Raw genomic sequence first — 288358 nt, forward strand, 5'->3', positions numbered from 1 at the left:
TATGGGGGTGAATTTGAATGGCACAGGAAGACAGTTGGAGGATATTCCAGCATCCAACCCTACACTTGTAACTTGTAAATCAATACGTGTGTGTATGTGTGCATGGGTGTACGTCCTACAAATACAGGAATCATCTAACATCTCTTGATAGTGGCAAAAGAACCACAGTGTGTTTGCAATTGCATGATTATTACCTCCATGCATGAGTCCTGCCTCCAAAAGACATTGCATCAAGCCACTTACCTCATGCACTAATGTTGCCTTCATTGTGGTGGTTTTGGGCTTGTACCGATTTTTCTGTTGGCACAGATGTTCTCAAAGAAGGTCTCCTATTTTGAGAGTGACTTGATCTATCTGACTAACCTTACAAAGTGTGAGATCCTTATGCCTGACAACAGGCAGCCACCTTACCAGCTCACTACCTCCTACTTAGCCTTTCCTCCTCTGTCTGTGTCTGCTTCAGGACTGAGAAAAATAAAATATCAGGTGGAACATCTTAGACACAATGTCTTCACGATGGCTTTATTGCTTTTTTTTCAGCAGTGTCAAGCACAGAGACAAACCTCTTCTGATGCAAGGAGATGAACCAAATACAAAGGAAAAAAATAGCCAATTCATTGCATATGTACAGAGTCAGAACAAAATAAATAACATCAGGAAAAAGGCCATGAAACAAAGTGGAGAATTCACCTGTGCTGAGAAAGCAGGCCTGTTCTCACTGGCATGAAGAACACATCACAAGCACCCAGGTACATAAAAGTCCACAGAGACAGGAATTCTCTGTTCACAGCCAGTTTTCATCACTCTTTGCTGTCAAAGCCTATTTACAGGAGGGCAGAGGTGCTTACAGATTGAGTCAGAAGAAAAGAGTCAGCTGGCATCAGCTACTGACCAGCTTGAGGTGTTTGAAAGAGAGTCTGAAAAATGCACTTTTAAATTCAAGTGTCTTTTCAAACTTAATTTATGATCACCAGAGTATCAAAAATATTTTTTTTTTTTTAAATGTGCTATTCAGATTTTCTTTACATACAAATTTACAATATCCACCAAACCTGGGTATAAAACACTAGTGCTCTGCTGATGCCTATTTGTATATCCTAAAGGCCTGGCCCTCAGGACCCAAATGTGCATTATTTCCCTTACAGACCTGTTATGTATTTTCCAGTCCCAATGTTTGTCTTCCCTATGATTTCACAGTATGCTAGAAATAACCAGGGTTTCAAACCCAAGGTTCTTCAGTATATAGCACAACACCATGCAAGCAGACAAGGACTTAGGATGTTCAGACAGTAGGAGGTGGAAGAGATTGTCAGTGGGCCCAGGAAACTCCTAATTCCTAAAAGCCACAGTTCATAACTGTACAGATCTCCAGGGGAAAAAACAAGATCAGTCATTGTAATATACCTCATCAGACTGGTAAGCAAATACGGGGTTTGGAGACAGGGTGAAAAGTTGACTGACTAAAAGAAAGTGGATTGAAATCCATGCTGTTGTGGATTTTGGGATAGCTGACTCATTGTATCAGTTTGGGACTTAATTATTTTCCCTATTACATCAGTTTAGCTCCCGAATGCTACCAGCAGAGTCATTCCAGATGGATATGGGTATATATGAGGCCACGAGATTGGCGTCCTGCTCCTGAAGGGTCATCTACAAGCATTATGGTCCTGGCCACCGTAAGCACTGGGGTGTGAAAAGTGCAGAGTTGCAAGACAGGGAGCTCAGGACTGCAGTTCTCGTCACCAAGAGTTTGGCACATTCATTAGTGCAGAGATAGCTCAGGAAGAATTACAGGGCTGTGTCAACACTCCAGTCAAGATCCTTTCTTCAGCTAAATGCCCCACCTCAAAGCAGAGAGGCTGGGGCACAGCAGGGCAGAAGCATGTTCTACATGGGCTTTGGTGTTAAGCCTAGATTCACTTTCCAGACAAGAACCACTGTTTCTCAGTCTCCTTGCTTCTAATACCACGTGGATTTCCATAGGCCATTTATCAAACCAAGTTGAACTTGTGCAGACAGAATAAAGTAAGCTTCACAAGGACACATACCGGCATTTACAAGTTTCCTTTTAGTCTGCAAATATTTCATGTTTTCTGCAGAAGCCCACTGGGTTTTGCCTTGTTTAAACACTGTAAAGGTGGCAGGAATGGAGACAAAATAATCCCACCAAACCCCTTTAATCCCTGCCATGGAGAGAAGTGATATTCACTCCTGAGCTTTCTTTGGAACCTCATTTTTCTTTTTAAAAAAACACTGTCAGTCTTTGATTAATCAGTAGGTGCAGCTCTCTTTGAAAGTATTTCCATCAGACTGGAGCAGAGATTTGTTTTTAAGTCCTTTGCTCGCATAGCCCTGTGACACAGACACCACTCTGCCTCATGGCTTCTGAGCCGAACGGCGATCAAGTGGGATATTGAGAAAGAAGTAAATCTGCTGATTAGTTAATGCACAAAACATTTGTTCTCCAGTAACACCTTTCTTGAGAAAAATATAACTCCTTCTTAGGAAAAAAAAAAAAAAAGTATAAACCAATTCAGATGTTTTATCTTCCAGGCTTTTTTGGGATCCCTTTTTCATTCCATAACTACAGTAACAATGCTGCTGCATATATGCCTCTGATTTTAAAAACTAGTTGCAAGTTAATGCCCTGAAATTCTTCAACAGCCTAGAATTTCATTACTGCTCTTTTTTTAAACCCTAAACATGGTCATATTCTCATTTCTTTCTGCTTATGAGAGGGCCACAGAGCACTGTAAGTCCCAACTGAATAGAAATATCTATAGTCTAACGTTTGTATTGAACCTTGTACCTCTAGACCTTCAGAAAATAATCTAATTTTTAGATGTTAATAGTTTCACACATTAATAATTGTTTAACAGCTTAATCACTGAAATACAGTGACTAATTAACAGGAGGGGTTTAATGTCTCACTGGTATAAAAAAGGGAGTAAACAGTTCTAGGCTGAAGATAAAGGAATTATTCTAAAGGCAAATTCCAGTTTCATGCTGCAATTCAGAAGTCACTGAAGTGAAGATTAATGCGAACAGGATCAGAATTTCTGTATAGAGTTTTGGAATCTTAATTCATGATCCTCAAACTTATCTAAAAGCCTAACACATCCAGGTATGCTATTTGATCTTGCCCTGCATTAAATTAACACAGTTGCCTTCACTGGAGTAATTCCTGCCTTACAGAAGGGGCTCAGACTGATGCTTTGTGAGCAACAGCATCAGTCCTGAGTGCTGCATTGTGTATTCAGCATGGGTTCAGGACAACTCAGTCTGGATTGTTGTTTGGAGTTGTGGTGAAGTCCTTGAACTCCATTTTACTGATGAGTGTATGACAACCAGAGTAGAGGAGGCCATTATTGGGTCAAATTCCTGCACTAAGCCACTTAAACAAGGCCCTGATCCGAATGTCATCATTCACTTGATTGCTCATATCCCCAGAGTGAAAAGCTCTGATTTCACCACTGACTCCTCTGTTCTCTGAAAATATGAGGCCAATGCAGCTGGTCTGGCAGCTTTGCACTGCCTGCATCACTAATACTGCCATGCCTGTCACTGCAGGTATATTCAGCACATTCACTTAATCTTCCAAAAACCCTTGACAGTATAATGGCAGTGTGGTTGCCTGTTCTGTGAAGAAATAATTGCAAGTAGGGTGCCTGGGGCACTGTTCCTGACATGCTAATGTACTCAACATTTTATCAAGGAGCTACTCAGTTTAAGTCACATCTTATCTTCAGGCTCCCATGAGGAATAGTCTGGAGGTACATCTCAAGGACTGCAGAAGGCCCTGTGGCATCAGTAAATAACCAGCTAAATTTTTCCCTGTCATGTCTCCAAAAGGCAAGCCCATTCCTGCTGCCTTTGGCATATGGTTAATGCTGGCACGGGTCAGCACAGGGCTGAAATGGAAAAGAAGCTGTAAATACAAAGCAGAAGGTCCCCCTTGCAACTAGAGTTACAAGCATGGAGTGAGGAAAAGGAGGGTGAAGAACAAGAGTGAAAATGCACAGGGTTTCTCACTGCTCATAGCTCACAGACATGGACCTTCTACCCCAGAAAAGCTGCCTAAAGCAGATGGGAAGGGCTTCCCTCACATCTCATAAACGAGGTTGTTGGCAATGGTGTTTCACTTACGCTCAACAGTTCTGTGCTCCAACTCCCCCTTTGCTTGTCTGGGACCTGGGACTTCAGTTCACACCTTAGGCACCTCAGTGCTCCTCTGCAGCCCACCAATTTTGTTGGGCATAAATAGTTATCATGATAGATAAAGAGGGTGAATGACTTTGCAGTTCAATCAGAATCAAATCTTTCCTAGACTGACGTTGCTTCCAAACTGAACTGGTGAGAGGAAGCATTTTACACCAAGTGGAACAACTTGGAAGCTGAGAGAGAGCTTTCCCTTGCTTCCTCTGGGTTCCCTTGCCACTAGCCATTCACTTGGTAAAATGCAGACCTAGGTCACAAATGCTTGCTTTGAATCTGGCATAGGAGAAGAATTGGTGGTACTGGTGGGACTTCTCCAGCATCTCTGTGTGAGTCCTAATCCAGATCTGAAAGCACTCACCAGGGCAGCACCAGCACTAAACAAGAAGAGGGCCCTTGCCTCTGAGAACCTCACTGAGATTTCAATGGGGACCTTGTTCCTGCGGTATCAGGGTAGAAGGGCTGAAGTGCAAGCAACATGGGGGAATTTTAAGTATCCTCTTGGCTTCTCTGGATTTTGGGAATTAGAGAGATGCTAAAAGAGGATTTTGATGATCATATGGCATGTCAGTGTTGGATTCTAACTGTTAACGATAAGGTTTATGTGTAATGTAGCCATAACAAAGATGGCTTGCACCTGTCTAGCCTGGGGTCTTGTCAGGAGGTTAATTCCAGGACCATGGAGCTGATTATTACTATCTTCACAATATCTACCTATCCTCTTATGTTTTGCAGTCTGGATAGCCATGGCCACACCATGACAACATATGAGCTAGCTCACTGAAAACTCATGGTTGCATGTCTACCCTTCATGGCAGTTATGTCAGAGTATCTCATACCCTTTACTGACTTCAGTCCTCTACGCTGTTCTCAGTCTCACATGTGGAGAAATACTGTGGAAGCATCGAGCTCAGATGATAATAGCTATACCTCTGGGTGCATGTAACAACTGCCCTCTCAGAACTGCATGTCCAGACCTGCAACTCTCCTTGGCAGTGAATCACAGATGATTAAGGCAAGCAAACAAGTAAGACAAACCCCAAACCCACCAATCTAAAGATGAACTGTATTTCATTATGAAGAGAAAGAAATCCAGATGCTGCTAGCACCTGGTAGATAAGTTGAGATCTCTAAACTCTGAAAGAGAAGCTTTCTACGTACATGCACTGGTGACCAAGACTCTCCTTCACGAGGACATGTTATAGTAAGATGAAAGCAGCCCAATTAATTGTTAAGTGTACACATGGGTTGGGCAGAGATTTCTCACCCCCAGTGTAAAATTTAGGCAACCCCATTTGATATGGTTGGGTGGGATAAAAACACAAGCATCCACACCCTTGTGTTGTCTATCTTGTGACTGAGTTTGGGATTGTGGGGATTGTCTCAAATGCAGTGTCTGGGAGCATGAGCTGCGTGTGATACCCTGTGAGCTGCCAGCCTGGTATGTGTGAGCAGGATTTGGTTTCACCCCTCTCCTACACCCCTACACCAAGAAAAGAAAAAAATAACTATTCCTTTTGTTTTAACAGGATCCATGTGTGTTCTTCAAATAGGGATTGCCCCATATGAAAACAAACAGGCCTTCAGAAAAGAGGTAAAACACACATGCACACCTTAAAGATCTAACAATGCCTTCATCATAGGATGAAAGCTCCCCACAAAAGCTGAAGAAGAAATCAATTTAATAGCTCCTTCACTCCTTCCTGACTCCTGGAGTGCCAGTTACCATGCTGAAACAACTTTTTTTCTGATGAAAGCAACTTTGCTTGCTGCTGTGACACTAGTTTCTTTTCATCTGGAGAGTGGGTCCTTATGGCAGGTCTGATTCAGTTAAGGATTACAGAATTCTACATCTCCCTTTCCTGGCAGTGTGTACAAAGCAAGTGCAAATGAATTACAGACCAATTGTTTTCCCCTGATCCCTAATGATCCTGGATGTGTTAATGCACCGAGATCTACGGGCAAACTTAGAAAGAATGAAAAACATAGCCGGGCTCTGCTTTTGGCATCTGTACCTGTTTTTTATACATGCAAATCGAGTTTCCTGTTCATTGAAAACAACAAAACAAAACACAATGTCATGAGCATAGTGCAGAGAAGGACATCCATGCTGCTCCTTCTCAGCCACTTGCTTTTCCAGAGGGCACCAAGGGTGCTTGGAAAGCTTTTGCTAACAAGGATGGTGGGCAATTAGCAGAACACACTGCAGCAGTGGGGCATCCTCCGAGGGGCTTTCCTGGTACTGCAGCTTCATCTTTACACGTGTCAAACACAGAGGCAGGGGCTGTTCTGTTCATGTTCCTCCTGTCCCTTCTCCCCGTGTCCCCAAGTCCGTCTTCAGTGCCTTATTACAACCTCTTATCAATGTGACTTTGGGCACATATGTTTGGCTTTTTTTTTTTCCTGCTTCTTGCCTCCCTCTCTCCTTTGCTGGCTCATTTCTTTAAAAAGTGCGATTTATCTGTTTCAGAGATGCCGCTTCTGGTTAAAGCCACCAAGGACTCAGGATCTCCCCTCCCTTACCCCCCATACTTCATTATTTATGACACATCAGGATCTCCCAGGCTCTCCTCAAGTGACTGGGACCTTTACTCATAGTTATCAGCCCCTGAGGGTTTGAAACTTAAGAGTGAAAGCTCTGAAAAGGGAGAGGAAAAGTTCTTCTCTGCCTCTTGGCTTGTCTATTCTTGTTCTGCATGCCAGTGGCTTTTCCAGTTTTGTGTCCTCTGTTGGCTCATGCAGAGCATGTCATTTCACAAGGAATTGTCATCATATCACTGATTCCTGGGGATCCTTCTGTCTCTTGGTTTCTCTCTTGGATGCTCAGTGCTTGGAGAGCCTCTCCCCATCACACCAGAGAGAATTCAGCCTGGAAGCCAGAGCACCGGCGTGTCTTTGGTGAGCACTTGGTCAGCATGGAGATCTGGGTGCTGAAGTTGGTGCCATTGCTGCCTAAGGAAGGGTGGTGATACTTCATGTCTGAGCCCAGGAACCGCTCCAGATGCCACCTCCGCCATTTTCGCTTGAGCTCAGCCTGGACCTAGGCAGTGGAAAGACAAGTAAGTCAGCAGAGGGGAGCATTTTCTATTGTTCTGATTTGATTGTGTGAGCAGCCATGGGCAACTCACCTACCAAGGGGCCAAGAATTATTTTATAAAGGCCACTAAACTCAACCTATCCACATCTTTAAACCACACAGAAGAGAGGTGACACTCCAGACAGTAAAATACTAGAGCCGAAATCCCTGAGCTTCAGCAGAAAGGTGAGCACAGGGCATTTCTTATCTGATACCGTGAACGTGGCAGACAACATTAATGGCAATACGTTCTACACTGTGTGAGTATAATTAAGATTTTTTTTTTCACTGCCCTGCTTTTGTCCAAATACAAATGATTTAACTACAGCTTGTTTGTAAAGCTGTCAATACAGCTGTGTTTTTTTAATAGAAGCTACTTGTTCCTGCTCAGGGAGTTTACAGACATCATCTGGCTTACACTGTCCAGATTCGAACCATGAACAAATCTGGCCACCATCCCTGTCCCCTCCTGCAGCCTTCCAGTCCAAACTTTTAGATAACAGTACGAATTAGACAAAAGAGCTGTGTGTGAGGGTCTCTGGGATCAGTCAGCACAGGAACAGTACAATATGAGGATGCAAACCCCAGGACTGGAAACATGGGAAAGGCAAGATCAATGCCTGTAAGGTAGGAACAAGTTCACCTGGCACTGGTCTGTGTCTAAGAAGTCATGTCAATGCCTGTACTGGTTTTGGATCATTAATAAGTTTGTGTGGTACTGCCCTGCTTCACACAGGCCTACTGGCAAAGGTCTCTGCTGGAGCTGGCCTATGTTCCCTGCATATCATTGCATGATGGTACACATGGCATCAGCACGGCTGAAAGCAGCACCAGAGCTGTAAGAGAGCAAACTGTGATTCTGGACTAGGAAGCTGGAATACAAACCCAGACCACAGCTGCTTCTTTCTTGTCTATGGTCAGTTTATTGAGCTGAAATTGCTCCAGCTGACAGCAGATCCAAGATTTTGGCTGTTCACCTCGATAGCCTTCATGATACGGATTTAATCAGTCTCTGCTGAATTTCTTATGGTCAGATGGAGCATGGTACAAAAATATCACTGCACTAACAAGCCTCCATCTTGGCAGTAGGCCTGATTCTGTGAAGGATTCATTGAGGAGCTAAGCATGAATAGGGCTTAGAAGATGGGCTTTATCCTGCTGAAGTGGTCCTTTTGGATCAGGGTTTATGCAAGATCATATGGGAGTTCTGCTGATGCTGTCTCATGAGAGACTCAGCAGCAGCAATACTACAGTGCACACAAAGTCCTAATGTGTTTATTAATTGTGCTGGAAACTGTCAAGAAAATGCTTGTTTTTCTGGAGTGAGCAAGTCGACTTGGATGCTTCCCCCCAGTATGGTAACATCAGGAATGGGACGTTTCTCAATCCACTCTCTACAAGCATTCAATTCGCTTTAGCTGCAAATATTAACCAAAGAATACTGTTGATCTTACCTCCCCATTGAGAAAACAGTACAGAACAGCCACCACAAATCCCTAGAGGAAAGTACAGAACAGGCTTTTAGCACCTCGCAAACTCACTGCAGTCTCAGAGAAAGGGCACACTGCTGGGGAACTAGTGCCCCTTAGAAACCACTTGATTGCATTTTCCCCATAAAAGGAGTAGGGGAAGATTGGTTAAGGTATTTTGCAGCAGATGTATTGGTGTGAGTTCAGAGATTGCTCCAGACTTGTGGTTAAAGACATCAGGAGTCAGTTCAGCTCCAAGGGTCACTTGGTCAATCGAACGGGAGCATTAAAGGCAACTGGAAGGGATACTCGACTCAACTCTCCTGCTTGGTCTTGTCAGCAGAAACTGGAGAAATCTAAACATGCTCACTAGTACATCATCAAGGTCAGAAAGATCTTAGACATGGTATGGGGCTAAATGGTTCTTTTCCCATCTTCCCTGCAGTGACACCTCATTTTTGAGAATCTCATCTTCCACTGAAAAAATGAAAAAAACCCTCTGTCTAGCACTTATGGTTGCAAACACTAAAGGCAAGGAGTGAATGTAGATCCATTTATCTCTCAAAGGAGAGATGCCAGATGTGAAGTGATGATGATGTAGACAGAGACGTTAACTCAGTCACCACTGAACAAAGCATGCCACTGACACATGTATGGTACATGGTGACAGACAGATCCTGCTTGCTGGCTGTGAGGACACAAAGTGACTGGAGCTGATAAATGGGTGGATGCATTGGGGCAAAATACATAAATAAATGCTTCTTTTCATGCAACAGCAGGGCCAAGGTTAACAGTCCATCACTGGAACTGACTGAAGTGAAGCATGTGGGAGGGTCTAAGAAGCAAACTTCATTAGGGCTTCCTAAACATTAAAGTGGAGGATAGCCCCATTATCCATTCTGGCGGGGAACCTGTCTCCTATGCAGGATCTACAGGCAGGACTTGGCTTATTAACAGAGGAGAAAGTTCATGTAAATCAACTGGTTGAAGACAGACTAGGCTCCTGTTAATGGCCAGAAAGACACTCCCCTCCAGGTCATTAATCTCATCTCACACCATGTCAATAATATATAAAGTGAACTGAGATGCTCATTTTTATCTATTTAGTACAAAAAACCCCTGGGGTGACTAACTTATAGAGGTACATTTTCTTTTCAGCTGCCTAAAATAAGGAGAGAAAATCTCCTTCTGGAATTCCAGGAGGCAAAATACAAAATTATCTTCCATCCTGGCCAAGCTGGAGTGAATAGCTTTTTCCCTCAAGGTACAAAAGCAGTATTGGGCATGTCTGGGAAAATCCCAGCTCCCATGTTTGCTTATTCCCTTGTCAAGCTTGTTATACTCCCTGCAGACAGACCTGGTGACTGACTGGTGGACCAAAGAGTGGCTTACCTGGAACGACCCAACCACGAGCTCAAAGACCAGCTTAACTTCTGCTTTGAAATTGTCAGGGAAGAAAGCAAACATGATGTAGTGAATGCCAAAGAGAGGGATCAGCAGCAAGGTGGACTTGGCCAGCCTCCTGTTGGAAAGACAAACATAAGGGGAGGGGGAAGAGGAGCTAAAGGGTTGGCTGATGAGAAACCCTGCATCTGAGCCCTACGCAACCCCAAAATGTTAATTTGCTGCAGTATATATTTGCTGGTTACCTGGATCGTGATGGTGTAGCCCGTATGCATGTTACATGACTTTGCTTGCCCGTAGGAGATGTGGTATAGGGCACCTACCCTGACGTCCTGGGAACATCCAGACTTTCAACAGCAGCCTTGAGCGAGGCACGAGGCAGCATCAGGAGGCTGCCCTCGCCCAGAGGGAAGAAGTGTCTGGGGTACAGTGAAATGGAGGGTGTTGAGATAGCTCCTGACAGCCTCAACTCCCCAGGATCTCTCTGATGACCTCAACTGGGATGCAATGACCTGTGGGGGTGGACCCTCAGCTGGGCACAGTCACGTGGAGGCAGTTCCAACTAACCAAGGACCATGCTGGGAGCATTTCCACAGGCTTAGTTTCCTCCTTGTTAACAGTTCTCATATAAATATATACGTGCTTCCAGCTAAGGCAGAGTGATCAGCCCTAGATTATTTTTCCTTGGCTCATGGACTGCAGATGGTTGGTGATTTCAGATGTGGTGACAACATAAAATGTGACATCTTTACTCCTAGTAACTTCAATGGAGGGATTTCTTTCTTGCTTCTCTCTTCTCCCCCTCCCACCGGAGACCTTTTTTCATCTCCACAAGCTAAATCATCATCTAGCACTGTCCTTGTTTGCTTGGGATTTCTGAAAATGACAGCTTCTAGGAGAGAAATGGTATGTTTAGCTCAAAATAATGACAGGCTATTGCACAGTTAATATCTCCAAAGGAGGGGGGATGAACAGTATTAGTGCTTAATGGCATCAGGCTGGGTAATCAGGGGTTGAATTAGGAAGATATGATCATTTATTAAATATAATCATTATTAAAATATAACTGACAGAAATAAAATTAAATCAAGGGCCTAAGGATGCTTATGGGGGTTTTAGCTCTCTTGGTCAATCACATCCTCCTGTGTCCCTCTCCCAGAAGCTTCTGGAGGAACTGAAGCTATGTCTGGGATGTTGGAAATACTTGTTCTTCCATCTGCAAACCCTTCATCCCCAAAGTCTCATCAGGCTCAGTCCCCTCAGACCCTCTTCGTTTATTTTGCCATCTGTATAAGCCCACTGGGAAGGCTGCTGTGCCAGCTTTATGCAGATGATGTTCATCACTGTATCTCCCAACAGACCCTTCCAGCTTTCCTGGGGCCTGGCCCAAAGGCAGCTTGACATTAAGGCTGTGGTTGGAGGCTGTGGTTCTCTGGGGGATACCAGCTGGCTGAAAGACAGATGGGTGCAACTCATTCCAGGCAAAACAAGGGCCTGCAGGAAGCTGAGGAACTTTCCAGGAATTTGCCTTGCCTACCACATTTCTCACTAGCAGGCACATCCCTGCTTACAGGGAGTAGATCCAAAATCTGAGTCTTCTTGGATGTCTTGCTCTGCCAGAGGACTGTCACTGTCATTCGTGACCATCAGGGTACCACATTTCTTGTTCTTAGAAGCAGTTCTGGCCAGTGTGACTCACAGTAGCATGACCCAGCCCTAACTGACCCAGCTCCTGACATATGAGAGAGCAATTAATTTTCTAAGCAGATCAGAGTTCAGTGAATATCAATACCGGCTTTGCAGAGATCTCTCCTCTGTCCCCAGTCTTTCAGGAACAGGAGAGGAGATCAATGCGATGCTACCTTTGTGTAACATATTAATAGAGACAGTGGTTGCAATCTCTAACTGATTAGAAAATCAGGGCCTCGGTTATAGCACTTCTCCTCCTGGTTGGACTGCGGCAATGAAGAGGGCATACATGCCAAACATCAGGAGCCCCCTCCTCCAGTTTGCACAACACCCCAAACCAGCCTCTTGCTCCCAGCACTGAGCTTCCCCAGAATACTGACATTTTAGATCTCAGTTTGACTTCAAGGCAAGGGCCATATGGTCTAGCCCTGTGATATTTAAAAGACTCTCCCCCGCCCCCCACCCCCCCAAACATTGCAATCTTCCCTAGTCGTGGTGTAATTTCTCCCAGGAAGCTAAAACCTGTCTGTGCAGGAGCCAGAACTGCTTGGGAGATTGTCTAAAGCTGGTTAAAACTACCTGCTGGAAGCCATGGCTTCTCCAAAATCTCATTACTTCCACTCCCACAGGGTGCACTTCTTACACCTAGCCTCTCTGACAAATACACACGGTGACAGGTAGTTTAGGGAAAACACATCTTCACCAGCCTGCACTGAACCTGCTTCTCTCCTTGGGAGTGAGTAAGAGTGAACCAACATTTTAGTCACGCTTATTGAATGTATAATGGAAAAGTTACCCAGAAAACTTTGATGATAGTATTGATCTATGAACATGTACAGAAAAGAAAGACATGAATTTTGCACAAGATTTCTGTTGCAGAAAACTTCTATTTGCCTGAACTATTTCTGTCTCATTCTTGCACATGTCTCTCTCATTTCCAAGAAAACTGTTTTGGGAGACTTGTTTTCACAGTTTTCAGTACATTAAAGCCCAGTTCACTGTAGCATTAATGAGTGAGTCAGCAGTGCACCTGAACTTCCAGTCTGCAGCTAGATTGAATAATACTATCAACGTGTTATTTTTTTAATAAAATAAATAATATAAAATAAACAAGAGAAGGAGGGAGAAATGCAAATGAGGGATCCCTGATGCTGTTAGTTTAAAACATTTATCTCAGATTTGGCAGTAGCAACCCATACATATCATTAGCAGCAGGTTTTTTGCCAAGATCTCTTCGGTCCTGGAGGCAAAACCCCTGAAGCTAGCAGAAGTATTTCAGGTAATAAGAGAACGATATATAAAAGAATCCAGGAACCTACAATTGTAGATCACATGCTTAATGTCATTTATAAAAGGGTCTGGACCCCAGATGTCTCTACCGATAGCTGTCTAACCATGAAAAACATAGTACCGCACTGAGAACGACCCTTGGTGGGATCCAGCCTTCAAGTTGGGACACTTAATATTCTTGTCCGTATAAAGCGTGGTGTCGCATGTCTCACTGCAGTCAATACAGTCAGTGGAGATTTCCAGATGCCCCAGAGAATCTGGCTGGTGGCCAGCTGCCACTGCGTAACGGTACAAGTCTCCCATAGGTCCTGGGTCCTACGTGCCAGGTCCAGCAAGTATCTCAAATGTTCTAAAGCATCTTATATGGGTTGGACACCTATAAGTGAGCAACTGATTCATGCCCTAATGGAAATGAGATGTTTTTCCTTGTGGAGAAGAAAGGAGAGGAACTGCAGATGAGGAGATTATTTGTACTTCAGCACTACCTCCCCGTTTGTCAGGCCAGTAGGGGGAAGTCCACGTTACTGCGTGGTTGTTTTACATTTGTTTACAAGGCAAAGACAACTTCCCTGGCAGCTCCTGCTTCATTGGAAAATGTTACATAAAAATCCCTAAACCCAAAGCTCAGCGTGATCTTTGAGGTAATCTGGGCATAACCCTTACGATGTGTGTTGGCAGCACTTCTGCTGAGATGAATGGGCTCCAGGCTGAAGCTTAGTACTAGAACATATTTCAATATGCTGATTTAATCTATGTACCTGGCCAAAGGTGTTGCAATCCTGGGGGTAAAAAGTTACAATGCCCAATTGGAAACATATAAAGGGAGGTGATAGAAGGGGTCTGGTAACGTTGGTGTGTTATGATGACAGAAAAAGGTAATTGGCTTCGATTGCTGCAGGGAGGAGTTAAGGTCAAATACTGAAATTTCCTTTCATAAATCCGAGAATCTCTTGAGGCAGATGAAATGCATAATTTACCATCACTAGATAGAAAGACTCAGAGCCATGGCTGGTCAGTGTTTTAGGACCATATCGATATTGTCTTCTATTTTGCAGAAGGATGAACTGAGTTCAGATTCTTCAGGGTACCTAAATGCACTGCTCCCTCCAAAGACAAAGAAGATTTAAGAGCAGTGACCATGCAGACACTGGACTTTTTCCTTTTCTGTTCTTTTCTAGTAATCATTTAATAAATATCTAGGCTAGTTGAAGTGCTGAGCAAGTGGCAAGAGTCAAAACCAAGCCAGTCTGAGCTTTTGTTTTATTTGCATTGAAGCCAGAATAAATCCATGCAGACAGGCAGATTTCTTGTACTCTTAGAATACTGCAATTAAGACCAGTCTTGGCCACTGAGAGAGATTCTGATCTCACTTTCATGTTGGTCATTATAAAAATCGCCATTCAGGTCAGCCTTATATCCCTGAAATTAAAGCATTACATCAAGCTAAACTTCTGAGAGTGCTGCTTCTCAACAGCGAAAAGAAATGCATTGAATTAATCCAATCTAATTTAGCGGTCTGCTTTCGGATGAGGAGAATTTGCCATAGATTCTGTCGAATGTACTGATTTTGTAGATCTCTCCTCCTTTGAAAAAGGAAGTTGAGGGTAACTAGTTCAGAAAAAAAAGCCTGTACACTGTGGACAGCTACTCTTTTTTATCAGGGTCCCTCTGCCTTCAGAATCAAATAAATATTGAATATACAAAGAAAAAGTCATTTTTGTTTCATGATCATTATTGCTGCTCTCATTTATTCATCACTAATCCCAGGAGAAAGCTTTCTCACCTGTCTGATCAAACTGATGTAAAACATGTCCAGCCATTTAAGCAAATGCCCTGTTTCCTGATTTCTGATCAGCTTTAATTGATTAACATACTTGATTCTGATCAGTGCAGACAGATGAAATAATGAACTAGTAGCCAAATAGGTTTCCCAAAAATCATACAACACAGTTGAAAAAGTTTGGGACTTACGAATATTGGCTGGTTTCATTGTGTCCAACATCTGGAGAATGCAACTTTTGGACTAAGATACGGATGATGCAGATGAAGAGAATAAAGTTCACCTGTTGGGTTGGGGAGAAAGGAAACAGAGAAAGAAATAAAAAATTAGTATTTTTCTCTGGTGAAAAGAGCTGATCATTATAGGTTAATTCCTTTCACTGCAATATTTTTGCCATGGAGCAAGCTGTTAAAAAGCCATGAACAGAGAATCCCATTCTGGGAGCACATAGTAAACCAACACAGGGTGGCAGCCATCTTGGGCCTGACATCAGCCTGCTTGGGACTTTGTGTCATACATCCCAAGTATGATGATGTCAAACCCATAGAGCACAGCTATGCACGACGTCCTGCTGTGTGGGGGAGTGCCGACGACAGGGTGGGAAAAGAGCCTTGGGAGTTAGCAGAGTGACGGATGCCAATGCCCTCAGGAGATGGTGACATGGACCAGCTGCTGAGCATGTCAAAGACCAAGGCAGTGAGCCAGGGAAACCAAAACACAAAGCAGTATCCACTCAAGCAGGCCTCTACACAATGCTATTGGGCACATCTTCTCTGTAGAGAAGCTGGAGACCTTGTATAGCAAGGGACAGACTTCACTGACGCAGCAGAAAACATTCTCTACTAGGAGGTTAGACCAGAGGAGTCTAGCTAGTGCCTAGATTTTAGATGGTGCTTGTCACTCAAAAAATCTCAAAGTGCTCCACCAACACACTCAAGCAATGTTAACCTTACTTAATAGCAAAGGCGTAGAGATAGGAATGGCAATTTCCTAAAGGCACATAGTAGATGGCATGAGGTGAATGCAAATCTACTCGCTTTTAAGGTGCTATCCACTGAATTACGCTGTTATTCATGCAACACATATGACAGAAAAGTGATGACAGATTTCTGTGGAATTAGTTTAGTTTTAGTTTGGCACACAACCTCCTTTCACGGTTAGTGAATGCACAAATGTTTCTGATTTTTAGACTCAAAGCTGCAAGGGATTGTGTTAAACAGCCAATATGATTTCCTGCAAAAACAGATTGTGAAATTTCCTCCAGCAATTCCTACGTTTATCTCAACAACAGGTGAATAAAGTAGACTGAAGCACATCTCTCAGTTAGACACTCTTTTTTTCAAAAGTTAGGTGATGGGAAATTAATTGTATTTCTTGGTTATGATGCATCTCTTAATCACTTTTTATCTACCTCATGCCATTTATCATAGTTTCTGTTCACATTTATTTGCTTATAAAAATAGTTTGCCTCTGACTTGGTGGCAAGTGAAATTTATCAGTTCAAAACAGTATCGTCTAGATGAATTACTCTAATGAGCATTGATAATAACAAGCTGCTGCACTAAAGGTAAGATTGGAGCAGTTAAATACTGTTGGCTCGTAGTGATCAAGATCAAACATGAACACAGGACAGTGATGAATCAAGTGGAGTATGACATATAGACAGTATAGTCTCAGCATTGCATGGTAGAAGATACGGGTGTGAGGCTACTGGAGAAGGTGTTTAGTTTATTTTTCAGCCTAGAGTATAATCAAAGGCACTGGATCTCTTCTCAGTGCTTAATATTTTATATATCTTATATATGTATTTCTTCCTTCCATTGAGATCTATGCTTTATTTCCATGGACATGGAGAAAATGTTGCATTCCTCCCAGAAGAAACCTGTTGTTCAACAGGCAGCAGTTATCATACCCTTCCTTTGTGCCAGATTTATATGATATCTACAGAAGGAAAATCAGAAATTGCTGGGTAAATTTTGTTTGGCAATGAGAAAATTTATTGGCCAAAAGAAAATACAGACTCATTGATCTGAGGAGAACAGAGTGTATTTCTTTACCAAAAGGTTACCTTGGGAAAGGGAAATACTGTCTATAGATTTATATGATGATATAAATATTTTGAGATGTGTCATCTAAGTATTGTATTTCTTTTCAGTGAGGTGAATAGAGTAAGATGTAATTATTCAAACTGCTTCAGTCTGAAATCTCTGCATGAAAAATGCTACAGAAAAGTCTTCCTGTAAAGGTCATAATGTACATGGAATAAGAAGAATGTATGCCTAAGAAAAGATTTCTGTTTAAAAGAGAAATATTTGGTTTGATTTCTGTTGCATTCTTTTTCTTCCATTCCCACATGCTTGCCTTCATTTAAGAAAACTTAAAGCTAAGTTTAACTCAAGTTCATTCGATTTCAAGTCTTGGCTTGATAGCTGACAGTGGAAACATGTAATATTCAACAAGGATGGAAGGATTCAGAGTTCCTCGGAAATGTCATGCTTTCTGTGGTTAGAATTGATCATATCCAGAGAAGTAAGAAGTCAAACACTTCTGCTGATTTATCTGGAAATTAGCCAGGCTTCTCAAGAACTTACTTTCAGAACACATAGCTGGATTCTAACTTTGTATTAGATTCTGTAATCTGGGGGAATTAATCTAACCTCTTTGTATCTAGGTAGAAATTTGTGGTAGGACTCATTCCATTTTACGTTATAGTATTGACATCTACAACCGAACAAATCATCCTGGGATCTGTGTATGATCAGCTCAGAGAAACAGAAGCATTAATGGAACAATTAATCTGATTGAATTTAGACATCCACTGATTCATTAGACAAGATGAGCCTTTCCTGGATCTCTAACCATGTTCCTCAACCTCTTCTGGCTAAACACACCCATGGCTACTGGATCAGAGTGTTCAGGGCAACTAGCTGAGATGGAGGTGGTCAGAGTTAAATCAAATGAACTCCACCTTGGTTGTTCAGACACTCAAGTTCTTCCCATGTTCAATGCTTAAAGGTAAAGATGTTTATCCAGAGGGTGAACTTTCTCATCCTAAAAACAGACATTCAGTATACAGTGAGATTTTATCTGTCAATGCATTTTCCGTGGACATTTACAGAACACTTCTCAACACCCCTTCACCCCCCACACTTAGTATTAAAGATGGCTTTGCAGCCAGCAGAATGTGCTGATACTTTACCAAAATAGACACCAAAATAGGAGTTTTAATGATCCACCAGAATGGGGATTCCACTATTTCCTCCCAGCACCTAAAAAGAAACAAAACCAGACTTAAAACATCTAGCAAAGCAAACAAGCAGCTATGTAACCTTCTCAGATACTTGGTTTCCCTAAATGCTAAAGTTGGCTATGCTAGCTTATATGAAGAGGACTAAATCTGGTGTGCATGAACTGGGAAGGGCTGAAGACTTGCTTTGCAGTGTCTTTGATCACTGGTAGGTAGCAGTTGCCCCAGATATAATGCTGTGAGCTCTCTTCCCATTGGTAATGGAATGGGCTGGAGGATGTTATCCAGGGTTAATGTGTGGGAGGATGGTGAGTTACTTGTTTATCCTACACTGACGTCTGCTACAAGGATCAAAACCCACACATTCTCGAGGCCTCCAATGCCATCCACCATCATGGATGGGGGTTTTGCTAAACATGGAGTAATTGGGACCACCATAAAAAAACCCACATGCCCTTCTGAAAAAGATGATAGCCTATGGTGGGATTAGTCAGACTTAACGTAGCTAGCTGCATGTGAGCTATAGATCTAGTCAGATTAAGTCCTTAGGGTCCAGGGTGTGATATATTTCATCCTGAAGTCAGAATTGTTTGTAAACCACACCACTCACGTATGTCACCTGGAACTATATTTTAAAACCGACAAGATAATGACAAAATAGGAATGATGTAGAAATGACTAATATTACTTGGGACACATTTCTCTGCAGACCTCACAAGAGTCAGGTGATCGAAGGTGCATTTCTATGAGAGCATTCATGAAAACTGGTCTGCATTCACGTCTGAAACAGATTAGTGGAACCCATTCATTTCACCTGGATTCAGCTCATCTGATTCAAAATGTTGACAGCACAAGTAATGGTAGATGAACAAAGGTACTTTTAGGGCACAGTTCCTGAGAACTATTTTAGGATGAAAAAAGTTTGCACTCTGTGGACTAAATCACCACTAACTATAAAAGGAGACTAGAGCAAATTGCTCAGATACAGATGCTTATACTTAGTCAGGTGCATGCTGTCCATTCATTTAGAATTAAAGCGTCCCTAATTATGCCTAGCACACTTCATTTTTAAAATAAGTTCAGGCAGTCTGAATGAAGGTCACTTTAATTTGGAGTTAGAATGTTTAAGTTGTTTAACCAATCTTAAATAATTAGGTTTTATTTAATCTGGATTAACTTCCTGTAATTTTTCTCTGTAGGTAATTTTAGTATGCCAAAAAAAAAAAAAAAAAAAGTTTGGTATTAGCACATCCTGTAAATTCACACTCTGTTTTACTTGGCACAAAAATGTAGAGCTCTAAAAATGCAAAGAAGTCTGTATTTTTATTAAGAGTTGCTGGAACTGAGTGAAAATATATAGTAAAAAAAAATTGGCATCCATACTGTTTATATCCTTTGGTCTCTGTGTCACTGTAGAGGCTATTTATTAACAGAGTAAATAAGGTAAGTTTTATGCAGATAGAGTGAAACCATAAAGAAGTCAGTAGCCCTCAGGAAATGTGTTAGCATGACTATAAATCAAAAACACAGTGAGAAATCTGAGCTGCTTCTCTTACTGAAATAAGAACAAATCAGGACACATTTGGAGAGGGAAAGAAGGAAACAGAGTTAACCATGCACTGCAAATGCAAAAAGCAAGGGCACGCACAGTGAGTACATAATAAGCACCTGGTTTCTCAACTCCCTGGAGTGTTTTCTCATAAAAGCCTTTCCAATTACCATAGTTTGACTGCTTGAGTAAAAGCATGAAAGAGGATTGCAGGATCAGATTCTATTTTACTTGCATATATCCTTGGATAGCTCCGATACCTGCCTCATTTACTTAGCTGTATTCTACCTGCTTCTTATATAAAATATCAAAGGCTGCTGATAGGTTAAAGAGGATGAAGAGCGGATCCTAAGTTCTGCCTGAGGGGGGAGGGAAAAAAAGTTTTTAGCCTTTTTCTGTGGGAGAGCTAATGTGCATGTACATTTATTATGTATCTGCTGCATGAGCATATTTAGGGCCAATTCTGCAGGATGCAAAGCTCTGCTCTGAGCATGGGGCAGCTGCTCAGCTGGTATCTTTGTTACACACAGGATTACAGGGCCAAATGTGACCATCAGGGTCTGCTGAAAAATTCCCTGCAAATATCTTGACCAAGGGATTGGAAACAAAGAGGGTGAGTGACTGGTCTCAGTTGTGTGTCTTCGTTTCCTGGTTCATGCTGGCAGGGCAAAGCCTCTGCTCTGCTCTGGCTGCCCTCAGGGTTAGGGCAGGATGGCTGGGTTACTAAAGCTGAAGGTCTTTCCTTGGCCCTCCTTGGAGATAAAGGAAGGAAGAATTAGGAAAGATAACTGAGTCCACAGGCTTACCCAACATCAAAAAAGTAAATCCTGACTATAGTCCAAGCAGTGATGAACACAGATGGGGCACCTGACAAGAGAAGAGATGGTGTTACTGTCAGAAATAATTACCAATGTTTTTGGGGCTGTTACCCCCCACTCTCCATCCCTCCTGAGTGAAACAGGTGATGTTCCCTCAAGAGTGGGCAAATGCTTCACATTTTCAATGCTCACACCAAACAAGCAACATGTTGCCTTTCTTTCCCACTGGCCATGTGAGTTTCCCGCAACTGCTCCCTAGCAGATTTATCTTCCTGTTGAAGTGCCTATAAAAAAACTTCTGATGGTGAAATGCAAGGAATAGGAATCACTTCAGACATCTACAATAGGGACACCTGTATCTAAGCCAGTCACCACAGGCATTCTTTAACATCAGCAGGGAGAAAGATGTACTTCTAACACACAAGACATCTGAGCTACTTCAGATGTTTGCTTTAGGACAAGAAATATTCTCTTGGACTCCCTTGACTGTATTGCCTGGATCTCCACTGACAATAAAGGGAGCCTGGAGTGACAAGTTCACATATAGATGTCTGTAGCTGGCCAGATAAAACTGCCTCTGCTCCTCACTGCACGACCTTCTGCCTGACTAGGGTGGTCTTGTTACATCCTTGTGGTTCCTCTTTTCTCTGTCTTTTGTCTTTGATTAGATTTAGATTGGCAATACTCCAGGAAGGACGCGTTGCTTTGTTCTGCGAGAGTCACAGTATTGTGGACCTTTTGTTACCAGTGATTTCTGAGTGTAATGGTAATGAAACCAGTAAGAACTGTAATGAGCGTGTCCAAATTATTAATGCCCGCATGATCCATTTCAGGTCTATCACTGGTGCTCTTTGCAAATGATGGATGACTGAAAGGCCAAAAGATCCTTCAAGTACCTGTAATTTTCTTGACTTGCCTTTCCTCAACCAAGCAACCTCAGAATACATTTACATTTTCTTTATTAAGCTACCAGCTCAACTGTGCTGAAAGAAAGGGTATCTATGCACAAGGCAGGTTTAAAGAAGGTATGACCTGATTAACTGCATCTGGAACAAGGTCTGCTAACATCATCTCTTCTTATGCATATAGCACGGAGAATTGTCTCTTCTGCAGTGTGAACCCAAGTGTAACTCCTGTCACTTTCGATGGAAGTTACTCTACGGCTAAGTAATCAAATTCCAAGTCTCCAGGCATACCCCTGTATGTGACATCATTTTATTTATTTTTCTTTTCTCTTTTCTTTTCTTTTCTTTTCTTTTCTTTTCTTTTCTTTTCTTTTCTTTTCTTTTCTTTTCTTTTCTTTTCTTTTCTTTTCTTTTCTTTTCTTTTCTTTTATTTTCTTTTCTTTTCTTTTCTTTTCTTTTTTCCCTTTCCTTTCCTTTCCTTTCCTTTCCTTTCCTTTCCTTTCCTTTCCTTTCCTTTCCTTTCCTTTCCTTTCCTTTCCTTTCCTTTCCTTTCCTTTCCTTTCCTTTCCTTTCCTTTCCTTTCCTTTCCTTTTTCCCTCTCCTCCTCTCCTCTCCTCTCCTCTCCTCTCCTCTCCTCTCCTCTCCTCTCCTCTCCTCTCCTCTCCTCTCCTCTCCTCTCCTCTCCTCTCCTCTCCTCTCCTCTCCTCTCCTCCTTCCCTCTCCTCCTTTTCTTGATTCTTCCCTGCCCTAATTATTTCTCAGTTTCAGCTATTGAGAGCAAGCAGTATAAAGCCATTTTGCTTACTTATACATAAATCTTCAGCTAAATGGCTTAAAGGGGAAAAGGAGATCTCTGCTTCCTCTTTGGAGAAAGAGGAGAAGTTGATCTGGTATGATTAATTTGCATAAGTCAGCAATTCAGCTCTGAGTTTCTTTGTGAAGAATTTAATTCTGTCTTCCTTAGCATTTTAACATTTTATTTTATTTTATTTTATTTTATTTTATTTTATTTTATTTTATTTTATTTTATTTTATTTTATTTTATTTTATTTTATTTTATTTTATTTTATGTGTTTGAGATTAGATTCACATTAAAGCAGAAGAAATCACAAATGCAGTAAGTAGAAGGTTATCAACATTAGCACACAGGTGATGGGGCCCCAACATAGCTAGCTGGCCTAAATTCAGTAAGACAAGGAGAGAGTGATGGACTGCAGTGTCTGGTTCAGTCCAGGAGTCCTGCTTTTCTGGGATCCATTCTTACAATGGATGACATCAATGGATGACATCAACTTTGGGATCCTAGTCAAGATCAAAGAACTAAATGACTATAAAGGTGATGAAGATTTTCAGGCCCACAGTCCTTAAAGATATCGAGATGCTCAACTATCAGTTAACCCAGGACAAACTAAATTCTTAAATACCTTTGAAGATATAGGCCAATGCTGTTAAAACTCCTTTGACCATCACTTGATCTTGCTCATAGTTGCACTAAAAATTCTTAACATGCATACTACATCTCTGCCCTGCTGGAACTCCCAGGTTTGTGGATTAAACTACTGTTAATAATGCCTGTCAGGATCACGTAGAAGATGCGTACCCCAGCCAATCAAGATATACCACCAAAAGTACTTCCTCTCTGAAAAGAAGGAGATGACCAACAGGGTGTGAAGATACAACCCCTCCACCAGGAGCCAGAAGAAGTTGGCCATGATGCAGTACTGGAAGAAAACCATCATGACTTTGCAGCCTACCTGGAAGAAAAGAAACAAACAGTGAACTGCAGCATATTTCCATAGTAAACCACACCTAATTACCAGTAAATCTTTCTTTGTGTTTATCTGTGGGATTGCTTTTTGCAGCACCTGAAGCCTTTGTGGAATAAGCTCTAGGGTAAAAAGCCAAAAGCCCGACTAAGCTCACTTGGGGTGGACATTCTTGATACACGCTAACCCCTGCATGGAAAGTGCAGTGTGCATCCTTGAGAGAGCCAGCTCAGGTCTGGATGCCACTGGACTCTGTGAGCCTGGAGATGCACTCAACCTTGCACACCCTGGTGAGCAGTGACAAACTGTTATGCTGGACCACGATCCGTACCAGCATTGTGATGCCCTCTGTAGATTTTGGATGAACATCTGTGGGAAGCTGGCTTAGTGGCAGAGTGGATGCCAGAAGGTCCTGGACTGATGTGCAGACGCCAGCCTCTTTGCTTTGCCGGGCATGGTTTTGTGGGGCTGAGCTGTGAAGCAAACCATTGCACTGGTTTAGAAGAACCCTCCAAAAAGGTGCTACTTTGAACTGAGAACAACACAGTGACTGTTTAAGGTACGGCCAACAAACATTTGGTGTAGCATGATGGAAGTGATTTGCACTGGAGAGTAAACAGGAATGCCTGGGAATTTCTTACACTATTTTTGTCACCAAAGTCAGTATCTTGAGGAACTCTGAGTGACTTGGGCATGATGGTCCTCCCCATCATTTTCAGTGGGGCTGCCTCCTAGTATTATCTGGCTCCCTAAACCCAAATAAATGAAGTCTCTGACAAACTGATTTCCCAGGATTAAAAAAGATAACGAACAAAATCTGTGTTAATTATCCCGTGAAAGCAAACTCCAACTGTAATCACTCCACGGTCTTTTCTGGATACTGCAAAAACTGAAGGTGTTTGAGATAGGGGTTTGAAGAAAGCCTAGTCTGCAAAGAATTGTGAATACTCAGTTAGGAAAAGAAGGACTGGGATGCATATTTTTAAAATAAAGAAATGGATTAGAAGGAGAAGTAGGGTAAACTTTAATGACCATGGATAGATTTGATTGAATTGGAAGGGGAGAGATCTGAAAAGGGAAGAGAATTGTTTTTCTTCAGGAAATGAATAATTAAAACCAGTAACTTGCTGTGTGATTTCACTGCAGCACAGATAATGGGAACAGTCGCCTTACAAAAGAAAAAGAAAAAAATGGGAAATTTCTTTCAGACACTTAGTGGCCAAAACACATTGCAAAACACCTGAAGGTAGAAATCAGCTGCCCAAAGAAGTATGTCAGCCTTGGCCACTCCCCCAGCATGTGATGGATCCAGGTCCAGCTGCAGCTTTACAGATCACTGGTTGTATCAGCACACACACCCATGCTGCCCAAGCATCCTTGAAATGTTGACTTGGCAATAGCCTCATTGTCTTCAGTGAGTCTACTTGGATAATAGCCTGCACTTATTGGGGCAAGGGCACAAGATTCTGGCAGCTAGCACCCTCCGGTTAGTGTCTCTTCCCTTGTGCTCTGCAGGTGCAGTATGTTGAATTTAGAGCAATAATCGATTTTCACCACTGACAAACTCACACTCCCACCCCCCTCCCCTCTCTTGCTGAAAACAGTTGCTATGAAACACACCGGTTAAAAAAAGAAGTGTGGAAAGTGTTTTCTTGATGCCACATGTTTTGGAGAGGAATTTGTCTCCACTGATCACTCAAAATTACTTCAACTCTCCCCTAGCACCTGCCAGTATGTCACACTGGGGACCCCCATGGGCTCCTGTTAATCAATTTATATGCACATCAGCTCCTTCCCGTGAGGTAGACGGCACAAGCAGAGACTTGCTGCAGGTGGTGATGGGAGAAGGTGGGGGCAGAGCAGGCAGTTAACTCCCAGGGAGGGAAGATGCAGAGAGCTGAGCTGACAAGGGCTGGGAATGCAGCAGCATCCTCCCTATGGCATCCTTGTGCTCTTTGTTTCTCCCTGCTGTTGTGTGCATATGGCTGTGTGACACTGACACACCTCATTTCTTTTGCCCAAAGTCTGACTGCCTGCTTGGTGTGTCTGCATCCAGTGTGGATTTGCTGGTGTGAGGGTACTCAGCCCCATTTGGGCTACTGAATTCTTTGACCCTAATTCAGCAGTTCACACACGAGACACGAGCTTTAAGTGAGAAGTTTTGATGCGTCTCAACCGCACCCTCCACAAACATGGTTTTCCTTGGGGGACTGAATATTGGGGAATCCTTTCTGGATGGTTGCATTGAAGCTATGGCAGAGGCATGGGGCTGGAGCATGTCACAAGGAACTGCAATACTTTATGGGACCAGGAAAGGATGCTCACAGAAAGTGCATATTAACTTCTGCCTAAGAGAGGCTCTCAGGCAGGGATCCCCATCCTGTCTTTGCAGAGCCACTGCTGTGACACGGAGGAAGCTGCACTGTGCTAAAGCTGTGGCAGCAGAAGCACCAGGTCTGGGTCAATCACCTTTTCTCCCAGTAGTGGCAACTATTGCTTTTGTGGTAGTCTCTGGCCCTACCTCATTCCCTGACATGGTGGTGGCTTGTTACAGCTAGAGATGCAGTTTCACTGTTGAATGCAGTGTTGTTCTTCCATTGACAGCCAATTCCGTGACACATTTGAAAAACAGCCCTTCCTGGCTTTTGAGAGACCTTATTACATGCAGCAGTTTGTGATGGGTGTCTCCCTTCCTGATAGATTGGATTCAGCCTCACAATGGATTTTGCACTGCTGGAAAATAAAATCCTCATTTATTTAAGATGCTTTACCCTTTAGATGACAGACACTAGGCAGAGATGAGCTATTACATCTCATAGAAGACTTTTTTCATAAAGAGCTGACCTCATGACGTGTCAACGTTGAAAGACTAATATAGGCTATGTTTAGAAAAGACATTTTCAGCAGGAAAAACAGCACCACAGAACTGCTTTTTCTATTCTTTCCCTTTCCACTGTCTCATTTACAACAGTTTATTTCCCTGTCTTTCTTCAGGAATCTTGCCCTGCTCATGGCCACATGAGATGTTGCAGTGAGATGGTCTTCTTTGGCTTTGCAGATGGCACATTTACCCAAGTGGCACATCTACTCTTTGCTTCCCCTCTTTGGGACTGCATCAGACATGAGTTATTTGTTTTTCCCATGAAGGTCCCTTCCCTTTCCACATGAGCTGCTGATGACTAACTGCCGACATAGTATCTGCCTCCAGCCAATGGGAGATGGAAACTTCTTTGGCCCAAACAAATACTTTTATTCTTCTCTTTAAATTTATTGTAGTCAGTAAGAAAATTTAATCTTGATTATTGTAGAAACTTGAGAATGAGTAGGTCTACTGTATGGGTCAACCCTCCCTCACCTCAGTGTGTCCAACTATCTATGCTGTAAACATCTACATTTATGACTCTTTAGTATGAAAAGAAGTAACTGCACAAGATTCAGCTGCTTAGAAGTAGACTGCTAGTGTCATTTTAGGTACTGTCGGGTACTGTGTTGAGCTGTTGCTATGGAAGTATGTGGATTTCCTGTGCAGACCTTTGGGATATTCACAGGCATTTTAAAGGGTATGAGATACCCATGGTCAGACAGCAGAAGTTTGCCCTTTATGGAGAATCCTTGCTTAGCTAGCAAGACAGGGAAAAAATGTACATATTGCACTGTACTACTGTCCTAAAAGACTAGTTTCCTCAAATGTTTGAAGTATTTTCTATTATTTTGTACTTTAGGCAGATATTCATACCTGTCTGAAGTAGATTCAAAATACTGTCTTGCTGGTCATGGAGTATTTAGCACTCCCTGAACATGGTTGTGAATATCTACCTTCTGGCTAGAAACCAGGACTATGACTCTCAAAGAAATTACTTAATTTCAAAATGAGGGGAATTTATTGTCTAACAAGGCATTAGAGAAGGCAGAAGATACTGCATTTGCTTTGAAAAAGAAGGAGACCTTGTAGACATTTTAGGGCAAATATTTAATGAGCTGTTGATAATTAGGAATGTATGCTGTCCTTTCAAAAAGGAGATGGGTGAGTAGGGATGAAGCATATAGCTGGTTAGAATGGTTAGTTATAGCTGGTGTAATGCTGAAATGTGCTCAGTTGAGAAGCTGGACAAAAATTTTAGGGTATCAATAATGGGTCAAGTTCAGAGCTTTATGGAATAGTGGGAAAAGCGATGGAGCTACCCACAGAGAGCATGCAGCACACATACCTGTGCTATGGCTGCTGTGAAACACACAGACCACTTTGTCGGGTCATAGGAAGAATGCACTCAAGATGCAACCAGACTTTCTGAGAGAGAGGCAAACAGGAGGGACATAAGGTGGGAAAACCAAGACTAAGCAATAACCCTATGAGGCTTCTGTCCTGTGCCTAACAGCACTTTATACTTTCAGATAATGTTAGAACCAAGAAAAACATCTTTCTCATAAAACTGATGAAGTGACCAGCTGACCCACCTAGAAAAATGCAGTTCAGATGCCGGAGGCAGTAATTAAGTCAGAGCTGAATCTGTCATTGCATTAAATACACATATGTCACACTCCTCAGTGATAATAACTCCCTGCTCATTAATAATTGCTAAGGATGGTCAGTCTTGACCAGCTGCTGAATTTCCTTAGCTCAATATAAGCAGCTTAGTTGGACAGGTTTGCGGTTTTGAGGGAGGTACACACACACAACCAACACATGTGCATGCATCAGCCTCCTGCGAATGCAACAAAACTATGAAAAAAGGTCAATCAACTCCACAGAAACACTGTGGTGCATCACTGCACTAACACAAGTCTATCTTGTCTTCTTTATTTGGGATATGGTCTGTTAAAGGTTTAGGACTTGGGTCAGAGAAGGATTTAGATCAAAGAAGTATAAAGGGGCATTTGAGTGATTGATCATACTCCGACTGAACCCATCATAGCTGGCCTGGGAACACACTGCAATTTAAACAGTCTGACTGAGCCTTACTGCCCCAGTCATGGGAATCCCCATCACGAGACCAGACTTGTCCCTCCCTGTGTATGACCTCTCCAGTACATGGATGCAACACCTGTGCCAACTCCGTGTTTCCCCCTTGCACCCTTAGACTCTGCAGCTTCCTGTGATGTGGAAGGTTTACGGCAGGGCACCAAGACATTTTTAATCTGCTTAAAGGTATATTTAAGACATCACATGCAATCCTGGGCAATGCTGCAACTCCTACATTATTTATGAAGTTGGGACAGTGCCTTCAGCCCAGTCAGCAGTGACTTTAGCAAAATCCTGGACTCAGATTTGCCTCAATCAATCATGAAACCTGAAGGCCTCAAAATCCCCTTTATGGTACTTAGGTCCTTTTACCTCAGCTACCACCACTGATACAGGAGGAAGAGATTTACACAGAGATTTCTGCAGGCCTCTTCAACAGAAGACAGATGAAAACTCACGTTCTCAGTGATAGATTCATCTGGTACTTTTCTTTTACATTGCCCAGATGTCAGGACCTATCTGAAGGACTAGCTGCTGAGTGACTCGTGCTGAATTTGCCCACAGTAAGAGCTGCTCTTCCCCGAAGACTGGTCAAGGAGACTTCCTCAATCTTATTTAAAAGCTTTTTATAGATCACATACAAGATCCTGTTGCTGGGGCACAACAACAGGCTTGGTCTTCAAGCACAGCAACTGGCCTAACCCTACATTTCCATAACTATAGCGACATTTTAGACATTTATCTCATAACCATAACAAATCCAGGAGTCTCAATCTTGAGCTGATTCACACCTGACATGCCTAAATCAGATTGAATCCCATCCCAGCTCTTCTGCTGAAATGTCTACCTCAGACAATGTCTAATGTAGCCTGTAATGATGAGGCAATAACCAAATAATTGCTCTACCTGTAAGATTACATGGTATGATTAATTCCTCATCTCACTATCATGGCACTGCAATTCATACAACTGACAAATTCCTGAACATTTTATAACCTAAATATTCTACAGCACTGTTCATAGTTATGCATTGTCCATTAATCTATACGGATATTGCATGCAGATGTCAGGACAGACCTAGTTTCCAAATAGATATTTTTGTTTTTCATGGGTTTTTTCTCTCTGCTTTTAATTTTATAGAATCATAGAATCATTTAGGTTGGGAAAGACCTTTAAGAACATCAAGTCCAACTGTTGACCCAACACTGCTAAGTCCACCACTAAACCATGTCCCAGAGCACCACATCTACATGTCTTTTAAATATCAACAGGGATGGTGACTCAACCACTTCCCTGGGCAGTCTGTTCCAATGCTTGACAACCCTTTTGGTGAAGAAATTTTTCCTAATATCCAGTGTAAACTTGCCCTGGCTCAGGCCATTTCCTCTTGTCCTATCACATGGGAGAAGAGACTGACCCCCACCTCACTACAACCTCCTTTCAGGTAGTTGTAGAGAGTGATGAGGTCTCCCCTGAGCCTCCTTTTCTCCAGGCTAAACAACCCTGGCGCTCTCAGTTACTCCTCATAAGACTTGTGCTGTAGACCCTTCACCAGCTTCATTGCACTTCTCTGGACATGCTCCAGCACCTCAATGTCTTTCTTAACACTTATTCTTATGAGGAATAAGATTTATTTCTTATAAGGTTGGTTACCCTCTGAAAGAAAAAGCCATTGGTGGGAGGAGTGAATATATTGTACTGGTCTAGGTATTACTGCCTCTGTTAAGGAAGGAAGGGTGAGGAAATTCTATGAGTTTTGCCCTAGGAAGATGGCCTAAGCCAGTATTGCTTACTGGAAACAAAAAGACATCTTCTCTTGTCCACTCAAGTGGGGATTTTTGTTTCAACTAGAGGCTAGAGCAACTTTTTTTACAAGTCACCTTCACAGAGAGAAGAGAGGTGTTTTTTTAGTAGTGGCTTGATCCTGGCTTGGACCTCTCCTGAGGAGGTGGCTAAGATATAACATCTCTTTACAGCCACAGGCTATTTCTTGTCTCATTCCCATGCTCAAGGCTATCAGCTTTCATATACTATCTTTTCACTACTTAGCTGGCTTTGACGGATGAGTGGAAAGGCATGCCACATCCATGCTCCTGCAAGAGAAACTGCAGTAGAGAAGACATTTCCAGAAGTTGACTTGGAAAACTGAAAATGTTAATATCAATTTGTTATCTCAGTCTTCTACAACTGCCTAGTCTTCTGCAGAGACAATGTGGCTACACAGGGTAAATGTTTGACCCTACAGAGGCCAATGGCAAAGCCCCTACTGATTTCAACAGGGCTTCGTGCTGGAGGCCTAATTTGCAGAAATTCAGCATGATGTCAATGGAAACTGTTGACAGAAATAAAACAGCTTCTTACTGGGCAATTCTGTTCCTCCAAAAATGAGCCCTTAAGTCAAACCAATTTGCTGAGCCACCAGAAAAAAAAAAAAAAAGGACAAAAAAAGTGTTAACTTCCCCTTAACACACTCAAACTTTTGTTCAACAACAGAAAAATCAAATTAAAAACAAACAAACAAGACTGCCTGTAAAAAAAAGTCATCACTTTTATTTCTTCCCTCATTTTAATTGCAGTTGTAGACTAGATTCAAACAGGTTAGCAATAAAAAAGCCCCGCAAGGTTTATGTTCTACTATGAAAGGGAATTGAGGCCTATTCAGAGAAGAAATCTCCTAAATCAATCGGGTGCCTCTGATTCCTTCCTTCCTTCCCTACCATGGAGCCTGACAAGCAAGTAATTTTAAATGATAAATTGCTTAACTAGTGGGTGGGTCTGCAAATTTTCCTGGAAGATGCATAGAAATTTTGGGTGTTGAGGAATTAACACTATCTATGAATAAAGAAATTTGACTAAAGAAAGTCTTAAAATGCCGTCTTGATAGAAATAAAGGGGCTTATGATTGAGGCACATAGCCTTCAGTTTGTGAGGGCCTAAGTTGTCAAGTTCAAAGCCTTGGTTAAAGAAATTTTTCATCTATCAGGAAATATAAAAAAGAAAAGATCTTCATGGGAATAATAATCTTATGTCTTGATGATAGACCCTTCAGCTCCTGCTGCTCTTAGTGGCTTCAGCTGTAAGTCAACACTATAAAAAGTATGGCAGATAGATCAATGTAACTGAATTCACGGTCGCTATCTATCTCAGGCACAGAGGTAAGAGGCCTCAAACACACACTTTCCCTGTTAGCATGCTGCTCTGCATCAACGGTGCCCCAGAAACATTGTGCAAGAGTGCTCTTATGCCTTGGCAATAGCAAATTAATTCATTTTATCTTAACCCACTTTCCTCTAGGTCACAATACATTACATTTTCATATGCCCATCATCGCCTAAGAGCACACACTGGAATACTTACTCCATGTCAGCTGTCACTGGGCAATTTATTAAGCCATTATAACCTGGATTTGTGTCTGAGCTTGTTGATTTGTTACTACTTTCATAAAGCAGAAATGCTATTTCTAGACTGATGAGCTGTGCTGTACAGCCATGCACACATACACACACATACACACACATTACTTCAGCAAGCTAAGTCTTGCCTGCTCCCATCAAGACTGTGGAAGGATGGAAATATTAGGAAGAAGCTATTGGGCTCAATCTCCATCTCTCTTTCCTGTGCCACCACTTCCACTTGCACCAAGGCTGGGTCACTACCAAACCTCGATATTGTTTCTCTGGCTAGAGAACTGAGACAACCTCTATTTTATGTGCTTGCAACGCAGCAAAGCATGGCAGAGTCTAATCCTGCACTTGCAGAAACCTTGCAAGCTCTATTCAAATAAATGGAGCTGTACCAGTTCACACCAACAAACAATGTGGTCCACATGACTGCACTTTGTGCCTTGCCCACTTCCTGCCTTGCCCACTTCCCATGCAGGCTTCCTCAAACACAATGCTATATGTTGAATTCAGCGGGAAAGTCTTATGTCTGCTTTTCCTCACATAAGAAGCAAGTTTAAGCCCCATGGCTGTGATCCTCGTGGCTATTTAAGCATTTCTCTTCCACTGATTTTAACAGGGGTTATGTAACTGTCAGTCTTTGAGGGACTTGGCCTTTCTATTTTGTCTCTTAGGAATACTCGTTTGATTTCTGACGGCAGTCTTGCAAGTATTTCTAAGATGGTGATTAGCTCTAGCTGGTCTAGTCTCTGCGTCAGATGACTCAGAGTTGAGTTTAGACATAAAAATAGAACATACCAAACATCTTATTTATAGCTTCTCATTACTTCATGCACCATTCACTGAACTTACTGCTAAGTCCTTAATTTAATTCTGGCACTGATTTTTGAAAGCATAGTTGAGACATTATTATTTTTATGTTTTACTTTTGGGTAGTATTTTCACTGTTAAGACCTCTCCTAATTAAGGAATGTAGCTTAGCCTCTTTGCCTCTTCTCTCTATTTTCTGGTCCTTTCTAGAAGTGTCTCAATACCTTTGGGGAAGTGAACCTTATAAGTGCTGGTGTGATATTTGAAAGAGAATTGGCAAACATACAATGCCTCCATTCCTCCCCCCTGCTTTTTTTTTCTGTTGTTTTTTACTTCTTTCTATCATTTGCAGGAGCTGTCTCTAGTTATTTTGTTTTTCCTTCCCCTCTGTCATTCATTTTGCTGTAATGCTTAGATTGTAGCAGTGAGCAGATATGGGTATATCAGCAGACACGAGGATAATATTCCACATAACTTGTTGGGCAGACACAAATCTCTTTATCTAACCTGATGGTACAAAAGGAGACCAAGAAGATGGGTACATTATGTTTGCGTTGTGACAGCAACATCATAGAGATCTTCGGAAGAATCCTAGGTAGAAACCAAACACTGTCAAAAAGCTCAGAAAGAAGAACTGAACCCAGTTCATTACAGCACCCATCTCCTGAACCCAACAGGACCCATTTGGCTGGGTTTCACAGGAAGCTGTGGACAGAGTGAGGTGGTTCAGGTCAGACATGAGTGGAAGAGCACTGTGAGAAACTTGTACTTTACATGAGCAGTGATTTTTCCCTTGCTCCTTGTGCTGTTCCTTGGGATGAAAACCAAATGCGGTTGCTACCTATTAGGTGGGAAGAGTGAGCGTCTCCTTCACTCTACACAGCTGAGCAAAACAAGGTGAGCGTCATTTCACATGGGGCCTCATTTCCACAGCACTGTACCGTACCTCAGGCAGCACCTTTGTTCCTGGCTGATCCCATTGAACTCAAGTCCTGCCAGGCTCTTCTCCCAAGTCAGCCAGTCAAAGTTCAGCAGATGCTGGTCTGTCCTGCTAAGAAGAGCTCATCCCTCCTTTGTGTAGGTGGGAGTAGATGTCTTTCCCAGAGGAGGTAGCCCAATGAAAGGGCCAAGTCTCTAATGTTCATTTCATTGTTACCCAAGTGCATGAAAAGGTTTCTACCATCTCTCCAGCAGCTTGCATATCAGAGCACTCCCACATGAGGCAGAGAATAGTGATCTGAGTAGCCTTAGTGGGGGGTGTGCTGGAAAAGTGTGTCTGTCTTCAACTTCCATATATAAAATTCATTTAGGGGCCTGTAGCTGTTATCAACTTGGCCGGAGCAAGGTCATGTGAAAAAAACCAATTTTTCACACCGAAAATATGAAGATATGTGTTTATGTTTACAATTTCTAAAAGTCTCACCCTCCTTTGCAAAGAAGATTTTTTTGTTGGAATTTCATTGTCTTACTGGAAGGCAAAACTAAAAAGATAAATGATCTAGCCTTCCTTGGCTGCATCCTCAGCAAAGGCAAATTTGCAGAGCTCAGAAAAAGTCAGCCAGCATTCAATCTGTAGAACCTGATCTTTGTTTATATCAGACTGTCAGCTTCTTTGTCTTCAGCTAGGCTGGAAACGTAAGTGGTTTATCATTATGCTATTACATGGTATTACAGTAATGAAATTATATCAAAACTTATCCATAACCAAATGAAACGACAATTCAAGTGTTCGGTTCAATCCTTCTATCAGGTTTGCTCTTTTGGCTACTGTGTTTCACAGGGTGTTCTCTAGGGAGAGAAGGAAAGGAGAAGGCAAAGCATGGGAATGTCACGATAGAAGGTCACAAGGCCTAAGAAATCTAAGGTGAAAAACCAGAACTTACATGGAAGTCTCTTGAGACTGGCAGTGAAAAAAACCCAGAAGAATACAGGCTGGTAAGTGGCACAATATTTCATGCAGTATGAGTAATCACTGGATGCCATAAAGCCATGTGTGGCGAGTTTTCCATCAGAAATAACTGATTACTTAGAAAGAACCTATTCTGAACGAATCAAAATGAATAGTTATTGAAGAAGTAAGAGTGGGTGATTTCACAGACCCCTCCTAGCCTGATCATCTCTACATCTGAGTGCTTAAAGCCTAGATTAACTAACGCACTTGAGTATATGTCTATTTTAAAACAATTTAGGCCAACAGGACGATTCAGTTACACATAATTACAGACATACTTTATGACCAAAGGCATGAAAGAGAAAGGGGTTTTGGTCTACTAATGACTGTTGGCACTTTGGGCAATATGCTGCGTGGCTATGTGGCCATCAGACTCTACCATTTCTACCCCTCTAGAAAATTCAAGGTCCCTGCAGTGCTTTGTTTCCCACTGGAAAATCCCGCAGTGTGCTGTTGCAGGGCCAGCCTTCTCTGAAGTTCAGTCTACACGCTTCTATAAGAGCCAAGGGACCCCATCATGTCTAAGAACAAGCCTAATTAATTTGGGCAGATGGGGAGAGGAGAAGGCATGAGGAACATTTGTAAAGCTATTACTGCTGAGTTTCTTTGGTGAGGGACAAAGGGCCTGCCACCTTGCACAGGTCCTGGGATCAATGATCATTTGAGCCTGCTACATTTAGTTATGAAAAGAAGCCTTGCTTGCCAACTCAGACATGGAAACAGGCTGAATTTTTCATCCAAGCAGCAAGACTTTTCTTTCCCCCAGGAACGGGTTTATCAAGAAGGAAGGACCAAGGAATTCAAGGAGGCTACAGGTGCCACACACCACTCTGCAAACGTCATCCAGCACATGGCGCATGTTCTGGCTCACATGATGGCTCAGTGATATTAATCACATGTATTTTGGCTGCATTGGCCCTGAAATGCTTCCTGCTGCATTCTCAGGTTCTGTGGCCCACAGAAATGTCCAACAAACTTAATTTTTCAGGGTGTTCATGTTGAACTCAATGGTAATCCAAAACTATTTGAGTTTACAATGGCATAGATCTAACGCTGTAACAGGTTTCCCACACAAGGTAAAATGAAGTTAAAATGCTATTGTGGCAAAGCCTATGAACAAGGATTTATCAGTTACATACATACCTACATGTAGTGGAGTTCCTATTTGACTGGAGTATTGACACATTTGTTGGTGGAGAGCTTAAAATATTTTTGTGTGGATGGTGCATAAAACATAATTTTAAGTCTTTTTATTGCAACAGGTAATGCCAAATTCAGGAATTTGGTCTCTTTATCAGAAATGCTGGGAGAGGTCTCTGTTTATTTGCATTTTATAGCCCCAATTCTGTTCTGGAAGGGAAGTGTCTTTATCCTTTTTTTCCTTAAACAAAGCAAGTCTAGTACTTTCTCTTCTAATAAAACACTGTTATTGCTTAGGTTTTGCCCTCTTCTAAAACAGCACAGTGGTGAGAGAATCCAGTAAATTGAACTGTTTGTTCAAATCTCTCCTAAGGCTGAATGAGCTCAAGGCCATATCTAGCCATTATACACAAAACCTTCAGTAAATTGTGTATTACGCCTGGGGTATATGAACTAGCACTAGGTCTCCCAAGTCAAAAATTTATCCTGCAATTTCAAAGCACAAATCAAGCCAGCCTAACCCAACTAAATCCACATAAACACAATGGATTTTATAACTATTTCTGCAAACAGATGAATATTAGGAGAGGCATTTTGACTGCATTTCATGTAGGTTATTTTTCCCTATGACTTAAAATGTTGTCCAAAATGTTCGGCCAAGATGGTGAAGATTTTGCAAGGGGTATGCTCAGACTATTGCAGCAGAGACAGATTTGTTTCACATATTTTTATAACCCTTGTGTATAATCCAGCTATTCATGCTGAGCTGGCATTTAACATGAAAATCCTTTGATGGGGAGAAACACACGCAATGGTGGTAGCCATGGATCTACCTGAAAGCACACTGACTTCCAGGAGCTGTGTATTTTGCAGGACAAAGTCCTGTATTTATACACCAAAGTATTTCTGGATGGACGGTTGAAGCAAACCCTTCTCACAGCTTTCTGCAGTCGTGTCTCAGTCACAACCCAGTGCAAACTCCCCCAGGGGTGAGAGGTTAGTCCAAACTCCATGGCTTATTGGGCTGTTGCCTCCAAGCAATTGTTTATTCCAATCTATATGTCATTCCAGCCATTCATGAACCTTCACAATAAAACCTGATTGCTAGAGAATACAGATCCCAGTGAACCACAGAGGGGATAAAAAAGAGGGTCACTGCAATGGGAATGTGTTGTGTTGCAGACAGCTCTCAGGGAAAAGTTGAGAGCAGGCTGCTCTTATCAACTGGGAGGTGCTCAAGCAGAAAGGTCACCATAACAGCAGGGACACAGTTCAGGGTAAGGATACAGAAAAGCCAGAAGGCAAGGAAGAAATTGGGTGGATGGAAAAGAGTCTTTTTTTGGTGCTGTATGACATTAAAAAACAGGTCCAGAAGGGATCTGCTGGACTCCCAGTCCCCTGCTATTACCAGCAAGCAGCTCATCTAACGTTGTGAATTTATTATGGAGGGTTACTTTTTGTTTTTTTGGATGACTTCTGATAACATCTCTTTAATTTGGTGATTTCAATTACCTGCCTAAATTTATTCATGACTAGTGTCCTCTTACATCAATATGGGCCATTAGATAAAGAGCTCTTCTCCCTCTCTAGTGTTTGCTCCAGCTGACAGCACTGAGTTTGAAAGTGAAACAAAATATCCCAACTCCTTTATTCATTTATCATCCCAGTGGTAAAATCTTACAGTTGCAGGCAGCTAGCATGGGATACAGATCCAGATGAAGAATAGACAATGATGTCTATACACTGGTTTCCTGCATGAACGCCTGCAGAGGCCTGGTCATTGCAACCAGTGGAGCCCAAAGAACCATCCAAATACAGGTGCCTTCACCAGGCAAGGTGAAGAGCTCTCCAGACTCCAGTGAATACATTAATTAGAGCTCGACTGACTATGGTTGCACTTTACACATGTAGCTCATGTATAGGTACTTACCCCATAGATACCTAAAGTTACGTGAATCTGGATCTGACTCCCACCCTCACTGAAGGGAAAGGTTTTATTGAACTGCTAAACACAAGACTTCAAGTCTCCTTTGACCAGGGTATCCAAGAAATTAGCAAGGGATTGGGAGATGGACACAGGACTGACAGGAGCCTCAAAATCTTGTAGAGCCCCAGTTGTGGGTTTGACCTCAGAAGGGATCAAATGACTATGAATTTTTGACTTTGCTAATTTATTTTTTGCCTTTTCCATACATTTTAAACTGCATCAATGATGTTTTTTCTTTCAAATGAGAATAAATTTTGAAATCTTCCCGAAGTACTGTCTCACATGCATTTGCAAGATAATTTTTGGTGCACTGTTTAAGAGGGGCAACAGAATAAAGTGGAAACTTCAATGTGCCCAGTTACTTACTGAACTCACAAAGCAGTGTTCAGATTCTCCGCTTTCGAATAGGATGACATCTTTTATAAAGACTGCAATGGCTCTCATTATGAAGGACATGAAGAGGTGCATATGAATATAATTCCGAGTACAGTGTAGCTTTCTGTTGGGAAGAGATGAAACAACATTTCTGAATAGCAAGGCTTCTCAAAAGGATTATTTACCTATTTACATGTTTTTTCTGCCAAGATACAGACTTACAATTAAACATTAGAAACCCTGAGACAGACTATGTTCTTATGTAAATCACAGCAAATCCACTTAAGCTTTTTTAAATACACAAAACATGTAGCAATTCATACATCTGAAGCAGTGTGGCTGCTTTTCCAGTTCTTAGAAAAAAAAAAGTCAAAAGGCAGAATGACAGAAAACAGGTCCATCACACTGCTCTCCACTGGAAAAGAAATGTTTTTGAGCAAACGATGCTCTCAATAAAGGTCTGTTTTCTACAGAATGTTTGTACTGCAATAATTCCTGTCAAAGTGAAATGTTTCTTCAGGAAGATAAATAAACTCTTAGCAGCTGCTGCCGAAATTTACACATATTGCAGGCTTTCTGGAGCAATATGATCTATATTTTCACTTAAAAATTACTAGTTATTAATGATATTGAGAATAAGACCAGGGTTTTTCTGTCCCTTGCCCACAAATATTTTGAAGATGAATACTGATCAAGTAGGTCTTTTTTTCAAGTGAGACTTCACATCAGCTAAAGTGAAAGGCCTCATACTCTGGAAATGGATACTTTGTGCAGTCATCAGAACCACAACAGTTCTCACTCAGCAACATGATCAAACTGCTACCTCTTAATGAGTCACTGTGCGTTGGCAAAGTTTATGCTCTTAATCTCTGACGATGGCAAGATAACGTGGCTGAGCTGAGTCCTCTGTACTTGCAGGCAAAGGCAAGTCAAATTACACTGTTTCCCACAAATGAAGAGTATGAACCCTGGCAGTTTCACCAGCTTGGCTGGCACCCCGTACCTTTGTACAATGAGATAATTTGCATGTGTGTCTGATATACTCTTCCCTTGTAAGAGGAGTGGAGAGAGTGTGTGCTGAGAAGTGCAAAGATCTTGAAGGGGGAGGTCAGTCTTGGTGTAAGTGTGAGCGTTACCTTAGAACGCATGCTGTTTCCTACAGCTTTCTTTGGAGATGATATCTGGACCAGACTGTCATAAATTGGACAACAATGAAATGCATTTCAGAGAAGCCACTGGAGAGCGGCATGAGAAGATGGAATCACATCTAGAAAGATTCTTCCATCTCACAGAGATCTGCTTTTTGCTGTTCTCTCTATACATAAACAACATTATAATAGATTACCTTATATGCAGACTTCTTCATCAGAGGCACCCACATTTAGATGCCTGAATATATTATAAATGATACTGAGGATTAATTCATTTGCTGAAATCTAGGCATCTAATGCCATCTGATATGCTGCAATCTGCCCATCAGTCCATAAGGGTCGGGTCTCCTGAAGGTCCTGCATCATATCTGCTATGCCTGTGCACATCTCAAAGGATTCAGCACGTCTAAAATGGCCGTGGGCGTCTATGGCTTGCCATAGAGCTGGAGTAGGAAGCACTTCTGAAATAGTCTTTGAGAGATAGTTTTGGGGTGTGATTCACATGTACCATTTTGAATACCTACTTTAGTAGAAATGCATCATTCCATTGCATCCATATATACAATACCGATTAGGTCTCTGTGAGCTATAACAAGATTATGGGATGCCTCTAATACAGAGATCCATGATGTGACATTATACATTTAGCACCTAAATGAATCCCACCTAAATAATTGGATTGGGGTTGTAACTATCACACAGAGGCCACAAATCACATACCAGAAACTGCGGTACCAAAAGAAGGAGGAACTTTTCTCCCCTGTCCAACTGAGACTTGTCAGAAGTCTTTTGCATCCATTTGTAACACTCATAGCCTGTAACTTAAACAGCCACTATGTCCTTTGAGTCATCCCCTTACCTATGCCTTTTTTGCTCGTGGTCTTACCTGAAGATACATAAAATGATCATAGCAGCTGTGAGAGCAATGAGCGATAAGGTATGTCCAATGGTGTAGCCGGTCTTGACTGTGCCATAGAATGCTGTTTGCTAATGTGAAGGAAAGAAACAAAACAGGTCTTTCAAAGAGCTGCCAACGTGCCTTCCTAAATACACCACCACTGAGTTTTCAGTGACTTTCTTGGCGAGACAAGGAAATCATCCTACTCCACTCTCTCAAAAAAATCTCCAACTCCTTCACCCTTTAAAATCACATCCAGTAGAGTACATGACTCAAATACCACCACTGTGAATAAGAAGAATGTGTCCAGTTTCAGTAGAGTTTGGACCACTCCAAAACCAGACTACAGTTATGCAAGAGAAAAGTTCATGCAGAAGGGAGTCAGAATTGACACTTGCAGAGACAGCTACATGGTTCCAACCTTGTGGAACAAGACTGACTAATGTTCAGTCAAACAGCACACTGACACATCAGCTCTGAGGTGGTTAGTATGATGAGCTTTGTCTTATTAAGGAAGTTTGAGGACAGAAGAGGTCTGGAAATTGGTTTACTTTTGTGGAAGCTAGACATTCTGTTTTGGCAAGCAAAACCTTAAAATGTTCTCATTGAAATCACAGATATGTTAATTCAGAAATATATGTTAAATTGGAGATTACTTCATGGTTCTTCTCTTTGACAACACACAGAGGGAATCCCTGATCATGGGCCACCACAGGACTTAAATCCATCGCAGTCTATAGGCTGTTCGGAAATTAATTTCCATTTTTTAATGTGATTTTCCTTGTATATGTTTCAGGAATAGTACCTTCTCGACTGGTGTACTGTTATATATTTTTGAAAAGCTCATGTTATGAACTTTCATGCTGTATAATTAAATTATAATATAAACTGCGTTTTTGACAAATTTTGGAGGTTTGAAGTTCAGATGTCAAAACAGCAATATCGACAGATCTATTTCTACGAGTTCAAACTTGGACGTAATGCAGTGCAAGCTGCTTGAAGCATCAATGAGGTATATGGCCATGGAAGTCTTAACGAACGGACAGTGCGACTTTGGTTCCAAAAATTTCGACATGGTGATTTCGACCTTGAAGATCAAGAAGGTCACAGACGTCCTTCTACTATTGACAACGATGAATTGAAGGCTCTGGTGGAAGCAGATACATGCACAACTGTTCGAGAACTTGCAAAAGAACTCGGGGTAAGCATATCAACTGTTTCTGAGCATCTGAAGAAGATTGGAAAGTCAAAGAAGCTCGACAAATGGGTGCCGCACAAATTGAATGAGAATCACAGAAATCGCCATTTTGAAGTGTCGTCTGTGCTTCTTTTTCGCAACCAGAACGACCCATTTCTCGACTGTATTGTGACGTGCGACGAGAAATGGATTCTCTACGATAACCGATGATGATCGGCTCAGCAGTTGGACCGCGGTGAAGCTCTGCAGCACTTCCCAAAGCCCAATATGCGCCAAAAGAAGGTCATGCTGACTGTCTGGTGGTCTGCTGCTGGTTTAATCCATCACAGCTTCCTGAATCCAGGTGAAACGATCACGGTGGAGAAGTACATCCAGCAAATCAATGAAATGCACCAGAAACTTCAATGGCTGCGCCCAGCACTGGTCAACAGAAAGGGTCCAATCCTTCTCCATGATAACGCGTGGCCACACGTTGCACTTTCGACGCTGCAACAGTTGAATGAGCTGGTCTACGAAACTCTGCCTCATCCACCGTACTCATCAGACCTCTCGCCCACCGACTATCACTTCTTCAAGCATCTCAACAGCTTCCTGTGCGGGAGATACTTCAGAAACCAAGGGGAGGCCGAAACTGCCTTTGATTACTTCATTGCCTCCAGAAGTCCAGAATTTTATGCAAGCAGAATAGATATGCTTGTTTCTTGTTGGCAAAAATGTGTTGATTCTAATGGGTTTTATTTTGATTAATAAATTTTATTCTGAGCTGAGATATGCCACTTCAAACATACAGGTTGAAATGGGCAATTAATTTCCAAACAGCCTTAAATAAAATGGGGAAGTAAAGCAACAGAACTCCGATTCTCCTAAGGCTCTCCAGCAACACTTTAAATCAACATATTCTGATTTTTAGCTTAAAAAAAGGACAGAAGATCAGTTGGTATTTGAACATTTGTTTTATCAATGAAAAATCCAAGTTTTTACAAGAATCTAACTCTGCAGAAAATCTTATTTTTCCAGCCTTTGGTTGACCCTCCTCTGCCCTCCTTGTCACCATTTTCTATAAAAAGCCCAAACAATCAAAGCCACAAAGAGCAGTTTAGATAGAAAATCTAAACCCAACCTTGTTTGGGAAAACAGTCTTTAATAACAGCAAGGACTGACATTTTTATACACTATTTTCACAGGACTTGAGAAGTACTAGGTACTTTACAGAACCAATGAGGTTGAGATGAGGAGTAATCCTCCCAGCATTTGCACAAGCCAGCATGGAGGGGGGTTAAAACAAGACAGAGCTTTCAGAAAGGGCAAAGGTTACACAGGTGGTATCTATATTGCTTCTTAGACCACAGATCTCAGAGATGGCTAGAAGCACAGTGTCTTTACAGACCCACTCGATGAATCCACATCACTAAGAGCTTTGGGTCAGTAACTGAAATACGTAATTCACAGAAAGGGTTTCAGGCTAATTTATCTACCCAGTCTTGCCTATATGATGCCAGGAGGTTGCTGTGGTGATGGAGTCACTCAGTATGGTATGGCCATATCTGAGTCTCGCTCAACTGCACTTCATGAAGGTACCTGCACTGCAGTAAGGAACAGCGGCGGTTCCACCTTTCTACCCCATGCTCTTGCAGATTTCACTCAAAGTTAACTAAATATAGCCTTGTTTCCAGTCTTATTTGAGTTTGGGTTCCCAAAGGCAGCTGAGACTTTTTGAATAAAAGCAGTCAACTTCCTTCATGTTGATTTAGTCTTTCTCTCATTATCTAGTTTCCTTCTTGATGGCACCAGAGCAGAAGTGTTCCAGGAAAGACATAGCCAGCAGAAGGAGGGAGCACATGGTAGGGGACTGAGCTTGAGGAATAGGTTACCCCACACTATATTTAGGAGAGCAGAGAAATGGGGGAAAGAAAATTAAGAGATATCATAGGGGATGTCAGTAGTGGGGTGATGGATGGAAATTCTCCAGTGCAAATACTGGTTTAAGCTTTTTGCTTCTTAGTTATTCACCGGAGCCAGTTATGCACAGAAAGAACTTGGTGCTCAATTCAACAAGCCCTAATATTTTACAATGACCAATACTTGTTGTGTACGGAGATGGCTCTGCATTCAGCCTTAATGTAGCATGTGGGGTCATCTCTATTCTGGAAACAGTTCATAATGACTTCTCACTCTTCGTTTGCACTTGCTAATGATAATCACTTCCCATTTTACAGATATCAAAGCAGAGGATTTGACCCAAGATCATAAATGGAATTGGAATTTCACTCAGCACTGATTACTAAAATATTCTTATTAGAAGAAAGAGGGATTTAGAGAGTGAAGGAAATACATGCCAGATGCCTGGGTTCTAGCTGCAGACCTAGACTGATTTATTAAATGAAATTAGGCAATTTCATAATTCTCTCTCTGATTTCTAAAAGTGTCTGCTTAATTTCACAGGAACATGATAAGAACAATTACTTAAGGTAGATGCTAAACTGAGATAATTTGAGAATTAGCTTCCTTGGTTTCTGTTCAGTAACCTCTATATTTGTTCCTTGGTAACTGAGATTAGAATGTGAAACATTAACATTTGCAAGAGAAAAAGAACAGTAATACTGACATGAAGTCTTTCAGTAGTCTTGCACCCAAACATGGTTTGGATTCATGTCACCCAGCCTAAAGTCATCTGGACTCCCTCTAGAGTAAATGCAAAGAGGTCCCTATGGAGAGAAATGTGGGGTGAACTGACCTCTGGAGGGGTCTGTTTTCTTCACCATCTTTAGATAAAGCCTATGGGGACACCTGGGTGGCCCCTCTCTGATCAGATGGAGGCACACAAGGAAGAAGTTGTGCATCACATCTGACAATGGGACAGCAAAACAACCCCTTCATTTGCTAATACATGTTTTTTAAAGGTCAGGTTGGAGAAGGAATCATTATCACTGCAAAGATCAAAAGTGCACTGCTTTGGTGCCTAGATCATCTGCTTCTTAGGGACTGCCACAATTCACAACTAAAATCTTGCACACACCACTTATTTATTTCTCATATTTTTCTTGTTTCTGACTTGAGACCAGTAGGTGTTGAAAGTGCATGAAGTCTTTTAAGCATGGAAGGTCATCAGTCTGTTCTGGACCTCATGTTCCATACAGCCTGCTGTTCTGTTTTTTTTTCTATTCCATTTACTTCTTCCTCCCCAAACTGACAGCCAATTCAACACCAACAAAAATCTATTCTTCCTCACAGGCTAGTACTGCAGGTTCACCCCCCTCAGCCACCTTTTACACAAATTAGACTTAAACAGCATGACAAAACCACGGAAATTGAAAGAAAATAATTAAGAAAGAATTAAAAGAACACAATACATGTTCTCTTGGTAACGCGGCACTCTGGCAATCCTTTGGGTCGTGAAAGCATGTCCCAGGAATTCCCAAATCCCCTTTGCAGCTGGAACATAAACCAGAGTTCTTGATGAAGGACCTTCCCAGAGCAGAGCCGTAACAACAGCTTTCACAATGTGCAACTGGTGCCACACAGCTCAATCTGAGAAACAGAACACTTGAGGATGTGAAGTGGTGGCTGACCTTGAAGGCAGACCAAGGCTCTCTTCAGTAGAGTCCTGAAATTCTTTGTGAAACTTTCCCTTTGCTATTTTCTGTATTCTTTCACGATTAAGGCTGGCTTAGTTCTGTTCAGATTCTCCGTTAACACTTTGAGTGCCTTGGTAATGGCTGACCTTACACAAAGACCTCTCGCCATATATATTTACTCATTATTGAGATTCCTGTGTCCAGCATTCACAAACACTGACATATGTCATACAAAAGAAAAAAAGCATGGGCATAGGTTTAATATAAACATATGGTTGCACTGAAATATTTTTTAGCATAAGCTTTTCCTCATTGACTATGGGACAGCTAGAGGTGACTAGTTTAGATTAGATGTTAAACTGTTTAGTTAGGTGAGGTGAATCTTGTTTCTAACAACATTTATTATCCTCTTTAGACTTTACCCTCCATGTCTCAGCATTCAGCAAACCAATAACAAAGTCCTTCCTATATAATGACAATGCTCTGTAAAGCTAATTGTACCTAGGTCAGTAATTACTAATTTACATACAGGCAGTATCCCAGACACCTTGAGGATTTCCTTACAAAATTCGGTAAGATTGCAGGAAAATGTGTGTGTTCCCTACAGTTTTCTAGATTCTTCAGCTGGCTGAGATCAGCAGAGTAGCACTAATGTCAAGTGACTTGTACGCTTTTATCCCTTTAGATGCTTATGTTGGCCTAGAAATACTGGAATCACCATGTCTACTTAAGGACAAATAAAAATACGGAGGGCTTGTTTCAAAGTTGAACATGGAAAATCAAGCACCTGAAGTTATGTGTGGGCACCACAGAGACACTGGTCTGATCTTCTCAGGTGCTGATTTCCCGTCACCTCCCTGGAAATCAAAGGGAGGATCGTCTCTTTCACCAAACATTTGATCTCTCCTTCCAGGGATCCTCAAGAGGATCCTTCTTTCTTGAGGAATCAGAGTGGGAATAGAAAAAATCGGGTGTGGGAACATCATATGATTCTGATATCAATCCCTGGTAAATCTTGATGTCTACCCATCCACGTTTACAAACCTCCTCCCCTGGAGTGCTGTTGGAATCATATCCACAAGCTATGGCATATGGCGCAGGGTACACATCTGTCCAACCCTGGCTTGTACAATTCCTGGTTACATTCCCTGAAAGAAAAGAGGAAAGGATGATTAAAAAAGATATGTTCAGGTTAAACAAATGTCTGCCCTTTATTGATTCAAACGCCAGAGCACATGTCTTGTAACACTCAGAGTAAAATTCTCATACTTCTGTTATGAAGTGTTCATATTACACAGAACACATAAATCGGAGAGACCTATTGGGCTATAAAGTTCAGACCTCAAAAACAAGCACATTTTAATACTGAAGTGCCCACAAAACATTTCTTCTAATGGTACCATAATGCCAGTTGTACCTGGACCTTTGATTGTTGGCACTGCACCAATATTGTTTGAGAGAGTTACTGTCATATTGCCTTTGTTCCTGGAAAATTTTTCATCTAAACAGAGCAGTGAAGTATTCATGTCTTTCACTTCACTTGTAAGAAGACAAGACAGGGATAGATAAACCGCTCATTTCACATTATGCAGGTAAGGTTAGAGGTCTGGGAACTCACTGAAGTCCTCAAAACCCAGACCTTGCCTACAAGATGAGCCCTTATCAAATGTGATTCCTGGGAAATCTACTGCACTCTTGTCTGAGAGCCAAACACTTCAAAATTTGGCTATGAGGGGAGAAAAACAAGATACTGACAACCTGTATTGCCTGTTTTAACATGTATACTCAAAGGCAGGAAGATTTCCTGGACTCTTAAGCAAGCTGAGTGCCTAAGGCCTCCAACTGGCTCAAAAGACCCTTAATTAACATAAGGATGTCTCCCTCCTTCAGCAACTGACAAAACTGTGATGTTCACATGCCTCTCTGGTACTCTGCACTTTCTGGTCCATCTGGGATTGCAAGGGGGCTGTCCAGTGCAAAGCATTTCTCACTTTGTAAGACATCTCTGCTTTCCGTCCCAGCTGGACCTCAAACCCGCATTGGCCAGGGGCTATACAGACATTAATCAAGCAAAAGAAGGAAAGACCAACAATCTGACCAGGATAGGCCTTATCCTAAATGGTTCGTAGTCTAAATGGCCAAGATAGATGTTTGTCAGACAGAAATGACAAAGAAGCGATACATCCAACAGTACATTGCAAATTCCCCCAGCACCCACTCTGACCACTGGTCTGTACTCTATCCATCTTACATGAATCACGTCACTGTGGCATTACTTTGGTGTCATAGAATCATAGAATGGCTTGGGATGGAAGGGATCTTAAAGATCACCCAGTTCCAACTCCCTGCCCTGGGCAGGGACACCTTCCACTAGCCCAGGTTGCCCAAAGCCCTGTCCAGCCTGGCCTTGAACCCTGCCAGGGAGGGGGCAGCCACAGCTGCTCTGGGCAGCCTGTGCCAGTGTCCCACCATCTCCACAGTAAATCATTTCTTCCTTACATCTAACCTAAATCTGCCCTCTTTCACTTTAAAGCTATTACCCCTTGTCCTAGTACTATACGTCCTTGGTAAAAAGTCCCTCACTTATCACACTAAACTGCCTACCATCCCTGACTGGAAAGCTGGTATAATAAACCAGAATGAATAAACATTAGTCAAAACTACTGAAGAATTACATCAGTGAAACTCAAGAGCTTTGCAAAAATTTCAAACAATGGAGTTCTTTGCGCACAAGAATAATAAAGCTTCTGCAAACAGAAGCAAATCAATTATGTGATTATGAGTCATGAAAATATTCAGTATCACCTCCAGGAATTTCTGACAGTTGAGTCATCTGAACACCTTCCTAACCTGTCCTGCACTGAAATCAGCAGCTATCCCCTGGCTTGTCACTTCTTGAATCACTGTGACAGGTAGATTTTGACATTAAAACTTACGCCTGTAATTTGTCTTTCCAACAGATCTAAACTCCATGGAGGCTCTGGTGCGTCTGTCTATTTTAACAGATGCTACAAAAGAAGTTAACTTTAGCACAGTTTGGTGGGTTGCTGATCCCCAGGCTTTTTCTGCACGGTCACTGTTTGCTTTTCTTTTTACCAGGATTCATATCAGATTTGTATCAGTGATAAGAGTTGTTGTGCAAACTAATCAAGGACATGACTGTTTGGTACCTTTTTTTTTTTTTTTTTTAGGTGGTATGTAATTTCTGTTATTTCTTCTTCATTACAATGGATCCCATTATCTGAACTTTTCTGCTTCCTTTTTCCTACTCAAAACTCCTCTCTGGGGATGCCTTTAGCTTACATGGTGGTTTTAATTCCTTGCTTCTTATTCTCAGTGAACTAAAGGGTGCTTCTTTAATCTTAATTTTCTCCTATTTCTTCTTTTTAAGTGCACTTTCACACAATTGTTTGATTCTTTTGTAATTCTTCTCACTGCTTTCAAGAATCCTTTAGAAGTTGTCTTTAATGATTTAGCAGATGTGGAATCTAAGGTAGAGGGAAACACAATGCTACAGCATCACTAGGATTAAGTAATAATAATAGAAATGTCCCTGATTTTAAGAAAACTCACTTCCCAGGGAAGCTTTTCTACCACTCTTTGCTGCTCATGTCACTTTTCAATGTGCAAATTCACACACGTGATATGAGAAACCTTTCTCACAACTCTCATGTTCCATACTAGTTGTCTGGGAGGTGCAAAAAGCACAAAGTTAGTAGATACAGATTTTAACACATCACAATTTTGGCTCAAGTAATGGATGATGCCTCTCCTCAGAGCAAAAAACATTTCTAATTACTGCTACTTACCAAATTACGTTCGATACTGAAAATGAATGTAGAATTTGGAAAAGTGTCTCACAAGTTTAGTTTTTACTCTAAAGTTTACAGGCAGCAAACTTTAGACTTATGTATTAAACTGAGATTTTTATGTTACAAGGTCAAATCCCAGCTCTGCCACAGACCTGCAGTGAAAAAGGAGGTTCAAGTCCCTGCTGTGAACAGAGTCCTCTTGCTAGGGTGGTATTAGTTAACATCCATGAAATAATCTGCCTTTTGCAGGGGTTGTATTACATTTTGATCAGAGATGTCACAATTGTCAAACTGGCATATCTACTCCTAAAAGCCACATCCATTCTGATGAGGTTTTCCATTTAAAAAACCCCAGCCAAACCAATTTGAAAAAGCCACAACTAATGCCCATTTATGATAACAATAACCTCATAACATGTCTTATCAGAACTCAGCTTCCTGCTTTCACAGAATCACAGAATGACTGAGGGTGGAAGCGTCCTCTAAAGGTCATCTGATCCAACCCCCCTTATCAAGCAGGACTACCTAGAACTGGTTGCTCAGGAGCATGTCCAGATGCCTTTTGGATATCCTTAAAAATCCCCACGTTCAGAGACTGTACAACCTCTCTGGGCAACCTGCTTCAGTGCTTGGTCACCCTCACAGTAAAAAAGCGGTTCCTTATGTTCAGATGGCGCCCGTTTGGCCACGGTTAGAGAATGCAAAGGCAATTTGAAAGTCCAAGAGGGTCTCATTACTTCAGAAGTGCATTTGTGAATGGGAGCTTTGTGTGTAACAGAAGTCCTCTCCTGGGTGCTGTCCCACGGTCCCTCGAGGACTCCCTTTTGAGAGTCTGTTACTGATGCTGCAGTGACATACTGCTCTCCAGCTCATCCCCAACGACTCTGTGTGGGGCAAGAGGAGGTAACTAGGCTAAACTGTTTTCACTGTAGTGTAAATTAAGTGAAATCTCTCCCTGGCTGTCAAAGGTGTAAATCATGCATGTTGGGAGCTATCCTGGCTCAGCTGACACACAACAATTGCTAAGGTGCACTAACACAATTGTGTATTTGAGTCTAGAGGGATCTCAGCACCGCACTCCTTCACTGCTGTCTTCTCTCTTTGCAGCTATGAGGGCAAAGGAGTTTAAAGATAAGGTTTCAAATGGAGTAACGTGATGACCTTTTCATTAGGCTCCCTGCCAGAAGGAAGGGATGGACATACAAAGGGAGAACCAGGAGGGGAAACTAAGCAGTCAACCTTCCAAAAGTATGCTATGATATAAAAGTCACTGCTTGCAGAACGGAACTACAAGTGTAAATATGAGGCTAGACCTCTGGCTCATTTATATCAGTGTTTATGACACTCAATGCATAAAACACTATTGAAAGGCAAGGGGTGAAGCTGCAGGTCTGAATAACCAGTTTTCAGCTAGTTTTATTGCAACAGTGCCTTAAAGGCTCCTGCATAGCATGACGGTTTACAATTGTTTAATCAAAAATACCACATTTCTTGTTCCAGCCCGAGACGTGAGCTCTGTCTCTTTGTAGATGTATTGACCACAGAAGTGCAAACATGTTAGTGGCATCAGGTCAAGCCCCAGTGAGATCAGCAGGGTCTCTCCTGAGCTCAACACCAGCCAGTCTGCAGCATGCTAAATACTGCCCAACTGCAAACTTAAACAGACAGGATGGGCCATGCGAGCCAATGTAAACTGTTGAATATGCATGTATAATAAAACAGCTCTTCCTCTGCCTGTGTTCCTTGAAAATCTGCTTACAGTGTGCCACAGTGATTAATGATCATGTACACAAAGCCTGAGGAGAGACTGCATTCCTCCATACACTTTTGCATCTTTCTAGTATCACGTCTGCTGTAGGACAGGACTTCACCATCTGGCCCAGCAGCTGCTCCTAGTTTAAGCAAATGCTTCGTTAGAGTTCACAAAGCCCTCTCTAATTTCCTAATCTGCATGGTTTGATGGCATGCCTATTCTGGAAATTGAATTGATGGTTGTAAGCAATTATCTGAATGCTCCCATCTTTTCTTCTGATAAGCTCATGTGGTACATGGCTTGAACCTATACTTAAGCAGCTTCTTCTCACTTGCAGGGTAATTCAGAAACTCTCTGCTCTAGGTAGCAAAGGCAGAGGGAAGGAAAGTCTCTCAATGACCACAAACAGGACTGGCTAAATTCTGAGACAAGTTTTGGTTAAAACTTCTTTTTAGAAGTAAAAAAAAAAAAAAAAAAAAAAAAAGGCAAAAAAACCCAACAAAAAAATACCACCTTTAAACTCATAATGGAAATGTCTGAGTATTCCTGTTTTCAATTCAGTTGTTTGATATTCCGATTTTACTAATTGTTTTAATTCAATTTCTTCTGAGGAAAGAAGTATCCTTCTCTTCCTATCCCACACCACACTTACCATTTTGTTTTAATTGGATCGACGAGTAGCAAAGAATTGACAGTACTGATACTGATCAGGAGACAAGGAGGACTTTTTTGTCTTTATACCCTACCTTTTTCCCCACCCAGCTGGGTGAAGACCTATTGAACCTTCCTAGGAAGCAGAGCGGGTTAAGCAGTTAAATAACATTATGGCTTTACATCTTGCATATCCTGATTGTAGTGAAAGTATATTCTCATCTCCCTCAAATAGACGTTGCATATAAGCTAGTGTTCCACACACCTAACCACTGACTTTATCTTATTCCTGTAATCTGAATTTTTCTTGCCTCTTTCTAATAATTATGATAGCTATTTATACTTTTGGCTTTCACTTGTACCTTCCAGGTCTATCAGCCCTACCATTTCTTTATATGTTGTATGAAAACATACCTCCCTATGCTTATTTTAGACCCACTGATAGGCAATTTCGTTTAGCACCCCTTCTCTCATGCACCATGAAAGAATCATTCCCCACCTACTTTCTTCACAACATTCATGACTGTTTTTACCTCTGACTTACACACGTTCAATCCGTATTTTTCTAGATGGAAGAATATTAATCTAGCTACTCTACTTGCAGTGTCTGTCCATACCTTTATTCATACATTGTTCCAATGACAGTGGCCCTATTCTCCTTTGGACATGAACCTCCCACTATCGCCTGACAGACCTGCTCAGCTGCACCTCTCATGAGGTCTTCTGGCCTTGATCTTGGTCCCTCTGCTGCCAAAACAGCCCAGAGAGTTGGCTCCAAGTCTTCTTTCTCTGCTTCCAGGATCTTCACAGACCTATACAAAGGGTCTAACTCTGCTCTGCAGTAAATATTTATTTTCATTACTGTTTCCTGGGAAAAAATGGGAGACATTGTTCTACAGCAAAACACTACACACAAAATTTATTACTTGGGATAGACTTTCTGGAACAAGAACAAACGCATGGAAAACTTCTAATTCAATTTCCTGATTTATAAATGTATTTGGGGATGATATGGAAGAGATATGAATCAAAATGACTTCGCAGATTGGGTCATACCAACCAGTAAAGGGCCTGGAAGAGGAATGACATGATTTATTCATGACATACTAGAAAACAAGTGAGGAGTTAGTGGAACCAAGACAAAACCAGAATATTTTCTTTATAAAAGGTGTTTGATCTGGATAGGAGTTAAACACTGAACAGGCAAGCAGACTAAATGCAAGAAGATAACCCTTATTCCAAGCAATTTTTTTCCGTATCTAGCTCTTTTTTCTCTTTCTTAATTTCTTTTTGCCTCTCATCTGTTTCAAATACGCACTTCAGACTCAAAAACATGTCTGAAAGTCTGTGTCATAGGTGAGGTTTTAGCTCTTTGATGTCAGTGGATGAAAACCTCTTACTGGCTTTAATGGGATCCTGAATTCATACAAAGAAATGTAAGGTCAGACACTGCTAAGAGATGCTCACTTTTGTCTCCCTCTTACTTCTCTTGTCCTTTTCTGTAACAGCTTCTAAAGGAGAGAGGAAGGTCTGCTCTCAACAGCAATCTATCCTCCTTCTCTGTCATCATATTCCACGGTCAGAAATTTATTTTTTTTTCAAGCAGAAGCTATTAAAGCACTAACAGTTCTGATAATTTACTCTTCTTGAGATGCTGCTGAGCCAACTGGAACATCTCTAGTTCCATTTTTACTATTGATCTGTCCTACTGATACTGGGAAACACCTGAAACTTTCAGACAGGTATAGGTTGCACAAAACTGGGAGAAACTTGCAGGGTAAGTCATGACAAGTTATTTTCCAAACTTGCTTCATCTGCCTCAGTCATGATTTCACAAGATTGTTCTTTAAGTAAAATTTCTGCTTAGTGTGTCATGCTATTTCATATTTTCAGTATTTCACAATTTCATGCCACAGTACAACCTGTGGCATGGTGTCAGCACATCACACAACAGACGCAGCCTTCAGTTTCTTCAATTGCTCTTTTCACATCACTTGGTTTGCTGTCATTACTGCCACATCTCTGGTGCCTTGAACCTTACTGCACCTGAGATTTTGGGAGATCTCCCATTTTCCCTTATCTTTCTTTCCCCTTCCTGCACATTACATTTGTAAGTGTGAAGACCTTGAACCTTAATAAATACAGATAATTCCTCCCTTTTTAACATCACATGTTCTCCTTAATTAGATACCTTTTGTAAATTCTGTTTTCTCACACTAAAAGCAGAACTATCAAACTCTAGGACTGATTTCTCATTAGATCTCTTGATATTGCACTCACAGTACAACACAAAATAGAAGAAAAAGATGCACATTTCTGGATAAGTGGGGGTATAGCAATCCCACAAATGATGGGCTGGTACTGGGCTTTCAATCCAAGGACCTCAACACAGTGTGCACTAGTATCACTGGACACACATGACCTAGAGTGCTCTGCAGGATGGTGGAGAGGTTCAACTACAATTCAAAAAAACATTCTTAGCACCAGTCCTTCAGAGAAGTGGGGCACATGCATTGTGACACCTCCACTGTAAACAAATCTCAATGGTCTAAAGCAAAACCAAGCTTTAAACATGCCATATATCTGGAAAGCCACCTGTTTCTTTATTTACACCCATGAACATTGTTAGAGGTGCACTCTGAATGTAAAATCAACACTGATCTGCAGAAATGGGGTCATCCATCATTGTTTTCTGCCTTGGACCTTCTGTTGTCCATGACAAATGAGAGAAATGAACATCAAACAGGGCTGGAGGCTGCCCTAATGGGCACAGTGAGCAGAAGCTCTGGTTGGCTTGTCTCATTTTCTGTGATCTCAGGGTGGGCTGTGCAAATAATTGACACAATTCCATGTAAATGAGGTTTCCTGGTAATTCTGCCTTTGTGATATGAAGGCACATTTGGACAGCACAACACCTGAGCAGGCTGAGGGTTCTCAGTGAACAAACCTCCATAAGAGATGCATTCAACTGCTTGTTTCCCTTTAAATGAGCATTGTAGTAAATAAAGAGCAGGTGGGGTTAACTTTTGGGTTCTTTATGATAATGTCTTCTGCTTATCTGTTGCTATCTGCTCATCTCTCTCCTGATTTTATTCAGTTATCATTCCAGTTTCTAAAGCAATATAGAATAAAGGATGAAAAACATCAGGAGAAGAATACTGGCTTGAGAAAGAGACATTAAGATGTTTCTCAAATTAATAATTTTTGGAGGGGGGAAATAAATATGGTTTGGCATTTTTATTTGCTTTCATCTACTCATTACAGATCTCTTACACGCGCAAAAGGTTGGGATTCATCTCACCTAACTTTCACCATGGAAATGTAGGGAGTCTAGTCTAAAGTAGACTATCAGGTTCCTTGTCGAGGCCATATCAGACATCCAAAGGTCATCTCATCCCTTCCTAAGAAATGTCATGGGATAATCCATGTCCTGGAAGTGCTCAAGGAAGAGATTAGACAAGGAGTTTAGATCAGATGCTTAATGTTAAGGTGCCCACAGCTCAGTGGAGGGAGTCTCATCTGTATGTTTAACTAACCAAAAAGAAAGGCAGAATACCAGCTTCCTGGAGTCCCTCTCTATGTCCTACCTAAAAATTTCATTTGACTACCCCAGGACATGGCTATATTTTTCTCCAAGACTCACTCCGAGCCAAGAGGGACTCGTGTTTGAAGGGTTCCATATGGAGCACATGAGGACCCTGCAAGCTTGCAGGAGGCATCAGTGGAGCTACCTGCAGTAGCCTACTTAACCATTTGCTTCAATGAGGGGCTCAATTCTCTTGTTATTTCATGGGGAGCAATTCCCTTTGGTCTGTGCAGTTGGGTAGATTTGTGTGTCTGAGCCAGAACTGGAAAGGGTGGGGAGCAGTGATAGTTGGGTATTGCTTCAGCCTGAACCACTAGGACCTGGATGTTAACAGTAAAAGACATTCATCCAATAAGTTTCACTTTATTGCCCCTGTTGTAATGACACTGGATAATGCTACAAAGGATTACTCAGTGTCTTTCAAAGTGAAGGTATGGAGCGAGGGTGTCATTTCCAAATCTCTCTACAGATGAATCAGGAAAAAAAAAAAAAAGAAGAGATGACAGAATTAGACCTTTGCTGTCCATCATAATGAATTTGTCAAAAGGCTGTCAGTCAGAAGCTAGGAGCGATATGAACCATGTTTTGTATGTAAGAGCTACCAACAACTGAGATGTATATAGGATCAAATGGTAATTAACTTTGGGCACAATATCTAAAAAGAGAATGACAAAAGACAATAAAAAAGCTCTTGATTTATACTTCTTGAACTGAAAAGTACCACAAAGAAAGAGATACCTTTTAAATTCAAATAAAAACTATCTGACAGAAGAGTATGAATGTGCAAGTTTAAAATGTTAAGATCATTAAATAAATAAATAAATAAAGATGTAAGCTTCCTGATGGATTATGATTTAAAATATCCACAATAACATAATAAGATCCACCATTTCTCAGTTAAGTCTTAGAACTCTGCTTATACAGAAAGGGGCTCATTTAATGACTTTAGGTCAGATTCTGAATACTAATGCGGGAACAAACTTCAGTTACTCCAAGTTTAAAAGAATGTAAAGCCAGAGAAGAATTTGTCTCCAAGTTCTTTAGATATAAGACTATTTGCATACAACTTGTAATGATATTAAACACACAAGTAATTTAGATACATCTGAAAATTTTATCTATGTGTCTGTGGATGAGCAGATGTGGTCCACCTATAGGTGAGATCCTGAGTGTCTGTTCTGAATAGACTTCCCTCCACGAACACTGGGGAAATTACACGCTGATTCAAACACCAGAGAAACACATGGTTACATGACTCTCATCTCATCCTAATTCTTACCCGAAGAACTGCGCAAAACCTTCTGAATGAGCATCGTGGAAATCAGTTTAACAAACTGTTGACATGTTGACAGCATGTAAAAGCTGTCAACAATAAGCACAGCTTCATGTTCATTCTAAGACTCCAAATAGCTGGCTAAAACATCACTTCCATGGATATCCAAAGCCTGATATGACTTGGAGGATTTGTTCCTCAGCATGTAGGATTTGGAACTGCCAGACAGGACAAAGAGCAGCAGCTTGAAGTCAGGAACTGTCCTGAGCCAGATGGACAGCATTTTTAGTAATGACATTCAAAGGAGTGGGCATAATTTTGCTGAGACAACTCAAGATTCACCTGAGACCAGTATTTAAGATCTTGGCTTTTGTTGAGTATTGGCTTAAATTACTCTTTTCCCCCCTTGATTTCACTCTTACAACAGGGACTCTCACCTTCTGTGTTACTAAACTAAGCAACCATCACTAAGCCACAATCTTCCAGTCTCTTCTCGCATGGGTGGGCTTTTTATTTACCAGAATATCTACCTTCCACAGCTTCAGTTTATCTTTGTCACTGACATGAAACAGAGGGAGACTAAAAAGCAACATATTTGAAAATCACGGTAGGATGGGGCAAGTCATCTCCTATCCTGTTATACTCTGGGGGAACCAGAGTAGCCTTGGAGAAACGACCCTATTCCAGTGGCTCACAGTTTATCTCAGGAACCTTCCAAGTACTAATCCTAGCCCAAGGATTTGACAGGCACAAGGCATGATTGAGGAATGATGATGTCCAGTGTTCAAGAGGACATGTGGAAACTTAATAAATGCTCCAGGTGCGCAATCAAAGTGGTATTGTCACAATTTGTGTTCTGTGATATGTCAGGAAAACTTCCATATGAGTTTCCTGACTGTTTCCTTGCATTATCTCTTTTTCTTTATTTGCGCATGAATGTCACAATAGCTCTAAGAAGTTCTGTTGCCTTCTTGTGATATGGCTTTAGAATTTCAGTCCATTGGAGCAGGTTATGTCTAAATGCAATAGGAGGACGGCAGGGCAAATGGATGGCTAGACTCTCTGATGACTCCCTACCCACATAAAAATGTACCGATGACAACACCTGTTCTAGACAGTACTGTCACAGTTTGGCTACACCCATGAAGTTGTGAACTCTCCACTAGTCCAGCAAAAGTATAAATTCATGGTGCGGGATCACTCAACACTGACAAGTTCCATTTCTTGTATCACTCATGCCTAGTGTTTGGCAGTGTATTTCTAACACCGGGAAAGAGTTGGGGTTTGGTGAAAAAATGGTGAAGATGAACAAAACAACTAAGGGATGAAGATATTATATATGGGAGAACAGGGGAAATCAGGAACTTGTGGAGCAGGGGAGGGAAGAACGGCTGAAACTGCAGTGATATCTTGTAACAGTGCTAGCATTGTTTCAATGCACTTGACCAACACTGATGGATTTTGAGTTCGACTATGTAAAGGCATGCACGTATTGGTGTGCTTAGCTCCACACAGGGAAGCTGTGATGCCTGGGTGACTTTAGAAACAGCACTGCTTGCTCGTAGAGAGGCAGGACCCAGATAGTTCTGTTCTAGATGGCTTGAAATAGGAATATACCAGAATTAATGATGAATTTCTGTCCTTGCAGCTGGTAGGTCTACTAGCACAAGGAAGAGAAGTGGAGCAGGAAAGAGAAGTAAAACGTGTTCATGAGGGAGGGGAAAGGAGAACAGAAGTAAATTTAGAGCACTAGAGGAAAAAAGGAGTTTGGCAAGCCTAAAACTCAGAAGGATCTCACCTCATTGAGTGAGATTCCAGAGCTTGGTTATTCCCATCCCTGCCCCCTTAAGTCAATTAATTTCATAGATGAAGCTTAAAAACTGTCAGTGCTAATTTTTCCTGTTTAACTTGTGCACGGTGGAAATTTGCCTTTGAGGAAACTGCAAGAAACAAATCCCTATTACAAATGTCATCTTCCACGTATTGAAAAAAAGCTGGAACGCTCTGGTCAAGGGATAACAAGTAATGCACTTCAGTAATGAAAGGTGCCAAAAATATTTTCATCTGTCTCCTTCACATGGTACTGACGAATGTCATGAAATAATGAAAAACTTCTGGATATGTGAATGGCATAAAAATTTAATGTCAAATGACATCAGGACTATGCTAGGCATTTTAAGGTTTCTAAATGCCACAAGATATTTTATCCTTTATTTAACATGAGGTAGGATATTAGTCATTTCAAAAGCATATTCTCCATTAGGCAGGAAAATCACATTAACTCTTTGGTTCCCAGTATTTCACCCTTTTCCTGCTATAAATATAAAAAAAAGTTTTTCTCCTGCTCACAACTTGGTACAAGCTTTCATGTTCCTGCAAAAGGATCAAAGAGTAAGACATAAACATTAATGAGATGATTGATTTCCTTGAAAGCTATTCAATTATATTCACTACTACAAAGGAAGAACTGCTTCACAAACTTTAATTACATTAATTTTGCAACAAATCCTCTCACACAAGTGGCAATCTTACCCTCCCTTTATTTAAGAGTATATCTGATTTCTGTGTTTGTATATGATTGTACAAAGTGCATAGCTCAGAGAAAATTAAAGCTGTTGTTTCTGCTTTGGAAATCACATCAGTTTCTCTGTTTAAAGAAGGAGATGATAACATGTGTACTCTGCAAAAGTGGGATTCACCCATATTGTAAGACATTCACATCTTCCAGAGCCACTCTACAATCATTTGATTGGAAACAGAGAAATATGTGGTTTCTCAATGCTATTCAACTCACCCTGAATTCGAATCCTAAAAGTCAGCTGAACTGAAGCTCTAAGGAGACTATTTCTAAGCAATTAATGTAAAACAAGCTCAGAGATAGGTTCACATATAGAAAGCTCTAAAATCAGTTGATACGAATGCCATTCCATGTTAGGAATTGGTTTCCTAAATACAGGTATCTTAGCACCAGTTGAGGCATCGTCATGGATTTCTTAGATGCCCCAGATTATCTCAGATGACACCAGATTATGTTTAGAGACCCGAATGAGGTGTTTACAGTGTAGGTGCCTACCTGTGAGTTTAGTGCCTGCATTTCTACTACACTCAAAAAATTCATCAACACAGCAAATGACATCTAAAAAGCTATTCAGGTTCCTACATACAGTTGTCTGTTGACTGCACAGACTAAATTACTGTTGACATTACTGGGATCCTAGACATAGATCTCATACACACACCTGCATTAGAGACAGCAAAAATTAAGAGTGCTGAATCTGCTTTTTCCAACAAAGCAAGACACTCTGTGCTCTACCATATTAAGTGAGGGGAAATAGGTATTTTCATGGTGCTGTTCATCCAATCTGTTTAAGTAGCTGATTTAAGACAAGATGAATCATATCCTAGCCATCACTGATCAAACCAGCGGAATCCCTGGATGTCAGATGCAGAAAACTCATCAAAGCAATGTGAAATCCCCCTAGAAGGCTGCTGACATTGACAGCTGCAAGGCTAGATGACATTTGCTAAGTTCACTGCTCACAGAACAGCACAAATACCAGCAGCCACACTACAACACGGGTATGCAGGGAAGTGTCATAAGTTGGCTTGTGATTGAGGCTCTTTCTTGGCCTGGCACATAGAGACAAGTGCACAGAGAGCCCAAGCGATGCCCTGACTGCTCTCAGTGGAGTCTGGACTTCTCCCAGAATAGGAAGTATTCATGTGCCTAAGCAGGTCTTTCGAGACATCCAATGACACTTGAACTATGGAAAAGTTGCACCTTTCTGCAGGTGAACCAGGAGACCAGCTGAGATGTCCTAGAACATCCCAGAGAGCAGCAGATGTCCCTGAATATGCAAGTTTATTAAGACTCATAAGCCTATCCTACCACACAAGTAAAGGCATCCCACATTCATTAGCTTAAGTTCAACCAACCACTATGAGATATATATATGATATGATATATATTATACATATTATATATGACCATATATATATAAAATTTGTATGTATATATCATATATACACACACACAAACATTGATGTTTATATATGTAATACTTTCCTCATTGCTCTGCTCCATTGGGATGAAGTATTAGAGAAACTTCTTAAAGATTTTTTTTCTTCCTGTTTAACTAACTTTGCTGGGTCTTTAAAACCCACTGAGGGAATGTTGTGCTCAGGAGAGGAGAGGGCACTAAGCATCAACAGCAGGCAATTATTCCACATGGCTGGACCAATGCTCAGGGGTCTTGTCCTGCAAGATGCGATATTACAGCAGCTTCTGCCTGCTTCCCCTGAGTACTGAAGCAGCAGTAATGAACAACAGGAAAGTTCTGGAAACCGGGAGATGACAGCACTAGGATAGGACTCTGTGGATTTTGAATTTCCCTTCTGGGCCTGCAAAGACTTTTGATGTGGCCTTGGGCAAGCCACGTAATCAGCATATGCTGGTTAATCAGTGTAGTGCCCTAGCCTGTTAAACTGGGACAATATTCTATTCTTACTCCCATTCATAATCTATCGTATGTGTTTGGACTGTAAGGCTGTAAAAGTGGAGACTTAGCAGCCTGATGCATAATCTCCAGTGCAAAAGAACTTAATTTTCTATGGAGGCCTGCAGGGCTACTATAATGAAAATGATAAATAATGACTATAAACTACCAGGAGACAGAGTTCCATTGCTGCACGGCCCTTGAGACCTAAGTTTTAAATTAAAGCTTCCCAAAATACCCCAAAGAGTGAGTTAAGCTACTTTCTCCATTAACCTTCCCTGCCCATTATTTGTCACGTTAATTTCTTGGCCGGTGGCCAAATTTGTCATTTCAGCAGAAAAATACTTTATAACATACAGTTTCAGCTGATTTGTTTTATGTCAGAGACTTAATTAATTCTAGTGCTAAACTGTAAATTTTGTACAACAAACATTATTACACAGGTTGATTCAATTTCCACTGCACAACATCCATATTATTGGATTTCATGAGGAGCCATTTTTGCATCCTTACCATCCAGAGCAGTATGTGTACTGCAAGAAGGATAGGAAGGATGCTCTAATGGTTTGGGCATTCATGTATGGCTTGGAAACCCCCTTTACCTTGTGCAAAGAGCTCGTTTCTCTCTCTGATTATACCGAGAAGCTTCCCATGATATGATGTGAGACCCCACAGGCAGTGAAACCATAAACCCATTTCAGTGAGATGAGCTGTCTGGTTTTCCTTACCAAGAGAAGTGGTGAGGAATCTGAAGTACTTTGGGCATGGCCGTACCACAACTTCTCCGACCTCCGCTGCAGGCCAGCATGTGATGTTGTCCCATTGCCTTCTGCAACCTGGGGAAAGGAGAAAAGCAGGTGGTAGAACAAGCACGAGTGGTATCTGCTGGATGGAGCGGAGGAACTGAAGCAGTGCAGAGCAGCTGTGAAAGGCATGTGAAGCCTATCACCTTGGTGCAGGCACCTTTTTGAAGGAAAGGCACAGAAACATTTTCTTTAAATATGTAGTTTTCAGCTACATGTTTAAATGTCCCTAAAATTCAGCACTTGTGTTGTCTGCAATTTTTCAGAAATCAGTATGGAAAGAACAGCAGATCAGTGCAAGACTGGGCAAATTAAGAGTTAACAGAGGACATTGCCTTTTTTTAGATTAAAAAGGCAGAAATGCCCAATTAACAATCTTTCTTCCTTCCCTTAACTCTCTCTGTTGCATTAAAACACCTGGTCTGAATATGTGAGACATACCCCCCTTCCTTCTCTGCTTCGCCCAAACTTCTGTCACCAGCCTTTCTTCCCCTTGAAATGATTGGGCAGGGGATGTGCTCAACAGGGAGGGAACACTGATGACCATGAAGGGATCAAGAGCCAAATCCCTTCCCCAGAAGCAGTTTTTCTCCTTAAGAAGGGAGAAGGCACAAAACACTCCTGGATACTGAGGAGGGACAGTGCTGTTGCTGGGAGATGCTCTCTATGGAAGGGTGGTGCAAGGTGGGACACTCCCAGCTCTCCAAGCTAGAAATGAAGGTATAACCAAGGGGGTAACTTCAGGGAGAAAACATAGGATTTTGTTAAAATTAAGCATTTCTGAATATTTTCTGGATAGAATAAAAACTTCCTGTGAGAAAAAAATTGCATGTCCTTCCTGCAGAGTTATAATATGATGATCTGATTTTACCCTTTTATTTCTGCTTTCTTAAAAGACATTAATGATATCACACACATGCCACACTGCCGAACTACGTAACATTAAGATTGAAGCCAAAAGGAGTTGGCAGACCCAAAATTAAAAAAAAAACACCAAACCTCAGACTTGTTTTTCCCTCAACATGTTACATATTTTGGAGTTCTTCCTAGAATTTTGAAAACACTTTTTTTTTTTTCCCATTTAAATTTCCAAGAGACAGGCTGTTGTGTTAGATAGATAGGTTGTGAACAGACCTCACTTTTTTATAGCACCTCCGGTCTTGGTTATTTGTTATGCCCCAATAGATTGCAACGCTTCCCCAAATGTGACTAAGGCATTACTCTTAAGGTCAACAGCCTAACAAGAGAAACTAGAATATGAAGAAGAAAGCTTTGAGAAAATACTTTTCACATGCAAGCAAAGGTAACTATGAAACCCACTGTCAAGCTGCATTTCTTGGTAATTATATCCTGATCTGAAATTCGTTCTTCACCTTTTACTACTTGAACTAAGAAAAAGGCTGGTGTCATCATTAGTCTGTTCAGACTGAGGCAGCCTGCTGTCACGGATCAATGAAGAGAGCACACAAAAATGCTTTGAAGCTGAAAAAGAACCCTCAGCAATCTTTCAAAGTTATTTTACAGGTATTTCCTTCTTTCTTTCATGAGCAAACAGAACTTTTTAAATGAAGTCCTGAGGTGAGTTTATCTGAGACTGAAAAACAGAGTAACTGACAGTATCTTCTTTGTGCATGCTCTTCTATATTGTTCATTAAAATTCAGTTTTCAGGTTTCTCACATCAGGTGCAAAGCTCAGTTTCCACAGCGTCATACTTATCTGCCACCAAACATCCAGCAGCTCCAAAAGCATTAAGATATTAGATATCCTGCCCATGGAAAATAAATTATTTCATGACGGGATCTTTCATGTTCTATAATCTTTTTCTCCATCAACCTCAATAAATTATAGTGCACTCATTACCTCGGGACAGGTTATAATGCAAAATAAAATGCAAGGTGATGGTATCAGATGGCTTTTTAAATGTCCTGAATTATGCACTTTGAGAATTTTTCTATCTGTATCTTTTTCTGGGTTTGCATTTTTCACCACCACGTGTGATGCACAAAAAAAGCTTTCAGGTGTTCACTTTTGTAACAAAAGCTGTCTCTCATTAAAATAAGGTGAAGACACACAAGACTGGCCATGCAAGACACACAAAGTGGATCTTTAAAAATGATTGCCTCTGTAAAGACCTCTCATATCTGCTTATTAACTCTTCCAACACTTTTCTTCCTTATTGCCCCCCTGAGACATGCTGACAATATTTGTGCAGCTGACTGGAAAGGTCCAAGTTTTAAAGGTGGGATTCATATCCCTAAAGTTATGCATCTAAAAGTCAGACGTATAAACCTGAAGAAGCCAATGGAAACCAGAGCTCTGGCTGGCAGTCCATGGCACCGTAGGATGGTTATCTGAAGTTGAGAAAATTAATCTTTCTTTGGAGATGTCCTCTTCTCTCCAATGACTAGAAGGTGGCCTGCACGAGTAACTTGAGTTTAATGAATTGGAGCAATACAAAGATTGATACCTGCAAGATGCTTTGCATTTGCAGTCTAACACTTGCTACTCACCCAGCAGTCATTCCATCACAACATCAGGCAAAAGTTTGTGCCTGTCCATCCAAACCAGGACACAGACAACCTTTATCAAACAGCCTTCCAGAAAATGCTTTTCTTTCTCCAAAACTGACAGATATTACCCTGGCAAACTGCTGGGATCAGGGGGTTGGCAGGCAATATTCAGTCATGTCAGAATGACAGATCAATACTAAGAAAACTATTTGAGGGCAGAAACATCTGCAATGTGCCTTGGAAAAAGGAAATCCCTGTCTTCCCTGTCTCACTTGGCCTTCATGGATGCAATAAAATGACAGTTTGCTTTGCCTGATCAAACCATGTTTGGTGATTGCTAAGTGCTTCTCCATCAATTAATGATGTCTTCTCCCTCGCATTCAGTATGTGCAATAAGGATGCAAAGGTATTTATCAATCCTTACCCAAGGCAGCAGATACAAATGAGCCATGAATACACCTACCCTTCAACTCCCTTTCAATCAAAAGAACTGCTCTGCTCATTTCCTTCTTACCAAAAGCCAAGGTATACACACTGTCAAGGACTGTCCTTTGCTTTGTAAAGGATCACAACTGAGTGGAGAAGGAGTGTAAAAATAAATGTGACTTTTTCAAGACAGTAGCATTTACAACATCCCTGGGTAATCAGGTACAGTCTTTAAACTCTTATAATTACATATATATATATATATATATATATATATATATATATATATAAAAGAGAGTCTCTTTTCCTTCTCAATTATTTTAACTGTGACTTCCAGACATTCAGCTTTGTCCTGCTTTGCTTGGTAGACCATCAAGTGCTCTCTGGAGCCAAGTATCTTCTTCTAGAGAGCTGCAGGGAGAAGCTGCCTTTTAACCTTCATTCAGATAAACAGATCAAACTGCTCGTTTATTGCACTGTAAACTATGCAATTACTGTAATTACTAGCAGACACCTCTTTCCCTCTTGAAGCAGGCTCCTGAAATCTTGTTCAAGGAATGGGCTGGAGGCTGTCAGCCACATGCTGGAGCTCAGATCTTCACATCCAGGAGCTCAGCCTCCCTCTTTGCAAGCCGAATGCCCTAAGTGCAAGCCAAGTATTGCATCAGCTGGGCTTTGGAGAGCCTTCTTTGAAGAGGTTCTGACTCAGAAGAAGTGGCTGAAGACCACTGACACAGTCCTGGATGCAATGGGTTAGGAAACACACCACAGCTGCAGAAGGTGGTAACCTTTCCACTGTCTCCACTAGATGTGAATCATAGTATGGTTTGTGTTGGAAGGGACCTTAAAGATCATCCAGTTCCCACCCCCCTGCCACAGGCAGAGACACCTTCCACTAGCCCAGGCTGCCCAAAGCCCCGTCCAACCTGGCCTTGAACCCTGCCAGGGAGGGGGCAGCCAGAGCTGCTCTGGGCAGCCTGTGCCAGGGCCTCACCACCCTCACAGGGAAGAATTTCTTCTTATAGCTAATCTGAATCTAACCTCTTTCAGTTTAAACACATTATTCCTCATCCTATCCCTATACTCCTGGATCAAGAGTCCCTCCCCATCTTTCCTGTAGCCCCCTTTAAGTACTGGAAGACCACTATAAGGTCTCTCCGGAGCCTTCTCTTCTCCAGGCTGAACCCCCCAACTCTCTCAGCCTGTCTTCATAGGTGCTTCAGCCCCATGATCATCTTCGTGACCTCATCTGGACCTGCTTGAGCAGGTCCATGTCCTTCTGATGTAGGGGGCCCTAGAGCTGGGCACAACACTGCAGGGAGGGAATCAAAGCTCAGGCTCTTATTTCCTCTCCTTTTGAAAGGTTAATAAACAGAAAGCAGGTCAGCTGTCATGAGGCAGAGGTATACAGTGGTTTGCAGAACCATCAGACTAGAGCACAAAAAGCATTTATTTGAGTCATATCAACAGTTACAGCAAACATATGGTCATAGCTTATTGAGGAAGCAGCAGAGAATTTTCCTTCATGAATAAACATTACTTCCAGAGCTCTGGCACAGCTCTGAGATGCGACTAGGTTTGGCTGAGGAAAGAAATGAATGGCAGTAGGCTAGTGCTGGGCACTCTCTTAACCCAGGTGAACTCCCAGTTCAGAAAAAAATGCCTTTCAGCACATCTCTCATTTGCACCAAATTCTCCCTAATGAATGAGGTAGCTCCTGGTCTCTTCTGAAGGACATTCACACACAAGACTTTTGCTCTGAATCTATGTTCAGATATCAGGATCTCTGCATGCCTCTCACTACCCACAGGTAGATAAACAGCAAGACAAAGGTGCAATTTGATTAAGCCAAGCTGAGATATTACTGGGTACCATCACAGGCTGGTGTACTTGCAATGTAAACTCATTTCCCCTCCAATTTGATATCAGCAGGCAGCTTCCAACCTCTCTGGAGTTAGGACTGTAAATAGGTATTGGGTGATATTTATTCTCCCACTGACAAGCTCATGCAGAAATGCAGCCTAGGTGGTCGCCCATGGTTTGCCCACTTTGGTCTCATTACAACAAATTATCATTGCATGAACCTTCTTGTTCCCACTAAGCTTCTGCCTAACTGAAGGAAACACACCCTGTTGTCCCGGCAACAATCTACTAACTCAGTTCCAGACAGGCAGCTTGCATTCAGCCACAGCAGAGGCTAGCAAAACCCATCACGAGCCTTGGGTCACTACTACCATCCCTGATGCCAATGAGCAGAGACTTCCTGAACCAGGGATAATCTTGCATATAAATTTTAAAAGTTGTATGTAGATTCTTGTTCTTCCATAAATCTTTTAAAATAAATGCAATTTGATTTTGCTTCTGAACCCATTTTAAAAATTCACAACATCCTGGGCCAAGGAATTGCACAGTTTAAGTGTCCACTGAAAGAAAAAATATATGCTTTTCTGAATTCACTTTGAACCTGCTCATTGCTGGTTTCATTAGGAATTGCCTAGTTCTTTTTACAAAGACAGAACTATTCATAACCTAACCACAATATCCCTTTCCCTAGGGAGAAAAACCATAAAATCCTCTTTCATATCCCGCCTTAAGCATTAATTTTTCAGGCTGAAGTTTCCTAGACTATTTAGTTGCTTCTTGCATGGAAGCAGTTCCCTATCATTTCTCCCTTGTATCTTTTGGGTTTTTTTAATTCTACCCCATACTGCCTTGCCCTGGACTTGCAAAATACGGTTTTATCTGACTTTTGTTACAGATTGGGTTTGACTGGGGCTAGCTTGGCTCCAAGGTTTCACTAAATGCATGCTCCCACCCTTCCCTGCAAATCCCTGTCGATCCCATGTTCATTGCTGTGCCCTCCTCCCTTCAGGTCTCACTTATACACTCAAGCATCCTGTGGGCATCTCTCCTTCCCCAGCTCCATCTCATCACCTTTTTATCAACACTGACAGTTTGCTCTGAAGCAAACCCATCCCCTGAGAGCTCCCCTTTCAACTTTCTACGGCTTTGCATTTAATTTGGCTATTTTTTGCCCATCATGCTCTTACTCCAGCACTGTAGGCAGCGTGTGACAGAAAAACCACTTAGCAGAAGGAAAACCACAATCCTGCCAGGGCATGCAAACCCCTGACACTGTAGCATTTCCTTCCCACCACTGATGTGCTTTTAGTGGCACACTGATGCTCCTTTATTCATCCTTCAGTGATGGATTTGCAGTCTCAATTCAGCAGAAAGTAGAACCAGCAATCACAGAAAGCAAAAAGGATTCCCAGATTGAAAAAAGTGAAGTGAAAAGACATTATCTTGGACTTTGCCTCAATATCTGTAGCAAGACAGAGATACTGATTTCATTTTTCCCACTCTGTGTACAAGAACATTGTTACTTGCTATAAAAACTAGTTTGCACTTCTGCAACGGCTTCCAGTAGAAAATGTCCAAGCACCCAAGAAGAAATGTTAAAGAAAACTTTATTCTTAAATGTTTGCAGAAATTGGACTCAAAGATCAAGATGAAGGAAACCTCACCTTAAGCCCTCACACTGAGTCATTCTAAACAACATGAAAGAAATCACCAGAGACTACTTCTGGAAGATTATTTTTAAGCACAAACAAGTTTAAAAAAGTTCCTAATCTTTCAGCCTTTCTTTAACCAACAAACTAAATAAACACTTGATCTTTTTTATCCCTTCAGATCACTCTTTTCGTAAATCGAATTTGTGAGCTGAGCCCTTCTTCCTGATTTCAGAACATGTAAACTGAAACAAAAGATCCAAAATTTAAGACAAAGTTTTACAAGGTGGGTTGTCAAAAACAACTTAATCTCCTCATCAGCATCTAAACAAGATCTCTAGTGCTCTGACATGAAGCATTCTTAAAGGTGTATTCCAGGGCTTCCTGACTCCTTCCTCAAATCCCCCTGTTCTTCCAGAAGTTGTAGAAAGCTGGATTTATAGAGATCCAGACTTTCAATTTAATCTTTCTATACAGCTTTTTCCATGTTGGCACCTCCAGACAGCAATTCATAGTAAAGATGACTAGGCTCAAACCTCTAGCAATGCTTTTTTGACTTGCAGAGGCAAGAGTGACTACCCTGATAGTGTAAGACCTAAAATGGGGCTCACCCAGCTGTATCTCCTCTGTACCTCACCGTCTTGCCTACCAGAAGGAGACAGAGATGTTGTGAGGAGGAAAACATTAGAGATTCTGTGGGTCTTCCTAATAAAACAAGCCAAGCAGGGACAGGACATGAGTGCAGCAGCTCTCAATGATGGTTCAAGTGCTGTGAGAGTCAGGAGAGTTCTCCTCAACTTTCCAACATTTAGTCCAATCTGCATTAATTCCGTGACTTGCTTAAACGTATATGGAAACTTGACTAGTAGTATGACTATGAGAGCTCAGGAGACCTGCCCACTCTAATGAAGTGCAAACCCTCTCACTGACCAGCTCAGCTTGACTTGCTCATCGAAGGCAAACAGGCAAGTGACAGATCCCCTTAGCAGTGTGCTCAGTTTACCAATCTGGAATAAGCTTTGGAAAGGTCTCTCTTATATTAATTATGGCATGATTAAGAGGAATCTTACCCTGTTTCTACTTTAAAAGATCATCCTGTACCTTCAAGACCAAATTATGTGCTTTGCAATAGAGGAGATTTTAAGCCAATGCTGTGTTGCTCTTCTTCATGGTAAACATTGTGCTAAGATATGAGTCCCCACTGAGAAAAAGACAGGGTAAAATGGAAGTTTCCTCTACAAACTGTAAGACACAGACTGCCTGTCCTGCTACTAGAAAAGATACTTCAGCCCTTGTGCAAAGCTGGAATGAGCTTCACCATGTAAAATCTTCATGATCTGGCTCTTGGTTATTAAATGTGCTGGAAACGTGCTTCTTGCTTATAGATACAGAGAGGCATCTGCAGAAGTAGGAAAGGTTGTGTGGAAGCCCTGTACCTTAGCTCTGTAGAAAGGGACAAGGGGGACCAGAAAGCTTTGGTTTCAGATGTAGGCATATTTAATGATTAAAAGGCAAGAAAAAAGGAAGGCTAAATTTGTCAGACACTGATAATTTAAAAGCTTAGGCCTGGTAGATGTAAAGTGTGGTACCTCTGACCTCAGCTTCTCACATTCTCCACAGTTTCATTTTTCTATGTTTAACGGTCTGAATATCAAGAAATAAAGGCACCTAGAATACAGAAAGTCCAGCGCATAGTAAAATCTGGAAAAGTCTCCAGCAACTGCAGCAGGTTTTGGATCATGGACATATATTGTAATGGGAATTTGACATTAACTTATGGCATTGCAACGTTTTTCAGTGTACTCACATAAAAAGGGTGGATACCATCATGAAAGTGCTCTGATACAGTGAGCAGGAAAAGAAAAAAGAAAAAAAAAAAAAAAAAAAAAAGATGAGGAAGATTTCTTAACCAGAAATCTGATGGGATGCGAGGGGAACAAACACAAGTTGTTGTCAGAAACAAAAGCTCTGCATACATGGATTTAATCTAAGCATTATCCACAGCTTTGAAAATAATCTCAATTTTCTTTCCATTGGTCTGCAGCAATGGCATTTTCTCCTTAATTTTATAAACTTTGCATAACTAAGGCTGTGTGTGTCCATACATTATGCCATGCTTTAAAAAAAAAAGTAACCAAAAAGTCTGATGGCATTTAAAAATGTTGCATATTCTTCAAACTAAAATGACTCAGTACAAGACTTGTGTCAACTAAACGGCTGTTAATTGCAACAAGCTACAAGACAGCTGTTCCCAAGTCAAATAAACACTGCTGTTAGAAAGCTTGCAGCCAGGACATGTCAGCAACAGGCAAAACAAAAGCAAAGCCTCCACCCTTATAGCATATTAAGGCAGAAAATAGATTCTGTAACATCTTGTGACTGCATCTGTAGAAAAGTGAGGTCAAGGCAAAAATCAGCTCTTAGTTTGACAGGGAAGAATGATGAGGGGCTCTGTAGATTTGTGTTTGAATTTCATCCTGTTGCTAGTATGTGTTTGGATTTCAGGTGATAGGGTAGTCTCAGACAGCGACAAGCAACTGAGGAGGTACCACTACTCAATAGGGAATTAGCAGTCCTCAGCGGAGAGGTGCACTCTCCTCGAGCAGTGGATTACCAAGCAAGGATGGACAGCCTTAATAACAACTTGTTAGGGAAAACAGCTTTGGGTACTATTCCCTCGGAAAGACTCATGGCCTGGAAGAATGACCATCATCTTCGGACTAGATCAAAGCAGCTAGCACAAAAGTCTGGGGACTGCTCACATCTAAGGGTTGAAGCTGGGTTTACCACCATGGCAACACGTGCCTCCTTCACATGTTTCAGATGCCAGTTTTCCTAGCATGGTCAATGGAAGGTTATCCTCTGAAAAATACAGGGCAGATTTCTTTTGAATTTCCAGAGAGCAGGCTCCAGCTCTGTAAGAGCTACAGCATGAAGGGTTGGTGGCTGGGAAGAGTCCCAGAGCAGGTTAATAAAGTGTTAATGGAGGAGGACCATTTGGAGGTATCATGCCTGTCCCAACTGAATATCGTGGCCACAGTCCAATAACTGGAAGAAAAATTTCTGTTACATAAAAGGCACCCTGACTCTGGTACTGATCCTCTAAGAGAGATAAATGAGTCTGAGGTTTAAGGTCTTGGTGTCACATAGTTGAATTTTCTGCTGTTCTAGAGGAGGCCACATTGCCCAGGAATGAAGAGGACTGATGTCATATCTGGATGCTGTTGGCCAGAGCAAGACCAAAACCAAGAGGCTCTTTGTATCACCTAGACCAGAGTAATAAAGAAAACTAAATGAAAAACTAAGGAAAGACAACATGGAAAGAAGTCCAGGAGGTCCCTTTGCCTTTAAAGAGATCATTAAGTTCATATGCAAGTATCAATTTTAGACTGAACTGAATTGTTCTCCAGGCTTCATTGAGATGTTAAGTAGATCCTCAGAGCTTGATTTAGTTGACGAGTAGTAGTCATTCCTGATGTCCCAGAATATATAAGACTTTTGGAGGGGCTAGTGGATATAGTACAAGACCTATGAGAGCTCTGCATGATTCTAAAATGACAGCTGGAGTCCACACTGATTATCCAAGAGCATCTGTTAAGAACTTTGACATGTGGCTAAGGGCTGACAAGACCTAACCCCTGTTCAGGGGTTTGACTATTTTTCTTCAGTTTTATCTTTCTTTGCTCTGAACCATGGGGACAAACCTGCCTGCTTCACCTGCAAGCAAAGCCTCTCTGCAAACCTTCTCAGCCTGGGGACAGGTCTCTCCTCTGGCTGCACCAGGGCCACTTTAAATTATCACCCAGAGTCCCCTTCAGATGTCTGCCAAGATGTATATTTCCCCTGGAGGTTACCACCCTTCAAATCTCATTTGAATGCTCCCTTTGATACAGAGTTTAAAACAGTGGATTTTTGCTAATAAAACCATCTATCCTCACACATGTGAAGGTGTAAGGAGCACCCGTATGAGCGCTTGGCAGGTCTCAGGGATGTACTATCACCCTGACCCCAACCTGGGGTGAGTGGTCCATTGCCCCCTTTCCCACCCTGCCATATGCACTATCGTGAGTGCTTGAGCTGCCATCAGCCATGTAGTGCCTGCTCTAGCGATGGAGCACCTGGAGAGCTGCTGATAACCAGACTGTCATACAAATCTGACCAACACCTATTCCAGGAGATCTTATGCAACTGGAAGGTGAGAATTCACTTGAACTTTTGAAAGCAAGGAACTATTAATTATTTCTTATCTTACTGCACTATAAACAGATGGTGATGAATAAAGACTCCTAATCGAAACTTCATTAATATTTTTCCAGCTTGACTTTTAATTTCCATATGTTCACTGCTTCTCCTCCCGTCAAACACGCCTTAACGTCTTCAAGGGAGACTGACAAACAACCCCAAGTTCTAAATTTGGCTTTTCAAGTTAGCCTCCGCTCTAGGCCTGTGGAACTGCAAAAGCAGTATTTGGAGTTTAAACAACGTGGGCCATTTCCCACCTGGATTTCTTTGCATGTGAAATGCTGATGATTACAAATACACTGTGAGACTATGCAAGGCAGAAATCAGGAGGTCTAAAGCCCAGCTAGAAATCAATCTGGCTTCAGCAATCAAAGATAACAAGAAATGTTTCTATAAGTACTTCAACAGCAAAAGAAAGACCAGAGAGAGCCACCATCCCCTGCTAGACACAGGAGGAAACATGGTAACCAGTGACGAGGAGAAGGCTGAGGTGCTTAATGCCTTCTTTGCCTCAGTCTTTAATAACAAGACTAGTTGTACTGAGGGAATCCAGCCTCCTCAGCCAGAGACAGAGACTGGGAGAACGACCCCCCTGCAATCCAGGAGACAGTCAGTGACCTGCTGCATCTCACAGACACACACAGGTCTATGGGACCGGACGGGATACACCTGGGGGTGCTGAAGGAGCTGGCTGGGGTGCTCACCAGGGTGATTTCCATCATTTCCCAGCAGTCCTGGCTGACTGGGGAGGTCCCGACTGATTGGAAATTGGCCAATGTGACGCCCATCTATAAGAAAGGTCGGAAGGATGATCCGGGAAATTACAGGCCTGTCAGCTTGACTTCAGTGCCCGGGAAGCTGATGGAGCAGCTCATCCTGAGTAACATCACACAACACATGTGGGACAACCAGATGCTCAGGCCCAGTCAGCGTGGGTTTAGGAAAGGCAGGTCCTGCCTGACAAACCTGATCTCCTTCTATGACAGGGTGACCTGTTATTATTGGATGAGGGAAAGGCTGTGGATGTTGTTTACCTTGACTTTAGCAAGGCCTTTGACACCGTTTCCCACAGCATTCTCCTGGAGAAACTAGCTGCTCGTGGACTTGATGGGCACACACTTTGCTGGGTAAAAAACTGTCTGGATGGCCGGGCCCAAAGAGTTGTGGTGAACGGAGTTAAATCTGGTTGGCGGCTGGTCACAAGTGGTGTCCCCCAGGGCTCGGTTTTGGAGCCACTCCTGTTTAACATCTTTACTGATTCTCTAGATGAGGGGATCGAGTGCCCCCTCAGTCAGTTTGCAGATGACACCCAGTTGGGTGGGAGTGTTGATCTGCTCGAGGGTAGGGAGGCTCTGAGAGAGACCTGGACAGGCTGGAGCCATGGGCTGAGCCCAACTGGGGGAGTTTCACTCAGGGCAAATGCCGGGGGCTGCCCTTGGGCCACAACAACCCCCAGCAGGGCTACAGGCTTGGGGAGGAGTGGCTGGAGAGCTGCCAGTCACAGAGGGACCTGGGGGGATTGATAATGAGCCAGCAGTGTGCCCAGGGGGCCAAGAAGGCCAATGGCATCCTGGCTTGTGTCAGCACCAGCGTGGCCAGCAGGGACAGGGAAGGGATCTGAGCCCTGGGCTCGGCACTGGGGAGGCCGCCCCTCGATGAGTGGGTTCAGTGTTGGGCCCCTCACCCCAAAAAGGCCATTGAATGACTCAAGCGTGGCCAGAGAAGGGCAACGGAGCTGGGGCAGGGTCTGGAGCACAGGTCTGCTGGGGAGCGGCTGAGGGAACTGGGGGGGTTCAGTCTGGAGAAGAGGAGGCTGAGGGGAGACCTCCTGGCCCTCTGCAACTCCCTGACAGGAGGGTGCAGAGAGGGGGGATGAGTCTCTGGAGCCAAGGAGCCAGCACCAGGCCCCGAGGGAATGGCCTCAAGCTGCCCAGGGCAGGGTCAGGCTGGCTCTGAGGAAGGATTTCTGTGCAGAAGGGGCTGTTGGGCGTTGGAATGGGCTGCCCAGGGCAGGGGGGGAGTCCCCGGGATCCCTGGGGGGGTTGAAGAGTCGGGTTGACCCAGCACTGAGGGATCTGGGGGAGTTGAGAATGGTCAGTGTGAGGTTAATGGTTGGACTGGAGGAGCTTCAAGGTCTTTTCCAACCGAGATGATTCTGTGAGCTTGCACAACTCAGCTCCATTGCCCACAACAAGTGTGAAGCATGTAAAAGTTAAGCAGATGTGAACAGGCACTGGGAGAGGGATTGGCACTGTTTTCTTTCATGTCTTCTACTTTTGATTGGGTTTCAAATAGTGCTCGCAAGACAGACACATCTAGGTTGCTATATAAAGTGCAGTGCTGAAGTCTTGAGGTATCAGAAGCAGCTCAACTGTAGCAGCTCCTTGATGGCTATTGGCAGTTTTCACTGACACTTAGAAAATCATCTCAGCTTTCTCCATGCTGCTGAAGTGTGGGGGACAGACAAAATGCTTCTCTGACTCTGTGAGATGCTGACAGTCTCAGTTGTGAAGTTCTGAGCTTGTTTCACTTGCACTTAACTTCAAGAATTTAGGATCTAAATCAAGTTGAAGGTCTTCCCTTTTGGAGGAAAAAAAGTCCTGAAAAAACATAAAGTGATCCAAGTTCAACAAAGGGAAATGTAAAGTCCTGCACTTGGGAGACAATAATGCCATGCACCCATACGGGCTGGAAAGCAGCTCTGCAAAGGACCTGGGGAAACTGGGGGACACCAAGTTAAACAAGAGCCAGCGATGTGCCCTTGCCACAAAGAAGGTGAGTGCTATCCTGGGCTGAATTAGGAGAAAATGTTGCCAACAGGTCAAGAGAGGTGATCCTTCCCCTCTGCTCAGAGCTGATGAGGCTGGGTCTAGGGGTGGAATCCCCAGTACAAGAGAGTCATGGACACGCTGGAGAGAGTCCAGCAAAGGCCTGAAAAGAAGATTAAGGGACTGGAGCATCTCACATACAATGAAATGCTGAGAGAGCTGGGACTGTTCAGCCTAGAGAAGAGAAGACTCAGGGGGGATCTTATCAATGTGTATAAATAACTGATAACACTCAAACAGAGAGGCAAGGGGCACAAACTGAAAATGAGGAAATTCCATTTAAACACAAGATATTTTTCCCAACTGGAACAGGTTGTCTAGAGAGGCTGTGGAGTCTCTATCCCTGAAAATATTCAAAACCAGACTGGACATGGCCCTGAGCAACTGATTTGGTTGATCCTGTGCTTTAATCAGGATTTTGGACTAGATGATATCAAGAGGTCCCTGCCAACATCAGTGATTTTGTGATACTAAGCCAAGTAACTATGTTAATGCAGAAAACTGCATCCCACCTGCTCAGGTCATCAGGCTTTGGTGTCAGGAGTCTCCTGTGATTTAAAGGTCTCCCCTCTCTGTTCTTGAATATTTTCCCTCATACTCAAACTTCCATGCCATTAAACTCCCAAACTGTGCCAGGATTCCTGTGCCCAAGTGCTGCCTGATATTCCCACCACTTCCCATGAAGGCTCTTTACTGTACAGTGCCATGCTTCCTGCACAGCAACAGGGTCTCCAGAGTTGCTTATCCCACCCAAACATGAGTCACAGTACCTTGTTCCACTGCCATCCCTAAATAATTCTCCTGCTTCTAAAAGAATATCTGATTGCAGAGAAAATTGATTAGCAATAATGGGATAAACGGATAACGAGCTGAGCCAACTGACCTAGACCTGATTGCTTTACCTGTCTTTTTAACAAAAAAGAGAGGATCACTTTTTTTTTTTTTTTTTTTTGGGGTGCTTCAGGTTAAGCTGAACTGTTTGCAAACTACAGCCATGGAGAGGTGAAGCTTTCTTAAAAACAAAACCAACCCCCCCCTCTGTGCTCTGGGATCATTACCCAAAAAAAGCAAGTGGAAGTCAGCAAGAAGCAACAGGGTGGTGAGACCTGCCTTGCAGGAAGCCTTTAGGAGCTCAGCCACACTTCACATAGAGACTTGCTACCATCTGTGAGTTTGGAAAGCAAAACTGCCTTCAGCCATCCCCTCCTCCTAACCCTCGGGAGAGCTTCCCTACTGCTGTTAACTGTATTATCAGCTAAGCAGTCATTGTACTGCATACAGATGTCCTGGCTGAAAAAGTATCTGGAGTAAAAGCCTGGTTTTCAGTGGGGCTGGGATTGCATTCTTTATTTTTGAAATATATCTGTAAGGGTTTTCAAAATAATGCAGAGGACTGAGGAACTCTATTTGTTATAAGCTCCTAAAACTACCAAGTGCCTTGGAGAAACCCAGGCTGTGGAATTGTCTTATTTATTTGTTATACATTGCGGAGGTGGGAGATGCCACCAGAGAAACAGCCTTGTACAGCCAGAGAGCAGAGAAAGGGAAAGAAGACAGCCTAAGCAGCTACTGGGCAGCTTGCAGCCCGCTATCACAGCAGCTGATGGCAGCATACAAAATCCTTTCTGCAAAGTTTTCTCAAAAACTTCTCATTGCACTTGTCCAGCGGGGTGGCAGAGAGAGCTCTCATTGAAGGCATTCATGTCCTGGGCCTGACTTGGCTGAACTGAACCTGGCATCACCCAGGCAGGACTCCCCCAATCACTGGCTGCTGAAAATTTGGGATGACCTGGGAACCTTTTGAATGATGCAGCTGAACCCCCAGATCTGACCTGCTACCAGTTGCTTACAGTACACCAATCTTGCAGTGCTGCAGGGTCACCGGTGGTGTAACTGTACCCGAGATGCTGCTGAGCTAAATGTCCCAGGACTTTAGCTTCAGCCCCTGCATACCCACTGCAGCACTTCATTGCTTGGCACTGGCATACAGGGCAATGTGGCTTTGCATATGTTAGATATAACTTGAGCATTCCCAAGGAACTCTCTAGGCAGCTCCTGGGAAAACATCCACACAAATCTGCACCTGCAGGCACTGCAGACTGATGTGTGATACTATGGACAGATTTATTTGGGAGAAGAGAGATGAAGAAAGAGAAGAGGCAACTTAGCCCGGATGACATGAATTTTCTCTTCTGGGATGTTATTTCTCCACAGATACACAGTAGATTTGTGTGAATTTAAATTGGGGGTGCTGCCAAAATACTGCATTTCCTATTACTCTGTCTAACCACAGCACTTTTATAAGTCCCAATTGTAAAATAGCTGGACACTTTTCTATTTGTTTGTCCTTACCTTACCCCTGCCAGACAGGAAAATATTAATTTTTTTTTTTTTTAAAGGAGAAAAACTAAAGCCAAGAGACCCACAAGTCGCCAAGGGACCCACAAGTCACCTTAATTGCAGAAAGAGTGCTCCTGTGGTTGCAGTAATCTATGGATATCAAAGCAAAATTTGCAGGGAGACCAACTGTGAGACTAGCATGGAGTGGATGCTAGTCCACTAAAACATGCTTAGTGTGGGAAATCAAGGCATCCACAGCTAAGGATTCACATTTGCATGGCATCATTACAAGCAGACACCGTACGTGTCATTCACAGTATCTTATCTAGTGTATCCCTGCTATGCCTGCCATGAGAACGGCCCATTTCTTGCAAGGAAAGCCAGACACCTCACAGATAACAAAACTACAAATTTCGCTAGTCCAACATCCAGGTACATCTGTGTGTGATGCAGTCCAGCAGTACTTTCTCCTTAGCTGTGTGATAAGGGGATGAATAACCAACACTCCTTTTCCAACCTGTCAAAACCCAGCAAAAAAAATTTTCTACATCACTTCATACAAATGGTGCAGGCAATCTCACTGAGTTGAGTTTTAGGTCCTGTAGGAACAGAGTCTGCACTGAGATTAAGATGAGGCATTTTGTACATCGTCTCCTGCATTGAGCAGGGAAGAATTCTGCCACTTGCACAGTAATAGGTTTTTCAAAAGTTTTTTTTAACAATGCCTCAAACTATATTGTGAGCATTCTTTGGGAGCCAAAGGGCTGGAAAGATCATCTAACAAATAACCTAGTGAAAGTTTAGCTTCCTGAAATGCAATTCTGTATGTGATTGAACAGATTCATCACTCCTAATGATGGAATTGGGACTTTGCCTTATTCAGCCAAATCCCCTCCCAGGCCAGTGAACACCAGGACAGGAATCATCTGTGGAGTGTGGTTATTTCCAACACAGCTGAGCTGCTCACATAGTAAACAAAGATCTCGTCAACAGGCAAGACATAATCTGAACATGATTAATGATATCCTAAAAGAGTGGCCTACACTTGATCCGAATACACTAGAGCTACCTAAAATGAAGTGAAAGAAATCCCTCATCAAGTCACTCCCACACAATGGCTATTTGCCCGTGTGGGACAAACCAGTCTCAGTCTACTTAGTCTTGATTTTAATGATAAAGAATCTACTTCTGCATTGAATCACATTTGTCACTTTACATCTTCTAGTTATTTCAGCCTGGAGGTAAAAGGAAAATAGGGCAGAGGACTTCAAGGGCAGTCCTGTTCATGAAATTCAGTCCTGTGCTGCAATCTGCAACTACATCCTACACACCCCTTCATAAACTGGGCAAGCTCTCCCATGAAGTCAATAAAACACTCCTTCCTGCAGAACTCCAGAAAGGCTGTTCAGTATCCTCTGATGGTTACAAACTTCCTTTAAAGTCCAGACTTTGATCTCAGAGCTGTTTTATTCTCCTGTGTACACACTGCCAGCTTTAACTGGTCTTCCCTGCTGTTTTCTCCCTAGCTGCACCTTCTGCGGTCGTGCTGAAAAGCTAATCTCATCAGAGGTGGTCACACTTTTGTGACCCCTGTGTCTGTTCTGTGTCCCTTCTAGTGTCTCCCGAAATATAGGTAACTTCACAGATACTGAACCACACTCCAAACAGGGAATAGAGAGACCCTCATCCTGCTAAGAAAAAACAGCAGTCCTGTGGTCCAGAACTGGTGACACCAGGAACAGCAACTGGCACCCACTACCAGCACTGGAAACAGGTTTAACTTGAAAAGAAAGCATTGATTTCACCTGTGCATATACACACACTATAAGGAATGGGTGTTTGAAGACAAAATGGCATTAAGACAGACATTATTGTTTATCAGTGGAAATCTACCTGTTTATTCTGACCTGGTGATCAATCTCAGCACTACCATCAGATGTTCTTAACAGGTGACTAATCTATCTGACACATCAAATTACTTCTGTGATGAAACCTCTCTGATCGATACAACCGATAATGGCTTCAAAACAAAGCTTATTTCCAGACTGCGCTGAAACGGTGTGTTTCCTTATTTCCACTCATTTAATTAGAAAGGATAACAGATCTGTTGTTAAACCTCAAGTGATTTTCTTTTTTGCTGAAAGGGTGTGGAATGTGCAGCAGGCAACACACCTACCTGGCCATAAATCAAGGTATTACTTTATGGATGGCAGGGAATCTCAATTGCTTTCCATCCTCCTTCTCTGAGGGGCTGACTTGTGTTAAAATTACATTTTTCTTGGGAGCTTTACTGGGATTTTTTCTTTCCAGCAACGTTCAGATTATACAGTCATCACCTACATATGATCTCGTATCATAACCATCGTAAGATTCTATCCAACAAACTTCCCCCTCACCCCCAACCGTCAAAGTCCAAAGTTTTATTTTGCAGCTATTCTCAGCTGCATTTATTGAGTTACGGAGCTCCACTCCAGAAAAACATCTCTTTCAACCTCCCCGTGCTCACATGCTGTGCCTTGAATACTCCAATGGGGAAACACATCCCATTCAGGTACTTTGAAGCTACCTGTCCACACCACTTTCAAAACAGACTTCTTCATAAGATGACGGACCCACAGTCACCCATTTGAGACAACACTTTAGAGATTAGTTTCTTGCTGTTGATTGCAAAGGCAGCCATCGCTGTCTAGATAAGTCAGTATTGAGGTCTTAAATATCTGCTGATGTTTTGGGGTAAAAGAATGCCAACTGCTTTCCACACAGTTTACACTGTAAAACTTGGTTGAACACATGCTGTGTCCCTACACACATGTTCCACGCTGATATCATCAGTGACCATTTCTACCCAGGGCATGCAGACATACAAAAATGACATATGACATTAACTCAGGAGTAGCAGGTACTGTCTCCATGGACAAAAAACGTTTTAAGTGTTCACAATTGCAATTTCTGAATCAGTCCCATTAACAACTATGGACAGTGACTTGCAGAAATTAGATAATTAAGAGAATTATCCCAGAATTATCCCAGTCCAATATTTCAGCATTCCATTATGAAAAACAAACTCCAAAGGATTTTTATATACTTGCTAGTGCTTGGGAATGAAGGGCCTGCAACATGACTAAGTGTGCTTTTCCACCAGAATCAGGAAAAATACTTTCAATGGTTTAATGCAGTGGAGGGGAAAAAAAAGCTGTTTCGGATTAAACGTTCCAAGAAGAAAAATAATTTAAAAAAGCAGAAAAAACCCCCCCACTTCAAGTATTTATTTTTCTATTTTGAATGTACTGTATTTAATTGAATTTCTTTAAATATCCATGAAAATTAAATGAAGCATTTAGCTGGCTTCCAGATGAATGTTTTTAACTACCCTGATTTCTGCCTTTTACTGGATTCCAGAAGAACATTTCTTCAAACAGCTCCATACAGGGACACTTGAAATAATTTCTGAATCAAAGAAAACGGTACCTTAGTAGATAAAAAAAGCAGGAGCCAAAAGCCATCCTTGCATTCAGTAAAGCTCCTCCAGGGATCAGCTTGTCCCCAGGGTGCTGTTCTATCATTAAGTAGTACTGTGCAGAATAGCCCTTCAGTCTATAGCTTAACTCCAAGCAATGCCAAGGAAGAGAGAATGAGAAGACACACTCTTCTACTTTTTTCTCTTTCAGGAGGTAGGATGCAAATATCAAGGAGGATATGCATCTTCCCACCCCATCCCCCAGCAATGTTCCTTGGTTTTGGAGCCTGACAGCCTACCACAAGCCCCTACACCTCCTTTACTCACAAAACCAGGACCTGTAACTTGAGAGAGGCACTTAGAGGAAGAGGTTCAACTGGATGCCTCAACTTGGGACTTCGACAACACTGTTGTGGGACAGGATGGGACAGGATCTCTCTCCTTGGGAGGCTGGAGAACAATGGTGGCATCATTGACCTGGCCTTCCTCTCCTGATCACTGAAGCACGGAGTGGATTAAGGGGACCAGAGGGCTTTCCAGGAGGACTGCCCACTGTGGTGTGTGCTCCATGTCATGTGTCTCAAGGAGGGGATCTCAGCCACCTGGCCCCACTTCATAGACACCTTGCAGCCTTGGACCTCATCCTTCCTGCCTCTGCTTTGCCACCAGGACAGGATCAATTCTGGTATGAGACTGGGAGGGCAGTTCAGTGGAAATAGAAAGGCTGCCATGACTTCCCCTGAAGCAAATCAACGCCTAAGAGAACTTCAAGCTTTCAGATCCCAGAGAAAAACTGCGTAAGACACTTCCAGTTCAGAGAGATGGATGGGTAACTGTGATTAAATACACTGAGACACCTAAGCTAGGCTTACCCAGGTGGGAGGCAGCAAGGGATCCCCAGCGAGCTATTCAAACTCTCGGTTGTTTGCATCGTACTTTGGAAGGATCTCTTTCACTCCCTCCTAATGTAAGAGCTCAACATCAGTTGGAGTGACTGCCCTGCTCTACAACAGAAGGGGTGAGAAATGGCATGGCAAGGCAAATGTGAGGTTGGGTGATGCTGGCTCGCAGGCCAGGGAGAGAAGAGATCATCCCCATACCTGAAGTCTGGTTATCCCCAATAAGCTCTGCCAAGCACTGGCTGCGCTCCTCTTCAATCTCCTGCATGATGCTGCACTCTGGATGTGTGCTGGATGCCTGCAGAAAGGGCAGAGAAGAAGAGAGTGAGCAAAACCCATCTACCATGAGAGATGCATTCCTGGGGATTCATGGCCATCTGAGCTCTCCTGGGTCACTGCATGATGGGGATATACATCCAGCTTTACTTTATATTTGCTTAAGAGAAGGGAGTGTAATGCAGAGCCTGCTGTAAAAACAGCACTTGCCTCCATGCTTTCCTTAAAAAACCCCACAACCTTCTTTTTTTCTGATGGTGAGGCACGATTCTGCTTCTTTATGCTCCAGGAACCCTGCCTGACTAACCTAACACTAACAGCTATCTAGGGCAGGAAGACGGCAGTTTATTTAATATTCAAGCCCAGAGCAGTGGGATCTGTGCTTACATGATTTATTCCCTCCATTCTCACACGGCCTGCCTCCTGCTTCATACTAATTCAGAGCAAAACAAAATCAAGCAAAAATGAAATCTCTGATGCAGATTAGGAGATCAAGAAGCTAAAAGGCAGGAAATTCCGAATGACAAGACTTTCTCTCCCAACCGGTTTCTCAGTCAGACCTAATTATATTGTGTTTGTAATAGAACAGTGGCAATAAATGTTCAGGTAATTAATTAATCACGGAGTCCTTAAAACATGTAATTCATGAACTGCCTCAATCATAAAATGTCCAAATGACTATTTGCATTCCAAAAAAGGAACCATGAGCTGGACAACAGGTCACATAATACAGTGTTCCCCTGTCATCAACATGGTCTCAACTTGGAGGGAACACCTTGTTTCATTACTATGGCAATTGCAAGCAGAAATTGAGGTCCTGGTACACACAGTGCTCCACAAAACCCCATCTCTTTCAAAGAGACTGGAAACAACATTCAGCAGGGATAAACCTATTCAGAAACTCAGCTGAACAGAGATGGTGAAGAGGAATGATGTGGAGAGAGCAGAAGTCTCAGTCTGAGTTTATATTGCCACTGTTAAATGCAATGCAGAAAACCCCATGAGTTGGGTGAGCTTCAGAGACAGATTTTGAGGACACAGGGTGAGCCTTTACCCGTAAGAAGTCATTGATTCAGTGTTCACTCTTGCTGGATTTTGGAAAAAGCATATCTTTACATCAGAAGTAGACAAAAAGGAAAGAGAAAGGAGAAAAAAAAAGTATCTTTTGATATCTTGCTTCAAAACGCATAAGCTAGACAAGGCTGTAAGACAGAAGGCCAGAAATCCTTTGGCAGAACAATTGTTTAATGTAAATTCCACTTTGCGTTAAAATTATAAAATAATTTAGCACATTAAATTTATTTGCACCATTTCTTGTTGAGCCAACCTACGCTCTTCCATGTTTCACCCCATGTCTTGTTCAGACTGTAATTTCCTTAAGGTTGAGAATGGGCGTTGATTAGTAGTGTAAAAACAATTAATTATGTGGTTTTCTAGTCAAATTAAAAATAAAAAAGCAAACATGAGAAGGGGGGGGGCAGAAATTATTTGAAGTTGTTTTGGTACTCAAATGTTCCTTTTTCCCAAAGGGAAACAGAACTTAGGAATTCTATCTTGGCTCATCTAAAATACAATAGAAATATTTTGTTTTGATTTATACTACTTGTCTTTTTATTTTAACCTTTAAAAAGCATGAGGGGAAACATGAGAGATTTGCAGAACACTTGTGTAAAAATAAAAGTCTGAAATACTTCCAAAATGTTCTGACTTTTTCAAAGGAAAGTTTTAACTCTCTGGACTTAAACTATTGCCAAATTCATCTCATATCTATAAATAACTCAAGTTTTCACTTTATAAATTAATTCATACAGCTCTAACTTTGATCAGGGTTGGCACAGCACTGTGCACTTCTACAACATTTTTTTTTTCCTTTTTTTTAATGCAGTAACTTTTCTAACGAGTCCATTAGCAAGTACTTCACTGCCACATCTTCCCTCCACTAAAAATGCTTGTCTAAATTAGTTGATTTGTTTATTTATCTCAACAGCCTGATATTTGCTTTAGAGTAAATGTTTTACCACCTTTCCAAAAAAAATGAGGCTAATTCATCGTTAGTACTCTGAAAAGAGAAGGCTGGGGTACTCAACAACTTCTTTGCCTCAGTCTTCAACAGCAAGTGCTCCAGCCACACCGCCCAAGTTGCAGAAGGCAAAGGCAGGGACTGGGAGAATGAAGAACTGCCCACTGTAGTAGAAGATCATGTTCAAGACCATCTAAGGAACCTGAAGGTGCACAAGTCCATGGGACCTGATGAGATACATCAGCGAGTCCTGAGTGAACTGGCAGATGAAGTGGCTAATCCACTATCCATCATATTTGAGAAGTCATGGCAGTCTGGTGAAGTTCCCACTGACTGGAAAAGGGGAAACATAACTCCCATTTTTAAAAAAGGAAAAAATAAAGATCCAGGGAACTACAGGCCAGTCAGTCCCACCTCTGTGCTCCGTAAGATCATGGAGCAAATCCTTCTGGAAACTATGCTAGGGAACATGGAAAGTAAGGAGGTGATTGGTGACAGCCAATATGGTTTCACTATATGGTTTCACCATGGTTTCACTAAGGACAAATATTGCTTGACAAAGTTGGTGGCATTCTATGATGGGGTTACAGCATTGGTGGATAATGGAAGAGCAACCAATGTCATCTACCTGGACTTCTGTACAAGTCCACTATCCTGCACGACATCCTTGTCTCTAAATTGGAGAGGCCTTTGTTTGACAGATGGACCACTTGGTGGATAAGGCATTGGCTGGATGGTCGCACTCAAAGAGTTGTGATCAACGGCTTGGTGTCCAAGTGGAGAGCAGTGACGAGTGGCATTTTTCAGGGGCTGGTGTTGAGACCAGCTTTACATCTTTGTCAGTGACGTGAACAGTGAGATTGAGTGCACCCTCAGAAAGTTTGCGGACAACAGCAAGCTGTGTGGCGCAGTCAACATGCTGGAGGGAAGGGATGGCATCCAGAGAGACCTGGACAGGCTTGGGAGGTGGACCCGTGCCAACCTCATGAAATTCAACAAAGCCAAGTGCAAAGTCCTGCACATGGGTGAGGGCAATCCCATGCACAAATACAGGCTGGGCGAGGAGTGGGTTGAGAGCAGCCCCAAAGAGAAGAACTTGGGGTATTAGTGGATGGAAAACTGCCTGTGAGCCAGCAATGTGCTCTTGCAGCCCAGAAAGCCACCCGTGTCCTGGGCTGCATCAAGAGAAGTGTGGCCAGCAGGTCGAGGGAGGGGATTCTTCCCCTCTGCTCCACTCTCATGAGATTCTCCTGCAGTGCTGTGTCCAGCTCTGGGGCCCCCAACATCAGAAGGACACAGCTCGAGCCCTCCCTGGAAGTGTTCAATGCCAGGCTGGATAGAGCTTTGAGCAACCTGGTCTAGTGGAAAGTGTCCCTGCCTGTGGCAGGAAGGTTGGAACTAGATGATCTTGAAGGTCCCTTCCAACCCAAACCATACGATTCTATGAAAAGTGAACTTGTGATAGATTCAGGTAAACTTGATTATAGATTTAATTTTTTAAAATCTCATCTTGTTTTCAAACAGTCTCAGAGGAAAGTCATCCATGTTAGGCAAACGACTGGAAAAAGAATGTCCAATACCTAAAACACTGAAATAGATGTGATCTTGGCTTTTTTTAGTGCTGGTGCTGACTTGCTGTGAGCTTTTAAGCAAGGGGGGTGGCTCCATTGACTGAAGGAGTATTTAGATGCCCAGTCTCCACTGATTCCAAAAAAAGCCAGACACTGAGGTGGGATATAGTCTCCCAGAGATATCTACTTTCAGTTGAGATGTCCTAGGGTATCTCTTGGCCAAGAGCTTTCGCTCCAGCGGGCACACACTCGTGTAAATCACACATGGGACTTGCCAACCCCAAAACATCTAGCTTAATTTATATGAGGTATCTGCAGCAGTTATTAGATACTGAAAAGCAAACAAACAGTAAGTATGCAGAAAACACCAACTTAGGTAGGAGAGGGTAGGAAGGCTCTACAGAGGGAGCTGGACAGGTTGGATCAATCTGGACAGTTGGCCAACTGTGTAAGTTTCAACAAGGCTTAGTGCCGGGTCCTGCACTTCAGCCACAACAACCCCATGCAATGCTACAGTCTTGGGGAAGAGTGGTTAGAAAGCTGCCCAGCAAAAAAGGACCTAGAGGGGTTGGTTGACAGCTGGCTGAACATGAGCCAGCAGTGTGCCCAGGTGGCCAAGAAGGCCCAACAGCATCCTGGCTTGTATCAGCAATAGTATGACCAGCAGGATGAGGGAAGTGATTGTTCCCCCATATCCAGTACTGGTGAGGACAAAACTCGAATACTGTGTTCAGTTTTGGGCCCCTCACTGCATGAAAGGCATTGAGGTACTGGAGAACATCCAAAGAAGTGCAACAAAGCTGGTTCAGGGTCTAGAGGCCAAGCCTTATGAGGAGCAGTTGAGGGAACTGGGGGGGTTTGGTCTGTAGAAAAGAGGGCTCAGTGGAGACTTTGTCGCTCTCTACAACTACCTGAAAGGAGGTTGTAGCAAGGTGGGTATCAATCTCTTTTCCCAGGTAAGAAGCAATAGGACGAGAGGAAAAGGCCTCAAGTTACATCAGAGGAGCTTTAGACTGGATATTAGGAAAAATATCTTCATGGAAAGGGTTGTCAAAGAATTAGAACAGGCTGTCCAGGGAAGTGGTTGAGTCACAATCCCTGGAGGTATTTAAAAAGAGGTGTAGATGTGGTGCTTAGGGAAACAGTTTAGTGATGGACCTGGCAGTGTTGGGTTAATGTTGGACTCTATGATCTTAAAGGTCTTTTCCAGCCTAAATGATTCTATGATTCTAGAAACAAACAAACAAAGAGTGATATGTATCTCACCTTCTCTCTCAGTGGGATACATCTTCCTTTATTTTAGCTGGCTAAGAGCTGTATGTTTAGTCTGAACTGATTTTTACCATTCTAGTCCACAGAGAACTAGCGAGCATCAGCCCTGAAGGCTTTCATCCCACTTCACTGACTGTAGCTGGACCAGTTCAAACTAAAATGCCTACTATCTAGCTAGGGAAGGTTAGTGATGTGTGAATTGAGCATCTAAAGACCTTTAACTGAACCATCAAGGTCAACAGATTCACATTAGAGGCCTAGTTGATGGTTCATTTTCCACATTAACTAAACAAGTGAATAAATAACCCAAACAATGACAGCAACCCTCCTGTACCTCCTTAGTGGTAGCACTAATAACCTTCACATCACAGCTATCGTTGCCATAGGCTAACAAAGGCAGCTGGAATAAAAAAACCCAAACACATAGTTTTGGGCATCATTAGGAAATGGAAAAATGTGTGTCTTTTTTCATTGGTAGATCATCAGTTCAGCGGGCATGATGGTGATCAGGACAAGCTCAGCTGCCTTAATGCACCTCCCAGTTGAAAAAATGCTCATGTCTGAAAAGACCCCATAAGAGCAGCTAGTCTTGCCTGTCAGGGGGGATCTTCCCCAGGATAAGAGTCTAAAATAACTCTCCTTTCTTGGTGTATTCCTCCTTGAAAAGCTTGAAGTAGACTTTATGGACGTCTTTAGTTCTTCTCCACATCTGTCGTTTTGCTGTGTTGTTTTGGTTTGTTTGGTTTTTTCCTGTGGAAAAGGCAGAGATTTTGGGCTTTGGCATCTTTCACTGCAGCAGACAATTGGCTACGCAGACGTGGGGCTGAGGACTACACTAATTCACATTTTCAATCCAAAAAGCACAGATAAAGGAAAAGCATGACCAGCTTTGGTTAGTTCATATTAACATCAGCTTGTGAACAGTAATCCAGTTTCCTGGGCATATCATTGTGGGTGAAGCTGAAATTAAGGAAACCCTCCTTCACTGAGCCCTCCTGGCATGCCCAAGATAGCACATAAAAATTGGGGTGAGCTTGTCAGGGGTCGTTTTTCCTGCACAGTCGGAAGCTCTGAGTAGAAAGATGAAAGGAATGTTTTTCTGGATGTGATTTCCTGCAGCAACTCTCATGTGGAATTATCCCCAAAGTCTTTAATAATGAGAGTTTTCCTTCCCGCTGGATCCCAACAATTGTTAGAGGATTACCGCACAGTCTGGTACTGCAAAGAAAGCCATTGTGTACACTCTTTAATTAAATACAAGTCAAAGGATTGTCACACACTGAAGGAGCCACAGAAATGTTTAGTCTCATCTATGCTGTCTGCCATTAGCAGGGCCAAGTTAACCATGGGCCAACTCCTTTGCTCAAATGTCAACTCCCCAAAGGCCAGTGGGACTCACGCCAAAGGCGCAGCAGCCACAGCTGCAGGTGAGCAGGAGTATGGGCCCACAAGAAGTGATGTGAGCCTCAGTATCTCCTTTCTCCTGATCCCAGAGGGTTCCTGGGCTTACCTGGCACTCACGTATGGAGACTCCAGCTGACAGGGTGACTAGGGTGACCACAGGGATAATAGAATTTGGAGTCAGACGAGGAGGGGGTACAATTGAAAAGCCTACAGATGATGAAATCACATCCCTCCTTCAATTCTGTTCAACTCCCAAGGCCTACACAGTAGTGACACAGGGGACACTTCAAATTATCTGAATGAGAATTTCTTATGCCATTGCTACCTTCATATAACTTCTGTGAAGGTAGTAATGGAGTAAGACAAGAGCATCAGTTGCCTTCTAATGGTTTCTATAACTTTACTTCAGTCACTGATCTAGGTGGAGATGGAGTTTCTTAACACTTTTTCACGTGGACAGCAAAGGAAATAAAATATTTCAGTAGGCAGTTCTTATTTCAATCCTCAGTAGCATAACCTGAAGGAGCTACTTCTGGCTAGTTAGCAGAAGAGCTCACTATTAATTTCAGTCCAGAGGCTTTCATTTATGCTCATTATTTGTTGGAGCACAGGACTGAAGGAACTTCTTACACAACAATCTTGGCTATGATTTCTTCCATAACTTCATCCAGCTCTGTCTTAAAACTAGATTTTCAGCTTATTTTTAGTTTCTTCCTTTTGAATATCCTCAGGAAAATGCAGGTTTTTTCCTAAAAACCGTCTGAATGAGCCAAAAAAATACTGCGCACAAGTGCAAAAATGAGCAAAGAAAGTGGGTCAAAAGACGACACCAACACAGGATTTTTATCTATATTGATGGGTAACACAATTTCCAACAATAACACAGTCAAAAGCTACAAAAGCTCTGGTGGTCTTGAGGAAAAAAGGAAAGTATTTCTGGAGTATTACAATTATTTGCTCTTCTAAAGGACCTTTGCCTAAGATTCCAAAACCATGTTACAAACATGTCATGACAACATGGGGAAGTAAATATTAGATAGCAGTAATATAGAATGTAGACAAACTGAGAGATACGACCAAGTTCAGAACATACCAAACACTCTGTGTGGTCTTTGTAGGATCAATAAAGAAGGACTTGCAAAACCAGTGGTTTTTAAGCAGAGGCAAGCTGTATTCTGCTACGATCGCCCCTCATGTTGTAAATACACTACTCTGCAACCAGCCATCAGTAAGGGACTCTCAGAGCACAGGTAGCAGCATGTGTCCCTAGGAGACTTTTCCAAATAAAAGAGGTCCAGGCAAATACCCAAGTATCCTAACTCTCACTTGGCTGTTCAAACCACTCCATTTTATGCTTCTGCCAAATATAATCATGCCAATAACAGATCTATCATTTGACAAGGAAAGCAGATGTTTTTTTCCAGCTCATCTAAGCAAGCCCTGTTAAACAAAGGCAACTTGGCCAAATCAATCCAGCAGCTTGTAGGCACAGAAACTTCATTTCGTCTGATTTTCCCCTTTCCGTGTGCGGGGTTAGAAGATCAAGGAAACATGTGCACAGTGTTTTGCAAGGAGCTTGGAGAACCAAAAGGAAAGGGAAGCTGAGCAGCTGCATTTCTTAACTCCTTAGTGACAAGCTTGTATATGTCTCTCTTGTAAAGCAGAGCTAAATTAGGGACTTAAGGAAGAAGTGACACCCTGGCACTGCAGTAATGTCACACAGCAATTAAAAGAGAGGTAGCACTTGAGTAAATTCTCACAACTAAGTAGAAGACAACTCCAGTGTCTGGGTAAGCACATTTAGCTCCTGACTTTAAATTATCATCTGGAGTAGGTAAGCATGAATTTCCTTTCCAGGAAGCTCAAAGGACTTGAATTCAGGCTACTGAAGAAATAGAGGGATGCTGCAACATTGAGATCAGTGATGTTTAGATCTACAATTCAGAGTAAAGAGCAAAGTGTTATAATACGTCTCTTACGGTTGAGAAAAAAATAAGCAAGGAACAATAGCGAAAGTACACAGAGGCAGCAAAGGAAGTAAAGAAGTGGACTCCACTACCTGACCTGTAGAAATTGGAGGGCAGCAAAATAACTTGCAGCTTTCTCTGAACTACTGCTTGTTGACTGCTTTTAATTTCCTTTTACCTTGGGGTCTAACAAGCAAAGCCTCTTGAGGAAAATTCTGTTCCTTTTCTTAAAGATTGCTCAGAAACGTAACTACTGAACTGATTAAACCTGGAGGAAATTCACTTTCAAAGCTTCTACTCATCCAATTGCAGCAGAAATACAAAGGAAATGCAGATCCAGAACTGCTTGACCCCCCAGGACTCTGAAAGATGATTTGGAATTCCATAAGCAAAAGTATGTGTCTATAATGTGAATGTCTACATCTGTCTACTTCACACTGATCATCCTTCCTCACCAGAAGAGAGAAGCAGTCAGGTTTTTTTATTTTTTTCATGCACTCAGGGAAGGACTGCGAACAGCAATGTGGCAATGTTACAGAGCAGACTATCAGCCAGTGTCCCCAGCATGGCTTTTCCTAGGCAGTGCAGGCACTCTGAAGCTCAGTGGCAGCTAGCAATTTAGACAAAAGATGGTGTTTGGCACTTACTGGGTGCCCTCTCCTTGCTTTAGCATAGCAGCCTTAGCATCTCCAGCTGAACAATCAAAACCGGACACATTCAGCATTCGGAGCACTTGGTATTTGAAACTTTCCTGAGCTCATCAAACAGTAAGTGACTTGAGGACACAGATCTTACAATCTTGTGATCCAGCAACCCTAAGAAAAAGCAAATTGGATCAGAGCACAGGTTTGTCAAGGTCAGTACCACTTCTCCAAGAGCAACCAGGAGGAGAAAAGGAACAAAAAACCCCATAGAAAAATAAAAAGACAGACTTGTATATAATAATCCTTTCTATGGTTTATGTCTTCCAGCAGTCACCACAGTGCCTTTCTATAATACAGTTGGTGATAAGGTTTTAACCTTCTATCAATACCTTCAATATCTTTTATTAAAACAACATTAGGACCAATTCCAGGATGATTTTACTATTGATATATCACTTCACATCCTGAAAAAGTTCCCCTAACAGGGCTTGTTTGTGCCACTACTCAAAGCTTTTAACTGAAATTCAGTTACATGCCTGGAACAATCTACAAATGCATCTCATTTCAAAGAGTTCACTTCAGAAGACTGATTACATACAAGGGGGAATACAAAAAACACAAAGATGTCAGCAAAAGATGAGTTTAGTTCATTCAGAGATTGAGAAGAAATGAATCTTTCCTCTTTTAAATGAAGCAGAAGTGATTCAGTCAACAAGGCTCTGGGCAAGAATATGGATTATAAAATATCCTTTATAAAGCATCAGAGATCTCTATAGAAAGATTCTTCACAATTTGAAACATCTAGGTGTGTCATCCAGGAAAAAGAGCCTACTAGGATGAGCTTCATCCCTAGGCTGTGTTTCAGAACAAAGGATCAAGTCAGTGTTCTCAGCAATGAGGGAGTCAAGAGTATCCCAGTGATTTAGAGCAACTCCAAGCACAAGAGCTGCCATCTTCAACAAACCAGGTCAGGGCCATCATCCTTCCCTTCTTTGGCTCAGGATGGAAGGAAGCAAAAGGGCAAGTCACTTGCTAAAACGTCTGAGGGAGAACAGGGAGAGAGCACTGCTGCCACGAAGAACAAAGATTACCAGGAATGGGGAAATCCATGCAGAGAGGAACTGAATAGATCCTCACCCAAAAGAGCATAGGATGGACACACTGACACAGCCTTGATTTAGAAGAACAGAACATGCTAGAGATCATTGTCTGGTTGTCCAGCACCCTCCTAGAGGAAAGCTGCTAGTTACATTTACATTTGGGAGCTCTGGATTCAGATGTTTTTGATAACCCCCACTGTGCCCAATGTCTAGTCTACATACAGAACATAGTATACCTGAGCTATTGATACAGAGGAATATATTCTTATCAGGACTTAGTGGACTAACTAATGATGGGAGGAGTGACTTACATTCCTGGAGGAGAAAATAAACAAGAGCTGAAATTATCAGCATTCACCCTGCACAGTTTTGAGTGGTCTGTGTGAAGGGTCGGTATGAAAACATGGGAATAACTCAAAATGTGGTTCCACTCTTCCTGGCTGAAAGGGACTTAACAGTACAAGTTAAACAGGTTGTAACATGAGCTTAAGAGCCTTAGACACACATGAAAATGTAATAAATATGACATGATACACACTCACACATACTGTCTAAACCAGGCATGCATACATTTCCACCTGAAGAGAGCACTGAATGTCTTCCCAGGAGCCTGAGTGCCACATGTAATTTCTCTGGCAGCCCCAACCACTTTCCTCTTCTTAACGCTCAGAAAAGACCCAGTATCCTAGAATGCAAGGGTGCTGTGACAAGGCTGCTTCTCAACTATTGTTACTTCTGCTGTGTACGCAGCTGAGCGTTAAGTGAAACAGACGATCAAAGACAAGTGTCAGATGCTACAAAGATCTGCATTACAAATCAAAGCAACCCACTAACAATTTCCACGTTTTGAACATGGCAAGTCTTGGCCAGAAAAGAGTTTATCAATGGCTCTAAGGAAGCAAAGATCTCACCCTCACACTTTCTGCAGGGCCTCACTGTCCTAGCTTGGCTGTCAGCTAGAGCTTTGCTTCCCGTCAGTCCCTGAAGCAAAGTCAACTTGCAGCTGCCTTCCACTGTGCAACTAGACTGTGATGAACCATCAGGTTGAACCATCAGATAATTAATTCTACTGTATTGCATTGGGCATAATCTTTTGTCATTCCTTACCTGCTAACAACACAGATGGGGGAAAAAGCTTAGGGGAAAGATGTTTCTGCTTTGTATATTTTCTGTTTTAAATAGACAAGGGCACAAATAACACAGGAAATGAACACTTAAATGGCAAAACCAAATCTTATCTGTACAGTATCACAAGACCTCTCTCAGGTCATGCCACTGACTGTAGATCTCAAGATGTTTTACAAAGGTAGTATCTCTAGCTTCTTTTGACAGATGGAGAAACCATGGCAGAAAACCCAAGATCACACAGCAAGTTAGTAGCTAGGGAAACAAAACAAAACAAAACCCCAACAACCCCAGAAAAACCCAACCCTCAAAAATCTCCCAAAACAAAAATGTCAGGTTGGTCTGGCTGCCTCCCAGATCTCCTTCCTTATACCAAAGATAGACAAAAGCAGTCCCAAAAACTTCCTAAATACTTCACACTCTGTGTTACCATCATTTGCATATCTCTAAAAGACTTTTCCATATGGAGCATATGCTGATGCTCACCTCTGTTAGAGATGTCCTGCTTTCTATGAAATATTTAAATGTTGTCCTCAAAATACCCAGGTCAGCCACCAAACAGCCAACAGAGAAAGAGAATTTAGATGGAAAATAGAGTGGGAAAGGAATTGGTCCTTGTTCTGTGGGAACAAGAGAAAGGCTTCAAATCTCATTTTAGGAATACTGAATATGAGGAAAACAATAGATTAGATAATTAGGAAGATAAAACCTGAGAGGGACATTAGGAGTGATCAGAACACCTGGGCAGAGCAGCTGATGGCTCTGGAAAGAAAACTATAGAGCAGTACAAGGAACAGCAAGCCTCTGAGCACTGACAGAAGTCTAGCCTTTGCTGTCAAGACTAAGCTAAGCACAAAAAGCAACGTGAATAAAAAGAGAAAAACAGGGGGAAAAAAAAAAAAAAGATTGCTATGCAAAGTGCTGAAATTCAAGACAAAACTAAAGAGAGGCCCAAAAAAGTAAGTCACATTTAGCCTCACCCCCCACTTCTGTTCACTGGCTTCTCCAAAGAATTGGAGGTTAAAATATAATTTTACTAATACAAAGTGGAATGGTTACACATGGTGAAAATTATTTAGCTTTAATAATTGAGAATGGACCTGACTGTGAAGGCAAACAAGGGTTTAGAGACTGCTGTATATGGCTGAAAGCCACTCAAAAGAGAATAACGTGCTTAGAACGGATGGTGGGAGTTGTATCATCTGGCTGAAAGTCAACAAATGTAAGGCTTTTTTATATGTAGGAAGGAGGGGAAAAAAAGACCAAGACAGCTATCAGCCAGTTTATCTGAGCACAAAAGTACACAAAACGGTTGAACACCACTTGAAGGAAATAGTAGAAAGCATGGCAACAAATGGACATTTAGATAAAATACAAAATGTGGTTTATCAAAAGTAAATTGTGGCAATGTAGCAGATAGGTTTTTTAAACAAGGTTCCTGGGGTTTTTTTTGGAGAGAGGAAAAAAATCAGTGGATCTAATCTTTTCTAGCTTCAATAAAGAGTCTGATGGAATACCAGAAAGAATGACTGCTTTAACAATAGATATGGGGATTAATACAACAACTGGAAGGAAACTAAGTATGATGACTGCAGGTTGGAATGAAGGCAGAAATAAGGAGCTGCAGGGAGTGGTATTAGCTTAGGATCCATTTGCTTTATTAAAGATGGAATGAAATGCAAAGATAAAAAGAGAACAGGAAAGAGGGAGAAACCAACAAAAAGGTCCATGAGAATCCAAAACCTCTGCTGGAAATGACAAGAGCAGAAGGACCTGTTAGCTGATTGAACTTGAGGGATGCTGCACCACATAAACCAAAGCTGCCCGACTGAAATATTACAGGCAACATACGTTTCTCCACATGGTCTCCATCTCCAGCTTATGGGGGCATTTTCTGAACATCCCCATAGAGGGCAATGCTTTTTGGTGGCCTGAGTGAGCAGGGTGGTGCAGAATCCATCACAGGTGTGCACGCACACATGCCTGAAAATGGCCAATGAAGATCTGCTTACAACTAGAGATGGGGACAAGGCCCCTTAAAGAGGGGCAAAGGGGGATAATTTAAAGCATAATGATGGTGCCTCAACAAGGATTAATCAGCTCTTTACAACCACCTCCCCTATGCTTTAGCAGCCCCTACCTGCCCAGAAACTTCTCATCCAGAGTCTGATTTTTCCTGGCTCCGCTCCAGCATCCTTTGATGCTGTATGCTTTCTCACATCAACTCAAGAGATAGCAATGATACCAGACCGCTGCCCCAGAAATTGCAGTCCTGCAGGCTAGCTACAATAATGCTGGAAAGCCATAAGAGGAAAAATAGAAAATGAAAATAAAAAGAAGGGGGGGGGAGAAAGAGAGAAACTAAACCCAGCTTTGTTTCTGGGAAGAAAGTATGAAACATCTCGCTGACTCCCCAAAACTCCTTCAAGTAGGTAAACTGATTTAGCTGAGAGACAAGAAGCAGCATGCTGAGCAGCAAGAGTATCAGTGAGGAGCACAGGGAACATTTACTTCCACAGCATTCACCTCCAGAAAGGTAAAAGAGGGGAGAAAAGGCAAAGGACTGTGAAGAAATCAGTCCTACCCGTTGCTTATTCATCCTTTGTCTTGTGTGCCTTTCAAACACTGAATATAATATGGGATAACAGAAGAGGTAGCTTCCAGGTGTCCCTTTGATTTCACTGGGAATTCAGTTCTCCAATGACCTTACGAAGTGGTGTGATTTCAGACTGACACTCAGCTCTTCTGTGCATGCATAAACAAACACAGCTCTGCACAAAGCCAATAACAAGAGTGGTCATTTTTGTTAATATAGCCTAGGAATCCACTGCTAACTCTCTCAGTGGTACCGAGCAATGATTTCTGGTTTTGATAAAACAACTCTGATACAGTCAGATGCTCTAGCAAGCTGAACGCAAGAGCCTGAGCCCCAGAAAAAGCTCAATCCTGCATTAGTGACACTAGTATTATGCCTCCAGCTAATACATAATCATGGCCTGATTAATTCTCTCCACTTGTAAGCTGGTGGAACTGCATCCAACATAACAGCAAAGTAACATAGCTGTGAATCATCTCTTATAATTATTGTTTTAACCACCTGTTCAGTAGTAAATATGACCAAAGGAAAATCCCAATATTGCTCAATGCAAGGATTCAGCAGTCATCTTGGTGACTACGGGAGACAAAGGAAGTGAGTGCCTAGTGTTATCTAAACGTTGAATTACAGAAATACTGGCTGGAAGGGATTTCTGGACTGTACTGGTCCAGCCTTCAGCTTCAAGCTGGACTAGCACCAATGCTACTCTTGCACAGCCACAAATTTCTCTAGCCAAGTCTTAAAAGCCTCCAAGTATGGAAATTGCACAACCTTCCTGGGTGACTGTTTGGTTGCTGCAAAGCCCCTGTCATGTAGAAATCTGCCTTATTTGTAAGTGCTCTTCAAGCACCCTTTGACTCCAACCCTGGGGCCAACAGAACTTGAGCTCAAAGAAGAGCCATATCACCATCTTTTATAAAGCAAAAAGCCATCTACATAGTTAGGTATCTACTTTTTCCCCTTTAAAAATAACAACCAAGAAAGCATTAGGAAGAAGTAGCCTTTTTGCAGATTAAAACATAAGACACAAACTTCAGTCAAAAAAATTTCTGTTGACTTGGAAACTGCCAGGATTTCACCTAGTTTCCAGGTAGCTGCCACAATATATACCCTGGCTAACCAACTCCACAAACACTAAGAATGGCATTATAAGAATGATTAAGGGTCTGGAAAACCTGCTAGTGTCAAAACAAAGCATCGCAGATAAACTGAGAGAGAGAGAGCACATGCGAGAGAGAGAGAAAGGGAAAAAAAAAAAAGTCTAATCAATCAAAACCAGCAAGTGCCTAAACTGTAAGAAGATTTCTTACCATGGATATCTATTTAATGGGGAAAAAAAATTAACAAATTCCTGTGACTGAATTGTCTAACGAGATAAATGAGGATTAGAAGTAAAGCATTGCTTGGGAATGGTCACATGACTTACAGTAGAAGTCTTCCTCGTCAAATCATTTGGGCCCGCTTGTACCGCGGGTCCAAAGCCAAAACTAATGGTTGGGGCTACGCAGATGGTCAAACTAAATTTCACACAGTCAAACAGCTGAACTCCAGAGGACCCTTCTGACCTCAACCAGCCTATGATTCTACACGAAAATGATTTCAAGTTGGTCAAGAGAAAGGGGAGCAGGTGCAATTCTTGGGATTCTCCTTTTAGCTATCATGATGACAGATCGAGGGCAAATAAAAACCAACAAAGATTAGGAGGGTTCATAAGGAACCAAGTATTTTAACCCTGTGTGATATGTCATAGGTCACATGGTTTCTGACAAGCTTTTGTCCCATCCTTTGTCAAGTATCCCAGTGACACAGACTCCACATCGCTCTTACAGACACTAATCAATTCCTAGGCTTCTCTCTGATGAGCATCAGAAAGGTTTTGTCTGTTTTGTGAAACACTATTTCCATGGCTGTAATTTAAGGCACAAATATCTAGTTCTACAAAGACTGGTTATGGAGAACATATCTTTTTCTCCCACTTCTTATTTGCAATATTTTTTCCACGTACTTAAAGACAAGTTGTGATTTCTCCCTTCAGTGTTCTGCTTTCCAGAATAAACATCTGCAGTTCTTTTGAATTTTTCCCCCACAGCATTTTTCAGACCTTTTATCATTCTTCTGTCCCTGCCTGGACTCTGGCTTCTTCCAGGGCTTTTACCCCAAAATGGCTATGTCTGCTCCAGTTACAAGTCTATCAGGGATCACTTGCCTCTTTTCCTTTAACGAAAACAAAAGTTTGGTTTGATTATGTTACTTGCAGTCTAACATAATCAGCAGCCAAACATAAGAGGGGTTGTCTACATGTTCAGCCCCTCCTCTGAACCCTTGACACAGAACACAGACTAAACCAGGCAAAAAAGAACAAGAAATTCTGATTTTGCAGGGGGAGAAGCTCACAAAGTTGAGGACAAAACATTTCATCAGGAGCAGGAACCATGAGTAACTCTTCCAGATACTTTATTTAAGTCTTAGTGACAAAATCACCTTGCAGCAAATTCCAGTAATGTCAGGGCAGCAGGTGAACGCCACACTGATGAACTTTGTCTTGCAGAGTCACAGCTGAACAAGAAAAATTGCAAGCAATGACATCATCATAAAGGAAAAGCAGAAAAGCTATCAGAAAAGTCTAAGTCTCCCCAAAGCACCACAACAGGTTCCAATATCTCTTGGATGTATACATTCATGTTGAAATGGAAGGGTAAATATACAGTTTTGCCCTGCAAAATCAACAGCAATTGATAAAAAAAGAGGCTTCTTAAAAGCCAGCATTTCCTTATTTTAGTTCCTCTCCTTTCACACAGACCAGCAGCTCACACATGCACATATGAGAACCTCACAGAGAGCTCCCCAGACAGGCAGGCTTCACAGCATACCTGGGATTTCATTATTATAAATAAGGATTGTATTGCCCTCAAATATCAGGAAGCCTGAACACTGAAGGAATGGATGCAATCAGGGAAACGGTGCTGCAGAGAAGGTATCCCCATCTGCTGGGATTTTACTTTTTTCCCCAGGGTTTGTACAGCTGACCAGGACCAGTCAGCCAACAGAGCTTGACATCATTCCCTAAACACAGTCACCCTCGACATCTGAACCTCTGTGTCCCTGAACACAGCAGCTGTCTGAGGGGGACACTGTTAACCCAATACAACAGCGCTCTTGAAAATGCTGGTTTCCACCCTGACCCGTCTCAGATTTCAACATCACCAAGCATTGAATCTGTGCTCAAAGCTGGGCAAGATCTCCTTGGAGCAGCCATGGTGCACCTAACACACCAAGACACTGCACCTCTTGTTCAAACACAGGCGCTTACTGGGCTGGTGTTAGCTCTGACAACACTCATGCAGCTACAACACTTGCTTTCTTCCCAGATTTCTGATAGCTTCTCCAAGCATCTGACTCCATCTGAGATGGCTGTGTCCCTCCCGCCCAGCTGCCAGAGCCCTTTTAGTTCATTTGTGATCCATGATATTTCTTCATCTTTTGCCTACAACAACTTTACATGTGTACTGGGTCTGGCTGAACCAGAATCGGTTTTCCCCTATAGCAGCCCTCACGGTGCTGTGGTTTATGCTGGGAGCTGGCAGGGTGTTGGTAGCACCCTGTTGTGGTGGCTGCTGCTGAGCAGTGCTTGCACAGCACCAAGGCTCTTTCCAACTTTGCTTCCACACGTGGACCTTCGCTTCGCTTTACTTACATTAAAACTGCTTTTGTTTTACCCACAAGGGTTGGTGGGGGTTTTTTACCTATCCTATTTTCTTTCACCTCTTTGCCCTGTTGAGAAAAAAAAATGGGGAAGGGAAGGGGAAGTGATAGAGCGACTTGGTGGGTACCTGGCATTTGGCCAAGGTCAAACCACCACAACGTGTTAGTGATGTCTTGCCTGGTACTTTAACAGCAACCTGTGCAAGACATTCGCCTGCAATCCCCATCTGACATCACTGTTTTTTTAGGGTATTAATTCAGGAAATTGGAAATAAGATGTCACCTGCTAAGCCATCCATATGCACAATGGATGACTAATAAGTTGTCCAGCCAAGTGTATCCATCCAAGAAGGATAAATCTCATGGCTTCAAGAAGCTCTGGATGTATGTAGAGATGAAACTGTACAAGCAGATTTAAATTTCTGTTTAAAGTTTCTCTGCAACAGTTGAAGCTGCCAATGAAGTTTCTAGGCACAAAATGCCTTATAGGAAATAACCACAAAACCCAAGCCATCCTACAGCAAATAAGGTGCATCATTAAAAACTAAAAATAACAATTAAAAAAAAAATCCAGTCCCTCTTCTTCCAAATTTTATCTTGAGCAGATGTTTTTTGACCAAATTACAAACTCCTGGAAGCCACAGGTTTCCCGCAGAAGGCATTCACCGCAGTAACAATTTAAGCACGGTCACACAACAAACATATTCCAAGAATTTTCTACAAACATTAACTGACAAAACCCAGTCAAGTTTTTAATCTTGCCATCCAAGTCAAATAAACAGGTACAAACACAGACATAGCTCTAGAAACAATGATACCAAACAGGAGATGCCCATTTGCATGTATTCTACTTACTGAAAGCTGAGTTTAATATAAAACATGTTTCTTTTTCTTCTTTGGTATTGCTAATTGCATAACCATAAAGTTGTTAATGAAGCAGCACTTGAACTGTTCATAGTAACGTTAAAACTATCTCCCCATGAAATGAATGAAGTTCACCTCAGATCATCTCTGTGAACTGTGGAAATGTCACTGCACTGATTATAATGTTTATTAAAAGTTGATTTTTGACTAAACAATTGTTGTAGCAAATTGATCGCTGCACTCAGGTGCTCTTTGTTCATCTTTCATAATTTTTCAGGGAATGTACACTTTCAGAATGATGTCATTAAGATGATGTTATCTTTTTCCCACCTCCAGCCTCTGATCTGTATCTTCCAGAAAGCAACTCCAGCATGTTGCGGTACCCTATTAAAATATCTCCACTGTCTCCCAAATTATGCTTCTATAATAAAACCTGTCTTCAGTCTGCTTGTGATCCATGTGCCCTACATGCCACATAACCTTCTCCTCCTGATGGCTAAGACCCAGTTCGACGATGGGGTACCTCATTCACCACCTGCCCCTGGTTACCAGCACTGTGTGGAAATAGGGCAACCAGGTCACCGTTCTTCTGCAAGGACAGGTCAGGTGGCCAAAGACATAACGATCCAAGCCAAGTATGATTTCCCAATCCAAACAGTTGACTTTGAGTAAAACCTAACCTCAGTTCAACCATGAATTTAAAAGTTGAATTGGAAGTGAAAATTAATAAGTAAACCAACAACCCAAACTCCGCAATATTTACTAAATGGCAGAGAAATACAGTTGAAGAAATATAAATGATGTATCACAAAGCTTAGAAGCATTATATGGGATCCTCAAGACATCATGAAATTATTTTCAAGGTTTTTTGTTTGTTTGCTTGGGTTTTGTTTTGTTTGGGGTTTTTGTTGGGGGTTTTGTTTGGTTTTAAATAAAAGAATTACAGCAAAAAAAAAATCTTACAGATGGTACAGTCCAGCAGAGGAAAGTTCAACATGTGATTTTTGATCTCTGTTTGGAAAGTAGCAAGGCAACGTGCATGTCTCATGATGATGAAGAAGCTTTTTCAAGTCCATTAGTAACGAAGACAGATGTTAAGCAACATCTATGAGAGATAAACATTTAAAATCAGCAGGCCTGGATAACTTGCACCTAAGAGCACTTACAATAGCTGGCTGAGGTCTGTTTGAATACAGCCAAATGCAAAAGCTGCACTCAAGAAAACAAATTCAGCACAGGCCTCCAGTATGGCAGCCTGAATTCTGGAAAAGATGTGGTGGAGGACTTGGGGACTAAAAGGGGTAAGTAATTCAGCATGAACCCTCTGCTGAGAAAAGAGGCCAACACAACTGCTTGCTGTATAAACTGAACAGCATGGAAGAACAAGAAGATAATACATTTCTATGTGGAAAAACCTGTGTGGTGACACTAACATTAGGCATTTTGAAAGGGCAGTAAAAACCTAGGGAAGAGTGTGGAAAGGAAGTATAAAAGCAATTAGAGGAACTCTGCATCCTTCTGTAGGAAAACCCCATAGTGAGGGTATCCAGATTATCTCAGTAGACACTGGGCACCTATGTTTAGGCAACTCAATCATGTGTTGAATGTCTTCAGAGGTACTCTATGATAAGGCAATTCAGTCTAGCAGAAACAGGCACAATGGAATCCAAAGTGGAAACCTATGCAAATTCATAACTCTCCTGGGTGTCTAAATTAATAGCTAAGGCAAGGGGAAAGAGATATGCTGAGTTTTCCATCTCAGCTCCTGAAAAGAAGTGTTCAGCAAAGTGAGAGTTATGCTTATCAGAAACAGGTTGTTAGACTCAATTTACTGGAGGTAACTGGTCAAAATTAGTTGCTCTCGATAACTAGCCAAATAAAATAGTCTACCCTTCCATCAGGGATTATTCTAATCTTAATATACAGACTTTCCAGGTTTCTGACATCAGATCTTGGCCCAGGCACTGAAACATTACATTCCACTCGGGTTTTCTCAAATAGCTGCTGGTCTCTAATCATTGAAGTCCACTTGCTCTTGCTGCCATATGTTTGGAAAAAAACACATTCAAATAATGAAGTTTCAATAATGCTCTGAACTTCAAGAGGAAGAAATGCTGCACAGAAGTCCTTACAAACTTCACTTTGGGGGCACTCCTGTTCGATTAACACCTTTTTGTTAGAAAAAGCCTGATCAGTGTCTAAATAGACACATCCTGAAGCAAGAAGAGACAAAGCAAAGTCATATTGATAATGCCGGAGACACTGGGTAGTAACAATCCCCAAAGTTTCATCAGAAAACTTGCAGTATTTTCCCTTTGTCCAGGCATGGTTAGAGTGTATCCCAGTCAACAGATGAGCAGTAGCAGTAGGCTTCTAGTCATCTTGATTGAACAAAAAAGAAAGATACCAAGCATCTGTAATCCAGGAGACAAGTAAATGAAAAAAAATCAACTTTTTCAGAATGGCTTCATGATTTTTGCTGCTGGTTTTGCTGCTTTAGCTTTTGAGGTTGCCAAAAGTGACTAGCAGCTATTGGTATTTCACCAGTGCAGACTGGCAATGTGGAGATGGTCTCTATGCACACACAAATAGACACAGACATATTGCAACTCATTCATTTGTCTGAAGTTTGCTGCCTGGTCCCACATTAAAAAAACTCAAGCAGAGCTAGAGCAGCACGTGGGTTGGCTGGGTGACCTGGGTCTCTGCACAGGCACCGGGGAGTCCTAAGCTATCTGAAATGGCATGAGGACCTACCTGTGGGCAGCTAAATCAAACTTCAAAGCTGCAGTGACCACAATGAAATCACCAGAGTTAGACACCTTAATCTGCAAACCAGTCCCACCTTGGAGACATTTTTACAGGGCAGAAGGAAGGTCTGCATCCAGTTCTTACTAATGGATGAAGGATGCTGGAAGTCTAGCTGTCTTTTGCAAAATGTCTTCTTTGTTCCAGTGTACAGGAGAAAGAAATCCATCTTGAACAAAGGACCTGTCCTGCTGTTCCAAGGAGGAGACACCATTCTTACTTTTTTTGCTATCTTCTGGTCTTCAGAGCCACAGCATCCATGTTAGCAGTTCTGGGTTTGCTGGACCCTCCAAGCCCAAGCTTGCAGTACTGAGCCAGTGATGCAGTGAACTCTGAGGGCTGCATCTGCCAATTACAAACTATTTGGGCATACTTCACCTAATGAAAACAAATGAATTGCACAATTCCTGGGACTGCAGATGTGCAGTGGGACAGCATTTCAACCCACTTGCTATCTTCAGCGCCCCATCCGTATAAAGGAGGGTTACACTGTACATGGCTTATCAGACTCATCTGGGTGTTAATCTGGGGACACGGGCCCAGAAAACATCTGCAGTGTTGGGATTTCACAATCCAATTGCTTTACTTTTCCTGTGAAAAATGTAACCTTTTCCCTGAGGCTCATCTATGGTCAGAGTTGAAAATGCATCTCAGTGGCACAAGCTCATACTGCCATGGCAGAGGTTGCTCCAGCTAGAGAAGATCTTCCAGACAAGGTAGTGCAGGCTATTGCCAACAGGCATCATGTTTGAGGACAGGAGTCCTTAAGAAGCTCTTCCCAGTTCCTGCAAGCTAGACAAGTTAAAAAATGAGGATACTCCGTTCAGCAGCCTGTGCTTGCCCACTGCAATGAAAAACATGTGTTCCCCATCATCATCTAGTTCATGCCATTAACATCCCTTAACTGTTTCCTGCCTCAATCAGTTGCTTCCTGCCCAGAACATCCCATTCCCAGCCCTGCAGACATTACTGAGGACCGCTATTTGCGGATGAGAATTTATGGCACTTTGATATAGCAGAAAGCTGGAATTATTTTAAATCACAGCAAAACTGGCACGGGGATATGGCTGTGCCTTGTGCATCCCTCATAGGTTTATCAAGCTGTGATTATTTCTGACAGAAAGTAGCTTCAAAACGTTGGAAATGCAGCATTGTCTCTCCATTTCATTCTTAAATTCCCAGGCTTAGGCTCAAGAGAATCACACAGAAGACACAGGGTGAGGAAGGAGAAGAAGCAACAAAGCCTAAAATCAAATCTTAGTACCTTATTATGAAGCATATATTTTAATATAAAGCCTATTGTTTCAGTAATCATAGCTGTGTTTACTGTCACTCGTAACCGATGTGCTTTACGTGCTCACAAGACTGCAGGCGAGGAGGGATCACTCTTCCTTTACAGCTTTCCCAACCTGGGCAAAGAGCCATCCACTGCTGTGCTCTCCCAGCACTCCTGTCCAGCTACACATCCAAAACGGCCTTGCAAAGTGCTTTAGGAAAATGAAACTCAATTATCCTGCCCCATTTATTTACAGCAACACTCCAGAGTATAATTATGATTATATGGTCTGGAAATACTCTCGTGAGTGAATAAATGAAATTAAAAAAAACTTTAAAAAATAAATCTCCCAGACATTTGAAAGTTCTGGATGGTGTTTATCACCATGTCATATTTCTGGTCCAGCTGCTCTTTTTGTACATCAGCCTTTGGGAAAGACATGTGTCATTCATATCCTCAGTGATACAAGTTGCCATCAGGTAGCTGTTACTAGAATTATTTGACAGCAGCATCTCATGCCCCAGCATCACCAGATAAGGCTAAACAATGTAAGTGAACATCATCTTTATTTTCTTTATCACCAACTATATTCTCTAATAGTATACCCATTTTCTATAAACATGGCTAAATGTCACCTAGATTTAGCCCAGCACAAGCTCCAGGCTTTGCTCCACAAAATTAAATGCAGCATATGAAAGGGATAGAAAATAGAGGGAAGTGCTTTCCTCAACATCAGAACGAAGCACAGCTCTCCTCTGGAAAGCCACTGTTTAAAAAGTGACAAAGGTCAAGGTTGGCTCCCCGAGTGCAGCTGCTCCCTGGGATGGCACAATTAACTCCTCCCAAAGCAGGGACATCTTACTGGTCCTTCTGCTGAGGAGATGCGAGAAAAAAAATCCCAACACTTCTTACAAAGACTAGGGAAATTACCCCTGACCTGGGATCCAAGCCACTGTGGATTAAAAATCTTTGGAATGAGATGTCCATCATATCTTTTTATATACACAGTAATTTGCCTCTTCAATGGCATAAAAATTAAATCCAGCTGGAATGGCTTTTTAATTAAAATCATATGTTGCTTATCAGAGTGAGAATACTTAACTGATTATAAAAGAAACATGGAAACCTCTGGCATTCTGTTTCCCATTCTCTAGCCAGGCTGTGTAGCAAACTCACTCTGCTAAACCACGTGTAACCCTTTGGAGACTGCCCCACATGAGCTCTCCTCACCCCATTTATGGACCAGAAAATGTCATACAGAACCTACAGAGTCTCTATAAAAAGATACATGCAAATGCTCACTCTCTCTGGCTCAACCTGCTGGAGTTCCCTCTTGGTTTAATTTGCTGACTCCTGGAAGTTCCCTATGGAAGCAAAGACTCCTATACATTTAATTACAACTCCTTGGCTGTGCTGTCATTTATCTTCATAGACAACTGAAAGGTTTCCCACTGTCTTGAAAGTGGCCTAAGTCAAAAGGCTGAAACCATACAGCTGATTCATTCCTAGCAGATATACCCCTTCATCCCACTCCAATGACTAAGGGCCTCTTCTTTAACCCCAAACCCCATCATCCAAGCTTGTTGCCAGAGTCCTCTTATTTTGCTAGAGACCTCTCCATATGGTGACAACGAAAGGCATGGGTCATGATACGGGCATGGGTGGGCCACACAAGCTGCCACCCACCCACCTTGCGGTGTTACTTGAGGAACATCTCATGTGCCACAGCCTCTGAAGCACAGGAAGGACTGCTGTTGCCTGTGCCACATTTGGGTTTCAGCCTTCCAGCGTTGCTCCTGTAACAATTTTCATGGGCACTAATCTCACAGTCAGACCCTCAGACAGCATGGCACAGCAATATTAACATCAGCAAAACTAACCTGATTTATTCTGGCTGAGGATGGTAACTGCAGGGTAGGATTTTCCCAAGCACACGTATTAGTTAAATTCCTAGGGCCAAATGAATATGTGACTGAGTGCCTGCATGCTTTTATCTTTCTGTTTTCAGTGCCAGCTCCTGCTACGGAAGGAGATGCTGAGGCAGATGCTAGAACTGAGGTCTTGAACCCATGCTGTTTGCAATGATCCTGTGAGACTTCCCATCAGAACAGCACTGTCACAGGAACTCAGCAGCATTTTCCTTACAAAAAAAGGAGATCAGATGCTACTTCATCTGAGAAAGTTACTCTATTTTTAGCTCCAGTAAGACCATTGCAGCCATAAGGACAAACCCAAGAACAGACACATTGATCTCTAAGTGTCTCCCACATAACGAAGAAAATGTGGTTTTACTCTTGCAGCTCCTCCATCTCCCTTCTGACACCCAGATATGCTGCTTTCAGTCACACCATTTAAATGCCACCCTTTTGTGAGAAAATATATCTTGGGGATAACCAACTGATACACTCCACAGGAGACACCAAAACCCTGATCTAATTGGTCAGGACTTTCTTAGATTCTTAAATACCTTTAAACTCTAGACTAAGCCCAATACTAGATTTCCAGGCCTGGAAATTTTCTTCCCCGATTAAATCTGCTGCTGTTGAAGTGAGTTAGAAATCCCCAGATTCCAAGACTGAATATGATTCAGACTAATAGTTGTGACTGAACAGCTTTCAAAAGAAACTATTACACTATCTGATCTATGATCTAAAATACAGGTCATTATCCCTCCTCTGAGTGTGTCAGTCTTCCAACCTACAAATCAAAAAGTGGTATTTACCTCCCTCTCAGAAATAGCTGTGCCATCATTTAAAGGTGAACAGGCACTTTCTGGCCTGAAAAAAAAAAAATAAAAAAATTTAAAAACAATCCATAAAAAGCAAGTTTTTTTTCTTTATTCACTCTTCTGTCAAGAAAAATAACTCAGAAATTGTGAGCTTTTTTTAGTTGCTTGATGAGAAGAAGAAAGGGAAAAGCTACTCTATTTTCTCTCCCCCATCAATCAAGAGTTAAAATCCCCAAAGATAAATATCTCCCTCACCCCCACAACTTCACAAGCAAAAAATCCCCACCTTCCTGAAAATATTCCTCAAGTAAAAGGCTATTTTTTTTGATGAGGAACATACATTTGGAAGATAAGTGGTCAGCAAGGTCTAAAGTGAAGAGATCAGTCAAGGTTCTTTATATCTTGGCCTTAAGATTAATTGAATCTCATTTCACAGTAACCACACACCCCACACTCAGAGGTCAACTGCAGCCATTAATTGGGTGAGCTATGCAGAAGTATAATGATTTCTCCACTGAAGACCGCGCTGTCGGTGTATAATATCGATTTTAAATTTCTTTCCCTCTCACCCAATTGCTTACTCCTTGTAAGCAGCTCATGTCCATGTGCACGTGCATTTGGAGATGGTTGACCGCATCTTTTCTGGAGAGAAGCACCATTTTTAAACTTGCTGTTGTTAAATTAATACAGCGTGAAGGATGCGAGAGAGACACTCCTATTGATCATATGAAAGCAATCAAAAATTTTAATCCCCTCTCCCTCCTGTCTGCAACAAAACATTTACAAGAAACAGACCTCATCTGCTCTGTGAAGCACCGTGCTGGGACTGTCAACCCAACCCCTGACTGAACACTGAGAACATGGCCAGCTCATCCCAATGGAAACTTTTCCCTGTCTCTGCTCCCTAACAAAACACTTCTTCCTCTTCATGGCTGTGATCTCCATGTCAGCCTGAATGATGACACTGTTGGCTGGCACAGGAAGGCCCAAGTACACTGTGGATGGATCCCTTGAAACAAGGAGTAACAGTGGGAGAGAGCAGTGACCCCTGTCACACACAGAACAAAGTCCTCCAGTTAGCTCTGAGTTTCCCGCTACAGGAACATGTTCTGCAGTGTGTCTAAATGCAGCCACATATACCTTCAAAAAAAAAAAAGGGTGTGTGGGGTTGTGTGTGTAAGATTGCCAAGAAAGACATCAGTGGGACCTTCTCACTGGAAAACTGGTAAAGCTGCAATACTGAGGGGACTATACGAAACCCTAGAGAGATTCTCAACAAACTAATAGCTTGTCATGATGATCTGTTTCCATCTTCTACTCTCACCAGTCTCAAAGCCATGTGTCTCCAAGCCTGGTCAAGCTGGTGTTCTGCATTGACAGGTAGATCCATACTGCAGTAATGCCTTGCTCCTGCTTGACATGGTCTTGCCTTGCTAAGTTTTTCTTAAGCAGGAGGATGAGCACTGCATTGTAAACAGTATCACACCAATAGCCCCCCCATGCAATAACTGAATAACATACACATCATACAGGAAGGTTCCTTCTGAGGCAGTCCCTGTGACAGACAACACATCCCTTTCAGAGATGGGCCGACCTCCATCACAAAAGAAGTTGACTTTCTGGCTCTCACAGATGATCTTGGCAGGCTGTTCTCTCATCTTGCTCCCCTTGCTGCCACAAACCTTCCCACACCCAGCCAACTTCAATCCCACCCAGTACACAAGCACTCCTGCACCAGCATTAGGCCTTTACTTGAGTAGATGCTTCCATTTCCCAACATTATCACAAGCGCACACACAGGGAGTAACTGCATCATCCCCACGACATCAATTTGCGAGGCTAATCTAGTGAAATACTAACTACAAAGTCTTTATGATGTAGGCAGACAACAGTGAAAAGAACTAAGTGACGGGCAGGTAAAGGAAACCTCTTTCTCTCATTTCCAGATTGGGTTTTAGGCATTCAGCTTCAAGACCGACCCTAGCAGAACGTTCATGTACAGAACCTGGAACTGAACCAAGAGCTTCTCAGCTTCATCCCCTGCCTAAACTGTTGCCCCTCTCCAACTGCAGCTGAATTTACTGGTTCATCTCCTTTTACTCATGGTTAGTCCAATGGATGCTGCTCCTTGCCAGGCTACTCTGCAAGGGAAATAAGCATTTATTTTTAGGTGCATTGTACTCTGACTGTTTGGGCTCTCCTCCCAGGGCTGCCATATATATTTAATACTTGTTTCCAGAGCTGACAGCCCAGGAAGCTTGAGTGGTGAACTGGCACAAAAGAAGTAATTACAAAGTAGAGGGACACCAACCTGCCAAGCATTTTAATACCCCCTTCTAGAAACAGAGACTTGACTTTTCAGAAGTTCCATAGTGGGGAAGAAAGCAAGCCCAAATCAAAGACACAGTTGCTGTTTGATTATGATGATGATGATTTCATTTGTGCAATAACCAATTCAGTCAGATCTGCAGCAGAGAGGAACAGGAGGAGAAATACACTATTAGAGCAACATGCAGAAAAAAAACCAACAACAAACAAACATGCTGGAAAAAGGCAGTACAGTAGAGACAACTATACCTAGGCTGTTCAGCATTGCCAGCAAGGGCTGTCCCTAGGAGTGCTACAGCTATGAGATGCTTCTACACAGTGGTGATACAAGTGGGATCAGCAGAGTCAGTGATGAACCCTCACAAGAGATCCGCAGTGGATCTACCCAAAGGCTGTGGTTCCTAACCCCTTTGCAGCTGGAGTTCGTGACTACTGCCCTCACACTTCTCTTGCCCATTGCTCCCAGCTGCCCTTCCACACAGTACCATAACCTCCTCCTCTCCCTCACCCCAGGCCTCCTCATATCCCCAGGCAAATACCATGATGGGATTACAGGTCCTGGGGGGTCCCTGAGGCCCTCATCACAGCTTGCAACGGACACTTGGTCTCTTCTCTTCTGCATCTCTATTACCAAAGAGTAAATACAGTGCTGTCGAGCACGTTAGGTGTCTTTCCTTTAGAAAACTGCAACCTTTATTCAGCCCTTTACTTCACTATTCTTCCACAACTGAATTTAGTGTTTCTGGAAGATGCCCCTTCAATGAATCCTGGCTTTGTTTTATCTCCCTGTAACAACAACATGTAGCAAAAATATTTGAACAGACAACCAAAGCTTCAGCTTTATAGCTAGGTTTAAAAATATTACCAGACGCTTACTAGTCCCTTTTGACATTTCTGAGGCTCAGGTCAAGTAGACCCAAGGCAGCAAGCTCCAACTTTTAATTCTTTTTCCATCTACAAAACCATCAGCGTTTGGCTAATACAGTTTAACCACCAGAGCTGTCTGACTCTGGGAACAGCTTCTTAATCAAAGGAGCACAGCAAAAAAGTGAACTTTAAGAGGCAGAAGGTATTATAAATAATCGTATGAACTCAATAGGAGTCCTTTGTTGGCAGACATCAAGGACACATAAAGGTTGTTCCTGCCTTATATTCTTGAGCTTGTAAGATCCAAATAAAAACAACAGTCAAGGTGGAAGGCACAAATACACACGCCAACATTAGGAGTCTCTTCCTACACTAATTACAGTGCAAATCACACACTCCCAGAGCAACAACAGCCACTGACAGACATCCAACCTAGATCCTCCAAAAGAACTAGGGACCAAGATGAATGGACCCCTAAAAGTAACATCTCACACCACAGTTTTATTAAGTGCTATTGTAGCCATGATGGACTACTGATACACAGTACAATTTTTTTTTTTTATTTTTTTTTTTTTAATTAGACCAACTAGTACAGCTAGAGATAGAAAAAGATTTAAAAGCTTTTGAAGCTCTTTATCTCAGGAAACTTCAGGCTATGCATAGGTCTGAAATAACTGTTCTGAGTTTAGTCAAGTTTGTTAATTACAGAAAAAAAAAAAAAAAAGAGTAATTAGCACCTGCAGAGCAGACAAATCACTTAGCCAAGGAAGAGCCGGTAGGCCCATCAGACCCTGTAGGACTGCAGGGGTGGGCAAGATTTATCACTTCTGTGACAGCAAGAAAATAGCAGGTGTTAAGAAAGCTTTGGCATGTCATAAAAATCAATGCCTACACTGAGTTTGAGGTTTTTAATGCCCAGCAGAACCATGAACTTGTAAGGTTGGCTTCTGGAGACACATTGTAGGTCTATAGGACAGAAGGATGATAGCAATGATTTTGCAATTGGCCACTATCTCCAACCTGCACACTTTTCTTTCTGTCCCACTGATAAACATCTTCAGGCTAAACCCAGAACAAATACTATTCGGCTTTGTTTCTCTTTCAGACCTTAGGAAGTATTGCTATGCCTGAAAGTATGTATTTTTATTTTATATTTATAAATATATCTATTTCAGTTTTTCCCATATAAGCTGTTATTTCTCTTGCCAAACCTTGCCTCATCTGCATTGTACACAAACAGCCTGAAGATAAGCCTGTGTCATACTGTTTGCTGAAACATGTATGACTTCCCAGGGGAGGGAGGAGAGAGTTGCAAAAGGAGGAACAAAGTTTAATTTTGCTGAAAATGGTGCCGCAAAAGAAATTGTGCGGAGAGGATGAAAGAACAAGAATTCCTGCACCCCAAAACCACAGCCTATGCCCCAACTGCAAAGCACTGGCTTCAGCAGGAGAAATAAGCTTTGCACAAAGAAATTTTGCAAAAAAAGAAACTGTACAAGAGTCAGGGAGTAGAGCAAAACAGAAGGGGTGGGAGAATTCCTTGAGAGGAACCGTTGCAGCACTGGAATTAAGTGCATGGTATAGCTGAGACCCACACTACTCTATGGCCGTGTTTAATGTCATTCCCCAAAAAAACCTCAAGCAGCCTGGCAATTGACACTTGAGCACGTCAGTAATTCTTCACGTAGTGTTTGGCCTCCTTTTGGTGCCCTGTGAAGCTGGGAACCATCTCAGCAGCAGCATTTTTCTCTGCCTTTGAGTATGTCAAGCAAAAAGAAAACCTGGTTCTATTCCAAAAAAAAAGCTGGAAAAGACCAATTATGCTTAAGAGCCAGGATGAAAATGAAAAATAACCAGATGGATGGAGACATTGCAGGAAACAAGTGGCTTGTTTTACTTTAGGCTCTTTTGCACTTGCATTTTGCTTGGAAATGATCCTGGAGCAATAGGAAAACCCTGTGACCTCCCTAGGGAAGTGTCCCAAAGCAGTTCCCCACCAGCACAAGACTGGCAGAGGGGCTCCATCACCCCTCCAGCTAGCTCTCAGCACACGGCAAGACTCAGCAAGGGGAAGAAAGCAGCCACATCCCTTTGCATTCCTTGCTGAATCGTCCCAAATTACTAGCCCCAAATTACAGGAAAAAAGCAGCCAAAAAATCCTGGGCACAGCTCAGGACTGAGCCCAATGACTTACAGCAAGGAGGATGAAGTGGCTTTAGCAGCAGGATGCATGCACCACATCAGCTACCTCTGCTGTGGCTACATGGCTGAGCAGTTTTCCTTTGCGCGAGGGCTGAATGGTCCCGGGGAGGATCTCATTCACTCCCTCCTTCTGCAAGAAAGCACATCTGCCAAGGCAGTAGGGTTTAATGTCTGCTCAGCAACCTCGTGAGGGCTGTGAAAGGTGACTTAAAAAAAAAAAAAAAAAAAAAAAAGCAAGTACACGTGTCCCACACAGTCATGAATGGGATGAACTTTCTGAGGGGGTTCACCCCTCCCCTGATAAGTGGCTAGGGGTCTGCAATGGGAAAGCAGCTATAAAAAATAATCACTACATTCACTTAAAATAGGAACTTAATTTGGTTACTTCAAAATAAAGGTGGAAGAGATATAATCTCCAGCAGGATTTGAATTCTGGTTGAATTTGAATTCTTTCCAAACTGAGTGCATAAAAATGGTGAGCGTCAGCACTGAAGCAGCTTTTCATTTTGTTGCAAATATACAGAGTTTTTACGGGGCTTTTTTTTGGGGGTGGGCATCACATTCAGTATATTTAATTTTGTTTCCTTTTTGCCTTGCAAAGGGACGTGTCCCAGCAGTCTGGCCACTTATGAAAGGTGATATAAAAGCTGCTTTTCAGTACTGAATAAAGCAGACTGCAGGGAAAAGCTCAGCATGAGCAGGTTTTCTTGTTTCATTCTTACGCACCACAAGACAAACCTGGTGAAGGATTCAGTTTGCCGCTTAAGATCTCTAAATGTCGGTGCCTACATGAGGACCTGTAGTCAATAAGTATTCAAAAAGTGCATAACAGAGGCACATGGTGTTCTTTGAGGTAACTTTATTTTCTGTGTTCATAGCATCCACGTAGGGCTGGCAGATAACACAGCATCTGCAGGGGCTTTGCGCTTCAGAAGGGAATGATGTGGGACAATGGCATATTTTCCTGCATCTCAAACGGCCTGAGATGCCTGAGAGTGAGGAGCTGAAGGGAATCTGACAACACTGCTGACCACAATGAGAGATCAGACCATCTGGGTCACACAGACACCTACCCAGAAATGCCAAAACGTAGGTGTCCTAATCTGCAAGATGAATCCCACCCCAAGGTCACCTGCAAGGAAGCTCAGACTGCTTAGCTGTGACAGACAATGACATTTATAAAAAGCCCTGGAGACACTCGCTGCTCAGATGTTGGCTGTGATGTTAAGATCACCAGGTATTAATTGAAACATCTGTTAAACACAGAATCAAGGTTGGAGCCTCAAAAGAAACATCTTTTAAAAAGACACCCAATAGATTTCAGCTTTACAAAGGAGACATAAAGCATTGATATTTCCCCCTCCGGACAAGAATTGTATTTAAATAGTTTTTTTTTCCTCCCTTCCCCCTTGATATGAAGAATTTCACAGGGGTGAATATTAAAAAAAAATGTGGAGCTCATACTCCCCAACTGCCAGGAGTAGGAACATCCCTGAGTCTGCTGCAAAAGCAAGAAAGAGATCATGGGGATGATGGCTCAGCAAACAGAGTTGGGGTCTCTGTATTCAGTTCCTTTGGTCTCTTCTCAACTTTAAATCAGTGCAGCCAAGGCGTGACATCCAGAAGAGTTTATCAAAGCAGCATGTCTGTTGTCCAGCCCACTAATGAAAAGCAGCAGAAAATAATCCCGATTTGGTTCATTAGAAAATAATCCCAATTCAGTACTAACACTTGAATTTAAATGCAAACACCAGAAATGTAAATCTCCATCTCCCAGCAGTGAAAACAATGAAATGAAATAAATGGTTAGTGACTGCCCTGGGGGTGAGAATTCTACCTTATGTGACCAAGTGAGAAGTTTAAGACTGCAAACAGCCACTGTTTCAGTTGACTGGAAAAGTGACTTTGTTAATGTAAAGTACATCAGGGTCTCTAAAATTCATATGCAGCTCAGAAACTAAAATAGGTCTTTTAATCCTGGAAATACTATATATGTAAAACTTAGTACTGGAGATAAAATCTGGCACAATAAACCACCAGTAAAGCAGAACTAATGTGTGTTTTCCAGCCTTAAGCAACCCACAACACATATTCCTGCACACAAAAACATCCCTAAACTCACTTTATAAACCAACCATCTAAAAATTACTGAACTGAGGTCTGATGTCACCTAATGCTAACTTCATACCAGGGCTGCACTGACTTCAGGGCACCGTATCTGCCTTGCATCTGCAGGACTGACAGACCTGTGGGGGGAAGCGTATCAGAGGCGAGGACTGTAATAGCAAAGAAATATCACACCTGCTTCCTCCTCTTAACCCTACCTGTTCGATTCCAACAGGTCAAGCCATGTTCACATAGGCTATTTATATTTGTGCAGATTGGCAATTAGTAAACATAAGTGCTCTTGCTATTATAGCTGTTCCCTCATTAGGGTTTATGCATGAGGCTAAAGCAGTTTAAACATGATTTGTAGCAAAGCTAATAGCCAGTAGATGCTTCCAATAAAGCTGAAGCTTCAGGACAGAAAATCTTGGTACTTTATTAATGACATCCTTATCAGAACGAAACTTGGCACTTTTATATACATCTCCAGAAGCCTTTAGGTTTTCTAACACCCTAGTGCTGAAGAAGTCTGGTATCATCCCATTCAACAAATAAAAGGGTGGTATAATGATGCAAGGAGCATCCAGCAATCGGTGGCTTCAGGGAGCCCATCTTCTCAAACCTTCCCCAGGGCACTTTCTGACTAATGAATGAACTCTCCCTGCCTTACAGGTCTTCTAATGTGAAAGGTAAAGCTTGCGCTTGGAGAAATTAATCATCCCAGGGAAATCTCTGGTGATCAGGCAAGCAAGCTGCAGGTTGCTCCGAATAGTGACAAAAAGACAGCTCAGCTGGTGAACAGCCTTCCCCAGCCATGCACAGGGCCTCGCTGACATGGTATTAGCTGTGTTAGCTCTGGACGGAGGCCAGTCTGATGATTGGCATCACTTCCCTGCACCTCTCACACCCTGAATCAAAGGGTCTGATTTTTCTTCCAGTGCAATCCTCTGGGATCTCATTTTTCAGTGGCAATGACATCTCCTCTCTTGGCTTGGTTCCCACCCAAATGTAGCTGTAGGGGGTCATGACTTCTGGAAAACATGTGGGAGCATGGAAGGGAAGGAGCAGTGAAATTGCAAGCTCTCAGAACTCATTGAAGGAAACCCTGCCCAGCTGCAAAGGGCAGGAGCACAAATCACTGCCACAGCACAGGCAGGCTTAGCAAGTCTGATGAAGGGAGCAGGAGTTTCTGACCTGCTTGCTTGTCCATGCTCTCCATCCCACCTACTCAGCCAGAACTCCAATCCCATCCTGCTCTGGGGTCTCCAGGCATCTCTGACCCAGTTTGTCTATGTTTCTGTCTCATGACAGGACTTTTCTTGGCTGCATTTCCTGAATTTTGGCTCTTAAGAAAGATTTTCCTCTTCTTTCCAATAAGGAAGAGAGGCAGTTGATGAGACCAGAGAATGGAGCTATATTTAATCACACTACCTTTCCCAGGCATTGGAAAAACCCATATCCATTTCCACTGAGCCAGCATGACGCAGCAGCAATCCCACTCACAGCAGTGAAGTGACACTGCCACGCTTGTGCTGACTTGGTCTGAGGGCCGGACATGACCTACTGTGTTCATAAAACCAAGCACAGGCCGGATCCTCATCAAAACTTGAGTAACAGTTTTTATTTCACACAGATAATTCGACTCCTTTCCTGATCTTGAGCCACAGATGCCACGCAGAGTGTGACAAATCTCCTCCAAGTTCACTCAGGTCTGACTTAAAAAAAATTATCTCATCTTGGGTCTTACTGACCCACAGTCTCTGGTGCCCTTCCTCAGACTGCCAATAAATGGGACACAGTGCTGAACAGTGAGATATCCTTCCTGTCCCTCTTCCCTCTCTACCTCCAACAAAGATTTGTGTCTACAAACTAGCCCAAATACCAGGTAACTTCCCAGTCCTACCAGATTAAGTCAGCGTATGATGTGACAAGTGGAAGATTCATTTTGACAAAGACATGGACCTGCTTGAGCAGGTCCAGAGGAGGCCACAAAGATGCTCAGGGGGCTGGTGCACCCCCCTGTGAAGCCAGGCTGAGAAAGCTGGGGGGGTTCAGCTAGAGAAGAGAAGGCTCCGGGGAGACCTTAGAGCGGCCTCCCAGTTCTTAAGGGGGCTACAGGAAAGATGGGGAGGGACTCTGTCAGGGAGTGTAGGGGTAGGATGAGGGGTAATGGTTTTAAACTGAAGTGGGGTAAATTTAGATTAGATTTAGTAAGGAATAAGTTCTTCACTGTGAGGGTGTGAGGCCCTGCCACAGGTTTCCCAGAGCAGCTGTGGCTGCCCCCTCCCTGGAAGGGTTCAAGGCCAGGTTGGACGGGGCTTTGGGCAGCCTGGGCTGGTGGAAAGTGTCCCTGCCCGGGGCAGGGGGGTTGGAACTGGGTGATCTTTAAGGTCCCTTCCAACCCAAACCATTCTATTCTAAGATACCAGTCATTCCAGTCATTTCTGCTGTAGATCATCTGGTAAAGGGAAAAAGCTTTTTTTGTGTCCCCCCCCCCCCCAATAATAGAAACTCTGTATGTTTCCCCTTTGCAAGGGGAAAATCAGTACCTCAGGAGAGCTAAAACACCTCTTTCATGACATAGGTGCCATCTCTTAGTCATGTCCCAGCTGGCCATTTGCAAAATGTGCAGATCACCTCCCTGCTTTGCATTGGCCAGCTACCACAGTCCCTCCTTGGATATGCAAGCGAGAAGAGACAAATACCACTCAGCAAAGTCACGTCACTATGAAACAATGAAAACAAGAACAAAATGTCATGGCAGCCTCACAAGTCAGCAGCAGACAGACTTAGCACAAAACACAGCACACCCGACTTTGCATTTTTATCTGGTGCAGCCCTCTGGCTGTCACACCACTGATATTATACAGGAAGAGGTTTGAACCGGAGCGTTTTTAAAGCGCTCTAGAAAGGAAGAAATATACATATACACCCAAATTCACAAGCCAAGCAGCTTTCTCTGTCCATGGTCCCATCTGCCTCCTGACGCTAAAAACACCCCGATGGGCTCACCTTTTCCCATATATCAGGACTCCCATCCTGTCTGGTTCTTCAGAGTTTTCCGGCTGCAGACAGAGCTCTCGGCTGCAGGGACGGTATGATAATTATGGTGTTAATCCCCCTGCTGACATGCTGGTGGACTCAAGCAACACACTGTTGGAAACAGCTTTAAATATTCCACATAGGATTTTTTTTTTCTTCAGATACTGTGATTTTTGCCTATTTTGCTCTTTTGCTTCGTTATGCCCTAAATAAGAGCTTCTAATATATGTGTGCTGCTGAAATGATGTACTCTGAAAACTCAACATTATCAAGAGGCAATGGGACTTTCTGAGCTACACAGATACAGGGTTGGGCAACTGGTTCTCCCAGATGGCTTTATTTGAAGTCAGTCATGCACTTATACAGGTATAAATTTAATAAATCGTACACCCAGTAACACACTAAGGATTTGTGGCAAGGCCTTTGATAAACACAAGTCATCATTGCTAAAGGATCTTTGTGTTGGATACAAGAATTAGGTTACAGGATTCTAATGAGTACCTTAACTCTTTGCCAAAAACATTGATTATTTTGGTTTAAACCTATTTATTTAACTTCTCAGTCAATAACAGCATGAAAGAGATGCAGATATGGGTGAAGTGTTTGTCCTGTGAGTTTAAATTTAACTGATATTTTACAATGATCCTGTTTCCAACGTTTACACTAGGACAGCTAAGTGATCAGATCCAAGTTTTTTATTCCTTTACATCATGTTTCATGTCTGAAACAGAACAAAACTTGAAGAAAAGCACAAATTATACCAGCTGGACAGATCTGGCTAATTCAAGAAGCTTGCAGTTTGAAGGCATGTGGAATCTACCAACTGCTTCGAATTATCCACATCTCATTTACTAGACACACACTGGAAAAAAAAAGTGTCCAATTTGTAGCTCTTAGTTACACGCCTAAAAAGGCAAACCGACCCTCTAGAACCTAACAGGGATTATTCTGGATTTACACCATGCCTCCTCCCCCAACTTTAGCATTTTTCTTCGGAATGTTAAAAGCTGACCATTGCAGGAGGCAGGTCTCTGGTGAGCATGGTCTGATGAACTACAGCAAATGAGATTTGCCCAATTTCCTTTTTTTCCACATTTGTAGATCATGAGAGGCTGAGGTGAAAGTTTATAACAGCAATTAGAAACCACATGGCTGCAACAGTTTTATAGCACTGAACTTCTTGATTGGCCAATCGTTCTCACTCAGTTTCTCCAAGGACATACCAATAAAAATTATCGCAATAAATTACAAGAAAAAAAATTCTGCTGAGGCATCGTAGGTCCCAGAGCCAGGTTGTTACAATTGCAGAGTTACTTTTGCTTTAAAAGTACAGGATCACAGGTTAAAACTGAGAAACAAAAACAACAGGGATTTTTCTCTAGAATTGAGACACTTCATTATCAGTCACCTTTGCAGATCAGCACTGCTAAGGAGCATGTGAATCTCTAACCCGCTAGTACGAACCAGGTCTCAGGAACATTAACACAACGAAAGAATGAGAAAGCAACCAACGGTTATGCTAAACGGAGGGCAAGGAAGTCAGATAAAAGTATGAACGCACAAAGTTAATAAAAGGGTTGAAAAGGAACTACTACAGGATTGCACCAAGGCTGTGCCTTGCGGTTGTCCCAAAGCTTCAGAGGTTTGTGCCAAGGTCAACCCAAGAGCACCAGGGTAAGGACTTGATCCTGCCACCACTTGCAAGTTGAACTTAAGCAGACTACGGGACTTAACTCTCTGCAGAATCTGGCCCAAGAGGACCTCTTCATGCCAACAACGTTTAAAGAAATGGGATTTTTGCCATGGGCTTCAGTGGAAGCAGGAGTTGGAGCAGCTCCAGCAGCTGATGGGAGCACTGTCCCCTTATTTCCCCAGATCCAGCCCCAGACGTGAGCTATTTTGACTCTTTCCTAAAGCAAAGTCTGTAGAATTCCAGGAACTAATTGACTGGTCATTCTTTTAATACTTTAATCCATTTTTCCCAGCCTGTTCTTCCTCAAAGAAAGTCTTTAGCAATGCAGGTGCCCGAGTGGCTCACAGCGACAGCCCAAAAAATTGAAAGTCCATTTGTCTCATTTCTTAAGGGACAGACAAGGGGAGGAGAAAAGAGAGACGAATGATGAAATGACAAATCTGGGTTACCTTCCACTCGGAGGCACCGACTCGTATTGCTGGGGATCAGAGCAGCTTTGAGTGAACCGCTGCCACCAGCCAAGCAAAGCAAACAGAAGCGACTCGCAACCAAGTACCCATGCACAACCTAGTTCCTGCGGGCACCCTCACCTAACCCAGCTGATGCCCGTGAGGTCAACCTCACCTTCCAAAGAGAGGAAACAAGTGTGGGAGAGGATTAGGAGTAACTGAGCCACAGCTAGCACACAATCTTCCCCCCACCCCAGCCTGCTGAATAAAAACGGTCTCACGAGAAATCTCACACCGCAAGCTGCAAGAACAAAGCTTCACTGAAACACGCAAGAACCTTGTGTCTGCGCTGTTTGCACACAGAATTGGCTTTTGCGTGTGTGACACATCGCCAGGAGAAACAACCCCGGGTGCTAATTCCACACCGTGCTACGAGCCGTCTGCGGCGGGGGAGGGAACAGCACTGCCCCGCCGAGGGACCTGCAAAGCGTGGAAACGATAAGCAGAAGGGACACAGCAACCAAAAAACACATCCTTTGCTCCCAGCTTCTGCTCCTTCCTCAAACAGCGCATCCACGGCAGGTTTTAGCGTCAGAGAGCGGCACTTTGCTGAACTTCTCGTGGGCAGTTGTTCTTCAGCCAGAGGAAGGTCCCACCCGAGAGCCCTCTGCCCTGCCGCTGAATCGCCTCTGGGAAATTTTACCCCGTTACCCACAGTTTGGTTTGGGTTTTTTTATTTGGTTTGGTTGTTTTTGGGTTTTTTTTTGCGAATCTTTCCACGAAGCGATCGAGCTCCTGAACAGAAACCAAAGCAAACCGAAAGCCAGGCTGCAAACCTGAATGCCAACAAACCCAAGAACCAGTCCTGAAATAAAACGCTAAAACCCCAGAGGGAATTCCTCTAGCTCAAGGGATCCTCTCACTCTTGAAGAGGAAGCACACCTCGAACGAAAAGAAAATTGTGACGGCTACCTTCTAGATTATCGGGGAGGGGGAAGGAACCCCAACAAAGCTACACCTGCCTTAAAGCGACAGCGCTTTCAAAGTTACCCAAAGTTTACCCGAGGCTAATCCCAGTAAATCCCGAGGGGAAGGCGCAGGCACGGGGGGGAGAGCTCGACCCCGCCCCGTCCGACCAAGAGCACTCACCGCAGCGAGGAGGCAGCCGAGCAGCGGCACCACGACCCCCAGCACCGCGGGCTCCATCCTGCCCGCGCCGCGCAGCGCACACGCGGACAGAGCAAGGGTGCGCTGCGCTCCCGGCACCGCGCTGAGCGCATCACGGGAGGCAGGCAGGGAGGGAGGGAGGGGAGGGGAGGGGAGGGGAGGGGAGGGGAGGGGAGGGGAGGGCCCGCCCCGCCCCGCCCCGCCCCGCCCCGCCCCGGCCCGGCCACCTCCCTGCGCGGGGCGGGGCCGGCCGCGCCCCCCGCCCCAGGTGTTTCGGCGAGGCTGTGTTTAGGCCCTTCGCTCCTTTCTCCTCTCGGATTGCGTCCATCTTCTCCCTCTCCCTTCCTGTTACCCCTTCTTCTTTTCCCTTTCATTCATTTTCCCTTCTTTTGCCTCTTCCTCCTTTTTTCTCTCTCTTTTTTTTTTCCTGTTTTCCTTCTTTCCAGTTCCTTTTTCCTCTTTGCCTTTTCCTTCCCCCTTTTTTTTTCCATTTCATTTTTTCCTTTCTCTTTTCCATTCTTTACTTTCCTATGCTTTCCCATTTTCCATTATTTCCCCTTTCCTCTTTTTTCCCTTTCTTCCACCTTTCTCTCCTATTTCCCATGTTTCCTTTTCACTATTTTCCCTTTTCCTCCCACTTCCTTTTTTCCTTTGTTTCCCTGTTTCCATTTTTCCTTTTCCCCTTCTATCCTCTTTTTTCTTTTTATTTTCCTTTCCTCCTTTTCCCCTTTTTACCCCTTTCCCACTTACTATACACCTTCACCCTTCCTCTCCTTTTTCTGCTTCCCCTAAGGCTGAGGAAATCAGCAAAACTTGATTTTTCATTCTTATCCCCCAGCCAATGCAATCACTATGGGATTCATCCAGCTCCAGAGTAAGAAACTTACAGATCCACAGCCTGCAGTGTAAAAGCATCTCACCTCTTTGCAGAGCCTGGGGCTCCCTGCTGGGTTCATCCCTGAGAGATGCTGAGGAGGGTGATGGGCAATGGTCTTGTTAGGAAGAGTAGCAGTTAGACGCACAGGAGATGGCCCAGTGATTGCCCGTGAGGTCTACAGGTGGGTTGAGCCGTGCTGGGAAAGTGACCCAGCACTGCTGGGAAAGGGAAGGATGGTTAGGGCATTTGTCTTCCTCTGAAACAGCTGCTTAGATTAGAAGGGGTTAAGTGGACTGAAGTTTGCAAATCCCAACCCAGTCCAGTGAATCTGTATGTCCTCTCTCTGTCCTTCTCCTCCCCAAAAAAAGTTCCAAGGTGCAGGTTAGTGACATGACATTTCTGGATTTCTCATTTTGGAAAATCAGACTGACCTGTATTTTGTGAAAATCCCTCCCCTCTCTATTATGATGCGGAGCATTTCATTTAATATTAAGGGCAATGCTCTTTTTAACTCAAGAGAAACCACGGGTATAGTCTTGAGTTGGCATGAAACCCCAAGTAAGTCCCATAAATAAAGGTGATAATGAGAAAAATAATATCCTCCTCGCGGCTCTTTTCTACCCAATCCTGCTAGATTTTCAGGCTCAAACAGATGGACAGAATTGTTGTCTTTTAAACCACCTGCTGAGGAGAGAAAACAAAATCCATCTATTTGGGAGGCCCTGGAGACAGCTCCTTAATTCCAGTTTTTTCAGCTTACTGACACAACCAAGAAACTTGCTTTTTTTAGGGAAAGGACTTAATGGTTAAAATCCTAAAGTTATATCCAGTCTCTAACTCTTGTTAACAAATCATGAAACCATTTACTTTTTAAAGGTAAAAAACAAAGGGTGAGAAAAAAAAATTAGTATCTTTTTTCCCCCCTTCAGCCTTTATGGAAAGACCTGTGCCTTTGTTGGTAACAGAAAGACTTTTTTCCCCTTTCTTTTGCATTTGATATGAAAAATCCCAGTCCCGTATCTTGTTTCTTTCTCATCCTAGGCCTGATGGTGGTTTATAATTGTCAGCACAAAAAGAGGTACAAGATGTTAATTACATCAATTAGTTGTACAACGATTTGAACAGGCAACAAAGCTATATAAAGCTCAGTCTGGATTGTAAAATGGCAGAGGAACGGCTGATTAGCTGGTCACTGCATCTCACTGCTAATAATTGCCGCTTTGTGTTTATTTATTCATGCAGCCTGAACACTTTCAAGTAGCCTGTTAAAGACAGATTCCCCTGAGGGTGAAGAGGCAAAGGTATTGGCAGGTGTTGCTCTTTAGTTTCTTTGCAGAGAGTGAACCAGAAGGTTTTGTGTCTCATGATGGTGATTTTACAGGAAAAAAACTGCTTTTGAATGGTACTTTTTGCCCTGTGGTCTGCACTGGATGGACGTTCAGCTAGTCCGATGATCTGCAGGCATCAAGTGGACTCCATGGTGCCAGGAGCAGCCTTCGTGTTTGATTTTGAACCCACCTCCCACTCATTTCACTCCACGCCCTCAAATCTTACACTGATAGTACCAGTGAACATGCATTCCCTTCTTCTGGCTTAAGATTTTGTATCAGTGCCTCTTCTGCAGGCTGAAAAGTCCCATGCTCTCTGGCCTGGAGCCTGTGCCATACCTTTGGCATCCTTTTTGCTCTCTTCTGTACGTGTCCTTGTCCCTGTGTGTGCTCTCTGGGACAAGGATGGGAGCCAGAAGGTTCCAAAATGTTGGTACATTGTGGTTTTATGGAGTCGTATAGTGATGGCCATGGTTTAAACCTTTGGATAGGTGGGGACAGGAGAATTCCTAAGTATTAAGATGACTAACTGATGTATTATAATGCCAGGATGTATTTCCTCCAAAGGATGGTTCTGTTTTGAGCCTATCTCTGTGTAAATCAATTAGATACGTTGTGGCAGATTTTGCTCATTTGCTTTACTTCCCATTAAACCACACTGAAGTTCAGCTTCCATTTTGCTGTGTTGATGAGAGGTTGGTACTCGCCCTGCAGTGTTTCCCTTTGACATATCTCTGCAAAAGTTTTTAGTAGACTTCAGGACTGTGATCTGAGGCTGGGAGGGAGTAGCTGCTTGGTGTTGAACAGGGTCTCTGCTAATAGATTGATGTGGCAGACTAGAAGCCATTTTTTTCTCATCTCAGTCACGAACAGTTCAAGAAAGTCTTGATCTAATTCCTCTTCACATCAGCAGCAGCACAGTTACTTCAGTGATCACTGTCTTGGGCTAGCGCATCTTCTCTGTGGCTGCCTTACCTCATTACCATTATTTAACCCTCTTCCTTAAAGGTAATTAACATCTGAGCTGAGGCAACCATCATAAAATGGCTTATCCTTCTGGATATTACTTGGGAAAATATCATACGAATGTAAGAAATTTTGGTGGAGAGTAATAGTGGAGGTAAATAAAAGCAACTGTGTTGTTTCCTGTCTGTGTTTTTTTCCCTCTCCGCCCCTGGCAATCAGAAATACAAAGACTATTAACAGTAGTGTCTAGAAGGACAATATTTGAGAGCTGATTCATGCAGCAGTTTGCTGAAGGCTGGATTTGTGGTTCTGTACCCTTGAGGTTATGTTCCCCATTTAACTTTCTCTCCAAATCCAGCACAGTGCATCTGTTTTGCTTTCCACTTTGTGACTTTGTTTCAATAAAGTAATATCACATTCCATAAACAAAGTGAAATATATTACTATGTCTTATTTGCATTGGGATTAGAGGAAAAAAAAACATTCACTGTGTTGTTTTGTAAACACAACAATTACATCCACCTACAAGACTTCATTATTTGCAAAATGTAGCATGAAGAACTGGTTGTTTACTGTTTTAAGCCTCCTTATTTATCAATCAGTAGAGGAAGACTTTCAGGTCACATTTGGTGCATCTAAGGTGGGTTTTTTTAATCCAGCTCTCCCCCTGAATTTCTTTTTGTAGGTCTCCCTCGATTTTTTATTAATTCATCGGACCAGGTCTTGAGCTGGTTTAACCAGCATGACTGCTATACAGAGAAATCTCTCAATTTACTCCATATATTTATCCAGTGCAGTCTTCTACTCCAGTGTCATAATGAATATATGAATTTCGCAGCCTTTATTTTAAAAATTAAGTTCTGTTGATCTGTGTACCCATTTCTGCCAATAAGTACAGGTCTCCACAGATATGAATGACTGATCAGATCTATTAGGACATCTACTCTGTAAACCTGCTGGCACACCTAGCCAAAGTTACTTTCCGAGCCTTTAATTGCAACAAGAGAGAGTACCTCTCTTCAGAGCAAGATCCAGTCCACAGAGCAACACCAGGAATGGAGAATGTGAAATACGTCATTCTCCAATTTATTAATGAAATTTGGCAAGTGACTTATTTATATTTAAGCAGATTCATAAGAAGATGTTGGGTACTAAATGACACTTCAGTATGAGAAAAAAAAAAAAAAAAAAAAGAGGATAGCATAAGGCAAGGGCTGTTAGTTGAAAGCTGGAAAATTTGGAAGAGGAATGAGACCTGCAACTCCCTCAAACTAATGGAGGTGGTTAATGATCGTAACAAATGCCACTCAGTTTAGCGTTCTCCATCCTCTGTCGTTTCCCCTTTCAGGGAAGATGGGCTCAGGACAGGACAGCTGAACGAAATATGATGACTTGAGTGGCGCACAAGTATGGGCTTTATGATTCCCTTCTAAGCTGAGTGAATGGATGCAGTTTATTTAACTGTGGATGTTTAGAGTTTGAATATTGCCACCTGAGCATATTTTATCTAATTATTTTGCATCCTTTGGGATGAAGTGGCTTGTGCCCTGGACTCTGTTGACTACATTGACTAGATCTCTACTGACTAAAGGGATTTCTTACGACAAACATGAAATGTAGGTATTTGTATGGACAAATCTACAGTCACCACCTGAAGTCAGCCTATATCCCTAAAATCTCTTTGCTGAATTATTTTCTTGGCAGATGTAATCAGCTGATGAGGGGTCATTCAGTGTATCTAGAGCTTCAAACATCCAACCAAACCTGGATTATCTCTGTCCTCACCATTCACGATTCAGATTACTCTGTGCTAAGCCCAGCAAAAAGAGAAGAATCGAGGCCACGGCACTTCAATAAAAAATATTTCATGTGTGAACAGGAAGATACTATGTTTGGGTGAAAAAGCATTCAAAAGTGAAGATAAATAAGGTGCTAAAACTGAAACAAGCTGTCTAATGAATTTGTATACAGTTGTCAGCCTTATGAATAGTCCATAAAATATGTATTGTGAACCGCTTTTATAACTTACATATAACTATCAGGACCAGAGAGATTAAAACAACTGAAACACTAATTGTTTCAGTGAATGAATGATGAGACTGAACATAGAAAAAAACACATTTGATTTGATGGTTCCACAAGAGCAATAGAACAAGCCGAAAAAAGTAGATCAAAAGAAATAACCTTTAGGATCTCAGTACATGAGGCCATTAAGGAAGAGGGCACAAAGAAAAATTACAAGCTTTGATTAGGACAGAGGAATCGAATCATCACACCACAATTTGTTTATGCACACATCCTGTTTAACATCTTTATTGATGGCCTAGATGAGGGGATCGAGTGCACCCTCAGTCAGTTTGCAGATGACACCCAGTTGGGTGGGAGTGTTGATCTGCTCGAGGGTGGGGAGGCTGCAGAGAGACCTGGACAGGCTGGAGCCATGGGCTGAGCCCAACTGGGGGAGTTTCACTCAGGGCAAATGCCGGGGGCTGCCCTTGGGCCACAACAACCCCCAGCAGGGCTACAGGCTTGGGGAGGAGTGGCTGGAGAGCTGCCAGTCAGAGAGGGACCTGGGGGGGATTGATAATGAGCCAGCAGTGTGCCCAGGGGGCCGAGAAGGCCAATGGCATCCTGGCTTGTGTCAGCACCAGCGTGGCCAGCAGGGACAGGGAAGGGATCTGAGCCCTGGGCTCGGCACTGGTGAGGCCGCCCCTCGATTCCTGGGTTCAGTTTTGGGCCCCTCACCCCAAAAAGGCCATTGAATGACTCGAGCGTGGCCAGAGAAGGGCAACGGAGCTGGGGCAGGGTCTGGAGCACAGGTCTGCTGGGGAGCGGCTGGGGGAACTGGGGGGGTTCAGTCTGGAGAAGAGGAGGCTGAGGGGAGACCTCCTGGCCCTCTGCAACTCCCTGCCAGGAGGGTGCAGAGAGGGGGGATGAGTCTCTTTAACCAAGTAACAAGCAATAGAACAAGAGGGAATGGCCTCAAGTTGCACTGGTAGACTAGATATTAGGAAGCATTTCTTTAACAGAAGGTGTTGTTAGGCATTGGAATGGGCTGCCCAGGGCAGTGGTGGAGTCCCTGTGTCTGGAGGTGTTTAAGTTGGGTCGACTTAGTGCTGAGGGATACGTTGTAGTTGAGAACTGTTAATGTTGGGTTGATGGTTGGACTGGGTGATCTTCAAGGTCTTTTCCAACCTAGACAAGTCTGTGACCCCATGCCTGAGTTCATACACCAGAAAAGCTACATTTTTTGAGAATGTGTACTTTCCATTCTCCCACCTTAATTGTGATCCTAACTCTAAATACCTCCTCTGTAAAGAATCTTTCCTCCACTTACCATCTGCTTTGAATTCTCTCCAAGTATCAACACCTTGCTCCACAAGTAGATGTCATCCACAAAGGTTCCTTAAAGGTGAACCTTCAGCCATGAAGACCTTCAACCCTTGGAGCAGAAATGTTATTCCTGGCTGTGATGCCAACCATCCAGAGCACTGCTATGGCATTGCAAATGGTTCAGATAAGATCTGTGAGAGCTTCCCTCTTGCAGTGAATGATGAAGGACTCCTTCCCTCTTGCAATGAATGATGAGCTCCATCTGCTTGGTTTTATAACTAAAACTAGTGCATGGAGCCTCAAGTCAGTGGAGCCTCAAGAGATATTCAGGAAACCAAATGCCTGTGCAAGATGAGCTTGGTTGTTCTCCAGCTCTCCACTCACTGCTATGCAACTTTAGACAGCTATGTGTTGACACTGAGATGGTGCCTAGATCTAGAGTTGAATCCCACTCAAGGAGTTCAGTGACTTTGGTTATTCTGAGATTCAGAGGAGCAGCTCTAGATGGTCCCTGTTCATCTAGCTATGTCTCTGCTGTTCAGTGAAGCACAGAGACTTCTGAACTATCTACCTGGTTGGCACAGAAGCACAATTCAGTGTGGTGTGACCTTGTGTGCAGATACTAGTGTGGCCCTACAAGAAATCTAAAGCAAGTTAACCACCATCTACCAGGGATAAAAGCTCAGACCTTCTTCCCTTTCTGTTTTCAACTGTCACCAACAGTTATCCAGTGGAGAAGTTCTAGAAATTTCCACGTGTCTAATGACACATCATCATAAAGCTATGAGAGAAGCAGAGATGGATACATCGGAGCAGAATGTGGAACATCTGAACAACATGAGTGGAATATTTCAGTTAGAAGGATCTACTTGATAGAACCAGACTACAATCTTGTCTTGTCTCTGGGGCAAGGGCAAATTATCCAGCTCCTGTTGCTCACCTCACTCTGTAAACTAAAGATAGTAATAATTACCTACCAAACTCCCAGGAGAGTTAAGGATTAATCGTTTCATAGTACTCAACATTCATTTTCACACAATCAGTGCCACTGGGAGCAGAAAAATAAGATTTGCAATTACTATTACTTATCTGCAGGGGATCATTCACTCATAAAGTACGTGTATAACACAGTTTTCTTAAAAATGATTTTAAAGATTATTTATTTTGGGGCAGAAAAAAATAAACTCTTTGGGCTCAGGAAGAACAAACAAACAAAATCTATGCAAACAAACGAACAAACAAGTAAGAACTTTCTTTGAACTCAAGATGGCAGTCTGCTGGAACTAGAACGAATTAAGGTGCATAGAAAACCATGCATTATTAAAACACTATTTACACTGGGAACATGGTAAAACCGCTCCAGGGTACATGATGTGCTAAAGACACAGGGGAAACAGGATGCCTGCCTCTCCCTCCCTGGTATCTCTGCAGAGCTTTGCAGAGCAAAGGAAGAGAGTGGAGGCAGTAATGGCAGTGTTATGTGCACAGAAAGCTGATAAGCGGAATACCTAGCATCACTACAACCATATTTCGTAGATTAAACTCTGTCCAGGGGATGTTTCCTCCCAGGCTGTGGCCACCATGAAGAAACATTTTGCCCTCAGAAAGAAGAGTCTGGCAGCAGAAAAACCACATTAAGCAGAGCAACCAACTTACTGATTGACACCAGAGATTATACAAGCTAAAAACTTGGGCTTAAACATGACGCTCTAGAGACTGAGATAAAGGCTCCACCTTATCACTAGAGGATGTGACACAGCTGATTTTTTTGTGGAGAAGGCAGGAAATGGAACATGTTACACAGCCTGGTCAAATGCATCACAGAGCTGCTCTGTTTTTGCTGGTGTCCATAGATCAAGCCCCAAAGAGTTTCTGACTGGGTGTTGAGAACATCTGTCGCTGTTTATAAGACCTTAGCAGCTGAAAACAGGAATTTCTACACCATAACTAATTTCTGTGATAAATGCTGGTTTATGCTGTAAATAAATATTCTAAGCCATGGTGTAAACTGACAAGTGCAATACATAGTGAATAATAGATTCAGGGCTCTTCCCAAACTGTCCACTTGTACTGGTTCTCCAAGACCCTGGCTTTCATTCACCTCTGACTTTACCAGCAGTGGACAAAATCTCCAAAACTTCTCAGGCTGGATGTGCCTGAGTTTGCTGGGAGCCTGAAACCATTTTTGAGAAGTCTGAACTGCCACATTCATCTCAGCAAGAATCGAAGTGGAAAAGGATAACATTTAAGAAGTCAGCATTGTTCATCGCCTTCATGCTATTAATGAAGATCTGCATGGTCTATCCAGCTGGTTTGTGCGCTGTGAGTGTTGGAGCCCTGAGGAGTCTGGCAGAGTCCTGGGGGGCAGTGAACTCTGATCTATGGCTTATCCAGGCCCCAGGGGAGGAGGTGAAGCATGGGAGTCAGTGCCCAGCAGAGCATTTTTGGCCACGCTGCAGAACACTGTCCCATTATTTTACATCTGCTGGGCAGAGTTACCTTTTTCTCTTTTCTAAATCCAACCCCAGTATAAGGAAAGGTCCAGATGATATCCAAAGCACTGAACGTACACCAGGACACTCACTGGGATCTATCTGTCACAAAAGCTCCTGTTATAATTTTTTTAAATTGATTTTTCCACTCCTCTTCCAAAATGAAAAGCAAACTCAGCCTGTCTACATTGCCCTCTTTTGCAGGCAAAGAGGGAGCTCAGCTGTGTTCAAACCAATTGCTCGTACAAGAGCAGCATCCTTGGTTGGCAGCGGGCCAGCCGTGTGTTAAATCAGGGCCATACAGGCTTTTCCCCAGGGCTGCCTGCAGACATTGGTCAGGCAAACTACAAAGAGTTCACAGTCTCTTGCTGGAGCCTGGGGGCTCTGGCATGGTGATGGAGAATAGGGAGAGGAGAATACAGCCCCATCTTCCCCCCAGACTGAGGGGGTTTTTTGCAGCTCAGTAGGAAACCACTTGAATCTGAAGCTTGCTGGCTCTCTATCACACATCTCAGAAACCTGATTGTTTCCAAAGAAAAAAAATTAAATCAGAGACTCTGAATGGTTAACGTGAAGGTATCGGCCTGCTTGGAGGACTCTCCCATGAGCTCACTGTCTCACACCCCAGACAAACCAATGCCACTTTCATATCAGTGAAAAATTATTTTCTGCAGCTCCCTGATATTGTTTTTGGCAGTCAGTGAACACCCTTTGTGTGTAGAAAGACTATTGATTTTTTTTCTGTTTTTTAGCTGGGATATCCCTTGTTCCCAACTCAAACCTGCCGTTCAAAATCCTTCTTGCAGCAAAGCAATGAGAACAGCTCTGCTTGTCCGTTTCTGCTCAGAGTTAAAATCTCTTGGAGAAGAAGAGTCCAACCAGGTATTATGGTTGGGAGCTCTTCCTCCATCCCTTCTTACTATAAATCAGATCTTAAAGAAAGCCTTACTGTCTGCTGCAGTCCAGGTCTTTTGGTTGAGCTGCTGAATATCACAGTTAAGGATTTATCCTGCTTGCCTAGTGCCCTCATCTGATACCTTTCTTATATATCTGCTGCCTCCAGGATATATTTGTGCAAGCAAATTAAGCATTGTTACTATATGTTAGCAAAACATTATATCAAATATTGGAGAGAAGAGTTATATTCTAAGTCCCCTCAATGCATACAAAAAATAAAACTCAGTTTCCGGGGGGGGGGGAAATCTTGAATGAATGCTGTCTTTAAAGAATTTGTCTCCCATAAATATAACTTTCCAGACAATTTTTAGTTTGTTTCGGTGATGGTTTTTTTTGTTTGTTTGTTGTTTTTTTTTTTTCTCAGACAGCTGTTTATTCCTTGTAAGCAGAAAATACTTTCATGCCCAAAACCTGCCAGACTGACTGTACAAAACAGGGAAACCTTCTTCTGATCCAGTAGTATTTGCAGACTAAACTATGCTACATTAAATCAGATTGACAACAACAGATTTTACACAGTTCCTGTCAAATTTTGACAGTGTTAATACCAATGACATAATGATATTCCAGAAGCAATGATTTCCCTAGAGAGGTCCTGTTCTTATTTTCTGTATCAAGAGATGAATGACAGTGAAGGAGTTAAAATCTACTTCAATGCCTGTGAATTGCAACCATCTCCAGAAAGTTTGGCTATGGCTTTTTCAGGGAAAAAGATTTTTACACCATAGATACTGCTGTATAGGCATCCAGAAAATACCAGGCATATAAAGATATGCTTCCCATGGAAAGCTAAACATTATCCAAGAAGATGACTTAATAGATGTCAAGGGAAGTGAAACATGAGGCTCTAGTGCTTTTCAGTTAAGATAATGGCATTGAGTTTATCAAGTTTTCCCAATGTGTATGCTCTGTGCTGATGTCTCCTGTATTACCTGGTGACTCTGAAAGGGGTTTCACAGAGAGGTGGCTGGTCTTTCTGAAGAGCAGAGGAGTTTGGTACTGGATTTTGCCTCCAAGGTGCTACATTGCCATGCCTTGGACTTGCTCATGTATTAAAGGGTCGGCATAGCCCCAGTGAGGTTCATTAGGGTTCAACAAAGTTTTATTTGCTTCAACAAAAAATAGGACTCTTAGCATTTATAATATCGATCTTCTCCCTAAACACTACCTTATCTCTCTATTTCATTCAGTCCTCTGTTTTTACAGTGTCTTCTTTTCTGTGTCCACCTCTTGGATTGTAAACCCTTCAGAGCAGAGAAGTTTTTCATATTTGTGTTGCATGCTGAATCACACACATTTTGGTCAGCAACCAAGTACTTTCACTAGGAATAACAAAAAAGCAATCACTCATGCTCCACAGTGTCATGCAGGGTGAGAGTGGCATCTGTGTACTTGTCCATCTCAGGCTGGAGAGAGCCTGAAAACTGGGCTGTATGTGGTTGGCAAAGGAACAGATATTCTAATGCAAACATTGAGGACAGCATCAAGCATTCGTGGATATGCTTATGGGAAATTTTGTTCTCAGATACCCAAACTTTTGGTCACAGGTAAGACAGGGGACCAACCTTTTCTAACAAATACCTCTGCTGGCCCCACTGAGATCCTACTATCTTCAGGCATTTACAGCAGGCAAGATTCCCAGGAGAAACTGGAGGTGATGGATGTCTTTTGCACATAAAACAACCCATTGACAAGAGCAGCTGAGCTAGAAAACTTACAGTATCTTTTCTCTCTTTAATACCACTAGTTCTCTGAGGGTGAATTCAACAGCAGCCATATCTCATACTGTTTGGAGAGGTGAGTTCTACTCACCCTGCAGCAAGTCATGCCCATTTGTTTAACTGCAGTATACCAGTTTTTGTTCGTTGATGTGTGTGTTCCAAGCATATCTGATTGATGATGTGTGTGCCTCTGGAAAATTGCTGCGTCAAGTCTCCACACCTTCCATCAAGGTTGTTCATCAGTATGGGTGGAGACCACAAGACACAGCATCAGATATGCATTTAAAAATTTGCAGATCTAAAGATGTTCTGATTTATCCATTTGTCTACGCCCAGGTCAATCCAAGGTTCTCTGCTATCCTGAATACCCAAGGATGACTATAAAATGTGACACTGTAATCAACTCCAAAATGAAATCCAGTCTTCCAATTTGCTAACAAGTGAGAAAATAATTTTAAACAACGTAAAGTTAACAAGGAATCTCTTCATTGGGAGTTATAATCAGCTAAGTCTTCATTTTAAGAAAGTATCCACAGTCAGGGAAGAAAACCCGTAGACATGTTCTAAATTTAATTTATTCACATCTTGTTGAAGCTGGTGGGGTTATAGAAAGTACTTGAAGCTAAACATCTACTCAAACTCTTTCCTGTTTGGGGCATTAGGGCTTTCCTGAGTTGGGTCAAAAATGTCCCAGATCAGATAAGTAAGACTGTATATCAGAGCATACAGTCAGGCCCAGACAAGAGTCAGTCATCATATAAAGAGTTAGATATCGGTAGTGACTGTCTCCTATCATGTCTCTGCTGCCAGGGCATGCTATACTTGTGAAGCACAGGGTGCAAAACAAACTCTGAAAGGGAGATGGCTGGTCCGGGTGAAATTTGTTGCCTCAGGGAGGAGTGATGGCATTTTTACCTCCTCTGATAACCTCCTTTCCTCCCTCCAAGGGCAGTCCTTCTCAAGGCCATAGATCTGAGGCTTTGCTGAGGCAGTCCCCAGCAGGGTGAATTTCACTAGAAGGAAATCTCAGTGCCGCTCACCACATTAATTTCCAGGGAGTTTCCCCACAGTGGAGATCCTTAGAGGTGGTCAAGATAGCAAAACTCATCACTGTGAATGCTCCACACCACCTGTGCTTTTCATACTGTGGAAGGCTTGGTCTGTTCCTGGACAGCAAAAACGCTCTGCAATAAAAGTCAGTATTCATACACGTTTCTTTCATTGTGGCTGCAAAAGCAAGCACACTCCCTGTCAAGAGCCAGCCTGTAAATAGTGAAGTGTTATGCTGGTTTTGGCTGGGATAGAGTAAATTTTCTTCATAGTAGCCACTATGGGGCTATCTTCTGGATTTGTGCTGAAAACGGTGTTGATAATGCAGAGATATTTTCATTATTGCTGAGCAGTGCTCACACAGAGTCAAGGCCTTTTGTGCTTCTCACCCCACCCCACCAGTGAGTGGGCTGGGGGTGCACAAGGAGTTGGGAGGGGGCACAGCGGGGACAATTGACCCCACTGACCAAAGGGATATCGCAGACCATATGCTGTCATGCTCAGCATATAAAGCTGGGGGAAGAAGAAGGAAGTGGGGGGACGTTCAGAGTGATGATGTCTGTCTTCCCAAGTGACTGTTGCATGTGATGGAACCCTGCTTTCCTGGGGATGGCTGAACACCTGCCTGCCAATGGGAAGTGGTGCATGAATTCCTTTGCTAATATGTGCAGCTTTTGCTTCCCCTATTAAACTGCCTTTATCTGAACCCACGAGTTTTCTCACTTTTACTCTGCCGATTCTCTCACCCATCCCGCTGGGGGGTGTGTGTGTGTGAGTGAGTGAGTGGCTGTGTGATGCTTAGTTGCCAGCTGGGGTTAAACCATGACAACAGTGCACCACACTTTGCATCTTCAGATACACTTCTAGCTTTACTGGATCCACTGTGTCTTTTGTATATAAAAAAGAGGATGCTCCCTTATACAACAAAGGTTGTGATTTCTGGGTGGAATTTGTTTGCTTAAATGTAGGCAGACAATGTCAGCTGAGAAGCCCAATCATATCTAAGTGAGTGTGGCAAACATGATACAGGATCTACAGGATTTGCAATACATCTGTTTTTCTGGATAGGCAGCTAGACTGAGCAAGATGTGGGTACCATGTTGGAAGAAGCGTTGCTCTTTCAGACTGTGGCTGTAGTTCTTGAGCTGTGGATCACCATGTTACAGGTGTTTGTATGTCTCTCCAGGCTTTTAACAATCATTGAGAGTTTAATCACTTCAGTCCAATGAAGGATGTAGTGCATCCTGATGAAGACATCGGAAACAAGTCAGACAAATAATCTTAAAAAAGCTTATTGCTATCCTTCAACAATAATGCCACTTGGGGTTGAGAATTTCAGATGTAGAAGCATAGACCATAGATGTCTGGAGCTGGGTGGCATAGATTTCACTGGGACCCAGGGTTTTGTTGTCTCCAACTGTGATTACGTTACCAGAAAACACATGTAGGACCCACTTGTCTTGACCACAATCTAGACCCTTCTCCTTGGCAATGTTCTCATCTAGGAGTGCTTGGTCATGGCTAGTGAAATCCCCTCCAGATGCGCCTGGTGCTCTGGCTTTGGCTATGCAGTAGGTCACTTCAGGCATTAAAATTCTGGACTGAATGGAAATCTTGATGCTGAAATGTTCCCAGACACTGTGTTGTTGACGGTTTAATTCAGAGAGACAGCACAGCCTGTGAACCCTCATTTCAAATCTCGTACAGTTCTTCAGTTACTTCAGCAAGCTGACACTTCTTTTTATCCCTTCAATTTGGTTAGGTATTAGGCTTATTTGTTTAATCCATAAAGCCAGTAAATGCCATGGTTATACAAACAATAACAATCTGAGCTGAAATTATCTGCTTGGACTAACTTCTGCTTTGAGTTGGGAAACAGGGAAACAGTGACCTGTGGGCTCCTTCAAAGGATGGTCATCAGCTTGAGATCCCATGCTACGAGCATGATACTTTGATTTCGGTACATAATAAAAAATGATAAATTAACTTAAAAACTGTAGATACGTTAGTGTAACTGTGGGAAAATAACAGAAGATTGGTGAGGAGGATTATAAACACACTCAGGTGACCTGCAACTGAAGTAGAAAAACATATATCATACTAATTGTTGTTTAGCCTTGTGTGTTGGACAAATAGAACATCTGTGTTTTGATGACACAGGCCTGTGATAGACTTGCTTGAGATTCCTGCCCTGCTATGGGAAAGATCAAAGGACAGTGGTAAACTACGCCTGCACAAATCCATTAAATACAGGCAAAAACCAGCAGGTTTGGTGATCTTCTAGCATAAACCAAGCTTGGTGGTGCCAGCACCCCTGCTTGTGTGCCTCTGCCGAGGTGCTGCTTCAGGGATCCTCTGGTTAGCAAGGTAAGGAAAATAAATTTACTCTTTGCATTGCATCCGTGCTTCTGTGGTAGTTCCTGCATCCTGCCTGTGCTGGCTCACACAGTAACCCTTTATATTCCATTCATTTCCCAAAGCCTATCAAGACTTCTTCATTTCTCTGTTGTTTAAAGAGAGGGAAAACTAGAGGCAGATAGCTAAAAAATCCCTGGTTTTCATTAGAAGGATTAAAAAAAATTCCTTTTCTTACCTAGCCAGGGGTGGATTAATAAGCACATTGTGGAAGCAATCTGAAGAATATTTATAGAAACTAAGCCATAAAACCTTGACATACTATGTACTTAAGGTCCTCTTTCACATATATCTCATAACAGTGATAATATTTGCGTAGATATGCTATGGAGAACTTGAGACAGCTTTGGCTGGCATATGAACTTTGCATACACTGCAGTAAGCTCTGTGTGGCAAAATACTTTAACCATGCCCATGTGACTTCCAGGTGTGCTGCTCAACATTGTCACAGGGTGTGTCTGCTCAGGGCTTGGTTTCTGGCCAGTGGACTGATTCACGCGGTGCGTCAGGGAGTGCCAGGATTCTGCTCTCCCACGCTGGCCAGGCAATCCTTCCAGGCTGGGCTCCAGCATTGCGGAAAAGTTTCAAGTCCTTTGTATGTGCACAGAAGGTGGTTTAAGGAAAGCACTCTCTGGAGTTCAAGAAGTAGCTGGGCTGTCATGCAGACATAGCCAGCATTTGAATGCTAGGTCTAATCAGCACACTATTTATACCCTCAGGCAATTATTCATGAGTATGCCACACTGATAAGCTAGATCAACAGAAAAAAAGATTTATTACAGTAGAAGTACCAGAGAAACCTCACACTGACATGATGAGAGCTTAATTCAGAGCAGAACCCAACATCCAAATCTGGCCAGACTTTAGGGAACAAATATTGCATCCTCATAAGTGGATGTATTTTTCCACAATGAGATAAATCAGCTCCTGGAGGATGATCCTGTTTTGATCTGAGTACAGTAGACCATGATCTTCCTTGGCAGACAAACACCCATATGATGAGTCTCTCCTAGAAAGTGCAGTGTTATGGACACTCTCCAAAGCTACTATGGGAGGTGGTAAGTAGATCAGGCCTTTACAGTGAAATGAAAACATGAGAGAAGCATGATGCTCCTGATAATTAATTAATTAATCAATAAACTAATTGGCTGATTAACTTGGGCACATCATCAAAATTATGTGATTAATTTGCTTCTTATATCATACATGTCTGTCAGTGTTTTAAATATCGCTCTTTGGGTTTGAGGTCTGGTTTGTTGCCATTTCAAAACAGCTACAAGAGCTGTCTCATAGTTGTGAGCAGAGGAGGCCATCTGCAAAGTCAGCACTGTAATAGTATGTCAGTGACAATATCCTCTAATAGTGATCTGGTATGCTGCAATATCTTTAGTTGTAGATACATCCAAAGCCATAGGTCCTGTAACTGTGTAGAACCATTTACCACACGGGTATCTGGAAATTTATGAGGCACCACCAGTCATATTTAATTCACATCAATCTCCAGTCACTAGAATTGTAAGGGGGATGAATCTCACTCAGATGTAGTACACAAATGGAATCAATTTCGAAAATATAGCCATTTTTTCATCAAAACCCATTTTAAATCAATCTTCCACTTCAGAATATATAGCCCAAGGCTTGAAACTCACTGAAATTACTCAAATGCAAAAAGAATGATTAATTACATGCTCATTTGGGAGGAGAAATGTAAGACTGTCTCCCTAGAATAATTTTTCAGACTAATTTAGTATTCTTTGTATTGAACAGTCTCTTCTGATGCTGGACTTTAAAATATATCCAACATGGAAATTTGCCTTGTGAAAAAGGCTCCGTTTAAATTATAGCTGTCTAAGTAAAATTTAAATAAGATATTACTACACTGCATCAAATCATGGTCTATCAGATCTCGTAGGCTGTCTTTGATATTGACAAGCATGTGGCAGACCTTTCAAGTTGCTGGGAAACCTTGTGCAAGATCTACACTGGGTTATATCACGGAGACAGTCAACTGTGCATGTCATGAGTGTACGCTTTCTGTATGGAGCCATGCAGTGGACATGGTCTCAGGTCAGACAGTAAGAATGAAACCCGTAATAGTAGGCTGCTGTTGAGGAATGAGGTTTTAAAAGGCACATTCTTTGCAACATAGCAAATCACCATGGTCTCCTTCTTCCACTGAGACCTCAAATGCACGGAACAGTTGGCTGATCTGCTGATATCAGGGTCTGGTGCATGGGATCCTCCAGTGGGAGCAGAGCAGTGTTACTGCAGTGCAAACCCATGACATTCTGGGACAAGGTGCATGGGTCAAACACAGGACATTTACAAAGGGTGTCTTATGATGACAACATAAAATGGGACAGGTCTGGTTTGGTTGCAAGTGGAAAGGGTCATGAAGCATTCAGTTCTGGGATAGTTTAACCACGTGGGTTGCTTCTTCCTAACACCCATTTTTTTGATTGTTTTATCTCTGAAGTGGAGAATGTAAATCCTTTCACCAAAACTCTACAGTATTTTTAAATCATACTATTTAACTCTGCATATTCTTTTTGAAACGCTGGTTGGCTTCAGTTTCTTGCAGAAATTTGTTACATTGGCTAACTGTGTAGGCAAGTTGTCCCTTGAATCAACTTGTATTTCAGTGATTTTCATGGATATAAAGGCCAGATGGGATCATTAGCTCATTCACCCTAATCTCTTACATAGCATGTGGGATGGGATTCACCTCACCATTATTTAAACAGTGAAGTTAGAGATAGATTATTTGCTCTAAAATGAGCTCCTTTTGCTCTGCTCCTTTTACGGTCAATGGAAAAGGGTTATTCCCTGCATACGGTAATTCATTCTTCTCTATGATAGGTTTGAGTATAGGAGGTATAGATTACTGGGACTGTGGACTTCTTACAGTGAGTTCACTAAATAGTCTGACTGTTTTTGAGGCATAGTTCCTAAGAAGGTAAACAGTTTGTGCCTGAAAGTGTCAAGAGATGGAGAATCCACTGCTTTCCTTTCTTGTGCTACTGATATCTCACCCTTGTTATTAGAAACCAAATTCCAAAGACATTACTGGCTGTGTTGACATTGACTATAAAGAGAACCTCATGTAAGTAGCTCAAGGGGAGGTACGCATCTTCTAGTATGACGAATCCAACCCCATTCCCCATTTCTAGCTGACTCATCTCCCAAAATATTGATATTCAGAGGTTGGTGGTAGGAAATGACTGCTGACAGGGAAAGATTTCCCTAAGAAGTAGAGGGAAGGCAGGGAGCAAGGACATGAATGTGAAGGGATGTGATAAAAAATACAGAATGAGTATTGAGAAAATGTGTATTGAGAAAAATAAGGATATGGTGTGTTGACCCTGGCTGGATGCCAGGTGCCTACCAGGACTCTCTATCAGTCCCCTCCTCAGCTGGACAAGGTAGAGAAAATATAATGAAAGGCTTGTGGGTCAAAATAAGGACAGGGAGATAATTCAGCATTTACTGTCACAGGCCAGACAGACAATGTGGGGAAAATCAAAATATTTTATTACAAATCACATCAGAGTAGATAATGAGAAATAAAAACTAAACCTTAAACACACCTTCCCCCCACCCCTTCCTTCTTCCCAGGCTCAGCTTTACTCCCAGTTTTCTTTATCTCCTCCCTGCCAGTGTCACAGGGGTATGGGGAATAGGGGTTGTGATCAGTTTATCATGTGTTGTCTCTGCCTCTCCTTCCTCCTCAGGGGGACGACTCCTCATACACTTCCCCTGCTCCAGTGTGGGGTTCCTTCCACAGGAGATGGTCCTTTATGAACTTCTCCAATGTGAGTCCTCATGGACTGCAGTTCTTCATGAACTACTCTAGTATGGGTATTTTCCATGGGGTGCAGTCTTTAAGGAACAGACTGCCCCAGCGTGGGTCCCCCATGGGATCCACAGGTCCTGCCAGGAGCCTGCTCCAGTGTGGGCTTCCCCCAGGGTCACAACCTCCTTCGGGCACATCCACCTGCTTTGACATGGGGTTTTCCACAGGCTGCAGGTGGATATCTGCTCCACCGTGGACCTCCATGGACTGCAGAGGACAGCCTTCACCACAAGCTGCAGGGGAATATCTGCTCCAGCAGCTGGAGCAACTCCTCCCCTTCCTTCTTTACTGACCTTGGTGTCTGCAGTTTTTTCTCTCACATATTCTCACTTCTCTCTTTTGACTGCTGCTGGTGTTGCAGGTTTTTTTCCTCCTTTCTAAATACATGCAGAGATGCAACCACCATCAGAGATGCTACCAGCATCACTGATGGGCTCGGCCTTGGCCAGTGGCAGGTCCATCTTGGGGTAGGCTGGCATTGGCTGTATCATACATAGGGGAAGCTTCTAGCAGCTTCTCACAGAAGCCATCCCTATAGCCTCACCACTACCAAAACCTTGTCACGCAAACCCAGTAAGGCACACTATGATACTAAAGCAAGATGACTGATAAAAGTAAACGGTGACTAGTTTAAAATTAGTAAAAGGAATCTTGTTTAATTACAGAGACAATAAATCACCTGAGGAATTAATTGCCACCGAATAAATTTAAAGCCAAATGTAAGGTTAGCAAGGAGAGCATATACATGTAAGGTGATGTTAATGGATGACCATGTTCCATTAAAAATCAGTGGATAAGAAGATATATCTGCAGTGTTAAATGGAAACAATAACTCATGTTTCAGAGTACAGAGTAATAGCAATGACAGGATACAAACTAACAAAAAGGAAGATGGATCTGTACTTCTACTGGCTGATTCCTCTGAAATACGAAGTAGAGCTGGTGTTTGAGACAGACCTGCCTATGGAATGTACATTTTTCTCTTTCACATTACCTGAGCATATTACAGTGTGAATGAAGGGGTTTTTATGACACCTTTCTGGAGCAGAAAATAACTACATGGATGGAGAAAAAAACCATGGAAAAGGTGAGGAATACACTCATATGTCCTGATATAGATTACTTCAGAAAACATGTCTAACTCTTTTCATTGACTATATGGTTAAATGGAAATAGGTATCCTAAATTTTGAGTCATCTGATTTACTCTCTTGAACAAAGACTGTGGGATTTGTAATTAAGATGCTGAGTACCTGTAACAGATGGTCTGGTTAGAGCCTTTAAAGATTTGTCTGAGGTAATCCAGGTAGTTTGCAAAGGGTGATGCATTTAAATCCTGGTCCCTACCCCTAATCACTGGTCTAAACTTTTTGGATATGGAATGAGATATAATATCCAATCCATCTTGATAACTCCTACATATATGTTTCAATTAACTCTGATGTTTCATATGTCCATGTCTACATCTGAGCAGCTGCCCTGCTAGCAGCTTCTGAGTGTTACAGTGGACATCAGACTGAATACAAAACAGCTGTATACTCCAACTGAGATTAAGGCAAAGCCTATATCAGCATTCATGAGGGTCAACATGGCCTGCAGATCAAGTCAAGCTGTTGTCCTTTCCCTGTTCAGAACTGGTAAGGTCACTCCTGAAACATTTTAGAAGTTCTGCTCTCCCTGAACCCTTCTAGATCAAGAGGGATATGAGGAAACTGAAAGAGATTGAGAAAAGAGCCACTAAAATTGTCAGGATGTCACCAAAAACCGGGATAAAAACTTATCGACACCAATGTGATGCAGATAAGCAGACACTTCTTTACTGACGGCCGGCCGGACGTGTAGGGGAGTGCTCTCACCAACAACACGTGCCAGGCACCAGAATCATACACCTTATATAGAACTTACTCATACATATTCATTAAGTATTCATACATAAACATACAATTTCTAAGAAATCATTAACATATTCTCCTCCTTTTTCCGATTCTGTGCAGTAAAGGTTAGAAATGTCTAGAGATGGCTCTGGGGTGTAATGTGAGTAGGTGGCCCATGAGTCGGTGGTCGCGATCTCCCCCTGCCGGAATTACCTTTTGCTTAAGGACACGGTTTTCTTGGCAGGTACCTGCCAGCTGTTACGGTTACTTCCCTCAGTTCCCGTTAATCCTGGACCTTGACAACTACTTGCATTCTTCTAGTCCTATGTATGTATTATAAATCAGTTTACAAATCACCTCGTGTTTTGTTACCTAGGTTCTAACCGTTCCTACTAAACAATTATGACCAGTCCCTTCAGCCTTGGTACGGGGCTGTACAGGGGATTTTAGAGTAGCAGTCGGTTGCTAGGTTCAAAATACAATAAATGTAAAATTATTTTTTTACTAAAATATCTCTTAATTCTAAACTTATATTGAAATCAAACACAGTTTAATTTCAGTTGATAATAAAATCAGTAACAAGGAGCCCAGAGCATATGTGTCATGCAAACATGATGAGGGACACAGCACAACACCCAGGCCCTGTTCAGCAGGGCAGCTACTGGCCAGACAGTTCTCAGACTGTAGTGATCCATGGGATTTTTCCTAACCCACCCACAGAGCTTTGTACTTCCCCTTGTTGACACACCCTCTCTGGAGGGTGTGGGGAAAAAAAAAAAAAGACTGTGGTTATATTCCCAATCAGTTTGTATTGATTGTATTGTTATACTGAGTTACATGAGTCATATTTAGTACCTTTAGAGTGTGGAATGATATATGCAGAGGTTAAAGAAATATTTCTCAGGCCTGGGTTTGGCTAGCATGGAGAGGGAATAGACTAAATGACTTCTTGAGGTCCCTTCTAGGCTTGTTTTTTTATGCTTCTGCATCCTGAGCGCTTGTCTTGACATTTTTTGATTAGTTTGGGTGTTTAGGCAGCACTCCTCTAGCTGTCACAGCATGCACTATTGATTTATTAAGCTAAAGTAAATAAAGTTGAAACATGAAGATCCATTAAGTGTGACTGTTTCTGCCTGTGGACTTAGTATGTTTTCAAAATGACACTCTACAACCTCATTACAATCTTGTTTGCATTCATGGATTCACCTGTTGAGTGGCAAGAGAAGAAATGACAAGTGCACAAAATCAATCCTCAGCACTGATATCTGATTCCTTGGGATTTTAGTGTTTGCTTCATCTTTCTGGGATGCCAATTTGGCACAGGTGAATTAAAGGACTGTATTAAAGATCTGAAGTAGAAGAATTGATGCATCAAACACCAAGAAAGAAGGTTAAAAGATATAGGATTCCTTCAGTCCCTTTCTTAAAAGTACAGCTGCTAGCATTGGGTCATTACTCATATGCTCTGACTCAGATTAAAAAAAAAAAAATCATATTCTGATTATTTGCAAGTGTTCTGGTCTCTTACAATCCCTCGAATAACCTCCCATAAATTTTCTTAAAGGTAGTCACAAAGAGATTTTTTTATTCCTTTTTAAGGAATGTTTTTGCTTCTGGATACATGACTAATCCTCTCTGATGTCTGCCTTAGATCTCTCCTAACACTGTAACATGACAAAAAGGTAAATTAAATGTATGCATTTGGATGCTTTTAATTGGCAGCCAACGTCAATGGTCCCAGTGAGAAACTTCAGACCAAATTTAACCAAAGGGAATTGTTAAAATGTTTATGGAGAGACTGGTATCTTTATTTAAATGACTCTTTCTGCTCTTTTCCTGGACAGTAGCTCTAAGAAGTTGGTCAGTCATTTCCATGTCCACAGCTTCTCTTGCAGTGGCTAATTTCTCTGTCTCTTCCATGTTCTGTGCATTTTGATCTGCCTGGGATCTCCCTTGAAAGCGCTTTAACTAAAATCTTCGCAGGACTGAAGTTTTAATTGTTTTGGGGAAAAATGTTCAAAGGTGATTAAAGGTGTTATGAGCACAAAGCCATATGGGGGTTACACTTCCAAACCATCAGGTAAATGTGGGAGATGACTCCTCTGCATAGCGGATGCATAGATGCACACACTAACAAGTTGTAAACACACATTTTTATGCCCCTCAGAGTGAGAATGGAGGGTAGGTGAAAGAACAGTAGTGCCACAGTGTGCTGGTTTAAGCCCTGACGGGACCGGAGACCACGTTGCCGTTGTCCCTCCCCCACCCTCGGACACAAGTAGAGCACAAACCCTGGGGGTTGAAACAAGGAGAAATTTAATACAACAGTGTAATAAACAATCTGAACAACAACAATAGCAATAATAACAACAATAAACAGTAATAACGGTAAACAAGACCAAAGATATACAGAGAAATACGACAATGGACACAGCCAGCCCACCACGCGTGCTTCCCACAACCAAAGCCACAAAGGAAAGCTTCCCATGCTGCCGTGCCGGACCTGATGTCAGCATGGTATGAATAACCCGGCTGGAGATCCCTTCCCCTTGCTTGGGAGAAACTTAACCCTATCCTAGTTGAACTAGGACACACAGAGAAGATAAAATGTGGAAACAGTCAGCCTAAAGATGAGATTCATTCCACATAGCTCTAGACATCAACATCTGACTTGGTTTCCCTAGGGATCCCTTAGGCTGCAGTTTGATTAATCCTGAAATATGCCAGATGAGTCACACTCTAGCAGTGTCACACCTGATCTGGCATGAAGGATTTCTTCTGGGGATGGTTACAGATAAGAAGTGAATGGGAGATGGGGTCAAAGCAATTTTCCAGTTAGGGCCACAGTGAAAAAAATGAGTTTTTTTCCCCTTGAATTACCTGCAAAGTTTTCAGCAGTTGCTCACCACATTGTATGTTTTGAAAGGCAGATAGTGGCGTACTGTATTTATGTAGAAAGGTCCTGGGTAGGGTGAATAGCTGAAAGGTAGATACACAATAGGACTGATGCAATAGTTGTGGGATAGATGCAACTAGGCGCAGGTTGTGGCCTTGTTGGGTCCATGTGGCTTTCCAGGATGGCGTAAAAAGGGCAAGCAGCCTTTCAGTCTCTCTTGATGACTTCACATTCATGGACAGGTCTGTCTCTGCTGCCTTGGTGGCACTTACAGACTGCATAGCAGCACGGTCTGTGTGCACACACCCGAGGTGCTCAGGTTTTGGAAATGGCTTAATCTCAGCTTCTGAACTTCACCCTGAAGTGATTTGTGAGAGCTCATACACACATTTCCACCAGCTCTGCGGTGGAAATAACCCCCAGCAGAGTGACAGAGCAGTCAGTCTGGCTGGTAAGTGCTTGAATCTCAAGTTAGATCTTGACTGAACTGGAAACTGGAAAGCATTTTGTGCTCTGCAGAGGAAAGCACAAGGTAGAAGCTAATGATGATGACCTGAGAAAGATGTTTTGCAGACACATATTAGTGTCAGTGGTGAGGGCTAGCTTGTTGCAAAATGCAGTCAGAGACTCTGATTCAGTCTGTTCCAGTTTCCCTCTGGAAAGAAGGACAATGCAAGTCAGTGGGTACCATCTTTATGGAGAAATGACTCCAAAAAGACAAGTCCACAAGGTGGAAGTAAGGACTACTGGCAGAAGAAATTCCCATTCTCAACTATTTGAAAGATAAATCTGCTTAATAACCGTTTGGAGAAACGTATACAGCAACAAAGAGAATTAGGATACGTGTAAGCTGTGGCAGAGAGCCCCTTGCTTTTTATTAGCTCCAGTGTGTTCTCATCTTGAATGGAAATATAATCCCCTCTAAAATACCTAGGCAATGTAATTGTAGGGACACAATATCAGTGTGCTTTAATAATAGAGCTGGTCATGAAAAGGACTACTCTGGAGAAGGAAGCTCAGGACTCAGCTGAATATATTATATTTAGCAATTGGCAGGATTATTGTAATCCTTATCCAAAAGAGCATATATTTTATTTTTCTATAACCAGGGGCCCAAGTAGAGTGGCCAGCCTGAAAGTGTAAATGAAAGTAGTATTATGATTATGGAAGAGGAAAGAGGTGAGAAAAGCTTTGGAGCTGCTGGGATAGAGATTTCGGATGACAGGAGAGAACTGTTGCTCTAGTTGCTGAAAAAGCCAAAAAAAAGCTAGCCCTGGTAGATCATGCATCCAGACAAGCAAATCAGAACCAATAAGGGTTGATGGCAAAAGGATGAGAGACTTTGAGATATACATTCGAAATAGTAACTACATGGGCCACAGAGAATGACATTCATCTGACATCTGCCATTGAGCTGACAAACCTCAGCTCCCTTCCTTAACAAGAGAGATCTAGTGAGTGCAGTCTGTGGAGTGCAGTGAATGATCTGCTTCTGTCTACAATAGCTGTCTAAATTTGGGTAGATGAACAACGCCTCAAAATGCCTTTTTCTCTCCATGAACAGTAAAAGAAAGATGGATAACTCCTGAAGAAAGTGCCCTTATTGGGGATATAAACTTTGGGCCCCTCACCCCAAAAAGGCCATTGAATGACTCGAGCGTGTCCAGAGAAGGGCAACGGAGCTGGGGCAGGGTCTGGAGCACAGGTCTGCTGGGGAGCGGCTGAGGGAACTGGGGGGGTTCAGTCTGGAGAAGAGGAGGCTGAGGGGAGACCTCCTGGCCCTCTGCAACTCCCTGCCAGGAGGGGGCAGAGAGGGGGGATGAGTCTCTGGAGCCAAGGCCCCAGCGCCAGGCCCAGAGGGAATGGCCTCAAGCTGCCCAGGGCAGGGTCAGGCTGGCTCTGAGGAAGGATTTCTGTGCAGAAGGGGCTGTTGGGCGTTGGAATGGGCTGCCCAGGGCAGGGGGGGAGTCCCCATCCCTGGAGGGGTTGAAGAGTCAGGCTGAGCCAGCGCTGAGGGATCTGGGGGAGTTGGGAACGGTCAGGGTGAGGTTCATGGTTGGGCTGGAGGAGCTTCAAGGGCTTTTCCAACGTAGATGATTCTGTGATTAGGTGAGATGCACCCCAGACAAAAAACTCCTTCTGTGTCTTTAGGGGGAGCAGATCTGTCTTGGGACTGTAATGGGGCTCTTTTAGAAGTCAACTGGGTTGACTCATAAAATCTAAACATGCATGCCTAAGCTGGTGTTTCTAAAGGGCCATAAGAAACATAATTTCAATTGAAATTAGTTACTTTAAACACCCTTAACATACTTGCCTTCTGGGATGAGATTCTTCAGTTTTAGGAAGTCAGAGAAGTCCCACTTACAGTCTACTTGGAATGTTACAGGATGTTGAATGCAAAAACCAACAAATCTATTGTTTATACTCTTAGTCATCTCTTATTCTGATATCTGTAGCTTTTTGGCTGGAATGCTGCTTCAAGATATACATGTTTTTAATACCTTTGACTTTGCATATGCTGAAATGTACTGACTTTAGACATGAGCCAATTTACCTATGGTTTTGTCTAACACTGGGCATAACCCAAAATAGTCCTTAATTCCATTCAGTAGAAGGATAACATCAAGTTTAGAGGCAGAGGGACTTTTTTATTTGCCTCCTGAAACCAGCTGGGTGAAAGAAATCACTTACTAAGAAGCTATAGAAACTGAAAGGGCAAGTAGACACTATGGATGAAGATATGCAGTTTCTCCAGCTCACACTAAACTGGTATACTCAGTCCAGCAAGTTGTTAGTTGTTAGCATGCAACACACATATGCTTCTTAATTATGAGAGTGCTATTTTTGGATTATCATGCCCAGCTATGAAAAGTCTGCATTTGTCGCAAAGAAATCTGAGGACATCAGCCCTGGTGAACAGGAGAGTGGAAAAATGGAACATGAGCTGCATGAAAGCTTTGCTATTGTACAGCTGCTTATCCCATCAAATGATATCTGTTTAAGAAAGTTTACAAGCCCAAAACATACAGGGACTGGAGGAAAAATCTAAACACAAATCTGGGATAGCAGGAAAAAATGGTTTAGTACTCTGAGAGCAGAAAACCTGGAAAATAGAGAGGGAACCTTGGTTAATGGTTATCCTCTGTGTAAAGATCATCAGGGTGAGGTTAAAAGGCTGAATGTTTTCCCCTGCTCTTTAATATCTGGAGTGTGAGATCTATGGTTTTGGATTGGACTCAAATCTGATATAAATAAATGATTTTGGAAAGCGATCTGTGAAATCTCAGCATATTCAAGCTAGCTTATTTCAGCTGCACTGTTTAAAAAGTCTTACCCCTTGTCAGAATCCAGCCCATGGAGGAGGTCAAAATACTCTGCTGGTGTTTAGTCCAACCTACTTTCATTTTCTTGCATTTTCTGTACTTTCTGGGTCTGGCACCAGCTGTTGGGGCAAGCAGAAAAATATGAAAAGATGGGTAGGTTTAAGTTATTTTTATCTCTGCAGCTGTTGAATCAGAATCTCATTTAGCATCTCAGTTCTGTGGATAATCTCAATGTAATTAGGTAAAATTATAATTATAATTATAATTAGGTAAAATTCAGATACACATTCAAAATTTTGCTCATTATTATTCTAGAATTAGCGCCGTTTACAAGAACACAATCATGCTAGGTACTGGACAAACTCATTACGGGAGATAAATCTGGTTTATATTGTTTGCAGTAGAGGTGAAAAATTTCTTTTTGCACAAATCCTGTTTCACAAAGAAAATTTTTTTGAGCAAATCAGTCAATGAAAACACTGAAGGTGTTCATGTTCAGTTAACAATTAAAAAAAAAAGCTAATATCTTTGATTAGTCTTTTCTTAAAATGTTTAACTTCTAATTTTGATGTAATTAAAAATATTCTCCAGAAAAGCTAAAATAAAATAAAATGGGTATTTGGGATTAATGGTTTGATTGCCATAAAATTATTTTTCCCCTTTCATTTAATTTAGAAATTAAATTTTTTGAGGCTCACCTGAAATATTTCCACTCCTTTTTTTTTTTTTTTTTTTTTTTGGCACTGCAGAAAACTGAAAATTCAGTTACTCAGCTACGAACAACAGAGATTTTATCAACAAGGGAACTTACAGGAAAAATCTCAGTAGCTATAGAGAGAAGATGGTTTCCAGCCCTCTGGTCCGCCCACCAGCTCATCCTGCTTCCATGAGACTTCTTGTACATCCTAATAAATATGTCTGTGGCTTGAAAGACAAATATATTTAAGTCAATAGAATTTTATTTTATTTCTTTAGGTAATATAACCACTCCTTCAAAAACTTTGCAGCTCACGGAGTGTGTTATGCTGTTTCCTGACAGTATGAAGCTTCTTACATTTTTCATTCCAGTTTCTAATCTGAGGGAGTGTATGATTGCAAACCACCTCTGGTAGTTTTTTTCCCCTGTCATTATTTATTTGGAATGACACAGCTCTTAGGTGGTGTTCTGACAAACCATATATGGTCAGATAGTACACCCTCATTCAAAGAATATCAATAAGCTCGTTTTTGCCACACTTCAATCTTACATATTTAACAAGTGTGCTCACTTCCCACTCTAATGCCGCTCTGTGCAGCAAACAAATGTTAAAAATAGGTCCGCTGAGAAGGTAAAACCTGTAAAACCATCCTTATAGGATCAGTCCCCAAATCTATCTCTCTCAGTATCCTGTCTTCAACTTGTCCAAAGCCCAGGGACAGATACAAGAATATGACAAGTTTTCCTGATACAGTCTCACAGCATCCCACACTATGAGACTTGGATATGAGGTGAAAGATTGAGAATGTCCTGAGATGAGGTGATGTGTTTGTGTGTTTTATGGATTTTTTTATTTCTGAATATCTTCAGTTGGGTTTTTAACTCATGCAACTTTTAGCTGCAAACTGCTTCAGAGAGTTTGACAGTTCAACACCCCTTTTTTAGGCACGTCCCTTTGTTTATTTCAAATTGGCCACTTGCTAGTTTGGCTTGGTGCAAAATAATTACTACAAAAATCAGTTTACTACAGAAAACTAAATTACTACAGAAAAGCAGGGAACACTTGCTGACTTTTCATCTTCTCTGCCACTGCTCACATCACTCTTGATTGTCCATCACACCCTTTTCCGTCATCTCACTCCCAGGCTAGCTACCAACCTATTCAGTTACTCCTCATTCAAATGCTGTCCATCAGTGACGGATCATCCCTTTAGAGATGGGCCTTCCCCGCAGCTTTTCCAGAGTATAAGGTGTCCAGAACTGCACACAGTTTTCAAGATGCAAGCACATTACTGAAAACGTCATAGCAATACCTTCATTTTTTTCCTTTCTTTCCTCAGAATTCTTAAAATTTCGTCTGCTTTTTTGACTGCTACTTGCTGCTGAAGTGAGAATTGCTCACTTGAATGAATAAGAGAATTGCTACCTCAAGACCTCATTTTTCAGTCATAAAGCTGTATCAGAGACTGCTATCATGCCAGAAAGACCTCTCAGTCTTCAAACTGCAATCTGACTCTTCCTGCTAAGGACTCGAAATAAGTGAAAATCACTGCAACTTCCATCCTGCCTGTTTAACCAGGTATGTAGGAGGCTGAGAGAGACAAACATTATCTCATTTTCTGAATTAGAGATTGTCTTTGCATCCATCAGTACCATTCAAATAGTGCGGAGGTTCAAAGCCATCCTTGTAATCTCTTTCTATGATTAACACTGTGAATGCACTCCAGGAATTTATATCTATGTGCTGTGCAGACACCAGGCAAAGAGACCAGTTCTCACTAAGGGCTTTTAGAACAGAAGTCACAGTTCCTGCCACTCTCTGTACCTGATACTAAGTGGGCAGGGTGGGTGTGTGGGGCACACGTGGTACAGCCCTGTTAAGTGCACAGAGTGGATGAGAATATTTCTTTGGAGATGGAGGATGCTTGTTTAGGAGACCATAGTTGCGGCAGTGGTAAATATTATTGCTGATGGAATTGTTTCTCCCTTATGACTTTTCTATACATTTGTCACAGTACTGGGTAAGGTGAGAGGGGAGGAAAACTGCCATGGGTTTTGAAAGGAAAAAAATCACAATTAACAGCAAAGTAAGGAGACTTTCAGTATAAAAAATATGTCAGCCACTCACCTTAAAAATTATAACTCCGTTATTTAGTAGAGTCAATATCAGTTAAATTTTCTTATATATAATCTGCTGTTGGTTGAAAAACATGAGGGTTTCAAAATATGTTCTTATTAAAAATTATATATTTTCATATAATTCTTTAAATTTCCCTTAGATTTTTATTTTTAATAAGTTAGCTTCATTTATCCTGTATATACTGGAAGAACATGAAGATAAGAGGAAAACCTCCCATTTCCTGGGATTTCAAAACATACACTGACTAATGAAAAAAATAAAGGCAGAATTCAGTGGAAATCTCCTTTCTTTAGTTAATTTATGTTACAGATGTTACATGAGACCTCTCTGTTGCCTGCCATGCCTCATGTTTGCAAGAGAGACAATCTCATCAGGGACAGCTGTGCAGATATTGGCAGCGGTGTTGCTGCAAGAGGACAGACAGTCCATATGGGCATGGTGCCAGAGCTTCTACCAAGTTCCTGGGATGGATGAGGACTCAGAAAACCCTCGTTTCTGGTTAGTTCAGATACATCTGCAAAACCAGCTGGAGCACTAGCACAGACAGAAGGGGTGAAACTATGAAGTCCAACAGTAAATGGTCAGATTTTAGATCCAGGAGTCCCCAGTTTAATCCCAAATTCTGGAAAGTCAGTGTTTCACATTTCATAAAGTAAACACATATCCTAATTGCAAAACTAAACCAAAACAAAAGAAAACCTGTTATATGCTAAAAATACACACAACCCTCAGACTTGTGCAATGCAGTTATTAAATTTCTGTCCACATAATCAGCATTGTTTATATCACTAAATCACATAAACAGTATCCCAACAATAGGCACCAAGACAAACACAAATCATGGGCTTGTTGGCAAGAGGCTAGAGTGCAGGCGGTGCCTTTGTTGAACACACAGGCTACTGAATGACTCCGTGCTGGGAAAAAACAATCCTGTTGTGAAATAGAATTGAGGTCGCATTACCAAAATGAACATCACACACACTGTGTGTATAGACCTATTCAATAATAATGTTGTAGGAGGAATGATTTTTCTCTTGTCTAACACTGATTTAATGCTTCACTGAGTTGATGGTCAGTTTGCATCCTTAAAACATCACAGAAGTCAATGGAGGAATGCTGATTACTTCCAGTCATGGATCTGGCCTTAGTATTTTTCATTAGAGGTCCATATGCATTTATTAAACAGATGGATAGCCTAGTGATCTGACAGGCATTAGGGCTTCACCCTCAGAGGACAGGCTTCAAAGCCTACAGTACATCATAGGGAATATGACCTGAAACTAAACCCATGGAGAATCTCACTGTGGTGTGGGCTTTGAATCCCACCCAGAAGTGGTGATTTCAGCTCCCTTATTCATTCATCTGGTCAAATGACAACAGTGCTAAAAATTTCAGCACAAACCCAGGTGAGGAAAAAGACTTAGTTTAGGATGGATGAGCAATGGCAGAGCTGCTAGGTGCCTGACAACAGAGAGAGATATTTAAGTTCACAATTCAAGTGAATTCACTGTCTCATTTGCAAATCAGGGCTAGAAAAGCAGAACAGAAACATAACAGGACTAAGACTTCTATGGCTCCATCCATAAGGCAGGTGAAGAACAGGTAAAATATCCATTTTAATGATGCCAGGATCAATTTAATCCAATATCAAACATGATAGTAAAAGACTTTCCCTTTCCCAGCAATGCTACCAAATTTGAGATTGCAATGCAATTAAAATAATTCCATTATTTAATCACAGAATCGTAGAAACATAGAATGTTTTATGTGGGAAGGTGCGGCGGGCAGAGGAAGCAAGCAGTCGATTCAATGTGAATGATAGAGCAAGCTTCAACTTTATTGAAAGAAATCACACTTATATAAGCACTCTACAATAACCATGCATACTTCTCACAAATCTATTGGATACATGTAAAAGGCTGCATTATAATATCCCAGCCCCCTGTGGCATCTCAGACATGTCACAACATCTTCCCTCTTCTGGCCTGCCTCCTTTCCCAAGGTTGTTTTTACCATCAAGGCCGTTGTGTACCTCAGTTTCTCTCTTTGTTAACATAACAGTCCTTTGTTAGCATAACTGTACCCTGGGTTTTTCCTTTGTTTACCTCAGATGGCTGCAGTCAGCTCCTGCACAGACCCATGGCCTTGCTCTCTGCAAGCCATTCTCCAACAATTCCCCCTTTTTCTTTTTGTGCAGGCTGCACAAGCATAAATTTACTAATATTTCTCATTATACAACTATATGCTATTTTAATAATTACTACAATCAATAATACTATTCCTAATCACCGCAATAAACTGTTAAAGGTACCCTATCAAGTACAAAGCATCCCATACTACCCATACTCAAGGGATATGACTAAATACTACAAAATAAATAGTAAGGAAAGTACGGAATAGCACACTTAATTAATAGAAGTACTAACATTCAGATCTGCAATTGCTAGGGAACCCTGGATACAGTGAGAATTCAGAGTGCCCTTCCTCACAAACTGGAAGCCCTACGCGATGGGTCCATCCGTAGGTGAGGCATCCAACATCGCTGCAAGCAGGTCTGGCCTCTAAATCAACAGGCCAAAATAACTGGCAACTTTCTTTGAGCAGAAACATCTGATTTCATCCTCCTGTTGGGTTCCACCCAGAGCCTGGCCAGTACTCCAGGGGGAAAACCAAGGGAGTTTCTAAATAAGGTTAAATACTTGAGCTCTTAATTCTTAATATTACTAAAAAAAGAAAGTGGAATACATACATTCTTACAGCATCTTATCCTGATTAATAACTACATTTTATCTAAAGTACATCTTGCACAAGTGACTAGTAAGCCTATATATTTCATTAAGGAGTTACAATTACTGTTAGCATTTTCTCTTAAAAGAATTGGCAACTGTAGTGTAGTTTGTTCTGCTGCAGTAGTAAACATTACTCAGACATTCTGCTTAAATTATCAGTCGAAGAGATCACAAACTGTCAGCACAGGGGCACTCACAGCACCCACAGCTGGATCCTGAGTGCTGGCTGCCTCTCACCCTCAGGTGTGGTTGCACACACCTTGTCGGTGACCGTTGGAGACCGAGACCTGTGGAGACACAAGCATAACCTCTTCCCCAGGTTATTAAAGGAAATGGTCCTTACCAGTTACCCCTTTCTAGGTTTTTGTTCACTTGAGCTTTACTTTGGACTTCTTGTTGATCTGGTATCTGTGATGAAAGACAACACAATATTGGTGACACCTGTAACACAGGGGAGATGTTTAAAAGGTTTGAAGAGATGGAGTCTGTCTGGTATTCAGGGCAAGTTGCAGTGATGTCTTTAGCCTGATGCCTTGATAACGAAAACTGGTTTTGCATTGCTCTGACATTCTGCTGGAAAAAATGCATGTGTTTTACAGCAGAGCAAATGGTTGACCTGGAGCCAAGATCTCTCCCCCCTTTTGTTTTTGCAAAAGCACTTTCAAGGTCTGGTGCGCTCTTTCTACGATGGTTTGTCCTGTGGGGGAATGCAGTGTACTTGTGATGCTTGTTAGCTATATGGTGAAGATCTTGTTTTGGTTTCTCTGTAAGTACTCTGGGTGATGTCAGTGAAGGATCTTTTCACAAAATATCAAATAAGCTATGCAGATCATCATGAGTTAGGCCCACGACGGCTGTAAGCAATTTATGGTTCCTAACAGTGTCTGTAAATCTTTTAAAGTCTTAATAACAGTTTTAAGTTGTTGCAGGACAATACACACAGGTGATTCGGTTCACAAGGTGAGTGTCAGGGTGGGTTTCAGGGTGGGTTGTGCTACAGTGGTGATTAAGACAAATTTGATCCAATTTGAGTTCCCCATTGAGTCATACAGTTATGACCCCAAAATGTAATAGGGGTTTTCCAATATAAATGGGTGAATATTTGCTACTCAATTTTCTGGGCCTCTTACATGAATGAGATCCTTGCTTTAAATCGTTACAGCATGACACCAACCCTGAAAAGCATTTGAGGTACCAGGGCTAACAGCCAGTCTGCTCACAGATATTATGGTCACATCTGCACCAGTATCTAAAATGCCTGTCAGCTCGACAGATTTTTTAGCTTTAACGAGAGTACATCTTACCAGAAGTTAACCTTGTGTCACGTTCAGTCCAAAAATATTTAAGGGGTACCTGCTGATCCAAATCCTGAGTAACTGCGGTTTCTTGGCATAATATTAGGGGGAGCCACAGTAAAATTAACAAGCTGAATAATTGTTTGATCCTTTTGTTACTGAGCACAGGGGTACAGACCATAATTTTGATTTTTCTCTTCATAATCAGCATCTACGACCCCTGGTAAAACAAACAACCCCTGTAAGGTTGCAGAGGACCTTTTGACAATATTTCCATTGGGCAGATGGTTCAGAGGTGCACTCTCCCCGCAGAGTATGCACCTAAATTCAAAACAGCAATCAACACAGAATGACTGCCTCCTGCTAGAGGAGGTATTTCACCTCTAACTCTGAGAACACTGAGCCCAAACCAACCGCCGCACCGATGCCCCAGCGGGCGGGCACTAGGACCCTGCAGTTCCTGGCCGGCCGCTTCCCTGGGCGGAGAACTCCGCGGCTGCAGACACACACACACACACACGCACGCACACACACACGGGCACACAGAGGAGCTCCTGACACTTATTACTCACAGCATAAAGTGACAGCTATTACCAATACGAGGACTCCGGTAAGAACACTAAGCCTGTGCCGCATCCCCCTGCCGCTTTTGGCGGGGGGTGCCGAGCGCGCAGTGCCGGGCTCAGCCGCAGGCGGCCGCTCCGCGGGGGGGTCGGGGAGGCCCCGGGCCGCCGCCGCCAGCTCCGAACGCCGAGCACGGAGATGTACACATTCGGTTTTTCAGATAGAGTACTGTGCCAGCGTGAATGCCGTTTTTTTCTTAAAAGTGTTAGCCAATTCTTATGGGGCCAATCGATATCCCTGAGCCATCGCCTCCAGTACAGCTGTTGTAGTCTGAGATTTTGCAGCCCGTTCTTATTAATGCTTTTCTCTAAATCTTTAATAACAGAAAAATGCCGTTTTTCCCATCGTGGCTGATGACCCGGCTCCTAACTTACAGGAGTAAGAATTTTTCTTGCCATGTCCATATTCCCTTGCGCCAAGGTTTTTTTTCACCTCACTTTTACCTACGGATCATTCTCAGTTAAGGGAGGACACAGACCAGACAGTCCAGATTCTTTTTCAGGATTTACAGTGTCAGGGTCTAAAAGATTATCACACCATTCTGCTTCTTCAAACAATAAATTTGGCTCTTTAAGGTGTCCCTTAGCCTTGCCCAGACCAATCAGCGCGGCTAAGTTTTTTATCGGACTTATTCCCCGCTTTTCTAAAAAGCAAAATTTTTAGGACTACCTCTCGTTCAAATATTCCTGCCCGGGCAAAAATTCCTTAAATTCCTTAAAATGCTGGATCGTGTGGCTTGATGACCTTCTTTAACATCCGATCAAGTAGCCAACGACCAGGTTCCTTAATTCCTTGGCCTTTCCTGGGTAAGTCCCCTACTGCGGCCTTTCCGGGGTAGCCCTTCTCGGAGTGAACACCTGCAGCTGGCGCTGAGGAGGTGGCAGCGTTGCCTTCCTACTCCGAGTCCATCCCACCGCTTCCCGGGTTCCGTTCGGTGGAAAAGCAGAGTTCGGGTGACCCTGTTCGGTGCGCCACTTGCCGCGGGCGGAGGAAGCAAGCAGCAGATTCAATGTGAATGACAGAGCAAGCTTCAACTTCATTGAAAGAAATCACCCCTTATATAAGCGCTCTACAATAAGCCCCTTGTGGCATTTCAGATATGTCGCAACATCTTCCCTCTTCTGGCGCGCCTTCTTTCCCAAGGTTGTTTACCATCACACTCAAGGCCGTTGTGTACCTCAGTTTCTCTCTTTATTAACATAACAGTCCTTTGTTAGCATAACTGTACCCTGGGTTTTTTCCTTTGTTTACCTCAGGTGGCTGCAATCAGCTCCTGCAGAGACGCATGGCCTTGCTCTCTGCAAGCCGTTCTCCAAAGGAAGGGACATTAAAGATCATCCAGTTCCACCCCTCCTGCCCCGGGCAGGGACACCTTCCACCAGCCCAGGCTGCCCAAAGCCCCGTCCAACCTGGCCTTGAACCCTGCCAGGGAGGGGGCAGCCACAGCTGCTCTGGGCAGCCTGTGCCAGGGCCTCACCACCCTCACAAGTAAAGAACTTCTTCCTTACTAAATCTAATCTAAATCTACCCTCTTTCAGTTTAAAACCTCATCCTATCACTATACTCCCTGATAAAGAGTTCCTCCTCAGCTTTTCTGTCACTTACATACCCCTCTTTACCCCCAAGTCCAACTCTGACAGGAAGCCTCTAAATTACCTGGAAATTTGTCCACAGAATGTGTGAACATAAAAAATCCTGGCAAAAAAAAATCCTAGTGCAGCCAGGGTCACTTGTCTCAGACTGTTTCCAGACTTAATCAGTGGTTCTTACAGGTAAAACTCAAAAATCTACCATCGGAGAAGTGTAGCATCCTGGCCATTACATGGCTGAGGAAGACAGTGAATGGAGTGAGGTGGCACCAACCTTCAGTTGCACCAAAGTCTACCGAAGTCTTTATGAAAACTTTTGCTATTATAGGACATAATGCTAAGTAGTGAAAAATACACAAAACCCCCAGCATTATCAATCTGGAATATCAAGCTGGAAATGAATTTGAGATGACCCAAATCTTACATTCACAGAAGATCTCATATGATCTGTCAGACCAAGATTAAAATGTCAGTTAAAAAAAACAATTTTAAGAGCTGCTGAATTTCCACAGTGCCCAAGCTATGTTATTCTGAAAGTCATAAATCTTTCTCAAGAGTATATTAAGGAAGACAAAAGGATTTTCAAGGTTTTCCTGGATGTTAGACTGAATCTGGTGAAATTTTTCTTTGCATGGAATAAAGCAGAGGCTTCAAACAATCAAAACAGTTTTGTTTAAAGTTCATTTTTATAATGTGTAGAACAATGATAGTTTACAATGGATAGATACACAACATTCACTGGAAACTTAAGATAACCTGTATTATTGGCATGCAGATCCAGGATAAAAAATATTAAAAAAGTAAAAAAAACAAAAGAGTCAAGAGCAATTGAAATACACATTCTTGCTTTTGCAAAGAAGCAGCCAGTGATGTCACCATTGACAGAAAATATGGAATGTCTAGGCAGAATCCATTAACTGCAATAGTGCAGCAGAACAATGAAGCATTTATGATCTTCAGAAGCTGCAAGGTTTGCTTTCACAAAGACTACACATTCAGCGAATGCCTATATTAATTCCTGAGATTCTGAATGACTATTGATGTTGATTTTGAAAAACTTCTGAACATGAAAAAACATAAGTAAAGCTATCTATGAGCATGAGCCTGGATTCATCTCAAACTATGAAACCCATAAGTAATGTGAAATCATTTTCAGAAATTATGGCAAATCTACAGCCAAAAAATGCAACTAATTGAACCCCACAGGATAGAAAAATATACATTCCCATTCTAAATTGTCAGTCATTTGCAGTGTAAGACTCACAGGGTTAATGAGAAGTGAACAGAAAAAAGGTACTGTCAGGTCACCAGGTCCATAGCAGAAGATCAGGATTGACAAGGTCTGAAATAGCATGTTGAGATTCAAGACAATCTCTGGGACCCAGTTTAAACTACCAGTTCAATAAATAAACCTAGTGCATAAATAGATGCATTTGAAAGAGTCTGGAAAAAGAATGAAGTGTAATTCTAGCCAAAGACAGGTTCTTTAGGGGTGAAATGTAAGACATCACAGAAGACTATGACACAAATATTTGTAAATACATGAAGGAACATAACCAAAGACTTTTATCAGAATACCTATTCAAAAGGTTCAATTCATTTGACTAATTTATTTTCATTTGTACCCTTAGATTTAATGGAAGGCTCTAAAATAGCCTAATAATTGTGGTTATTTTCTCAACCATAATGTGTTGTGACACATAAGACATGTAAATTCATTACTGAGAAGCCTTCAATGACTTACGATGAAAATGAGTTCCCTTTTCAAAGAGATCAAATCAAAGTCGAAAAAAATCTTCAGAACCAGCCATCTTTAAACATTTCCACATGTATCCCGTAATCAGAGGCAATCCCTTGTCACTCACAAGCAATGTTCCAGCTTGAACTTTTTGATACTATTACACTGTTGTGCTTAATACTGCAGAAAAAAACCCACATGAAATTAAACTGGGAGAAATGTTTGAAAACATTTATGCTTATATAGCTGTTAGTGAAGTAGTGGCTGATCTAATTATTGCAGTTTTCATTTTATAAAATAAATTTTAAATAATACAAAAGCAGTGAATAAATGCTAAATGTGAAAGTGTTGTATTAAAGTTTAATCAAAATAATTTAGGGTGACCAAGAACCGTGTAGAAGAAAGAGGGTCGCTTCCCTAGCTATTCTTTTTATTTCAACATTCCTTACTTTTAATTCACTTGCTCTTTCCTTTTGGGTGTGAGGAGTGGGGTTAGTTATTAAATAAAAAAATACAGATGTGGCTGTCTCTAACTGTACTAATTCCATTGCTCAACTAGCATAGCACTTTTTAGGTACAAAAAAAACACCTTACACAAAAGTAAACAAACAGCCCCCTGTAGAATATCATTAAATTATAATCAAGGAATTTTTGATTTCTATTGTATGCTTCAATCTTTATGAAGTCTGTCATATACTTACCTTACCCTTTATATACTTGGCTCTGGTCATCTGGCAGCTGACTTGCATCTTCTGTACTTGTCAGGATATATGCATACATAAGAATTAGTTATCTTGGAAATGCTGAAAGATCATCAGCTGGAATAAGATGACTATATGAGCTCCCACCAAGCACTGAGATGGCTATCTTTTTGCAGAACTGCCATTTCGTGCTTGTAGATAGGAATAAGCTAAAAGAACAATGCAGAAATTTAGCACAAAAGTTTCAGAAACCTGAGGCCACTTTCATCTTAAGTTACAGTATGTGAGATTTGTGAAATAGATGGCATATGCACAGACTGCTTCGAATCATTAATACTAGTTTTGAATATGTTCAGCATTGCATTTCTTAAATAACAGGGTATGTTATTAGGCTTTTTTTTTTTTTTTTTTTTTTTTGCTTTATTATGTACTCGTTTGGTCTTAATGATCTCTTCTGGTCCTACCAGACTGCGTGCAGTCAGGCAGGAGATTATCAGGGAGCTAAACTGAGGTGCCTAAGATAATCAAATCAAACCAATGGACTATAAATATATCAAAAGCCAAATGGAAAGGAAAGGAAGGGGATAAGTAATTTCAGACGTTTAATTTTTAACATAACTTGAACATTACTGGTTATCCAACTTCTAATGTCATTGTAGAGGGCTATGCACTGTCTGTAGGAAGGCACTATCCAACTGAGTTCCGGTGTGGCACCAAATGTTCAATATACCCAGGGAAAAGCAGGGAATAATGTTAATTAGAAGAGAGGATCTTGAAAAAAAGATGTTCTTCTGTTTATTAACAGGCTAGAGGCTTAGGGGAAGAATATGCAACAGACCTTAATGTGTATACCTTTAAAGGGAATTTGCTAGAATCCATCATGGTGGGGTGGGTATGTGTTACTGAGGCAATAAAATAGCAAGAGAGGCAAATGTCTGCTTTGTTGCTAGTCAGAGGAGGAAAAAACCCATAGTCCCGGTTGTAATATGATTTTTGGTTTTGCATTTAACAGCACAATATCTGAGAAATTACTTCAGGGTCATTGGAGAACAAGAGGCATTCTTATAGAGGCATAAGAAACAAATGCTTAGAAAGAAAACAAGCAAGAGCAAGCTTGGCAAATGAGTAGCTTGCATGGGCACGTGAGTCAATGGCAAAGTCATACAGAGTCCTCCACAAAAGCAATGTTAACAAAAGCAGCAGCCTTCTGCCATACTGCTTGCTTAGTTGACTTCATGTATTTGTAAGGGTAGGGGTGATTAATCTTACCTTTATTAGGCAAGTATTTTAGGATCACCCTCTGAATATGCTCATCTCTCTTCACTGAATTCAGAAGGAGACTGAAATTATGCAGGTCTGAACAGGTATCTGATTTACAGTTTCAGTACTGGAGAAGATGAATCCCATATTGAGTGATGGAGATTATTGTAATTTGGACTGTTTAAATGTGGACTGATTTTGAATGGAGTGGAATTATCTTCGTGTAACTTTAGATAACTTCAGTATAAACATCTGCACTGATGCAAGACAGCTTGTTTTATAAACAAAAGAAGGAAATAGTTATTTTAAGTCACTATCTATCTGATCTATTCGGATGTCTTGTTTAGCACTGAATTAATTCTGTCCTGGACTCTACCAACTAGAGGTCTACTGGCTGTAAAAGGCACTTTCATCACTCCAGACAGTAAGGTTAGACCAGAAAAATTCCTCCCTGGGGTGATTACAGTGAGTCTCACACTCACAGTCATAAAGAATGGCCAGAATGTTGATATATAAAAGCCCTTGAGAGATTAGTGCTTGCCAAAGAAAATACAATCAATACTCACTTGTGCTGGCACTGGTGTTACTAAAAAGCATCAGAAATCTGCCGAAAACCTTTCTGTCGGTACCTTGGCAGAGAAGGAGCCAGAGTGGAGAGGGGCAGCGTTGCGGAGGAGTTAGCACCATGGACAGAGGCAGCTGCCTCGCTCCTGCTCGTCCTTGCCAGCTTCCACCTCCAAGTAAGATGCAAATGCTGCCTGACTTTAGCTTCAAGGGGTCCTTTGTATTTATTTCACATCTTTTCGTTGGAACATCTGAATCGCAATTAGAAATAATGGTTGTGGCATATGTAATTTCTTACCCGGAAACACAATATAATCTCTGTTTTGCACAAGAAGTGAAAGGCATAAAAAGGCTGCCTTTTTCAAAAAGTAAATTATAATGGGGCATAATTAATCAGTATCACATAGAAAAATTAGAAAAATGTTCCTTCATATGATTTATCCTCTGAGTTATACCATTTTTACCTTATCTTGTTCCACTTATGATATGAGCAATGTCAGGAAATAGGGTTTGGTGGCAATTCTTAGGTTGCTGTTCACAGCATGATTCCATTAAGTTACAAGGTGACCAGACCAAAGCTAATCAGCTGAGAAAACTCAGATGACTTGACAACTACCAGTTGAATTGTTTCATTATTTTGATTAACAAATGCCTGAGGAGTCATATAATATTTACAGTGAAAATGAGAAAATGCCATTGTCACCTGCTTATTTTCAGAACTGCCTGCCCCCATCGTGACTCCTAGATTATTATGATTCTTTTTTCCTTCTCATGCTGTTTATCATCAATTTCCTCAACTTTAATTTATACATAAGAGAAACCACATTTTGCTAAGAAACCATGACAAGCAAATTAAGATGTCTGTCCATTTCTGTTTTCTGAATAGAGGAAATAATTTCTGCACCTCTGCACCTTTGAGCACTACCAGGACAATGAGACCCTTATCTCCAGCCCAGTGGTTTTTTTCAGTTTTCTATATCTCATAATACATCTAAATTCTTTACAATGATCTGCACACACAAATTCACTTCTCTCAATGTTAATGACATTCATTATGTGGTGACTAGTCTAAATAACTTCAGGCTATTTAAGATAATGTAGGTTTCATAGGCCTGTTAGATGATAAATTTTCCTTATCATTGCAAATTTTATTGCCTTTGTATTTTCTCCTGACGTTTTAAGAGAGAAGGGGTGAATTTTAGAGGTTACTCTGAGAGATCTCACAGGTAATTACATTTCCAAGACTTTGTGAGTCACCATGAGCCTTTTAGCCTATGACAAATACAAAGTAAATTATTGGGCTTGTAAACATCCACAACCTCTGCAAGGCCAGAAGGAAGCCATTTCCCCAGAGTAATAGGGCAACCAGTGCTTTTTTCACCCAGTACTGAGTCTAACATCCCTGACAGAAGGGTAGTTGGTAGAAACAGACTTGCCTAACTGCCCGGCAGGCACATGTGCTCTATAGATATATTCAGATGCCTCAGCCTCCACTGCACCTTTACACCATCCTCAGGCTGTGAAGGATGCAGCACATCATTTTTGGGTGGTGGAGACAACAACTATTCAGGTTGCTCTCTCACTTTCTGAATCTTGAGGTTATGGATGTACTTCTGGGAGAAATACCTGTGATACAAGCACCACCACTTAAATAACTGTTGGTTTATTAAACCATTAGAGGCCTGGCTCTCTTTTTCATTGTGAATTCTTGGGTCATGTGTGGCTCCCTAGGCCAGAGTCAGTACATGGGGTATTACTGAAGCTCAGTTACCACCCCCTGTCCAAGGAAGTGCAGGACATTCATACCACCTGCCACATGAGAGAAATCTTGCAATACATCATCAGTATCACATCTGTCATGTGGTGCTCCAGGAGACACCAATAGACAGAAGACATGGCAGCAGAAGAGCTATTTAGCAGCCCAGTATGCAACAGGTCTTGAGGTGGGACACTGAGATGTAACAGCATGGACAGGGAGATAACAGGCCACAGCTGGAGAGAGCAGGGGACCTGGAGTATGAAGCCATCCACCTTGCATGGTGCTCTTGGAGAGCTAGCAGTTTATCTCCATACTGTCAGAGCTAATACAACTGCACAGGTTTTGCACAGAAAAATTAAAAGATGTGTCTAATAAAATGATACAGGGGTCTGAAGGTTAGTGACTTCATATTTAGGTCCAGGTGTTTTGTGATGCAGGTTCATGGACTGCTGCATTGCTATTGACCAGTTGATGTCTGTACTCCTCTAGCCCCATCGCTACTGTGCAAAGATAACATCTTCAATCACATATTTTCTCTTTTTCCTCATCTGTGCTTTGATTGTTAGAGCAATCTCTTGTCAGGTGGGTGCTACAGACTTAAAGTGTCTTAGGCTGTGTTTTGAACAACAGGTTTTTACATCAAAAACAGGTCTAACATCCCTACTGTGGTCAAAAGGAAAGTAAATACCTCTGCTTGTTAGAGGGTACCAGTCAGGGGTCTACAGAGGGTAGTTTGGCTCTAAACTAGAGTAGCAGATTGCGCTCAACCTGCTGCTCCAGTTAGAGTTAGGACTCCAGTGATGTATAAATATGTGTGTTTGTCTCTTAATTAATCAAACCAGTCTGGCTGAAGGGATGAGAGGCACTGCAGGTGTTTAGAAAGCTTTCAGGGGGAAAGGGATGGTACTGTGGGAGTTTAAGTGTCTTTGAGTTTAGATGACTCCTGAGAGAGTTATGTTGGGTGTCAGAATTGGCACCTGTTTGCATTACCATTTTAAGTTCAAATTGGTTCACGCAGAGGAGCTCAGTATCTCTTTATGCCTATAGCAGTTATGAAAGAAAGGAGGCCATGAGGGAAGTATTTGGTATGATTTTAGTTCCTTTACCCATTTTATTGTTGGTTTGTTTTGCTTTTTTTATAGAGCAGGGACCATCTTGTCATTGCATTTCCTGTCTATTAGCTTCCTTCTAAATGTGGAGACTTCATATTTTGCATGAGATGCTGAGGCACAGATTCAAATATTATTGTCTTGGTTTTGAGTGCCTTAAGGGTCTTCACAATGCTCTGACTTTACACGATGGCATATATAAAACTTCCACCTGCTAACACAAAGCATTTAAATGTCTCCTCAGGCCACATGTGCACCTTTAGAGCTTGGGTCAACTGTGATATTAATTGTTAATAACAGCACATTTGTCTCCTTGTATAGTGCAACTGTGACATTAATTACTAGTGAGGTCACAGGTCAGGCTCAGAACCAGGCTGCAAACCTAAAGTAATTGACCCTTTTTTTTTTTTTTTTTTGATAAAGCTCAAAGTCTTCTCCTTATTGACTCAGTTACCATTAAATTCAACTGTTCACATTTTTAGCTGGGCTCCTTTTTACTCTGCATAAACAACAAAATGCAACCCAGTATTATAGGACCAGAACAAGACATACTTTAAATTAGAATTTGCAGGTGGGAAGAAAAATAAGCAGAAAGACTAAAAAAACCAAAACAAAACCAAAACCCACCAAAACTGAAGTCCTACAACCAAGAAACTCTGAGATATAGCCAAAACCCACCATCCATTTATCCAGGAGTCAGGAACTCCAAGCTCCTCGTAGTCAGTCATTTTTCCTTATGGATGTGCTCAAAATTGGCAGTTGCAGCTTGGAGAGTTGATGTGCACACACCACTGTTGGGTAAGGATCTCTCTACATCAGTGAATGTGTGGAAAGACAGTTTGTTTTCTGCAATATATCTCCCCAAATCACCACATTTTCAAAAATCTCTGTCAATAAAATGGCCTTTCCAGATGCAAACATAATAGAACTGCTTGGTGTTCTCACTGCACCTTTCATCCCATTTTATTCCAGCAGCTTGGGAGTATCTGGGAGGAGGTGGGAAAGGGAGAGAGAATTAGCAGACATCTAAGCAGATGCTGCACTTTACCACACTACCTCTGGAGTACATATATGCATGTATAAATATAACTATGTATGTACATACATGTGTATATATATATATGTATATATATATGGTCAGGTTTTTTTTTCCTCTCTCTCTTTATATAATGCTTTGTTGTGTCTGTAAAACCTCCTTTGGCCCTGCAAAGGTACTACCTAACACACCCAGATCACTGCCTCTAAAAGACAACCCCAAATGCAATGATGAAGAGTAACACTGAACATCAGAACAGATGAACCATAGCCTGTTCCACTTTCTTTTTTGCAGTGAGCTTTGACTTGAACCTCTGATAGCTTAAGTTTATTATTCGTGCTACAGGGTTGTCTAGAACATGGCTTCTTCTAGTGTGTGCCAGCACAATTGTTACAGGCAGAAGCACATAATTATTTTTTACAATTTTTACAGGCTTTTATGCAAATAAGTTGATGCAGTAGCTACTTTAACAGCAGCATGAATAAAGACCAGCTGAAGATGAGGGCTTACTGTCTTACTCAATACTAACTCCTTAAACTGCTGAAAGACTGATTATGTTGCTGGAATGAGTTTTTATTTCCTAATGGTGTCATGTTCAGCTATATATCCTGCAGTATATATTAGTGTCCAGCTTAAACAGGACCATTTTACCTCTGCCATAGGTTCCATTCAGTATTTCAGGTTTTTTTCTCTTCCTGCTTCACAAATACATCTTCAAGAGACTCAGAGACTCAGCTGGGTTATTACTGCTAAGAGGAGTGCCCTCATTGCTCTTTTACAGGTAACAACGTGAAGGCTGTTAAAGGAGAAACAGTTTCCTTGGTGTCACACAGTACATCATGGTTTTTTGAAAAACTCTCACTCTCCAAGTGCAATGCTTTTAAATAGCATCAATGCAGTGTTTTGCAAACAGCTGAAGCCACGTGAGTCAGGAAGTTTTGAATTCTGTAGCCTTTACAGAGATGAGAAACACCTCCCTCAAATTTAAGTCTGCTTTTACTATCAGGTGCAGACATAAACTGTGGTAATGGAGTTGGAGGAGCTTTTGAATCTGGAATCAGTCATTCAACAATCATTCTGAGCTCAGTCCCTGCTCTTAATACATAATTGCCAAACATTTATAGTGTTGTTAAGTGTTGCAATAAAAAGGTTCCTTCTTAATACCCAGGCATGGAAATTCAGTCAGAAAACCAAACCAAACCAAACAAAAAAAAACCCACCCCAAAAAAACAGGTACAAAAAATTTCTAAGACAATAAAAAGTTATACTTATGTGACTAAACTCCCAAATATGGAGGGACTATAGACATTACGTAATTTATTGTTCAGTGGTAGATATATATATATATATATATATATATCTCTTTAATTTTTTTTTTGTACAGGCTTCTGCAAATAATAATATATAATATAGTCCAGGAAATTTTGCATGCTGATTTTTAAAGGAAGACCAAACCCACATGCTCACCAAATTGTTCAGCAATGCTGACTGCCTTGTTTCTCTTACTTTTTTCCTCTACTTTAAGAGCTCCCAACTTGAAATGAAGGAAGAAAAGGTAGGGTCTAAGTACAGTCTTGTTTATTCTTACTGCAGAGTACATTTCATGTCAAATCCCATTATCCCCATTCTGTCACACAAGGCTCTCTCTCTACTTTTGTTTCACAGTGCTGGTACTGGCCAGCTGTTATACATTTTGGTTTCCCATGTAAAGACTGACAGCAAGTCTGACACATCTACAAAGATGGTCTGAACTCCACTTTTAAATTGCAATTGTAAAAGAATTTGGTTGCCTAAAAAGTCATCTAATGCCATGTGAGATGCTATCGGATAACCCCCAGATACCAGGTGCGAAACCAGACAGTCACTGCTCTTCTGTGGGTCCACATCGTATCTGTGACCTGGTTCAGGAGTCTCAGATATGATGTGATCACAGAAGGCATTAGGCAGCTATGTTTAGGCAACTGAATCCTGTCCTTTTGCAGAGTGAATTGAGCTTGTTCGTTAAGACATGCAACTTTAGATATCTATGTGGAACTCATGCAGGGTGGGAAGAAAAACAGAAGGAAGATGGGAAGACTTTTGGATCAAGATAATGACAGTTTAATAGGGAAAACAAAAGCCACACGCACAAGGTAGAGCAAAAAGAGGAAATTTTTCACTACTTCCCATGGACAGGCAGAATCCAACCTCTTCCTGGAGAGCAGGACATCTGCCTGTGCAACGGTTACTTGAGACGGTAAGTGCCATAACCACCAGTGTCCCTCTTCCTTCTCCTTTCCCTAAGCTTTTATTGCTGAGCGTGTCATATGATGTATGAATGACACAAAAAGTCAGAAAAGCAGCCGTGGAATATGTAAAATATTAGAAAAAAGGAAACCATCTGGATGCAAATATACTGTGGAGATAGGCTCCTGTGTTCAGAGGTATTAACCTAAATTTGTTATAATTATTCTGACAACTGCTGCTTTCACCTGAGTGAGAGCAACTCTCTGCCACAAAAACAGTACATGCTCAGAAGATCAGGAGGTCAGAGCTGCCACTCTATTCCTTTCACAAAGTGCTTGACCCGTTATTCAAGGGTAGCATCAAATTACATTCAGAGGTCCCTCCCAGCCCAGATTATTCTATGATTCAGATTACCCTCCAAGGCAAGCCAGTTTGTGCTTAAAACAGACACCTGTGTCTTGATAAGAGATGGCTTTCAGGCAGGTTTTATCTTCAGCTAACACGGGTGAAGAGGGTGCCTGGAAACCAGTCAATGTAGCTGGATTTTCCACCCAAGAATCCCATTCTGTTGACCTCCATTAAGCTTCATCTGAATAACCAACTTGTGCAAACAGTAATCTGGCAGCAGTTGTTCTGTTGAGGGACATTAAGCCTGAAGTGGTTGATCAGCTGAGGAAAGAGTAGTCAGTGAATCTGGCTGGAGATATCACACGTGCCCAGTATAGGAGGCTGTTTGAGCAGTTGTAATCGGTTGGCAACAGTAAAGTGTGTCTCTATCCCGATTCTTTCCTGCATAGCTCTATCATTCTATACAGCCTGTTCTAAACTTGTCCATATACTAATTCCTGAATTTCAGTTTGTTCTCCCCATCATTTGATCTTACTTTCCTTGACTAAGGTCTAGATCCTTACCTTTGCATGCCTTGACCACAGTGCCTTGCCCCTTGCTCATTAATTTCTGCAGGAAATTTATTCTTTTCACCATTAGTTTTGCTAAACACTTTCAAAAATTTTACCTGCAAAGTCTTTTCAATATATGGTTGAGATTCAGTGAACTCCAATAACTTATTTTCATATGAAAATACTATTTTTCATTGAATATGAAAATACTATTTTTCACTGAATATGAAAAAACATAAGATCCAGCTCTCTAACATTCAACACAAACCTTATTCCAGTGAAAGCTGGTTTCCCAGCTAGTTAAAATTCTGTTTCTGTGTTTGATGGGTTGCAGGGTAATTAATACGGGGTAGAAGAAGCTGTATTCAGGCACAGTACACATTCTGAAACCATCTCCAAATATCATGTAGGTGCCTGTTTCCATTAATTTCACTACGTATTGAAAGCCTTTCGAAGTTGTCGTTTAAAGTGACACAGAGAAACAGCAGTCTGAAGTATCTGTTGTGATTAACTCTGATATTTCTAAAGTTTCAACTCCTCTACCTCCAAACTCAGCCTTGGGTCAGATTCAGAAATATTTTTCTTTTTCATTTCATAAGGGCAAAGATCCTAAAATTAAAATTAATTAAAAACTTAGACAAGCATAACAAAAGGAAAATAAAATTATTTTGTTTTCATCTTTCAAATAACGGTAAGTTAAGTGATTAAGAGGCTTTGGACAATGCCCTTAATAACATGCTTTAACTTTTGGTTGGATCAACCCTGACTTGGTCAGGGATTTGGACTAGATGATCATTATAGGTCCTTTCCAACTGACAGAGTCAGTTATATTCTATTTATATCTTATTCCTGCCTGGTTAGCATTGGCCTCTAGCTATATAACCTATAAAATTGCTGACCTGATATGCGTTTGTGTGTGTAGTGTGCAGTATGAGAGGTGGGATATGGGGTAAAAATTCAAATCCATAGAAAGTCCTGGCATAAAGTCAAGTCTTGGTCACTAACATGATGCCATGTAATCTTTTCTCTATCCTAAAATTAGGCAGAAAGTGGCAGTCATTTTTTGTCGTGGTTTGAGCCCAGAGGGCAACTGAGTGCCACGCAGCCATTCATTCAGCCCTTCCCTGCCAGAGCTGGGGAGCAGAAAATGAATCAAAAGGCTCTGGAATGAAGATAAAAATAGCAAGAGGTAGCTCATCCATTATGGTCACAGGCAAAAGACAGGTTCATTAGCGGAAGAAAGAAATACATCACTTTAATTCAAAACACTAAAACCAATGACACTTAACAGACAGAATGGGACAGTGAGAAGTGTTACCATATCTTAAAAACATCTCATCCTACCCCTCCCTTCTTACTGGGCTGAATTTTGTACCCCATACTTCTATCTCCTTCCCCAGCAGCACAGGGGGCAGGGGATGGGGGATGCAGTCAGTCCATTGCTTCTTCCTCCAGGATGGGGAGGAAGCACTCATGCATTCTTTCTCTTGCTCCATGTGCTGTCCCTCTCACAGGAGACAATCCTCTACAAACTTTCTCTGAGTCCTCCCCATGGGATACATTCTTTTTGAGATGCTCTGACATGGATCACCTCCAACGTGTTGCAGTCCTCCCAGCACAGAACTACAACAGCAGGGACTTCTTCTTCCCATAGAGTTGCAAGAGTCCTCTACAAGGCTCAGGCAAATCTCTGCTCCTCCGGTGACCTCCATGGTGGCAGGGGGCAGCCCTGCCCTCATACCATGAGATAAAGGGGGGTCTCTGCTCCGGTACACCTCTTCCCCTTCCTCTGCCTTCCGTCCATTGACCTTGGTGTTAGCATAGGTGTCCTCCTCATAATGCCTCCTCACAAGTCTCCCAACCCTCTTCCAGGTTTCCCTTCTTAAATATGTTATCGCTGAAGTGCAGCCACCATCGCTAATTGGTTCAGCCTTGGCCAGAGGCAGGTTCAACTTGGAGCCAGGTGAGCTTTCAAGAAGATTCTCAGAGGGGGCCACCACTGTAGCTCTCTTCCACTGCTACCAAAAACCCCACCACACAAGCCCGCACACTGTTTATCATTTCAGCCAGTCCCCTGCTTTCCAGAAAATGCTACTCTAACCTAATATCAATCATTTTTTTGAAAAAGGAGAGCAAAGTTTACACCAGGATGTGCAAAAGTCCCCCGTGATGTCTGCACTGATGGTTAAAGAAATAATAGCCAATAAAACATATTTAGCTAGTTGAGTAAATAATTCAAATATCTGGCTAGATAAAGCAGTGAACACGTGGGACAGAACTTCAATGGAGTTATGTCATTCACAGCATTTTTACCCCCACTTTGCATTCTGTACGGAACAACTAGATGATAGATGTGCTCAAAATTGATATTTTTTTGTGCTTTTTTGCTCACATCTCAATATAACTTGTGGAGTTGTCATAATGGAACAAAACTCTCATGGGAGTTCCCCAGAGTGGACAACAGAAGAGAAGAGTGGGAGCTGTGTACACTTTCCAAAGATGATGAAATGGGCCCCTTCTGTGTATGAGTAATGGGCTCAGACACACTGAAACACACAGGGATATTCAAGCTTTCAGAGAATTAAATATTCCAGCAAATGTGCAGTGTCACCAGGTGTGTTGCAGGAGAGAAGTGGAAATGTAAACGCAACTGATCAAGTTGACGGGAATAAGGCTAGTGGTGGACTAGCCTTGACTGAGTGCCACTGGGATCCATCCAACCACCTGTATGCTCACTAATCAATCTGCAGTAAGAATAAACATGTTTCTGTGCAAAGTGAGATTAAAGAGAAGGAAATGTTGGAGACCTGTTCAAATAACGATTCCAGTCTCCTGTTATCACATACAACCACAGCTCTTTCATAAGCCGATCGAGCTCAATCCTGAAAATAGTTTACCCTTTCCCCTGAAACTTCACTAATTTTATCAACGTGCTCTCCCTGAAATTCATCAGTTTCAGATCCTTAAGATCAGTTTGACCTTGACTGAATAACAGGCAAAAAGTAGAAAAGCCAGTAAAGTTCATTCTTGTTGGAAAAATCTCTTCTGAAGCAGCAACCTAAATGTGTGTTGTGGTGGTTACGTACAGTTTGGAGTAGTGCCTGTCCTTTACTTCAAGAGACTGAGAGGGCTTTACTGAATCCATCTTGTACCCTAAAGATTTAAATGTGTGGAGCTGTTTCTCTCCTTTTTTAAGAATAACTTATATGTCACAGCTTTCTCTTTCTGCTGTGCTCATTTTTCTAATGAAGAGGGAAATGATGGAACAAACTGCATGTTTTAGCTTAGACTTTCCCATGCAGAGTACATTAATTCAAGTGTGCTGTAACGCAAAACCCCATTCAAATCACAGCACCTCCTCATTTTAACTTGCTGACATATCCTATAGGTCATCATGCTAAATTTTGTTTCTTAGGACTGTGAACTTTTAAATTGAAATGTTTCACGATAACACCTCAGCATTTGCATTGTAATATGAACATTGTCAGTACATCATAAATCATGTTCATGCCTTTCATACTGTAGTACATATGGCATATTAAAACTGAAGGTTAAAGTTACCTTTGTAGAGTGCTGTGGATACGAGTCAAACAATTGATAGAAAAAGGAATGCAACAAACTTCACCCTCTTTCAGTATAAAACCATCCAGCTAAAACTCAGAGGTATGCAAAGGAACTAAGTCTGATGGGTCTGGTTCAGTCTTTATTAAAGTATTATTTCTAAAGCAAAGGAAAGGAGGCTTTCAGACTTCTTCGCCTAATTTGTGGAAGGCATCCTGGCATCAGAAATTACAAAGCCACCAAAGAGGAGACAAGACCGATATCACCATGCCCATTAGTGTCCATTTGCAAGGTCAAGCAGCAATACTGGAACCACTCCCACTGACCCAAAGGCAGCACTAAGCATCCTGGCAACCTTCAAGCCAGTAATCAGTGCCTTGTGGAATGTGTCCCTTAAGCCTTAGCCTGTTTTCTATGTGATAAAAAAAATCCCAACAGTTCTGAGGAATTCAATGTTCACAGGGCTCTGCCAGTTTGAATGTAGCCTGATTTTCTAGTTAAATATGTATGGATATACACGAAAACATTTCCAGTTGCCCTCAGTATACCATATTTTCATCTTCTTTTCCACTAAGTGCTGTGGACTGTGCTGTCCTTTTCTCTTTCTCTGAATAAAATCCAGTGAGATCAAAATTAAGTTATAAAAGGCTACTTGGAGTCTTCCCTAAGCATTTGTGAAGTTTGCTTCCTGTTGGATCCCATTTATGGCTGAGGCTTCAGCTCATAGAGCTGCAGCTATTTAGCATAGCTGAACTTTGCTGTTGACTTTTATTTCCCTGGTGCTTTTGGTCAGGATGCCAGGAGAAATACGAAAGAGGAAAAATGATCTTGGAGATATAGGAATTAAATCTGAGGTCATGTTTGCACCTACATATAGAGTACTTCTTCAGCTGATCAAGGATGCAATATTTAACTCCACTTGCAAAAATATAGCAAAGACCAAAGCTTCAGAGTTGAATGATCTGAATGCTTGTCCCCACCTCTGCAACTTTCTTTACAGTTGGCATCTAGATATCACTATGCCACAATGCTTAGAATTGTCATTGGGCATCTAGATTCATATATGAGCACCTAGACCACAAATGTCTGGGAGCATCAAGTTTCCAGCAGATCTTGAACTCAACATGTTGTGATTTTGTTAGCTAAAAATTGCAACTGGGTGTCCAATCTGATGTACCCAAATGTGTATATACCGTAATAACAGTTTGCCAACTGGGGGAGTTTCACTAAGGGCAAATGCCGGGGGCTGCCCTTGGGCCACAACAACCCCCAGCAGCGCTACAGGCCTGGGGAGGAGTGGCTGGAGAGCTGCCAGTCAGAGAGGGACCTGGGGGGGATTGATAATGAGCCAGCGGTGTGCCCAGGGGGCCAAGAAGGCCAATGGCATCCTGGCTTGTGTCAGCACCAGCGTGGCCAGCAGGGACAGGGAAGGGATCTGAGCCCTGGGCTCGGCACTGGGGAGGCCGCCCCTCGATGAGTGGGTTCAGTGTTGGGCCCCTCACCCCAAAAAGGCCATTGAATGACTCGAGCGTGTCCAGAGAAGGGCAACGGAGCTGGGGCAGGGTCTGGAGCACAGGTCTGCTGGGGAGCGGCTGCGGGAACTGGGGGGGTTCAGTCTGGAGAAGAGGAGGCTGAGGGGAGACCTCCTGGCCCTCTGCAACTCCCTGCCAGGAGGGGGCAGAGAGGGGGGATGAGTCTCTGGAGCCAAGGAGCCAGCGCCAGGCCCCGAGGGAATGGCCTCAAGCTGCCCGGGGCAGGGTCAGGCTGGCTCTGAGGAAGGATTTCTGTGCAGAAGGGGCTGTTGGGCGTTGGAATGGGCTGCCCAGGGCAGGGGGGGAGTCCCCATCCCTGGAGGGGTTGAAGAGTCTGGTTGACATAATGCTTATGGATATAGTGTAGCTGGGAACTGTCAATGTTAGGTTCATGGTTGGACTGGATGATCTTCAAGGTCTTTTCCCACCTAGACGATTCTGTGACTCTGTGTGGTGAAAGCAATTCACGAAGAGTATCATGGACTATGAAGTGAAAAGGAAGAGGAAAGAAAAATAGAATATTTCCTGATGTTCAGTTTCAGAAAATGGTGTTTCAGTTTGTGCCCATTGCCCCTGTTCCTGTCACTGGGCACCACTGAAATGAGCCTGGTCCTGTCCTGTTTGCACCCTCCTTTCAGGTATTTGTGCACATTGATAAGATCCTCCCAGAGCCTTCCTTCTCTAGGGAGTCCCATTTCTCTCTGCCTTTCCTCATAGGAGAGGTGCTCCAGTCCCTTGATCATCTTAGTGGCTCTGTGCTGGACTCTCTCCAGTATGTCCATGTTTCTCATGCTCTGAGGAGCCTGGAACTGGACCCATTGCTCACCAGGGCTGAATAAAGGGGAGGTGTCACCTCCCTTGACCTGCTGGCTATCCTTTGCCTTATTGTGAGAGACTGAAATGTCATCTGACTGTCTCAAACTTGCTTGTGCCTGTGCAAAACTCCAAAACAAGCTGCTGCAGCCTCTGAACTGGTCTGGGGAGTGTCTCCCAGAGAAGCAGGAGTGTACTGAAGGATGCACCCCCCCATTGCTTTGCGGTTGCATTGTCTGGACTCTAGACAAGCTCAAAGGGGCAGATGTGTACTGAGTTGGCCCCATCCTGTAGCCATTTGTGGCTCCATTGTGTAGGCCAGACCCCATGCATGCATTTGCTAATGAACTGACAAGAGGCAAACATTCCTGCCTTGAAGCCAGATGAAACAAAACCTGTGGCACCAGAGAAAAAAAACTAAAGGCGAGCAGGTATGCTGATCAGCAGATACGATGAACTTGAAAATGGGCAGCAGAAAATTTTGCTCAGTGTACATCCACCATCAAAGCCAAATCCATGTGCACCCTCCACCGAAGAACTGAAGACTGGGGACCAACGGGACACCACTGGATCCATGGTGGTGACTATTCTTGCAGCCTTATCCCGCATCCTTGCTTTATTTCCGTCTCTTCCTTCCATTTTGTTTTATTGCTACCTCTCTTCACTTTTTTAATAATAAAAACCTGGTTTGGGTATACAGCAGTTGACTTCGTTTGTGTCTGAATCTCGCTCTTGGGATCATATTGAAACCTCCTCCGACATTGGATCAGGACACTAATGTAGCCCAGGATACCACTTGCTTTCTTTGCAGCAAGGTCACATGGCTGGTTTATGTTCAACCTGGTGGGAGAGAAGGTGGGAGAATGTAACCAAAAAAGTAAAATTCTGGGGAAAAAATGGTAGCTTCACAGAGAGATGGAGAATAATGTTTAAGCAGTAAAAACAAAGCACAGGGTAGAGAATGTAACTAATAATGTTTTCTTTCTCATAAAGCCAGGTACAGAAGGGAACAGAACAAAATTAAAGGAAGGGCATACTTTTTTTTTCACTCAACACCTTATTAGAGTATTGACCTCACTAGCTACATCATATTACTAAACAGCACTTTAACACCTGTGTTGTTGGCACTGGAATACAGTCTTCTGTACTGTATTTCCGTCCAGCTAGCCCTCTCAAGCATAGCTGAAGACCTAGGATAGGCCAGGGACTATTTCAACAGGCATTTCATAGGTGGTCACCTTATTTTGGCGGCTGAGAGAATTCAGTATTACACATGGGCGACTCTGCAGCAGCTGGACTCAGAACCTTTGAATATTCTTGAGCATATTCAACATCCTAGTATAGATATAGCTATGGTGGCAGGGAGTTTTCAAGGTTAAGTATTTAACAAGCTTCCTGAAAGGACTGAACAGTTATATGGTGTCAAGAATGAGAGAACAAATATATTAATGACAGAAGTCTCCTGCTTTAGAGTTTACAACTGCAATGATCAGACATGAGGACAAAATTACATGTTGGAATAAATTGCAGCCACAGAGTGACATTTCTTAACAACTTTGCTTGGCATCTGGCCAGGGTTGATCTCTCAGTGAAGTAGGTATTTGATGCTGTCTGGCAAGTGCTATAACCTTGTACTGTTCCAGGAAGAGTTAAAATGCTGAGATGAGAAGGAAGAATATGGTTAAGAATGAATAGGAAAAAAAAAGATCAAAACAGCCAACTGATTTGATTTTCCTTTACTCTGGCTTGGGTTTTCCTTGAAGAAGGAGGAGGTGGGAACATTCGCTAGTGATATGTCTCCCTGGAAGAACCATCCATTATGCTTTGAATGAAAATTGGCTTAATGCTAACAAGATTTGAGGCCTTTATTTATGCAAACCACACAGACACATGGATCAGACTTGAAGGCCTGTGATGGTTTTATTTGCAGATGATTTTGCCTAATGCTGGTTATCTTTCACAGCATTTGCTTTGATTTATTTTATTCCCCTTGATGTGATTACTCATATGTTACATGCATCTAGTGAAAGGACACCACTAATGCCATTGCCATTAAATCTTGTTGCACTTGCATCACACAAGATCTCTGTTCCAGCTCCAAGCCATATATATTTACTGAGTTTAATCAGTCAGGACCACATTTAATGCAGTCACTAAGCAGTCACATTGGTGGCTTCATTGTTGTAGTCAGTGAAAAATAATGGAAACAGACTGCCACCAAACATGACCTAGGCAGCCCCACAGCTCAAAGTCTGCAATGATCTTCCCGGCAACATTCTTCTCTGTTACATATTAGCAGGAAGATTCAGAGTTAAGAGTCACACACAGGGCCTTAGAGCTCATGTGTGTGAGAGGTTTTGAGCTCAGCAAGATGAATACATTTTATACACTTGTGAATTCTCTTAGGTCCAGATTGACTGATTGTTTTAACTTAATTCTCACTTGGAGGAAGCTCTGATTAATCTGGCTATGCAGTGCATCATTAATTTTTTCTTCAAGTGATGCAAGATGCCTTGCACTCCCTTTTACTGTGAACTAAATGTATGCTTCCAGGGACTGCTCCAAAATAACCATTCTGCTTGAGTTTTCAGCTTTCTTTACTACACACCTAATCCCTAATAGGAAAAGGTATTAGACCCTTAACAGTGTTATTTTAGGTTCCAAGCTCACTTTTCAGGAATTATTTACATTCCTGAGACTTCTCCTGAGCTGCCAGCTAACACTACCAGTGTCTAAAGATCTCAATGGTAAACATACTTAAGTATTTCTGCTGGTGCCTATTGCAGATATCTGGTGTTTTAAGGCTCACACTGAAATGTGGTACCACTGGAGCATCCTGATTCAGACAGTTTTGTTTATTAGCTGGTCAATGGCTAAATGTAGGGCAGACATGAAAGATGAGCTGGTTTTCTTTCCTTTTTTTGCGGCCTAACCTGTTCCCTTGCATAGCTGTTCACTTACTTAAGTTAAAGTTTAATAATTATAAGGCTCTATACTGTTTCCATGTGAAAGATGACAAAAAGAAACTATGAATCCAAACACCAAAACTCCAGTTCTTCCCATCTCCTACAAGTTTGGCTTCCCTGCCCAAGGAGTGTCGCGGTAGAGATGGGCACAACAACGTTTTTGCAGCAGAATAGCCATCTTTATTGCTCGTCTCATATCTTATATACTTTATCCTTTTATCCATACATCATTCTCATTGGTTACATGGCTTTTTGTCTATTACTTTATGGGCTACTTTTCTTGAAATCCCCCACTGTTTGGGTATCTGACAAACGCAGTATGTTTCTTCTTTCTCCTTATCTCCAGTTCCTTTCTCAGTCTGACACAGCACGTGTCCGGGACTTTTCCACCTGCTCAGGGGTACATAACAAGCTGGTCAAGGTCAAACTGTTTGCTCTCTGTCTGTTTGCAGACCCACTGCCTCCCCCGACAAAGGAGCACAGAGAAGCAAAGGTGGCAGCTGTTTGGGGTGGAAAAGAGTCTCGCCACCCACAGAGGTACCTCCAGGCACATCCTTTACCTCCAGAACAACAGAATAACCTGAACCATGTCCTGATGGTTATTGGTATTGATTTGGTGTTATTAGATCCACACTGTAACTGCATGAAATGAACCAGGTCTTGTTTGATCCGCTCCACACACCTCCCTCCATTCTCTATCTCCTCAAGGTTACAAGAAGCTCCTAACACTGTTACAAGCCTAAGCCCTATAATGAAAGACTAAAGGTCTGCAGTAAGCAACAGAAAGAGAGCAGAAGAGATCCAAGCATTGTAGGACTCTGCTCTATCTGTGAATTTATTTGAGGTGAATCGTTAAATAGATTTATTTCCTCTTTTAGAATTCCTTGACAAGAACTTAATTCTGTCCAGATCTTGTGTAGGAAAACTTGGCCTCAGACTGATGGTATGAATACCAAGAACAATATGCAAATGAATGATTACGAGGTATGATGACTAAGTGTTTATGAAGCAGCTCTTCATAGGTACTACCTAAGCAATCTGTATAGTTCTAGGGTGTCTTTCTCACCGTCACTTTTATTATCTGCTTTTCTGTTTGGATTGTTCATTGTTTATCAGACCTTATTGACTGTACTGTGTTACTGTATAACACACAACCATGTATGCACACTGAACATTATATTACAACACCCCTTATGGCTTGCCAGAAAAAATGGCAATGCGTGGCAAGTATTTCTGCAACGTCTTTGACTGGAAGATCTCTGCCATTTGTAGACCATTGCCCACTTTCAAGATGGTGAACTGAGGCATACAGAAGAAATCATTCCTCAGATGACTCTGATCTATGTCACTTAACCCACTGAAATTCTCAACACACTTCTCCCTGAGCTGCTGTCTGTTTTACTGAGCTCCCATATAGACTGCTCTTTTTCCTCTTCTGAATTTCAATGAGTTTCACACTAGCCAGGTTTTATTACCTTGTTTATCCTTTCAAAATACTTGTGTATCTGAAAGTTGTAAAACATATCTGGTTTTGTTTGCAGATGATTTTTACCTCCCATGATATAACTAAGAGAACATTCAGTTAGATTGCGTTCATTTATTTGCCTATTAGTCTGTTTGTAGCTATAATAAGAAAGCAAATTACTCCACTGTATATTTTATTTATGATTTGTCTGAATAGTAAACTGCAGAGCCTTATTAAAATGCTAAAAATTATGGAGTCTTGGCATCCAAAGTCTTAATTGGAAGCATTATACAGAGGATTTTCAAGCTGCAGAGACTGCATGCAGAGTCAGATGCAGAACTTAAACTTCCTTCTCCTCCTTTCACTGCATTCAAATTTGGGGGTTGCTCAAATCCACACAGAACACCTTTATACATCCTAAACCTTACAACCCCAAAGCAGATAGGATCCATCAGAAAAAAACCAAACCCTATGTTTATCTTGTTTTCTAGTGTCTTTGAGTGCTTAATTTCACTGTCTCCACTGGGGTGATGCCACCTTACATTTCATTGGTTTGTGAACCATCTTGTAAAGTGGGAGTAGTGGCAAAGCACATCCAGCTTAAAAATGCTGTGATTTGATAACCAGGTGCTTTCCCTACATCATGTTAGAGTCTTTAACACCAGCATTGCTTTCAGGAACACTGGAGGTTTTCAGACCAGCTAGTAAAGTGTCATTAAATTTCTCCATTCATTGTGATTAATGGTATGTAGCAGGTCTTGCAATTGTTTTACTTCCAGTATTTTTGAAATGGAAAGGCCAGGTTTCCCCTCGTGTGTTACAGGCTTGTAAGGCACACAGCAGTTACGTTTGTAGCCTATGTGGTAGGAACACATCATGGAGGAGTTTTTAGGAACAGGTTATACCCTGACAGAGATGAGAAAAAAAAAAAAAGAAAAAAAAAAAAGAAAAAAAAAAAAAGAGCCTGTGTTGTTATTTTTGAAGAAGTGTTCTTTTTATGGGTGTTCCTAAGGATGTGGATATCAGAACAATTTCACAATTGTTTCTGTGTCCTGCTGTGTGTAAGGCCCTTTAAAATGTATTTTATTAGTATAAATGAGGGAAAAATCCTGGCTCATCGTTCACTAAAACCCCTGTCTTGATGAGTCAGTATATTTCTACTTCTTTCCACCTCCAAGCAATTATTCTGATCTATGGAATAGCACTGATGAATCAGATGGATTCTATGAGTTATATAAACATAGTTTGCAAAGTTTTAATGGAAACAAACTACTTAAATCTGAATTTCTTATTAAATAGAGGAAAAGGTGAATCCAGATGAAGTAGAAATAAGACAGACACAAGTCCTTAAAGTGAGGGTATGTAGTGTGTGAAACAGGTTATCAAAAAGTCTGGTAAACAGTGCATGGCATGAGATGATCAGGACCAAATGAGATACTTTTATTTCACTCTCCAAACCTATCTCCCTCCACCCTCTGAAGTTAAACCAAAGTTAATGCAAATGAAAAATGAAGTTAAACTATTGAACTATTGACCTAGATATCTAATGCCACAGTGAAAAGAAATACCTAGTCTGAGTATGAAAATATCAGTGAATTTAAACTGTTTCCTGGGAGGATTTGTCAGGATCTCAGCTTTGGATTAAAGTGTTAGAATTAGTACCATGCTTGGGATCATGCTCACCTTAGACATAGGTATTAATAGCTTGTATGAGAATTTGAGTGTAGACACTCTAGGGTTTGTTTATGGTGGAAATAATTTTATTTCCACACTTTATTTTCAGGGCCAGCCTTCTGTTTGTGCCTCTCTTGGTGGGAGACCTGTGAGTTTAGACACCTTCTGTGCAGATGTCTCTGTCTGACCTGGAGGGCTCAAAAAAATGGATTAAATAAAAAAAACCCTTCCATGTCACAATTCACTGAGTCTATTTTAGACACTTATTTTAGGACCTGTAATGTTCTGCACTCCTCTGAATATCCTGATTTGGTTTTCTCTACCTGAAAGGCAGCCTAGGAGACAATCCACATTTATTTAGTCAGATCAATCCCATGCTGTTGTTGCTTCTTTTTTTTTTGTACACTTTTATTTGTTATTAATTGTTACATAATTCTATTTTTTAATAAGTTGTGAGGTGGAAACAAACCTTTGGGTTCTGGGTTTGCACAGCACTTCAGTACCAAAATAATAATCACAGCAAATCTCTGAGTCTGGAGTACAGAGTTTGGAGGCAGTTGTGACTCTGGATTCAGAGGGTAAAGCTTTATTTTGTTAATGCCTCAGTGAAAGTAAAGGTCACATGGACTCCCGTGCTGAGCTCCATGTTGCTGAGGTTGTGCTGTTACTGGTACCTTCTTATGTCTTGGACTGCCACATTGATAAATCTTTCAACACATGGCACTTTCTGATGAAGAGACTGGCCTCTTGGCATGCAGGTGGAAATGAAGAGGAACCTGCACTGGGTGTTTACCCATAGCACATTTCATTAAGCTCCTCCCATTTGCACAGTGTAAATTGTATGGTTTCACAGTAAGAAGAGCAGACTGCAAAATGAGCAGAGAAGACTGTAATTGTTCTCCCACAATTTATTTTTTCCCCAGAATAGCCACAAAAGTGTGTAAGAGAAGAGAATTGTTCCACATTTTCCAGACAGATGCAAGTCTGAAAATACTTTCTCCGAGGTACAACGTACTGATGACAAAACAATCGATTAAAAAAAATAATAAAAAAAATAATCCTGAAGCTCAAGATCTTTTTGGCTCTGTGCATCAAAAGATAATTAGCTATTTTATTTGCCGGCAGGTCGTCTTCCGGACAGTCTGGGGTTTGGGTACCCTAGCCCAGTGCTCCACCAGTGACATCTACTGGCTAACATCACCCTCGGCATCCCACACTATGGTGGGACCGGTCATGGTCCAAGACCAGGATGGTATGAAAAAGCAGACACTGGAGAACTCTCACTGCTGAGAAGATGAGCCACATGAAGGATCTGCTCAGATCATGGCCAAGTTATGAGTCTTTTTAGTACTGATTAATATTCTGAAGGGCATGACACACTTGTCTGTGGGCACAACTGCTTTGATGAATGCTTAATATGTCTGATTTAGTGCTGTAGTGCTTCTTGAGTAAGTGAAGTTTTGGGATCAGCCCCATCTTTAACTTAATTTTCTTGTTCTTTTCTATTCTCTGAGTAAAAATAATTGTGGAAGTTGGTATCATTATGACTCTTGCAAAAGGGAAAACTTTTGGCTACTGGTTTCAGCCAATAACAACCAAGTGACCATTGAATGAAAAAATGTCCACCTATTCAATCAGCTGTCACACAGTTTCTAAAATATTCCCCTTGCCTAACCTCTAGGGAGCGAATTTTCAACCATAGCTAAGGGATTGGTAAACACTGTCCTGGTTCAGCTAGGATAGGGTTAAGTTTCTCCCATGCAGGGGAAGGGATCTCCAGCCGGGTTATTCATACCGTACCGGCACGGGAAGCTTTCCTTGGTGGCTTTGGTTGTGGGAAGCAGGCGCATGGGCTGGCTGTGTCCATTGCGGTATTTCTCTGTATATCTTTGGTCTTGTTTACTGTTATTATTGTTTATTGTTGTTATCATTGCTACTGTTGTTGTTCAGATTGTTTATCACACTGTTGTATTAAATTTCTTCTTAACCCGGGGTTTGTGCCTCACTGCCAGCCTGACCAGCTGAGGGTGGGGGAGGGGCAATGGCAACGTGGTCTCCGGTCCCGGCAGGGCCTAAACCAACACAAACCCTATAGAAAACACAAAGAATTGCCTTGAGAAAGGGAATTTCTGTATGTTTGCGCACAGTGATGTTTTATATTTGTTCTCTGGTACATACATGTGTGAGTTAGTTGTCATTCTTAAACTTCAACAGATCACCAATCATCATTACTGTTTCATTGAATTCCTCTTCCGAAACAAATACAAAATAAGTGACAAACATCAAGCTGAATTCTAAGCTTGGCCATGTTTGTGCTTTTTAGTATTTACTATTTGCAAACTTTATTCAACATTCAGTCCCTGTTAGAGATGAACTGCTGGCTGTTTATTTGAAGCCACTGAGCCATGTTAAGGCAGGCAGCACTGTGTAGCCTCGCAGCAAGCCAAAAATAAACCATGCTGTGTGAAACACTGACAAACAATGGTGATTCTTACCTTTTATTTTTTAACATCCTATGTCTTGACCAAATAGAAGTGGTGTTTAAGCAACTGGTAGAAGACACCTTTCTGGAAAACACCTTCTTGCAAAACTATTTTGTTATAAACTGACTTCTTAAAATTGGCTGAGTCAGAGTTCCCAATTTCTTTATTTAGCAAGCGGCAACAAGCAAAACAGCGCTGGGCGGCCGGGGAGTCTCCTGCTCCAAAAACGGACCGCACCCTCCAGGGCATTTTGCTTCAATCTTATACTACAAAGTATTACATAGTCATTATACACATATACATATTCATTACTTGAACCCGCCTACTCCCGCTTCGTATGGTAATTAGCTTATCAGTCCTTTACGCTTGCGCAGAAGTTGTTAAAACTACGGGCAGGGGTCTTCAAATCGTGGAGGGGTGGTCTTCTGGGAGGAAGGCCGTAGGTCCTCCTCACAGTGTACGTTTCACCTTTGGCTTGGAATGTGATGATCCTCTGAGTTTGCAGAGTTCTTATCAGTCTAGGCCCAGTAATCTCTTTGCATAATGAGATTCATGGTCATGAACATCCTCCTGTTTTATTCAGTTATGTGCCTGCAATTCTCCACATCTTCTGACGTATAGATGCTTCCTCTCTTGTTGTTCCCCCATCTCCTTCCCTCCTTCCTGTCACTTTTTTTTTTTTATTTTTTACACTATCATGTTAGTTCAATTAAGCATTTGCTGTTAGTATTACACAATATGCAATAGTTCATATTACAGTTCGCTGAATTTGATGAACAGGCGGTTTACTACCTATCACATATTTCACTGCCCAAATCCCAAAGTTTGGATTCTGTTTGTGTAGAAGAGACAATTTTTTGTGTTTTGTTTAAATAAGAATTATTAACTTTCTAAATGAAGTTACTATTTTTCCACTTGCACTGAAAAGACACATTTCTCTGTCTTTTTTCCTATGCAAAACTAAAGGAACAGATTTAATTTGTTAATGGGATACCTTGCTATTGTTGTTTCACCTTAGTGATTTCATTAGCACAAAGTCACAATGAAAAGTTGATAACAGAGTCTATTTCTGCTAGAGAGTAAACATCACTGTGGTCATTACAATGACTATCTCCCCCCCCCCCCCAATTGTGGACATGCAATGCATTTCCTTAGTTTCATGCTATAAAAGCTTTTTCTGTGACACAACCTTCATATTATGTAAGACATTTTTCATTGGAAAAATATCCAAATGCTTTAAAAAATGTTAAATATTTCCTAGGGTCACAGGAGCACTCTACAGAGCCCAGAGAAGATATTCATGAACTACTGTGTAAGGTAGATACAACACTGTGCTTATCTTAAGATGGATAATCTTAAACCAGATGGACATGAGCTGCACTTTACCATTTGGGCTGGGACCAGGGAAATCTGCCTGCAGTGAATGCCTCACTGTGGATATGGCTTAAGGCTTTCTAGAGTGTATCCTAACGCACTCTCAGTAAGAACTGTGGCAGTTCACCAGACGGTAATTTCTAACGTTTACTTCCACAGTCTGAAGCACTACTTCAAGACTTGCTATAAATTCTCTTGCTACCACTTGGACATTTCTCAGTCAGTGGGTTTACAAGATAATATTACTTGTCGATATCCTTTAATTCCATAGTTGGCAGGCAACGCACATCTATATTCTGGGTTAGTTCAGAGAATGAGAGAATTGCTCATTTGTTTTCCCAAACGGAGAATGGAATAGAAAAATCAGTTCTACCAAGTGACAATAATTTCACGGACTTTAGCTGACTGCAACAGAGTTAGCCACAGTGCAGACCCTTGCAATAATCAGTGGAGAGAAAAAGGAGAATTTGGGCCAGGATTTGTCTGAGATACTCTGATGTCTATTTGAGGAGGAACTGCCTTCTGAAATAGCTTGTTTCTTTCCATCGGCTGAAGGCAAATAGTTCAGATTTGGATGTCTCTAGCACAAATATCTGTATTTTATCTACGTACCATGATTCCTTATTTCCACATTGTGAGAACCTTGGGTAAGAGGTTAATCTGCTCTGAATAACACCTACAGTCAGCAGCTCTAAAATACTGACCAATTTCCTATCCTGCTCTTAGATACGAGTATTTATATTGCAAATATCTTGGCAGAATGCTTCTTTGCTTACCTCATTTAGCTTTGCTGGATTTGAATCAGGTTTAACCAACCCATTGCTTGTTGTTATGGTGAATCCTGAAAAATCTGGGATACACAGGGATGTAGAACAGAAGGTAAAACTGAGCACTTACAAATCTTAGTGTAATTAAAACAAGAAAGCTGTAATGTGCTATATTAGAAACAGGTTTCAAGGCTTAGACATACAGTTTAACTGGAAGAGGCAGCCAGTACTGCCCTTTGTACTTGGGTAAATGCCAGACAGCTTGCCTAATAGTTATTCTACAGAACATAAAACAAAACAATGCAAAAACCTTCCCTCGTTTAGTGGAAAACTTAGTTGAATCAGGAGCTATTAGAAAAAGAGATAAATCTGACCTACTTTAATTTGAAATCTTGGAAAATCTCTGGCAAATCTTCAAAATCTTTGAAATGTCATGCAAAGGTCAGTGTCTGTACATAACTAAGACAGGTTCCTTCTCCAGCTTGTAGGCCTCAGTTCCCATTTATTTTCCCTAAAACGAGGACTTTAGGACTGAATGCAAAGCTTTCCCTATTCAAAGCTCAAGGACACTCAGGGTAGATTTTGGCAATATTTCAACCATGGTCCAGTTGATCAAGCCTCCCTTTATATTGGGCTATAAACATCCTTAGGCTTTTTCTTAAAACATTCTCAATCCTCTTCAAACATTGAAAATTTACTACAGAATCAGACTGACGTCTGAAAGATTAATTACACTCCTGATGTGAGCAGGGTAACTATCACACTACCTAATGTATTAGAGTAAAAGAAAAAGGTTCATGGCTCTCTAGGGTGGAAATAATATTTATGAGAAAAAATAAAAGATGAAACTTAGAAATACAGGCTCTGCTAAACAGCTCTATAAATAAAGAAGAACACATCAGGAGAACTAAACAGGCATGGAAACCCCCATAAATTGTACCTTGGAGAAGGTTGTGAATTGTAATCATAGAACATTAAGATCATCATTCAAATGAACTGTCTCTGAAGGGTGTTTCTTGTCTCCTTTATTGCATGCTAACTTCCTGCTTGATGAATGCTTAAGGAAAAAAATATACAATTCCTCTAAGAAGGAATTGCTGCCTACGAGGTGTAACATTTAGAATAACATCACTAGATGAGTATGGCATACTTATAACTTGTGCACAGTCTCACACTTCACAAAACTAGAAGAATGGGGATCGGGCAGCTCAGGTGGTGATTCATATCTCAGTATTTTAGATGTCTAAATGTTAAATATGCAACTCTAAGCTAGTTTAAGTTTAAGAAAACTCTCTTTATAGAAATTAGAGAGAAAAATAGAGAGAAAAAGTCACCTCCAGAAATATGTTCATTTGGTGACCATTTTATGACTGTTAAACAGAGATGAATTGCCCTCTGGAGGTGTTTTCTCTCCACTGTTGCTAAAAGGAATCTATACTGACCAGTTCAGATTTAAGGATTTTAGAATTAGAGTTTAAAGTCAAGTTTCATGAATCGTATTGAAGTGATGATGTTATGTTCCAAATTTATTCAGTGGAAAAGCAGGCCAGAGAATTGGTAAACTACAGAAAAGCTTCAAGGACCAAATTTATCGAAGAAGGTAGCAGTTATAGCACCACCATTAAAAGAAAATTCTATTTTTACTCATTGAATAGGCACATGGAAATAGGAAGATAACTTCTTAAACTAAGGATTCTCAAGGCTTTCTTTTCATAGTTACTAATTTCTGGGCTTACAATTCAAGCAATCCCTAATTTGAGAACTAAGTCCCTTTTTTTTGCTTATTGCATTTTTCATTCTTCATCAGTGATCAGCCTACTGTTATTGGGATCTCCGGGGTTTTTCTTGTCAGCTACTTCTGTCTACTGTTAGTGTATATGCTACTGGCATTTTACAGATTCTTGAAGCCACCTAGGCTGATATAAGCCTGACAAAATAGTGGTCCCATGCAGCCTACTGGATCTCATTTACTTTCAGCTGTGATTTAAACCTCATGGGTAAGACATTTCTGTCCCAGGACAGTGTTATTTTTCTCCCATGTTTTCTGAGTGAAGCTAGTTCTGCTACAAAGAACTCCGACAACAAAAAAAAAAAACCAAACCATCAACCTTAATACACTTATACATGCTCAATAAGTTTGAAACCTGTTGACAATTGTGTATGCATTTTTCATGACATAACCTCCCATCCAAAAATGCTTGACAGGAAAGCAGTGATCATACAGGTGTTATGTGAGGAGAAGATAGGCTTTTGGAGTGACAGCCCAATACAATCTGAACAGGAAGAACCAGTGTCTGAAGACCCAGGCACTGTCCTCAGTCTTCACCACAGGAATTCAAATCTGCAGATGATGTGTTCTTGCAAGCCAGAAGAGTTGGCTGGCTCCAGGCTTGTTCCTGTAGTGAGTGTGGGAGGGACAATGGTGAGGAGAGAGGTGGTTGTGCATATATCATCTCTGTAGTTCTCTTCATTTTCTCTTAGAGAGGAGAAAAGGTCAAAAGCCAATGTGTCCTCCTCAGCCTCAGGCCCCATCGCACACACTAAAATCTAGCAGAGAAGGAAAATCGATACCTTCCTCTTTATTATTTGCCAGTGAAGCAAATTTAGAGCTGGTACCACCTCACCTACAGCTTGAGCTTTGGCACCAAGATGTTGCAACAGACCTGGCTCATAAACAGACTTTCTTTGCAAGGCTGAGCAGGAAAATGAATTAGCTTTCTGTTCCTCTTTCCATTCTGTGGGCAGAAAAGGGTGTGAACTGCCTCAATGACTTCCTGGGGTTAATTCAATCATACATGGTTTTTCAGTGATCAGGCAGAGCTGTCCATCCATTCTCAAACTCAGGAAGAGTCTGGTCCTGCTCTGGGGTTAACATGACCAATGTGATGAGATGAGGTCTTTCTGGCAGAGACTAATGGTCAAGAACAGACACATCTTTGAGGGTAGAAATTCGATGGAGATGAGCATGCCTTCTGATGAGTACTGCAGTATGTGACACCCAAGATTCAAACTCACATGAATACCTGTCACTACAAGGATAGCATACCAAGTCTCAAGAAGGTACAGTGTTTTGTCTTAATCAGGTTTCTAAGCCACACAATATATTTAAATTCTGAATGCAAAGCCGTATCTGCCTTCTTGTACATTTCTGCCTTCAGAAAACTTTTATCTTGGCTTAATTTGCTTTATCAATGTGAAACACACACACACACATGCATAGGTAATTCATATTAAAGTGCATTAGAATTTTTTATTCCAGAGGCATTTGCCTTGAAATGACACTTCTGCTTTGAAAGCCAGTGTACAATGAACAAATTCTTCTACAGGATGTTCTCCATATGCATCTATTCTAGTTGCATTTCTTTACAACAGAAATAACCTGGACTCTTTCATGCTTCTATTGATACTACAGAACTACAGAAAAGTAGTCTGAATTACTTGGCTGTCATGATTAATGCATTTTAAAACATAGAATCAGAATAATTTGCTTACAAATAAGTGGAACTCAACTATTACGTATTTTCATTTTTCCATATTTTTAAGATGAATGATTGAACAGAGACTAAGAAAATTAATGAGGACAGCAGTTCTTATTCTGTCTTTTCAACATATGAAAATATAAACCTACAGTAATCCAGGCTGTAGAATAACAGAAAAGTAAACTGTAAAATGCACCTAAACCTTGTCTGGCTCAAAGCAGGATAATTTCCATGTGATAATCCATATATGATTCCTAAAACCCATTTATTTAACCTGTCTTTAAAACACTGTATTGACAGATACTCCACACATTTCCTAGACTGTGTCTCAATATTCTCATTATAGGAAAATTCCTAAATTCTGAATGTCGCATGTTGTGATTTAAGTCCATCTCTTCTTGTCCTGTTCATCAGGGATACAGAGAAGACTACTTACTTTCTCCCTGCAAAAGACTTTCAGACTCTCTAATATATTCCTTCACAGTTTCCTCTTCCTTAGGTTAAACAACCATAGTTTCTGCCATCTCTTTTCAATGAATTTTCCTGAGCCCTGACTTTTAAAATTAATCTCTTCAGGAATTCACTGAGCAGCTCTTCTTTTTTCCTGCACATCACATTCTTGCCAAGTTCTTATCACCGGTGAATAGTTTGGCAAGATAATTCAGGCTATCTTTTCTACATTCAGTTCTGGTCCTGAGTACCATTTGGCAGGCCCCATCTCTGGAGTACCAAAACAAGCTTCTCCTTTATGAGCATCTCTGGGTCATGGTGATGCCATTGAAGGCAGCTCAATATTCAGTTTAATGGTATGTAAGCATATAATTATGTTTACATGAGTATATTTACATTAACATCAGATCCTTGGGCTGCAGATTACACATAGAATCCCAGAATGGTTTGGTTTGGAAGGAACCTTTAAAGATCATCTAGTTCCTACCCCCCTGCCCCAGGCAGGGACACCTTCCCCTAGCCCAGGCTGCCCAAAGCCCCGTCCAACCTGGCCTTGAACCCTTCCAGGGAGGGGGCAGCCACAGCTGCTCTGGGCAACCTGTGCCAGGGCCTCATTGTCCTCCTAGTACACATACATATAACCCAACCAACAGTGTCTTCTATCTTGATACTATACATCTCCTTATGATAACTAACTTTTTTAACAAGCACAAGCCATCACTGACTCTTGTTCATCCATTTTAACTCCTTTTCCTGAAAAGTTACTGTCTCACTTGCTAATTCCCATCTTTTCCATGCGAAGGCAGTTATTGCTGATAAATGAATGATATTACACTTTTTCATTTTTTCCCTTTTTCAGATGATTTTTTTTTTTTCTGTGTTGTGGTATTTATGAATGTGAATCCTGTCCTCCAGTGTTCTTGTAGTCCCTCCCTAATTTTGTTTTCCAATTTAATGAACATATTCTCTTTTTGATTATTCAGGTCATCGGAAAAGCATCAAATGCAGAACAGAACCCTACAGAATCTATGTGAGGGTATTTGCATTTTGACATTACACCCCTGATAACTACTCCTTGAGCATGGTATAGAATGACATTATTCCCAGTCTGTAAAAATTTCACCAAGACCAGCTTTTCCTTAATTTCTTATAAAACTGTCATGAGAATTAGTGTTAGAAGCCCTCCTGATGGCATAGTATATATCATAAACTGTTTTGCTTTTCTGTTCACAAAGTGTACAAGAAAAATTAAACATTGCTAACATGATTTCCACTTGAAAAATCCACAGTTGTCTGTTACTGACCTTTTTGTAATTATGAGAGAAGCTTAACTGTCATGTTTTATTCTGGAGGGATCCAAGGCCCTAGGGAGCAGACATTGTATTTTCAGAAGCTACTTAGTCACTTAAGAATGGAAATCCTTTTGACTTTCAGTGAGACATTTACCCCATGATCAAAATGCCATGTGGATGAATTCTGAACACGTCAGGACTCAGAACATGTGGGAAGTGTATGGGAGTGGGGGAAGCTTTAAGCCTTGGTATCCAGCAAATATTTCACTCCTGGAATAGTTACTGTGTGGAGCCACAGAGGTCCTGCTGCATTGTTTGGTTTCCTGGGCATTAATAAATTTAAGTGTCCAGCTCAAATGTGATCTTGCAGTGAGTGTATATATTTCCAAAAAACGTTAAAATTGCTGGCAGGGGTATCAGTGCAGGAGCTGAGGTCTGTATTGCTCAGGACTTTTGGAAAGGTTTTATAAGTTTTAATGAAAATGATTGACCTTGAGTCATGAGAGAGACTGGCGTTTGAGAAAACTGCTTTAATATTATGCTGGATTTGTTTACAGGGCATGTTATCGGGCCTTTGGACTGCAGTGTAGAAATAACCTAAATCATTTCTCTTCACTTGTGTCCTTCTTACTTTACAGAAAAAGACCAAGAATTTTCCTGCCATACTTTCTCAGATACACAGTAGAAATCTGCAGTTACAACCCAATTTTCTTGTCATGAACCAAAGATGGCATGGCAGGCCAGCCTGAAGGATGTTTAAGCCCAGACCAACTATAACAAAATTACTGACCTCCAATCTTCTCTGCCTTTACTCCAGCTGAATTATCAGCTTTCATAGCCCTGTGCATCTTCTCCAAGCTCAGTTTCACGTTGGCTTCTTGGCTCAGGAATGTCTTGATTCTGATCTCCTGCCTAATTTCAGCACTTGGAGTCATTATTCCAGTCCTGTCATGGCATGTGAAATATGGCCATTCCTTCATTAACCTGGACAAAAGGATCAGAAGCTTCAGTATAAGTGTACAAAAGAGTTCTGGTTCTACTTTCATCCTTTTTGTCAGGGTTGTAGGCCATCAAATGTGCAGGTTTTAGCAGGTTCTTACCTATGGACACTACTTTTATTTGTTCTTTTTACTTATTTGTTTTACCACTGAATATTCTGTACTAAGGAAAGACAATGTTAGATGACTTTCACCGTAATCAGACAAAGGAAGTGATTCCTTGCAGATAAATACAGCTAGAGAAAGGATTCCCAGACTTGGATAAAATGGCTATAGATCTCTAGAGGAGATCTCTTTCAAGGAAATATTTTATACTGGTTTGGTTTTTGGTTTTTGGGAGGGATTGGTTGTGTTTTGTTTTGTTTTGTTTTTGTTTTTTCCCTTCTGGTTTTGTTTGCTTGTATCTCTAAAGACTGAATAGGAATGTTTGGATTAGGAACAAAACAGCTAACCTCAAGCAATCTTGTGCAAAAATCCCTAAACACACTCTGCAATCATGATGGACCAAGTACCCGATGAGAGTAAAAGGGCCAGGTGTATTTCCCATCCAGGACTCCGTGACCATGGTGAAGTTGGGCACCATGCTACAGGATGGAAGACCTATTGGGTTGCCAGAGTTGTCACATGCCAACTTTTAGGTATCCACAAGTTTAATGTCCAGCTGAATGCAGCCTTCTATGCTTCATATGAACTGATGTAAGAGAAATGGGCACCGATGGAGAGCAGTTCACACCATCCTATTTAGGATCAGATGTATTTCTGTATTTCTCTCTGCTGATTACTGAGGGAATCTTGCTCCATACCTAGTCTTCTGCTACTGAAACAATTTTATTTATCAGTTAAACAAAATTTATCTTAAAATTAACTAGACAGGTTGCCCTCTCCAACCTACTTTAGTCTGGAGTCTGTTCTATGGTTAAAAATACCTAACACAGTGTAGCCTAAATTTACTGGAGACCAGTTTAAATTAATTTGTTCTTGTACCAGAAGTGTAATTCTTGTCTTTTCCCAATAATTAGGAAAAATTACCTGCACAGTCAATAATTCACAAGCTGAGAAATGGGACAACATCAAAGCACAAAGAAATAACTGAATGGAACATGTGTGTGCTAGGAAAATCAATTTTTTGCCTTGAGATTTTCTCTCATTATGCTGAAGTCAATAATAAGATCATGAAAGACAGAGCTAATCTTCCCTACTCCTTTGAAACTGTATATTTAGGTTAGGTTTTTCTTTCTCTAGGGGAAGCTTTTCAGAGACTATGATTATGTTTTATTCTGTTAGTGCATATTTGAATGTTTGTCATTCCACACATGGAATAGCTTCTTGTACGAATTACACAGATTCATAGTGGTTACCTTAACATCACTTACATAAATCTTTTAGAACGATTTAAAGAAGCAAGTGCCTTGTTCATTCTTTATTCTGATGTCTCCACATTAATGCGGTGACGGAGAAATTTAATTAAAGATTAGCAATGATGGCATATCTTACATCTTGCTGCAGTGAACAATTTATGGCACTAGATTTTCATCTGATTTAAATTGTTGTAGCTTTCTTGAATAAGGAGATATGATAATATGGGTCAGCAAGACTCTAGGGACAGAATCTGCCTTTCAACTTGTTACAGAATGTACAGTAATTAGTGTCCATGAGAAAAGAATAAAATATGTGTGCAAAGAATGCTAACATTTGATATCAGTATAGACGAGTCATAGAAAAGCTCCTTCTCCATTCTTTTCCATTTTCAGAGTAATGTGCTGAGATTATATTTAAACATCCTAATTTCACATATATAAATTAGTCTGTAGGGGAGAAAAAGCTATTGTAGAAATTAAAAACTTTAAGACCTGTTTTTCATGGAAGTCACACTTATTCTGAAGTTATATTCTACGTTTGGCATATTTAACAGTTTACAGACACCTTGTCTACTCTGACCACTGGAAAAAAAAATAATTTGCAATGTGTATGAGACCGGGAAAAAGGTATCCCATCATTTTAGACTATTTAATTTACCCTTAAACATAATCTGCCAAACTTTGTCTTTCCTTTGAAGCTTGTTATTTTCAAAGTTTCCATCAGACACTAATTAGAGATTGTCAATCATTTAGACTCCTGGAAGAGTTCAAACAAGACAAAAGAAATAGTTGAGTTTTTAAAAAATAAATGCACATTGCTTGAACTCTCAAAGCATGTTTTGCGCTGTGGTGCAATAGGACTTGACTTTGCCCATCATCATTCCTTCCTAAAGATTTGCCTACTGACATTTATGTGATGAGGTGGCATTTGATTTTGGGAGATGTATTTGGTGTAATGTAGTCTTTGCAGTAACTCTTTTCCAATGGCATGTAAAGGTCAGTTCAGTAGAACAGGCGGCATTTGTAAACTTCCAGAGAAAGAGATTCTGGTCATGAAGCATCTGCTGAATAGTAAGTATGCTTCTTGTATGGAAACTGCAGGTTTGGGGTTTTTTTTCCCCTTATCCCCCCCCCCCCCCCCTTTTTTTTTTTTTTTCCTTTTAAAAAATTATTTTGGTGTCTTTTACTATGAAGATTACAGAAGCAAAATGATACCAAAGAATGTGTTTCTGCATTGTGAAACTGCAGTGATATTTTTTTTTTTTTTAAAGGAAATATATATTAACTGGAAAACAGTAAGTTAATTTTAGTTGCAAAAAGCCCACGATTTTGATGGTTTGGTTACTGCCATTACACATGAAGCACTCTGTCTTAATAAGATGGTGTTTTCTAGTACACAGTGGAAATGCTCTGTGATGAACATTATCCAAGGTTGAACTGAATGGGTCACTCCTGCACTCTACAGACACCTTCCCATGGGATATGAAGGTTGGGTTTGAGCCTGTAGGCTTTGAATCTGGTCAGCCACAATTGCATTAGCATCCAGGGGCACTGGGAGGCAGGAGCTAACACTCCCAGTTGAACCCTTGCATCAAAGTCCTCTGTTCCAGGGATCAAGCATTAGTTTGCAACTCTGCCTTATTATAAACAGAAGGAATGGGGAGGAGGAGGAGAAACAGAGAGAGAAAGATTTTGAAACGTCTATGACTTCATTCAGTTGCCCTATATAGGCACGCAAAGCCATTACAGACATCCTTCATCTTCCCATCTGGCTTCAGCTATATCCTTCAGCTTCCCATCTGGCTTCAGCTATCAGTCTAAAAGGTTGCAGGTCCTCTGTTATGATTGTCAGCTTTTCTGGATGCTTCAGAAACCCTGTGGCATTTTAAATGGCCCTAGTAAACTCTGTATTATAGACAAGTAAATTGAATTACTTCAATCATGCTTTTTAACTGGTTATCTTGATATGAGTTAGGTATATAAAATCACGTTGATACCAATAGACAGGTAGTATATCAGGCAGTAGGCAAAAGAACCACGTAGTAACAGACTAGTTCTAGATAACTCACGCTTGTTGTGACCTGACTGTGAAGGAACAGATTACACCTCCATGAGTAAATCTGAAACTAGCTTCTCATTGTGTTAGAAATTCGTTCTTGCACAGAAAAGGCATACAAAATACGGACTTCACAAAATTATTGTTTGATCTTTAGATAAATATTATGTGCCACAATCATTATGTCTCAGCTTCTACACAACAAAACTGAACAGTATGAAACTTTGCATGCTAATTCTTACACATCATTCCTGACATGTTTGGAATGAGTTGCCTAAGATGTCTTAAAGATTCCAAAATGTCTGTCTGAATATATTTTTTTAATATGTAAGCCAACTGATAGTGACCATTCAAGTATCTGTTTTAGGAGGGCTCGTATAAATCAGGTAGCAGTAATCTGATTATACTATTTCCTGTGCTCAAGCTGGCTTGCTCACTTGTAATCTATATTTTTTCTAACCTTTATTTTTTACACTTTTTTACACTATATCTAGAGATGCTATCTAGTTATTACTGATATCTAGTAATTAGTAGTAGGTACTTATCTGACATCAGAACATCTTCAGTTTTGCCCAAAAGGCATCATTTAGGAATCATCAGAACTTTTGTTAAAGTACATCTAAGTTGAAGTCAAATTATTTAGCAGCTGATGAACAGAAAAAAATAAATGAGCACAAGAAATGAATGAATTTTGAACAATCAAGTTTATTAATCTGTGGAATTAATTATAAACAGACCACATGACTGGGCGTGAGGGATATTTTAAAAGGCTTAAAAATTAAATCAATCCACTGTTAGACTGAACTATTCTCAGTCTGTTTTTTTTAGCATTACTCAGTTTTGTTAATTTTAAAAAACCCCCTGAAACCTCCCAACAACAACTTCTGCACATTATTTCTGTTATTGCTGCCTTGAAACCACCATTGCAGATACCCTAATCTTGTAAGATCTATACCATGAAATATTTTTTCCTTATTTTCCATCATGAAACCAGAAAGCTAGAGCCAGAAGAGATATTCAAGTTACAGTAAGTAATCAAAAATGCCAGAAAATGCTTTTAGAAAGTGGATTAAAATTGCTATAAAATGTGATCATACCCCAAAACTGTATTTATTATACCAAAAAATGCCAATCTTCTAAAATTAGGTCATAATAAAAAATGAGTTGTCTCTGATTCTCTTTTCCCTCTAAGATGATGAAATTGTACTGGTAAGTAAAAGAATCTTCTCTACCTAGATCCTAAGGACAACATTATCTTTCCACACATCAGGGTATGTACCATTACAAGTCTCAAAAATGATCATGCTGTACTTTCTAAGCACACGCTCCTGGGGTGAGGGGAGTCACTTTTCTAGAGAGCAGCTCTCATCCCCAAAGGTGAACCCTCTAAATCTTAATTGAATCTTTATGAAAAAATCCTTGCAATCAGTTGGCACAGCAGACAGAATGAGTGTTTTCCCCTGCTCTGCTTCTATCCAGTTTGTCTCCGACGGCCTTTGTTGCCGTGCTATCTCAATGTCAATTTACAGCAGGGCAACCAAAGCCCGTAAATTATGTCTAGGTAAGGTCAGATAAAACCTTCTGTTGTGGTTACAGGGGAAGGACGCATGAGCTGCTCCATTACATCTATCAGCTGAGTGAGTATAGCTGAATGCATTCGATTTGAAATGTTACTACTTTCAGCTGCTTTCTCCACACAGTTGGTGAGGAACACCAATCCCATGAAGCATCACCAGACCAGAATGCCTCATCTCCTCCAGCACAAGGTCTGATACAGCTTTTTGTTCGCTTTGATCTGTTTACATGTTACCCAACAGCTCTGCAACAGTGATGGACTCTGGCAGAAATGGGGCAACACATGGAAATGCTCCAACTGCTGGCTGCAGTCATGCAGGTCAACACCCAAGGAGCATTCATGGCATTAGTTAATATAGTTCAGCTGACAGACAGTAACTCATTACACAGCTTGTACTTGATCAGGGGTTTTGCGTTGAAGAGAAAATGTGTGGCAGCTGGGGCAGATGAATTCTCGGCAAATATAAAACATACACAAACCTCACACATGAGGAGGTCTGAAGTTTGAAATAATGAAGGTCATGAGAGCCTTGTGAGCAGAGGTGTTAACTGGGATTGCCATTAAGTGTGAAAACTGAAGCAGAATAAATATTTGTGCTGAATACTGTACAGAAATGCTTCCGTTATGGCACAGTTTGGAAAAAAGCCCTTTTGTGTAAAAAAGTATTTCATATTTTCAGTATTTTCACATTAAAAAAATGTAATGAACATGCACTTCTAATTTTAAGCTTCAACAAAACATGAACAGGTATAAATGTGAGTAGCTCAAACCACATTTGGTGTGTTAGATCTGAACGTGCACACATTAGGTATAGCTGAGACCAGTTTATACAAATTGTGGGTACAGGCAAGAGACTTTAGCAGATATGGAAAGAGCAGCTACCCTTAGCTATTAGTTGTTAATCTATGCTACAAACCTTAGACTTATCTATAAAGAACCTTTCTCTGGGATTGGTGACTATTTTCCTCAAAAAGCTGAGCACCTCGTTGCACAATGAGGACGTTGATCGTATTCTAAGGCAAAAAAATCACAGAAATTCCCAGGACCTCTCAGATCACAGTGAGAGACAGCTTCTGAGTGAGCAAGATCATGTTACAGGTAATCAGGAGAAGGAAGAGAGAGAAATGAAAGAAAGGCGTGATGAACTATGTATAGAAATCAAAGTTTCTGTACTGCAGGCTACCACTGAGAATCCACCTGAAGTCTCCTTGAGCCCGAGTGCAATAACCTATCTATCTTCTCTGTCTCTACTGTAAGACCAGATTTTCCTGTTACGCTCCACTGAACTCCCCACAGAGGCCAACAGTGGCTGTAGCAGTTCATAAGGAGGTAAAAGAACTTGAAGAGATTAGAAGTGTGGCAGAAGATGCAATTTGGCTGTCACGTGATCTCAGCAGGACTTTGCCTTTGACATCAGTATGAGCAAGAATTATTCCAGATTTACACCATGTTTGTGGAGCTCTAACATGCCTATACCACAAAGAGATGAGGGAAAAATAAACGATGCTGGTAGAATGTAATGGGAAAAGAAAGATGTGATCAAAGACTGTAATTTCCTAAACTGGAAAAAATGAAATATTAATATACCTAATAGTTTTATCTTATTACTTATTTCAGAAGTGATGTTTTCACCTTAGTTAGTGAATCAATTAGATCAAGCTGACCACCAAAATTAAGCTCACTTCCCTAAAGGAGAGATGGTCTCAGTGTTACCGTAAAAGCCAGCAGAGGAACTCTCTAAGACTCATTTTGGAGTTTTAGAAAGCAGGCATTCTTTATTGCAGCACCGGGTGTACACATGGATAACTTTGCAAAAGGTGGGCGCACCCCAGATCTATAAGCGGCAGCTAATATACAGTGAGATTATACATATTCATAACTTTTTTGAGAAATGAGTTACATATGCATTAGATTTCATGGAACTAACTACAATATCTGCATCCTAATTGCGCATGCACTTGGGTGGTGGTCTTGAGGGGTCCCTGGTGGTCGTTGGTAGTCTTCCTCACCATGTCTGATGGTTGACCTCAGTGCTCACGCATGCTCACAAAGGTCTGTTTAGGAGGCGTTGTGCAGCTGTGTTGCGTCTGGGCTGGTTTGTTTTAATTTGTCCCATTCTTGTTCCTGTTATCTTCAAGAATAGGCCTCATTTGTCTTATTTATTACTGTCTTATCTTCAAACATCTTTCTTTTTCACAAAAGCACCAACCTTCAGCTGTTTCTGCACATTCCTGAAGCTACACTGACATTGGCCTGCTTTATTCTCATTAAAAAATACTTAGCAAGACAAAAATCAAGACGGAGAAGAAAAAAAAATGATAGCAAGACGTTTTGGCATACATCAGTGCTAAAAGAACATGTTCAGTTTTTACTTAAACCCTATGAATCCTTGTATAGATTAACTGTACGTTGAGTAAAACATAAGTATACTGCAATAAGAAATGTCCTGGGTGCCCAGAGGTATTATTTGCATTAAAATCTAGTTGTTTAATTGCAAAAGATCCATAAATAATATACACTACTGCTCAAAATAAGGCCTTTAAAAAAGGCCATAACCCGGGTTTTCTATTTCTTGATTCCTGATTCTGTTTGCTGGACTTTACTGGAGGTCTCATTTTGGAGAGGTTTACCTCCCTTTCTGCTTTTAGTTTATAAACAGGAGATATTTGTGGTTCATGTTGCTGTGTCATTGTTCTCAGAATCCTTTGCTCTTGCTATAATAGTTACACAGACAGATCCTTGCAGGTTTCACTGTGGAGCTAATAAGGGGGTTGTGAAAAGCTATCTGTAAAACTCCATATGAACAAGATGGGAAACACATTAGGAAAGGAGTAGGCATCCTCTCCTCAGCATCCCCTTGAATATCTTCTGCTGTTTCTTTCTTTGTTCTCTTGCTTTTTCCCACATACACTTTTCAAAGCTGTCTCAAAAGACAATTGCGCTTGGGGCTTGATAATGTAATTTCATATACTTTCATTCTTTTTTTTTCCCCTCTGAATTTCCTTGGTTCTTTCCTTCCCTTTCCTTCTTTATCACTCTTTCAGAAGTCTAGATTAAGCTGTAATTTTATTTACAGCTTTATTTATGCCCAGTAATTTCCTCATTTTATTGTCTTTGCCACAAGGATTGCAAGGAAGCATTTGCTGCTGTTTAATGCCAGCTAATCTGAACATGTGAATGGCTCTTTTTACCTTTAGGCACATAATTTTCAATATTTACTCCAGCTGCAACAGTTCATTCTTGGGAAAAATGGGAGGAAAAAGTAATTAATATAAAAAGAAAATTATAACAATATCAAGAAGGAAACTGAACACAATGCCATGTCCAAAATAGATTATCATGGAAACAGAAATTGATAACATATGTTAAAAAGGGCAGTTAAAATTAGTATAATAAAAAATTCTAAAACTGTTCATGATCCATGCTGTAGCAATATTCTCTGTCCCTGAATTTGTTTCCCCAAATTTTTTATCTCTAAAATTTAATCTCAGATCTTTTTCACTTATGACTTTGCTTGAAGACATGATCTGTTTCAAAAACACTTTCTTGAAAGGAAATGCATTTCATCTAACCTTCATGGTCTAGGCTTGCTTTGACTTTGTCGTAGTTTAGGCCCAGCCGGCAACTGAGAAGCACACAGCAGCTCAGGCACTCCTTCCCCATGGTGGGATGGGGAGGAGAAAATATAACAAGAGGCTCAGGTGTCGACGCAAGGATAGGGAGAGATGACTCACCAGTTATGGTCAAAGAAAAAAGACAGACTTGATTTGGAAAACAACCCCATCAATTTATTTTGAACACTACCACCACTACTAATTTGCCAATCGAATCAGAGTAGGACGGTGAGAAATACAACTACATCTTAAAAACACTTTCCCCCACCCCTCCTCTCTTCCCAGGCTCAGCTTTGCTCCCAATTTCTCTACCTCCTCCCACCACAGTGACGCAGGGGATGGGACCTGCGGTCAGTTCATCATCCTTTGTTTCTGCCACTCCTTCCTCCTCAGGGGGAGGACTCCTCGCACTCTTACCCTGCTCTGGTGTGGGGCCCCTTCCATGGCAGACAGTCCTCCATGAACTTCTCCGACATGAGTCCTTCCCATGGGCTGCAGCTCTGCATGAACTGCTCCAGGGTGGGTCCCTGCCGCGAGGTACAGCCCTTCCCGCAACAGACTGCCCCAGAGTGGGCTCACCTCAGAGTCCCGGCCTTCTCCGGGCACAGCCCCCTGCTCTGGCGTGGGGTCCTCCACAGGCTGCACGTAGCATCTGCTCCACTGGTGACCTCCACGGCTGCAGGGGACAGCCTGTCCTCTCCCCACGGGCTGCAGGGGAGTCTCTGCTCTGGCACACCTCCCCTCCCCTTTCTTTCACTGGTATCTGCAGAGGTACGTATCTCCCTTACATCTCACTCATCTCTCTGGTCCCCCTTGCTCAGCAGTGTCTTCCTCTCTTAAATATATTATCACAGAGGTGCAAACACCGTTGCAGGTCTGACTTAGAGCCAGAGGAGCTTCTAGCAGCTTCTCACAGGAGCTGAAACAAAGAGGTTCACTCAACAGTCAGAATTGAGTATAACTGTTACGCAGGTATTCTCTTCTGTAGTACTGGGCAGCACTGGGCAGCACTGGGGAACCCTCCACCACAAGTGCCACGCTTACTAACAAAACTCTCTGACTAATATACACAAAAAGCATACATATGCATTAGATTTCTTAGAAAATGCAGTCTTATGCTAATGGGTTCTTAGAATTCATTTACATAGTCTGAGTGTTACTGATTTTGCTATCAACTGAAATTAAGATACGTTTGATTTTAATATGTGTATAGAATTAAGAGGTATTTTAGCAGAAATTATTTGTTCACATTTATTGCACTTTATACCAGCAACCGAATGCTACTCTAAAATCCCCTTATAGCCCTGTACCAAGGCCAATGGGATTGGTCAATATTAACTAGTAGGAGTGTTTGGAACCTAGGTAACAAACACAATTTGATTTATAAACTGATTTATGAGGCATACATAGAACTAGAAGAATGCGTGTGGCTGTCAAGGTCTAGGATTAATGGGAACTGAGGAAAACCAACTGTAACAGCTTGCAAGTACCAGCCAAGAAACCGTGAACTTAAGCAGAAGTTAATTCCGGCAGGGGGAGACCGCGACCACCGACTCATGGACCACCTACCTGTTTCTAGACATTTCTAGCTTTCAGTGTGCATAATCAGAAATAGGAGGAGAGTATGTTGATGATTTCCAAGAAATTGTATGTTTATGCATGATACTTAATGAATATGCATCAGTAAGTTCTATATAAGATGTATGATTTTGATGCTTGGTGTGCTTTGTTCGTGAGACGACTCCCCTGCACACCCGGCCGTCAGTAAAGAAGTGTCTGCTTATCTACATCACATTGGTGTCGATAAGTTTTTATCTCAGTTTTCAGTGACAGTTTCTGGTGACCCAGATGGGACCTCACTGAGAGAGACTGGAGGAGTTGGGGACCTGATCAGTTCCAGCCGGCACTGAGGGGTTCTCAGGGATACCCATCGATCCCCGATCCATAAGGCTCTTCGCGACGTCCCCTGGATTTTGGTAAGACGCTTCTCTTTTGTATTGGGATAAGTGGGTTAGAGTCCCACCACTATGAGTGGGTTAGAGTCCCACCCGTGGAAAGTGGGTTAGAGTCCCACTCGGTGGGTTGGAGTCCCACTGTATAAGCCTGCCTGTCAGACGCGGCAAAAGCTGCGCAGGGTTGGGCTAGAGGATCCTCGTGCATTGGAAGCCGAAGTGTCTGCCTGTAAGACATAAGCTAAAGCTATTGCAGGGTCGGACAATTGTGGAATTGGGAAACAAGAGAACCTATGTGCTAGAGAGTTCTCAAAGGTAGTGCCTCTAAAGAGAAGTTAGAAGTTTTTCATGTGTTATATTGTGGAATTATTTTCTCAGTGGAGTACTGTGTAAGAATTAAGAATTGTGTAATTTTGTGTGACATACTGTTATTAAAGGTAATAATTGTGGAAAGGTGTGAGTGAGATTGTAAGTGTGAGACGTGCAATTGAGCACGTAGTGAGTGCGGAGTTCGGATCCGCGGTTCTGTTATCCCGCGAGGGGTGCAGCCGGAGAAGAATGAAGTGAAAAGCCTGAGTGATTATATATTGTGTTACAAAGTAAATGAACCATGGCATCTGAGCTGACTCATTTGTTTAAAAGTAAAAGTATGAGTAATCTGGCTGTAAATGACAAAGTTCTGAAAACTTCTCTGTCAGGATGTTTGTTAGCACATTGGGGAGATTTGCATGATGATTTGCGAAAGAGTCAGATGATTGAATATTGTAATCACTGGTGGCCTCTGTATACTTTAGATGATCGGGGAAAATGGCCCATGAATGGGACACTGAATTATAATACCATTTTGCAGTTAATGCTGTTTTGTAGAAGAGAAAGGAAATGGAGTGAAGTGCCATATGTTGATGTATTTTTCTATTTAAGACAAAGGAAGGATTGGCAGAAGGAATGTAAGTTGATTAGTAGGGATAATTTAGTAATGGCTATAACTTTTGATGATAAAAAGGTGAAAAAGTATTGTTCAACATATTCATGTTCAACATGTTCAACATATGAGCTTGGAAAAGATTGTTTAAAGAAAAGAATTGCTTCTGCTGAAAAGGATGAAGGGCCGGAATTAGATATATCCCCTCTGCGGGGAGAAAGGCATCAGGGGAGAGAATATAGAGAACAGGTGGAGGAACCTGAAAGCAGTGGAATAGGGGATGTGGAGGAGGTACCGTCTGAGGCTGTAATTCATACCCCTGTTTCTCGAAGAACTCGGCAGCAGGTACAAACTATAGCTCCCCTGCGGCAGGGAGTTGGCAATGATGGGCCGGTGTATGTCAAAGTGCCTTTTTCAGTGACGGATTTGATGGCTTGGAAGCAGGCAGCAGGAGTGTATAGAGAGGATCCTGAGAGAGTAGGCAGAGTAGTAGATTCTATAATCAGAACACAGAATCCTGATTGGAGTGATTTACAGGTGATTTTAGATAATTTGTTAGATGATACAGAAAAAAAAAAACCCAGATGGTATTAAAAACTGGCAGAGCACAAGCAGAAGTGGCTGCTTTGAGTGGAACAACAGGTGGAACATTAGAGCAAAATTTTCTGTCTGGGGATCCGCAGTGGGACCCAAATAATGTGGAGCACAGGGAGAGACTGAGTCGGTATCAGAAATGGATTTTATATGGGGTTAAACATGCCATGCCTAAATCCCTAGACTGGTCTAAATTATACAAGGTGAGACAAGATAAGAATGAATCTCCCTCAGCGTTTCTGGAAAGACTGAAAGAAGCTGCCAGAAAATACACTGATTTGAGAGTGGAAACCGAGGCGGCTCAGATACAATTGGCTTTGATTTTTATGGGACAATTGGCACCAGATATAAGAAAGAAACTGACTGATAAATTTTTGAAGTATAAAATCTGAGAGGAATGTGAATCTGAGTGTAATACTCCTATTTTACCAGTCAGAAAACCCTCGGGTGAATACAGGTTAGTGCAAGACTTGAAAGCAGTGGATCAAATAGTCAAGGACATATATCCTGTGGTGGCGAATCCTTATACATTGTTAACAGCGTTAAAGGAGACTCATCAGTGGTTTAACTGTGCTTGATTTAAAAGATGCTTTCTTTTGTATACCTTTGGAGAAGGAAAGCAGAAAATTGTTTGGTTTTGAATGGGAAAATCCACAAACTGGACAAAAGGTGCAGTTGACATGGACAAGATTACCCCAAGGATTTAAAAACAGCCCAACAATTTTTGGAAATCAGCTGGCAAAGGAGCTTGAAACTTGGAAACAGGACAAACCAAAACCTGGATATTTATTTTTACAATATGTAGATGACACACTGATTGCTACAAAAGATAGATTTACCTGCACACAGGTAACAATAGATCTTTTTTAATTTTCTGGCACTGAATGGGTACAAGGTACTCAGGAAAAAAAAAAAAAAAAAAAGCCCAAATAGCATGTCAGACTGTGATAGATTTGGACTTTGAGATTTCAAAAGGGCAGCGGCAATTAGGGAAAGACTGCTAAGAAGCCATTTGTGGTATACCTGAACCGAAAAATATTCATGAACTCAGAGCATTCTTGGGAATGACAGGGTGGTGCCACCTCTGGATCATAAGTTATGGTCTAACAGCTAAACTGCTATATGAGGCCCCAAAGAACTCTCCTTTTACATGGGGTGCACAGCAACAACGGGCTGTCACGGAGCTGAAACATGCTTTAATGTCTGCACTTGCCTTAGGACTTCCAGACTTACCCAAAGACTTCCAGTTGTTTGTCCATGAGAGGCAACGCCTGGCGCTAGGTATGCTGACTCAGCAGATGGGAAGCTGGAAGCAGCTGGGTGGATATTTCTCCAAACATCTGAACACAGTGGGTAAAGGGTGGCTAAACGGCCTTCAAGCTGTGGCTGCAACAGTGATGCTCATACAGGAAGCTCGGAAACTGACTTTGGGAAGAACAATAGCAGTCTATGTCCCACACATGGTGATAACTGTTTTAGGACAGAAGGGGGGACATTGGCTATCTCTGAACTGAATGGTGAAGTACCAGGTAGCATTGACTGAACAAGATGACGTGAGTCTAAAAACAACTAACCTGGTAAATTCTGCAGTGTTTTTAGGTTCCACACAGGAAGAAGGACAATTGGGATATGATTGCTTGGCTACTATTGAGTATGTTTATTCCAGTCGAGAAGATTTGAAGGATGCACCATTGGAGCAACCAGAATGGGAATTGTATACAGATGGTAGCAGCTTTATGGAGCAAGGAGTTCGATACGCTGGATATGCGCTAACAACAGACACCACCGTTATAGAAGCAAAGGCACTGACGAGTACCACATCAGCTCAGAAAGCAGAACTCATTGCCTTGATTCAAACCTTAGAACTAAGTGAAAAGAAGAAAGTAAATATTTGGACAGACACAAAGTATGCTTTTGGGGTGGTACATGTCCATGGAGCTTTGTGAAAAGAAAGGGGATTATTGTCCTCTCAGGGATCAAATATTAAACATCAAAGTGAAATTTTACATTTATTACAAGGAGTTCAAAAACCAGATCAGGTAGCCATCATGCACTGTAAAGCACATGAAATTGGGAACACAAAAGAAATTGCTGGAGATAATTTGGCTGACTGAACGGCAAGAAAAACAACAAAGAAACGAGTATTCCAAATGGCATTAATTTCCTCCAAAACAGTAACCCCTCATAGACGAGTAGTAGTTCCACCTTTGTTAATGAGAGAAATAATGCAAACAAAACATCAAGAATGTCATTGGGGAGCAGAAGCTTTAGTAACTTCTTTACAAAAACAAGTTATATCTGTTAAAATGATAGACATGGCTAAATTAATAACTGCAAAATGTGAAGTATGTTTGAAAAATAATCCAGTGATGAAGAAAAGAATCCAAATGGGTAGGTTAAAATCTGGTAAAGAACCTGGAGATTATTGGCAACTGGATTTTTCAGAATTACCTAGGCAAAATGGGTACCAGTACATCCTGGTGGGGGTTGATACTTTTACAGGATGGCCAGAAGCTTTTAAATGTTAGCAAAATGTTAGCAAAATTCTGGGTATCACTTGGAATTTACATACTCCATGGAGGCCACAATCCAGTAGGAAAGTAGAAAGAATGAATTAAACCTTAAAAAGGCAAATAAGTAAAATCTGTCAAGAGACAAATTTAAACTGGCCTCAAGCACTTCCATTGGCATTATTACGAATCAGAGTACAACCAAAGAGTGGAACCTCAGTCAGTCCTTATGAATTACTGCATGGAAAACCTTATGAGTCCCCAGAACCAAATCCAAACATGCATGTGAAAGGAAAACAGGATGTGTATAACTATTTGCTCTCTTTAGGAAAAACATTGACTGCGATTCGGAGTGCAGTGGTGTGGAATAGACCATTATCCCTGGAAACTCCAGTGCATGACTTTCAACCAGGAGATTATGTCTATGTGAAAACGTGGACTTCTGAACCTTTGCAGGAACACTGGAAGGGACCTTTCCAGATACTGTTAATCACCCTCACGGCTATTAAGATTGCAGAAGCAGATGCTTGGATACACTATACTTGGGTGAAAAAGGCACCTACTCCATGGAAGTTTATTAGCCGTGACCCAAAAACTTTAGAACTGACTGAAACTTGTCTAATTTTTTATATCAGTTTTTAATTATTCTTTGGATTTTACTCTGGAAAGGGGTACTGGTTGAAGGATTGAGTAGCCTGATTGCTAGGAAGAAAAGACAATTAGAAACAGAACAAATGATTGACATACCCAAAGAAAAGCTCAAGGAAAATTTGATGTTAGGATTGATTAAGGGATTTGCCAATTTACAAAATGTCATGCAGATTACAGCCTGTTTACCAATACCAAGAGCAGTAGGAGAATCTATTCTGTAAGTTTTTATCCCGGTTTTCGGTGACATGAGCATGCATAGTAAAAATAGAGTGAGGGTCTTCTCCCCTCCTTAGGGGTCCTCATAGCCTTTCTCACACTATCCGTTAGTGAAGTTTAAGTTTCTAGAGTCCAAATATGGTCATAGAGTTACTTCACCCATCCTTCAGCTCCTGTTTGTTCCAGCTTTCAGTCACTTATCTTGACACTGGCGTCTTCTTATGCCCTTGTTTTCTTCAGCTATTGGGGATTTACTCAGGGAGTTTTTCTACAGACAATCCAAGATCTGTCTTATCTTTGCTAGGCAAGGAGTTAAAGGTTTTAAAACATCTTATAAGTGGGTAACTGGGTAACGACTACATAGGGTAGTTAATAAAAAGTATAAATGAAATTATATACATTACAGTAAAATACAGGAATATAAAAGCTAGTAAAACTAAATGTCTTATTTTACAGGTCCCCGTACATTAGCAATTTCAAGTATACTTGTAGCAGCTTCCCTTCAGAGCCACCCATGTAGCCCCCTCCCCCACTATCAAAACTCCACCACACCCCAAATCCAACACAGACTTCCTCTGTGGTCCTTGTGGAGAAATAAAAAACAAAACCATTTTTAAGTTTAGCCTAGGTTAAACTTTGAAACGCAAGCCTGGGCAAAGTGTCATCATGTACAGGATGCTAACATGCTTTTTGGAAAGAAATAAGATGATATTCCATCAGAATGGCTCTTAAATCCACAAAAAACCAAACAATCGTGCAAAGAAAGCAACACATAGGATGGAGCAGAACAAGGAAGAAAAGAAAGTGTTCCTACTCCATTATTTAAAATATGAAAGCATGAGTAGTCAGGTAAGGCTATCTTTCCTAGGAGGAGAAAATGCAATTCAGCCTTTTTAATGGGAGAACATGTCCTTTATGGACAAAATAACAACACAGAAAGCATAAAATGAACAGTTAGATGCAGAGCAAGGAAAAACAGATACCAAATTAAGGAAGGGAAAATTCAACCACGGTTTTATCTTTTGTTTCTCATATTTATTTCTCATCATGTTGTCATGTCCCGCTCAGATGAGGGAGGCAAGTGGCTTAGATTCATAAATCCCCAACAGAGTGAACAACAGTGAGACAAGTCTCAACATCCAGACGTTCATTAACTTCCCACAATGTACTAATTGGATATATGATAATTGGTTAAGTATATAATGAGTTATGGCAAGCAATACAGTATGCCTTGCATTGCTTAATGGTAGTGAAGGAAAAGGGGAAAAAGGAAAGGAGGGAGATAGAATAGAGAAATGGAGATCACCGGTCTGGGTTCCTGTGTCGATCCCACCAGCGCGGGTTCAAGGAGGCAGCCATCTTCACTTCACTTCACTTCACTTCACTTCACTTCACTTCACTTCACTTCACTTCACTTCACTTCACTTCACTTCACTTCACTTCACTTCACTTCACTCTCCGAACCCCTCCCCTGCCCTGTTTATACCCACTTCCTTTGGGTCCGTCCCCTAGGTTGACTCACATACCTACATATCCCATGTACGGGGAAGGGTAAGGTGTTTCATGGGATGATGTCATTAGAATGATCTTGTTGATCTTCGTTAGCATATTCAGGAGTGTTAACTTTAATATGCATTTTGTGAATAATGAAGCAAAGGACTTTCACCAGACAGATGGCCCTTGAAACTTGCCCAGGTGCCCCAGATCAGGGCTGTCCTGTCTCCACAAAACTCCCCCCTCCAGCTGCATCCTGTGTTATTCAGGCAGTCTTATCAACTTCAATTTACCCTCTTCACTATCCACCCTGTGATGATAGTTTCATTACTTGTGTTTGAGGCATTCCTTAGCTCAGAGGGCCTCCATTTCCCTGTTATCCTTTATCTCTTTCTCAGGCTGTTTTTCTCAGTCTTTGTTTCTCAAAGGCCTGTTTCTTTCAGGACCTGTTTTTCAAGTCGTCTTTCACACACAGTTAACACTTTAGATTAAAATGTATTGAAAAGTCATGTGTCAGCAACATGGTCAAGGATGCAGCGAACAATTTCAGTTTGTGGCTTTGTGCAGAGGATTTGCAGAGTTTTGTGTGTGTGTATCTGCCAGCTAAGAGGAAATAGGCTAGCCTACAAAATGAAAAATTGTGAGTTCTCTCCTGCACGCTTGCAAAACACTTTATAAGATGTTAACCAATATATGCCTACATATGTTCATTGACACGTATGTGCCAGTGTATTCTCAGTTTTCTTTAGGTTAGCCAAAATCACTACTATTTCAAACAGTACATAAGTACAGTTTAAAAGATTTGCAAAATATGCATTTTAGAAAATCTTACACTATGTTGTGGTGTAGTCAAAGTTTTTGTTCCCCATGCTGTCACAAAACAAATGGAGGAGTTTTTCAAGACTATTGCAAATTTGCTTGCAAGCTTCCCAAAACTTTAGAACAAGGATTGGGAACCTGACATGAAGTCCATCAATTTTATATACAGTCTTCTGGATATATAGTCCCTCCTGTTAGTCCTATTGATTTAATCTCAATTCAATATCTACCTGTTTCTTCAGCAAACTGATCGATCTGTCTCTTGTAACAGTAGATCTATAGACTTCCCAAGGCATGTGAGAGAGAGGCACATTTAGATTCTGAAACACAGTCAAGATTTTGACAATTATATTTTTGTCACATTTGGATTTATAGTTCTGGTATAACTGGTACAGGCTTCCTCTCATTAAAAACAAATATGATCAGCAAATACTGCTCTGGTATTCCAGCAAAACTGGAATGTAGCACATTCCTGTGTATGACAACCTATGAAGTGAACAGCTTTATTGGAAAAATGCAACCTATATATGAAACAAGGACCCAGCTCTCACAGGAAGAAGACCAATTAAATTAAAAAGTTTGCATTCCGAACAGAATTGCCTACTTTTTTTTTTTTTTTTTTTTTTCCTCCCAAAGGCTTCCATTGGCTTTGGACTAAGATATGTGATTATCTGTCTATACTGCTATCAAGGCCTGGAAATTAAATAGGCAGCCTATGCTAGTAGAATGAACCTGAATTAATTCATGCAATTAATATAAAAAAATATTTTATTAATATGACATAAGAGAGAAAAAAAAATTTCATTGTTTGCATCCTGTAGCTCTTTAATATCACAGCCAGTCCCTATCATGTCAGATTTTTGCTGATGTTGCATTCTTTTCTCTTAATATTTGGTGACTGTTTTAAAAAATGTCTTAGCAGCTGAAAATGAATAAATCTCAGCAGATCTTCAGTTTCATGGTTCCCAGTTTACAGTAGAAAAAGTGAAAGAAAATACAAAAGAAAAGAAAAAAAGAAATCAAACCATTTTTACCTCTTCTTGATACAATGAAAAGCTTGAAAATGTGATCAGGGAGAAATTTTAAAGAATAAAAATATGGCAAAAGGATATGGCTTGTTTATTAAGGGAATGGAAGGCAGGCAGGAGGCAGTCTGGCAGTCCTGAACATCGCAAGGTGTTCTACTGGGAAAGAGAAGACTGCTCTGGCCAGAGGGAGAAATGACAGTAAAACACATGAACATTAACTTCCACCGAGAAGAAAATTTCTAGTCATCAAAACACTGGTTTCCTAAAAAGACTCACCTGGAACCCTCATGGATTAAAAAAGTTGTGTTGCTTTGAAGAAGAAAGATATGTGAGAAAATTACAGTCCAAGGTGTGTCCTGATGCTGAACACTTGAGATGAGGTACAGCCCATGCCTATGCTCCAGGCCGGAGCTCCTAAGGCAAAACAAATTAATTCCTTTTTCCTCCTCCTTTTTATCTCTGGAATACTTAAGTCCGTGTCAAAGTGTTTTCTTTTTTTAAATAATTTTTTTTTTTAATTGGCAAAACTGAATGGATGCTTAGTCATAGGATTAAAGCTGCTTTTACTGTATTGCCTAGCTGAAGAAAGAAACTATTCAGATAAGGAAATTCAGAATAGTGAACTCTTTCAGTGATAACCACTCGTGCTTTCAAGGACATACTCTCTCTTTCTGCATGTGTATCTTATTCTAATGAATCCAGGAAATGGTGAGGGGCATGAAGAATACAGAGGCAGGATCTACTCAGAGGACCACAGTGACAAGATGAAAGGCATCATGTGGAAGCTGTGATGAAGGAGAAGTATTGCTATATTTGGAAAAAAGTTTCCGCTATGCAGCCACTTCAGAGGACTGAGAAACAGAGCAGGTGTGGAATTTTCTTCCTTGGAGATACTCGGAAATGAATTGGATGTGCTCCTGAACAGTCTGATCTAAGCTGGTCCTGCTTTGAGCAGAGCACTGGACCAGGTAATCTCCAGAGGTCCATTCCAAACTATGTTATACTATCAATCTATGATTATACTTATAAATCTAATGAACAATTTAAATTCTTACTTGGACTTTAAAGGATAGTTGGGCCTCTTTGTGAAACTTACAGAAGTGCCTATAAAAAAAAAAAAAGGCTAAATAAAAGGCTATACAGTGACACTCTCACACTGATACTATGTCACCACTGGTGAATGCGATGCACCTTACTAGTTGCTTTAATTTCTACTCCTAAGGCAAGGTCATCCATCAGGCCACACCAGTACAAGTACAAGACCAGAGAGACTATTTCCTCCAGAAAATGTTACCAAAACCTATTTGTTTAACATTTGTTCAACTAATCATTGTATCATGTTGTAGAGGTCTCAGATCGTGTAGCACAGAAGTCTATGATGTAGACCAGTGGTTCTCAAATTGAGATCCACAGACACCTGGGGGGCCGTGATGTCATCACAGGGGGTCCACAAAGGCTTAAGCAAGGGTGGGGAACGTCCAGCCCAGAAATATTTGGTCTGGCCTGCTGCAAGCGCTGCATCTCCTTTTCACACTGCCCCCTCCCCTCAATGCTCCTCTCACACTCAAGCACCACCGCCCCCCTGCACCCACCCCGCCTGCCCTGATGCACATGAGACGTAGCAGCACCCTCACCTTTGCTGGGTCACTCTCCTCTCAGCCCTCAGATTCACCAGCAAGTCCCTCTGTTGTTGGGCTCCTCAGGGCTGGCCTCCGGTAACAAGTGTGAACGTGCTCTCCCAGTCCCAGCACCACTCCTCAAAGCAGTCTAGTGTTTTGAATCTTTAAGTAAGTCCTGGTGGTCCGTAGCCACAAAAGGTATTTAAAGGGGTCCACGGTGAAGGAAAGGTTGAGAACCCCTGACATAGATGAATCTCCTTAGAGATTCCATGTAATTTCTCCCTATCTCATCTGACAGTAAGTAAGTGAGAGCAGAGCAACTATTTGGGCTAATAGCCCCTAATTTGGCAGACTGCCATGCTGTGAGAAAGAATATGAAAGAACAACTAGAACATGGTTTACCACAGAGAAGCAACAAGGATTGCTAGTCTCAGTCCATCAATCTTACCTTTTTTTTCTAATTTCTTTTTCATAGAATCATAGAATTGTTTGGGTTGAAAAGGACTTTAAATACCATCTAGTTCCAACCCCCTTGACATGGGCAGGGACACCTTCCGCTAGACCAGCTTGCAAAGCCCTGTCCAACCTGGCCTTGAACCCTTCCAGGAAGGGGGCAGCCACAGCTGCTCTGGGCAACCTGTTCCTGTGTCTCACCACCCTCACAGGAAAGAATAACTTCCTTACATCAAATCTAAATCTGCCCTCTTTCAGTTAAAGCCATTGCCCCTCATCTTGTCACTATACTCCCTGATAAAGAGTCCCTCCCTATCTTTCCTGTAGGTCCCCTTTAAGTACTGGAAGGCTGCTGTGAGGTCTCCATCAGGCTTTGAGGTAAGTCTCTTCCTCCTGCAGGTCTTAACTTTGCAAGCTTCCATTCTTCTGCATTATTGGGCCCTCTCCCTTTTGCATGTGTTGGTGGGAGAGTTTTTGACTGTGTGGCCATGGGCTGTGGGTCCATTGCAGACTGCACTTGGAACCACTTATCTAACTCCTTCTCAGCTTCCCTGATGCTACACAGCCTCTCACCACTGGCTGCAGGAGGTCCTCCACCTTTTTCATGCAGGTCTGCTGCGTGTCCCTGCCCAGGAGAAAGGTCTAGGCATTTCCTGCAGTCTGAGGTTTGCGCTGCAGCCTCTCCCTTTCAGCAGCTCCATCTGGGTGGAGATATTGGCCACCGCTGAGGTAGATGGTGCAGACCCCTCAGCCAGAGCTGCTGTCCTCGCTCTCAGAAGAAGCCACCATCCTGCCTTGAGGATCAGGTAGGATGAGTACCCTTGGCCTGTGCAAGCAGTCACAGAATGGTGTCCCGTTGCTGGGATATGCGAACTTTAAACCTCTCTAGTCGGCCACTGGGATGCTCCTCTTCAGAGAGGCGCTCCCCCTGTGCTCCTCCTGCGCTCCCATGCACACTGCTGCGCAAACTGCCAAGCCACACCCTGTCTGATAGGACACACCCTGTTTCCCCACTGTTGCTGGTGCTCACTAGGGCTGCCTTTTGTGGAGGTAGTTTTCAAACCATTAGTGGCAAAATTCGGTATTAGTGTAAATGGCAGCATAAGGAATGTCAAGGATTGTGTCTGTGTAATCAGGCATATGGGTAATTTGCTATTATCGGAACTATGTTGTGCCCTTTCTCCCTAGCTACTGGCAAACATATCCCACAGGGTCCATAGTTCACCACTTTTGGACAGCAGCAGCCTGAGGAATGGATCAGTAGGGCTTGTTTTAGGCTTAGACTGGAACAAAACTGCAATGAATTAAGCCATTTTCAGTTGATGTATGTGCTACTAAATCTTAAAACAAAAACCAAAACCAACAAAACCTCCCACATGTTTTCTTAAGTAGGTTTGTATTTGATAACACTAGATTTATTTCTAATGGAAGTACTTATGCAGCCCTTGCATATGTAAAAGTTTTGGACAGGTTCCTAATTTCCGAGATACCTGTCCTCAGGAAGAGAATCTAGATGACTTGTACCAAATTCCACAGAAAGTCTGAAGCAGTGACTTTGATACCAGATCTCTGAGGGCATTAAATACACATGTAAATTTTCTGCAAAAGCACATTTGCTGTTCAGGTCTTAGTATTGATTGTCTAATTCAAATGTGGCATGTACTTTTTTCCAGAAGGTGACCTTATTAATCAGTAGATCTTGCCATGTGTTTAGACAACCAGGGCATGCTTTGTCCGTGAGAAGTTGGGATGATCCACATAGTGTGTGCTTCAACCAGTGTTGTCTCCTTGACGTCAATACAAGAAAACAGTGGTTGGTTGTCCTAAGTAATTTGGAGCAGTTTTAATGAGAACCATGTGGAAGTTATTCAAACAGTCAGTTTGGTTTACAAGCAATGTGGATTTGCCAAAAGGGAAATTGTTCTAAACAAAGCATCAAGCCTGCCAAAGCTGCATCTTCACAAGTTTTACATTTCTGAAATTCTTCAAATACACTGCCCGATATTTTCCAACAAGAAAAGAACAACAACAAAGAAACCTATTTGATTTGAAATTACTTTTTACTTACAGTTATAAAGTGAAAAATACTTTAAAAGTTGAAACTTGTGATAATAAAAAATATTAAAACCAAAATTCTATGACTGGCAGAGAATTAATGATTTTTGGAGTGGACAGGAGATATTGGTGGTATATGACATTTAAATTAAAACATTTAAGAGATAAAAACATGGAAATCTGAACCTATTAAATTTATTTCCTGAAGGGCTCTATTCTTAAACTCTGCAGTAATCCACATCTGTTTCTGGGAAACATACTGTAGTGGCCAATCTTTCATCACAATCTATTGCCCCTCCTAAGGCACTGAAAATCCTGGGTGAGAAACCGTGTCTCTTCCTTTACAAATCCAAGCATGGCCATAATAAAGAGATGCATTTTAAGGACACTACATCTGGCAGTCAGTCTGGCAAAATGGGCAGTTTGCATGAACCAAACTCTGAAAAGCTGGAGGAACATTTCTTGTCTTTGTTATGTTTTCAGGAGTGACGATACTTCCCTTCTCTTTCTCCCTATTTCCCTTCCCACTTTGGCTGTTTAGACTATAAGCTTTCAAGGAGAAGATTCTCTCTTACTACCTGCTTCAACACTAATGAGTCTCTTACTTCTGTAGGGACCACATATTATGTGATTAGTATTAGTGTATCATCCTATTATTCATTTATAACAAAATCTGATTAAATATTCTGTTACTCGGCAGGATTTCACTCAGCTATGAATGAGCTACATGTTAGGATCAGAGCATCATCACATGAAAGTAATTTTGGAAAAAATAACCTTAACAACAAAAAAAATCACTGAATTATTTTGAGCAGTCCCTCAAACCACTTTCCATTAACATAGACTTTCAAGAAATTTGCATATAAATTTTACAATTTTTAAAGTATTTTTTGCTTCACTGTCAGATTTTTAATCTCTAAAATGAACAGTAGTCTTTGAACATGTCATTTTTTGCTGTGACCTAAGATCTTTCATTTCAATAGGACACCTCATTTTTTAATTTTCTACCCAGCTCAAGATCTTTACCTTCACATTGATCTCAAAGGATCATTGGTTTTTAGTTTTCTGTTACTTCGCATAGCTGGGGGTGTGAACATTTTTGATCTCTGAAGATGTGGTACTACTCGCCACTGACACCCCAGTTAATGATTATTTTCATTGTGTGAGTAATAGTAGCATTGCCTTGTGCTCCAGAAGTTACTACACGCTTCCATAATCAGAGTAGTATAAAATCTAGAAAGTATCGCACATTTTTGCATACTCTTGTTTAAATATTTCAAAAGCACTATAAGAACTGGGAAAAAAAAAAAAAAAAGGATCTTTTATGAAATAAACTTTAACAGGATTTATACAGAAAAAGCATAATGCCAAAAGGCTCTGAATTGGTTTCAGCATTTTCTGTAATTTGTTTGGACCATGATGGTTTCTTAGTAAATGAAGAAATTAAAACCAGATGGCCCGGCACACAGCAGTTCCACAAAGAGGCTGAAATTAGCCCATTTACCCATTATTTTACAAGACTTAGAAATTACTGCCTAAAGGCTGCTTTTGCAGCTATTCAACGCGTATAGCTACTTTCAGACATGAGTACTTCTGTTGAGTTCTCATGGAGAAAAATTTCATTTGTACACAGTTGGCCTTTTAAAGAAGATACACACTCTTCACCTTACCTAAGCCTTTGGAGTGGAATTCATCTGAAGAACTGAGGTGCTCTATGTTCAGGCTCATCATCTTGGCTTTTCATTCCAGTCAACAGAGACCTACTCAATGCATCCAGATCTTTAAAGGAGAAATTAATCTTCTCCTGAAAGCATGTGTTCAAAGTTAGAGAATTGCAGTGGAAAGAGGCAATTTCTTTCCTCTGATAAACTGCTAGTGTGGCCTTAGTTGTACCAATCACCTGGTTTATATACACTTACACAGAGGCTAAATAGCTCATGAAGGATACGTGGGAGCAATGTCATCTGCTCCCAGGAGAAGGGTATAAGAAAACAAGAATGATGCCAGACAGTCTTCACCTTTTCAGTTGAAATGGTCACAAGTTTCCAGCCCTGCTCACAGTATGAAAGATGCATGTTGGAGAAGAAACTGATTCCTGGCAAGATGACCCCTAACCATAAAGAGGAAGCATCATCGTGCTGCCTAAAATAGCCTTTCATGGTCCAAAAACTTCTGGGATCTTTCTCTCCCAAAAGGCACTTCTTCAGCAGAATGGATCGAGGATGGCTCTTCATGATGAGTAGCTAGTGCTCCAGCTTGAGCTTACCAACCCTTAGTATCTCAATGTTGTTTCTTTTTTGAGAGAAAGCCTGTCTTCATGTGTAAGTCTTCATTCTCACCTGAGGATATGTGAGGTCAAGGCTGAGCAATGGAATGAGAACTGGATTACTTTGTCCAGTTCTGAGCTCCTCCAGACAAGAGAAACATGGATATACTGGAGAGAGCCCTGTGCAGGGTCATGAAGGTGATTAAGGGACTGGAGCATCTCTCCCATGAGGAAAGGCTGAGAGAGATAGGACTGTTTAGCCTGGAGAACAAAAGGCTCAAGGGTGATCTTATTAATGTATTCAAATACCTGAAGGGAAGGTGCAAAGAGGACAGAGCCAGACTCTTTTCAGTGGTGCTCAGTGAAAGGACCGGAGGCTATGGGCACAAACTGAAATGCAAGAGGTTCCATCTGAGTATCAGGAAACACTTTTTCACTGTGATGTTGACTGAGCACTGGAACAGGTTGTCCAAGGAGGTTGTGGAGTCTTACTCCCTGAGATATTAAAAAACTGTCTGGACACGGCCCTGGGCAACTGGTTCTAGGTGTCCCTGCTTGAGCAGGGGGGGTGAAGTAGGTGATCTCCAGGGGTCCCTTCCAACCTCAAGTACTCTGTGATTCTGAGAGCAATATCCTGTTACTCACCTACCTACCATGCAGAATGGGTAGAATAAGTCAGCGGAATAAAAATAAAGTAAGATAGGGACCCACCACAGACTTCACAGCATACAACAGTTGCTAAAGAATGAACAATTCTCAGTTATTCAAAGGTGGGAATTAGACATGCTTATATAAAGAATTAGAGTTTATAAAGTATATAAACAGTCTTTACAGATTGAATTCACTTTAATCACAAAAACAATGTCACTTCATCCCTACCACAGGGGCTGACTATGGACTTCAGTTGAATAATTTTTGCATCAGGAACATGAATTATGGAACTTTGTCATAGATCTCCGAATTTCATCTATTGCCAGGTTAGGAGTCCTTGTCATTTAACAGCTGTCTCTTTGGTTTTCAAGAGGACGGTTTAAAGGAAGAATCCAGACTGACAATAACTTTACTATTGCTTAACTAGTTATTCTTGGTCAGATGAGCTGAGAGACTAAGTACAGGCTTGTAGCTGCAGGAAAGACTTAACATTCCTGTTAAAGCTTAACAAACTCATATCTTTAAGCTTTCTGACAACTTCTTTTCATTTGGCAAAATAACATTATGATTGTTAAAGCCTTTCAAAGAGCAGAACTCTGGTGGAAGAAGGGGATCTGTCTGTGTCTACAGCCCCTACCATATGCCCAACTCACTGAAATCCATGATACTCTTACCTACCCATATTATGAATCACATTCGTATAGCATTAGCTTCTAAATGCAAAGGGGAAACAAAAATAACGAGAGGGTTTTCTATCAAGCCTCTGCTTCCTTTCATGCAGACTGGCTTTTACATAGATTTCTTTTCCTCTTGGTCACAGATCTTGTCCTTCCAGTTTGTCCTCATTGGCACAAAAAGAAGTTGCTTGATGAAAAACTTAAAGACGTTTTCATGTGCATTTACATCTCCAAAAACTTTTGTGTGGCACTGAAAAAGGCTGGAGACAGACTCATGTCTCAGAAACAGAAGAAAACAAACAAAAAAAAAGCTATCTTGAAGCATCTGGGTACATAGTGAGAAGTGAACAGATAATTTTGCTCAAATTTTCTCTGACAATCAGTTAAGCCAGAAAACCACCTCAATATTTGACAACACAGATTTTTCTTTTCCTTCAAAAAGAATTTCTCTCACTTGTTGTTTCTAGTCTGTTTTCCAGACTACTCCATGTGTTATTGATTCTGCCATTAATTAGAATTAATTGTGTTTGATCCTAATATGAATATAGAGTTAGGAAAGATATTTTAGTAGAAAATATACTTCACATTTATTGCACTTTGTACCAGCAACTGAATGTTACTATGAACTAACTCCTCTGTACAGCTCTGTACCAAGGCCGAAGAATTGGTCAAAATCATCTAGTAGGAACATTTAGAAACTTAGACAATAGGTCTAAGATTTAAGATAATTTATTTGAAGTAGGTATAGTGTTTACTTACAGGAGTATTTTATAACCTAGAAAAATACATAGAGATATCAGGACCCAGAATTAATGGGAATTGAGGAAAGCTGATCGTAACAGTTTGTAGGTACCTGCCAAGAAACAGTGAACTTAAGCCAAAGGTAATTCCGGCAGGGGAAGATCGCAACCCCCGACTCATGGACCACCTACTCACATTACACCCCAGAGCCATTTCTAGACATTCCTAACCTTTACTGCACAGAATCGGAAACAGGAGGAAAATATGTTAATAATTTCTAGGAAATAGTATGTTTATGTATAATTATTTAATGAATACACATCAGTAAGTTCTGTATAAGATGTATGATGTTGGTGCTTGGTGTGCGGTTTTGCTGAGACAACTACCCTGCGCACCTGGCCGTTAATAAAGAAGTGTCTGATATCTACATCACATTGGTGTTGCTAAGTTCTTTATTCTGAGTTTTCGGTAACACAAGTTTGGCACTGAATGGACAACACCTATTTCCATAATTTTAATCCCATACATTTAATTGCTTTGTACTTGGCAATGATGGAAGGCATATGAGGATGCATTTTGCAGGGCCAACAAGTACTACTTTGGATTATTTCAACATTAGTCTCAAAGGAGTTACAAACAAAATAAGTAAGGGTAGTAGGATTTTGCAGAACAAACAGGAATAACATATATGAGTGGGTTTTACTGCTGCAAGTAAAAGTAGTTCATTTTTTTTCCAGGTTGATTTCTGTAGAGGTTTGAACTCAGCCAGCAACCGGATGCCTCTGGTAAGATAGGGGAGGGACAAAGGAAGAGATTTTGTGGGTTGAATAAAAAGAAAGTATTTACTAAATATAATAAGAGAACAACAGTAAAAAATGTGAGTTCAAAAAAAAAAAGAAAACAGGAGCAGAGAGAGAGAGAGAGTGAGAGCGTGAGCGCCTGCCCACCTGGGCATGACATCACATGGTATGAAATATTCCAATGAAAATTAACTCCATCTTGGTCAAAACCAGGACAATTTCCCAAAGATAAAGTGAACTGTCTTACATATGGATATCACTGGAGAATTACTTTACTGTTAGGGATATAGCAGGAGTATCGGATAGTATCCAATAGAGAGGAAATGGAAAAATTTTTATTATTGGGAGAAAAAAGGAAAGTTATTACATGAAATGGTCCAAATTAATTCTTCCAGAAACTTTGATTCCAGAAACTTTTATTAATATCTACAGCCCATCAGGGCAATTCCAAGTACAAATACAGGCTGGGTGATGAGTGGATTGAGAGCAGCCCCAAGGAGAAGAACTTGGGGGTAGTAGTGGGTGGAAAACTGACTGAGCCAGTAATGTGTGCTCACAGCCCAGAAAACCAACCATCTGGGCTGCATCAAGAGAAGTGTGGCCAGCAGTTCAAGGGAGGGGATTCTCCCCCTATACACTGCTCTTGTGAGAGACCACCTGCACTGCTGTGTCCAGCTCTCGGGTCCCCAACATAAGAAAGTCATGGACCTGCTGGAGCGGGTCCAGAGGAGGCCACAAAAATGATCAGGGGTCTGGAGCACCTCCCCTGTGAGGACAGGCTGAGAGAGTTAGGGGTGTTCAGCTGGAGAAGAGAAGGCTCCAGGGAGACCTTAGAGCGGCCTCCCAGGGCTGAAAGGGGCTACAGGATAGCTGGGGAGGGACTCTTGATCAGGGAGTGTAGGGATAAGACAAGGAGTAATGATTTTAAACTGAAAGAGGGGAGATTTAGAGTAGATGTAAGGAAGAAGTTCATTGCTGTGAGGGTGGTGAGACACTGGCACATGTTGCCTGGAGAGATTGTGGCTGCCCCCTCCCTGGAAGCCTAAGGATGAGGCTTAGAGCAACCTGGGGCATTTTGAAGAGTTTGACATCTGCACCGGTGTTCACAGCTGGATGCCCATTGTCAGGTTTCCTTTGATCTGGTCCTGACCATTTCACAGTCCCAGGGAATCACAAACACCAGTCAACCATTACAGCTGGGAGTGAGCAGTAGTAGTCAAGGTTTACAGTCCTTACATAATAGTCAAACAGTACAAATCAGTTTTCCCAGAAAGTAAATTTTGTGGTCTGAAGCAGTCAGTCCAGTGGTGTATTTCTTATTCTATGGATGTGCCTCCTGCTCACAGCTGTGTACAAATGCAGAGTGCACTCTCCTAAGATTAGAAGGAGCTGAGATGGATGGGAAGAGTGCTAAATCCTGCTGCCCACACACTGAAAAACTCACAAGGTCAGTGGTCAGAAAATACAGTCCTCCCTGTCCTTAAAATTCAAGTAAAAATATTTCTATCATTAAATAATGAAACTTGGAAACCTTGAGCGGGCAGGAGAGGTGGGGAGCTTGATCTCCCTGGAGCAACAGTTGACAGGAACTAAAGCATGGTGCAATATTAATGCAGCTGCTTTACCACATGCTGTGTTTGCACTTCTCCTTTCTCAAGCTTTGAAAGGAGTGAATGTGGCTTACCTCAGCTTTTCAAAGATCAGTGACACCCACAACAAAACCTCTGTGGGAACACAGTCATTTGCACTTGGCAAGGAGGCAACTGGCAGTTGATAAACTTCCTCTTTCCCCCACTCAAACATCCTCCTCCCAAAACAACAGGACTCCTCTGCACCTCTCAGATCCCATGGATGCAGTCCCCCTCTGGATTGCTTTCCCCAGGACTAATTACTGGCCATGTGACCACCACTGCTGTGCATGAAGAAAGGGATGGGACACATGCCCACCTTACAAGGGAATGCAGTGTAATCAGTGAATTTAGGCTACAGGAAACTCTGAGATGCAAATATTACTTCACCTACAACCTGCAACCCTTTTGTGCTCAAAGGTCTTTTCCTTAGGCGGGTGCTCTGAGACTACAGGGGAAAGCATAGCTGTGGGCTCTGGATCAGCACTTACAAGCAGCCTCTTTACAGCCCCGTGGGAATACGATGGAAGATTGGCGAGGAGTGACTTGCAGCTGGGATGCTGAAAAACACATGTATCACACTAATGTTGCTTAGCTCTGTGTGCTTGATGGGTGGAGTTTCTGTGCTGAGATAACGGGCTTGTGAGAAGCTCAGAGGCACCTTATCAAACATCCTTGAGTTTCCTGCCCTGCTCTGGGAAAGATCACAGCACAGCGGAAAAGTATGTCTGCAAAGATCATGGATATATACAGGCAAAAGCAGCAGGCCAGAGTTCTTTTTTTCTTACTGATTCGCAGAAAAAAAGACTCTACAACTCAAACAGAGTTACACAGCAGGTCTGTTTACACCGGTGCCGGGGTGCAGGGGGATCTCTCCACAAAGCTTGCACACCCACCGCACATTTTACCAAAAACTGATAGAGTGTGGATATCCATATTCATTGGGTTACATAACACAAACATACATGTGCGTGAGTGAGGCTGGGTTAGTTCTAGAGGCTGGTGTCAGCAGCTGATGTTCTCTTTGCACCTGCCCGTTGCCTCCTGGTGGGCGTCTCTGGGGGTCTGTTGGAGGAAGGCTCATAGTCTTCCTCACTTTGTTTTTTCCCCGGAGCATGCGCAGATTCTCTTGGACAATTTCTTGAATAACAAGAGTGGTTTTCAGATGGTTTACTTTCCGTCTTATCTAAGAGAACCAATAGAACTTCTACCATTAGTATATGGCTGTCTTTACTCATCAGCAAAATTCCAACTAGTTAGAGCCACCTCTTCCTCAAGGCCAAAAGTATAATATTTTGCTGAACGTTGTAGTCCTTGGTAGATTTTCACAGTGAACTGCTTTGTTTTGATGAACACAGCAGTCCTTGGTAAAATTCCACACAACAGTCTGGGCAAGCAGGATTCTTAGCAATATTGAAAAAAATACTATAACTTGCTATAAGTAAGTAAAAAAGTTGCTAAGCAGTTTTCTATAAGTAAATAAATCTCAAAACAAGTAATCATTTCTCTGTATCAATTCCCCCCTTTTCTTTTCCCTAATCAAATTCTTTTGCAGTCAGAAGGGGTTCATTATATTTTATTACTGTCTGTAAGATCCATATCTGTTTTGTTAGGTTCTTCAATTTACACCAAAAGATAAAATTTACTGTTGTTAATATTGTGACATGCTGAACAGTAATTAGAGTCTTTTGTCTCCCTTTTTGGACCTATTTCATCAAAATTTTTAAATTTTCATAACGCAGAAGTTTTCCTACTAGGGTCAGATCCACTCCAATAGGCATGAGCTGTCAATCTTGAACTAATTTATAATTAGATCTTAACAATTGATAAGTTGTGACAGGAGCAGTATAATTGAAATCACACCCTGTACGACTAAAAAAATTGCAGATACAGATGTTTGAATGATTACTTGTGTCTATTATAAGGTCATCTACTTGTACAGAATCACACAGGGTTCTTAAACACATTCCATACCCATGTAAATTATAATAGTCTCTGAGGTTTCATTAGGGTAAATCTCGAATTGGCATGTTGTCATATATTAGAACGGTTGCTAAATTCAACCCCAATAGATTCTTTCCCATAATGCCTCTATGTCCAAAATAAGCATCTGACCAAGGCCCTTCCCAAGTACTTATTAAATTACCATTTAGCAAAGTTTTAAGCACTTACACCCATGTCACCATTTCTGCTTTAGCAGTCCCACAGGTGTCGATTTCTATTCTGGCTCAGGGGCCGCCTTCGCTCTGGTGTGGTGTATCCAGGCTGCCTGTTCTTTAATCTTGATTGCTGTATGGGAAGTTAACAACACCTGAAACAGACCCTCCCATTTTGGTTCCAGTGGTGCATCTGAAAAAGATCTGATATATACATAATCACCAGGTTTTATGTTGTGTACAGGCCCGTCCAGACCTTGAGCTCTGGTCCCTAGGACCAATTTCTCTATTTCTCGCAGCTGCTTTTGTAGACTTATAATATAATCTGTTAGTATTTCATCTCCAACCTGGGTTGATGATTCTGCTTGTATCATATATGGCCTCCCATATACTCTTTCAAAAGGACTTAATCTCTCCTTAGTTCTGGGTGTGGTTCTGATTCTTAGAAGACCTAAGGGCAATGCTTGGGGCCAGGACAATTTAGCTTCCTGGCCTAGTTTTACTATTTGTTGTTTAATTAAATGATTCCTTTTTTCTACTTGACCACTGGCTTGTGGATTATACAGGGTATGTAATTGCCAGTCTATTCCTAAAAGTTTACTAAGCTGCTGGACAATTTTTGCTACAAAATATGATCCCAAATCTGAGGATATTGTGTTGAACCCTAAACCTTGGTTGGTTTTGGTTTTTTGTTTTTGTTTTTTTATGATACCTTAATTACTTCTCTACCTTTTTAGTTCAACAAAGGAATGCTCCTGACCATCTGGAAAAGGTATCTGTCAAGACCAAAAGGTACCAAACCCCCCCTTTTCTTGGGAGTTCAGAAAAATCAATTTGTCATTGTTGCCCTGGGTAATTTCCATTTCCTATTCACCTAGGTTGGGTCTTTAGTCCTGTTTTAGGATTATTTTGTAAACAGATTTCACATTGCTGTGTCACCTGCTTGATGGTGGTATATAGATTTCAGGCAGCTATTCACTGATTGAGATATTTATATAAGGCCTCTGCTTCCCAGTGGGATTTTCTATGTTTTGCTATCGCTATAGCCCATAATAGTGCAGGTGGTACTATTATTTTACCTTCAGGAGTCTTTTACCACCTGCCCTCTTCTCTGCTTTCCTTTAGCTCTTCAATAAATTTTTGATCTTCCCTAGAATATTGAGGCTCACCATCAATTTGTATGTCACCGTCCGGGACCGAAGACTGCACTTCTATTTCACCTTTCTCATCCTCTCTTTTGGCTTCACGATCTGCCATAGCGTTGCCCAATTCATGGGTGGAATTTCCTCTTTGGTGAGCTTTGCAATGCATTATAGCCACCTTTTCAGGTACTTGCACTGCTTCCAGGAGTTTGAGGATTTCTTTGGCATGCTTTATATGTTCTCCCCGTGCAGACAAGAGTCCTCTTTCTTTCCACACTGCCCCATGAGCATGAACCACTGCAAAAGCATATTTAGAGTCCATCCATATATTAATTTTCATAATTTGGCCACTTCCAGTGCCCATGTTAGAGCTATTATTTCTGCCTTTTGTGCTGAGGTATTTGGAAGAAGATCTTTAGATTCTATTACCTGATCTTTGGTGGTTACCATGTATCCTGCCTTGCAGATCCCTTGTTGAGTAAAACTGCTCCCATCTGTATACCAGGATTCATCAGTGTCTTCTAATGGCTCCTCCCTGAGGTCTGGCCAGCTGGAATAAACTGCTTCAATCATTTTCAGGCAGTCGGGTGTCACTGGTTCTCCTATGTTTCCACTGAGAAAAGAAGCTGGGTTGACATTATCACTAACCTCTATTTCTGTATCCTCCTGTCCCACTAGGAGGGGCCTGGTATTTCAGGTACCTTTGAGGTGAAAGCCAGTGTCCTCCTTTCATGTTTAGTACTGCTGACACTGTGTGGGATACTAGTACTGTGATTTTCTGACCCAATGTGAATTTTCGTGCTTCCTGGATATTTAAAACTACTGCTGCTACTGCCCTCAGGCAGCTAGGCCATCCCGTGCGTACTTCATCAAGTTGTTTAGAGAAGTATGCCACTGCCCTTCTATCTGGTCCCAAATTTTGGGCCAGGACCCCTAGGGATATTCCCTGTTTCTCTTGGAAGAATAACCAGAAAGGCTTTGTGATGTCTGGTTAACCCAAAACAGGGGCACCCATCAGCTTCTTTTTCAGCTGACGGAATGCTCTGTCCTCCTCCCCCTTCCAAGTGAGGGTTTTTGGATTTGATTTTAATAGTTTATAAGGAGGTTTTACCATGAGTCCATAGTTATATATTTACAGGCCACATCATCCGGTCATTCCTAGGAACGTGCGGAGCTCTTTAGCTGTCTGTGCCCGAGGGCTCCGACAGAGGCCTCTGTCCTTGCAGTCCCCAGGGTCCGTTGCCCAGCTGTGACCTCGTATCCAAGGTAGGTTACGTGCTGCTGAGCTACTGGAGCTTTCTGTGGAGAGACTCGATAGCCATTAAGTCCCCCCCAAAACTAATAAACTAATAGTCCATATTATGCACGTCTCTTTAGTCTCTGTGGCTTATTAATAAATCATCAACATACTGCAGGACTTCCCCGATTCCATGTGGTCACTCCCATTGCTCCAGATCTTTAGCTAGTTGGTTTTCAGAAAGAGTGGGGCTATTTTTAAATCTCTGGGGTAGCACAGTCCATGTGAATTACATCTTCCTTCTGGATTCTGTGTTTTCTTATTCAAATGCAAACAATAACTGAGTTTCAGAGTTCAAAGGCAAGCAAAAGAAGGTGTCTTTTAGGTCCAGCATGGTAAACCAAGCCAGTTCTGGTACTAATCTAATTAATAATGTATATGGTTTTGCTATAACAGGATGCAGATCTCCTCTCTTATTCCTATATACTCTCTATGCTCTGTCCAATAAGGTCTCCAAATTCCTACTCTCTACCAGTTTCAGCTTTTACAACTTCTTTTGAATATCACGTGTTGATTGCCGATAAATAATTAAACTAACTGTTGTATTCCCACCTCTGATCTTGGATGTGTGCTGCCTCATGGTATCCCGCAGCTTACCCAGGAATTCTGAGGGCGTATCTTTAGGTCCCTGCTGAACAGCAGATAGGGCTGACCAGTTAATGGCTTTCGGTACAGCCCACTCCATGCCCCTTACAATCCAATCTCTATATGCATTTAGCAATCTCACATGGGCTCCTCTGTTGGGGTTCCAGCATGGGTGTTTTATTAGAAACTGAAAATGCTTGGTCACCCCAACAGAGGTTCTTCGATACCCCTTCACTGCACTTTTCCAAGTTTCAAGATCAAAGGAAGCGAACAGGACTTTTATTCTGACAGGGCCCCATCCGGCCCTACGGCCTCTCTCAGAGGAGACGGCACCACCGCCGCTTCTCCCGTCTCTGCCCGCGATAAGGGGCTGTGAGGGGGGAGCCTGGCTCTGGCTCCTCCAAACTTTCACCCTCCTCTTGCCAGCTTCCTACCAGTGGTTTATAGTACTCTGGTAAATCTTTTATTTTGGCCCATTTCTTTTTCCCTTCCTTCTTATTTTCTCTTTCCGGTGCCGGCACTAGTGGATCTAGTGGGGGTGAAAATAGTGAGTCCAGATTAACGTGACTTTTGGGCTGTACTCTAACCAATAGTTAGTTGATCTAATCACAGCAGATGCAGATTTTAATTTGCTCCTGCATCCACAGGGATAGCACATAATGTTCACCAGTGCATGTGATGCCAGCATTTCAAAGAGATTTCAGTGGTGTCCGTCCAGAAGTTATGTTTTCCACACCTGCAGTTTCAATCACTCAAAGGGAAAATATTCATTATAAATACCACTCTTGGAAGAGCTGCACTAATTTGTACTACATAAGCATCTAGCCTTGAGTCTGCCACAACTATTCAGTTATGCTACTGTGTGAATGGAGTAATGGGTTTTCCTCACAGATTAATGCATAACACCTGGGGAAAGGTATTTTTTTAATCAGTAAACCTCATGTTCCAACCGTTAAGTAATTCTCTGGTTACTTTGTGTACGGATCATAAATTTCTGGGAAACACTGATCACCTTCATGCCTTAGGTAGGTTTGAAGAACGACTACAGGATTTTTGAGGAAAATGTAGACCACTGAGTTTCAGAACGGCTTGGTTGCCTCTGAATTTCTGCCAAAACATTAATCTCAGTGATAACAATTGCAAATGTTTTGTACTGGAGATCTGGGTATATGCTGTGATCCTTGTGTTATGGTAACCTTTCATCAAGGCTGTTTTCCATAACCTCTATTCTTTCTACTAACAGAGGGACATACATGTGTCACAGATTAGAAGAGTCTGGGTTCTTTTTTGATTTTTACCTCCTAGGCAATTCCTTCTTATTTTTAATGTGGTTAAATGTATAGAAAAAGCAATGTAATTATTTTTTGACGTCTGTTAGGACCAACACATTAACTCTGAAGAACTGTGTAGGGTCAACTCACTTTGACCCGTGATACTTCTGCTGATTTATTTAGGATCTCTGTTTTGTGCTTTTCAATTTATTGTCTGCCATGTAGTATTCCTTCAGAAGTATGGGAGGAACTTGTTCTCAAAGTCTAGATATGACTGGCAATGAAAAAAATGTCTCCTCCCTAACTTTGTTTCTACCCTTGCCTCCAAGTTTATTTGTTTTAGAGGAATAACTTCTCCTTGAGAAGTAGCGTGAATATGAAGAAAGACGATGATGTCAAATTTATTCATAGATCAATCTGAAGTTGCAGTTAACGGAGATCCTAAAATATAATTAGAAGATATTTTTTCCTGGGTCTTTGTTTTTACAATACTTGTAGAGCAAACTGATAATCTCAGAAATATCTGCGTTACCAGACCCTCCGGTGAGAGACGCCAAAGCATTTTTTTGCCTCCAGAAGATGGATTTCTTTACTATATCATGTGCCTATGCACACTGTCTACTACATGAGGTGTTAGCACTTGTGTATCTGTGAGATGGTACTGCTACAACACAGTCCCGCCTTCTCCAAGTTAAAGAAAAGAACATATGGTTTCTCCTTTTTTATACAGATGTCAGAACAATTCTGTGTTAGATTACATTTGCACCCTCATCTGGATCTTCGATTCCCAACTCTGTTCACAGGATGCTGGGCCACCTCTGGCCAGTACTTATTTTCTTGATATCCCATCAAGGCCTACAACAGTGTTTTTAGTGACCACAGTAATGCAAGCACTGAAGTCCCAGATGGACTTAGCAGGCTAAAGGTAATCAAGGTTAAGTATTGCCATACCAGCCCAACTAATTAAAGGCCTGATATTAGTCTCTTCAAACATACCTCAAGTTAATATAATTCAGATTTAGAACATTATTTTTTTCTGTGGATTTTCTGAAAGTCTTAAAAAGCTGTTTTGAGTATATATATTATTTAAATTACTTTAATAAGTGAGAGCTAAATGGCCGGTCAATGACAATAAAAAGAGATTATAACTTCTAGGCATTTGCTTTAGCCTTTCTTCTTCATACTGTAAAATATATATTGCCTATTAGTATTTATGTGTTTTATTTCTGTGTCACTGATGAAATTCAGTAACAATTGAAAGCCATAAATACATTGATAAAACCTAAACATTCAACTCCACACATCAATCAATGATCAGTTCTTCATGTATTATTATTGACAAACACCTTTAAGGACTGAAAGCTCTGACCCTTATGAGTTCATGCAGATCTATGAAACTCAAGTCAACCTATTACATCGAAGTTTTCAACAAGAAGTATTAGTTCCACTGCAAGTGAATAAAAGATCTTTGAGGTGTCTCTAGGTAGAATTTTTTTTTTTTTCAGTTTAGAGATTTTTATGGTTAAATATAATAGAAAATCACTAGCACTGGAATCATTGTTCATTTGAACCCTGCTCAACAAGTATCCTTCTCTTAGATGTCTCCAAAAGGTTACAATGTGAAGAAGGTACAAAGACCTCTGTCTATCATTATGTCTAGTGTGGGCTCTTCTGCTTCTTTTCTATCGCTCTTTCTCTTATATCCCCTGGAAGGGTTAAGTTTCCAAAAAGTGTTTGTCTTCTGTTCTTTGTTCATGTCATATTAGCACAAAAGGCTCATACGTACTTCAGTAATGACACATTTCATTACAATAATATTTGGAAAAATTCCATAGACGAAAGTGCTATTAGAGCAATAGAGGGACACAGTGTCTTGGAACACATTGTTCTGAGGTGGCAGGGAAAGGATTCTATGATGAAACTGTGAGATGCATCAGCTATGTGCATCAGTAGCAGTGAAATAATTTGAGAGGCAATATGGCTATCCCACTTAGCCTCCAGAAGTATATGAGCTTCTCTTAGGTCATTTTGCATTCACATATCCTCTACAGTTGTCCAGTAATCAGCCACATGAAAATAACACTTTATGCCTATCTTTTAACAATGGAATTGTCCCCTACTTTACACCCAAATCAAGTCTATTGACATTGACTGTCACAAAGTACATGAACACTGCACTATACTGAAAAGAGTGAGCAGCACTGGTGTGGATCTCTGAGGCTGCAGGAAGGATTTTTTTAAAAAAGACAATCCAAAGCCTACATGGAACACTGTGACCATTCTGAGGCCCAGGCAGAAAGCTGGAGTTCACAAAGGATTTGTTCTACATGTTGCCTTTTTTAAGGGTTACCAGCAGATCTCCTGAGTGATGATGAGAAAAGGAAGGAAAACTGCTACTCACTTTCTTGTTTTCTCTTCTGATTTCAGAACTGTTTGATAGCCTTGAAAAGGGATGAATTTTCTCAGATCCTTGGCCCATGCTGAGAGCTGCCTGTGTGGTAAGTCCTGATGGTTGGATGGATGTGGAAGCTGTCACACCTGAGTGGCTGCTCTGGGAGGACAAGTCTGGGACTTTGTCGTCTTCTTGTTAATAGATTTTTGATTCAGTTCTTCCTATGATTCTCTTTGACTGAACACTTCAGAAACATGCATTGAAAGATATATCAGAAATAAGTGCCCAAATGGCAGTTCATGGCTAATTAAAAACACATGGCAGCTGTGTAGGACGCAGGAAAAGATGAGTCACTGCTGAGGAGGAGCTTTTTGATATTTGGTGTTGCTTTATCATCTAGAAAGTGTGGCTACCTTTGAAAACATAGATGAGAACATGCATTTCTCCCTCATTAAGCTTGTTATACTGCTGACTCTCCTTCTGCTCCAGACTTGACTACATTTCTGTTTATAAGCTGTGCTGGTAGTTGGTAGTTGTTGACTACCAGAGACAGTAACCTAGCAAGGCTTGGTATATCCATGCACCTATCCCAGACAAAAATCTCAAATGGTCTCAAAATACCTATTAATAATCTTGTCTCCCATACATCAAAAGCTTGATTTTTAAACTTGCACCTATTTGAGTTTGAGTAATGTTTGTCCATTGAGATGCTCCTAAAGGGGATACCATTCTTCTGATCTTATCTTGTAAAGCAGTTTCAGAAAGAAAGAGACAGGCAGTTCTGCAATCAGAGAAACAATGCAGTACTTGAGCCTTTGGTTAAGTAGTGAGACAGTAAAAGACCATTGCAAGATGGGAAGGGAAAGTAGAAAAAACATTTAAAGTGCCTTCATCATATTTTTTCATTGGAGATAAACATAAATGAAAAACACTGGGAACTATGTAATCTTTAATATCCCACAGGGACTTCTACTTGTCCTTTGAACTAAACAACGTTTAGTTGCCCCATTTCAAGTAGTCCTTTTTTGTAGAAAAGGAAACAAAGAGCTTCTCGGTGATGGTGGAAACAATGTGAAGACCTTTGTTGAGCACAGGCACAGTAAAGGATAAAGGGCTTAAAATATCAGGGGCAAATCAATAGCAAAGAAGAAGATAATCACAGACAAGCATCTGGAATATTTAATTGCATGCTGAACTTCCATTTATTTTGAGAGAATGCAGATATGTCTCACTCAATTTTGTGCAAATAGCCATAGTGTCTTTCTAATGCCTATTATTCAAAAATGTTGTTCAGCAACATGATGGATAGTTTGATTTACTGAATAAGCAAAGAGTTCTCCTTGAGTGTTAGACACTAATCTGACTGGATTCAATTGCCAATGAGACTTTCCCTGTGAAGTCTACTAATAAGAATTGATCCAACTATTGATAAGGATTTAAAAGTTTGATGCACAGAATATCAATAAAGTATTGAAATTAGCTGCTCCCCAGCTACTGTTACAGAAAAAGTGTAAGGCTGTTTCATATTCATAAATATCATCTCTATATCAAGGGACATCTGTAACATGTCATTAAGTTTAGGGCACACCTTCATGTTAACAAGTTATCATGAAAATTTGAGATGTGGGAGAAGAATGCATGCCAATGATATGCATGTTGAATCACACATGCAACCTTGTTAACCTTCTGAAATTTTTAAAATTGAAGATTAAAGTTGTGAAAATATTGAAGAAAGGAATATGGTGAAGTGTAGCACCTAAGGGGCTTAGAGAAGATAGCAGATTGAACCTCACTCTCATCTTTCAATGTTATCATGGTTTAAATTACTGTACCTGGGCCTGGTGCCCTCAGTGTCATAACTAGTTTTTTGTTCTGTTTGACCTCACATGTACAGAAAGCTCAAGACCCTTTCTGAGCTTTTGCAGAAAGAGAAATCCATTGACATAAATTCCTTATCACTGTGGCAAATCAGACACAGGTATTAGCACCTGAGTATTTATGCCAAGAGATGTAACGGGACAAATTGTGGACAGGTTTATTGTTCTCAGCAGCATCCCACAGGGTTCTGCAGGGAGCTAGAATATATCTTTTGTAATTTTAAATCCCTTAGTTGCAAGAAAAATGTCCTAGTTTCCCAAAAGCTTGAACAATTTTGTGTCCCCTCTGGGTGCTCAGTCTGTGGAAACATCTCTGGATTTGTCAGAAGCTAGTTTGTGGAGAATGAGTCAGTATTCCCATTGCCTGACCATTTACTAAAAAGATAAGATACCTTTTTAAATTTTTTTTTAACAAAAAAACAAACAAAAAACCCCACCAAAAAAACAAAACAAAACACTGTGGTGACTGAAGAAAAACCCTTTTATTCGTAACATGAAAAATTCAGTACAAGGCAATAGAAATAGTGGTTTTTTACATGTAATACCTTTACCTATGTTACCAGCTCCTCTGGGAACCAAGTCTAGCATGCTCATTATAAGAGTCCAGGCAATTTAATCATTAGTCTTTTTGGATAATGGCAAAAGCTATTGCTAATAATTAATCAAGCAAATAGTATTAGTCAACCTATTTAGAATCTAACATCTCCATTTTTATAAGGTTTTTCTTGGCAAGACTCAAGCATTGAAGGTGACACAGGACAAATAAATTAGCCTCTTACAGCAGTGGTCCTTATGAGAACGATATCATGCAAGTTGTTTATGACTGCTGGACTAGTAGCTGTCAGTCAAGAACATCCTGCTTTGTTCCTGTGTCTGACAGACAGCCTTTTGTTGCTTCATACTGAAATAATTCTGGCTCTTAACACTACTTGATACGAACAGGAGTTGAAAGAGGAGGATTTAGAGAAGTGGTTAGTACACTAGAAAGACATTAGAGTAAGCCACGGTGTTTCTTACAATCTTTAGCAAAATTTACACGTAAGGTCTGAGTTAGTCTAAAGCATTTTCCAGGCTGAGATGCTTTTAATTTCTTCATCTCATTTCTGCCTGCATCCCATTACTCCTCTACTCTTTTAGAAGGGCAGGTCCTGAAGCATTAGCATGATATATGGATCTCAGTGCCATAGATATGAGCTATTATTTTGCACAGCATTACCAAGTAATTGTCACAAAATAATTGGCTCTGTGTAAGCTCTTCACTTTGTGCCAAATGCTGTTACCTTATAGAAGATGAGAGTTGGACAGATGTGGCTCCTAATGTTTGGGGAGATGAGACCCTGTTTTAGTATATGATTCAGCTCATAGATTAAGACACAGAAATTTTGATGTTGGCATATGAGACACATACCTAACCTCTACTATAATCAAGCTAGCCAATAGATGTCTCCAGATGAGTAGATGTGTAATCTCCAATTATAATCTACTGAAAGCTAGTCAGTATAGTTAGTGGAGCGCAGAGTGTAATTTAGCTCATCCTGAGTAGATTGCTAGGACTTGATTTATTTGTCTGAAGATAAACATTTGGTGACATTTGGAGAGCTTGAGGTTATTTTGCTTTGCCTCCAGCTGCTCCAGAAGAGGAGGGTCCCCTTAAATCTTGGGTCACCTCTTTCAACCTTGTGCAGATATCTTGGGTATCCTAGAGATGTCAGATGGTACTATAAATTCAGATGGAATTACAAATCTGTGTTTGGTAATTGAATCCCATCCCTGCATTTTGTCAACAAAAGAGGTCTCTACATGTCTAGATCTTTACTGAACATAAAACTTAACACTTAACTCATATGAAAGTGTCTATATCAAATGTATCTTCACCTTGAACTGAAATACAGGCAAGACATCTTGCAACCTAAGAAAACTCAGTAACACTTTCTATTTCTCAGTTATTACTCCTAAAACCCTTGGGGAAGGGGAACTGAAGAAGAGACGCACAAAAAACCAAAGCCTGTCTCTTGTTGAAAATCAAGACAATTCAGATGTCAGGCGAGTATTACTGAATTTTAAGAGCTTCCTTAATTAGTCTTACATTAGAAGGCGTACATAAACGTGCATGTGCAGTTGAGTACTAGTCACCTCATCAAAAATCTGTTTGGTTGAAATTAGATTTACACTTCTGCCATTTGTCTAGATCCAAAAGTATTTTGAAGCTGTGGGTGGGCCTTTATATCCCAAAATTACAAGCTGAGAAACTGACACACAGACCTATGGCAAGATTTGTTGCATCTAGTGGAGTGATGTGGAAGCAGAGCCAATACTTACATTCCAGAGTTCCTTGATACTTGTCCCACATAAAGTGAATCTGACATTCATTCAGTAGTTCTGGACCCAGCCAAAATAAGATGATCTGAGCACCTAAACAATCTCAAGGGCTGCACACTAGCTTCTGAAACAGGTCCACTTTCTTCCACTGATTGTACATTTCTGTCTATAGAGCACATGCCTTCCTCTTTTCACCGGCTCACTTCCATCACCCTTTCATAGCAAAGAAACCTCATCTAAAGACCTCCAGGGGTGGGAAGGGGAGCGGTAACTGCAGTCACCCCTATCTTTATGCTAGAGTATTATTTGTATTCAGATAGTGCCAACAGCTCCAGTAAAAGCTCAGGTCTCCCTTGGCATAAAAATGGGTAAGAAGATGATGCTGGAAATGCTAAGGAACTTAAAGGCAAAGGATCAGATAACACAGTGGGCAGCAACTGAGCAAGCTTCCAAAATTTATCTGCATTATGAGAAACAAAGTGGCTCCAGAAATAGTTGTTTAAGAAAATATCAACAAGTAGCCAACTTCTGTTTGTTGTGTGAATCACTAGATATCCAGAACATGAAAATTTTTGTCCTTATCCTTTAACTCAAGGGACCTGTAAAGGGTAGTGTTCTGAAAGAGTCACAGCAAATGACATTTACTTTGGCAAGTATTAAACTGAATACACTGAGATGAAAAAATAATGAATTAAGGCTAAAAAAATCACATCAATCTATACAATATAATGAAATAACACTGAAGAATGTGCTTCATCATCACTGAGATTTATAGATAGGGTGGTAAGAGATTTTCCCCTAAAACTCAAATTGCAACACAAACTGATATATAGAGGAGTAATCAGATCATGCAGATATACCAAGATATACTAAAAATAATCATTTGCAAGCATTTTGTTTGTTTTGGTTTGGGGATTTTTGTTTGCCATAGTACAGTGTTTTATTCTGGATCAAGACACATTTCTGAGGGCTTTTTCTGCAGCAAACCCAAGACACCAGGTAACCAAGATTAGCTTGGCTTCTCTGTATTTATGGCACCTGACACCTGTAAAACTTTGCAAGTACCTAAAGAAGAAGTTGAAACCAGGCTGTGTTCTAAAATGAGCCATTGCTTCTGTAGACTCCTATTCCCTTTACTTATCAGAGTGAAAAACTGGTCAGGGGAGAAAAGGTCAAGATCCTCCTAGCTTTCTCAGTAAATCCATGAATGTTTCTCAACATAGGAGGTCAAAAATGAAATAACAGCTTACAGACATTTGCTTATAGGCTCTTCAGTCTCTGCTAACACAGAATTGCAAAATTAGCAGTTAGGATACAGGTTCTTCCACACGGAGGTCAGTTTTCTAAGATTAGTTTACCTGTCCACTTGAACTAGTTGCATCAATATCTGTCACGCATCTCTGTAAGTAGGAGTGGTATCATTGAGTAGACATACCCTAAAGCTGTTGTTATCTGAACACTTTACACTAGAAAGAGTCCCTGTTTCTGTCCCTGTCAGAAAATGCCTTTATAAGTAAATGTGTCTGTATATAATGACTTGGACCAAGGAGTTGACCTACCCAAATAATCAACCCACCAAAAGGGATAGGGGGAAAAAGTTATTTTCATCCAGATCAGTAAACCTGATCTGAGGTCATCAGGAGGTGATAGCTTTGATCCTACTGCCCAGAGATATCTACGGGAGTGTGGTCTGTATTATCATTGTGTTAAATAGATTTGGTACAGCAGTGAGAAATCTTCTGAGAGCTTTGCTGGCATTTGTAATAGAACATCTTTCAAGCTATATATGTTTATTCAAGAAAGTTATTTATTGCATGGAAGTTACCCACAAATGGTCTGTATTACATATGATGACTGACAAAAAGAATCCCAGCTTTCTAGATTCTCTAATTACAGACATGAAAGACTGGCAAACACTGTGCAGATCCCTTTTATCTTGTCTGTCTTTCAACTGGACTAGATATGGACAGGGAGTAATGGTAAATGCTGGTATAGGCATCCCAGGATAAGAAAGCCCACTAAAGGCACTGTAAGTGGGATTTATTTTTCTTTTACTTTTCTTTTATTTGGTCAAGAAATAGAAGCTTTGTGTTTGAAGTCTGTTCTTGCAATCATTGCAGATTTAAGGAAGCTATACAGAACATGGCTTGTCTCGCCATAAATTTCATTTTGGATAGCCCAGACATAGCAGGTAGTATCATGAGATGTCGAAGTTTGGAATGACAATTCAAATAATCTCTCCATTTTGATTGAAATCTTACAATATGAGCTAGAGCTTACAAAAAGCCCTTCACGTAGTCATAAAATCTGGTCTGACGCATCTTACTGGCTCTCTTGGTAGTAACTCATTTATTCTCTATCTTACACCTTGTACCCCATACAAATTGGAAGTGGTCTTATGATAGACACTTTAACCTAATGAAGTGCCAATGCTTGAAAAAATAATTATGGTAGAAGTTCTTGAGTAAAGTGACCTCAAATCTCTAAAAGCCTGACCCTGTCCTGTGTTTTTATGATCTTGTCTCTGGGAGACATCTTCAGAGAGAAAGGGTAAAAAAAATTTAGAAAACTATGCATCTTTAATTCCTCACCAGCAAAGTTAAATTTCAAGGTTACTGTGGTGCTTCAGAACCTTGCTGAGTAGGAAAAATAGATTTGCCACACATCTCTGACATTGTGTTCCCTTCTGTTGCTTTACATCTTTTGTTTTTTGACCTTTCCCATTTTTTTTCTCACTACATTGATGATTTGTACAGATCTCCTGGTCTGAAAGGCAGGTTAGACAAGATTAAGGGGAAGGGAGAAATGAAAGAAACTGGAACACAATTTTTCCACATTTGCATTGCATAAAAATGTGCCTTCTAGGTGATGTAGGAGAGAGTATTACACAAGCTGTCACAATTTTTAGCACTGTCTCAGTTTCTTCCCATGAAGCAATGACATTGCTCTGCTATCACAATATGCTCCAGTAAAAGATAGACACAGTGGTTTTTCTTTACATCTGTATTTAAAGCAGTTTCAGGAGAAAATTAAACCAAAACAAACTATTGCAGATCTACAGTAACCAGGCAGTTTTATGCTCCCACTTTGAGTGACACACATATAAAGAGATAAAGGTGTCTGGAAAAGACTAAAGTAGGGGAAAGATGACTGATTTTTTTTTCTGAAAAAATCTGTATTCTTGGTCTCTCAGGTTATTTCCACATCCTCTTCTATGAAACATGAAATCACTGGAAGCAAGGAATTTCCCTTCTAATACATTGTCATACTTCTGAGTATGGCTACAACTTTCCTTATATAGGTAAAAATCTAGCTGTGTAAGGGATTGAATTTATTTAGCCATAATCCATGGAGATTTCAACCAGCTGTTGGTAGCAGTTAGGGTAAGGGGTTGGGACTCAACAATGTGTCACTGAAAAAAATCTCTTAAAGATTAATTGCTCAAACTGTTTTGTAGATTTGACTGTTCACAGCACCTGACATGAAGATGCCCTCTGTTTTGGAAGAGCCTTAGGAACATGCCTCGGTTTTCATCGTGTCCTTATCACTCCACAGGCCTTGAAGACAAGAAATAGACAGATTGATTTATCAAAAATTGCTGAGATCTATTGTGGCAAAACCTCATATTTCACAATTTTACATGTAAGCTGATCTGCTACTTCTACAGATGCATCATCCTTTCCTTGCTTTGGGGCAAAAAATCTCCGCTTTCTCTTACCCTAATGTTTCTCTGCTCTGTATTCATAACTAGCTAAGAGCACGCTTGCCCCAGACTTTCACAAGGGTGTTCATGTTAATCTGTAAAATAAAATAAAATTTTAAAAAGTATAATGGTACTTCCAGTCAGCACAAGCAGAAATCCTTTGGCAACTGTGAGATGTGAGTTCTGCATGGGTTGAAAGTGTGTAGGACAGAGAGAGGGTCAACAGGATGACTATGGTCCCCAACCAGGTACCACATCTCTTGTTGACCTCCGGCAAGGGCCCCTCTGGGAGTGATCACCATTTCTTCTGACTGTCCCCATCAAAGGCTGCTCCACTGAATTGCTTTCAAGCAAAAAAACCCTAAGGCATTAAAAGAGTGATTAATGATAAGGTGGGAGTCAATGGTTACCTTAACAAAATAATGAAATAGAGGGGAATAACACTTTCTATTAGTCCTAGCTGTAATTCACTTCCATAGCTGTAATGACCAGAACAGGAGAACTTGTCTGTATTCAGCACAGCCCAAATTCTTGTAAAGAAACTAAAACCTCTCTACATTTTAATTTGCCTGGGTTCTCACTGCCCTCTTTCCTGCACAATTGAAAGTGTTGCTACTCTAGTCCACACCTCTTGGCAAGGAAGGTTTTAATGTACCAGGCAGATACCAAAATGGGAAATAACCTTTAATGTAATGTCACATATCAACAGCTTTCCACTGGAAGGTTTCTATTTTGAGGCTGCAAATCAAGTTGAACCTGTTGGGCCTTTATTTGCTTAATCCAACTACTACCAAAATGGTGACAAAGGACAAGGCAGAAGACAAGTAGCTAATGACATTCAGCACATAATGAAATGGAGATGAGGCTGCTGTAAGGATAAAATGGAAATGAGGCAGCTGTACTGTTTCTCAAAAGAGAGGTTTAACAGGCTGCATGTTCATCTGAAGAAATGGGGAAAAATGTTTACTGTAGAGATCTCCAGAAAGAGAGTTCAGATGAGACCCACTCATGGGTTTATTTAAAGGAAATGTCTGCCCTGGATTTCTTTGATGGTGGATTGTTTGTGTGAGGCAACATGTTTCATATCAGGCTGAATATCTTTGCTGAAGTCCAGTTGTAATTTTACAGCTTTGAGTAACAACAGGCACCAGTGGGTGAAGGCCAAGCTGGTCATTTTCAGCCCTCCTAACATGGTGTATCCAATAAACTTATATACTGCTGGAGTATGTAAAATTAAGAGAGAGATGAATGACTGAAACATCTGGGGTATGCTTCAGCTGTGAAAACACAGATGTCTGTCATAGAGGTGATATATCTCAGTTGTTTCTCTGGGACTCCCTTGGGGCTCCCTAGTGCTGTGAATGGGGTCTAGAGCACAGTTCATCCCATTTTTAATTGTATAACCATAACAGACCCACTGAGCTGCATCCTAGAGGTTTGCATTCCTTTCCACTGAGTGACTACAGGGGAGACTGGGATGACTGCTTCACAGGTAAATGTCTGTTACAACCAGTGAATGATGCATGAGTTGAATATAAACATTCTAATCAGGAATGCTTTAAGTAACCGAGGAAGATGAATAAGCACATCATTTGAATAGATTATCTGGATATGACCTCTACTTTTCTCCATTCAGCATACATGAAAAGCAGGCTCTTACAAGCATGGATAGAAGATGGGTTAAAACACCTGTTGTTGTCATGAACTCTCATGTTACTACAAGTGCCTGACTACCTCTTGTGTACCACAGTAAGAGTGTGACTACTGACTGCTGATCTGATGCCAGCAAGCAGAAAGTGTACTTCGGTTCAGACAGTGTAAGTCTACTGGGGAAAAGAAGTCTCGCAGAGAATATCATTATGAGGTATAGCTCTGTGACTGAAGTTCACGAGAAGTTGCTTTCATGATCCTGAAAGCAAATTTATACTGTGGAACATTATAAAAATACATACCCTTGGTAACTTCTTGCTAATGTGAATGGCTGATCAGTCAAACCAGACATCATGTCCTCAGTCAAAGGCCATGAACAACCTGTGCTCCTCTTTGTAGTCAAGAATAAAAAAAATGAGTAATTCAACATTTAAGTAAGAACCTTCCTATTTCGGAACAAATATTAAGTTGACGAATGGGTACTCCTCAGGGATTTTGTTTTTAAATTAAATCATCTGCTTTCTCTCTCCCTCTTGTATTTTTTTTTTTTTTAATTTTTTTTTTAATTGCCAAACATCTTAAATAAGTCTGCTCTGACAGGAAGAAAGCCTGTTGAAATGACAGTGGCATAGTGTGTGGAGATGAAGGGGAAAAAAATATAATCCTCCAACCTGGTTTTAATGAAATAAAACATTACTTTAATGCCAGCTGGCTAATTAGTAACAGGAACAATTTCTACCATGCAGCATAATTATCAGAAACTAGGCCAGAGGGCACCTCACATATCCCATAAGAACCAATATTCTCTCCATAACATAGAAAAGGTTGCCAGGTAGAGAAACTGAAAAGAATCTTGCTTGTTAGCTCTTGTGACTCTATGTCAAAGGACACATTTCACACTCTTCGAGGGAATATCTCCCAGGGCAGGACTTGAACAGCAGCAGCTAGTCTGGCAGGAGGTGTCTGAAAGTTGTCCTGGACTTGCACATCTGTGAGCATCTTGAGATGCATTGGGATACCTGGTTTCCAAATTACCTGCTGCCTCTGTCAACACCAATCACTTATATGGACTGAGCCGGCTGCAGGCCAGGGTTGCATCCCCTAAACTGTGAATGAAGCATGTGTCTGCTACATGTCATAGTTAACTCCCAGCCATCACCGCTCATTAGGATCTTGCTTTGACCTTTAAAACACCACCTTTCAGAATAAATATTTCATGTGATAGATGTGTTCCTTCTCTGTGCACCAAGAGCACGGAGTGTGACAAACTTTTGAGGTTTCCTGCCAAGATTCAGTGTGACAGATTGGGCTCAAAATCACCATATAAAATTTGTCTCTCCTGATTCAAATGTACTTTCACCGCTAGCTATATCCTATTAGGAATAGGTTTTGTATAGTATTTGTACAGTAGCTTATGCTTCATCGATAAGAAAAGTTTAGCAATATGATGCAAAACCTATCTGGGCATATATATCCCAACATGTTTTTTCCAACATGCTTGATCCTTCTGCATTTTTTAAAAATTAACTATCTATAAGTATCCATTCCTCCCCCTGGTCCCCAAGTCCATTTAATTTTTAAAAAGCTAAACATAGTTTTTATTTTTTCAGAAGCTGAAGTTGAAACTACATACTTGAATGCTGAAATAGAGCTGTTTTTCACAATGTCTGATTCACTGCAGATGGTGAAAATTTGTGTTTTAACTAAATCAGAAAACAGTTTTGAAAATCTTTAGTGTAGCAACAGAATCTGTTTTTCATCTGATAACATAGTGATGCCTTTGTTTGGTATGTATAGTGTTGAAAATACTCTTGTGCAGCTTCCATCTGAACAAAAATATTTAAAGTAATGTTGAAGCTGCAGTTAAAATCATTCAAAAGTCTGAAAACACTGGAAATATTTGTCTGTGCAACATCAGCTTTCCTTTCTATCTGATGAACTAAAATTCAACCATGGTTTTTAACTGCTGTAGTACTTTTTCCAGTAGGACAGTGCTCTTATTCAGTGTAGTAGTACTCTTTCAAACGGGCAGGTCATCAATATTTGGTTTTACGTTACTTTTGCCTTAGCTCCCTGTCTTATTTACTGAACACTTCTCAAATCGTCCAAGGTCTGAAGACAGAAGTGTATTAATTTTTTCCAGGTTCTTGTCACCACAGTGAGAACTGCACAAATATGAAAGGGATTATTTTTCATAGCCATGGTAAGGTGAGGTGCTACACTGATCTACACTTTCAGATGGGAAACTGAGACACAGCGAATTTAAGATTAATAAAAACCAAGTGAATTCAGTGCTTGATCTGATAGGCAAAAAGTTAGGTTGACTACTGGCAGCTGTAACCATTGATGTTAGAGACATCACTAGCTGAGCTGCTCACCCTGGACTCCTTTCTCTCCTTGGAGAGGAACAGGCACTCTAAAAGATGTCTCTTTTGACATGTTTTAGTTGTTGACTTTTGGACACCCTGACTTGCAATATGTGCCTCTGTCTTCGTATCATACATCTAGACTAAAAATGATTTTTTTATATTCACTTTTTCAGATATATAGATTTATAGAGAAGATGTTTATCATCTGTTCAGATGAATCCATCTCAATGAAGCAAAAAAGCATCCCAGAGGACGTCTATGTGCCTATACAGTCCTGTTTTATCTCAGCGCGGTCCACTGTGGGCGCTGAATATGTTCAAACCCAGACCTTAAGACTTATGCCAGCTCCTCAGCTGAAGATTTGGTTGAGTCAGATCATTTTGCTGCCTTACTTTCTCCTCCAGATTTTAAAGCCTATGGTGAAGGGAAAAGCCTGTGGTTCCCTAATCCAGACAGTAATTACAGTGTGGTGCCTAGAACACTTTTTTAGAAGATGTGTATTTGAGGCCATGAAAATGAGAAGGACCTGGGATCCCAGTGCCTTATTTTGTAAGTGCATGCTTTAAGTATGAGGCTATCATATATGATGTGGGCTCCATCATGGCTGGCTTGATCTTTCCTGGCTGTACTTGGAAAGTGTGGTTGTCACTGCCTCTTCTAAGAAAAGAATTCCCAGCTCTGGAGACCACCAAGTCAAAATCACTTGCTTACAGCATTGTGTGAAGTGCTGATGTCCGGAGAGGGAGAAGTTTAAGCTATGTCCCTCTCCCAACTCCAGTCTACTTTGTCCTATTAGCTGACTCGCTATAGCTCTTAAAGTATATGGAGGTATTTCAGTCTCTCTTCTGAGGTGTCAGAATTTCCTTACATATTATACATAGAGTTTTCATGCCCAACAGCAAATCTGGACTGTTATAGGAAGCTGTACAGAGATTTAGGCTGGACAGGATCTCCTTGCAGTGATTGAAATGTTCCCTTTGTAGCCAGCAATGCTAAGGAGCAGGATCTAGCCTCCCTGTGGTTCCTCCTAATTCTGTTCCTGGGGAACTGTGGGATTGCTGAAGAGGTTTTGTAGTACCAGAGTCCCTCAGGCTCAGATGTGGCCATGGATGGTTACCAGAAGTGAGTGATATGCAATTACAGTGTAAATGGTGTATAAATTCAGGCTTGAGACTATGCTTAAGTTTATTTGAGTTGTTTGTAAAAATTCAGCATATTTGTATAAACAGTTGTATAAATTCATAACCACCAGTGGTATACCAACCTCCTGGTTAATTAATTCTAGTTAAATTTCTACCCCTGGAAGAGGGATACTTAGCTACAGCAATTTCTTTTTAGTGCATGCTAAAAATCCATCTGAAAATGCATATAAATTTATTGGCCTCCAGAGACACTGTCTTCTTTTCTGCTTGGTACAGAACCAAACTCTTCCTTGCATAGTGTCTCTCTGGGTTCCTGAACCTTTCCCTCCTGCCTGCATGGGGTCCTGTCTCTGTCTAAATCACACTTAAAAGCTGATGGTTCCAGAACTACTTCTCTTGGAGCAGAAGCCTCCAAATTCTGGTGCAGAGCCTAGGCTATTTCACAGAAGCTACCCACCACTATGTTTCTGAAAAAATTCACCATGTCATTACGTAAAACCCTTTTTGGGACTTTTAACTGCATAAAAATCACTGTCGTGTTTTGTCACTCTCATGTCTGAAGCTCATTCACCCATGAGCCAGTTTTATGGCCTTTTCTTGACCTCTGGCATCTTCTGCTAGCACTGTGTTACGCCATCAATTAATACTTCTGACTCACTGGGTGATGGAGCCAGCAAATTCATCACACTCATTTTCCATGCCTGAGGTCAGATGGATCCTTATAATTACATGATATTTACCTGATAAACATTTACAGCCCCAAATGTTATTAACACAGGAGGTGGTTGATATTTGTACTAGAGCACTAATTAAATGCTCATTTCCAGTACAGTCATGTGTATTACCCAGAGCACAGTATGAATTATGGAAGTGACACATTTCAGAGAGCAGAAATATTTGCTGGAGGAATATTTCTTCTGAGACTTCTTCTTCCTGTTCCCTTTATGGCAAAACACCCCTGATTTTTTTATAGAGAATCATCTTGTCTATCACTCTGTCTTTAAAATCATAAAGAACACTAACACAAAAGCCATTTCAAGGCAGAATGGTTTTCTGGGGTGTGGCCTATTTGTTTTTTCATAATGTAACTGGGAGCTAAAAATGTGCTAAGGGAAAAAAAAATAAAAAGGTATAAAACACAGAACAGAATGGAAACACAAGTACGCACTATTTTTTTTTTTTTCTCTACCTGCTGTGGTTTCACCCCAGTCAGCAACTAAGCACCAGGCAGCTGTTTATTCACTCCTCCCCCAATTCTGGTGGGATGGGAAGGAGAATTGAAAAAAAAATTAAAAAAAAAAAAAAAAAAAAAAGGAAAATAAAACTCATGGGTTGAAATAAGAACAGTTTAATAACTGAAAGAAAAAAAAAATAATGGCAGTAATGAAAAGGAAGATAACAAAAAGACAGAGAAATAAATCCCAAGAAAGACAAGTAATACGCAATGCAATTGCTCACCACCTGCTGACCAATGACCAGTGAGTCCCTGAGCAGTGATCACCCTTTCTCCCCAGTTTATATACTGGGCATGATGTCCTATGGTATGGAATAGCCCTTTGGCTGTCTCGGGTTGGCTCTCCTGGCTGTTCTCCCTCCTAGCTTCTTGTGCACCTGCTCGCTGTCAGAGCATGGGAAACTGAAAAACCCTCAACTTAGGATAAACACTATTTTGCGACAACTAAAACATCAACATGTTATGGACATTATTCTCACACTAAATCCAAAACACAGCACTGCACCAGCTACTAGGAAAAAAAATTAACTCTATCCTGGCCAAAACCAGGACATTAATACAAGTTGTGGTGAAGCAAATATTTACCGCAGCAGGAGAGAAGACGTCACAATAGTCTGCTCTGTTGGCTAGTTACCCAGGCATGTGATTTCACAGGATGATTACTCATGAAGTAAATCTGAATCACATCGTCCATTATTTGATTTCACTCCTCACTTTGATTGAAATATTTTGAATGTGTTCTTTTATGCAACTATGCTGACTCTTAGGGGCATTGCTCTGAAAAGGCTTTAATGGTGTATTTCCTAGCAGATACCTCAAGGATGGTCTATGCTGGACTAAACAGCAGGGGCTGCAAACCTGTTATCATTAATTAGTTTCCACAGACACTCACAGAGTCTTAGGAAGTAATGTGGCTTGGATAGTCACCTTGGAAAAGTACTGTATGAGATCAAAAGGTCTAATTCACATCTGTCCTGAAAGCTGAATCAATCCTTGCAGGCTGATGAACTCTTGCTGAAGAGGTGTAGTAATGAGATGCTGGTTATGAGATTCTGCTCTGTTTGCATTGTCGACATCCATTTTAAGATCTTTTTTTGGCAACACTACAATGCATGCTTTCATTGACTTCCTATTTCTAAACAAAAGGCATTGCTTAATCCACATCTCTTGCAGTATTTGCAGGAGCTTTGGAGTGTGTGCCTTTTGTTAGAGGGGTTTTTTTTGACATTCCAGAGTATACTTTGCAAGCTAGAAACTGATGAAGCTTTCTGTATCCTAGAAACAAACATTAAAATTTACAGCACTAAGTTAAGGGGGTAATAATGCTTGGAGTTAACAACAAACACTATATTGAACATTCAAAATCCCAGAAGTAGGCAACAGCTTTCAGCTTTTCTTGGGGCTGTAAGTGTCCTAATTATTTCATGCTTACATAGCAAAAGTGAAAATCACTGTATTAGCCTGAAAAAAATCAAGGATTTAGCAAAGCAACTTATAGTAATCTATTTTAGAGTCACACCAGAGTCCTTCGGTTCCTGGTCTTACTCATGCAGAGTGCGCTGAAAATTATTGCTCTCAGAAGTGTGGAAGCTCTCAATATTATTTCGTTGTGAAGATCTTTCAAGAAGATATTATTTCCAAAATGAGATTCAAATCCCAACTAATTTTTTGTCTGAGAGAGTGAATTAATATTTCACACTGCTTATGTGGGTTAAACATTTCCCCACATCAGCAGTTAGTAAGTACCTGAGAAGTGGAGAAAAACATTTTGAGTACATGATCTGGTCCTATCTGAGGACAATAGAAGGAAACACAATGGTACCAGGTTGTGAGTTCTGACCTGCTCCCAAAATGCCTATTCAAGAAAACACATCTTTTCATGGCTGGTGGAGGTCTGTGCAAATATGGTGGTCTGCTCAAAGGTTTCCCAGAGGGGCCTATTTAAATGAGGCAGTTGGGTCTCATTAGCAGCTTGGTACCATAGCAAAATTCCTTCTGCATACAGTGCCAGAGAAAACCTTACTGTATGTATTCCTCTCTGCTACTATTCTCAGTGCAATGAAGTGCAGCCTATCCTGTAAAACAGAGAGATTAATTACTGACCTTCAGCAATCAATTATATTCCAGAAAAGGAATAGTTTATATATTGGGTGTAGTGAAAAAAAGATTGCTATTTTAAGTATAGCCAAGACATGTCATTTCCTTAGGAGCATGCTATGATACTGGACTGCATTTGTTAATTATATCTAGTTGTAAGAACAACTAACCCCTGACCAAGAGAAGCCAGGGACAGTTTTCTATGTCTCGGAGATTGAATGTGTTTGTGCAAAGAAAGCAAAAGTGGTGGAGGTCAGCTTACTAAAAATTAGCATGAGTAAATAAAATGTCCCTGGTTTATATACCTCATTTTATTTTATAATCAGGACTAAAATTAGGTATTGAAAGCTTGCAGTTAGGTCTTTGCCTTGCTTGCAGACTGTGTGGGAATAGGTCTGTTATTTTGGTTTTGCATTTACATTTCTCTTGCAAGAGATTCGCAGGTCCCATCATGGATACTAAAACAGGTAGCTGTGCAATAGTGAGGAAGACAGATAGCGATGATGAGATTTATGGGACTTGCCAAGAACTTCTTCACAATGAAGAAAGCTAGAAGAAAGACATTTGGTTTTACAGAGGCTGGCTGGTGGATAAAATGAAGATGGGGCCATATCAGTGTAATCAGCATGGACATTCCTGTCCCTTGTGTATCTCAGGGTTGCTCCGCTTCTTTGTGGCACCCTCATCCTTTTTTTCTTACAACATTCATGATGATTTTTCAATTTACTTCTTTTAGATAGATTAGGGTATCTCCCTATCAGTGCTGACTCAGCAACATGGCAGCCTTTCTGAAATGCTGAACTGGATTGAAATCATTATCAAAACCACGATTTTTAGGACTGGGGAACTGCCTGCTGAGTCATCACATTGAAAGCACTGATCGGTGGAACAACAGCTGGTTGGAAATTAGTGAGCCCATAATAATGTCATGGACCATTCATTAAACTTCTGGGAGCATAAGAAATGAGGCCCAGAGGACTGTGCAATAAACATCATTATAAGTAAACGCTAGCTGCTGGGAGGAAGAAACCAGCACCATGGATGAAAATTGTAAAATTGCAAAAGTAATTTTAAGAACTGCAAACCTGACAGAGGGACAAAACGTGCCCAAAAAAAAAAAAAAAAAAAAAAAAGTAACAAAGCTTAGGCAATCCAAAATTTATGTGTGTTGGAAGGGAATATCCTAAATGTCCTGAAAGAAATACAAAAGTCTGCTTGTTTACAGTGTGTTATTTTCATACTAAACACCCCTCCAGGGATCTGTGCAACCATATTTTTATGAAGCATTTAATAAGTGCTTATTATTTTTTCTTATTTTTCTTACTTGTTAAATTTGCTGTAATAATTAACACCTGGGACAACCCAAGGATTATCTTCCTGTTTCCACCAATGTAAGAGGAATTTTTTTCCATAATTCCACCAGACAATCTGTACCAATTAAGATTTTTCCAGTTGCTTCAGTGCATGGAAAAAATCTCATCAACCTTTATGGCAACTGGTTTCAGGCCTTCAACAGATAAATGTCTCTTCCTCTCTGTTCATTGTGGAATAACTTTGCACTTAACTTACCCAAAGACAGAATTGCTGGACATGGTCCCTACTATCCCTTAATTCCTTTTCTGACAAACTTGTCTTGAGGTGCTGGTGGTTGGTAATCTTAAAAGAAATCCTTTCAGATTTTCTCTTATTCTTTCTTAGCGTAGTCAGCTTCTACCAAAATGCAGATGTGTTAAACATGTGGCCTGGATACGTAAGCTAATACTGAAAATGAGATCAAACCATTTAGACTGTTTATCTTAATAGCAATAGTAATTAATACATGGAGGGAATCTTGACCTTATTTCCCACGCAGCCATGAACTTCTCTTGAACATGATAGGCAAATTCAATAATTAAATCTCAATCAACTGCAGCAAGAGTCTGTTTAGCTCAGAGCATTGGTGATCTGTAATAAATAATTCATCATCCAGCAGTCACTCACAATAAGAAAAATATCTAATCATCCCCATCACATTGCAAACTGATAAAGAAAATGTGTAGGCTCATGAAAGAGTCACTTTCTAGTAAAATGTTCCTTTTCCAGTAAAATTTTCATTTCCAGTCTGGGCAATACCAGCTTTTATTCCTCTTATTTGTCTTCTGAATGAGCTGTAAATAAAAACTAATCAATCAGTCAGTCAAAGACAAAAAGTTTGAAGACATTAAGGCCTTTGAACACTTAAGTTTTAATGCTATTCTGGCAAGTATATGCAGATTTATAAGTCATACAAATGTGAAAAACTGATCTTGTGGTCTTGTTTGTTTTTGTCTAGATAAAGTCCCTGTGATCTCTTGGTCACAGCCAAAAAAACAACAGGGACGCACGGTGAGTCCTGAAGGTAAGTAAAATAGATAAAAATATTCCTGTTCTAAAATCTCCTTTAACTTAATGGAACTTCATGGTTTTGAAGACCTGGCTTCAGTGCTTAGTTCTAACAATAATACACAATTTTCATTTGATGATTAGAACCAAATAAAGGGACTCTGACCCACTGTCTGCAGTTTTTTCCCTGTGTATTTCCTCAGTTGTTCTCTAGGGGATCATCAGCTATCAGTCAGCACCCCAGGTCCCTCTCTGACTGGCAGCTCTCCAGCCACTCCTCCCCAAGCCTGTAGCGCTGCTGGGGGTTGTTGTGGCCCAAGGGCAGCCCCCGGCATTTGCCCTGAGTGAAACTCCCCCAGTTGGGCTCAGCCCATGGCTCCAGCCTGTCCAGGTCTCTCTGCAGAGCCTCCCTACCCTCGAGCAGATCAACACTCCCACCCAACTGGGTGTCGTCTGCAAACTGACTGAGGGGGCACTCGATCCCCTCGTCTAGGTCATCAGTAAAGATGTTAAACAGGAGTGGCCCCAACACCCAGCCCTGGGGGACACCACTCGTGACTGGCCGCCAGCTGGATTTAACTCCGTTCACCACAACTCTTTAGGCCCAGCCAGCCAGCCAGTTTTTTTACCCAGCAAAGCGTGTGCCCATCCAAGCCACGAGCAGTCAGTTTCACCAGGAGAGTGCTGTGGGAAACGGTGTCAAAGGCCTTGCTAAAGTCAAGATAAACAACATCCACAGCCTTTCCCTCATCCAATAAGCAGGTCGCCCTGTCATAGAAGGAGATCAGGTTTGTGAAGCACGACCTGCCTTTCATAAACCCATGCTGACTGGGCCTGAGCATCTGGTTGTCCTGCATTCCTTAACAGTGAAGTGAAATAAATAAATAAAAATCCTTCCAGAGAAGAAACACAATTAAATTAAATTTGGCTCAGAGAAAAATAAAAATTCACCAAGCCCCCAAAATTTTAAATGCACTTTTAATTTGAAGTGTTAAAGATGAAGCACAGTGCATGTGCTAATCTCGATTTATCCTCTGTCAAAAGGGGCAGGAGGGAACACCTGGGGTTATTTGTTCAGAGTGCTTTCAGTACTTCTAATTGAGGCCACTGAAGAAAAAAAATAAAGCTTGCAACCTTGTTCTTAACCTATTGTCACATGATCTGGGACATCAAGTGGATTGAAGTGGTTTCAGTTGATACTGGCTTTACAGATATGAACTGAAAAAAGTTTAGTTGAGCATTATCACTGCAAGGTTAAATAGCATAAACTTAATCTTCTCTCAGCTGACGTTCTTGTGTGTATTGCAAAAAACAGAAGAAAATTTAGGCATGAATTATGGAATAATATTTCTAAGACAAAAATTCATGGGTTTGTATTTAGCAGTAGAATCCCTCCAACCTAAATGCAGCCCTCTGAAAGTCAGGTACTTAGTATAAGGCAGTTTTTAATGAGGAGTTCGTCTGAAATTAAGGTTTCTGTATTTGGACTGATTCCCGGCAAAAAGACTCTACAACTCTATGAACAGTTACACAGCAGGTCTGCTTACTCTGGTGCCAGGCTGCAAGGGGATCTCTCCACAGAGCTTGCCCACCCACCGCACATTTTACCAAAAACTGATAGAGTGTAGATATCCATATTCATTGGGTTACATAACACACACATCCATATGCATGAGTGAGGCTGGGTTAGTTCTAGAGGCTGGTGTCAGCAGTTTGTCATCTTTGCACCTGCGCATTGCCTCCTGGTGGGTGTCTTGGGGGGGGGGGGCGAGCTTTGGGAGGAAGGCTCGTGGTCTTTCTCGTTTTGTTTTTTTTATCCCCGGAGCATGTGCAGATTCTCTTGGCCAATTTCTTGAATAACAAGAGTGGTTTTCAGACAGTTTACTTTCTGTCTTATCTAAGAGAACCAATAGAACTTCTGCCATCTGTATATGGCTGTCTTTACTCATTAGCAAAATTCCAACTAGTTAGAGCCACCTCTTCCTCAAGGCCAAAAGTATAATATTTTGCTGAACATTGTAATCCTTGGTAGATTTTCACAGTGAACTGTGAAAAAAATTTGTTTTGATGAACACAGTAGTCCTTGGTAAAATTGCACAGAACTGTCTGGGCAAACAGGATTCTTAGCAATATTTTAAAAAATACTACAAGTAATACTGTAACTTGCTATAAGTAAGTAAATAAGCTGCTAAGCAGTTTTCTATAAGTAAGTAAATCTCAAAACAAGTAATCATTTCTCTGTAACAGGACAACTATTATACATGCAGATGTCCACATGTGAACCGGATGACCATCTCCCAGTATAGTAGATCTAAGGCAACACATCTGCATGGGGTTAGCAAATGCTACAGTATATACATGAGATATTCACCCACTCATCTGGTATTGTAGCTGGAGGATAGATGGGTGCCCCACAGCATCTAAAATGACATTGTATGCTTCTGTTTGGCAATTGAAGCCCATCCCTGTTGATTGATTGCCTCCACTGCTCAGGTTGAGTTGATCTCAACTGACTGTAGATGCACACCCATTTCACAAAGAAAAATCCACATTTAGAATCCTAAACTTGAATGCCTTGATCTTGAGCTTAAACTCATCCTTAGAGCACAGATATTTGGCACAGTACCTGTAAGAAACCCGTGCAGCAGCTGGAAACAAAAAGGGAGCCCTATGGCATCTCTGATGGCACAAGACACCTACATGGGGCATCTGAATTGAGCACTAAGTCTTCTGTAATCCAAGATCACTTCTAAGGAACAATTCATCCTGCCCTAAAGCACACTTAACATCAGGCAGTAGCCTAGGGAGACACCTCTCCCTCCCCATTGGCCCTTTACGTAACTTGAAGGCTTCGCTTATGGCTAGCTTGTATGTAACTTGTTAAATTAGATTAATTCCACTCCTGCTGACTATTTGCAACAGAATCAAGGTCATCTGGGTTCTGCATCTGTCATGGGACCTCTCTCATCATATGACTCCCATCTATTGAGTTTGCAAAATCCTTGTGTAGAGCCTTTCAATGATAATACTGAAAACGTTCAGATAAACTTTATTGTTGACATACCTGGATGAAAGTTAGAAATATCATCAAAGATCAACATGACGACAGTTTTATTTTATTTTTTAATAATAGATTTGTCTTAGAGATAGTAGAAATATGGGACTTCTTCATGACATACTTGTTGAAAACCTTTCATCAAAAATAGTTTGAGATATAAATAATGGGAGGGAAGATATAAAATATGTTGGGTTTTTTTTTCTTTCAAGCTATTGTAGTTGTTTTCCTGTCTTTCTTATTCACTTCCCTTTCAAAAAGGAAAACGTTTAAAATGTTGTTAACCAGACACCAAACTAATGTAGTTTAAAATTGCCTAAGAGGTTTTGAGATTTTTGTTTTGACATGACTTACCTGGTTTTGTTCGATATATCCATTCAGCTCCATTAGCAAGGTTCAATGTTTGTGTACTGAGCATTCTTAACAAGCCCACATCTCTATGCAGTGCAGAATGGTGGTTTTCAGGGATACTTTGTGCCCCAGAAACAATAAAGCTGTGTAAGAGTGGTACACAAGGACTAAATACATATCTGAATTAGTTATACATATCTGATTGCATTTTCTCATATGTCCATTGCTATGATGCACAGATGACTCTTACCAAGAGGAAAAAAAACAGCCCATCAGGACTGCATTTATACTCCTTTTTTCTCTTGTCCACTCTTGCAAACAATCTAATCTCTGCTTCCCCGTCTTTATGATACAACCTATTTTGGAGGAAAACTGAAAGGCACTGAAGATTTGTTAAAGACCTTCAGAAAAGGTGGAAAGGACAAAAAAATTGAAGCCAAAGTGGGTGGAAACTCATGGCAGGATAAATTTAACAGGACAGCAGGTACGTACTCTAGGTACTCTAAGGCTTGACAAAGGAGGACAGAGATGGTGGAAATCAGACTGCATGAAATAATTAAATAACATTTGGACCAAACCTCCAGGCTATCAATAAAAACAGCTTTTGCAGGAGACCAGATCATTCCTTACTTTTGGAAGAGCAGGTCACAAGCAGGAAATAATGAGTTGGAAAATCACCAGACAATAAAAATAGGTAACTAGACCTTTCTGGGAAATACACAAATGAACAACAAAAAAATCCCCTCCCATTTATAAAAATCTGTCTTCTGAACTCTTGGTAGTCTTAAAGGTTAATTTAGCTTCATCTTGTATAGTGATCTAGGGACAGTAAGTACAGTCTCAGGAAAGCAGTTAGGAACTGTGCCTTTTAGAGACTGACTAATGCTCTGAATATTTAGGCAGAGTTACAGGCAGAGAACTGTCTGGATGTATTGCAGGTATAAAGGATCATTAGATGAGACTCAACCAGAACATTAAAAGTCCAGCATACAAATGACAGAGCCATGAATATCAAGCGGACTAGACACGTTTGGTGCTGTTCTATAGCAACTGGAGTCTTGTCACAATAGACGTGTCCGTTTTCTTACAAGGACAGCTATTGTTTTATGGGTTAAACTAGTACTTGAAAATATGATATACATCTCTTGGAGGAAGCTTCAGCTTACAGAATAATGAGACTCATCTTAATATGATTTAAGATTCATGCGTGTAACAGATGGTTTTGTCCCCAGGGTAGAGGCAGAAGAATGGGATACATCTCTAGAATTGATAGGGGTTTCTGTTGATGAGCTAGAACTATGAAATGTAGTGGCTGAAAGAGCAGGCCTACCTTCCACTCTGCCACATCTCTCTGGAGGCTTTAAAAGAAAGACAGGGTGGACATGGACATCTTGGGCTTACTTCTTCTCATGGAAATGTAGAGTCAGAACATGGTATTAACAATAAGGATATATTGGTTTGCTTCTTCCCATCTTCTTGAATGCAATTCCATTGCCAGGGGCATCATACAATACCAGACTTATGTCTAGTTTTTTTTCTGATAATACCTCTCTAACATTTGATAGTTTATCCCTTTATTTTGATATTTTTTCCTAGTACTTTATTTGATTTTTAAATAATCAAGCTAGCAATTTTTAAGATAAACCTTTCATACCACTGTTAATATCTCAAGCCCAGGCATGATCCATGTTTCTTTTTCTTTTTCCAGTTAAATATGCTTACAGTATTGCCCATGACCAGCATTTTTGTTTAGATTCATCCCTCAAGGGCAGTCTTTTAGGGAAGATCAAAGAAGGAGATTTCAAGGTTAAGGCACAAACCCTCTTATCAGAAGCTGGGATTCATCTCAGACAATGTCTGCTGTTGAAGAGCTGATGTTTGACGTAAATCGGTTGCTGAGTTTCTCCTACAGTCACTGATAAATATGAGTTCTTCCAGAAGGTCATTCTGCATCTAGAAAGGGGATGTAAAATGGATGATATAAATCACACTCATTAGTTATCTCTCTCTCCCCTGCCTATCCTCCAATCATTCGTTTACAGGGTGGGATTTATCTGATATCTGAAATATGCACCCTAATGGGGATATGTTATAGTGGTGGACTTGGCAGTGTTAGGTTTATTGTTGAACTCAATGACCTTAAAGGTCTTTTCCAATCTAAATGATTTTATGATTCTATGGTTCTATGAATAGTTGGAAGAGACATACAATGATCATCTTGTTCAACTATCTGACCATTAATATTCCATTTTCAGACAGAAGTGAGCAATTTTAGATGGCTAGCCCAAGTTTTACACCTAAATCTTTAATGGATTACAGTCCATAATGACTAGTTGTTCCCTAGTTGCCCTGGTTCATATTTATTTGAATGAATATGAACCAGTATGCTTCCATTATTCTCAATAAAACAATGTATGAAACCTGAACAGATAAGGAGAAAGGAACAATGCTGTCAGAGTTAAGAAACGAGCAGTTTATTTTGCTAATATATAGCTTATCACATTCACATTTTAGTTTAAGGCACAAATCTATTCTGAAGTTACTTTAAAGTTCACTTGCTTAGACGTTTGGGAACATTAGTGAAATAAACTAATTAATAAGATGATATAACTGACAGGTCCCTGTTAACTCAGCCCTCCCAAACCTATGCAAAAACAATTACAGTATGCAAATGCTGATGATCCACCTGAATGCTATTCCCTATTAAATGTCAGAGAATGAGAAATGCATTGGATTATCATATTTTCCTTATTCATATGACCATGATGCTCTAAAGATATATCAAAATGTCACTATTTTGAGCTAGATTATGGACAAAACAATTGGCCGGCTTCATCACTGCAGATAAAACAGACCCTATTTCTCTGGTCAGCCATGGACAAGGAATCATAATTAATAATGTATTTCAGAAATTTTCTGAAATTTTCTTGTCTTCTCTTGCATTTATGAGAGGGACATAAAAATGTCAAGCCCATGAAATGTGTAAAATCTGAGCATTTTAAATTTTATTATGAACTGATATTTGCCTCAGTTTTTTATAGGACAAGAAGTATGAATATTATCATACTGTACACAAATTTATTTTCTAGGCAATTAGCATGTTAGGAAGGAGACTATGGGTAGCTGCTGTCAGTATCCTGCAGTCACAAAGAAAAAGACACAAATATTCTGCTGTGTTTCTGTGACTAAAAAGAAGTCCCAAAAAATATTGCACAAATATGGTGTTCTGGTGTGCACAGGAATGGCAAAAAACAAATCCCAATCCCAAAAATCGGCATAAGACCAACTTGATCAGAAATCACATGTATTTTTTTTGTAGTATATGAGCTTAACTCTTAACGAGGAAAAAAAAACAAAACAAAACCTGCCAACCAAAACCAAACCAAGAGCAACCAAAACCAAAAACAACTTGTCAATTTCATTTACTCCTTCAATTTTATAAAATTTCTGAGTGAATGCCCTTCTAGAGGCCTGACCTCATATCAAAGAGCTCTGATCTCACTTTTTCCTTATTTAAGAAATAAACTTAAATAAACACAATTTCTTGTGCCTCTCATAAAAGCTTAAAGCCATGTCAAATGAAAACCAAGGATGTTTTTTTTGTTGTGTTTTTTTTTTTTTTTTTCCAGTTTTACAGTTTATTCCTCTGGCTTATTATTATTTGTTGTTTGACATAGATGCTTATAAACAGAGATATAAAGAAAATTTTAAATCCTATAGGGGAAAAAAAGTTCTTATCCTGCAAGTCCTTTTTTGAGGGTGATGCCCTCTGCCTTACTATTTCTAACTCAGAAAGATTTCTAATTCAATTACGGCAAAGATTTGGAGCTGGAGAGCTTGAGGGAGAGAAATGGAGATGGAATGAATGAATGAGAGATGAAAGAGAGAGAATTTTTTATGTCCCAACTTCACTGAAGGTCCAGTTTTGGACTTGATAAGGAAGAGCAAGGCTCATATCATCAATGTCTAAATTAGAAGATTAACATCAGATTTACTCAGTCTAGTTTACAAATTTGTCCAAGACTCATCCAGCATTGCAGTCTTCTTTTTTGCCTCAGACAAATGCTACTCAATCAGTTCTATCCTGAGGCACCTGAAAAAAAATATTGTTTTATTACTACCCCGATGTACTCTCTACAGCTATAGAGCTCTAAAATATGGGATAGCCCATGGAAAAGAATAAGATGTTTATACATATTTATTTTGGGGGACAATTGCCTTGGCTTCTCTGGTATCCAAGTACATGGCATGTTTTGTAAGAGACTACAGTCATTTCAATATTATATGAAACAGTATTAACCTTCCATGAAGATATTAGTCATACTGATTCCAGGGCAATGGCTTGTTCTCAAAGAAGGGGGTAGTAACTAGGAAGAGAAGGAGACTAAATTAGAAAGACAGATGAGAGCTTCTCAAGCTCACACTTGAAAAGTGCATGATAACCTTCAGCACTGGTCTAGGTGATGCCACCAGGGCTAGGAGCAACCACCACTCTGGGTAAGTTTCCATTCCTAAATGCACAGTCATAACATCCTAGCTGGACAAGATGTGTAGATCACATGTGCCAGACCTAACTCATAGAAACTCTTGTCTCAGACTTAAAATGTGGAAACTCTTGTCTCTACCTGCACATGCAGTGGTTAATGCTGTTAATTAACTCAATAACATTTTTCCCAAATTCCCCTTTCATGCCCTTTCGACTTGGGGCAATAACACTGTTGATCACTTTGAAGCAAATTCTGTATGCGTAGACCTGCACATTTTTTAAAATACTGCCTGAGTCTATCTATGGTGTATGGATGTGTCCAGATCACATATGAACCGTTTGGGAAACGCAAGAGAAAGAAATATGCACTGAAGGGAGGAAACATTATATTTCCAAATAACCATTTCCAGTTCTTTCTTTCATTTGCCATGAGAACAGATGCATTTTTAGGGCTGTTGACATATGAGATCTTTCAAAGTCAGAACTGAGTCAGGGCAATCAAGAAATGGTGGCATCAGTCAAGGAAACTGGTTATTTGAACATCTTTCTCAGGAATACTTTCATTCTGTTAGTTTATTTGTTTTAAACACATAAATATTACCTAATCCCAAGGTGATCCCCAGGGAAAACAAATAAACAAACCCCCAAATAAGCAAAGAAAGTATATTTCGCTAGAGAAAGAATCAACAAAACCTCTGTTCAGCAAATCCCTAAACACAATAGTAAAAAAAAAGAGAGAAGGGTAGGTTTGACACAAATAATAGACTAGAAAGATAGGAAGACAGATCAGGCGTGATTTATTAGAGTGCTAAGGGATGTCAGGAGTCTGTAAATGTGGAGAGCAACTGTACTTCAACATATGGCATCTCTCAGAAAGAAATAACTTGCAACTGATTGTGTGCACAACAAAAATAAGAGTAGGTAAGAATTAAGCTCTGTCCAAAAAAAACAGGGACATAACACCTGTCGGTTTCCCTGTACTGATTTAATAATGAGGTTTGCCTTGCCCATATGTATAAAATAACTTCTGGAGGAAGATTACAGCTGCCTAAGCAAGATGCCAGAGTAAATTGAAAATTATAAAAAATAATTGGAAGCTTTGGAAAGGGTACCTTTAGTACTTCTCTTTGCAAGGAAGACACATGTAAGGGAGGAAAAAAGGAACAGAGGTGCTGGAGAACTTTGAATATTTGATTTTTTGGATGCTCTTGTTTTGGAACACATAGTACAATCTGATGTTTTGGGGTTGTTTATTCCACCTTTACTATTATTTATTCATTATCTTTTTAGAAGCCTGATATGTATTAGCTATAAATCCTTATAGGAGTTCACATTTCTGTATCACTTGTGTCTCATTTGTAGTTGCACACTTCAGGAGATGACTGTGCCTACAGCAAGGCTCTATGCCAAAGGCAAGGGACATATGTGAATCCAGTGGATTGCTCTCACATCCAAGGATGTTTGTGTCCTGATGTACTTGCTCGCTGCACCCTGCTTTCCCCAGACTTCAGTTGAGCACAAGCAAGGCCAGCTCAGGTCTTCCTGCACTCCCAGCCATGGCATCAGATTTATGTCAGATAAATCTGGATAGCTGGTAAGCAGTCTAAGACACTCCTCTAGTCAGAGGGGAGGACAAGAGTCATCTCCATTGAGATGAGGAGTTAGGAAATTAAAATAAGATATAGAAATTAGGCACTCAAGAAATTAAGGTACAACTTAGTTTAGAGATAAAGATGGAAGACTTGGAAATCAGGCTAGGGGCTAGAGGCCCATTAGTTAAAAGGTAACTAAGAATAAATAGGATAATAGATCATAGTTGATGGGCCAGAGAGCAGAACAATATGGAAACCTTGATTAATAGAAGCTGTGAGAGAACACTTCCTGATGGAATAGGAAGGCAGCCCTAAAAATTGGTCAAAACCAACCCTATGGTCCGGCCTGAGTCCAGGGGGCTACAGAGACTGCGCAAGAAACCAAGGTAAAAAGTTCAACAGTGAAGAAGAGGATCTACTTCATCTCTGCGACCCCATCCATGACGACCAGAACACACTGCCCAGACACAACTAGGAGGAGACTGGAACGGAACATATGAAAAAGACTTTCAGGCTCCTAATAATACGAACCTGGGATAGGTCATTGAAGTGCTAAGGCTTGGACAACTGGCCCAAGCCAGAGCTGACCTATAGATGAATCCTGTATATTTTATAACTGAAAACCATTGTGCTAGTAGGTGTTGTACTAAGGTATAACAACGCACTTATGCTGATGTAAAAAGTGATAAAGCTTTGAAGTACTGAAGCCTGAACAACAGGCCGCAAGCCAAAGCTGCTCACTTAGTCGATAATCATTAACAAAGTCTGTAAACTCGCTAGTGAAAGATGCAGCTTAGACAGAATATAATCAGGAGTGAGGAGAGAATGTATCCAACTTCCCGTGTTCAGCCTTGCTCAAGGCTGAGAACCCAAGTATTCAGCCTTGTTAGAAACTCCCTTGGTTTCCCCCCCTGAGCCCTGGCCAGGCTTTGGGTGGAATCCAACAGGAGGATGAAACCAGAAATTTCCCGCTCAGCACAGAGGTGCCAGCTGTTCTGGCCTGTCGATCTCTGGTATCTAAGGCCGGGCCCGTTTGCAGCGACTCTGGCAGCCTCAGCTACGGGTGGAGGCACCGCGTAGGATTTCCCCCTTGCCGGGACAGGCTCTGCCAACCCTCGCTGTGACCGGGGCTGCCCAGCCACTGCGGGGCTGGGTGATGATGATATATGCAAGTGGTGCTGTATATTTCTTAATCTCCATTCTCTCTCTCGTGTAGTAATGATTTAATGCATTACCCTGTTTTTTGCTGTTTGCTGCTTTAAGTGCACTATTCTGCTTTTTCTTACTGCATGTTTTCTGTATTACACTGTTATCACTAGTAAAATACACCTGCTCTTTTCACTCTGGTGTCTGGGTTTAATCGGTATCCTTAAGCAGCAGAACAGTCATGCATATATATAGGTGTATTATGAATATGTAATGCTTTGTAGCATAAAGCCAAGACAAGGTGTCACGAGAGGTGCGCACATTTATGGTGGAGCAATCCCCTGTGCGCCTCAGCGCTGAATAAACACACCTACTTTATAACCTTAGTGGTTGCGGAGTCGTGTTTCCGCAAGTCACCACCAGATGAGATGAAGCATCTTCTTCAGGCTGCTATACTTTTCTTCTGGGAGGGAGATCTCAGATACCAACTTTTCGATGGTTAGAGTTAAGTGGCATGAAGCACAGATTCAATTACTTGTCCAAAATCCAAAGAGGTCTGATACCAGTGTGATACCTTAAATACAGTCTCTTAATATTGTTGTTGCATGGCCTTCACTTACACCTGAGCACCCTAGCTCAAAATCAGAGGAATGTGCTGTGGTCTCAGGCACTTACAGATCTCTGAGTCCAGAAGATCCATTGTATTTGAAGTAGTGAAGGAAAAAGTGCTTTATTTTTTTTTTTTTTTTAACATGAGAATGTCAAACTCGTATTTGTCACCTGTCTTCAACTTCAGAGGGTTTGAAGGGATTTTGCAGCAGATAAAAAAAGAAAGCTGACTCTCTTTCGGACAGATACCATATGGAAGTAATTTCAGTTCCAAAAATGGCTGTTTTGGGAACCTCTGGGATTAATAAAAATACAAATAGGCTGCTTTGAAATCCTGACTGTAGCATCATGTGGTAGCATTTTTTCTGTGGAAGGCACTGATTTTAACTGGCATATCTGATACATGTGCACTGGCTCTAGAAATTTCCTGTCGTCTAACCTTAAACCTCTAACAGTTATCTCTCTAATCAGTGGAGAATGATTCATCCTTCTGTGAGATAGATGCCCAGGAGGAGTCAATGTTTAGAATTGCCTGTCTATGCCACTTTGAATGAGGGGGAAACGTACTGATGATTACTAGTGGGATCTTATGAAATTTTACAACAACAACAAAAAAACCAACACCATGAATAGCTTGTTTAAAGAAAAAAGAGTGAAAATATTCCTCTTAGTCAATGGGGATTGATAATAATAAGCATTTTCTTTTAGGAAAACATCCATTTTAGAAAAATAAATGCTAATTAAAAAACTAACTAGTAGATAAAGAAATGTAGTATAGTTAGTATTTGTATTGGTAGAGAAATTTAATTTTTCATGTCTTCCAGTCACAAAATTTACAGAATACCATGTCCAGCTGGTGAGAAATTGAACTCTTGACTGATTTCACACCCAAGAAAAAAAAAAAACTCTTTTACCACTTCCTTTGCCTATGTTGAATTGAGTTACCAGAACAAAATATTTCCCATTGGAAGAATGATTAAAGCAAAGTAAAGGAATCCACTATTTGCACATTTTAAAGAAGTATTAGAAAAAATATTCCATAAAAGTACCCAATTATCTGCAGGACATTTCTTGCTGATTAAGTTTTATCAATTTTCCTGTAAGCACTAACTGTTCACAGAGACTTTTCAAGATCAAATTGTCTTTCTTTGGGGATTTAGAGTAAATAATTAAAGCTTGTGTCCTGTTTTCAATTAAAATGATTAGCATCTAGCCAACATTCAGAGAAGGCAAATGGAATATTTGGACCAGACTAAACATTTAGCAGATGAGAGTTACAGCCTATTATTTAAGTTGCTAATTCAAAGCCTAGTGAAGTACTAAAAGCTCCCCAGTTGTCTCAGTAGCATACATAAAATGTTTCCTAACGTTGTCAGGATTGAAGACCAAGGTGAATCGACACACTGAGCTGAAGTGCTTTCTGGATTAGTTTCAGCTTTCTCAAATGTCAGTAAATGTGAGAATTTCAGTCATTTAGCTGATGGTCTTTTCTTTTAAGGTACAGATGTCTTAATATGTTGCGGCCAAATGCCAGTTTCCAAGCAGTACAGTTCAGCATTTGATTTATTCATCACCTCAGGGTGAGGGCCACCAAAGTAAGGGACTGTTACCTAATGTGACTGTAGACAGTAACTGTCTGCAATGGGACAATGTCCCACTTTCCCAGTACATAGAGTTAATTCCAGACCACGCTTTATTTAATCTACTTCAGGGTAAGGGTAACCACACTCCCCAACTCAGTGAGTGGATCAGTATGGACTGATCCAGGAAGCAAAAAATAAATAAATCTGGAGCTAATTTCAGAGTGCTGTGATGTTTAATCCAGAGAAAGATGTCACAAAACAAAGATCACTGAACACTTCCACATTTGCCATAGGCTTGAGGGTAGGCTGTTTTTCACTGAAGCAGGTTGCTACCATCACTGTGAAGAAAGGGAAACTGTTGGCTTAGACCCAAGGTGAGATTCACCTGTGCTGTCATTAGAGGCCTAAATATTAGATGTCTAAAATGGAGTCTCTCACTGTAGGACCCCCTTAATCAACCTAAATAAACAGGAACTAGGAATAGGCCATTGCCTTCAACAGGCAATTTACCTCCTGCCAGGATGGGTATGGTTCTGGAGGGACCTAATATTCACCTCTGATGACAAAGGAACCTCAGGGAGACACCGAAGTGTGGGCAGATGACTCCTTCCCTGAATTTACATTTCTCACTAGCACAGAAAAGATGTTACTTCAGTGATGGCTCCTCTCCCTTCCTTTCCAGCCTTCTCATTCATCGGCAAAACCCCATGTACACCAGCAGAGATTGCAGAGCTTGCTTTACCCAGGATACAGTGGAAAGACTCTTCAACATATATATATAAAAAAAAAAAAAAAGGTAAGGCCAGTATCAGCCCTAGATAGCAATTAAAATATGGCAATTCCTATAATGAGCAGCACTCAAGGAAATGACATGGGCTGCGCCAAAGTTACTGACCTTTTACTTGCCCAGCAAATATTCATCCACACATGAGTCAATCGGGGCTTCACCCCGAGGAGTCCTTGACTCCTGGCTTTGTAGCCAGAGGAAGTTACTTTAACCACATTCATTGGAGTGACACCTTCCTGAGGACTATGTAGTGTACTTCCACACCTGCAAAGGGTTTCTATTCAGAATGCAAACACTTTCTCTGATCTGAGAAACCATGACCCAGCAGAGCTGACTGCTTAAAATAAGTATTTGGACATATTTCTGTACTCCCTTCTTTGCACGAGGAGAAGACAAGAGTTTTACTTCTTTTGGGGGGATGTTTTTATGATGAACAGAAGTTGATGAGTCAGATATAGTGACTAAAATGCAGCAGTGAGTGACTTAAAGAATCTTAATTTCTCTTAATAAACTAGTATGACAGCCTGGCAATTGATTCCTGCTGCACATCCACACTTCAGATGGTTTTAAACCAGTGGAAATTAACAAAAAAATGTTTTAATCTAGTTCTCAGATATAATCTTGCAGGCCAGGATCTGAGGCCAGGGATACTATCTTTCTCCTTCCTAATTTTAGAAAAGTGTAGCTGAGCTTTTCTGAGCTGAAACATGGACATTTGGGACGGATTTCACTTATCTAGATGCATTGTTTGTTCTCCAGTCACTATTAAAGATGCATGGGTGACTAGTGCAAACCCAGACATCAAGTTTTTAAGTCTTTGAAGGTAAAACAGCTGGATGTTATCTTAAATATATATATATATATATTAAAATTGAATTTTCTATATTTCTGTATTACTGGATACAGGAGAAAAACCTTAACTTTAGACAAAATATTTAATCAATTTCTAGAGTAAACTTAGTTTTTCCAGCTAAACTACCTTTTAAAAAAATAAAGAAAATAAAGAAAAAGAAAATTAAGGAAGTTTTTTGTTGGGTTTTGGTTTTTTTTTTTTTTTTTAAACCCTATGTTCTCCTTAAATAGCTTCATGCAGATTTCTTTAGAAGACTTACTAAGAAAAAAAAAAAAGATTAAATTATCACATGGCTTTAGTGCTGTTAAATTCAGTCTTCTGAAAAAGGTGTCTCGGTGACTAATTTTACACCCAACCTCTCTTGTCTAACATGGTCTTTGTTGCCGAATGTGATGACACAAACTTTTTTTTCCCTAAATATCGATCTGACTTGAATAGCAAATGGAATGTGGACTCTGTTTATCCATGCAGTCACAGCAATGTACAGAACTTTCCTGTGCCATATGTGTAACATTTTTGTTGTTTTTTTCTTCAGAAATATGAGAGTAGCCTAGAAGGAATAAGACCAGTGTGCTCTTTGCATGCCTGCCTGATTAGGCTTCTGCTTGCTTTTTTGTTGGTTGTTTTTTTTTTTTTTTTTTTTTTTTTTTTTCTCTAATAAACTCTGTCTTTCTGATTTACCATTTATACTGGGAAAGGCAAAAGTAATATACATCCATTTTTTACAGTTCAAAAATTTGTTGTCATTACACTATGAAACATTTAGGGATGCATTAGTTAACTTTAGTAATTATAATATCTCTAAATTTCCTTCTTTCCAACCAGGAAGCGAACACTTAAGAAGAGTCAATGTTCTTCTATCATTGTAATAAATGAGCTTGATATAACAGGAGTAACTTTATCCAGAGGTTGGCTCTTCATTTTACTCAATTGATTTTATGTACCCGATTACATTTTGCTTCAAATCAGTTCACCACCATTGTAACTCACTGACCCAACGAAGTAAGTTTTGATTTTTTTCCCTTTTACCAATAAAAAACAAACTGGCTTAAAGGCTACTGGGACATAATTCAAACCCCTGAGTTTTCATGTCCTGACATCTGTGCTGTTCTAGTGATTGATTAAATATTATAGCCTAATTACAAATATGTACACAGGGGCAAACTCAGATAATTTTAAACAAGATTCACAGAGGATGATAGCTACTATTTTTATTCTGCTTGTAAAATGCTTTATGTATGTTAGCCTTTTGTAACATTGTTTATAATTGAGAATTGCCTGGATTTGATAGTAAAACAGTGAACTTGGAAAACAGGAGCACTGATGATATTTTTACATCCTTGAAGGCCATTTCATGCCTCTTTGAGTCCTTGTTATCATAGCAATTACATTATCTGGTTGAAAACATTCAGAGGGCTTATGGAAAGTGCCACCAGGCAAACGAAATAAACCTGTTGCTACACATTTCAGGTTAAAATTACAACTATAAATCCATGATTGAGAAGGCTCCTCTTTCCTCTTGTTTGCAAAAAAATTGGGGAAAAAAGCTAAATGGAATTTTAAAAAATGCTTTGACATTTTCTTCTAAAATAAAAACTATAAAAATATAACCTTTGCAAGAAAAAAGAGAAAACCCTAGGTTTTAGGTTTATTTTATCTCTTTTGTCTCTTTATATATGTAATGCATTGAGTTTTGTCATTTATGTATTTATATCTATATATAGATAATCATATATAATATAAATGCTATTTGTGTTATAATATACTTATCTAAAATATATATTTATATATAAGTATATTATATTTATCTATATAATAGATGAATAATTCTCTCAGTAGAGATCAGTTATTCATGCAATTATATACAAATTTGTTCTTGTTTTCCAAAATTTTCAGTTATGCCCCTGAAATAAAGGGAGAATGTAATCCATAATTTAAATGTTATCTCATTGTTTATTCTGATAGTATTTATTAGCTTTATTAAAATATTTGTAATTAAATTTATTTATATGCTGTTATTTAACTTCAGAAAATATCCCTGATTCAGGTGTTTGTTTTTTTTGGTTTTTTTTTTCATTTTGGTGTGAGGACTGTTTCTTCTGATGTTACAGAAAAAAAGAAAAATACTTGCATTTTATTATTAATTTTATTTTATTAATTATACACAAAAGCCATGAAAATCCCAAGTGATTTGACCCACAGGAAAGCAAACAGATAAATATTGTATTAGATACAAGTTTTAAACTGTCTCAGTGATGGTGACACCTGAGTTCTGTCCTTGGTTTTGCTTTTCACCTGTTGGGTCACTTTTAGGGAAAGAATTAATTCCATTGTGGCCCTTCATCTTCACATGCTTTTTCTCAGAACATCTAATTGTTAGACAACTCATTCTTGGGGACAAGAGCTGTCTCTTAATTTATGGTTATACACCATTTAACACTAGTGGCTTCAGTCTGGAGTTTCAAGGTGTATCTGCAATGCAGCTAATAAATAATAATGGGTCACATAGACTCAATATAGGGAAAATGCACATTGGCTCCAAGGTGACAGTGTATGAATGAAAAAAGATAATTATCACCAGGTTTCTAATTCCTGCATTGATTACAATATATTTTTGGGCTGCTCCCATAAACAGTTCAGAACAATCATGCAAGTGTCTGACCTTCACATTAACATCAAAATAAATACAGGCTGTTAATGTCAACCAAAGCTTTCTGGAGAAGATTGAATAATGGAGTAGCTGACTTCAAGCATGCTGCAAGCAGCTGCTCAAGGCACCTGAATTGCAAACTCCTTGACCTACACTCCATCCCTTTCCTGAGGTTCATTGCATGATGAAAAGATGAAGGAGCATTACATGCCGGTTTTATTAGTAAAGCATGTCAAAAAAACAGCTGAGAAGTTCTTTCAAATAATCCCACAAGTTTCTTCATTTCTAATAGGTGTAACAAGTTACTTTCAATCAGAGTGGGACTCACCTTTGCAGGAAATTTTATTTTTCGTAATTGGGTTTCAATTTCAAGGAAATCCCACATTTCATGAATTTTATTTTTGAGAAAAGTATCACTAGGTACTTATTTTCCGAAAAACTAGACTAAGCAATTGTTTACAGTCTGGTAGCACCTGAAGAACCTAGCCAGAGCTGGTGAGCTTGGCCCTGAACACAGCCTTCAACAAACATAGCAAGGGCAAGCCTGCCCTCGGGACCTTATAATGCAAGTGGATAAGGCAAAACAAGATGAAGTTGAAAGGAAAGGTGAAGCAAGGTCACCTTCAGTCACTTATATTTAAAGATGTGATTTTACTTAGTCTCTGTGTTTGAGCTAAGTACCCAAGTGGACGCTATTGTTGACGAAGATCAAGGCCATACAGTCACTGTGGAGAATTAATGACTGAGCACGTTGGTCTTTGCTTTAGATTGAATGGAATCTTCAGATCTCAATGATGGCATCAGTTAGATCTCCCCTGTCTGTAGTGGGAAATTACTGACCAGGCTCACCTGCAAAAACTCAAATGCAGACACTTGCATTTAAATATCTGAATCTGAATTCCTTTAATGGCTCCATCTCAAAGCCAGCTGTAGACCTAAATGAGATTTCCTGATCTAGAAAATACTCTATTTGATTAACCTGCTTTTTATAAAGCATGTTCATTTTGTCTTACTTTTTCAGCCTTTGAGATAAACAACCCCATTCCTCCACGTTTGCATTAGTATGTCTACACTTTGTAGAGAGAGGAAATGAATAATTCAAAATGTCTTTTCCAGCTTTCTACTTCAGACCTAAGGATACACTCTGCTTGTGTCTTCTAGAAATCTTAGTCTCCAATTTCTTCCTTTTAACATAATTTTTTAAATTTCATTTTATTTTCATAGTAATTTCTATGGCATCATAAACAGAACACAATGGAATAGCAGGAGGTGTCTATAACAAAATTTGTATTAAGGAAATGATTACCCAGTCAAAAAAATCATTAGCATTATAAACCTTGCTGGACATAGCGGTGTTCTGAGTGAGGTTTGCAGGGTACCACCATAAAAAGAATTTTTTGCTTCTGTCCAAGAAGGAAGGAAACAAGGAAAAAATAAATTTCTAGCTGTGACACATTCTTCTGTGCAATGATGCTTTGGTTTTAATCCCATCAAAACTTCATGTATTTTGCCAGGTCTAACATGGTTAAGCACAAGCATAGTTTGAAGAGTTTCACACTAAAAAGAAATTTAATTAGAAACTACTATAGGGTAGAGAATACTCTCCCATGATGGGTTAAGGTAGTAGGGCTGCTGACAAGTTGACGTGTAAAGATCTCACTTCTAATTTAAAAATACATGTGCTAACTTCTAAATATCATTTCTTAATCATTTAAGCTACACAGCCCTTTGTGTGCTTAACAGCATGTAAAACGCAATAAAAATACCACCTAAAATAAGCAGATGCCTCTCAGCATGTGTAATGACAGCATCAGCTGTTTATGGTCCAAGAGTCTTCTGCAGGTAAGTGGCAAAAGATTATTTCTTTAAAATTCATCATTAGATCTTAATTGAGACTATTAGGTGGACAGAGTTTCACATTTACACTGGAGACAAAGCAGAGATATCATGCCTGACTTCGTTCTCCCCACTTGCTAATTTATGTACCACAAATATTCTAACTATGACCCATATGGTGCTTTTATGTCATTAACATCTCTTGGTCGTATGCTTCTGGGCTACAGTGATTCTCAACCCTGATAATAACAACTTCTGCATGAAATGCTGAAGATTTGCTTTTGGCACAGAAGTTCATTTTTTGTCTATAATATACCTCTGAGCATTTGGGTTTGAATAATCTCCTTAGCCTCCAAGCAAAATTCAGGAAAATTTATACCACTTGTCTGTCTTGGGTCAGCATCCAGTTGCAAGTTACCTCAAGTCAAGGATTTATAACTCATTGTATGATACAGGCTCTTTGGTTTCTCCCAACTCCTTTCTTACTTCATTTTTCCATCTCTCCTAGGATTACAGTCTTATGTAAATTAAGTTAATAGAAAAAAATGCACTTGATAATTTAACTGTCTATTACTTTCACATCTTCAACAGTTCTAGACTTTCCTTTTCTTAGTAGGAAGAAAAAATAATCCCTTGTGTTTACTTCCAAGACACCTGGCAAGGTACATTTACTATCTTCTTTTTCTTTCACAACTTTCTATTAGCTGTGATCCTGTGGAAGACTCAGTTATCTTCCTGGACAATGTTTGGTCTTCAAAGAAGCCTGTAGAAGAGATGTTGCTCTCTAGAGGAGCTTGTGTGAAAATGGTGGACATATGAAGTATATAAGAAAAAGCTAAAGCACAGAAATATTTTGCTCTGTCTGCTGTTCTGAGATTAGGTTCTTCAGGAGAAAATAGTTATATATTGGAATTTATGTTTCTGCCTCTTTTCTCAAGAAGCACATTCATGATCGGGTTGAAAGAACAGGAAGAAGGGTTTTATTCAGAGGCAGTCAGAGAGCAGTTATCTTCTTTCCTTCTTATTGTCTCTCAGTTTAGCACTTATGAAATGTGCTCTTCAAACTCAGCCAGTTTCTGAGGTTTCTAGTTCACTGTAAGTGAGATATATTTGTTTTAAATCAGACATCCGAAAACTACATCTAAAGAAAATATAATTAGTCACCAGAGGTGCTTACAGGAAAAATGGGTTGAATCTCTTTATGAGGTGACAGGACCATGAAAAGAAAACCTGTATCTATTTTAAGTTTAGATATGAAAGGTTACGTGAGAGACCTTACTGTCCAGATACAGCTCTACTCCTTGAGCCTTGCATTCTTCTGTAGACTTTTATGCATGAACAAGGTATGTCCAGGATGACTCAGCTTTCTTGGCTTGAAAAAGAGATACTTTCAACCCAGTGTAACTGAGGAATTGAAGTCAGATGAAAAAGAGAGACTGTAAGGAAAAAAAAACCAAAACCCAAACCCCAGCAATCTCCTCACACAATGACTTGTTATATCTCTTCTTCCAGGAAGTTTAAAGAAGTGCCATAGTGTAGTATGTTTGAATTCTGTGACTTTAAACATCACCATAGGATGTTAATTGTATGGAATAGACATTCAATGGCTAGACCTATAACCAGCCGTTATATATACAGAGAGAAAGAGAGCTGCAAAAATTCTGCATGGAAATCTGAATTTATTTAAAGGCTTTGTTGATGTTAAGGCCAGAAAATATCATCACAATCATCCATTTTGATCTAGAGCAGACTGCGTTCACTCACTTAGGGCAGAAGTGGAGTTCATATTCTTAGAGATCTGAGCCTGCTTGAAATACAGCAAGCAGTACAGGACTCCTCCATTTTACTTGTTCCTTTCAATTTCTGCCTCTATGTGCTGTTTTTTCAAGCTTTGTGAAGTGTAAGGTTTACAGTTTTGCTTTTGTGTGGCATATAATCTAGCATTGGGCTGGTGCCGTTGAGAATTCTATTCTTCATCACAGTCCTCAGCTGCTATGGCTTAATACTTGGGCGTGAAAACCACCATATGCCTGCAAAACATTAATTTTATCTTGATTATTCTGATAAAAAAAAAAAAAAAAGCAATAACTATCCAAATTACATATTGATGGATCAAAACATCTGGGATCTGTAATGCTTCTCCCATATATTGAGTACCACATTTTTGCTTACTTTTGTTGCAAGCAATGCCTTCTCGTGGAGTTATGTCTATACTAGTGAATTAAACAGAGGCAAGGAATATTGCAAGGACCTGTAAATTTATTGGCATATTTGTAAACTTTTAAGATTGTTCCTAGTGTGAGCAACAGCCCTTCTGGGCCAGCAGCTTCCTGCAGCACTCCCCAAAACAAATCCTGGCTGTGATTCAGAAGTTATAATGCCTCGGGGGTCATTCCGAACAAGCAGTTTGTATTTGGCATTTTGTTTTGATTGTGAAAAGAGTTCAGTTGTAAAGACAAAGGCTTCTGCTTGATGCTTGGCCTAAGAACAAGAAAATGGGCCCTTGTCCTGCTTGATTTACTAGGACAGATATAGCCATAATATACTAGAAGAGGTATAATCAGATAGCACTGCTTTCTGGGGTTTCGGGCAATTATGCAACCAGAGTGTAATTAAGCCACAGATTTCCTGCCAGGGGTCTTCTTAAATGTGTATGTTGGTAAAGGCAACACTCCACTAAATCATAAATTGGGTTCTATTATTTGCATTCCTGGTACAAGGCTTAACAAATAAATGAGGCAAGTAAAATAAGTCTGCCCACCGGAAAACATGCAGTCCAGTTTTGCAGGGGCTGTCACCTCTTCAGACACCGTCATTAGTATTGCTTCTTTATGTATACTGTAGCAGTAGTTAGAAAACTGGATCAAACGCCAGGTCCCTGTTGTACCTGGTGACATATTCCTGTTCCCCGAAGAACTGACCATTCATAGAAACAAGAAACATAATATACTGTAGAAAGAAACTCTTCTATTTCCAGTTTAAGGAGGAGAAATGAGTCTAGCAGGGATTAAATATTTGTTCAGTGGAGCCTGGAACAACAGTTTGTTTGCTTGATTAATTACTGAAAGCTATTAAGTATTTTTACTGTAATTTATTGATTCCTCATGTAGTTGTTAAGGCACAATCGCTATAGGGAAACAGACAAGAAATCTGTAAAGTGGGTTAATGTTTAGTCCCGGGTCTCATATAAATTTATATTTTATTGTTCTTTTATTACCATATTCACAACAGCTGTTCTATGTGAGCATCTGAAATGAATCAGTGCCCTTTCTGCATGACTATGGGGAGCTGCAATTGTACAGTTTGTATCCCCATAGCTTTCCCCCACATCTGCCCACCTCATTCCTACTGCCTACATTGAACTATGTGTGGGTAGCATGTGAGAGCAGGAGGGAAAGCAAGGATCAGATCTGAATCAAAGCCTTTCCAGCACATTAGTGACATTGGCAGTTTGGTGCTTCAAGCCTGTGTACTATTTCTTGATCTTTTCTGGAGCTGATGGAACGAAGATTATTTACCCCATTCTAAGATAATTGTCTGTAATAAAGGAGATGACTCCTTACTGACTACAGACTGCACCTAGACATCCAGTTTGCATCAAAGATAGTACTTTTAAAAGGCTTCAGTTTGGGTATTTGAATGTCAGGGGAAGCAGTGGGTCTGCTGAATGCCTGACTGAGAGCAAACAGCTTGACCTTGACCAGCTTGTTATGTACCGCTGAGCAGCTGGAAAAATCCCAGACAAGTGCTGTGTCAGCCTGAGAAAGGAACTGAAGATAAAGAAGAAAAATACTGTGGTTGTCAGATACCTGAACAGTGGGGGGTTTCCAGAAAAGTAGCCAATAAAGTAATAGACAAACAGCCATGTAACCAATGAGGATGATGTAGGGATAAAAGGATAAAGTATATATGAGAGGAACATTGTTGTGTCCGTCTCTACCACGACATTTGAATCCTATCCAGTGTGCATGGATTTGCAGTTTCATGCTCTCAGCACTTCATGATCTTTTAATTATTCCTGTACAAGAATCTAGTCCTCCTGTGGAGTAGCAGCTGGGAATATACATCCCAGCTATTGTTACAGCCCAAGGCAGATGGCTAAACTGCCTGATCTGTGCAGAAAAAGAGAAGCTTCCTCAGAGATCAAATAAAAAACACCTAATCTAACTCTGGTTCACTTGGAGAAGCCTCGGTCTCTGTTGACTAGAGGGACCAAGAGAAAAAAATGTACTTAAACCCTGATGTTTAAGAGTGTGAAAAGTGCTCAAATGAATGTGTATTTTGTTGTGTTAAAAAACTATATAAATGTCTTCTAATTATTTAATCTAATGTCACAAATTAACCACAGACTGTCCTATTTTTTTTTTCTAAATGAGAACATGTATAAAAATGTAAACTTTTGACAATTTTTTTCTTTTTTTTTTTTTTTTTTGGCACTGTATTCTTTTGAATTTCATATTGAAGAGTATCAAAATACTACTTGTCATACATATATATATATAATTATCATTATAATAATATAATAGTAGAATAAACAAGGTTTCTTAGAGAAACCCTAAGAAGGCTGATGCTTTGTTTCCAGGTCTAACATGGTGGGGTGAGGAAGGAATATCTTCAGCTAGACATATAAGATTAACTGTGAAAAAGAAAGTTTATCAGAAAAGTCCAAACTTATGTGTATGTATTTTTTTCTGACAATGATCTCTGCTAAAACTCTGACTATCCTTTCTTTAACATAGCTGCAGTACAATACTCTTGAGTTGTAGCATATGAGGTCTGCCATCTCAGATAGCTGTTAGGTTACTGATAGTTCAGTGACAGTGGATGGACCCCATCCAAAACTGAGAGAAAAACATGGTCTCCTTCCAAGACAAATACATTATCATTTTGAGAAGATGTACAAAAGTAGACAGTTTTCCGCTTTTGTAAGCTAACTCAGGTCAAGTCAAAAACTGACAGAGATAGAGAAAAAGAAATACACCTGTGTTGCAAAAGGATGTTGACTATCTGCTGCTCAAAGGACTTAAGATCTAAGAAGACAAAAGAGGATTGTCTGCAGCATACTTCTGTGGAAAAGTACAGTCAAACACCATACTCTGAGCATGGGGAGTTGTTGGCATCTCAGCTGTGTTTAGCACGGGGCTAAGCTGCCCCACGACCATAGCCAGAAGGTGGAGTGAAGTTGAGGCTCTGAAGGATATTCATATTGTCTAATTTTGGGCAACCAACTGATAGAGACATCTCATTAATTAAAGAGGCATTATAGGCCTATCCAGAAGACAGTTCATAGAACCTGAGTTTGAGGGGGTTTTGTGGGGGTTTTTGGTGTTTTGTTTTGTTTTTTCCCAAAGTCAATGTCATAAAGTGTTTGCTCATTCCAGATCCAGTTCAGGGAGTACAAGCTTTTACCCTAAACCAAGGGCAAGCATGACATCTTGTGTGTCTCATGAGCTTTGGTGTTTTTTCCAGGGCTTCTGTTGGTGCCCCTTGGAAAGTGTCATTCAGAGGATGGAAGTGTCTCCTGCACTGAGGGGAGCACCATTTCCTGTAAGGATTCATAGAATCATAGAACACCAGATTGGAAGGGACCTCAAGGATCATCTGGTCCAAACTTTATTGACAAAAGCACGGTCTAGACAAGATGATGGCCCAGCATGCTGTCCAGCTGAATTTTCAAAGTGCCCAATGCTGGGGAATCCACTACTTCCCTGGAGAGATTATTCCAGTGTCTGATTGTTCTCACTGTGAAAAATTTTCCTTTTGTGTCCAGTCAATATCTCTCCAAGACTAACTTGTACCCATTACCCCTCATCTTTTCCAAGTGACTCCTTGTAAAAAGGGAGTCTCTATGTTCTTTGAAGCCAGCCTTTAAATACTGAAGCATGGTGATAAGGTGTCCCCTAAGCCTTCTCTTCTCAAGGCTGAACAAACTCAGTTCTCTCAAACAGACTTCACAGTCCTTTGATCATCTTCGTGGTCCTTCTCTGGACCCTCTCCAGCCCAGCCACATCTTTCTTGTATAGCAGGGACCAAAACTGAACACAGTATTCCAAGTGTGGCTTGACAAGCACTGAGTAGAGTGGTATGATGACTTCTTTATCTCTACTGGTGATGCCCCATATTGATGCAACCCAGTGTTCTGTTGGCTTTGCAACAGTCCACTCATATTGAGCTTATTGTACATCAAGACCCCCAGGTCATCATAGAATCATAGAATGGGTTGGGTTGGAAGGGACCTTAAGTATCATCTAGTTCCAGCCCTCTGCCTTGGTCAGAGATACCTTCCACTAGATCAGGTTGCCCAAAGCCCCGTCCAACCTGGCCTTGAACCCTTCCAGGGAGGGGGCAGCCACAGCTGCTCTGGGTAACCTGTTCCGGTGCCGCACCACCCTCACAGTAAAGAATTAATTTCCACAGAGGAAAGGTCCCTTTCCATGGAGCTGCTCCCCAGACAGATACATCCCAGCCTGTGCTGCACTCCTTGATTGTGTTTTCCCAGGTGCAAGACCTTACACTTGTCCTTGTTGAACTTCAGCAGATTCTTATTAGCCCTCTCTTCCAGCCTATCCAGATCTTCCTGTAGGTTGTCTTTCCCTTCCCAAGTGTCCACTTCCCCACTCAGTATGTTGTCATCAACAAAATTCATCAGGGACACTTGATCCCATCATCCAGATCACTTATGAAGAAATTAAACAACATTGGTCCCAATATTGGTCCCTGGGGGACCCCATCTGGGACAGGTTGCCAGTTGAAAAAGAGCTATTTACCACCACCCTCTGGGTGCAGGTGATGTCATTCAGTCCCCACCCACCCAAAGACCACTTGTCTCGACCGTAATGCATCAGTTTCTTTAGGAGGAGGCTGTGGGGAACTGTACAAAAGCCTTGGAGAAATCCAGGTGGACCACATCCACTGCTTGCCCCACATCAGTTGAGCAGATTACTTTGCTGTAGAAGGTGATCAGGTTTGTCAAGCATGATTTGCCTTTGGTGAATTCATGCTGGATTTTTCCAGCTTATTCCCATATTGCTTATGAGTTTTGCAAATGATGGTGAAATAATGAAGACAGTAGGGCCTGCAGCCCCACAACTGTCTGAGGAGTGCAGTCACCAGGACATAGACTTAAATTCACTTCTGGATACTCTCTTCAGTTCCCTGATTTGCTTGTGGATGCTCAACAAAACTGGGGCATGCACTCACCTACCACTGTCCCTGAAGCTAGCTCCTTGGATATGCATTCGAATCCTGCATGCTGATGCTGGCATCTTGCTGAGGTCTAACCCATAGGATAAAAAGTAGAAAAACTAAAGGCAGATGAAGCTGGAGAAGAGCTGTGATCTCCTCTGGTGTCTGGAGTGCCTTGGATGCTAAACCCGTTTGGGTGAGGATTCCTTGACTTGTTGTCCTAAATTTAGGGTCCTTAGATCACTTGCTGTAGCAATCTAAATGCTAAAGCATCTAAGGAGATTGCTGAGTGCTTTCTTCTGTCTATGTGCAGATGGTGATATTACAGAGCTTTTTTATCTTACTCAAACTGGGGCATTATTCAGAAGAAAGACAAAAAGCTGTATCTGATAGAAAATCTAGTCTTTCTATCCTTTCATGCCCTCCAGCTTTCAATACCATCTTTTGAAGCAGAAGGACAAGAGAACAAAGGTGAAAGTCTTTAATTTTTTTTAACATGAGTAAAGCAACTGATTTTTTCTTACTGTTCTCAGACATGGATTTTTTTTTTTTTTAATTAATTTAAAAAGAGAGAAATCATCATGAGGCAGAAACCTGGACCGCACCATTTCAGCCCAAAATTGTTAGTCTTAAAAGCTATAAGCTATGAAATCTTGACCTGTATAAATTGAAGTATTAGGCAACTGAAATAATGAACACTGTGACCAACCCACTTATGATAATAATACAAATAAAAAAAAAAATCTTCTCCTCTTCAACTCCACTAAAAGTTAATCCTCAAGACTGTTAAATGTCTCAAAATACTGAACTAAAAATAGTTCCTGTAAGTTTCCTGCTGGAAAAGATAAGGCTGTAAGACAAGGGAAAAGTCTCTCAAACATGCACAGACTCACACATGTACAGCTGCTTTACTGAATTAAAGAAAGAAAAAAAAAAAAGACAACCACTGCTACAATGCTGTTTGCTTAGTTGGGCTTACATTGACAGTGACTGTTTCAATTAAGCCTTATGGTTTCCAAGTTGAACAAAAGCAGTGATAATAAAAATAGTTTTTAAAAAGGTTTCTTTTTTGTCATGTCACTTTCAAAAACATTTTCTTGGGTCCTAGCTAAAGCAGCCTGACAACAGGTACTATGCTGTCTCTTTTCCAGAATGCTATTTTCTTTCATTTGAAGAATAATAGGAGGACTGCACTTCTTGGATGACTGAGATACAGGGGTTTGTGGCTGGCATTTTCTTCTGCTTTTTCAACAGTTATTTTCCATGTAAGGAAGAAACCTGTTATTTTACTTACTGAAAGCAAACAAACAAGCAAATGAAAAGAAACGCAGTTAAAAACCTAGAAACACAAACAGAACGAACCATAAAGGCATTAGTAGAATCATAAAGCAAAAAGAGATAAGATCCTTAAAAAAATAGTCCTTTGACTGCAGCAGAAAGGGATGAACTCTTAAAAGCAAAGTTAACCACATCTAACTTAAACTGTCCAGTCTTTATTAACAGCCATGAGAGACAATCCGTGCATTTGAGCACCTGTCTATGTTGCAATGATTCCCTTTTAGGAAATGCTCATACTTCCACAGTGAGCATAGGGTCAGCCTAAATACTTGAGCATATAATAAAAAACATAAATATATTTATATAGCTGAGGTGTACTCAATTTTGTCTTGAATAAAACTGGCATATGATATTGAAGTGCTAAGGCTTGGACAACCAGCCCAAGCCAGAGTTGACCTATAGATGAATCCTGTACATTTTATAACTGAAAACCGTTGTGCTAGTAGATATTGTACTAAGTTATAACAACGCACTTATGCTGATGTAAAAAGTGATAAAGCTTTGAAGTACTGAAGCCTGAACAACAGGCCGCAAGCCAAAGCTGCTCACTTAGTCGATAATCATCAACAAAGTATGTAAACTCGCTAGTGAAAGATGCAGCTTAGACACAATATAATCAGGAGTGAGGAGAGAATGTATCCAACTCCCGTGTTCAGCCTTGCTCAAGGCTGAGAACCCAAGTATTCGGCCTTGTTAGAAACTCCCTTGGTTTCCCCCCCTGAGCCCTGGCCAGGCTTTGGGTGGAATCCAACAGGAGGATGAAACCAGAAATTTCCCGCTCAGAACAGAGGTGCCAGCTGTTCTGGCCTGTCGATCTCTGGTATCTAAGGCCGGGCCCGTTTGCAGCGACTCTGGCAGCCTCAGCTACGGGTGGAGGCACCGCGTAGGATTTCCCCCTTGCCGGGACAGGCTCTGCCAACCCTCGCTGTGACCGGGGCTGCCCAGCCACTGCGGGGCTGGGGGATGGGAACGTGTGCGAGGGGTGATGTGTTTTTCTTAATCTCCATTCTCTCTCTCATGTAGTAATGATTTAATGCATTACCCTGTTTTTTGCTGTTTGCTGCTTTAAGTGCACTATTCTGCTTTTTTTTTTCTTACTTCATGTTTTCTGTACTACTCTGTTACATTGGTTATCACTAGTAAAATACACCTGCTCTTTTCACTCTGGTGTCTGAATTTAATTGGTACCCTTAATCAACAGAACAGATATCTGTTACCTTTCTTTCAATAATTAAAATATATGGGCCCTAATGCTCACCAGGTGTTACAATCTTGAATAAAAGACTTGCCTCACCCTGTTTTGGCTGGTCTTTAAAGGCTAACCCCAAGTGCTGGACTAAGTATGAACCTTGCTTTCTCATCTGTGTCTCTCTTACTACACAGGAGCTTTCCCCTGCTTCCAGGGGAAAGAGAAGTCTTCTTAGCAGAACTTTTCATGGGGAGACAATGTCGAAGCTTCTTCTAACAGATCCAGTGCCAGCCAAAGTTTGTCAAACAACTCTCTCCTACCAGAGAGCTGGCCTTTGGCACAACCAGTAGTTCTCTTAGTATGGGGGTAGTGTGCTCCATGCCAGTCTCAGGTATTGCTCTGTGCCCTATGGTGAAGTAATACAGGAATGGTGGCATCTTCCACAACAGCCTCTTGGGAATGGTCATTGGTGCATGCTTTCTCCTCAGCCTGGCCCAGGCTTTGTTTGGGACCTGTGCCAGTTACAACAGGTCAAAGCATTGCTGGGACAGGAAATTTCTCAAAATCATATGATTTCAACCTCTTGTCCACATCACTAAACATACAGGAATGAACTTCCAGTGGTCTTACTCATTGTGTTGCGTTTGGATGGGGTGGGGTGAGGAAGGAGCAGGCTGTGGCACTAAAGTTGAACTATTTTTTCTGCTTTTGGTGTTTTTTACTTGACACTGCACCTTGATCTGTCAGGAGAGATGTCGTTTATGTGTCAGCAGAGTTCTGGTCATGTTAAAATATTTGTTAGTATTTTGGATAAAGTTTTGTCCCATTTCTGTGGCCAGCCTGATGTCACAATTTTAAAGCAGCAGCAATTATGTCTTAAGTGGTGCTAGCAACTGTACGCTCATCCTAATACGGGAATTACAATGGAAATGCCTGTCTTTGAGATCAAACAACCCAAAACAAGCCAAAGATGATAGGTAGTCTCAAAGATCATAATAACAATAATCTAAGGAGTCTTTATAGCATCATCAGTTCTGAGCACCATGATAAGAGTGCATGGCAAGAGTAAGAAATATGTAGGCTAAGATGGTAAATGTAAGAAGTCTGAGAAAAAACAATCTACTTTCTCAGTTCCTGTCAAAGGATGTATGTGGACTTATGTCAGAGAACTCAAAAGCATTCCCAGAGATGTCTCTCTGAGACATTGACTCTAAACACAGGGAGCAGCATAATAAACATGACTTCAAAATCTGTAATGCAGACATAGCGAGCTCTGACACAAGAATCAATCCTATTGATTTTAGTGCATGTGGGAAAGGAAGGACTGGAAATGGTGGTCAATGACCTTGTAGTATATCATCCAGGGTCAAGGTGTCAGTCATTAACCTAAGGCTGTCTTTCTCTACTGATCCATTGGAAACATGTTAAAAAATTATTTTGTTCAGTCTTCACCTGGACTGCTGAACATGCATAAAAGCATGTCAGTCAAAATTACTGATGGTCCAACTCAGGTGGCAAGAGACTTCTGCTCCTGACAAGTAATGTAGTGACACTTGAGTTGAGGTCTCAGATTAGCAGCACAAATGACTTTGTGTCTGTTGCGGATGAAAGTATTAACACGATAATGATTCACGGAAAAAGACTCTACAACTCAAACAGAGTTATATAGCAGGTCTGTTTACTCCGGTGCCGGGGTGCAAGGGGATCTCTCCACAGAGCTTGCCCACCCACCACACATTTTACCAAAAACTGATAGAGTGTGGATATCCCTATTCATTGGGTTACATAACACAAACATCCATATGCATGAGTGAGGCTGGGTTAGTTCTAGAGGCTGGTGTCAGCAGTTTGTCATCTTTGCACCTGCCCATTGCCTCCTGGTGGGCGTCTTCAGGGGTCTTTGGGAGGAAGGCTCGGAGTCTTTCTCACCTTGTACGTTTCCTCAGAGCATGCACAGATTCCCTTGGCCAATTTCTTGAATTACAAGAGTGGTTTTCAGACAGTTTACTTTCCGTCTTATCTAAGAGAACCAATAGAACTTCTACCATCCGTATATGGCTGTCTTTACTCATCAGCAAAATTCCAACTAGTTAGAGCCACCTGTTCCTCAAGGCCAAAAGTATAATATTTTGCTGGACATTGTAGTCCTTGGTAGATTTTCACAGTGAACTGCTTTGTTTTGATGAACACAGCAGTCCTTGGTAAAATTCCACACAACAGTCTGGGCAAGCAGGATTCTTAGCAAAATTGAAAAAAATACTATAAGTAATACTGTAACTTGCTATAAGTAAGTAAATAAGTTGCTAAGCAGTTTTCTGTAAGTAAATAAATCTCAAAACAAGTAATCATTTCTCTGTTATCAGTAATGATTTAGCAGGAAATCTAGATTTATTAATAACTAACAGCAATTTACCATTGCAAAATAATTCAGAGATGTTGAAAGAAAGAAAAGCGTCTTATTTACCAATTCTAAAATGAAAAGATTCATACTAACTTACTTAACGGTACCTTAATTTATACATATATACATGCACATAGACAAAACGGACAAACACACACACAGAAACAGAAGTATTTAGATCCAGTAGAATGAAGTACATACCCACACACCAATAAGCAGAGAAAGAATGGGTGAAATAGAAGCTAGCTCAAAGAAAATTTCCCTCTTCTCAAGTTTAGAGCAAATACTCACAATGCCTTGGCATTCCTCAACGGGCGATAATTGAGACTTGAGCGGGTGGACTTTGCCCTGGCCTTCCGTCTGGAGCAGACGACACCTTAAGGGTTTTGGCACCTGAGAGGCTCCCAGCTCAGGGGAGATGCTGGTCGCAGACCACTGCAATCCAGGAGAGCTCAAAGGGTCTCCCTTGTGGTTGCAATTTATAGGGTCCAAGATAATTGACTTTTGTCAGATACGTTCTGGTGCCTTCCAGTAGTTACACAAGAACTTGATGAATGTGCAACTCTGTTATTATTCCCATTTGACCACATCCCAGGCACAGGTGTGCCAGGCCATTAGGAGATGATGGGCTGTTATAACCCTTTCCAAGCAATTGAGAGGGGCAGGACCCAGGCTTGCTAAGGGGATGCCTTAACATCAGCAGTCCTTATCTCCACAGATCGGTGTATAGATCGGGGGAGATGGGTGGAATCACACCTAGCATCAAGAAGCCCAACAAGGAGGGGAGGGGAGGGGTGATAATTGCACCAGCACAGTGCCTCTGTGCTGTGGGCATATTTATACAGCAGCAAAAGTCTCTGCTGGAATGAGAATAACCATTCAACCTGCTCTGCTAGTCTCACAAGTGTCCACCACTTCTTACTAAAACTTTGCTTTTGTTTTGTAGAAGATCAGTAAAGCTTTTGGCAGTGGTGAGAGATATCAAAATCAAAGATAATGAAAGCAGTTCTTTATGCTGTCTCTTGGGATATAATTTCCCTGCCATAAAACAAAATGAGGGGTAAAATGCTCATCAAGGAATTTTACCTATAGAATAAGTTGCCTGGAGTTGAGTGTCTAGACGGAGGTGTGCAGATGTTAGCTGACTATTTAAGCACCCAGTAGAGTGTTTGACAGTAAACATCCTGCTCTGGCTGCCCACACAAAGGTGTCTAATATCATTTCAAATGTCTTATAGGTAGGTGTCCATCCTGGTCCTCAGCTGTGGCTTTCAAAGAATAAATGTATTTCAGAGATCTGGCCTCATATCTGCCAGCCCCCTGCAAGCACCTTTAACAGTCTTGTCTCAACTGGTTCTAGGTGTCCTTGTTTGAAAAATGTACTTAAACCCTAAATTTCCATTGATTAATGGCAGTTTAGGCAGTTCACATGTGAGGCCTACAAAAAAGATGTCATAATCCGTGACTTGTACTCCCAGTATCTCCTACACTCAATCCACAAGCATTGTGAAATAGGCTAAAAAACGTTCAATTTTTTGTTTAAAGAATTAGAAGAAGTGTTGGGGTTACTTCATGGATGTGAAAAATTGGTACAGAGCCCATACACTTGGATTCAAATGTTTCATGGAACATCAGATTTATTGGATCTGCCCACACATACCCTCAGTGCTTTGTGCACAAATATACTTGAGCTCTGATACACTCCAGGCAGTATACTATCACTTCAAACTCACAACTTCTGACTGTCCCACCCAGCATTCCCTGAGAAGGTCTCTTATCTTCTAGGTTCCTCAGCCAATTCCTCCCTCCCAGACAACATTTAATCTGTCCTGTTTCTATCCTCCTTGTGTAGCTATTCAAGAAGAGGAGTTTTCATTCAGAACTTGAATTTCCAGATGAAGTTCCACAACCTTATATCAATTGATGTAAATATTTTGTGATTTAATTTTTTTTTCTTTACACACAGTTGTGAGAGTTTGACATATCATTTTTAATGAAAGTCAAGATAGTGTTGATAAAAAAATATGAAAAACAACTAATGAGATGAGTAGCTAGGAAATTAAAATAAGATCTAGAAATTAGGCACTCAAGAAATGTATGCATAACTTAGTGTAGAGATAAAGACAGAAGACTTAGAGATCAGGCTAGGGGCTAGAGGCCCATTAGTTAAAAGATAACTAAGATTAAATAGGATAATAGATCATCGGTGATGGGCCAGAGAGCAGAACAATATGGAAACCTTGATTAATAGAAGCTGTGAGAGAACACTTCCTGATGGAATAGGAAGACAGACCTAAAAACTGGTCAAAACCAACCCTAGGGTCCGGCCTGAGTCCAAGAGGATACAGAGACTGCGCAAGAAACTGAGGGAAATAGTTCAACAGCGAGGAAGAGGATCTACTTGATCTCTGAGACACCAGCCCATGACCACCAGGACACACTGCGCAGATGCAACTCGGAGGAGACTGGAGCAGAACATATGAAAAAGACTTTCAGGCTCATTATAATAGGAAGTGGGGATAGGTCATGCATATGTATAGGTGTATTATGAATATGTGACGCTTTGTAGCATAGAGCCAAGACAAGGTGCCACGAGAGGTGCACACGTTTGTGGTGGAGTGATCCCCTGTGTGCCTCAGCACTGAATAAACGTACCTACTGTATAACCTTAGAGGTTGTAGAGTCGTGTTTCCACAAGTCATTTTGGCGATCCAGATGGGACGTGCTTTGCTCACCTGCAGGATAGACTGAGGAGCGGACATCCTAGGCACGCCCTGAGTCCTTTTCTTGGAGGAACTCCGCTCCCAGCCACTCACTGCGGGGTCAAACAACAACCATCTACAGCTGCAGACAGATGGTACATTTAAAGAAGGAGGTCAATAGGTTGTACGCTTGGCTGGGGCTGCTGATAAATCGCGCAGAGATGTCTGGCGTACAGCATAGTCCCCCTATGGGAGGAGGGTACCCTGTATGGTAAAGGGGATTCGCTGACCAATAGAGCGGCCGCTAGCGATCTTGGGAGTAGATCGAGTGAATCCGAGGTCACTGCTATATCCCAGTTTTGGGAGCTAGGAAGGACCTGCTAATGACTGCATAAGAAGAGGAGAAGGCTAAGTGTAACCTCTTAAGTAGTTTCGGTAAAATATTAACAGCTGTTGGAGGGATATCAACTGGAATGTAGTAATTGTGCATATAATTTGTAAAATGTCTAGGAAATTTATGTATGGCAACCATATTACCACCAAAAAACTTTTATATGGTGTGCCCAGTACGGAGATATAACATTAGCAAATTGTGGATCCAAGAGTAAACAGCTCAGATCAGTTATAACTGACATCATATTAAGATAGCTTTTAAATGAATGAATGAGTATCTGTGTGTGTGTATGAGACACATCACAGCTGCGAAGCGAGTGTGGAGTTCTGATTTGTGGCTCTGTGTTCTCCATGAGGAGAGAGGCTGGAGACAAATGAAGTAAACAACGTGCATGTCAGACTGTAAACAGTGTTATTTGAGCCTGTGATTACCTTCTGGTGCCCCATACACAAACCTGAGGTTTTTCTTGTAATCCAGTCTTTGGTTTTGAATGCTTTGGCTGTGGGCGAAACACAATTCTGGCTGGAATTTGGAGATGATTTCTGGTGTAGTAAATGTCAGGGGAAGCAGTCTGACTGGGACAGAATCAAGATCTCAGGTCAGCTCAAAGGAGCGTATTGTGGAAATATAGGAAACCTACAGAGGGAGTAGAAGGAAATTAAGGCAGAAGGAATAACCTAATAAGTAAAATGAGTAATACTCAGGATAAAGATGTTTTAAAAAGGAGCCCCCTTGGTTGCATATTGACACATTGGAGGAATATTGTCAGAACTGGGGGTACAGAGAGCAAGAAAACTCTTATTAAGTATTGTAAACACTGGTGGCTTATTTACAAATTAGATAATAAAGCAAAGTGACCACTTAATAGGTCAATAGATTATAACACCCTCTTGCAGTTAATATTGTTTTTAAGGAGAGAAGGAAAGCAGGATAAAGTATCATATGTGGACATTTTTCACTCTCCGAAATCATCCACAGTGGCAAAGGGACTGCGGGATTGTACCACCAGGAACCACAGGACCCTTTGGTACTGTCCCTTGAACAAGATAATAACAAGAAACTTAGAGGCAAACTAAACCAGTGCTGCTCAGCATGCAGTATTGGGCAAAGATGTACTAGCATAGATAAAATTCACCAGACACCAGAGCAAGATCTAACTGATTTGTTTAAGCCCCCCCCCCTCGAGCACAGAAATGAGATGTGAACTCGGATGGAACCCCCACTCCCCTGGGCAGCCCGGTATCCTCCCACACCAGGCTAATTAAGGTACCTTTTCCACTACTGATTTAGAGGCGTGGAAAAAGGGTTGCTAAGGACTACTGTAATGACCCAGTGAGTGTAACCAAACACTTTCAGTTTATTATAAAACAACATAATCCTGATTAGAATGATATACAATTGCTGTTAGAATACATGACCGAGAAGTAAAAATAATTAATCTTAAAAACTGCAGGGAATTTGGCTGAGGATTATTATAAGACTATGGGAGGAAACATTAAAGAATATCTCCCCCTCCAAGATCCAAAATGAGAGGCAAACAGGTCTGCACATATGGAAAGATTGCAGGCATACTAGGAGTGGATTGTAAAAGAAATGAAAAAAACCTATATTATGGTAAAGAGGGCAACTGGCCAAAGTGAAAAGGCATATTTTTCCAAACCCCTAAGGTATAAATTAGGAAAACACTGGGGCATACACAAATTTTTATATATGCCTAACTCCCCAAAACCACTTCTGGGGAGAGATTTATTAGAACAATTGGATGTAATAATTAAATTTGGAGAAGGAGACATTACTCTGGCGGTAAATGACCAAGAGTTTATACAAATAACGAGCTTATCCCTAACTAGTGTTCTCACAGAAGGAAGAATCAGCAAAGTTACTGACCAGGTATATCTTGGAGTATGGGCCACGTGCCTGGGAAAACAAAGAATTCCCTACCTGTTGAGGTCAGATTTAAAGAAGGGTAACAGTTGTTAAGAATCAAACAATATCCTCTGAAGAGAGAGGATCGAGAAGGGATTCAGCCAGTTATAGAGAGGTTCCTACAACTGGGATCAGTGAAAGAATGTGAGTCTAATTTTAATACTCCCATATTACCTGTCCATAAACCTGATGGGTCATATCAGGTGGTTCAGGACCTACAGGCAATAAATAAAATAACTTAAGACCTACACCCAATGGTGGCAAATCCATACACTTTGCTGACTGTACAGACACCTGAACTAACCTGGTTTACTGTTTTAGATGTCAAGGATGCTTTCTTTTGCCTCCCTCTCCATGAAGCCAGCCAGAAAATATTTGAATTTGAATGGGAAAAACCTAAGAGAAGGCGTAAAACCTAGCTGACTTGGATGGTGTTACCACAGGGGTTTAAAAACAGCCCTACTATATTTGGCAATCAACTCATGAAAGACCTTGAATCATGGGAAGCCCCAGCCCTGCCTGAGGAAGGGAAGCTTTTACAATATGTGGATGATTATCCTGATTGCCACCAAGACAAAAGATGCTTGCATGACTTGGACGGTAAGCCTGCTAGATTTTTGGAGGCTTCAGGGATACCAAGCATCTAAGAAAAAGGCCCAGGTAATGCAGCATGAAGTGATTTATCTGGGCTATGAAATTAGTGCTGGAAAAAGAACTTTAGGACAAGCTCGAAAAGAAGCAATATGCCAGACTCCAAGGCCACAAACATTGAAAGAGTTACGGACTTTCCTGGGAATGACTGGGTGATGCCGACTATGGATTTACAATTATGGGCTGCTTGTCAAACCTCTATATGCATTGACAACCACTGAACAAAAACATCTTCAATGGAATAAGGAAACCATACAGGCCTTTGAGCTACTGAAAAAGGCCCTGATGTCGGCTCCAGCCTTGGGACTTCCAGATGTAAGCCATTTTTAACTTTTCTCTCACAAGAAGCAGGGGATTGCCCTTAGGGATACTAGCACAAGACCTGGGCCCATATCGTTGAGCAGTTGCCTACTTTTCCAAACAGCTGGATACAACTCCCAAGGGCGGTCTGGATGCTTGTGAGAGGTCGCAGCTCTGGTATTAAACATCCACGAAGCCCTAAAATTCACCCTGGGACAGAAAATGACTGTGTTAGTATCCCATACAGTGTCTTCAGTGCTGGAGACTAAAGGTGAACATTGGCTTTCCCCCCACAAAGATTCTTGAAATATCAGGCTGCAATGGTAGAACAAGATGATGTAAAGATTGTGGTTACTAACATTGTCAATCCAGCCTCTTTCCTCAGCGGGAACACAGGAGAACCAGTACAACATGACTGTCCAGAAACCATTGAGGCGACATATTCAAGCCGCACGGACTTGAGAGACAGCCCTATGGAGAACATAGAGAACTCGTTCATGGATGGAAGCAGCTATGTCCTAAGTGATAAAAGACATGCTGGGTATGCTGTTACTACCAGCCAGGAAATAATAGAATCAGGGCATTTGCCCATGAATACCTCTGTGCAAAAGGCAGAAATAATTGCCCTGAACCGTGCTTTAGAGCAAGGCTATGAACATCTATACAGACTCAGAATATGCCTTTGGAGTCATACATGCACATGGAGTAATTTAAAAAGAGAGAGTATTGTTGAATTCACAGGGTAAAAATATCAGACATGCAGAAGAAACTCTGAGACTGTTGGAAGCAGCACAGCTTCCTAAAAAATGTGGCAATAGTGCACATCAAGGCACACCAAAAGGTGAACTCAGATTTGGAGAAAAGAAATGAGCTGGCTGACAGAGAGGTAAAGTGAGCAGCCAAAGGAGAGGTAAAAGTAGAAGGAGCTGTAATCCTTGATGGGCGAATTTCCCTAGAGGGTAAGCCTAATCGTATTAAAGAAGATCAAAAACTTATCACAGATCTGGAAGGATCATATAATAAAGGAAGTTGGGCCCTCACCCCACAAGGGAAGATAGTAATTCCCTCTTATTTAATATGGTCCCTGGTAAGGGAGAAACACAAGAAAAGACACTGTGGAACAGAGGCCCTATATAAACACTTGATTAGAGATATTAGAGCTAGAAATTTATATTTTATAGTAAGACAAGTGACTTAGCAGTGTGATCTTTGCCTCCAGACTAATCCCAGAAATACCCCCAGATTAGAAATGGGCCTAACTGGGAAAGGCAATGGGCCTGGGCAACAATGGCAGATTGATTTTTCAGAACTTCCAAGAAAAGGGGGGTATCAATACCTATTGGTACTAACAGACACCATTTCAAGCTGGCCAGAAGCATTCCCTACCAGAACAGCCAAAGCTCGGGAGGTAACCAGAATATTAATACAAGAAATAATACCAGGCTTTGGGGTTCCAGCAACAATATCCTCTGACAGGGGGCGACATTTCATTTCAAAGGTGGTACAACAAACCAGCTGCCATCTGGGTATAGATTGGCAGCTTCATACTCCACATCATCCCCAGTCGAGTGGCCAGGTTGAAAAGATGAATCATTTAATCAACCAGCAGCTTTTGAAACTTGGACAGGAAACTAATTTGGCCTGTCCTGTCCCTTCCTGTGGCCCTTTTGCGCATACAGACTAAGCCAAGGGCAAGAGAGGGGTTAAGTCCTGTTGAAATTCTGTATGGACAACCCTGCGTATAAAAGGGCATATCCACACAAGCAGAGGATGAGACTATAACTTCATATCTAGTGGCATTGGGTAAACAGCTCAATAAAATTGGAAAATATGTGTTTGGAACCCAAAGCAGAGGGTTAGATGGACCTGTGCACAATGTACAGCCTGGGGATTATATATATGTTAAGTTTCTTGCAGAAAAGACTCTGGAACTGCAATGGGTAGGACCATTCCAAGTACTTCTCACCTCCTTCACAGCAATTAAGTTCAAGGAGCAGAGCGCCTGGATCCATCATACCTGAGTGAAGAAGGCCCATAGATCCCCATGGAAGTTTACAACAAATTCAGCCAGAAAAAAATATTTGGGTGTTTTTTTAATAATTTTTGTCAACATCTATACTGCTGTGGTAGCATGGAAACAGAATTTCTTTGTAGGCCTTCTTCACAGAATGGCTCAGGAAATAATTTGTCAGATTGCTGGGTATGCACAGAATTACCAAAATCAGGTCAATTTCCTTTTCTAGACATTACCAAATTTAACATCCCACGGTTTACAAATATGACAGGTTGGATAGGGGGACCCACCCCTCATGATCTGACAGGAGTATGAAGACCACCAGATGGCAATTATAACAAGTATGGTCTTTATAGACAGAATTTAGCAATTGAACTAAACATAAGTGGATATTAGATGAAGTTAACTGAAATTATGCCTTGTATAATAAATCCAAAGCCATTGAGCAGAAATGAGCAAATAGCAAATGGCCATTCCAACAGCTGATAATGATGTGAAACAGGGGAAGTAATTCAGTTTAGTTCCTAGGCACAAAGAAAGGGGCTTATCAAACTTGCAACAATACTTACCCCAGAGGGTCAATAAGGAAAACCAGTTACATGGGATGGGGGAAATTCCCTGGCTAATGCCATGATACCGCTGAGCGAAAGCATGGTCCCAGGGAGAAAAGGTACAGTTTACCTCCAGGTTGGTGGTACTTATGAGCAAATGGAAAGGCCAGGAAGTGTTTACCTCAAAATTGGTGGGAAGAATGTACAACAGGTATATTATTGCCTATCTTATACCCCACTAGGAATTTTCAAGGTGTCTCATGGACCTCGACATCCTCATTGACAAAAGTAACTATATAAAATCGTATGACTTTGGATCTATTAACAGCCAAAGAAGGAAAGGTCTGTACAGTGATTAATCAAAGCTGCTGTGCCTTTGTAAACCGTGAGTCTCAAATTGAGACAGATGTGAGTAGGATTTGGGAAGCTTTCAAAACGATTTCATTTAATAGCACAAGACAATATGTCCTGGGGTTTCACAAATCTTTGGGAAAAATTGACTTCATAACTACCTAATTTTGCATGGTTAAAACAGCTTTTGGTTCTGGTAGTGATACTGTTCATTTTTGGAGCGTTAACTTGTATTTTAAACAAAATGTTTCTTTTGGTGCTGCCAAAACACTGAAGATGCTTATGTCACATGGAAAAAGAAATCAGCTTAAGCATAGGCT

General features: G+C 41.2%; 1 protein-coding gene across 1 annotated transcript; it reads right to left on the reverse strand.

Moving 5' to 3' along the window:
• Positions 1-526: 526 nt before the first annotated feature.
• On the reverse strand, positions 527-120565 carry VIPR1 (vasoactive intestinal peptide receptor 1). Its single transcript, XM_074901114.1, has 13 exons — positions 120433-120565; positions 81445-81541; positions 60954-61061; positions 45699-45802; positions 39870-39970; positions 37824-37956; positions 23043-23196; positions 20526-20586; positions 18123-18192; positions 15115-15206; positions 10153-10282; positions 8746-8787; positions 527-7255 (listed from the first exon to the last, which is right to left on the reverse strand). Exons 1-13 carry the CDS (start codon positions 120487-120489, stop codon positions 7064-7066), a joined length of 1341 nt encoding a protein of 446 aa, XP_074757215.1. The 5' UTR covers positions 120490-120565; the 3' UTR covers positions 527-7063.
• Between the last annotated feature and the right edge of the window lie 167793 nt (positions 120566-288358).

The sequence above is a fragment of the Athene noctua genome, chromosome 2, assembly GCF_965140245.1.
Source record: "Athene noctua chromosome 2, bAthNoc1.hap1.1, whole genome shotgun sequence".
Classification (NCBI taxonomy): Eukaryota; Metazoa; Chordata; class Aves; order Strigiformes; family Strigidae; genus Athene; species Athene noctua.

Bases quoted from the DNA above. Each gene is read 5' to 3' on its own strand.
- VIPR1 (XM_074901114.1), bottom strand. From the start codon at position 120,489: ATGGAGCCCGCGGTGCTGGGGGTCGTGGTGCCGCTGCTCGGCTGCCTC. The intron at 18,193-20,525 runs GTAAGCCTGTGG...GTTTCTTTTTAG, and splicing joins ATTTACTTTTTTGATGTTGG to GTGCTGGGAGGAAATAGTGG. The intron at 8,788-10,152 runs GTAAGCCACTCT...ACTTTCCTCTAG, and splicing joins TCGTGGTTGGGTCGTTCCAG to GGATTTGTGGTGGCTGTTCT.